This window comes from Dermacentor silvarum, chromosome 8, assembly GCF_013339745.2.
Source record: "Dermacentor silvarum isolate Dsil-2018 chromosome 8, BIME_Dsil_1.4, whole genome shotgun sequence".
Classification (NCBI taxonomy): Eukaryota; Metazoa; Arthropoda; class Arachnida; order Ixodida; family Ixodidae; genus Dermacentor; species Dermacentor silvarum.
The window spans coordinates 51,970,369-52,228,970 of NC_051161.1; the positions used below are offsets into that span (position 1 = coordinate 51,970,369).

General features: G+C 48.0%; 4 protein-coding genes across 19 annotated transcripts in view; all 4 read right to left on the bottom strand.

Moving 5' to 3' along the window:
- Positions 1 to 7,523: 7,523 nt before the first annotated feature.
- Positions 7,524 to 31,577, bottom strand: LOC119461222 (uncharacterized). The gene is made up of 5 exons (XM_037722447.2): positions 31,461 to 31,577; positions 26,392 to 26,820; positions 17,585 to 17,760; positions 8,954 to 8,984; positions 7,524 to 8,158 (listed from the first exon to the last, which is right to left on the bottom strand). Exons 1-5 carry the CDS (start codon positions 31,512 to 31,514, stop codon positions 7,937 to 7,939), a joined length of 912 nt encoding a protein of 303 aa, XP_037578375.1. The 5' UTR covers positions 31,515 to 31,577; the 3' UTR covers positions 7,524 to 7,936.
- A 6,537-nt stretch (positions 31,578 to 38,114) lies between these two features.
- On the bottom strand, positions 38,115 to 207,153 carry LOC119461224 (solute carrier organic anion transporter family member 74D). Of its 7 annotated transcripts, none has more exons than XM_037722450.2 (15): positions 206,524 to 207,153; positions 137,897 to 137,994; positions 88,505 to 88,564; positions 63,048 to 63,356; positions 61,265 to 61,722; positions 59,423 to 59,692; positions 58,767 to 58,856; positions 57,830 to 58,114; positions 57,101 to 57,142; positions 51,024 to 51,188; positions 48,738 to 48,927; positions 48,216 to 48,363; positions 44,998 to 45,158; positions 44,049 to 44,113; positions 38,115 to 43,043 (listed from the first exon to the last, which is right to left on the bottom strand). In XM_037722450.2, the coding sequence occupies exons 4-15, from the start codon at positions 63,287 to 63,289 to the stop codon at positions 42,727 to 42,729; spliced, it is 2,433 nt and encodes an 810-aa protein (XP_037578378.1). In that variant the 5' UTR covers positions 63,290 to 63,356; positions 88,505 to 88,564; positions 137,897 to 137,994; positions 206,524 to 207,153; the 3' UTR covers positions 38,115 to 42,726. The 7 variants fall into 7 exon arrangements, with proteins under 7 accessions (XP_037578378.1, XP_049528029.1, XP_049528032.1 ...); XM_049672072.1 differs by having other exon boundaries at positions 51,024 to 51,206; XM_049672075.1 differs by having other exon boundaries at positions 51,024 to 51,206; positions 88,505 to 88,545; positions 137,875 to 137,994.
- A 9,702-nt stretch (positions 207,154 to 216,855) lies between these two features.
- On the bottom strand, positions 216,856 to 222,721 carry LOC119462666 (DNA-directed RNA polymerase III subunit RPC10-like). The gene is made up of 2 exons (XM_037723974.2): positions 222,524 to 222,721; positions 216,856 to 217,533 (listed from the first exon to the last, which is right to left on the bottom strand). Exon 2 carries the CDS (start codon positions 217,480 to 217,482, stop codon positions 217,156 to 217,158), a length of 327 nt encoding a protein of 108 aa, XP_037579902.1. The 5' UTR covers positions 217,483 to 217,533; positions 222,524 to 222,721; the 3' UTR covers positions 216,856 to 217,155.
- Positions 222,722 to 243,998: 21,277 nt separating this feature from the next.
- Positions 243,999 to 258,602, bottom strand: part of LOC119461226 (solute carrier organic anion transporter family member 3A1) — a 269,245-nt gene continuing 254,641 nt past the window's right edge. For 4 of the 10 annotated variants that reach the window (XM_049672088.1, XM_049672087.1, XM_049672086.1 and 1 more), the window contains 4 exons: positions 255,385 to 255,575; positions 254,143 to 254,207; positions 251,177 to 251,300; positions 243,999 to 249,956 (listed from right to left, as the gene is read on the bottom strand). In XM_049672088.1, the coding sequence (XP_049528045.1) occupies positions 249,605 to 249,956; positions 251,177 to 251,300; positions 254,143 to 254,207; positions 255,385 to 255,575 (732 nt within the window). In that variant the 3' untranslated portion in view covers positions 243,999 to 249,604. Of the gene's footprint in view, positions 249,957 to 251,176; positions 251,301 to 254,142; positions 254,208 to 255,384; positions 255,576 to 257,394; positions 257,558 to 258,602 lie in introns of all 10 variants that reach the window. The other 6 variants (XR_007468275.1, XR_007468274.1, XM_049672083.1 and 3 more) reach the window with 5 other exon arrangements.

Here is a 258,602-nt window from a genome sequence, read left to right on the forward strand (position 1 = left end):
CTCCACATCCACCGTCGTCGTAGGCCAAGAGCATCTGACAAGCATCTGCATCCGCAGTGATCGCGCAGACGACCGCAGACACCATCATAACAGATTCCCAACAAGCGTGCCGCAATTTCTCTTGCGGCATAATTTACCGAACCTTCTGGCAAATACTCCAGAGGGACCGCCCCCCCCCCCCCCCCCTGAAAAAAAAAGTTGACGAGTAAATAATGTGTTGGCGCCAGCGCATCATGGCATCCCAGGTAACGAGATGGCGCATCTCACGGCTCGAAGTTTCACTAACCGAGTCCGTGCCACAACGGAGGAGCCCTGGCGACCACACCCTCTAGTCTCTTATCAGGAAATCACCATGCACTATAGATTGCAACGAAGAATATTTCCAACCCCGCATAAAAAGTTAACCAAAGGTCACGACCACATTCGTAGAGCACTCCAAACAAGCAGCTTCCCCCACCCATCTAGAAACTACCAATGCACCCCCTACATGTCCTCTCCACTTTGCCACTTTTTCCATTGGAGCACAGGGTACCCTCTACCACATGGTAGGGGGCAGTACAGAATCACCGCTTAGCACACCCAATCCATACCACACACCTGAGCTTTGGGAGAGTGCTTTAGCCAGCTCCACCCTCCAAAGCCAGCGCCAGCTGGTAGCGAGGGCCGTGGACGCGGCAAAAGCCTATGGTTTCCTGGAAAGGAGAGACCACCCTGAAGACAATGCTTAAAGAATCTCTGAGTAAAGATGTTTCTTTTCTCTCTCTGTCGTCCACTAGACCTGGGAGTCGTGTCGAGACCTGAATATAGATGATGACGCAAATTGCCAAAATCAAAATGTAACAACACACGTACTTCATGACCTGAACCACAGAATCGACCTATAAATCAAACCAAGCCGGATCGGGCTAATGTGATTTCTACGACCACAAAAATATCCAAGTACGCGAAATATCTAGCAGTTTTATTCAACCCGAGTTCAAAGCACACCGACGACAGAAAGGGCTACGCGAAGCAGCAGCAGTTGCATGCAGGGGACATATGAAAAAAATCACCAGCCCTTCCCCTGTCGAGGAAATGGGGGTAAGCGAAGCTTGTTGTGTATGTATCTGACCTTCGTCAGGGTAACGTTCGGAAGCCGTCGCCTCGGGATTCTCTGATCGTCGCTGACGGCGAGCCTCGGCTACGGAAGCCCTCACGCTAGAATCGGTACGTCGACGACGAGCTCTTTCCCGAATCCCAGCCACGGCTGCCGCATTTCGATGGGGGCGAAATGCGAAAACACCCGTGTACTTAGATTTAGGTGCACGTTAAAGAACCCCAGGTGGTCCAAATTTCCGGAGTCCCCTACTACGGCGTCCCGCATATTCAGATCGTGGTTTTGGCACGTAAAGCCCCATAATTTAATTTTAAGCTCTTTCCCGAGCGAGTTCAGGCCGGCGTTCATCAAACGCAGCTTGCTCCGCTGCAGAGCGCACCACGCGTGGCCTGTTCGCCGAAACTGACCCGAGGCGAGGGAAGCCCGGAGGAGCGCGCGCCAACCCGCTTTCTTTCACGTCCCTCCTCGCGACACACCACACGAACCTGATTGGTCGCGCGCGTGTCACGTGATCCGTGATCAAGCGCGTAGCATATCCAATGCGGGTGTGCGCCGTACGTGATCTCTTTCTTTGTTTCTCTATTATTTCTTTCTTTCTTTCGTTCTTGTCCCTAGTATGTATATGCCATTTAGCTTGGGCCCTTTCTGCACTATGGCCAAGATCGGCCCACTTTTCAGCGAGCGTGACACCAAGCCCACCCCCACCGCCGACACTTGTGAGCCTATAAAGCTTCGCTTAAATTTTACGGTTGATCCCTCTTTCATAGGAATCGGTAGAACACGGAAGTGAAACGTGTCTTCACAGAAGCTGTTGCATGTTTGCTTCGTGAACTCACGGTCCGCTGCAAAGAAAGGGGCACGATTTGCGGGCCGGCGACCATGTTTCAGGTTTGATTAGCGCGCGGCGTTCTGTTAATTGGCGAGCGCCGTTCTGCTGGCGAGTGGCTTCTGCGAAGGTGCGAGCATTCTGGTCCAGTTGCGAGTGGCTATGGCACCCAGTCGAGCTGCGACGCGCGCAGCTGCCGGAATGCCAGTGGCAGAGTTCGCACCGTGCGCCGCGAACGCGCGAAGGCATTCTGCTTCACGCTGGCGTGTCCCTCGCCGGAGGAAAACGAGATTCGCCCGGCGACGTCGTTGCCTTTCTGCGCCTTTTAGCGCAGCACTTGTCTTATATAGGTGGTGCCATCGCAAGCGAAGCAGTAGGCGATGCACTGCTGATGCACGTTGAAGCCGCAATCCGTAGGCGACGAGGCGCCATAGGCTAATCCGACGCGAAAGCCCAACCACACAACACCTATATGGCCAAACCATGTGCGGTAACTGCCTACACGGGGCCACGTACTCTGGCGTTGCAATCGTTCAGCCACCACGGAAATGATGGGAAGTATACATTGATTTGTCTGATCTTCGTGCTTGTGGAATTAGACGTGCTTGCGACTTTGTTTATTGCGCTTCATATGCCTTCATTGTCGTAAATTTCTCAGCAATGTATACTTTTCGAAGTGCAGAAGACGCTGCGAAGACGCACAATCGCTACTTATTACAATGGTTCAGCTTGGCGACGTGGCCCAATTGAAACGCGAAAACCGTCTCACGGATTGCCCGTGATAAATTCATAAGGACGTTTTACGTCGCGTGTCGAAGCGTTCATCCGTGGCGTAATGGTTTCAACATCGGGCTTCTCTTCCAGAGTTCCTGTGCTCGAATCCTGCCGTCGGACAATATTAATAATGTGTTTAATGTATAATTATTGTATGAAACTACGCACGAGGCTATACTTGGCTGTTTATTGTATGGCTTACACCATAGAGTTTCTCACTATATTACCTAGAGGGAAAACTGGCGCTGCTGGGCTGTGATATCCATGGGAATGCCGGTATATTGCGACTTTGGATTGGCATCGTTCCTGGAGAGCCAGAACGCCTTGAAGACGCGCCTGGCTAGCACCGTTCCGTCTGTCACAATGATTCATTTGCTGCTAAAACAGCACGTAAAAAAACTGCTTTAGCTTTATTATTACACAAAAACATGTTTTATTTAATTTGAGGTCTTACTATTGGATGCCCAATTATATGAAACGTAAAAAAGTATCAGCTGGCGGCTAAAGTTGGAGTGCAGACGACAAGATTCTCCCGCGCTTTGGAACAACTTGTCGTCTGTTCTTGCTTTTCTTCGCTTGATTCTGCATTGTAGGTGAGTAAACTTTATTGAGAGATGTAATATGGGTGAATGAAAGCCTTTTATGTAGATTTTACTTTAAGAACGCATTATTTGTGTAGCCATATTCATGTTTTAGACGAAGCCTCGTTCAACACCAGTCAACACAAGCCTCGCAGACACATATCCCGTCATTCCCATGAGGGCACGGCGCATAGACGGTGCAAGAAACTCGCATAGACGGTGGCGCCAGTTTACCCTCTAGGTGTTATAGTGAGAAACTCTATGGGCTACACCGCGTTGGACCCTCCGCTGCGACTACCGAAGCGCTCCCTGTCCGCGCTTGTTAGTGTCAAAATGCAGTGCTTCGCTTCACCGCCTCTAGATGGCGACTATCACATCCGTTGCCGGAAATCAGTCGTGAAACCCGGGATAAAACACTTTCGTGTAAAAAAAGAAAAGAACTAGAAACGCTTGCGTCATAGAGTTTCATATTACTATAACTAGAGGGCAATGTGGCGCTGCGATCGTTCAACTATCGTGGGAATGATGGGAAGTACAGGCTACGGATTGGTATTCTGTTGACTGGCGAACTAGTCTACAGGTATTTTTTTTTTGTCAGTTTTGGTTTCGCTAGTTTTGCTCCAAGCGCAGTTGCTACAATCCGTAGAACACAAACTTACTTGTGGTAGGAAAGGTTGCTGCTTCCTGGCTGTAGTCTGCTGTCGCAAAACGGGTAAGCGCAAAGCCACGACATAAGAGTTGCTGGCGCGCACTTCAGAAGAAGCGGTACGTCAACATAAAATATAGTGAAGCATGCTGGTAAGAGGCCACAAGCGTCCAAGATAGCACTGCAGCAGATGTGTTTAAAAGTACTCGAAGACGTTCATCAATCGTGACAGCCGATGCAGCCTTTCGAAAGAGCGAGAGAGTTCGCAAGTGCGTCTGCGAGAAAAGTTCACTTTCCCCGCGTTCGCAGCGAGCAGGCGTCGTAGCATGCTCGCTGCGACGCCTGCTCTCAGCGTCGCAGCGAGCAGGCGTCTCTCAAAGGCGCAACACTTTTCTCATAATACAAAATTTTATTGCGATAGCAATTATATGGACACTCCAAAGCAGATTTCTGCCGTCGGCGTCGCCGTCGCCGTCGCCGTCGCCGTGAGGTTCCGTATGACGTCAATGGAGATGAAACCGTCGCCGCGCGCCGCCGAACGCTGTATGTGCGAGTGAAAGGGCGCGAGGGACGCGCGCTTTCACGGCGGAGAACAAACGCGCGTTCTGTGCCGTGCTCCCTTAAGGGCTGCAGAAGTAGGCGTCTCTTTCCTCCTTTACAATCACCATATACGTATGTAGAGCAAACGCGCCTTCTTCTGACGCACGAAAGGCCGTGGGAGGGCGGGCGGGGGGGGGGGGGGGGGGGGGGCAGGGAAGGGAGGCGAAGTTTAGCTGCGGCACCAAGTGCCTATTTATATCAGAGGCTCCGGCAACAGTCACCAACGCCGCACGCATTTTGTGCGAACGCGGGCAAAACGCCGACGGTGTCGACAACAGTGCTGTGTGTTAACGGTGCTGCTGCATGTCCAAGTTTGTACAGCGGATAAAACTACTATTCTTACTCCGTATAGCTATCTACTAAGTTGCTATCGCAATTGATGCTTCGCCTTTCGGGTGAAACTGCGACAACTTTTTTATTCCCACAAATATTTGATGAGTATTTTATTGCGATAGCAATTATATGGACACTCAAAAGCAGATTTCTGCCGTCGGCGTATCCGTCGCCGTCGCTGTCGCCGTCGCCGTGAGGTTCCGTATGACGTCAATGGAGATGAAATCGTCGCCGATGATAAGTGGTTCTTGAGGGAAAGGGAAAGGTTGGCGCTATCTTCTGATAGCGCCAACCTTTCCCTTTCCCTCAAGAACCACTTACCGGCAGCCCTTGAGGGAGCACGGCTCAGCGCCACGTCGCCGCGCGCCGAACGCTGTATGTGCGAGTGAAAGGGCGCGAGGGACGCGCGCTTTCACGGGGAGTGAACGCACGGCGGAGAACAAACGCGCGTTCTGCGCCGTGCTCGCTTAAGGGCTGCAGAACTAGGCGTCTCGTTCCTCCTTTACAATCACCATATATGTAGAGCAAACGCGCCTTCTTCCGATGCGCGAGAGGCCGTGGGGGAGGGGGGGGGGAGGTGGAGGGAAGGGAGGCGACGTTTAGCTGCGGCAACAAGTGCCTATTTATATCAGAGGCTCCGGCAACAGTCACCAACGCCGCACGCATTTTGAGCGAACGCGGGCAAAACGCCGACGGCGTCGACAACAGTTCTGCGTGTTGCCGGTGCTGCTGCATGTCCAAGTTTATACAGCTGATAAAGCTGCTATCATTACTCCGTATAGCTCTCTTCAAATTTGCTATCGCAATTGATGCTTCACCTTTCAGGTGAAACTGCGACAACTTTTTTATATAAGCACATGCATGGTTGTTATTGCTGTTGTGAAAGTAAATAAATAGTTATTCAATGGCGCTAAATCAGGCAGAACGATGCATGCCCTGGTGGTAAACCATGCTTCAATCTCAAAGTCATACAAACTTTATTCAATGTATTATGCATTATATAAAACACAACATAAATAAAATTAATTTTTGCACGAAAATGTTTTAATACAGCTTCGTTTACTGCGCCGCATGCAAACGCCACCAGTTTCAAGACAGAAGTCAATCCGAAGCCTGTACTTCCCATCATTCCCATGTAGGTTGAGGCGACGTTCAGGAGAACCCCCGTAGACACTAGCGCCACTTTTCCCTCTAGGTTTTTTTTTTTTAGAAACTCTATGGCTTGCATGGTCATGCACCTGGATAAATCGTGGTCAACATGGTCATGAACCAAATTGAATGGTGTTGTCAACTGTCCCCTGCTGCCACTGTTGCATCCTGTATAACACCAAGACAACGTCGCCTTTTCTTTCAACCGTGTCATTTTTCTTGATGTCTTCTTTCGCTCCAAGACCCTTTGTTTCTCCAGGTTAGAACCACGCCGAGTTTAGGTAGTAGGATTTCGGTGTCGTGGTCACAAAGGATCTTGCTCGATCTAGCCTACACGTAACAAGGTGCGGATTCTTTTCTTGCTATTTCTCCCAATCCATTAAAGTTGTCTGTGGCATAGAAACGGGGCGACCTACTTGGTCTTTTACATTTCATTCCGCCTAGCACTCACGACGCACTTAATGCCACCCCTCCTATCGCAGCAGTTCTCATTACAATGGCCCATAGCAGTCTTTTTCAAAATGAAAACAATGCAGTGACTGAGCCTGTGTTATACAGCGAAGCTGTCTATGGCTAGGGTTGTCTATGGCTAGGGTTGTCTATGGCTAGGGTTGGCGAAGCTGTCTATGGCTAGGGTATCAACTCCGTAAGCAAACACTCATGTGCCGAATTTAATGTAAAATCGCTTCATTCTAAGCAACCTTATACCTCTCATCACTTAGATATGCATTTTGAGTAAATTAGTTATCAATAGGCACCACTTTCAAGATCATTAAACTCTCTGGTAGATATTAAACGTTTCTCAAGAATTTTCGGCTGTGTGGCCCACGTCGGCCATGTCTACGATCAAACCGCCCTCTTTTTTTCGTCGTTCCGAGCTCGTGCGTGCCTAGTTTCCTTCCGCTCTCCCGGGGCGGCGGCACCGTCGTGCGTTGTCGGCATAGAAGGAAGATTCCCGGGATTCCTTCCTCCATGGTTGTCGGCAAGACAAGCTGGCGTTCTCCATATTGAATTTCACTTCTCTCGTTATAATGGGAAGGCCGCGTAGACGTGCGCACTCTCCAGGAGCTGCACGCCTACGAATAGCGACGGCGAGAACAGATATGCGAGAATGCAAACGGCGGCGGCGGGCGGCAAGCACCGATGAAGATCGTTCCCGAGAGGCCAGCCGCAAGCGGCTCGCCATGCAAGACGACGCAAGTCGTGTGCTCTCCGTCGTGTGCCAAACAGCTTCGCTGGTCATCCACCTTCACAGAGTGGAATGGCTCATGCTCACGGATCGGAGCGCGCGCCGGGGAGGAGGAGGAAGGACGCCGGTGGTGCGGGGGGTGGGTTGCGTCGGATCCCCACTGACCGTCTACCACAGCGATCGCAAGGCTGTGCTTGTAAAGGGAAAAAAAAATCACCTGACGTGACACCTGCGAAAACCCGAGCAATGGGAGGAATTAAGCAGTTAGTGAAAGCGTTTTCTGCCGTACCTTGATGTTCATGTCTCACTAATAAAATGCAGCCAGTTCCACGAAGTGAAATCTGCCGAAACAGCGGAGATGTGGTCGTTCCTTCGGTCTAAAACGAAGACTACCACAGCGAGAGAAAAAAAACACATACGCGACAATCGCAGAAACAGAACGAACACAGCTCTGCTGCTTCGACACATTTCAGTTCGTGGAACTGGCTGCATTTTTTAGATTGGTCTATCAAGTTAATCAAGTTAATCTTACGTTCTATCACATTGCTAGTAGCGCTCGTACTTGTAGGTTTATTTTTATTCGCTTTCTTTTTTCGTGAATGCCTTAGTTCACGCTGTAACGTCTTTCCATTTCACATGCTCATGCAGCGCGCGGCTATAGCGATTCCTCGTCTGCAAAAGCTGTCCTGTCCCCTACAGATCCCCGAGTCTCGTTTTTATCGGGTGCTCCGACAGGTCGACGTCAGAGCGTGCCGGTGCCGCCATGCACGAAGTAGGTGGCACCGGACTTGGGGAAGCGCTTGGCGGCCACGGCGTCCTTGAGCGGCTGGTGGTCGTGTCGGACCCAGACGTGGAAGGAGACCAGGAACCAGCCGGTCTCCACGTCGGGCGTCACCATGAGCGCGCTGTTGGGGCACGCGTCTTGGTTGCTGAGAGCGTCCTGCAGGATCTTCACGTACACCATCTGTACAAACCAGAAGAAGCCGTTTCACTGAGCACACACTGCGGAGGACACAAGTTTGTTGCCTGCTATAGAACGGATCACAGACTGCTATTTGAGGTCTGAAAGGGATGGGGTCAAGCTTTTTTCCAGTTCTTTAAGGGATTCGACATTCAACAACGAGTAACATATGACATCCCGAAACCTAGTTAGTTAGTCTGTCATCGATTAGAAGAATAAGATCAGAGGAGCTCAATTTCTTGTTAGTTACAATCATGTTAAAACAAACAACAGACTGTTTTCTTCATATAGTTAGTTAGTTAGTTAGTTAGTTAGTTAGTTAGTTAGTTAGTTAGTTAGTTAGTTAGTTAGTTAGTTAGTTAGTTAGTTAGTTAGTTAGTTAGTTAGTTAGTTAGTTAGTTAGTTAGTTAGTTAGTTAGTTAGTTAGTTAGTTAGTTAGTTAGTTAGTTAGTTAGCCAGGCAGCCGGCCGGCCGGTCGGTCGGTCGGTCGGTCGGTCTGTTATAGTTAGTTAACGATCGAATCTTAATATCCTTTTATCTCTTTCCTGATTACACAAAGCCCACCAAGAAGCCCATATCGCAGTCCTCGGCAATACCGTATGTGTCTATCGTGCATACCTGCACCTCGCCTAAGCTGATTCCAGGTGCGCGAAGACATGCACTGAGGCGCCAGAGTGTCATTTACCCAACAAGGCTTAAGCCACACAAGTACCACCGACGCGCATTCGCCGCATATGCGCACTGAAGCAGCGTTAGTTGTCACGCATTATAGGAAACGCATTAGGAGAAACAACTGACCTTCCGTTCGTGCGCGGTGAAACGCTTCTTCCTGCGAAAGAAAAAGTACATTTGCAGAACACGCTTAAGACATGGAGAAGGCAAAAAGGCTTCAACTTTATGCGTTGTTCACGTGCATTTACAAGATATGACGCGCGGAATGAAAGTGTACACTTTACGAAAAGCTCACTTAGTTAAAAGAAAACGTTTTCCGTATCCCCTTAATTTCCCGTCGAGTCCCTCATCTCGGACAAGTGGGAGAAGTCCCTCAGAAGCTCGCTTCTCGCCGACCAGCAATGGGCCGTCCAGCAGGCCCACGAAGCGGCCGCCAGGTATTCCCTGTCGGTCCCTACGTCGGAGACGCCCGCTACGCCCTAAGCGCGTCCTGCAGGACCCAAATAAAGTTTGTCCAGTCCAGTCCAGTCCCTCATCTCTTGGCAGCAGTTATCTGTATTTTCGTGCTCGTTATTACTCCGCTGCGCGGCCGAATCGGTCCCCTGCCTTTGTAGGTTGCGTTTAATTTACTGAATCTGTGACACATTATTTCCTATCTTGTTTTATTGCGATATCAATTATATGGACACTTCAACCGGATTTCTGCCGTCGGCGTCGTCGTCACCGTCGTCGTCGCCGTCGCCGTGAGGTTCCGTATAAACAAAATCTTCACCGCGCGCCGTACGCCCGAGCGGAAGCGTGCGGGGACGCGCGCTATCACGGAGAGCGAACGCACTCAATCTCCCACGCGCAAGCAACGAAGCGGGAAGCCAGCGCCGGAGGGAGCGGGGGGGGGGGGGGGGGGAGGGGCACTTCTACTGTGCCAACAACCGCGCTCGTCGCTCGACCGCACGGTCTCTTATCTCTCCCACGCGCAAGCAAGGAAGCGGGAAGCCAGCGCCGGAGGGAGCGGGGGGGGGGGGGGGGGGGGGCACTTTTCCTCTGCCAACAAGCGCGCTCGTCGCTCGCCGCACCGTCTCTTATCTCCACACGGCTCTGACCTTTATGCACTGTGCATTCGCCGCTCAGTTTCTGTTGAAGCGATAGACCGCACGTACCTTCGCCCGCTGCAGCGTATGGGCTTGCTGCCAGCGTTTTGACAGTCGTTGTCTGCAGTCATTCAGTGTGATCTATTCATGTTTGTTTGTGCGCGCTCACACCACGCTTGTTCATTCAGTTAGTAATAGTCGGGCCACATTTTCCATCGCACGCTACACATGTAATGCTGCCCGGATCGGCAGTGCAGCACTACAGGTGTGTCCCTTCGCACGCGCGCTGGCCACGGGAAGCGCTTTTCATCAACACCACCGTTTCACACGCGCCTTCTCGTGGCCATCGAGTCTCTCTTCATGTCGGTCTACTTACGCCGCAGCACACCTGCTTACTTAATCAGCTCATGTTTACTACAATTCATATTGCTACCAAAGCCGCTCACCTTACTTCGTATGACATTGCTGTGTTGCTATCGCATTCATTGCTTCACCCTTAGGGCGAAACTGTGACATTTTTTTTCTTATCTTTTTGATCAGGTAGGCCGAACAGACTGTGAGGGAGTATTTCTCACTGCATTCGAATCCAGATACTCTCGTTTTTCCTGGCAACGTCCTTGCTTTGGCGCCATTGTTGTATTATTGCGATAGCAATGATATGGACACTCCGAGCGGATTTCTGCCGTCGGCGTCAGCGTCAGCGTCGTCGTCGCCGTGAGGTTCCGGACAAAGTCCAAGGGCGATAAAATCGTCGCTGCGCGCCGTATGCTGTATGTGCGAGTGCGCGCGCTTTCACGGAGAGCGAACGCACGGCGGAGAGCAAACGCCACGTCTTCCGTCGTGCAAAAGGCCGTGGGGAGATGGGAGGGAAGGAGGGGAGACGACGTTTAGCTGCGGCACCAAATGCGTATCTTGCGACCGGGCGCAAGAAGAACTGGTGACTCAATCTCTCCACGCGAAAGGAGGAAAGCGGGAAGGCAGCGCGGGAGGGAGGGGGTGCGTCTTCTACTCGGCCAGCAACTCCATACTTGTACTTTTGGCGGCTCCGGGCAGTCGCGCGCACCGTATCTTGAAAGCGATCTCCACACGGCTCTTACCTTTGTATGCGCTGTGCTTTCGCCGTTCAGTTTCCGCTGAAGCGATAGACCGCAAGAACCTTCGCTCACTGCTTCGCCCGCGCTTGCTCACGTCAGCGTTTTGACAGTGGTTGTCTGCGGTCATCGAGTGTGATCTATTCCTGCTTGCTTGTGCGCGCTTGCACCATGTTTGTTAATTCAGTTAGTAAGCGAATGTTTCCAAGTTTATGCAGCCGATAAAACTACTATCCTTACTCCGTATAGCTCTCTACTAATTTGCTATCGCAATGGATACTTCGCCTGCGAAATTGCGAAATTTTTATGTCACTCTAACGCAAGACGTAAACGCGGGTCATTTTTGACACTTACAATAAGGTATGAATGAAACGCGAATAACTTCAAAAGAATGCAAATGAGACCTATTTGCATACGTGTGCGCACTGGAGCGATTCCTTATTGGTCACTAAGAGTTGGGCCTATAGAACTTCTGTTTAGCGTCCTGATATACAGCGAAGTGACGCGGCGATTTCAGATTATTACGCAAGAGGCATTCTGATGGAATTTATTAGAGTGTTTTACATAGCGGTTCTTAGTACATTCAATATAGCGGCCTATATATACCAATCTGCGTCTCTTTTACATTGAATTTATATTTTTCTCCCTCTCTTGCATTTGCTGTTGTGCATAAATTATTATCCTTGTGAACACAGGTTCGGTGTTAAATGTCATCTGCAAGCGCACAGAACTTAGTGAAAACAACAATTAAAGGACTGGGACACCATGGTGACAACCTGAGAATTCCAAGTAAGCTCCTCCCACAAAAACGCATTAATTGCACCTGCCTTTCAGACAGACAGACAGAGAACTTTATTCAGCTCTGAAAGAATTAAGGCCGAGCCTGCTGGAGTCCACTCACAGCTTAACGACATTGCACTGCTAATGTAAATGCTAGGCTAATTGGAAAATAAAGAACTAGTTGTTTCAAGCCAAAATGATATATAACTATGGTTGACAGTGATATGAGTATAACCGTAAAATTTGCTCTACAGACGTTCAGGTTTCATCCTGAAACTAGCGACACAAAGACCGATCTGCACGGAGAAAATAGTTTGAAACGCGCGAAGTCGCTCGACGTCAGGCAACCCTTTTCCCGACAACTTCCTGTGACAGCACAGCCAAAGCTACGCGCGCACGCGCTCACACATTCGGAGCTTCTGCTCTCGTGCTACTACGCCAAGTAGTTGGTTGGTTGGTTGAAAAACTACTGCAAGTAGTGCCGACGTTTTAATGCGACAGCGGTGTCGCATAAAATCCGGTGTCGGCGTCGGCGCCGTTGTCCGATAGAGAAAATTTGCGCACATATTTAGGTACATATACGCGTACATGCCACGCCTTGCTATATAACATGCGGTATATGCGAGTTATATTGCCACACCATTATATCACTAAAGTTGCTCATAAATTGTGTTACAATCCTGACAAAGTTATTCCTCGGAATTTTGAGAATGACAATCCACAAACAAATGCCATGAAAGAAAACACCGACATCCAATGCCTTTTATGTTAAATCTTCTCAGACTAAAATATTAAAAATGAGAAACAATCACGGAAACCTGCAAATGATCTAATTTTGTGGGAGGGGGGAGGGCGTGGCTGTGCACTACCTCCGGGATCGGCCCACGCAAGAGGACGCGTTTCTACCCGAAAGCTCGCCTTCGTCCATAGCGTTCGCCGTCGGCGTTCCCCGGTAAATATTACAGTTGCATACGCTCCAGTTGCCGGGAAGCGTGAGAAGCAGTCAGGGACCTTTGAGCGGTATCGTGTTTCACTCTTAAAGGCGAAGCTTAAGTTTCCTTCAATTTTTGCTGGCGGTTTACAAGACGAGGAAAACCAGACATGGGCACCAGAAAGCTACAGCTAAGAACAGCACGTAACAGAAATATTTTGGAGCGCAGCTCTTAGGCGCCCGTTCTTGCGTTGAGCGTCGGCGTTATCTCTCGGTGTAACCGAGCGAACGAGTACAGCGAAGAATGAAAGAGCGAAGGCGGAGAGCAGCGGGCGATGAAAGACGACGATAGCGAAAAGAGTGCAAGGAGGAAATCGGAGGAGGAGGGTGCAGCAGAACCATGAGGCCAAAAACGGAGGAGGAGGGTATGGCGAAAGCGCGACAAGAAAAGCGTATTGCCGCGCAAGACGGGCAACGACCGCTACGAGATGGCGCCAGAGTAGCGAACCGTCGTCTGTTCACCGATGGCATGCGGCGAGCGTGTCTAACGATACCGTATATGAATGCAAAGCGCTGCATTAGCGGAGGTCTGTCTGCGACGGCTGCTGTGAATCGCTCCCACGCGTCACCCACGCGCTGCCTCTCGCGACCTCCCTATTAGCAAACCGGTCGCGCCAACACTTCGCTCCGTTTGCAACGTGCCGCATCATAAGAAGCCAACAAACAAACACCAAGGACAACATAGGGGAAATTATTTGTACGTACTAACTGAATTGATGAAATGATAGTATAGTGGAAATGAAAGTGGATGAAAAAACAACTTGCCGCAGGTAGAGAACGATCCAACGTCTTTGGATTACGCGTGCGATGCGCTTACCAATTGAGTTACCGCGGCGCCGTTTGCCCATCCACTTTCTGGGGTACTTATGTTTTACTGTTCCACATTAGGTCATAACCGGCATGTCGCAACGACAAGTTCTGACGGACTCTCAGATGGCATGCAGAAATTACTCCAGGGCCAAAATTTCCAGGGCTGCACATCGCATTCTGAATGGAGCGCACCAGCTGCCACCATACATACAAATCGTGTGGACTCCGGGGCATGAGTCCTTACGCGGCAATCAGCAGGCACACGCCTACGCCCGAGCGCATGCACACCGGGAGCCGCGAGATGACCGCGCCGAGCAGTTCCAACCAGAGCCCATACCATTAACCTACACTCACATCCTACAACACTATCGCCTTTCACGAAGAACACTACCCCCACCTCATAATTCTCTGACGCGAGAGGAGGCCGTAATATGGGGAAAACTCCAAACAAACACATATCCCAATTTGAGTCTTTACCACGCCATACACCCTGCGCTGTATTCCTATAAATGTCCCCAGTGTGATCAATGTGCAACACTTTACCACATGGTATGGGCTTGCGCAAACACACCACAGCTAACACCCATAACACACCCCACCACACGGCAATGGGAGGCAGCGCTGTCCAGCTCCGACTCGACGGACCAGCTCAACCTGGTCAACCGAGCGAGAAGGGCAGCTAAGCGAGAACCCACTGCAGAGCGGAGTAGCTACCTACGCTCGCGTGCTCTTTTTATAAAGTTTATTCTCTCTCTCTCTCTCTCTCTCTCTCTCTCTCTCTCTCGCAACGACAAGCAGCTATAAGATTTCGAGGCTGCAGGAATACACACGCATCACCGCGTATGTATTTAAGGCTATAGACACCCGCAGCAATCACCAGGTTAGTGGCGGAACTATTCCGTGTGCTATCATGGCAGGCAGCGGGCGTTTGCTATACGTATCTCGCTGCCGATGGGCATTGGTGGCCCCAGTTGGCTCGGTTGTCACGGCACACTGGCCAATCAGGCCCCTCGTTCTGTTTTCAGTTGGACAGCGGGAGTTGTTGAAATGGTCGTTGGCGCCCGACGATGAAGCTGTTGCGGAATTCGGCGGAATTGGCGTAATAACATTTGAAGCGGGCTGTTGGTGCCGACGCCCGACGATGACGCTGTGTAGACTGAAATGGGCGGCGTGTTTACGCGAGTCCGTTGTTATGGGTTCAGTTAAAAGCCCGCGCGGACTAGTAGACTCGTCGTAGTGGTGAACCACAACGCAAGCCCATTTTTAAGGCCAGAGCCTTAGATCTCGATGTTTCAAGGTCGCGTCGTGAGGTAAAGGAAGTCACGTGAACCAAGGAAGGCCGGAAGCGAAGCAAAACATGTCCAGCCGTGTATAGGCGATGGTTAATGATTAACAAAGTTAATTAGTGGTTGGATGAAAGCATGTCCAGCCGTGTATAAGCGATGATTAATGATTAACAAACTTAATTAGTGGTTGGATGAAAGTGTATTAAGGAGGATTAAGGTGGATTCGCGTCTCTTAAACGATAGCTAAGGACACCTGGGAATTTTTGGAATTAGAATTTACTCTGGGCTAGCCTTGACGCCGCGCTTATGGCGAGGTCTAGACGAGCCACCCCAATTTTATTTTTAAAAATTGGGAACTTCGTACAGTGTGCGCATGTGTCCGCGCCAGCCTCTTTCGCGTCAAATGTGTCGAGCATAGGACTGCTGTGCTGAAGTAAACCGTGTTCAAAACCAACCATCGGACCAACTTGGGTCGCTGGGTATGCAACGCTCGGTATGTGGTGTTCTTCAATGAACCCCTTTGACGCCAACTCGGGCCACTTGGTATGTGCCGTTATGCGATGAACCTGTTTCACGCCAACTTGGGTCATGGGTTTGTGCCACTGTGTACGCGCTGCTCTCCAATGAAAATATTTGATGCCTACTTGGGTCGCTGAGTATGTGCCGCCTTTCATAACAGTCAATTATATAAAACATTACCATATACCCCCCCCCCCCCCCCACAAGATAAGTTGCTAATAGCAATAGAGTCGCCATGCAATCATCTCGAAATGATGGAAACACTCACTTTTTTTTCTTTGTTTCTCTGAAGCCTGCCTTTAAGCATAATACGAAGATATGCTCACAAGTGCACCAGCAAATTTGTTCCGTGAAGAAAGCCCAATAGGGAGCGGTATGTGGCGTGTGTATATATATATATATATATATATATATATATATATATATATCACTAAAAGTTTATATATAGTATATATAAGCATATACTAGTATAGTATATAAAAGTATAAAAAAGCAGGAAACGCTTACGCGCTGAAGACGGGAATGGCACTCCTTCTGATATTGGGTTTGAGTTGTGCCGTACTATGGCCTTCCTACATTATTAAATGTGATTCTACGTGACATTCGGTTTCGTCACAACTCTCACAGGCCACAGAAGTTCTGTCTGGGACGTTCACTTTTTCTTTACTTTATTGGCACTTTAAGCAGTGTAGTGAAGCCAACTTTCTCTAGATTTAAACACATTTTTATGGGTGTTCTGAAAATGAATATATTATTCTGAGTGTATTTCGGTGATTTATTTAATGTGCCGATTCAATGAAGTACGTAGAAAAAGTTGGCATTTTGGAAACGTTTTTTTTTTTTTCACAAATAACTCGGGAGTTAAAGGGTTAAAGGTATGTGAACTCAAAGCAAAAAGAAAGAGGTTTAACTCTACTTGTAAACATAGTTATCATGAGCGAAAGGCTTGTTTGGCTTGGTATTGCAAACGCGCGCGCGCGCGCGCGCGTGTGTGTGTGTGTGTGCGTGTGTGTGTGTGTGTGTGTGTGTGTGTGTGTGTGTGTGTGTGGTGTGTGTGTGTGTGTGTGTGTGTGTGTGTGTGTGCGTGTGCGTGTGTGCGTGTGTGTGGGTGTGGGTGTGTGCACAGTGTTTCATTAATGCACGCTTTCGCGCTTGGTAGGCTTCTCTATAGCGTGCTAATTGGCCTCCCTTTGCTCCGGCGTTTCAGCAGCAAACATCGCCTTGACTTGAGATTTCGCAGCCTGCCGTCTAGCTATATCTACTGGATGTTTGGATTCAGCCTGTCGCTTGCGCTGAGGCGCACGCACAGACCGGGCCAGCCGGCGCGCCATCCATGGCTGGACTGAGCACTGAGCGACCAAGCGCCGGCGAAGCAGCCATTAAACCCTCGCCTAGTCACGTGGTACCGCAGCGGCGACGCTCCGAGCGAGCGTGCGCCTCTCCGCAGCGGATCACGTGGCGTGACGTCAGACCTGCCACACTTGCGCTCCGGCGGCTCAAGGTCATTGCGACGCGATGAATGACCTTGCGAGACATGGCGAGCTTTCGCTCTAATAAGTCTAGCTGCAACACAGAACACGAGTCACCTTGCTTAACTGACAACCTGAGGCACTACAACAGTATATTTTATGGTTTCACAAGCGCTTAACTACAAAAGTGGACAAAATTCATGCGTCTTCGGTATAACATAGCACTCATAATGCACAAGTAAGCGAATTAAAATTAAGTGCTAACCCAAAGACACCAAAGTGAACCTTCACTAATCCACGAGCAGGTAGCTTCACACTCAGGTGGCTCATGAAACTATGCTGTGCCAAGAATCTTAGTCGAACAAGGGTGGTGACCGTCATGTGCAATGCCTAGGGGAAATGCATGCAGCAGTACGACAACACCTGCTTTCCTGTTTTTGCTCACGCCACATCTATTCTCGTGTTGCTGCGCTGTCTAGCACTTCAAACGTCACCATCTCGCCAACTATGTATGTATGGTAGGCCAATTGGCAAATAAGCAGATCTGGTGATCTGGTGATCAGAATTCACCCTACAATCCCCGCCCATCTACGCTATAGATAGTATTAGGGAGTCGTTAGCACTATTGCAAATAGTACAAAGAATTTTGTCTTTTTGTTCAGCTGCGGCGATGATCTACGGGCTTAGATTCCGCTGCACGCTTATAACTACTCGCGCGCTCACCTTTGCGCCGGTGGGGGCGCTGCGGGAACTACTTCGGGCATCGTCTTTCGCTCCGACGCCGACTTTTTCGTGGCCGAGCCGAACGAGTTGCCGGAGTCCGGGGATTGCTGGTGGTAGCGCATCATCACTTCGCTGAAGCTCAGCTCTGGGGAGGTGTCCTTCGGCTCAGGCGGCAACTGCGTTGCAGCGCAAGATTGCGACACGCCCGCTTTCATGATTGCACACTAAGTGCGGCATGCATCGACAGTAGTATATCAACATTGATGCGATTTCGACGCAACCAGTCGATGTTCTTAGCACCCCGTTTTTGGCATTACCAAGAAACTTGGTGGCCTAATTCAGACCGACCGATCGACTGCTCTAAGTAGTAGCTAGACCTTTCGGACGAGAAGAACGTCTTTCTTTGTTCAGTTGGAGTAACATACATCTTTACAAAGAGACGGCACATGTTCACCAGGAAGATAAATGAAGCTATGAACACATGTGAAGTGTCCGGGTGCGACCAGATTGGAGTGGTGGTCATCCGACAACAGGCAATAGAGAGGGAGACCTCTGGTGGCCTGCAGCCTTGATGCGAGGCGTCCTCAGGAGGTATATCTTTACAAAGAGACTGCACGTGTTGACCAGGAAGATAAATGAAGCTCTGAACACATGTGGAATGCCTGGGTGCGACCAGATTGGAGTGATGGTCATCCGATAACGATGATGATGATGATGATGATGATGATGATGATTTAATGGCATCCCCTTTGAAACGGGGCGGTGACAAATAGTCACCAAGCCTGCTTGATTTAATCAGGTATACTATACATGTTCTTTATCTAGAATTTTTGTATACCTCTCATTAATCTTTTTTTCTTTTTTTCCCCAAAATCTACCTTGTACCGCTACCGATGATTTTAAGAGATCAGGTCGTATCAATATTTTCCCTGCTTTTTTCCCACCAGTACTCTAATCGTCTCTTGCTTATCTCTACGGCTGGTCGGTTGATGTTTCCTTCCACTTTAAACCGAAGCGCTTCTAGAAGTTGTACGTTACCTACGGTTCTCGCTGGGTGAATCCCTTCGCATTCCATTAGGATGTGCTGAGTGGTATCCTGATCTTTACTGCAGCATACACATGCCTCATCTAGTTCCGAATATTTGCTCCGGTATGTTTTGGTCCTTAGGCAACCGGCTCAAGCCTCAAATAGCAAGGCATTGCCCTTTGTGTTATCGTACAGATTTTCCCTTCTCATTTCTTTCTTCTCATTCTTGTAAATCTCCGTTGTCCTTTTCGTTTCCATTCTTTGCATCCAATTCACGGTCTCTATTTCTCTCACTTTCTTTCTGGTGAGTCCTGGTTGTCTATTTACAGTTTCGATTATCCTGTACTTGGTAGCCAACTTCCTTGACCTCTTCCTCCATTCTGTGTCCACGCATTTCATGTAGAGATACTTGTGCACTTTAGCCGCCCATTTATTTTCATCCATGTTCCTGAGCCTTTCTTCAAAACTAATTTTGCTCTGTGCTTCTCTGACTTCAAAAGAGGTCCAACCCATGTCACCCTGCAGTGCCTCATTTGTGATTTTACCGTGGGCTCCCCAAAGCCAACCAGCCTACTGGTCTTTGGTTAACTTCCAACCTCGACAAGATATCCGATTTTAAGCATAAAATGGCATTTGCGAACGTTAGCGCTGGCACCATTACTCCTTTCCAGATTCCACGCACCACCTGTGAGGAGACGGTGGAACACGTGTTGTGTTTTTGTCATCTTTATGAGACCGAACGTGACCTTCTCCGGAGTGTGTTAGACCGATTAGACAGCAGACCGTTTTCAGAGACAAAGATTCTTGGACCGTGGCCCCACGCGTCGCAGGCTTACAAAGCGACGCGGGCATTGTTACAGTTCATGAAGTCGACTGGCCTCAGTGACCGATTGTGAAGTGTTGGACAACCGCACGTGTTTATACTGCGAGTGCTTTCTTCCCTCTCTCTCCTTTCTTTTCATCCCTTTAAACCCCTTCCCCCGTGTAGGGTAGCAAACCGGACGTACTTCTGGTTAACCTCCCTGCCTTTCCTTCTTTTATTGCGATAGCAATTATATGGACACTCAAAAGCAGATTTCTGCCGTCGGCGTCGCCGTCGCCGTAGCCGTCGCCGTCACCGTCGCCGTCGCCGTCGCCGTGAGGTTCCGTATGACGTCAATGGAGATGAAATCGTCGCCGCGCGCCGCCGAACGCTGTATGTGCGAGTGAAAGGGAGCGAGGGACGCGCGCTTTCACGGGGAGTGAACGCACGGCGGAGAACAAACGCGCGTTCTGTGCCGTGCTCCCTTAAGGGCTGCAGAAGTAGGCGTCTCTTTCCTCCTTTACAATCAGCATATATGTAGAGCAAACGCGGCTTCTTCTGACGCACGAAAGCCCGTGAGGGGGGGGGGGGGGGGGGGCCAGGGAAGGGAGGCGACGTTTAGCTGCGGCACTAAGTGCCTATTTATATCAGAGGCTCCGGCAACAGTCACCAACGCCGCACGCATTTTGTGCGAACGCGGTCTCTCTCCCCTCTCCTCCACGCACCACCTGATACTTATTGTGACCCCACAGTGCTCTGTGTTTCATCATTGCTGCATTCCGCTTGCCCTTTATTTTCAGATTATCGTAGTGGTTGCTTGAGTAAGTCTTTCCTTCGCTTATATGTACCCTGAGGTACTTATATTGCTTGAATATGGGTATGACTTGCCTGTTGAATTGACACCACGTAAGTATTCGTATCTTCATTAAAGGTCATAATTCCTGATTTCTTTGTGCTAAACTTAAGGCCTAGATTTATCGCTGCATTGCCACAGATATTTGCAAATTTCTGTAACTTTTTTATTGTCCGCTAGTAGCACAATGTCGTCTGCGTACATCAGTCCAGGGACCTTCTGTTGCACCATTTGTCCATTACGTATGTAAGATAAATCAAACCCTAATTCGTTCTTTTCCAGTCGTCTTTCTATACCCTTAACGTAAAGCGTGAACAGCAATGGAGACAGAGGGCATCCTTGCTTCAATCCTTGGTGAATTCCCACCATTTCATTACCTTTTCGACCTTCTCATACAACTTGTACTTGGTTGTCTCTATATATCTCCCTCAGCAGCTCCACGAATATGTCATCTATGCCTTCGTGCTTAAAATCTAGAAATGCTATCGATAAAGGTCTTTTCTGAGCTATTGAAATCTCTATGCACCGAGTTAGTACAAGCATATTATCCTCTAAGCGTCTGCCTGGCCTGAACCCCTTCTGCAGTTCCCCTAATACATCGTTTTCCTCCACCCACTTCGACAGTTCTAATTTTATGGCTTGCATTGCCATTCTATATATCACCGTCGTTGCTGTAACGGGCCTGTACGAGCTCGTCTTATCCTTATATCCTTTGCCTTTGTAGATGATGTTCATCTTGCTTTCGCGCCATCCAACGGGAATTTTCTTTGTTCTAATCACTTGGCTCTATGGCATTAGTCAGCAGTGCCTTGCTTTTTGGACCGAGGTTTTTGATTAGCTGTATTGGGATTTCATCGGGTCCTGCTCCCGTGTTATTAGGGACACTTTCTGCTGCCTTTTTTTCAATAAAATCTTTCTATGCTAAATTTTGATCTCTCAGGCCTCTCTGTGGTGCTGGATCTGTTGTCTGAACTACGCTTTTTTTCGTGCCGAAGTTATCCCTAATAACGTCTGTGATGTACCGCAGCGCATCGTCTCCTTCGTAGATGTTACTGTCTTCATCCCTTATAGCCGTTTGCGAGTTTTTAGTTGGAGCTCCGAGTGCTTTTATATGGTTCCAGAATCTTTTTGGGGCGCCTTTGTCTCTTTTGTGAATGTTATGCACCCAACGTTCACTTGCGCATTTATTTTCTCTTGCACGAGCTCACTCGCCACGCTTTGCTTTTCTCGGTACGTGTTCCATCTAAGGAGCACCTCTTCTTCGTGTAATCCAAACTTTTTGGCTTCTCGATGAGCCCTAGATGCCTCGTTACGCTCTTCTATAGCTTGCTTTATTTCCTTGTTCAACAACTTACGTGGTTTCCTCTTTCCAATTCAACAATTGTTTTGCCGCGTCTGCCTTATTTCCTGCTGCATAACGTCTACCAGTTCCTTATATTCCCAGACTGCTGCAGGAAAAGCCTCAATTTTCTTCTCTGTGTTTTTTGCGATCTCTGTTATTTGCTCTTCATTATTTTTAAACATTCTGAGGCTATTGGTTAGTGTTCTGCTGTTCATACTTGTTACGACGCGAGACAAACGGAGTTTATTAAACAGGCCTCAGGGCGAGCCTCGGACGAGCAAAAACGTTCGCTTTCTCGTCTTCTCCGCTCACACTCCTTCCTCTTCTACTAATGCGGCTACATTGACTGTAATATTTCTCCCCTCCTATAGACGAAGCCCGCCGGGCAAGTCAGCTAAGTTCTCGGTGTGAAGGGCTTGAGACGAGCGACATGCACAACCTCAGTCTTGGCGGAGCGCCGTCCAGTTGCGGTTTAGACGCGCCAGTCGATAATTCACTTCACTTAGCTCGTCGACAATAACGTACGGGCCAGTATAGTTGGCGAGAAGTTTCTGACACAGGCCACGTTTGCGCACCGGCCACAATAGCCAGACTAGATACCCTGGAGAATAGGTGACATCCCGATGGTATCTGTCGTACCGTGCTTTTGACCGGTCTTGCGAAGCCAGAGTATACGTATGCGTGCCAAGCGTCGAGCTTCTTCAGCGAGACACAGAGTCTCGGCGATGGTGAGATCGTCGTGGATGGACAAAGAAAATATGGTGCCCAGTGTGTGACGCGGCGGACGAGCGTAGAGCAGGAAAGACGGGCTGTAGCCAGTAGTGTCGTGCTTTGCTGTGTTAAAAGCGTATGTAATGAAGGGCAAAATGTCCTCCCAATTTTTATGGTCCGATGCGACGTACATGGACAACATGTTCACCAGTGTGCGGTTGGTGCGCTCGGTCAGCCCATTTGTTTGCGGGTGATACGGTGTCGAGTGGCGAAAGCTGGAAGCGCATAATCGAAGAAGCTCTTCCACGACATCTGCAGTAAACTGGCGGCAGCGGTCACTGATGATTACTCGAAGAGGGCCGTGACGGAGAATGATCGAATGCAGCAGAAAAAAGGAAACTTGGCTGGCGGTGGCAGATGGCAAAGCAGCCGTCTCGCAGTACCGGGTCAAATGGTCGGCACATGCGACGATCCAACGGTTCTTTTTCGATGAGCGGGGAAAGAGACTTATGAGATCAATTCCAAATTGCTCGAAAGGAGAGCTCGGAGGCGTCAGTGGTTGTAGGAGGCCGGTCATGGCGTCGTAGTTAGGTGTTTGTGGGACTGACACTGAACGCAACTCTCTTTGAAACTTTGAAACTGGCCACATACATTTCAGTCGACCGACGCATTCGGGGCCAGTAAAACCTTTCTTGGGCACGATGAAATGTACGCGCTGCTCCGAGATGTCCGGAGGTAGGATCGTCGTGCATAACCTGCAGAATAGTGGAGCGTAGCTTCTCCGGAACTACACGAAGGAAGCGGGCACCAGTGGTTGCGAAATTCCTCTTGTAGAGGAGGCCATCACGAACACAGTATCCTCGGCTTGTTGTGGAGTCATGCGCAGCGTTGAAAAGCGGCTCTAAGCTGAAGTCTTCTCGCTGCTCCTTCTCGAAGGTGTCTTTATCAGGAAATGCAGGTGTCAAAGAAGCAATAAAATTATCAAAGTTATCGGCATCACAAAGAGTGGTGTTTAGCGGCATTCGCGAAAGGCAGTCAGCATCAGCGTGTCGGCGACCACTCTTATATGAAACTGTGAAGTTGTACTCCTGGAGACGTATAGAGCCCAGCGCGCGAGTCGACCAGAGGGATCACGAAGATTGACAAGCCAGCACAATGAATGATGATCTGTGACAATTGTGAATGGGCGTCCATACACGTACGAGCGAAAACGTTGCACAGCAAAAATGACCGCTAGGCCTTCTTGCTCCGTAACGGTGTAATTGCGTTCAGGCTTACTTAACCTACGACTCGCATAAGCAATGACGTGCTCGTTTCGGCCGCATCGCTGAACGAGGACTCCACCGACCCCCACGCCACTCGCATCGGTGTGGATCTCTGTCGGTGCGGCTGGGTCGAAATGCCGAAGGATGGGACCCGTCGTCAGCAAGAACTTCAGTTGACGAAAAGAAGCGTCGTACTCGTGAGTCCACTCAAAAGTAACTCGTGAGTTCCACTCAAAAACGGCGTCCTTATGCAGAAGACAAGTCAGGCGATAGGCGACATCAGCAAAAGCAGGTATAAATCGATGGAAATAAGAGCAGAGGCCTACGAAACTACGAAGCTCTTTAACAGACCGAGGAGGCTTAAACGCTTCAACAGCTGCTGTCTTTTGTGGATCAGGCCTGATACCACCCTTGTCTACAAGATGGCCAAGCAGCAATGTCTGCCGTTCACCGAAGTGACATTTCTTAAAATTGAGTACTAGGCCGGCGTGTTCGATGCAGTCTAAGACGACTTCCAGGCGCCTGTTGTGCTCTTCAAAAGTGCTTACAAAGATGACAACGTCGTCTAGGCAACACATGCAAATATGCCATTTGAGGCCTCGAAGAATGGTGTCCATAAATCTTTCGAAAGTTGCGGGTGCGTTGCAAAGCCCAAACGGCATGACGTTGAACTCAAAAAGGTCATCCGGGGTTATCGTCGTTGTTAATAATTCTTCGTGATTCTCAAACCCCATCAGGGCAGTGTCAGTGAGAGCGAAGACAACGTTGTTTAGTTGGTGGGTAGTGTCCCAGTCGTTGGACTTGCTTACCCGTTGGTAATGCCTGAGCCATTCTTCTACATCTTCACCTGCTCTCCCGGCTAAAACCCGAGGTTCTCGGTAGTAGCGCCACGTACCAGCAGGCATTGATCCCGGAGCGGCAGGTATCGGTCCCCGAGCGTCTCCTTCGTTGGCCATGTTAACAGGCGAAGGTGGTAGTCCGGCGAGGCGACGACTCCGGCGAAGAATAAATGGCTCCGCGGGTCCATCGTTACTTAAAGTGCCCAGCACCTTCCACCAAAAACTGTTACGACGCGAGATAAACTGAGTTTATTAAACAGGCCTCAGGGCGAGCCTCGGACGAGCAAAAACGTTCTCTTTCTCGTCTTCTCCGCTCACACTCCTTCCTCTTCTATTAATGCGGCTACATTGACTGTAATAATATATCTACCAAACTTTAATGCTAAACGTCTATGATCGCTACCCAGGCTATTTTTCCCATTTTCGTCTATTATCATTTGGTCTAGTTGATCGTAGACCATTTCTGAGACTAAGGCGTAGTCGATACACGACTGCCTGTTCCCGCATTGCCACTTTACCTGTCCACGACACTCATTCTCCCTGTTAACTACTATAAGGTTCTGTTCATCACACTGATCCAGCACTAGAGAACCGTTGTAAACAGTATATCCGTCTAAATCGTCCATGTGCGCATTGATATATCCCACTAATATCACCTGGCCTGATTTCTTGAACTCATAAATATCGCTTCTAATGCAATCAACCAATTCCCTTTTTTTTTTCTCTGCCATCGCTACCTATCCATAGGTAAGCTACTCCCAGCTACGTCTTTTTGCCTTGCCATGTGCCGCTAATAGGTAATAAAGAAAAGACAACAGCCAATATAGAAGGCGACATCTGGCGGCCTACATCATTGATGCAAGGTGTTCTCAGGAGGTTAAATCTTTACAAAGAGACCGCACGTGTGCACCAGGAAGATAAATAAAGCTATGGACAAATGTGGAGTGCCGGGGTGCGGCCAGGTTGGAGTGGTGGTCATCCGACAACAGGCGATAGAGAAGGCGACCTCTGGTGGCTTACATCCTTGATGCAAGGTTTTCTCAGGAGGTAGATCTGACTCCATTATCCTAGAACGTTCCTCCTCTCCACCTCGATTCAAGGAAGTAAGCAGCGGCCCTGCGTCTCTCCACTAAAGTGGTCACTGCGCTTTATTGACAGTCCGCGGCGATTCCTAGGCCAGAATGTTATCATACCTGGCGATCTCGCTGTCTACTGGAGCGCACCGGAGTGAAGGTGTGTTCCTCGTTTAAACACCATTAAGCGTGCAAGTTGCGTTTAACGCGAAGTGTACAACTTAACGCGTGTAATCATTGATCCTGCAATCTTTGAGCGCAACTTCCGATGCTCGTGTCGCCATCTATGTTATGGGATATCGAAGTCCGAGACCGGGTCCAGCGAAGTCGAAGCCGATACTAAGTCTGCCCTCGCAATACCGAAGCAATTAGAGAACAAGAATGTTCAACTTTTAATTACGCCCCCTTAAAAGGTATCCAAATATTCTTAATTATCTTTCCCTCTTTTTTTTTTACTTCCAATGGCACGTACACCAGGTTCTGAGCCGCGAGCGACGCCCACGCGGTTGTATCTTGAAAGCCATCAGCGGCGGGGGCAGAGTCCGCCCTCCCTGTCTTTTCGCGGATAAGATCGCGTTGGTGCGAGCGCCGGCACGAAGCTCAATTCGCTCGCTGCTGCTGCAGCGCTGACTCACTCCAGCGTTTTTACAGCGAGTTTCCGCTGACATCGAGTGAGATGCGTTCATGTTTGCTTGCGCGCTCGTGACACCATCCTTGCTAATTTAGTTAGTGTGCCTATGTTTATACAAGTTTATACGACCGATAAAACTACTATCCTTACTTTGTATAGCTGTCCACCAATTTGCTATCGCAATCGATCATTCGCCTTTCGGGCGAAACTGCGACTTTTTTTTTTTTTATCGGACAGTATGCGCTGCTCGACACGCACACGCACCGAGTACTTCCGCGGCGTTCCCCGGAAGATCCTCTTGAAGAACCCACTGGACACGCTCCTCGTGGGTCCAGCGTCACGCGCGGCGCGCCGCCGCTGACTGCCCTGGCGCGAACCGCCGTCACGGGATGTCCGCTTGCGTGCTGCCGAGCGGCCCATCCGCGCCGAGCTAGGACCTTGCGTCCGGCCGTTGGTCGAACGGAGCCGTAGAGAGTCCGGAGGGCTGTCCAGCGGGTAGCCGCCACTCCAGGCGTCCACACGACTGTCCGGCAGCAGCGGAAACATGATCTCGGTCTCTGGAAACGCGTCTCTGGCGGTGGGTGCCCGACGCTGCAGGAAGTTGCCCAGCGGCCGCTGGCGCAACACCGACCGCGGCGGTGCGCGGCTGCTGCCGCCGGGGTACGAGCAGCTGGGGCTCTGGGAATCCTCCTCCTGCAGAAGAAGCCCGTCGTGAAAACAGAAAGACCAGTCGATGGCACAAGAACTTTGGTGTCCTTCGTAAGTCATTCCCTATAATGTTGAAGTCTAGTGCCGATAGATAGCGCAATGATCGACATAACACAAAAGTGCGTGTGTGGGTGCGTAAGCGACGAGTTTTCACATTGCAAAGGGAAAGGGATGGGGGGGGGGGGGGGGGACCCAACGAGCCTTTCCACAGCCCTCCCCGATATACAGGGTGTTTCAGGGGGCACTTTCAAAAATTCTTAAAGGTTGCCTGTGGCAGATAGCACAATTCTAGTTCATGAGCTGGTCAACTCGAAGACGCGGACATTACTTGCGCAAGGAATTGAAATACATAATCAACTAATCAACAAAAATTCACTAATTATGTTTTTAACTAATTGCCTGATGGCCCATATTGCAATTTACAAATTGTAGCTGTGGAGTTCGGAAGGCGGATTCACTTGGAACGAATTCTCGGGATGACACCAGTTTCGAGATATTAATTCTCGAACTTAGCGGAGAAATGCATTGGGGTTCCAGTTAGTTTCTTAACAAAACGTCGCTTTATGCATTGACGCACAATTAACTGAAACAGAGGTCTTCCAGATAAGAGAGAATTCGGGGTAGGATTTCTAGTCCATAAGGACATAGCGGGCAACATTGATGAATTCTACAGCATTAATGAGAGGGTAGTAGTCGTCGTAATAAAGCTTAATAGGAGGTATAGAATGACGGTAGTGCAAGCCTACGCCCCAACCTCCAGTCACGATGATGAAGAAATAGAACAGTTTTATGAAGATGTTGAATTAGCGATGAGAAAGATGCAAACTCAGTATACTGTAGTCATGGGCGACTTCAATGCAAAAGTGGGGGAAAAGCAGGCTGGTGAGTTGGACAAATGGCAACGACGGCATCGATTCTAGGAATGCAAGAGGAAAGATGTTAATAGAATTCGCGGAAAGGAATAGGCTCCGTGTAATCAATACCTTCTTCAGGAAGCGCAGCAACAGGAATTGGACCTGGAAAAGCCCTAATGGAGAAACAAGGAATTAAATAGATTTCATACTCTCTGCCGATCCCAGCGTAGTGCAGGATGTAGAAGTGTTAGGCACGGTAAAGTGGAGTGACCATAGGTTAGTGAGGCCTAGGACTTCTCTCAATTTGAAGAGAGAAAGAATAAAATTAGTCAAGAAGAAACAGGCCAACCTAGACGCAGTAAGGGTAAAAGCAGACCAATTCAGGCTGGTGCTCGCAAACAAATATGCAGCTTTAGAACAGGAAGATGAAGACAACATAGAGGTAATGAATGAAACCGTAACTAGGCTTATCTCAGAAGCAGCAATTGAAGTGGGAGGTAAGGCACCAAGGCAACCAGTAGGTAAGCTCTCCCAAGTAACAAAAGACCTAATAAAGAAACGACAAAACATGAAAGTGTCAAACTCAAGATACCTGATCGAATTCGCTGAACTCTCAAAACTGATCAACAAGAAGAAAGTAAAGGATATTCGAAATTATAATCTGAAAAAGATTGAGGAAGGAGTAAAATATGGACGCAGCATGAAATCAGCGAGAAAAAAAAACTTGGCATTTGACAAGGCAAGATGCATGCACTGAAAGATAAGCAGGGTAGTAGCATCAGCAATTTCGATGACACAGTAAAAGCAGCGGAATAATTTTATACTGACCTGCACAGTACCGAGAGCAGCCAAGCTAATTTCATTCGAAGTAGTGATGGACAGGATACAGAGGGTACTATAACTAGCGATGAAGTTAGAAGGGCCTTGCAAGACATGACCAGAGGAAACGCTGCAGGAGAAGATGGAATAACGGTCGATTTGATCAAAGATGGAGGAGATATCATGCTTGAAAAGCTTGCGGCCCTTTATACGCAATGCCTCACAACTTCAAGTGTACCAGAGAACTGGAAGAACGCCAACATTATACTAATCCATAAGAAGGGAGACTTCAAGAATTGAAGAATTATGTACTCATTAGCTTGCTTTCAGTGTTATTTAAAATATTCACCAAGATAATTTCCAATAGAATCAGGGCAACACTTGACTTCAGTCAATCTAGAGAACAGGCTGGCTTCAGGAAGCGATATTCTACAGTGGATCACGTCCATGTCATCAGTCACGTAATTGACAAATCTGCGGAGTAATCAACCTCTCTGTATGGCTTTCATAGATTATGAAAAGGCATTTGATTCAGTAGTGATACCAGCAGTCATGGAGGCATTGCGTACAGGAGGCATACGTGAATAGCTTAGGAAATATCTACAAAGACTCCAAAGCTATCTTAATTCTCAATAAAAGTGGTAAGAGACCTATCAAGAATGTGATCGGGCAAGGAGACACAATATCTCCACTGCTATTCGCTGCTCAAGCTCTTAGAGTGGGAAGGCTTAGGAGTGAGGATTAACGGCGAATATCTCAGCAACCTTCGGTTTGCAGATAACATTGTCCTATTCAGCAACAACGGGGATGAATTACAACAAATGATTGAGGACCTTAACCGAGAAAGTGTAAGAGTGGGCTTGAAGATTAATATGCCGCAAATAAAGGTAATGTTCAATGGCCTGGCAAAGGAACAAGAATTCGGGATCGCCAGTCAGCTTCTAGAGTCTGTAAAGGAGTATGTTTATCTAGATCAATTACTCACAGGGGACCCTGATCATGAGAAGGAAATTTACAGAAGAATAATACTGGGTTGGAGTGCATACGGCAGGCATTGCCAAATCCTGACTGGGAGCTTACCACTATCGTTGAAAATAAAAGTGTACAATCATTGCATTCTACCGGTGCTGACATATGGGGCAGAAACTTGGAGGCTAACAAAGAAGCTCGAGAACAAGTTAAGGACCGCACAGAGAGCGATGGAACGAAAAATGTTAGGCCTAACGTTAAGAGACAGGAAGAGAGCGATGTGGATCAGAGAGCAAACGTGGATAGCCGATATTTTAGTTGACATTAAGAAGAAAAAATGGAGCTGGGCAAGCCATGTAATGCGTAGGATGGATAACCGGTGGACCATTAGAGTTACAGAATGGATACCAAAAGAAGGGAACCGCAGTCGAGGACGGCAGAAAACTAGGTGGTGTGATGAAGTTAGGAAATTTGCAGGCACAAGTTGGAATGAGCTAGCGCAAGACAGGGGTAATTGGAGATCGCAGGGAGAGGCCTTCGTCCTGCAGTGGACATAAAATATAGGCTGATGATGATGAAGTTAACGAAACGACCATGAGAGCACCAAGACGTAGGCGGCTGTTGCATGACCTACATGAGACTCATGTCATGACATTAATGACCTATCATTTATGTGCATGACCTATTATTTATGTTCGTCATACACTCTTTTCCTACTATGCCAATTTTAGTAGATACCAAGTTAAAGCAACGACCATGGATGCACCAAGACGTAGGCGGATAGATACGTAGATAGATAGATACTCTCAAAGTGGCATTAAATGTTCGCCAAGAAATGCTTCGCATTTAACATAAAAAATAAAAGCCTAGCTTGATTACATTTCTTGTCTGATAATCCTAGCTGGGAACGCGGTAACGTTTTCACTTGGCGCCGCACTTTCCTTGGAGGCGACCGTGCCAGGCGTTGTTGTGGTAAACAGTGGCACGCCGGTTCATAAAAACAGTACTGCGAGGAAACATACGCACACGTGTCCTCCTTTTCAAAGGGCGATTAGGGAAGTTTTATTCTCTGTGACAGTCTGCTGGTACACTGAAAAATAATTTACACCCTTACATCCTAAAGGGTGTAAGGGTGCGAGTTATAGACCGATTTACACCTTCTTTCACTTCTAAGGGTGTACATTATTGAACACTGTACAGGCGAACCCCAAATAACACCAAGCTTCTTCACCAAGATCGCCATGCTTCTTCAGTCGCATCCGTCTGCGTTCGATCAGTGGAAGATATGCACCGCTTCTCGCAACGTGTGGCATTTACAGCACGTGCTTCGCGCAAGGAGATTTGTGCAAGCTGTGTGCTCTTTGTACCGAGAGAAAGAGAGACAGATAAGCGTTATTAGGCGATATAATGACACGCTTGGCTATGACGGAAAAGGGAGGAATGGGGTCTAATGATAGACGCAAAATATACCATTGCGATGAGATATGTTTACGGGCTATGTCCCACAGTGACTGAGTGCACGAGTATTCTTATTATTGCGTTAGCTCACAGCAAAGGATGTGGTGCATATGACGGAACGACAGAACGGTGCGAGTGCTTGAGTGTAGCCTCTAGACAACACTGGACAATGAGGGCAAGCAAACGTGTTGCATGTTTTGAGTGTTATTTTGATAACATCCGAATCCTTTGCTCGCATGTCATCGCAGTTCCTTGCATGTACTAAAACCCGACGCGGCCGCGGAACGCACTTCCAAATCACGGCTACGACTGAAAAGCATATACGTCGCGAGGTTGGTGTTACATTACACAGCGAGAACGAGATAATACACATTGGAACGAGGCGCATTCGCGCGTATGGTGTAGGGATGTAGAATTAAACGCACGCGAATGAGAGATTACTTTGTTTGAGAGATTGCATGAGAGATTACTTTGTTGCACGTTATATATAGGAAGGCGAGGTCGCGACGCAGCCGCAGCACTCACGTTCATGCCCGATGGCAGCAGCTTGGCCTCAGAGTCGGCGACCGAGCACAACATATATGTCTCTTGGCTCGGCGGCCGCGATTAGAGCACCACGCTTGGCCTTGCAACGTTGCTCGCGTGCTAAGCCAAGAGAAGCCGCTGCGGGGCTGCTGCGCGCGATTGCGCCCCACGCGCAGCACCCCTAACTGTTCTTTTCTTTCTCTTCCAAAAGCTTCCAACAGATAGTAAAAAAAAAGCTCTAATGAGAACAATTGGAACGTCCGTGTGCTTGCGTTGTAGCGCATGTTAAAGAACCCCAGGTGGTCAAAATTAATCCGGAGCCCTCCACTACGGCGTGCCTCATAATCAGAACTGGTTTTGGCACGTAAAACCCCAGAAAGAAGAAAGAAGAAGAAGGAAGGGATAAGGGGGGATGTTGCGAACGCCTTTATCAAAAGGAGAAAAAAAAATTGAGTCACTTAAGTATCCTTACGTGATTTGAATGCGAAAGCATTAATGTTTGTCTAAATTATCACCTTGAATTAAAACTCCACCTTAATCCACCTTGCTCTAATTTGTACCAACCTTAATCCACCTCAACCCACTTTAATCCACCCTAATCCAATTTTGGGAATGGGCCAGTTGCGACGCCGTGGCTGTTCACCGTGGGATTTCGCAGTGCGAAATCCAGCGCCGGGAACGTGACTTCATCACTTGGTCACATAGGTTTTGGTACAATCGGATGATAACAACGGACGCCGGATTTTGCGCTTCAGGGGCGTATAAGGCTTTCGCCTTACAAAAAAAAAAAAAAAAAAAAAAAAAAAAGGTACCGCAGGAAGTAATCAAGCAAGCATGGCCGCTAGATGTGGTGATCTTGTATTCCAATGCGGCCCTTGCACAGGCTCCGTCAGCTTCACGTGATTCAGCAAATATATGTCGCTTACCTTTACAGCGAAAGATAGCCGTTTGACCTTTATAACCACAGCTTTGTAAAGCAGGTGTGACGAAAAAAAGTCGCAGTTTCGCCCGAAAGGTGAAGCATCGATTGCGATAGCAAGTTAGTAGACAGCTCTACGAAGTAAGGATATTAGTTTTATCGGCCGTATAAACTTGCAAACATTCGCTTACTAACTAAATAAATGAGCACGGTGTCACGCTCGCACAGGTAAAAATTAACACATCTCGCTCGATGACCGCGGAAACTCGCTGTCAAAACATTGGAGTAAGGAAGCGCGGAAGCTGCAGCGAGCGAATTGACCTTCGTGCTCTTCCTCGCTTCAACGCGAACTAAACGTGAACTAAGCGCATACGAAGCTACTGGCACTCAGCGTGGCGTACTTTGTTCACATCGCAGATCGCTTTGAAGATGAGGTGCGCGAGCGCGCACTTCGTCCGCGTCGCAGATCGCTGTCAACATACGGCGGCCGCGGAGGGCCGCGCCGTAAGCTGCAGCCGCTAGGGTGCCTCGATGCCAGCGCCGCCGTTCAGGGTGGTGCCATCCTTTGACCGCACCCACGCCGCCGCTACTGTACCGCCGCTTTCTCGCTGCGACGCCATCTTGAATCACAGCGAGCGGTTGCGAGTGCTTGGTGCCGGTGCTTAGTTCGAGACGCAGTGCGCGCGGATGCTTCGCTGACACTTCTACTTGCTGGACAGTGTTCAGCCGCATGAATGACAAGCTTGTCAAGTGCATCGAGTCGACATGACGGGCTGTTGTGTTCCCAAGTGCACCGGATCGACGCGCAAAGGGCTTCGTTGTTTACGCTTCCCCCGGGACCCAGAGCGAAGGTCCGCCGAAGGAAGAGATGGGAAGCCCAAGTAAAGCGGTATCACTGGAAGGCAACGGATAGCTCCTACATTTGCGAATTAAGTGTCAAGAAAGTTTAGACGATCGCATCGTGTTTTTCATTTAAATAAGAAAGTATTCTCTGATCCTCGCTCACGAACTAAGCACTGCACCGATGCTGTCTGAGTAGCCTAGTAGCCTATAGGCTACTCAGACAGCATCGGTGCAGGCTTTTGCAGGCGTCGGTGCAGGCGTCGCATAGGCTTTTGCCGTTTTGATCGGCGCAGTCTATGCGAGTAGTACCCTTATTTTAAGGACTGACGAAAATGCTTCGCCGCGAAATAGCCTTACATTAGCTACAAATCGTCATGTAAACCACCTATTTTACTTTTTCACGAGAAGCACACATCCGTGTGTCTCTTGTTTCTTTTTTTTTTTCCCCTCAGTTTCTTTTTTCGCTACTGGTTATTTGGGACTAAAGAACGCAGTGCTTCTTCTGGGGAGAGCGGCTGTTGTGTACCTGGCAAGCGAAGCATTGTGATTTTCTCTATTCTCAGCAGATATCTTGCGGATCTCAGGTTGTTACGTTATATAGCTGATTTTTTAGACGAATATATTTGTAGCGTGGTGCTCGTAAGCCGATGGTCATTCGTGCTCATTCCCGATCATAGTGGGTACTGTGACGGTCTTTAAATGCCTGTGCACGGTATGCCCAGGTGTAGGGGCATCATGGGACCAAATGTTTCGGCGCTTTCTGGCATGGTGTCTATTGTAGCTTGTGCATTTCTTCGAAACGTGTGAAGCGAGGTAATACAGCATTACTTCTGCGAAAATTTATTTTTAAGCACTGTAATGGGTTCTCTGTATTTACAAGGCAACTTTTCATATCAATAATCACTTTTGTTGTTTTACGTGTACTTAGAAACACTTTGAAGAGGACCAGTACGAGGGAAATCAACAGGATGGGCGCCGTCTGTTAAAGTCAACAGCCCTACATCATCATGGACTATATTTTCGAAGTGAAAAACATTGCTAATCTGTATTTGACTGTCTTAGTTTCATTTACGGTTTTTGTACGCGATATGTATGCAGTGTTGTTTATTTTTTCAATGTAGTTATCAGTGTTCTAATGGTTATTTATAAAATGTTCTGTACTCGCCATCGATGTGATTGGCTGATGCGACGTATTCGATGCTAGCTGATGTATGCTGGCTGGATATCTTGATTAATATTACCCGCGGTTGCGTTTTCTTGTTTGCATTCTTGTTTTCGATTTATATTGTGTGTAATAAGGTTGATGTACTCACTTGAACCCCCCCCCCCCCCCCATGTAATGTATAAATAATAAAAAAAACTCTCCCTATCCCGAATTGTGTGTCGAGCCTACCTTGCGATTTTTTTTATCTCGTCTTTCAACATAACCTTCAGGCGCCACACAGTACATATAATTTTTCATGTACATATCTCTTTCATGATTGATTGTACTAGACATTATAAGTAAATGTATATTGTGCATCGTTTGGTTTCTTGTGTGTACTACGCAAGATTGACACAGACAAGTTACGTTACATGTTTCTCTACAGCACTAACTAAACCTTATTTTCACATCGCAGTTATTTTTACACCAGCTTAATCCTGTCAGCACACAGTTTTGTGGGCAAAGAAAGCAAAATTGCGCGTAGATATCGTCAAATAATTGCAACGAACGCGAAGAGCACGCGCAACGCAAGGGAAACTATAGCCGCCGTGCGCGAGTGGCTGGCTACGGTAAAGGAGGCGTGACGTGTAAACCAAAATACAACAGCGAAAAAGAAAAACTTCCACACACAGGGGGTCGCAAACCTTATATACCAAGCATCGAAGCGCAAAAAAAAAATAGTGCGTATTTCAAACATACACACGGCATATTAAATGTGATTGAATTAGGCAACTTGGGGCATGTTCCCGGCGCCATACATTTACGTCTTGGACCTTCGACGAGTTAACGGCTATTGGTTATAAAGATGTGCAGATGCGATACCGATAAAAAAATCCTCATCAAGGCAAAGCACTTGGAAGTGCGCCGCGAGTAACACTATTTCTGAACGCAAGCGTAGCTGAGTCTCAGCTCGTGTGATTCAATATGGCGGCGCCAGCGGGGTTGTCTCCACCCTGAACGGCGGCGCTGGGCATCGAGGCACCCTAGTTATAGTGAACTAGAATGTAACATTCTAGTACACTGTACCCTAGCAGCCGCCGGAATAGAACCCCCACCCCCTCGCCTCCCCACTGTGCCTCGCGCGCCACAGAAGACTGCACGCTTCCGCCCCGCCTTCCTCCCTCGCGCGCGCGAGATCGTCCGCTGACCGTCACAAGCTTTCACTTGCACATACAGCGCACAGCGCGCGGCAACGATATTATCGTCCTTGGACGTTATAGGGAACATCACGGCGACGCCGACGGCAGAAATGCGCTTCGAGCGTCCATATAATAGCTATCGGAATGAAAGTTACAGCGGGACCTGTTGTAGCTTTTGAAGCGATGGCTATTATAATATGCACTACTCGTCCCTCAGCCCAGCTTTTAATCTAATGGCGCTGTTGTCGGCCTTCGACGAACTCCAAGACCCGTAGTGTGCACCAATCTGCAGGTAGGTATACCGAGAGGTGTGGTGGTGTAGCGAGATTCATGGCGTGTGTATGGACCAAGAAGGTTACCTACATACAGGGTGTCCCAGCTATCACGCAGCACAATTTAAAAATAGAGGAACGGCGTTACGCGAAGCAAACCTAGTGCGTATTGTTTCCAGTACAGTGGAGTAGCCGCCAGTATTTTTTTCTTTGCCGAGATTTAATTCATTGTAATTAATTATCTAACTCGAGAAGTACTGTCCTAATTATCAAAGTGTCAACGAAAAAGTTGTCGAGCAACATGAAAAACTCCCGATACAGCTTTCCGTTGCTCAATACGTGCTACATAAAAGTGTTTTTCCGAGCATGAAAGAAGCCCGCGAATACACGCGAAGTGCCTCGAGCGAACAGTCGTGCGGCAATTCTGCGTGTATTCGAGGGCTTCTTTCACGCTCGGAACCCCCCACCCCCCTTCCATCCTCTGTTATGAGTGTTTGTTGGCTTATTAAGCCTCATTTTACGGCAAGAGTGGTCTTTTCGGTGTTGTAGAAGGGTACTTTACTAATGGAGCTCTATTAATTTTTCTCTCCAGTGTCACTCCCGTGACGATAGAAGTGGACTTGATACTTCTGCAACAGGCTACGAATAATGGACCCGGGAGAAAATGAAGTTCCCGGGAAGAAAGCAGTGTCGCGATTTTTCTATCAATGATTCCGCTAAAGCAGTAATAAAATATGTGTTTTAGTGAACCAGTTGGCTCTGGGACACAATGGAACACTGCACTGCAAACCAATACTGTCTAGACAAACAATAGTTTGTGTCCGTTTCGACAGCTATATTGCTTTGCAGCGCGCTGGTGCATCATCTCAATAACGAATGTTCTCTACAATCTGCTAGAAAAACCAGAAATAAATCATGCATAAGGAAGCATGGAAAAATAAAAATGTGATTCAAATATGTGCAAATGTTTATGCTGCGTCAGTTCATGATGCCAAGAGTGTTTTGTGCGAATATTTATGAAAACCATAATGCTTTGCGAGATATAGGGCATTCATTTTAGACTTTACAGAATTTCTAAACATCGCTTATGGCAGATAGCACAATTCTAATCCATGCACTGGATTACATGAATTGGAGGTGAACACTATTTCCATGAGAAATAAAAATGCATATTCGGCTAATTAAGAAAATTTCACTAATTAAGTTTTATATTAGTTACATTACAGCATGATATTGCAATTTATGAATTGTAGCCGGTGAAGTTTAAAGGCGTATTGACTCGGAATGAATTCCGAAGATGGCACTGGTTCCGAGGCATGCGCCGGCACACTTGCGATAAAAATGCACTGGTGTCTCACTAACTTCTTTAAGAGGACGTTTTATGCATTGAAGCACAAGCCTTATGTGAATGCCTATGCATTTCGTAGCACACTTTGGAAATGAATATCTTGAAACTGATGTTGTCCCGAGAATTCGTTCAAGTGAATACGCTGTGCGAACTCACCAGCTACAATTTATAAATTGCAAATTGTGCCATCAAGTAATTAGTTAAAATTGAAACTTAGTGCAACTCTGCTTAGTAAATTACATATTTTAATTTCTGGTGCAAGTAATGTCTGCCTCTTCGAGTAATCCACCTCAAGGACTAGAATTGCACTACAGGCAATTTTTAAAAATTCTCTATAGCCTAAATAAGAACACCCGGTAGAATGTGCAGCAAGAGTATCAACAGGTATTTAAACTAGGGAACTGATTATCAGTTACATTTCCTTCTTCCAGATTACACTAAAAATGCATTAAATTTCACTAGAATCAGCCAAATTTTTTACTGAGCCTGCCAGAAAGATGCCGAGCAGAATTTCATTCAACATCTATAAGAAGATCTGCTACTCGCTAGCAGAACATTTTTACCAATAAGCAAATACATGATCACATATACCTAATGTAAAATTTTATAAAATGGTAGCATCACCCCTGGGAGAGTAGTACATAGGCTTTCAAACAGCAACACCTCGTCATTCCAAAACAGACAATTATAATGAAGTAATAAGTATGAAAAGGTCATTGTAATTGCCCCCCCCCGATGGGCAAAGTTAGTCATGAGGGTAGGCAAACGTTTATAATGAAATAATGGTTTATAACAGTATTTTTGGCTCCTTCTACAACTGTTTTATTGCGGCTTTACTGAATTATATAAGAAAACACTTGGAACCATCATTTCTTGTACCAACCAGTTCTTTAATTATCAACTGCCAACAAAAGACATATAGGTGGCGATAAGAGTCAGTAAGGTGTGTTTTATTTTGTTTTCACAATTCTGACAACAAACGGTCCATTTCACAATTTCGCACTATGAATTTAGGGTATTTGGTATGTAGGCCAATGCTACGGAGTGAAAAGAAACAACAATAACCAACAGGTTGAAAACGACTTGCTCAGAAAACCTCATCGAAAACTACTAAACACGTCAATGCTCATAGTCATATACACCACATCAGTGTTTCAAAAGAAACAGTATATATAAACAAAGCACCACGACACTCATCACCTGAATAAACAATGTGACTATCCTTTTGCTACGCTTTCACCAACTGTCTTTCCCTAGAATGTCAAACACTGTGAACTTCGGATTCTGTTTCGCACATTCGCCGTTACACAACGTCAAAGCTTGTACCATCAATTTTATCATTGGTTTAGAAAACTACCCAATTTATTTACGAGACGTTAAACAATCAAATATACTATTCCACATTTTCACTTTGCATGTTTTCTTTTTTACAAAAATAAGGTCCTCTTGAGGACAGGTATGCAACTAACTCGGCATCACAATCAAGTTTACTGTGATTGGAGACTTATACTATGTGCATAATGTGCATCTTCGCGATGGAACAGATAAATGAAGGGAAAAACGTTACAAACCAAAATGCGGTGACGCGTGCATTAAGCGGGTACTGAGATTGGGCATTTCGAATATGAAAAGAGCTGGCTTTTGTGGTGTTAAAAACTGCATCTCTGATAACACTGCACAAGCTGCTCATTAATTCCTGCGCTGTAGCCCCAACACTGACAACTCAGCCAAACGCACATACTTTTCAAGTCCCAGCTGTTGTACGCAGAATTTTTGCTAGCCATAACCCGGAATACTTCTCCTACCTAACGTCACGATGAAGGAAGTGCTTATTCATAAAAAGGCAGAAAATGCGTAAAAACTTAATCTACGTCGAATTTCAAGCGCATCAATAGGGCAGATGCAATGATGCAATGTTGTATGGTAAGCGCGTTGGTTAAATACTATGAAAAACATACCTAAAAGAAGCATTCTATCAGCAGAAGCTAAGAACAAAGAAACAATTTCTTTCGCTGTTAACAGCGTGGCATGATTCATATTTTGCAAGCACACGTGTTTCTTTGGTGAAAAATGTTTCAACAGGCTTGCCAAAAAAAAAAAAAGCTTAATTTCTTTCTTGCGTAGATGTCTCTTAAGCCACATGTTATAAAACTCTCTATAACACATCTCCAGCAACAACTAACATTCATGCACACATACACATTTACAGACACACATACATATTTACAAAACATTTTGATTTCTTAACATGATTTCATCAACAGCACCTTTTTTCTTCTGTAGATTTCTTGTAGAGGGGAATGCTTATGACAAAGCACGCCAAGCAGTAGCAAACTGCCACATGCTGCTATTCACACGAGTCCACTTTTATATGTGCGTACAGGAGACAATACATATCAGCTTACATCAAATGTACGTAAGCCTGCATTACGCCAGGAGTACATGTGTACAATTACAGTTATGCAGTGTACAGACATTACTCACAACACAGGAGAGACCCTGATTTGGCATTAAATGCTGCAATTCAGACTGTGTAAGCCCTGCCGGTTTTACAGTCAACTCTACTAAAAACAAAGCCGCATCCGACAGAGAAATACCTTCGTTATATCCAATATTTCTATTAGGCATATATTCATTACATGCTCTCATCAGTGCGAAATAATTTAGATTTACTTTGTTACATCTGATCAAGACAGGGGTAATTTGAGATCGCAGGGAGAGGCCTTCTTCCTGCAGTGGACATAAATATAGGCTGATGATGATGATGAACTGATCATTTGTTGTACCCTTTTTAAATTCTCGGGTTTTGCCAAAACCACGATCTGATTATGAGGCACGCCGTAGTGGGAGACTCCAGATTAATTATGACCATCTGGGGGTCTTCAACGTGTCGCCAATGCACGGGACACGGCGTTTTTGCAATTTGCCCCCATCGAAAAGTGGCTGCTGCGGCCAGGATTTGATCCTGCGACCTCGTGCTTAGCAGCTAAACACTACAGCCGCTAAGCTACCATAGCTATAATGAGATTTGACTATACACTAATTCCTTCCAGTGGGAAAGTGAACTTCTTTAATGTGATGTTGCCGCAGAGGAGACAGAATTCATTCATGTAAAAACAGGCAAGTATTGATGTGGTGGTGGTGCGTTGTAGAATCAGGCGGCTTTAGTCTGGCGATCGAGGACGGCAATCGCTTGCTAAACCCAATACTAAACGCAAAGCAACATTGAATGCCACCTTAGCACAGAATTGGAGCGTGATTAAGCCAAGTCAGGCTATTAGCCAGCAAAGGCTTCCTTACCTGTCACTGTGGGTGACAACATTCTTCAAAAAACAGCGTCGCCAAACAAGCAGAGCATCTGCAAAGACTGCTGCACGTACAGTACGGTACACTCTAAAAGGGAACACCTAGCTGGTAATAAAACCAACATAACCTAAACACTTCTACATCGGGAGCAAAAATATGGCTGTTTGGATGCGTTAAGGCTAACATCCATAAATTAAACATTAGTATTGATGACTTCATGCTATAATTCAGTTTTAATTGGTAGCCAAATAACAAGTGGGTGTGCCCTTTAGAGTAGACTGTACTGTACTTCACAAAAGTATGCATCAGAGCAAACATCGAGAGTGAAAGGAGCATGACTGATAAGGAACTATCGGTACACAAACATAACTGTAACCATTCCACGGACTCCCCCCTCCCTGATCAAATTAACTGGTCAACCATAAATGTTTTCCATGATGCTGATGCGGTGTCCATGTAGGCAGCGGCATAAAAGGCACAGTTGCAATAAAACAGCTGTACCAACTCTCAATGGAATCAGAAACCTTCTCGCATACTATTTAAAACTGTGCAATAAACAAGTAGCCCAAGTGAATTCAATGCCTGTCTTCAGTAGGACAAGTTCTTTTGTCCAGAGAGTATTTCAAAAAGATCAACATACCAGATTTGCCCTAGCAATTGCATGCAGGCACGCTAGGGTAGGTATGAATTTTTAGAATTTTCAAGCAAGCGAACACTGCTCTCATTTACTTTGAGTGAGCAACAGAGCTTAACAATAAAAACTGTTAAATGATTTCCATGTGCACTGTTTCATCATGTGCAAGCAGGATACTTATTTAAAAAATTAATCATTAATCTAAGCTCAGGGCCACCTCTAAAAGTAAAAGATTTTGATATAAAAGTTTTAAAGAGATATTAAAAACAGTTCAGCGCAACATTCACCTCGGTGTTTTGTCATTTAATACAAACTCCCAATGCTGGAGTTGTGATAAATTACTCAGTCTGACGTCAGAAGAAGCTTACGAACAGCACTGCGCAACACAGTTTGGATGACTTTCACCCAATGAAAAGGAACACTACTTTGTCAAACAGGTCTCATATATTACTAAACTCAAAAACGAGGGAAGGGGACAGAATATGCACAAATAGGGGGAAAAAAGAGAACAGGAAACAAGCTCTCCCATAGTTGTGCGTTTTCTTTCTCCAACTGTGTGCAATGACAACTAGCACTCTGTTTAATAAACAACACTCGCATTGTAGCAATGAAACACAGCATTCCACTGAAATTGTTTCATTCAGATTTCCCTCTCTCTCTCTCTCGCTCAAGTAACTAACTCAGCAGCTTAACAAATCTAGATGGAAAAAAAAAAAGGTAACAGCGATCTCCTAAACAGAGTCCACGAGCACATTCGAAAAAGCTGCCTTTCTCACGCTGATCCAGCAACAAGATCCCCCGCGGTTGCGGGACCGATTTCACCACAGCACGACAAGCCACAACACACAGCATGGAGTCATTCTTATACAACACAAACGTGCACACAATCGTCCAGCGATGCAAACAACACGGGTCCTCCTCCTCTTCTCTACTCAAACTGGTGGGACAAGTTCTGTCGAAGTCCATACTGGCAACAGCCTCACATTCGTGGAGCGTGAACTGTGCAGTCTCAAAAAAAGGCGCACGACAATGCAACTGCAAGTGCAGCAAGTGTCCAGAGTCGCACTCTCGGTCTCACGAATTCTGTGCAGCAAATCTGAAAAAAGCCGTAGCTGGTCCTGCACCTGTTGTGGTGCAACCACTCGTACTGTCAGCTTCGCAACAGCAACACATTAGGGCCACGCTAACAGACAACATGTATGTAAAATTTGGAAACCGTTGCTTCCAAACTCGTTTTAAGAATCACGTGGGCCACCCAAGGGCAGGGGTATATCTAGGGCAGAAGGTAAGACTGGCACTTTGGACACATGGTGTTTCTTGTCCCTACGTGAACCGAACGGCCTCAGACTGCCAACACTGCAGCAGTGTCGAAATGGGCTACAGATAGTTTTTTTTTCAACTGATGGCTCCACAAGGACAGCGAACACTGAACAATTGCTGCACCAATGATCTGAAGGGCTCATCATGAGCGCTGCCCAAACAAGTTCCACCCGAACGGGAAGAAAACAAAAGAAGAGAGTCAGAGGCCCGATGTAACCACAGCGTCATTTTTCTTGACGTAAAGCCCTAAACTCTTGTAGAGATGAAGGTGGGTGCATCTCTCACACGCATGACTCGGTTTCGGCGTGCACCGTCGGGACTGTCGGGGACGAGGAAGCCACGTCGTGCGCTGCCGTTGTGACGGTGGCATCCTTGACCTCTTCCTCTTCGTGAATGTGGATGGAGCTGGCCTTGTACCAGACGACGGCATCCACGAGGAAGGCCACAAACATGATGACGGCCGTGACTCCGTGGAACACCATGCGAAACTTGGTGGGGTCGTAGACACGGCATGCCCCGGGCTCGCCACAGTTGTCCTCCCAGAAGAGGCAGGCAGAGTCGACGACCGCGCCGTAGATGATGGGACAAGGCACATTCCCTGCAGACCGGCACGCAAAATCAGTAAAACATAGCCTAGCGAGCCAGAGCGATTGAAACTTTTCAGCTGCAGTTGTGATGTACTCAAGAGACTTTGACGAAACAGCGTCTGGTCAGTTAGAATCATAGCTAGAAAGGAAGTAGGTCCATTACCACACAAGGCCCAGCTGCCTTTGACAAGGCTCAAACACCATCTTGATTTCTAACGACACTTGCCATTAAGTGGTCGCTGTGAGAGGCTAGATCTAGTATAAATTTGATCGCACTCAACACTTTTTAACGATTTTTTATTTGCATTGACAGAAATGAAGCACAGTGTGAATAGTATCTCCCAAAATACCTCAATCCTTTCATACCATTCTCGACAGGCTCACTTGGTTTAAAGTGAGTTTTTGGAAAGCAAACTGGTTGTGGCCACCAAGTTTAAACACATTTTTATAGCTGGAAGAAGTACTCATCCAAAAAACAAACAATGGAGTAAAATAAAAAATCAATACACCATATGAATAATTTGCTAAAGCTGAAATGTGCATTCTGGTAGGTAGTCAGTGAAGTTCCATTGCACTATCAAAAAAAAAATATTCTAAATTTCTGGCACCTGAATATAAAAAACGAAGGCGCCAGGCAGTACTGTCCAAACTGTATCTCTTCTCATTTCCTGTTTTCTGAGAAAACTACATGCCCACCAGTTCTACTACCCTGCTTTAACGTAAAGATTCTTTTCCATTTTGGTCACCTCTACTTCTTAAAGCACTCCCCTCCCCATTCACAACTAAACACCCCCTTGTTTTAACATTCAGACTTCTCTCACCATGCACCACTATGCTTCCCCTAATTCTCCTCTCCGAATTGGGGCAGGGGGAGAGTGAACTATATAATCCCTGCCAAGGAAAGCAGCTGTTTCCCTGAAAATGTCAAGTCCTCATGTTGAACGTTGGCTCCAGAGAATCCTACGTTTGATCCCAGCAAGAAATAAGCCACTCACGTTTTTGAAGATCATACTTACCAAATAATCCAATGGCAAACTGGATAAGTCCCAATGCAAGGGCCTTGTCATGTGATTCTACACACCTAAAGAACAAGTGGAAGATTTGTGCGTTAGGTGCGGGCTCATCGTCAAGTGAAATAAGCAGCAAATTGTTAAGGAATGAATATTCACATGCTCGCAGTTAGCATTAAGTGTTTGAAACATTTATGGATTCCCACAATTATCAGCCTGATAATGCAATGCACTCACAATGATTGTTTCGTGTACAAACCCGAAAACCTTGCATGACTCTGCATGCTTTTAATGAAGCTTTGGAAATACACTAGACTTGCCAGCACATTTATATATTTATTTACTTGCCTATTTGTTTTCTGTAACCCAGCATTCTCAATTTTTGCCAAGACCAAATTTTAAAAATATATATATTCAGCATATTTATTGTGGTAATAACACTGAAGCGCAAAGAAATAGAGCACTACACGCAGTGCAATACACTGTAAATATAAACACTGAAAGAGCCTGTCACTTCGAACATTAACACATGATGCCGTCACAGGGCTATCATAGAAATGAACAAACGAGATGGACTTGCAGGTGTACTTGAATGAGAAGGCATTGCAACAAGCTATTGGAAAAGATGCGGAATGTGTCTGGTATTACAGGGCATCACCTGACAAATCTTTTAACACGAAACATTTCCGAGTGCCCCATGCAATCAAATGCTGCCGCTGCCACACCTTCGCTGCCTTTTTCATCCTTTAAATTTTTTCTGCTGTCCTCTTCAACGTTTTGTCAGTGTGCTAATAGAGTGAAATCCATATCGCTCCACCCATTATCACACTGGCTTTGTCATCAGCATGATTTCTGAGATTGGACCACTGTGCTCCACTGATTTTCCCGAGACCTCAGTATATAGCGCACTACTTTAGCGCTCTACAATACGTATATAGTGCACTACTTTTCTCACCTGAGAGTCAGCAGCATGGACCCAACTTCCGACGTCGAGTGTATGAGTACGAAAACAGAGAAGATGACAATGTACCAGGTAAGGCTGTTGCACTCGAGGGAGCAGAACCCATTGATAATGGTTTCGTTGGTTCCTGTGCAATGGCAGTCGCTAAAATTTGGCTGTAACAGAAGAAAAACGAAACGAAAGCTTTAATGGGCTAAAAAAAATTGGTTGATCTCTCTATCAAAGGAATCGGTCATAACACGAAAGTGAAACGTGTATTCTAAAGAGCAGTGGCCGCTTTCTAGCACATTCCCGAATACAAGTCCATAAATATGCAAAGTCTTTTACTATTAATAAAATTACCGTTTTACTCGAAGGGCAATGTAATGACAGCGATAGCAAGCATGCTAGGCCCCATGTGCAAACTGCACAACCAAACCAGAACCCCGGAGGCTACCAGGCGCCATAAGTATATATCCAATGCAACAGCAAGCACGTATTTGGTGAAACTGCGGTTTTAGAGCTCTGGTTGCATCGCACGCGTGCCCATACATTTGTTTAAAGGTGAGCAGACAAACATGCATTCAGCGAGCGGCCTCTCTGGACTGAAAACGAGCATGCGATGAAAAGCAAGCGACCAGTGGGCACACCGTTTTCCATTGCCTCCCCTTTCCAACAGCTCCTAGCGATTCCACCCTTCCGCAAGCGACCCCTCCTGCCCACCTCCCCGTCGTCCTACAGTTCTCCAAATGTCCTCTTCCAGCTGCCACAGCCTTACAAAACATCAAAGTGGCACCATCTCGTAGGGAGGCCAGGAAATTTGTGTGATGATGACTGCATGACATATGTAGAGTGCACTGACTTTGCGTGGAGCCCAGCATAAAACACTGTTGTGTTAAAAAACACCCACAATATGCCCCGGTGCTGCTGCTTACTTCAGGTACAATTCTAACATGGGCAAATTTGTATTCATCTAGTGCAGTTCTACACAAGAAACTGCTAGTACATAGCATGTTTAAGAACTCCTACAGTATCAAAAGGACATTGTCAAGTCACACTAAGTCGGTTTAGAGTCATGAAGTGAGCTTCTACAAGCCTATTTTAATTATATTACAGAAAACAATGTTGATTGTTATACTACAAAAGGTTAATTCGGAACTTCTGTTTATTTCATTCCACAAGGAACCCTTAGTGTCAGTATTCCACGAATTTCAATGTATTTTCTTGTATTTGAATTACTTTGCTGCAGAAATTTTTAAAACTTGCTTGGTTAAGTCATTGGTTCTTTTACAATGCAATGCAGTCCTTTATTAATAAACAATTAATAAAACTAGACTAGACTAGGCTCCACTTTAAGCTTACCAATCCTTCTTTGAAAAATGTGGCTGTTTTGTTGCCGAAGTGCAACTTACTAATACACAGTAATAATACAGTCTAACATTATAACAATAACACAGTTATAACGAAGTTGCATCAGACACAAAAACACCTTCATTATACAGTCGAACCTCGATATAACGAAGTTGTACTTGTAGCAAAAAACTTCGTTATGTCGCAAATTTTGTTAATTCGAGGTTTCGTTAATTCAATGGAACTAAGATCAGGAAATAAAAATAGTTCGTTACATTGTGACTTGTTAAATCGAGGTTCGTTATATCAAGGTTTCATTGTATCTGCCATTCGTTGAAAGCACACATTTGTTACCAATGTATGATTTGCATACATATTTCCTTGTACTTGGCAAGAAAGTTTTTATGATTACCTCATTATATCTGATAATGTATTTGTCATGATATGTATAAGGCGCACAGAAAACAATAACAATGCTATGTTCGCCGTGTGGGGGCGACGATGCAGTGTTGTGCTCTTGCGGTGTGCGCGTGCTGCGAGCCGGTGTTCTGAGCTGCTCGGCGTTGAAGGTCAGCCGGTTCTCGCTGGACGCCCGGACCATTCTGCCATTCTTGGGCGCCAAGAACCTGTGTTCCTGCTGGGCAACCGGTCCAAGGAGCCAGGCAAGGTGGCCGCTTTCCCGGACCACTGCCACGACCAGCCTGCTACCCCAACTGCGTTGGCTACCGTCGCTGCAGCGGCTGCAGGTTCCATGATGCCACCAGTCGGCTCTTCGGGACCGACGTCGGCCTCTACGCGTCAACGGGCTCCACGCAAGGGGAACACATGGTGAGAGACAATTTAGATTAAACGACAGACATTGTAGTAGCAGCCGCAGGACTGCATGTATTACTTGCAATGCCTTTTAAGTAAATGTGTATCGTGCAGTTTGTATTTTGTCCTGGTAATATAGATTCTGTGTTTGTGTGCACTCAAGCGGTTGATTGCGTTCCTTGGTGAGTGGTCCTGGGCCCAAACCTCACATTCCATCACAATATTATATATCCATATTTGTCACACCAAGGTTTAAATATATTCCTCCATTCGCCCTTTCGGTTAGGTTAGTATAGTGTAGGATAGGTTAGTTCAGTGTAAATGCAGCCAGCCACAGCATTTCATTTGTAGCAGCTCCCATGTCCTGTGGAAGTTGCCTGGATGCTCCTGCTTGGCTTCCCTGCCAACCATCACTTCGACGTGTGTCCAAGTGAAGACAAACGGAAACAGCTTTCACAGGGCATGTTAATAGCTGACACAGTCGAATGCAGTTAGTCTAAGAAAGGCAACAACTAGCCCAGTTTGCAGTCTTAATAGAACCATGAAACAAGTGATGTTTGATAATGTACTTCTCCAATAACTGTTGGTTGAATGCTAATTACATGCTCATCGTTATTCTGAATCACTCTGCAGATCTGAACTCGACACAGCCCTTCAGGCAATGCAACGTGAGAGCAGTGTATGCTGCTCTTGCTTAGAACTGTTATGCTCTGTCCCACCAATTTGGGGCAGTGGAGTGAATGCTAGGGCTCTAGTCAGCCAATCAGTAACGGGAACCAGCTGCATGTTCTTCAGATGGCAGGAGGGCTCAGCCATTCATTGCAAGCTACTAATCCTTTCGGAAACTTCGATTCGGTCGGCGTCGCATGAGTGTGATCAGAGGTGGATAACGGAGAAGCACCTCCCCTGGTTATCTTTTCTGATTGGCTGACGCAGCCCAACGTTTTCAATGCATTGCACAGAGTTACTGGGGTAGAGTATAGCAACACCCAGTCATGACGAATCCAATGCAATACACGGTGTGGTAATGTGTAGATGGCAATGACAAAAAGAGACCCAGAACAACGCACCTGCTGATCGCTGCCGGAGACTTGTGAGCAGCCAGCCAGACAAGGAGACAAGTAGGTCACACTATCATGGCACACTGGAGAAAAGAGCCCAGACTTGCACTCGCACGAGGTGCTGTTGCACGCTGGAGGTAGAAAGTCTAAGTCCCTGCTGCAGAAGATAAAGCAAGAGGAAAGAAAAAAAAAAAAAACACGTAGTGAATTTCTTTGATGCGCAATTGATTTGATTTCATTTGGTTTGTTGGGTTTAATGTCCAAAATTATCACAGAGGTTATGAGTTATGACAGACACAATAGTGGATAGGCTCTGGGTTGACTTTGACCACTTGGGGTCCCTTGATATGCAGCGAAATCTAAATTATGGTGGCATTTTTATGAGAGTGCGACCACTGTAGCTTGGAATCTGCTGCTTTTGTCCGGCCACCCTTTATCGCTTGAAGTCTGTTCCAGTGAACCTCTATCTTGTTTGTTTAGGTTGAGAAGGGTCATTTATGGTTGAAGCCTGTCTCCACATTGCGAACTTACTGTTCTGAATTGAGGCCGACGTAGTCTCCAAGAGGGCAGCCCACCCACATGAGGATGACCATGCCAATGGAGTACGCCAGGGCAGTGAATGCAATCCATTTGGCAACAAAGCGGGCATTTGGCTTGTACTTGCGCATAAACGTCCCGCTGGCGAAAATGCCCACACCCATGACAAGAATGCCAGCGAACCCTGCAGTCACAAGAAGAGAAGAACAGCACTGTTAGATCTTTTTTATCCTCAGTATTTGATACAATGTACAAAAGCCATACACTCTTACAAGTGCAACCTTTATTATTACATCAAACCTCAACACAATGAGCATGGATACTATTATGAATTACAGGACATAATGAAGTAAATATAAAATATGGTTGCCCATGCTTTACTTCAATGACTATTCTGCTGCTGTAACGAAACAGAAAATGCCATATCTAAGACGATGATGGTCACAGCAAAGCAAATATATCTTTACTCGCAGCTTAAAGTATCTATTCTGGGAGAAAAGATGTCAAACACACAGCCAAAGGAACTTGAAATGGCAAATTCTGAATGTGCATGGCTATTTTGTCTAGCAATCGGATTGGCTTGGCTGCATTTCAAGCGGTTGCATATTAACGACAATGGAAAAAGCACTTGTAATTTAGTGTTGTTTATGTGTTCATAGCTACCAATCCCAGACAACTTAAATTACTAGAGTGAAATCTAGTTGATATGATTTTGCATGATACTTTTTGGGGAATAATACGTTTTTTGTTCTTTTCCCGGCCAATGTCTTATAAGAGCAAAGTATTTCGGATGATACGTCTTACTTTCCTGTTCCCGTGAAGATCATATCAACGAGATTCCACTGTACATGAGATGCCAAAAATACTACAACTGTACAAAGAAATGCTAAAATACTGTTTTATTGCTCAGAAACCTTTGGTTAGGTGAATTGCACAATGAACACGTCATAATAGCAACACAACAAACTCATTACACCTTGGATGTTGATGGCTGGGCTAGCTCTACAACCGTTGCAGCTATGGCCTTTCTGAGGAAGTCTTTGTCGGACACCTGTTCATGGCACTTCCCAGAGTAAGGCTAAGCACACCTCACAACTAGCAACTGCTCCACTGTCTTGACAAGGAGGCACAAAACTGCGTGTGCACCTTTTTAATCTTGCTAAAAACTCTTTCACACTTTGTATTGCTATGTGGGAGTGTAAAGACACCCAACATAACCTTCGAAAGTTTGGCGTTTGACAAGTGTTAGGGTAGTCTTTACAGACAAGAAATGATCAATGTTGTTGAATGCGTCTCTCTGAGCCGCTGCAGCACAATGAAAAAATTGAAAGCAAATGCAAGTGTTAAAAATGTGAGGAGTTACAGTGAGGACCACTACATAATTTGCAAACAATGCAAGTGCCCTCATGCAAAATGCCTTAGAAAGGCCATTTGCAAATAAGAATGGTTCAGCATAAATTCATCTAAATAGCCATGCATTACAAGCCAACAGAAGCAGTCACAGCTGATATACAGTGCCGCATATTGGCAACTGTTTTATAGACATGATTCAGACAAGACACCAAATTTTAGTGAGTTAAAAATAGTTTCAGCATAACGACAGCTGTATAACAGTAGCAACATCAATATCCTCAAGTTTCTTCAATTTTTTTTCTAGCCTCATAGTTGTGGCGTCAAGACTACATAAAAGTTGAGAGTGAACAGAGTTGAACACACTCGTAGACAAATGTGTTGTCTTTTCTTCCAACTATCTGCTGATGACAGTAACCTTGAGCAACTGCATGTCGGAAAGACACTAAATCTGCTTGTCTAAAGGGGATCCAAGCCTGCAAGCTTCCCTACAAAGCATCATGTCTGCAAAGAAAGTACGGCCAGATCTGAACTCATGTGCCTGCTTGCTATAGTGCTGCTCCCTACGCGTAGTGCAAGCTGCATTCCCAGCTGCAATTCTACATTGATTTTGCACATAAAGGCAAAAAATACCATTGGGACAGTTTCATAAGTCCACATGCAAGTCTAGGATTGACACTGAGTCTGCCCAATCATGTAGCCGTGCAGCACCCCTACAGTAACCTTACTAGCAATCTTACAGCGTTGCCACAATTGCTTTTGTAACATCTATTACCAATTTTTAACTAAGCTCAAGTGAGACTTAGTTGCAAGTTGTCCTCCAAGTGCAAAGTGATGCTGCAATTACACTAAATGTTGTGGCAAGAAGCAGGTCAAAACGCATGCTGCTATCCACAGCAGTCATTAGAATAGATGGCTCCTATGGCTTACCTGTGATCATGTTGGCCTTGGTCTCAGTAAGCCGAAACTGGCTCTCCAAATACTTTGGGAGAAAAGTGTAGAGACCGGCGATTGGCAAGATGTGGAGGACGCTGCTGGCGGTTCGGTACAGCAGGATCTCGTTCTTCAGCAGACGCCGAATGGCTGTGGGGAAATCTGAAAGGGAAAGAGCACCTATAGAAAGCTATAAGTAGCAGCCAGGCAAAGCAAGGTGTAGAAAAGCAAGCATGCAGCGTAAAGCAGAAGCAGCAAAAGCAAGACACGCACACACTTCTCGTCCAGCATGCACACGCAGCATTAAAAATGTCACCCGACACCGCTGCACACTATAGAACCCCACTCCTATGTTTTTTCAATAAAAATGTATGCCTGAAATGGTGAAATGCAATGCAGAGGAGTGCTAATCTGGGCTGGCTGGTATACATACTCAAAGAGAAGGAAACAGCACAGGGACGGGTAGAAGAAAGTGTGAAGTGTGGAGCTGCTGGAATGTGTGAAGATGCTGGCTTTTGGGATGGCATGCGTCATCCATGTGCTCCTTTTAAAGATCAGCATCTCCTTCATCCTAGGTATTTCTTCAACCCAACCCTGCGCTGTTCCTCACCTTCTTGAAATGGTGTATTTCCAATGCTCAGTACCGCGACAGCATAAACTTGAAAAAGAGGAAAGTGCCAACAATTGTTTTACTTTGTCTAGAACTATTTATTCTACATGCACAATGTCGACACTCTCATTGCCTTACTTTTATTGTGATAGCAATTATAGGGACGCTCCAGTCGAATTTATGCAATCGTGGGCATCGACATGAGGTTTCCTTTAAAGACGAAATGCGATAAGTTCACGGCCTGCTGGGTATGCTGTCAAGTGCGAGGAAAAAGCATGCGAGGGTGAGCCGAGAAGGATGGTGGCTTGATGAATGGCATCTCCTTGAGGGTGCACGGGAGGGAAGCAGGAATGCGAACCCAAGCACACATCCTCGGGGAGATAGCACTCAGGGGAAGCGAAGCAGGGGGATGATTCGAGGGGAGACGAGCGCTAGAAGGAGTGCTAGGAGAAGAGGGGAAGTTAGCGAGCGTCTTCTTTTCTACTCCTGCCTTGTCTTCACATCGCGCAGCTGAGGGCGGCCATGTGCGCCTAATCTTGGAGGTAATTTATAGTGGGTGCAAAGGCTAGGCGACCCGAGTGGCGCATGACTTCGTGTGCGCTAAGTTCTCACGTACATAGTTCACGTGGAGGCGAGAGGCCACACGAAGGTGAATTCGTTCACTTCTGCTGCTTTTCATCGTGCCAGCATTGCGACACAGAGTGTCTGTGATCATCGAGTGAGATCTGTTCATGTTTGCCCGTACGCACATGACACTACGCTTGTTAATTTAATGTTTACGGCAATTTAAACGGCTATAAAACTACGAACTTAGCTTCGTGTAGTTTCGCCTTTCGAGCGAAACTGCGACTTTTTTTATAAGGGAGCGCATTTGTACATTGAAAGTTCACAGCAGCATGTGTCTGGGTATTCTGCTGAATTAATTAAAGCTTACAGTGGCAATTTATAGGATACTGCAAGCACCAGCAGCAGGAAAATTGCAATACCAATGTATCATGCGTGTTCGCTGAGTTTGATAACATAAAATTCTGATTAAGTATTGCGAATTTAATGTGCAGCCTATAATAGCATTTCTGACAAACTGGAGTACATTGTCAGTTTTGGACAGTTCAGCAAACCAATAACTACTCAATTAGTCACTAAATTACCAATCCAGTTTAAGCTGAAATAACCTTTCATTCCTTTTCTTTATGTAGAAATCTACTCTCCGTGGACAGAAATAAAGCTGAACAGGTTGTTTCAATTTTCCTTTGTGTGGAACTCTGTTTGGGCATTTCAGGGTTAAACAGGTGTCAGGTACAGTTAGCTGTGAATTGGCACTTACTCAGAAATGGAATAAATGAGACTATGAGACACCTAAATACGTTATTACATCAGGCTGCTGGTTTTAGTCAAAGTAACTATATTACACCACCAACACAAACAACTTATTAGCCAGCAATATCATTCACTCAAAATAGATGGCAGTCATCACGTTTGATGCACAAGTACAGCCAGCTACAAAATTTTTCAGAGCAGGGAATTTGCAAAAACTATAAATTTCCTCACAACTTCGCCTCCCAGCTTGAAATTTAGGTGATAGAAGTAAGGCTTACAGGGACAAGTATCCACTACACTGCATGTTTTGATTCGAGAGCAGATGATTTCACTGCGACAAAATTTCGATTTTTCTCATATCCAGCACCCTGAAAACTTTCGAATTTGGTGGTACTGCCACCGTCAGACTGAACTTGAACAACAAAGACCCATCAACAGCGGTTTAACTTTAACAAACAGACACTGTAAAGAGCAAACATTAAATGCTATGGCTGGAAGATGCACTCAGCAAGAACATTCAAGGCGCCCCAACCATAAAGGCCAGACCACACGTTCGAATGCTGACGCGTGCAAGCTCGTGTCCCTCATGTCCACGCATGCGCAGATGGTGCGGCACGACTTGTACGTGCCGTAGCGCGCTATGATCCCAGTGATCATTTCCTCTTTGTTATCGCACGCTCAAGCTGCCTGGCATCGTGCAATCAACTCTGAGTGAGGCAGATTTATACCCTGAGAGAGAAAGTGCTTTTTCTTTCCTTTTTGTGCTGATACAACAGCTCCAAAAATATAACAATTACGGTTATAGATATTGAAGCATTGTCAATAACAAAGTATGAAGTGGCGTCTATAAGCACGTGTGCGTTGTGGTGTGTCTGTTGTAGAAGCAAACCAGGTGCCAAACACTCTCAAGTTCCAGCGATAGTCCACAGAAGGTGAAAAATCAACCATGGCGCATTTCAGCATAAAGCGCATAAGTGGAGCGACTGTAATTTGGCCACATACTTTGATTCGTGTGTTTTCTGCTCGGGGCACTCAATGCGGCTAAATATTTGATCTATAAATGTAGCTGTAGTAAGCAACAAACAGATAATATGTCCTTTTTTACAAAACGAGTAAGCAATTATTTTATTGAAGTTTAGTAGTTATTAATGTCTATGCTTTATTACATTAATCAAGCTATTGAGACCCCCTTGACGTGCAATAAGCAGCGACCCATTGGTATCAGTTGCAATCTGGGACCTTTATTGATTCAAACTGTACGGTGTTAATATTTGCGAACCGGGTGGTTGTTTCCTTTGAGCAGCATTAAGCAGGTTCGTTTCAAAGCAGTTTTTTTTAATTATTATTAAAGTATTATCAAAACCAGTTTACGCGTCTGATTTTCGATAGCTACCACCGAGCGAGCGTGTATAAAGACAGTGAATTTTATCGGCTGCGACGTTTCGCTAGCATAATGACTGCACGGCTTCCACAGTTACTGATCTGCCGCATCTTGGCGGGCAATGACGTGTTGCATGAACAAAGGTGCTAGCTAGTGCAAAAATTCAGCGCTAGAACCGAGCACAGTCTGCTTGGAGACTACCCATGAAAGCGGATTATCCTTGCACACTATGGGCATGCACACCGGTGAGTAAAAATGCACTGCTTTGCATTTTCAACTTCGAATTTCTTGGCATGTGAGGCGGATAAAGCAGATTCCTGTAGTCATTTCTTAAAGCTGCAAGACTTGCAGCTATTTAAAAGTCAAGTAAGGACATTTCCTAAAACTTTTTATTTATTTCGTCCTTTGTGGGAAATGTAACATGTTCATTGCTCTTCAAAGGCAATTCAAACTAGGCTCTTGCTATTTTACCAGAGTGCTAAAATTCCTAACATGGAGTACAGCAATAGTTTCAGCTGTTCTTATGTAAATAATCCACAGCGATAAATTAACTGCACATTAGTGGCAAATGTACTTCCAGTGATACATATAGATTAATTGCATTTGAGACATAAAAAAAATAGCTCTGTTTATTACCAGTATCAGAAATAAACAGTTGTCATCTAATCAATGCTCGACTAAGCACAGCACACACAAGGACGCCATTAGAAGAAATGCACACGCAAAACAGTGATGTGTAATGTGCTTTTTTGTCATGCAGCATTGTGTGCACTGTTCTTAGCCAGACATGAATCAGAAACTCACCCACGCTTCCACCATAGTAATCGACACTGTTTTTTGATCTTTCAACCCCAGCCTTCAAGACACTGCTCATACTTGCTCACCCCTTTGGACTCTATTGTCTCTGGATGTACAAGTCAACTGTGAATGTGTCACCACTGGAAGTAACCTTAAAGGCCAGGCTAGAATCCTCACAAGGTATGTTTCTGAACATTTCACCTAGAACCATGATGTGTTCATTTATTGGACTAACTTTTGTTTCGCCATGTTTTGCTTGCATGTTTGTCATGACTTCGTTATTTCTCATTTCAGGAAGATGGACAAAAGAAATTATTGGTCCGCAAGCTGCCCATGCCAAGACATAATAAGTTCAACAATCACCATAATGACAACAGGTCCTCTTAAACTCCGTGCCTCACCATGAACTGTTTGCAAGTTTACCAGATGGAGGGGTGTGAGCCTTACACAGGAAAGCAGCAGTCTACAATTTTTGCATTATACTAAGCAGGAACACTAACATTTTACACAGAAGCATACTTGCTTTTAAGGCCACTTTATGAAAAACGGAGAAGTAGCATGTTGAGTCGCCGTCGTTTGTTTTCTAATCATTACAACCATGATGAACAGAACCAAAACAAGGTACCAAGCTCCCTCCCTACTTGCTAATGCATAAACTGTCATCTGCTATTTGCAAATCAGCTTGGTGGGCAATACCACCAAGTATCACATGCTTCCTCACAACAACAACTCGTTAAATGAAAATGATAATTTTGAGGAAATGTAGTTTTGAGGAAATGGCACCTCATGGCGCCTGAGTCTCTGGCAGTCATTCTTACATAGTTCATGAACATTAAGCATGAATTCAATAACTAGGCTAGCCCTGCACAATAAGAGTTGCTAGAAAAGGCAAGCTCAAATAACCGGCCTACTCCATATTTCACAAACATGACCAATCACTAAAAACAATTTTTCTTTCTCTCCAAACAGCAGATGCCAAATCCTGAGCACAGTGTGTTCTCAAAAAGATTTTGAAATATAGTACTCAGAGAATACTAGTAAGTTCGGCTTAACCTTCAGCCAATCAAGAGTGGTCGAGCAAGGGAAGCCTCAGCATGGGAACTTGTCTTCGTCACAGCCCTCAAAAATATGTTTGCTTGTTGAAACATTGGCTCCTGGCCGAGGCTTCCCTTGTTCACCTCTGTTACTCAATTGAAATGTTCATCTCCTTGCACCCGCTTTGACTTGTTTGAATACACAGAGATCTTTTTTTTTACATAGTATCATAAACTGCATTTTCCAAGGATCTGTGAGCATTAATTGGGCTTGCTTATATGTTTATTTAGTGTTCTTGTTGCAGCCACACAATCTTTGCAGAAGTCCCTGTAAGCTCTGTTGTCTCCATAACGTTTCTTGCTTTCCTACGAGTACTCCACTTGTGTCAAAACTTTTACTGCTGCACCTGAACACTAAATGTGCCTCAGGAATATCAAGAGCTGACAATATGTGCTGGGAAATTCAGTATAACATTCTTTTTGTTTTTGTTTTTCTTACACTATGTGCCTCCCGCCAATGGGTTATGAAGTTATGAAAAGAATGGGACATTGCAGCTTGAGCTTATCTTGCCGAGACCACATCTCTGCCGAGTACTTTTTGTTGCTTTTTTTAATCTAGGTGAAATCCACAAACGCAGACTATATACATATAGTGTGAAACACGGCAAGCAGCACTGTACGCAACTACAGTACGAGGGTAGCCCAGCATAAATATCGTTGTCTGAAGCTTCATTCTCCCTGCTTTAAACGAGATGCCGAACACAATCAGGAAAATTCACTCGATTTCAGTTTTCAATTTCATTAATAGATAGCTATCTGTGTTTCTTTATGTTGCAAGCAGAGTGATTGACAGCATTAAGTCTGCCTGATCTGTACGAAAATAGTGGGCATGTACTGCTTCATTCACCATTGACAATAAACAATATAAGCTTACTTGTTTGTGGTGTTTTTTTGCTAGTTGAGGCCTCTCGGTCACCTGGCGACATAATAAAGATATCTATAGTCATGTTAGAGTACTGTACACATGAAGAATACTGCCCCAATAGCGGTAACAAAATGCCCAAAACCAACGAGCGAGCAGCGCAACCAGCCCCACCGGCTGCTACCACAGTGGCCATATTGCTCACTATGTAATGATGATGACATTAGTATAGATTTTGACAGCGTCATTCCTCGGCTGCATACTTTACTTTATGACGCCACCGCTACTCTTATTTTGGTTACACTGTGAAAGGCACAGTCTCCCTTCTCTTAAGTTTATTATAGGTGTTCTGCGTGCAAACCGCCATTCCTCACGAGGCGCATAGACACGAGCTTGTACGAGCCGGTAAGCGTACATGTGGTTTGGCCTTAAATCTCTAGCACTCTCCACAGGGGAAGCAAGAAGGCGCGTAAGGCATGTTTGGGTTAAGTATAATGGTGACTGTACGTGTGAATCTCTTAGCACACGTTTCTAAACAAACATTCACACTTCATTTCAGTCAAGCCCCAATCATAGGGGAGTATAATGCGAATAATAAGTTCGCATACTATGCCTCTATAGCTGTACAGCACAACAAATGGATAGAAATCGGAGCCGATTAAACAACTGTAGAGCACAGTGTTGGCATAGATGACTAGCATACATCCCCGAAAGCAAGAAACGGCGGGAGACGGTAGGCACCTCTAAGTGTCGGCTTGTCCTTGAGAGCCTTCTTGGCTCCGGACGGTGACGCCGGTGGCGAGCTTATGAGCGGCACCTTCTGCTGGAGCTGGTGCTTGGGGCAAATGGCGCCATTGCGATCTAGGACAGGTCGCGGCACCCGTTGCGAGGACCGCCGCTGGGGCAGGTTGCGCGGAAACGCCATCATGGGCAGAGCCGTAACGATGAGTGCCGCGCCCACGATGAACACGCCGAGCCACCAAGCGCCCACCCAGTGAGGGTTGCCCGGAGAGAGGTTGGACGTCTCTGCGTGGTGACAAATGGCACTTGAGTAACACTGTGTGCAGTTATAATACACGTAAAGCATAAAAGGTTTACACAGAATTGTGTGACTCACGAAGCCTGAAGCCTTGACTACAGCGCATGAGTGCCCATGAGTGCAATCGCTCAAAAGGTATGAAACACACCTGCAAGGTTCCTTCGGCAAAAGCTTCGGTTAGGCAAATACTGCTGCCACTGCTACGAACGCGCAGTTAACGTGGTCTATCTTGCAACTTTTTATAGACAACACATAAGCTCGTTAAGTGCATGGACTTGTGAAAAGTCCATGCCTCACATTTCATAAGTCCATGCCCCACTCTCACATTTTATAGCTCTCATATTGATGGATGCGTTAGGCAACACCTCGAGCAACCTTAGCATCAGGTATGTAAACAGAGATTCTTCTGTAAATTCAGGGTATCTTGTTAGTACAGATTAGTCAAACTGCTGGTAAAAACTGACATAACAATGAATTAAGGGCAACATGCTTATATAGCTTCAGCTGAAACTTAAGATACATGCAGTTCTAAGTGAACACTCTTCAAAGGCTAGGTAACGCTATATAATTGTAGTCCACAACAATTATGAGGTCAAAATTAGTCCCACACATTTTATTGCAGTTGGAACATGAACTCACCAAACGGAAAGTTGACATACACGCTTGTACAGTAAGAGCCGAGAAGGAAGCCAAATACTGGACCGAATATCCTGACGCCTATCGTGATACCTGTAAAACAAAGAATATGACGAAGTTGTTTAAAAATTATCCGATGACAGGCTCAGAACAGTTACCTTCAATTCACTGTGACATTTATTTGTTGAGAAACAACACAATCATCAAAACTTCATTCGTACACAACATCAATTTGTTGCGTGCAGTGTCATCTGTTGTCACACCAACCACATACTATTATTGGTGCAGATTTCTTTGTTTTCTTTGCAACATAAGACAGCGACCTCCATGTTCCCTTAGATGCCCCACAAATGTTATGAAGTTCTGTATATTATCCTGCTCTTTAACATTCTATTCACTGTACTGTCAAGTTGAAAGAGGTTCAGCAAAACTGAGTGAAGGGAGTCAGCAGACAGCAGGGCAAGGGTAAATTAATCGAGAAAAAGTGCTGAAGCACTAATTTTATTACAGCAGTGTGCTTTATATTTGTACCCTTGATTTCTACCTTATATATATAACGCTCTCAAGACTACTTAGCGCATGGTACAATTAACAAACAAACAAACAAACAAACAAACAAACGTCTTCAGCGAGAAAGCGCGCTGTAGATGCACCCTCACCGAAATAGAGCGGCGACTCCCGGTTGGCAACATTGTCGTCGATGTATGGTATGCCGAGCGTGTAGACGGCTGTGGCGCCAATGCCAATGAAGAGCAGACTGATGAAGAACACAGAGAGTACCACATGCGTAATGCGGTTCTGGCTGAGCGGTCGCGTTGAGGCATCGCAGATGGCCGCCTGTCGCAGCGCATCGGCCACCGGGCTCCCAGCTCCCCCGCCGTCAGCGAAGAGGTGCAATGCGTCAGAAGAAGTGGCTGTCGTCGCCAACACTGCAAACAAGGAAGGTGATTACAAACCAAGCGCAGCTGCGCCAAACAAAAAAGTAAAACCAGTGACTCGTTTTCTAAACCCAATTACTGTGAATAACAGTCTGAAACTAATAATAAGTACGCAGGCACAGTTGCCCTACCCATATTTGAACACCCCTCAACATTTCCTCTTTGGGCTACAGCAAATCGGTCTGTGCAACATCTCCCAAGCTCCAAGTAGTTGGGACAGTTGTTAGGACAGTTTTTTTGGACAAACAGACACATACAGTTCATTTTGTGGCTTATACAACTGCAGTTCGCTTGCGGTCAAATTGATTAATTAATTATGGGGTTTTACGTGCCAAAACCACGATCTGATTATGAGGTACGCCGTAGCAGAGGACTCCGGAATAATTTGGACCACCTGGGGTTCTTTAACGTGCACCTAAACCTCGCTTGCAGTTAAAAAAGAAGTTGGCAGGGTAATACCACCTTTGAAGGAACTGACCATGCTATGCAATATTTATTGTGTTCTGGGTGCAGTAATCTATTTGCTGACCCTTTGCAAATATAATTCCGAGCGCAGAAGGGCACAAATTCTTTGTTGTAGATGACATCCTCACCAATACGTTTCACCTCACCCTCATCTTCAAGCCTAGAGTTATATTCAACAAAGTTGAAAATTTGAGGTGGCATGATTGCCACCTGTCCTTCATCCCTTCATGGTTCACCAAGCCATGGCAAGAGTGACCCATTTGCAATTCTGGATTAAGCATACCTTTCATAGATGAGGTCAATAACACACTTAGAAATAAACGTTCTTGCTGCATGTTACTGGCCTCTGTTCTTAACGTCAAAAAGTCAGCACGCTACTCGTGCAAGGGCTACAGAATAAATGACAAAACGAAAAACGGCAGATGTGACATTGTGAGAAGAATGTCACAGAAAGGAATCTAGATAGCAGTATAAAATTGTGAAAAAAAAGAAGGGAGACATCTAGATGACACCCTATAGTTGAGCGTAGGCCTGTAACAGCTGGACAGTCGGCTATCAGAACAGCAGAATGAGTATTAATAGAAGGCAATCAGGGTGGCAGAGGTTCACTCGTGTGGATCGACGAGATTGTGGAATTTGCGTGTATAGGATGGAAAGAATATGCAATTAGGTGTGTTGTTATATCATACTTCCAGTAGGCCAGCCCACAAACAAAAGATAAAAGATGCGGTGCATGCACACATGATGCACACATGCAGGGGGCCAGCTGCCTCTAGACAATCGCCATGGAAAACAGACTACATCAGATATTGACATTAAAGAACCATATATTCTATGTTTATCTTGTACTGCCACCCTGACAAAACTGCCTCTGCGCATGCATGACGACACCTGAGCTTCCTTCTCACATAGTTGAATAGATTACACACTAACTCGTGTTTCATCCTTGTCATACCTCATTCATCTTTATTTTTTGTTAGTGCGCTGGTCTACTAATAGCATAGGAGTTTCCTGACACGAGACAAGGGTAAGTGGTGATCACTGAGACGAGCCTTCCTGCTGCAAAGGACATGACCACGATGGCGCCACTGCACTCACCTCCGTCGGCAGCCAACAGTGCGGTCAGGTTGGCCGGCAGCGGAGAGGCGGAGGCAGCCTGCTCGGGCGCGTGGCACAGCTTGGCCCACTGTGAGGCGACGGTGGCATTCTGGGCACCTCGAACCCTGGCCTGCGACGTGACCAGGAGCGAGTCGTCGATGAAGATGAAGTGTGGCGTGGCACACAGGATGGAGGCGACGGCGAACACGAGCATGCCACATGCGATCCACTTGGGCCGGTGACCCTGGCCCCCATAATAGGTGAGCAGCAGCGCGCCGCCGATCTGGCCAATCTCGGTGGCCGACATGATGATGCCCGTGGTCTTGCTCGGGATCTGGTACAGCTTCTCGATGGTCGTCAGCACGCTCACAAAGTATGTGTAGTACATGCCCTGCAGAACGCTCGTCAGGCAGAACACAGCCAGGAACGCCTTCTTGTTGGCAAACCGCTGGAGCCATCTGGAGGGAACATTGGGCAGTCTGTAAATCACTCGTATTCCTTACAAATAAAGGAACAGCGGAGGCACATGTTTCTATGATTGCAACGTTTGAGCATCGTGCACCTCAACTACTTAACTTAGCGACGTCTCTGGGCCCATAAAAGAACTGAAAATTAGGCCAGTCGGTACAGCATTCACGTGACGAAACTGCTATGGTGGAACAATTGAACTAAATCCCACTAAGGCAATCTAAACATTGGACTTTATAAAAAGCGATCAACATGCACAACAGCGCTATCAATAAGGTATACTCTGACAAATGATTTCAGCACTGACGTCCGATGAACAGTGCATCTCTTCACAGATAGGCACCAGCAATAACAAAATTTAGCTTCACTTGCACACTGGTGGGCGAGCTCTGCGTGAATCACACTATATTTGCTTGAGCAAACATGTCCAGACAGTAGTGGTGCAAAATGTCATGCCAAAAATCTGGTGTCCACGTAATCTGCATCGCACCTCACACTGTGCTTCCTTTTGTTTTGAAGCAAGCATACAGACTTTTCTTGACTACTATAGACAACCCCCACACATACAAAAAAAAGGAGAAAAAAGAAACAAGAAGAAGACCAACAATCTGCACATTAAAGTGCGCACCTGAAAGCCGATATAGCACATATTGATCACTGTAATGGACACTACATCTGTCCTCATTCTGGTGAACTGTAGGTTGGCTTAGAATCATCAGCTAATCCAAGAGCAGGATGTCAACAAGTTGTTACAGGCTAGCTGCCTGAAAGACAACTTTACAAGCTAGAGCTTGCATACTATAGTGATCGTGCATGAAGTAACACAATGCTAACAAGCATACAGAAGGTTACAAAGAATGTATAGGCAGGGCAGATGATATGCACCATATTGATTAGTCAACTGGGCCAAATTCTCAGACATATGCAAACTTTCAGTTAGGCATCCACCAAAAACAGCTTCAGCTGAGAGTGAAGTCCTTGAATGTCCCAGAGAACTTCAAGACGCAATCTGAGGTTCCCTGCAACTTTGCAAATTACAGACTTCACAGATTCAAGAACACTCTTAACACAACTTCACCAGCATCTCATCAGAATTCACCAGGAGCTGAGTAGACACAAGGTCAGCTCCTGCACAGTGTTCTTCCTCATGTGATGTTTCGTATATGCCTGTAACAATCACTCGAAAATCCCCCACATGCCAACAAAGTATGGAGCGGAAAGGCTGCAAGTTTTCGGTAAAAGTGGTCCTAACAGCTGAAAGTGCAAGTTGGCAATTAACTACTCTATGAGTGACTAAAAAGCGGTAGGTGCCAACCTCGGTTTGAAGAACCAGAGGCCGCATATAGAGTCCGGGTCCTCTTCAAGATGCACAGGCTGCAGGACTTTGCAGTTGAGCCCGTCGACGCCACCGTTCAGGCCCTTGTGGTGGTTGTTGCCGTTGGACTGCGGCAGAAGGAGACCGTTGCCGTTCTTGAGCTTGCCGGAGTCGTCGATGCCGCCTCCACCACCGCCGCACCCATTCGTGGTGCGCTGCCGCGCTTGGTCGTCGCCGGCCATTGCCACCGCACCCAAGGCCGTCCTAATTTTGAGGAGCACCGCCTGGACCCGGTTACGTCATCGTCGCCTGCGAACAAGACACATTCCGGAATTACTACTCTGAACAAAAAACTGACAGTTCTACATCTCAAGTGAAGCCGCGGGCAAACGGCAGAGGGTTACCGTAACACCATACGTATAATATACGAGAGGTTTTTCGAAAATTACCTTCATGAACGGACTTCGTTATTTATTTTTCGTGTAGCACAATTTCTGTTGAGTTTGAGGAGTTTTTTGAGTCTTATATGATGACCACGCACTGATTATTTTTCACTGTACTAAAACAGGACACTTTTTTTTTCCCCATTCCGCGTCCTCGAAATATAATTGTCCCTCGTGAATTGGTCATCGAACTGTAGGTGCAGTCGACGCCCTTAAAAATTTATTCCCCCAGTAAGTAGAAAGTCTGTATAGAAAGTCTGCTTTTACTTACAAAGGTTACAGACTGTCAACAAGCAGTTACTTTACGCTAACGTCCGATTATTTTTCGGCCATGCCCTGTTAAACATATATACGTCTCACGAATGTATGATGAGATCACTCATCCCATAATAGACGCAGTCAAGAGGTAACAAGACTCGCAGCGAATTACACCTCTAATGTAGTTACACCACGAGTTGGATTGCGCAACATTTTCACGGGACACACACACAGCTTCTGTGCGTCCCGTCAAAATGTTGCGCAATCCAACTTCTCGTACGCTATACCAACACGCCAAGTCTTCAACCCTTATTTAATGTTGCAGAAATTCGGAAAGGAGCCATCGCAATGGGACAAGGCCTCTTTTCCACGACAAGCAGCACGGACATGTAGGATGCGCACACGGCGCTATAAGGCACCGTTCGTCGATTCCCGTGTCGTCACAGTGGCATGCATGTACACCGCGTCCTCGTTGACGGCGCCTACACTCGATGCGTCGTCTAGTCCTCATCCTCTCCCCCCCCCCCCCCCCTAAACACACACGTACAGACACATACACGCAACCTCGCATGCCGTTATCACCTGGGTCACGTTCCTGCGGCCCATGTGCGTGTCGGTCAGGCCACGCCGCAGCGCGCGCGCGCGCACACGTGCCCGACAAGCAGCAGGCCCATGCACTCCCATTCTCCTCGGATTTCTCTCAGCTCGGCGCGCATAGTTTCGATATAGATGCGTGCAGTTTTATCCAAGCTGTAGACGTGACAACAAGCTAATCAGTAGCAGATTTTAATGCCATAGCGTTGAGGGCCTCGTGTCGCAGAAAAATCCGGCGTAGGCGCCGTAGCCGGCGTTGGCGGGACCCGTGAGGTTCGCTTACCAACGCCCAGAAAACGGAGGGCCAAACTTCCGTTCACTGAAATTGCGTGCCCAAACCGCAGCGCCCATATATATACGTCATGGATGACCTCACGTACTTCAAAAAATGGTTAGCTCGAATATGATGAGGCGTTTCCGCGCAGAAAAAAAAAAATTACCGAAAATTTTCAGGGTTCACGTTTGGTTCCTTCGGAATTCAATGAAATCCTTCTTTCACATATAAACGATAGAAAACGCTGTCAAACATCACGTCAAAGACGTCGCGGGCCGCTGGCGCGGGAACTTCGCAAGCTGGCATGTGAGTGTGCCTGTGGGACACCTGTATGAGTCCGTACGCGCAGTCTATATCAAGGTGTACGTGTGTGCAAAGGCATTCCAGGTGAGATCGACACCGGAAAGTCTCCTGGGGTTTCCGTTCGTAAACAGCAGAAAGCGTCTGGATGTAAAACTCCCAACATGCGAACGCAGTACTCTGCGCATGCGCGGCGCCCGATTGAATGATGCGGCGCGAGACAGCTTTCACGGCGCTACACGCGACTGCATCGAGACAGAGGTCAAGTAATTTGCATGCCGCGTACGCGACAGTGCCTCCTAGACGTGAAAGCGCTATATCGAGACGGCCGGACGCGGAAAAGGCGGGACAGCTTTTGGATGCAGCGGCAAAACCCGCCAGCAATCGGCGCCGACTGGTACCGCGTTCCAGAGTTCCTAACGGTTTTCCTTCCGGGAAATCATCACGCGCGGTTTGTATCTTTGTGTCAGCGTCGGCCTCCCTGAGCCCACGCGCAGTCATTTACAATGCTGGTTTAGGCGCGTCAGGCATCTTAAAGTGTGACGATAATTATTTGAGCGCACCCCTCCCCCCTTGCGCTTTCTCAGCATGAACCTGGCTTCGAAGCTGCATACTAAGGTAGCCCAGGCCCTTTGTCAAAAAGAGTTCAGCCCTGCAGCCAACCCAATGCAATTGTATCGAAATATATATTAAATGCAATGTTAAATGTGACAGCATTCAAATGGAATATCATTTATGTGCCTACCCGCCAACTTTCCTGAATCTGGCTAGCTATCTGGTCGTTAATGGCAAATGAGAAAAATAATTATCGTTGGGTTCGAACGAAGAACCCTACCGGCGGGGAAACTGACTCTTTTAGATGTCGTACTCGGAACGCAAGACGACGTGACAACACCGTCCATAGGCAATATGAAAATTCGTCCACCTTATTCCTCAAGATTTCAGTTCAACTGCATTCATATAGGGTTCAACATCCCAAGGCGACTCGCACGAGAGAAGACTCGAGCAAATTCTGATGTCTGCCGTTGCTATAAAATTTGAACAGTAAAACAATGTCATGTCTTGAACCCCCTAACATATTTAATAATCTGAGCAAAATCGTCGCATAAACGCTTACCGGTGTCACCAATTCTCCCGTCAACCGTATCCTTTCACTTCCTCCAGCCACTATATTTAAGGAGACCAGTGGAGATCAACCCGCACAAAAGGCACACGTTCCTCGATCTGCCCATACAGATGGACTAAACGCGAACCCGCATGCCGCGATTCTATCGGCGCGAATCTGCCCAGCCACGCTACAGGAATCATTACGCGTACAGCAGACTCAAACGCATGCAAAAATATGCAACGTTGCGCAAGCGCTGTGTATAGCCGAGCGCGCGTCAGCTAATCGGAAGAATCAAATCGTGCTCCTCTGGTTGTATTCCTCCGCCTGTCGCTTGCCTCATCCGTCTTGCACTATACGTCGTCTGCTACCGCGAACGGCAAGCAGACGGCTATGCAAAACGACCGCGGAACGACACTTTAATGCTCCACCAATTATATAGGTATAAACACCAACTACACCAACCAACTAGCCCCGCAACGTGTTTTGTGAACTGCTCCAGCTGCCTAGACTCGAGGACGCGGTGCCTGCGGGAGGATTGCTGGAATTTGGCACTATTTTCTTACGCGCGCTAGCGAATGTCTCAGTATACGTATATAACCCCCAGATAACGCGATTTCGCAAAAAAAAATAATAACAAGGTAGAAGTTGGTCCAACGCTCTCACTCCAATGATTGCCCGATCAAACCTGATGCGAAACGTAAGTACGACGCGTTGAGACAGTGTATTCGAGTCTATAGATATACGCGCTCGGCGACAACTTTGAGTGCAGCAGGGGACGATAAAAGCCGTTCGCAACGCAAATGGTACTCAAGTTTTATGGCCTATACCTTTCTTCGCCATCAGTGCAAGGATCGTGACCGGAACTTTCAATGTTGTCCTCCTCATCTGCGTCCCGGCTGCAGCAGCCACGTGGACAAAAATAAAACGAGTTTCTTTCGCGAAATGACACGCGTTTAGTCTAGGAATCGGCGATATTAATTAATAATGTCCCGAAATCGGCACCTCACTGCGGAAAGCGACAGCGTGCAGCCAGTACACGAGTCACTGCGTGCGGGTCGTCAATTTCAAAGCCCGAAATCTCGGGTGGCTTTGTAACGCTTGAAACAATTGTGACTGCTTTACAAACAGCAGGTTTTATTTCTTGATGTTCCAGCTCGAGTAAATTAGCGCATGCCGTACGTAGCAAATATAAACTCTTCAAGAACGTGCACTGGCCGCTCATAAAGAATTTCTGGAAGTCACTCATATTGCATAGATGATATCCTAGAACAAGAAATGCATGCGAATTTTGTCTGGTTAAAATAACACTGTACGTATGTGCAATGGAGGAGACCAGTGGAGATCAACCCTCACAAAAGGCGCACGCTCCGAATGGTACATGTATGTACCATGTGTCCCAGTTAACGTGGGCCAAGCTGCTTTAAAAAAAAAAAAAAAGGCGGGGGGGGGGGGGCACGAGATACGACGATGGGTCCAACGGTATTTTGTTAGCAGTAGTCTTGCGCACACTGTTGATTTATCAAAATTAATTGCCTAAAATTATAATTACTTGCATAATTACGTAAGTTTGAATGTTAAATTGTACGTCAGGTTCGAGACAAACATATTGAGCAGTTAACAGCTCGCTACATTTTCCCCCCAGTTATTTTTTCCGTGTTTTAATGTTGCGGCGCAAAACACGACAAAAGTGAAAAGCGTGCGATAGCAGGCGCTCTAGGATTAAAAAGTATCAACACTGCTCAATGGCTGACTTCGTGATCGCACAATAGTGACAAGGCGACGGCGTAGCCTCGGAGAGAGCGCATCGAAACACCCTAGCATTGTAAAATAGCTTACACCCTCAAAAGTGAATAACGGTGTAAGTACATTTATAATTCACACACTTACACCCTTTTTTGGTGTAAGGGTGTTAGTAATACACCGATTTATAAATCGGTGTATAACTGACACCCTTATTCATTTTCAAGGGGTATAAATTGGGTGTAAGGCTGGGTGTGAGTTATAGACCAATTTACACCCTTATTCACATTAAACGGGTGTAACTTATTTTACAGTGCAGGCCACTTTCGTCCACAACTCCGATAACCCGGCATTCGGGCAAATGAAAATGCGTTTTTACAAACAAGCTAAACCTCCCTGACGAAGTCGCGGCCGCTGGGTTCGAGGATGACTCGCGCAGGGATGACTAAATCCGACCCGCTTATGTCTTTGCCTCCAGGAGCGCTGTGCATCCGCCGTGAGCGCCGCACCAGTAGGCGTCCGTCCTGACGTCACGCGCGAGCCAGCTACAAGCAGTCCATGGACTCTTGCCTTATCTGCAGACTCATGTTCTTGCTCTTTTTATTTTTTAAGTATTGTTATCTGTAGTATGTCTACGAGCTGCGTAAGGAGAAAAATTACAGAAGGTCACTCAGAACGGACTGAGCCTGAAGTGGCACTCAAGAAGGAGATAGCCGGCCCGACGAAGACTGCGAGGACAACAACGGCAAGACGAATACGCTAACGACTCCAGTGAATACGATGAAGGCCCGATGGGCACACAGGCCGCGAACACGGAATCAATTCATGCGTGGACACATCTAGAGTTCTTTTTTTGTATGCGAAAGCATTAAATGGTCCATTGAGCGAAAAAGCCTGCGTCGTCTGTAGCACCGAAACGGCACCTAAATTCCCATTGGCGGCGATGCCACGTCACGAGCGCGCCTAGACGGAGCAAAACGGGCGAATCAGAACACCTGCTGCGCGCTAGCGCTCCAGGTGTTCGGATTACGGCTCTGCGTAATCTACAGTTAAACTCTGAGACCGAATGTGGTGCCACCGAACCAGGCCGCTGACAAAAACGTCTCCGTGAACCGGAATTCCGGGCAGGACTATATGCACCCTTATACAGACAATAAAATATGAATATTAAATTAAGCTCAATTCTTGAATTAAGCTTGTGCAACAGCGAAGCCGCCGTTAGAGCAGACTCTTTTACTGAGCCAGGACAGGGAGGTAAAAACGAAAAGCGGCGATGCCGCCCTGAAGTTTTTCGGAACCAGCTCGGATCGTAACGCCACGGATTTCGAGTGTCTACTCGGGTACGGTTAAATGTCTATGGGTAAAAAGAACTATGTTGCATTCTGCCGAAACCAAAGAATCGACCAAGCAAGTCCTTCCGAGAATTATTTCTGCACCAAATAAGCCACTACCAACACGGAGGCAGAACAAGATATCTTCGGACCGTCGTCTACTGTCTAATCATCCCGGCGGGCCTTCCACGATACTGCACGCTTTTAGGGAGTGAGTACGGGCGTCGCAGGAAGAGCTGGGTGACCGCCGCGTCGAATGGCAGGTGCAAGACATTAAACAGCGTGGTCCGTTTGCGTGCATCCACTTTTTTTTTTTTTTTTAGCTAGAAGGTATAGCGGGAGAAGCGGTGCGGATGTGCCAACGACACCTTGAGCAGTCGACTCACGCGACGCCCTGAACAGTCAGGCGCGCCGCGGCAACTTTCCGGGGGCAAGAGATGCAGCGCGGCACACACCACCATATAGATTTGGCGCATGCGCTGTTCACTCTCTTTGCAGATAGCCATCTCTCAGCGCTGCGGATTAACGGATAAGAGGAGCGCGGCCGGTGCCAAGGGAACACACGCGCGTGGCACGGTGAAGTAAAGAAGTCGACCCTGGCGCCCTCTCCGGAGCGGCGGCCGCAGCGAAACGTCAGTTTCTTTTATGCCTCGCATCTGTCGGTCTCATATTTTATTCAGGCTCGAGATAGCGATCGGCACGCGCAAGGGATTAGGAGAAGAGAGACGCATCTTGTTCTTTCTTTATTTTGCAGTGGCCGTGACACAGGCAAGCAACGCGCGCTTCGAAAGGCTATCTAGAGCTTTCTTGTTCGCAAGAAAGCTCTAGGTTACGCAATTACTAAATGGCGCAGAAGAGGAAGCGCGAGGGACAAGGTACTTCATCCTCAATCGCGAGAAGACCTCCAAGAGGATTAGCTGGTACTCGAAGCAGACCATCGATATACATAGAGTATACCGCAGTGCGAAGTCTCAAAAATGAGGGCGTGTCGCAACGAAGAGAGAAGCAGCGTATTCGCGCGTGCTTGTGAGAGAGAGAGTGTGTTAGAGTGAGCGAGTGAGTGATAGAGTGAGCGAGTGAGTGAGCGAGTGACTGAGTGAGCGAGTGAGTGAGCGAGTGAGTGAGCGTGAGAGTGAGCGTGAGAGTGAGCGAGTGAGTGAGCGTGAGAGTGAGCGAGTGAGTGAGCGTGAGAGTGAGCGTGAGAGTGAGCGAGTGAGTGAGTGAGCGTGAGTGTGAGAGTGAGCGAGTGAGTGAGCGAGTGAGTGAGTGAGCGAGTGAGTGAGCGAGTGAGTGAGCGAGTGAGTGTGAGACTGAGTGTGAGAGTGAGTGAGTGAGCGAGTGAGTGTGAGAGTGAGTGAGTGAGTGAGTGAGTGAGTGAGTGAGTGAGTGAGTGAGTGAGTGAGTGAGTGAGTGAGTGAGTGAGTGAGTGAGTGAGTGAGTGAGTGAGTGAGTGAGTGAGTGAGTGAGTGAGTGAGTGAGTGAGAGAGTGAGCGAGCGAGCGAGCGAGCGAGCGAGCGTTTGCGGAAAATAGTTGCAAATGGTTCAATTCTGTTTGCACAGCAAAGGAGGTTCCGCACCTCCAAGGAGGTTGAGCGCCAGGCAAACACAACTGTAGCGATCCTCACACCAGCAGGAACTAGGACTGTCATCCCCTGCCCTAGTAACCTGTCACTATGTCACACCCATCGCACTCACGACTTAACCACCGATGCCCTCAGAAGCATCAGTATCGGAAGGGTCCAAGTCATATCCCGGTTACGCGGCGTTAAATCTTATGCATACCAATGCTTAGGCCTACTGTTTCCATGGTAACGTTTTCGGGTAAGCGAGCATATACACATATACTTCCAATATAGGTAGTACTAAACACCTGTAGATTACGCATAGCCAATAACACTGGAAGAGGTCGCTTCTCCCCTCGAAGACTCTCGTGGTGGAGAAGCAAGCTTTTCAGGCTATGCTACAAACGTTCAGACACCTTCGAAACTTTTTCGAGGCCCGTATATCCATACTGTCGCATATAATATGCCATATAATGTCAATATAAAAGTAAACTAAGCACACTTCGTTTTTTTTTTTTGAGAACACCTCGAATCTACTAAACTCGTCTACAAACAGAACGCCGCTCAACGCAATAGTTTTACAACATTCAGTAGAAGGTAATGGCATCAGTAATAATTTATAACTTCCAAATCGCTGGACATTTGCTAGCAGTGCAAGTATCCAAAGCAATAACTGCAACGCGAGCCGTTTACCTTCTTCATTATCGTCTAGCGCCGTCTGTACGCACCAACCGATAAAGGCTGCTCATCGGAAGAGCGCAACGCGTGGCCGCCGCAATAGTTTTACCCATTCGTTCAAGAAATAATTTCGCCCCCTGCAAATTTAAGTTCTGAAATAACCACCGCAAAGAATCTCGAAAGCAATGTGTCCCCCTCCCCCCTCTCCCCTAAACCCCTTCGTGCTTTTTTTCTTCAATAATCTCTCTCTCTCGGAACCATCATGAACAATGGCGCGGCCCAGCGTTCGCAGTACGTTCACGTCCCGGCGAAGGACAAAGAACTTTCTTTCGGACCCGCCAACCAATCACAGCGCGCTTCTCCCTGCTTTACGAATGACGCCGGTCGTATATAGCCGGCTCAGCAACGAGCGAGCGGCGGTAAGATTATACGCAATCCGACGAACAATGACCGCCGTAATCAAGTTGTAAGACAGCCAAACCGAGACAGTTCACGGCCGCTGGAACGAAGGGAGACCTTCCTCGGGAGTATAATACACACGTACACCCTCCATTCTAAAAGGAATCACGCGTACATAACACAGCCGCACCGGGCGCCCGGACAGAGAGAGCTGGGCCGCACGCACATATAGCAACAAAGTTGCAAGCTCCAGGGCGCCTTCTTCCCAGGTGGCGTATGCTAAAGAACCGAGCAGCCAAGCGTGCGAATAGAAGTAGGGAGCGCAAGGGTGGACGTGAGCAGCTCGTCGCAATGCTTACACTGTAGAGGGGCGAGCGAGCGAGCGAGCGAGCAGTGAAAGCACCCCTGAAGAAGTAAAATAAATTTCGAGCGAAAGAAACAAAACCTCGAAACCGTTTCCGCTTTCTCCCAGCCGACTAAAAAAAAAATCGGCGCCGGCGTCTCGGCTGTTGACGGCGTCCCGAGCGCGCAGTGAGAGAGAGAGGGACGTGCAAGTTTTACTCGAATAGCTTTGGCTGCGGCACGCACGCGCGCGCAGTCTGTTTTACGGTGTTGAAGGCTTTCCGGCCAGCAGTCCGGTTATATGCCGAAACTAACCACCGCGCGATAACACGTTTAACACGCTCCATCCTGTAACGTGGCGCAAGTATATAAAGTCACCTCTCTTAACGATATTCCAGCGTGTTTCTTATTTTTCAATCAAACAGCACGCCGAGTTCAGCCGATGCATTCCCGTGTGACGGCGAAAGCACAGTACTTTTTTTCCCATTCCGCGTTTGAGAGCCTTTTAAGGCAACAAATGTCCCTTAAGAACAGCTTGCAGCGTTTATACCAGACCATGTGACCAACGACGCCAGCGCCACAGACTCGTCAGCAATGCAAGTTACCGGAATCGCAATGAGGACGTAAATACACAGACGTACAAGGGACTAGGTGTAGCATGTTAGGCTTGCCGCCAGGCACACCTCTGCAGGTGTGCCTGCCGAGGTGTGCTCTTATGACACATCAGAGCTGTGAGAATCTCGAGAGAGACATATGTACCTGAAGTGACGTATGTGTTAATACCAAAGATGGTGGCGCCATCCTGTGACCATGTATCGTCAGCCTATATTTATGTCCCCTGCGGGACGAAGGCCTCTCCCTGCGATCTCCAATTACCCATGTCTTGCGCTAGCTGATTCTAATTTGCACCTGCAAATTTCCTAACTTCATCACTCCAACTAGATTCTGCCGTCCTCGACTGCGCTTCCCTTCTCTTGGTATCCATTCTGTAACCCTAATGGTCCACCTGGTTATCCATCCTACGCATTACATGGCCTGCCCAGTTCCATTTTTTTTCTCTTAATATCAATTAGAATATCGGCTATCCCCATTTGCTCTCTGATCCCCATCGCTCTCTTCCGGTCTCTTAACGTTAGGCCCAACATTTTTCGTTCCATCGCTCTCTGTGCGGTCCTTAACTTGTCCTCGAGCTTCTTTGTTAACCACAAGTTTCTTCCCCATATGTTAACACCGGTAGAATGCAATGATTGTACACTTTTCTTTTCAGCGATAGCGGTAAGCTCCCAGTCAAGATTTGGCAATGCCTGCCGTATGCACTCCAACCCAATTTTATTCTTCGGTAAATTTCCTTCTCATGATCGGGGTCCCCTGTGAGTAATTGACCTGAAGATTCTAGAATCTAGATTGACCTTTACAGACTCTAGAGGCTGTCTGGCGATCCTGAATTCTTGCTCCCTTGCCAGGTTATTTAACATTAGCTTTGTCTTCTGCATATTAATCTTAAACCCCATTCTTACACTTTCTCGGTCAAGGTCCTCAATCACTTGTTCTAATTCGCCTCCATTGTTGCTGAATAGGACAACGTCATCTGCAAACCGAAGGTTGTTGAGACATTGGCCGTTGATCCTCACTCCTAAGCCTTCCCAGTTTAAGAGCTTTAGCAGTGAATAGCAGTGGAGATATTGTGTCTCCTTGCCCGATCACTTTCTTGGTGTGTATTTTTCCACTTTTTTTTTTTGAGAATTAAGGTAGCTTTGGAGTCTTTGTAGATATTTCCTAAGCTATTCACGTATGCCTCCTGTACTCTTTAATTACGCAATGCCTCCATGAGTGCTGGTATCACTACTCAATCAAATGCATTTTTCATAATCTATGAAAGCCATATAGAGAGGTTGATTGCTCCGCAGATTTCTCAATTACGTGACTGATGACATGGACGTGATCCATTGTAGAATATCCCTTCCTGAAGCCAGCCTGTTCTCTTGGTTAATTGAAGTCAAGTGTTTGCCCAGATTATATTGCAAATTATCTTGCTAAATGTTTTTATATATACTGAAAGCAAGCTAATGCGCGTATAATTCTGACGATGCATGTGATCAACCATAAGGAAGTTTAAGGATTATTTTGTTGCACTGATCTTCTGTTCCAAAATGAGAAGAAACAGGAATAGCTTTGTGATGATTGCGTCCCTGCTGACACGTTAACACAAGTGCGCAGATAAGTTGAATGCACAATTTGTCGCCTCAACAAAAGCTCAAACAAACGCTCTGCGCTCATTGATTAACACACTTCGAAAAATGTGCCGCCGCCCGAGCTTATGCTTGTGCCTTCCTCAGCTACGTCAAGTATCAGTACTATATCCAACCTCAAAAGTTCCGTCAGATAAGATGGGTTAGGATTCCAGTTCAGACGCCAAGTCAAGCATTTCTCAATTCAATCAATTATGGGGTTTTACGTGCCAAAACCAGTTCTGATTATGAGGCACGCCGTAGTGGGGGACTCCGGAAATTTGGACCACCTGGGGTTCTTTAACGTGCACCTAAATCTAAGTACACGGGTGTTTTCGCATTTCGCCCCCATCGAAATGCGGCCGCCGTGGCCGGGATTCGATCCCGCGACCTCGTGCTCAGCAGCCCAACACCATAGCCACTGAGCAACCACGGCGGGTGTCAAGCATTTCTGTTCGTGTCGTTGTTCATATCTATATCCCGAGACATCGGTACGTGGTTCGTATCAATCACCTCGTACTCGAGCGGCTGCATTCATTAGGTTCTTTCGTTCGCAAATGTTGACTGCCATTGGCTGACCGACTGCCTTCTCTGCTAACATGGCCCACATCACGCTGGCATCTGCTTTTTCCGAACAGTGCCAGCGTAAGAACTGTTCTTGTGAAAACAGCTGTTCAGGCCGAACGTCCAGCTCAACCCAGCTAGTTTAGGCCAGGTTACGTTATGTAAAAGCAGAGTCCTTTAAAAATATTAAAGGACTCTGGTAAAAGAGTTCAGCTGCGCTGCGTCTTCATGGGGAACAAGCACAATATTTTAAAACTAATGACGTAATTACGTTTAATGATAGGTGTCTCATTGCGACGCCTCAACTCACAAGTGCTGACACCTAGGAGGGCCGGCTTCTCACGCAATTTTTACGACCAGTAAATAAGAATATTTGCGCTCTTAAGTAAGCTCCGCGGCCTGCCTTTCTTCGTGACTGGCTCTCACTTAAGGCTCGAAACTCGTTTATAACGCGAGACGCGTTCGCTTATGCGTCCCACGTCGTTCATCATTCATTATGCGGGCAACGCGGTCGAGAGACCCATTGTTTGGAAAAGAAAAGAAGATATCGAGGCACTATAGAAACGCGGCAGCGTACGTAGCAAGACGAGCGGCGCCGAAACAATGCCATGGGAGCCACCACGCAACACACAAAACGAGCTCCACTGAGAACCAAGGCTCGGCAAAACGAAGAAAGCAAGAATATATGAAGTTCATAAAAGAGAGAGAGAGAGAGAAGAAAGCATAAAACAGCTACCTCCTGCAGCGCACAGCTCACGCAGGCAAAAAAGATAAAGAAAAACGCTGTGGCGCTCCAAGTTGCAAGGAAGAGAGATAGGTCACAGCGACTCGGTAAAAAAAAAGACAGAAATACGAGAGAAAACAAAGAAAGAAAGAAAGAAAGAAAGAAAGAAAGAAAGAAAGAAAGAAAGAAAGAAAGGGCCGCCTCGTTATCTCTCTCGCAATTAGCGTTATCACTCGCCAGCTGCGCCCTGCCGTCGTCGGAAAGGAGGCGTATAGTATAGGCACGGCCGCTGGATAAGTGTGTTTTCATCCAGAGGCCGTGGTATAGGATGGATGTACCCTACAACACGCGCACGCACTCTGCAAGCTGAACAAATACGCCGAGACGCCGGCAAAATGCATGGCCGACTCAATGTTCTGCCGCCCTTGTCTTCTTTCTTTCTTTCTTTCTTTCTTTCTTTCTTTCTTTCTTTCTTTCTTTCTTTTTTCTTTCTTTCTTTCTTTCTTTCTTTCTTTCTTTCTTTCTTTCTTATAGTTGCGAAGTTCGAAGACGACGCTTTTGGTAACAAAGACGGCGAAGAAACGAACTCGGCACGGATGGCAGGCAGGTTTCTCTGCTGAACAGCAACACAGTCCCGAGCTCGATTTTACGAATTTTCCGGTTTAACGAAGTAATCCTGACTCGCATAAACACTGACAGGAGGACTCGAAGACCCGTGTACTTAGATTTAGGTGCACGTTAAAGAACCCCGGGTGGTCCAAATTATTCCGGAGTCCCCCCACTATACGGCGTGCCTCATAATCAGATGGTGGTTTTGGCACGCAAGACCCCATAATGTAATTTAATTTTAAGCTGAAGGGGATCACAAAAAAAAAGCTCGATTCCTGCGAAGTCAAAGCGGGAAAGACGGCGGGTTTGTCTGGTGAAACTGCGATGCCATTCCGAGCTCGATTTCACGAATTATCCGGTTTAACAAACTAATATTGACACGTATAAATATTGTCACGAGGACTGGCGAGGACGACACAGCCTGCGAAGCCAACGCAGGAAAGACGCCAGGCGGGTTTGTACGGTGACACTTCGACGCAGTGCCGAGTTCGATTTTACGAATATCGTGGTTTAACAAACTAATCGTAACTTTAAACGCAAAGTCACGACAATTTTTTTAAAAAGCGGTACACCTCGAGGATGCCGCTCACCTCATAACAGCAGTCATTAAGCGCGGAAAGGGCGGCAAGCCGGTGTAAATTCTTGTAGAAACTTCGTGCAGTTATGAGCTCGATTTCTCAAATCTTCCTGTCTTACGAGCAAATGAAGGCTCGCCGACGCAGTCGCAATTTTTTTTTTTTTTTTTAATGCTTGATGACGTCACATTTCCCAGCAGCTACCATGGAAAAGCACACCCGGAAAGGACGGTTGGTGTATACTTGTCAAGTAAGCTACATGCACTATGGAACCCGGCATTATGAATTTTCTCGTTTAACGAATTAATCATGGCACAGACGCCAAGCCGCCGCACATTTATTTATTTAAAGTTATTAGCATATCCATTCAATGCCACGTAACTTAGTCCAACTTTGAACGCATGACCGTCAGTGGCCGCCAAGCCAAGTACACTATACCACCTTTTAATAGGCGTTTGTGATATCACTGAATGACTAAATAATTTCGTGCCGTACGCTAATTAATTCTTGATTATTACAGCATACATGTTGCGACAGCGATACTGAAGCCGTTCAGCAGTCGAGGAATGTCCGCTTAGCCCGAAATCGTGACACTAGCAGCAGTTCCCAGATATCCGCTTCATATTTCGCGCCTTCTTCAAGCTATCAATCTCGAATGCTATATAGCTACCGGTCCTCTGCGAGTCACGTGACCAATACAGTCGTCGTCGATGTCCCCTCGTCTCTTCGCGCGCAGCGGCAACGTGAAGTTCCATATGACATGCTTACCTTGAGCAACAAAAACCTGTTCCTAAATGTTTCCGTAAGAAGTAATAGGCGATTACAAACAATAAAAATAAAAATTCAGCAGAGCTGAGTATGTGTCTGGTAGGGGGGGGGGGGGGGGGGGGGGCAGTACAGCTGGGCCGACAATCGAGGGGATCACTCGCCAGCTGCGCTCTCCAATCATCACGAAGTGTCGCAAGCGCGTGAAAGTGCTGTCGCTTGCTTCGGCCGATCACGTTTCCGGCCACACCATTAATTCCTGCACCAAATGGAACGCTTCTCCGAAAAAAGGCGCCAATGCTTCCGAGAAAAGACAAATCGCGTATGCAGTTTCCATTGCCTGCAACCCTTTATTTCAGTTTTCTGTTTTTTCCTCTCTCTCTCTCTCTCTCTCTCACGCGCGCAATGCCTATAGTGCGTCGTTGGTGACAGCGCACGCAATTTTTCTTCGTGAACCAGCAACGGTTAATTCGATGCTTGCCTGCGCGTTCCCCGTTCACACGAAGATGCACTGCGCACGACCCGATTTTTCTTACAAAGGAGGCAAAGAAAGACACCTGGGTACAATAAATAAATGAATAAAAATTGCTATTGCTTTCGACAAGCACAAGCGCCCACAAACACTTCTCGGAACAATCAGGATCGTCTGGGAGGCGAATGTGCCGTTAACAAGGTCGCGCTCAGGTGACGACCACCTTGTATGCGCGCCACGCAATGACAAGCGCCTGGGGCGCTAAATCCATGCACACCCACAAATCACAGTAGCTATAGAGACCCAACAGCCGTAGCTTGAAGCTATCGGACTCGATAGTTTCGTACAGTGGTGCGAGAGCTAAAGCCGGCGCGAACGCGGAACCAGGGACGCTTCAAGTTTGCGCCTCTCCTGTTGTGAATTAAATCTCGGGAATCAGCAACCAGATTTTGTAGCGCAGTTAAATGACAGTGAGAACGTTGGGAAAAAAAGTGTTTTACACCTACGACCTAAATTCAAACATCTTCCGGTGATATAGAGGTGCGTTCTGCACGTGTTTTCCCATCTTACTGTATTCGACTTGTTAGTACCGCACTCAATCTGCGGCTATAGTGTGCTATACGTCGAATGCTCTCATTCTGCACATTACAGTACAGTAGGCTTTAAGCAGTAGACTCCCGTCAAGACAGACACGATGGAATTCAGAACATCTGTTCTGTCAAAGAAAAAAAGAAAAAAAGAATCGACATTCTAGATGCGCCCAAGTATTTAAAGCAAAAAAAAAAAAGCACGTGTCGACGAATGGGATTTGTTCGCATTTGCATGACTCGAAGCATTCGTTTATGCAATTTTAATTGGGCCACTCGGCAATATTGTTTGTCGGAGCTTTGCAAATAAATCTGTGAGCTGTCTCTAAATCAATATTTCATTTAACTTGCTCAAAAATGATGTAATGCTCTCACGTTAAAAGTTATCAGTTGCATTGAGTGTGAGCGCAACTTGTTCATGTGACTACTCGTCACTGTCTTCACCATCGTTTGAAAACATGTGAGAGGCACAACGAGAACTTCATCGAGCTTATATAGTGAAGAGTAAAATGTGGCACTGGTAGTATACTAGTAGGAGGTTATTGTAATCATGAGCGAATAAAACGGGAGAGACCACTAGCACCGTGACCTTTCGGTGAACTCGTGTGGACCCATTAAAAAAAAAAACATGTTTTTACATAGAAACTGATCGCTAGAGCAAATGCGAGTCAAGCATAACGCAGGACATTTTATTAGCGTAGGCGACCGGCCAGTGGCCAACAGCTCTACACGAACGAAAAGCTTCGTGAATTCGGCTCCAAGGCCCGAAATGAGGAATCACAGTTTACGACAGATGAGTTCGTAAGAACAAGAACTATCCTGTAATGACATCAAACACATTAGCGCGGAGACGGCCTATAAACAACCAGAAACAGCTCCTAAGGTCGAAAAAGCTTTCTGAATTCGGCTGCGCAAGCACAACCGTAAACAGTCAAACCGGGATATATCTAACCCAGATATAACGAATTATCGTGTATAACGAACAGCTGTAACATCCCCTCGAAAAAAATTCCTATAAAATCTTTACTTTAGATATGGAATTATTGATATATCGAACTATTTCGCAATCCCTTTCGAGTGCAATATATCCGGATTCGACTGTAATCGAAAGTATGCGAACCAGGGCTATAATGCGAAAAAAAAAATCTGAATTTCGTGTAAAAACAGTACTTATTTGCAAGGGTGCACATAATGGATGAGAGGCGAGCGGTGTGTAACTACGGGCGTACGCCAGGTCGGCGCTGCGTGCACAATGAAGAAGCCGCACGATTCAAAAACGTTCGCCCCTCTGCGAATCCAAATTGAGGAGTGGATCAACTTAGCACTGCTAAGTTCGCATTATTGCTGAGGACGTAAGTACGCGTCGACGGTCAACGCGTCCCAACAGGCGCGGGCACGCATGGTAATCCTCTAATGACGACGGGGCGCTTTTTTTTTTTTTTTTTTTCGCTCTCGCATATGTTTCCGCGATCAGTGGGACGCTGGCAACGAAGCACTATAATAACTGTGGCTGCGAATTAACACCGAGTGGAAAATCTGCCGAGCAAGTGAGATATATTTGCAGGCACTTAAAAAAAAAAGAAAAAAAAAAAGAAGAGCCGAGAAGTGGGGAAACAGAATGCGAATCGGAGTTCCGAGGCGAGGTTCAGGACGTGAGAAAACGAGCGGTTGAAAGACGGCCTTTCTTCGAAAAGTGCGCACACGGCCCGCCCACCCGCGAAAAGGACACGGAGAAATTGTAAAAAAGAGGCAAGAATAAACAGAAGTCGCACGCGGGTTTCGGCAAACCAATAAATGCCGTTAAAAGCCTTCAAAAGCAGTGAAAAACAAAACAGCTTACTGTTCACGAGATCCGGTCATAAAGCTCGGGTGAAGGCCTCTGGAAAACTTACGAGTACAAGAAAGCCCATATATATCTATAGGATTGCGGGGCTCAATTTACATGTCAATTCGTTCGTACTCCGAAGGGACCGACTCCGGCGATTGAATGAAGGCAGGAAGCTTTGCAAATGTTTCCGATTTTCTTCTTCTATTTTTAATAACAAGGCCAACTTCCCTTTAAGTCACTGGGTGAAACAAGTCGGCCTTAGCCATGCCGTGCACGACCTCCTCCGCAGATTTAAAGCAGTGCGGCGCGTGCTAGGTAACAATAGGAATGCGCGCTCTTCAGCGGCTTCCTCAATGTTGCGCGCACAGAAATGGGATTTCTACGAAAGGATTTCTGCGAAAGGCGCAAAGTTGAAAAAAAAACTAAGAAAAAAAAAAGACCCCTGGGCACCGCGCACATACTCGAACTATACGGCTTCTGTGGAGATGACGCCATTGGCTGATAATGGAATTCAGGGAAACGAAGCGCCTGCTTTATATGCACAGTCTTCTAGCGAATACGTGTCGTCATTGTGACGAAGAGGCATATAAAGTGGTGGCGGCGGATCAGGTTTTCGGTAATGAAACGCGTGGTACCCCACAAAAAGTACCTAAAATCAAAGATCAGATTTAACTAAAGATCCAGACGATCATGTAAACGTAGGACAGAAGTGACGTCCCTACTATATGAGAATAAGGTATACCAACGGCCGCGGTGTAACGTGTCCGGTTCATAATTGCTTAAAAATTCCCAGTTTCGCCCGAAGGGCGAAGCTTCACAGAGACTGAACGGTGTTAGATTATTACACGAATTAAAGCTCTTAGTTTTAGAGGCAGTATAAACTGCGGTAAAAAAATCGCTTATTAACTAAACACGCATGGTGTCAAGCGCCCAAGGACATACGCGAACAAAATTCGGTAGGTAACAACGGACCCTCGCGGTTACAACGCCGGCGCGATGAAGAGCGCCGACAGCGGTAAGTGCCCGCGTGCTTGTTTCAAAGTGAGCGTTTCGCGCTACCGCTCCCTTCACTATTTCACTGTGCCGCGGCTCCCAAAAGTCAGCAGTGCATGTGACCTGCAACACGATATAGGCGTGCGGGAAGACAGTGCGCATCAACTGCTCGCCTTCGCCCTCACACCCGCTGCAAATCACGTGACCTCTAACACTTGGCGCGCGCGGGGCCGCACAACATGTGCCGTCAGGACCAGGTCAGGCAATAGGCGACGGCTCTGAGCGTTCCTCGAATACCGGTGTACTGCCTATATGGCAATAAAAATTAATTATCGGGTTTAAAGTACCAAAACAGCACACACGGGCCGAGATAGACGCCGCTGTGGAGAAGGGGGTGGGGAGAATCAGAAATAATTTTGACCACCACGGTTTCCTTAATGCACCTAAAAACACGGTAGCAGGAGCTCGTGCTCACGCTAGCTGCAACCAGGTTCTGGAAATCACCGACCCGGAGTCACGGAATCGCGAGTTCAAAGCCGCTGCTCCAAGATGCAACCGAGTCCGATTCACTCCAGGTCATGGGTGAACCACGTGCGATTCAGACTTACATGAGCTTGTCCAGGCTCGCATAAGCTCCGATCCACTTCGACCCAACTCGATTCACTCCGATTCAAAGTTACGCTTGCGTGGACTTATCTCGACTCACTCGAATTCAAACTCGCAGCTAACTCCAACTCATTGGGAGGTTGTGTTCACGTGGGCTGGTTGGTAGATGCTTTTTTTTTTGTTATTTAATATATGTATATAGAACTGGCACTCAAGCTCGTAACAGAATTCTAAATCGCACTCACGCGCGGCCGCCCCGAGTCTGAGTCAATTGATGGCCTACACACGGTACATGCAAACGCCATACGTACGCATTTAAAAACACACGCCCACACATGCGCACAGACACGGTCCTCATGCAAGAAGAATGACGCGAGAACATCCCAGAGTCAAAAAGACGTGACGGGCATTGCAGAATTTCAAGGGCGCTCCGAGCGCACATTTTCCAGCCCCAGCGCATTTTTCGAGGAGCGACAGAGTCCTCTCTCGCTTTCTACTCACGCGCCTCTAGCGTGCGGTAGCCGCATAAGTAGGGCATACAAATCGGGTAATAAAGAGCGAGTCGCTACTAACGCATGGCTCGGAGTGCGGATACAGGTAATACACAGTGGCGCCTCTCCTGCTTTCGAAGCAAACACAGTGGCATTTCCTTTCAACGTTACGACATAGGTATCCTCGTCTAGCGACTTGCGAATATTTTTCGAGGAGCCGCGGGTTTTAAAGCGAAGCTTTCTTCGCCTCCGCCTCCCCCCCCCCCCCCCCCCCATTTCCTGGTGCTGCTGTGGTCTTGCTGGCGCGCGCGGCTAGGTTTCTTGCAACACTACCAGATGGCGCTCGCCTCCGCGCATCCCGGCCGGCGCCGCCGCGGCAACGATTCACAGTTTGTGCGTATGGCACGTGCTGCGCTTGCTTTCCCGTGCGACAAAAATGCAGGTGCTGAGCCGTGGAGGGCGCGTGCTGGGTTGTGATAGTGTAAACATTACAATCGTCCATAGCCTGAAAAGAGCGCTTCGAGCTGGCGTCTCAACAGCGTGCTGGCCACGTATGCAGAAAGGAGCACGTAAACGCGCGCCAGCTCCAAAACGTGCAATCAGCGTCGAGGACACCCAGGCCCGAAAGAAGCGTCGCGCGTAACAGGAGCGTCTTCGCTGCGCCGTGAAACGTGGTGCAGACCGCGAATGATACATATACAATGCATACATACAATTATTATAATTAACTGGATTACGTACAGCCCCATAATTCAATTAGAGTTTTGCGCATCTACCACGATGCGATGTGCCATGTGAGGCAATGATAATGCTCAACCCCTCTGAGAGATTACTAACAATGACGCACAACAACGCCTCAAGAAAACACGTCTCCATGTGTGTTCTGTGGACTACGTAGACAAACAGCAGTGGTGCACGCAAGGTAACGTTTAACATCAACTCGCCACTCTCGCATTGGACTAAACGCTGAAGAAATTACACATTCGCCGACAACATCGTCGCTAATTATCGTCAGTCAAAGCAAACAGCACACAAATTTTCGCTTACGTCGATTCCCACAGCGCGTGGGATCCGCATATATCCTTTCCTATCGCAACGATCTACACGCTGCTCCGGCCGAAAAGAGTTTCAACTCGACTTCATTTCCGTATTAGACGACGCGGCGTGACTACTGCCTCGCGCCTGCTCCCTATTGTCGGACTGAAAATATTTATCCAGATATTCAAACATACGGTAACACGTCACGGCTGAAAGCGATGAACCATGTCGTTATCCTTTTCCCGACCTGTAAGCTTCAAAGGTACTAAAGGAAATACTAAAACGTTAACATAGTAACTGTTAATTAAATGAAACAGAATGTTGTGTAGTGATGCTATGAACAGGTACTTTGCCCAACAAACGTAGCTATAAACGACCTGCTGCCCCCTCAAACGGAAATATTCATTACGCTTACTTCGAAAATATTCAAGTGACGGTGACAGAAATTTCAGTTGCCGTAGCACTTGGACTTGTGGAGTTGGTGGCAGCGATGCTCGAAGGCTACAAATATTAGGTTTTGAAAACCACGTCGGCTATTGAACTTCATAAATAATGAAACACACACACACACACACACACACACACACACACACACACACACACACACACACACACACACACACACACACACACACACACACACACACACACACACACACACAATTCGTTCTTTCGTAGCAGTGAGGTCATTCCAAGCCTACGTTTAGTCTTTCCCACAACAGCCACTGTTCTTACAACTATCTTAAGACGCCAAAAAACACACACACAAGACGCTCTGTCCCGTAGTCTAGTTTTATGTGCTGTGTGGCGCCTTAAGATCGTTATAATGAATAGATACCAACTTTCCCAACATAAAGTTCTTACTGTTCTCACGACGGCGGCACATAACGACTTCAAGTTACGAAATCTCACCGTACAACGAGCCTAGGGAGCAGCGAACAAATAGGCGCCGCGGGAGGCAAATGTAGCGCACCTATATTTCACATCTGAGGCGGCGCCAGCAATCATATATACGGGATGGCAAACAGCTGACGGCACCCGCACGCCCGCATCAAGATACGAAAGCCCCTCAGTTAACCCACACCCTCCCTCCCCACAGCAGTGGAGAACGCCAAACCGGCCGCAGGCGCGCGAACGCGCAAAGGCAATATATACGTAAGCATTGCGCATACACGTATAAGTGCGCGCAATTGGGGTCATCGCAGCGCGCAAATCCCCGCCGCCAGGGAACGGGAGAGGGCGCGCGCGCTGGTGATTGGGAGGCGGCCTAGATTTGGGCGACGTCGTGGCGTCATAGTGCGTGTAAACACAATAAATACGCCCAGCAGCAGCACACCGCCGGACATAGTAGTGTACGCACCGCAGTCGCCGTTTTCGCTGCTATGTATACGCTGCAGCAACGCACGGCGTATCCACAAAACAACCTCCACGCGCGCTTTTCTTCTAATCGGCTATCTCCACACCTCCGCACTCTTTCTTCTATTTGCTTCGGCGCGTACCACCTCTATAACCGGCCCCCTCTGCGTACGCTATATAAGCCACGACCACAGCGCGACCGCGCTCTTTTTATCGTCGTCTTATCTCACTCGTCTTCGTTGACGTCCGTGGCGTGCGCACAGCCTAAAACTTTATCTTTCTTGTCTTTCCATCCTATATTCATTTCTTTACCACTACTTTCTTTCGCGAGGAAAAAAAAGGCAAAAAAAAAAAAAAAAACGAGAGCGCCCGCCGACTGGCAGCTCAAGGAAGAAGCGGCAACTTTCCTTCGCGCCCCCGGGAGAGCGAATCGGCGCCATTTTTCTTTCTCTCTAAGCAAGACGGAGCACGTGAAAGCGTTACGTCTCGGCGACGGCGCGCTGACTGACCTGCGGCAGCTCCCACGGGAAGAAGCTCTGCGCCGCGGGAAAGTAGGTCAGCTTGGACTTATATAGAAGGGTTGGGCTCTACAGCTATAGCCACCACTGCATCCGCGTAGAAGGTTTCGACAGCGCTCCCAGCAGCCGCTTTCGCGCGTACATTATGTGGCGAGACATTGGAGCGTATATATTCGAACGCCTTGGATCCCGTTGGAAACCTGCCCGAAACTTGACGGATAAAAAATCAAAACTAGAAATGTATACGCGGCCGTCGCTACAGCGAAAATTAAAGGATAATTCCAGCAACTACCCCTCACCCTCTTTTTTGTAATTAATAAACAAAAGCCAATCGAACGTTCTTGGCCTTTAATTTACCGCCAGGAGGTACATAAATACTTGCGACGCAAGTCAGAATATTATCCCTGCGTGTGCGCTAACTCATTTCAAAAAACAGCCGTCAAAGGTGGCTTCTCTGCAATAATAGGCTTTATGTGGAGAAGAGCACTTCATTCGTTCCACAAACCTTAGCGAGGCAAGAATAAACGTCGTGCCAGGAAATCATAAACACGCATCGATTGCGATCGAACCTGGCATGTTTTAAGTGTACCGTCAGCGTACTGCGTATCCACACGTACTAGACAGATCGAATTATTTGTGTTCTTATAAGGTTGGCGCGTAGCGTGCCGACAGCTGATGGCGAGTGTAGCGCTTAAATGTATAGCGGTGTAGCCAACGCTACAAAATGTGGCACTGAGGCTGCAGTAAGACGAAAACTCCCATGGCTGCAGCACAGACGAAAACTCCCATGGCTTTAGCTTCCCTAGCATGCACTTCATTTGCAATCTCCATTACGGCGATAAACTGATAATTTTCGCCTGTTATTCTTGCGTTTTCTTTTTTTTAATTTTTGCACACTTTATAACAACACTTAACGCACACCACCCACTTATTGACCAACCCACTCTGCGTCTACAACATGTAGGAACACGTATTATGACATCTTATTTTTCGTAGAATACGTAAGCCGGCCACGAAAGTTTACGGGACACCGCATTTGCGAGAAAGCTGGAATTCTCGCGAAGCTCGGGCACATATAGCCTGCAGTTCAATGTTTTTGCGACCTACAGGCAGCGATAAACTAAATCAGAAGCGTCATGCTTTAATACATTGCCAAATTCCACAATTGTCGGGGCAGAAACCGCGTTCCGTAAACTTTCGTGGCAACCTTCAACGTACATGAGCGCGAGACAATTCGCCATCCTCTTCGTCGATTACGTACTAATATCTCGATTACTGGAGCTCGCGCAACGCTCAACGCCTACATTAGCTAATCACGCAACGTACGTCACTAGCTTCGGGCCTGCACGCTCACACGAAAATAGCCACCAATACGACGAACAATTACTGCAGCGCACGTTTTGCCTCGCGATGCTAAATGTGTAACTCGGACATCAGCAGTTCTTCGTCCGCGGCGCTTCAATGTGTTCCGAGAACCCGTGAGTGGGCCGTGTATAACATGGCAGCGCTAACACGAGCAACGTAACGCGAAGAAGAAGAAAAAAAAGGAAAAAGAGACAATCGGGGGGCGAAATACGCGGGGTAGTACGAGCGCGCCACCGGGAGTTATTTTCAGAACAGCTCAACAGGCGCAAGCGTTGGGAGCGCCAACTAGCGATAGAAGGAGGGTAAAAGCGAGCGATAGAGACCCAAATCCGGCTCGCGTGCGGAGAAGCGATGAACCGTGATGCAATTGCCGCGGGAACGGGGTGCCCGTGCATGCAGTTTGCGACGAAAGTGATTAAGACGGAGCTTTCCTCGGTCTATCCCGAGGCGAACGCCATCTGCCTCTCGCCAATCGTGAGAGCTTAATTCTCTCGACTGTAAGCTCCACTGGCGAAGTGATCACGCGTTCACCGAACTTTTCTGAGACAGCTCCGGCCTGAAATAGGCAGAGTGTTCAGAGTAGGTACTTCCCGAAACAATTGCGAGGCTGTTGGGACTCGCGGTAGCGTTTAGGCCGTTGATCCTTCAGCCAGAGGGATGAGTACGTCCGGGAGTAAGAGCGAGAGAAAAAAGGGTTTATTCTACATATTTACAGTGGCTCCAGATATGGAAGCACGCTCCATGGGAGGAGCACTTTGAAAGTCTCAGCTCACTACATGTCTGAGCACATATGAGAACACGTCAGGACACACCACTGCACCCAAGGTGTCTGCTTATAAAACATCGGTCTTCCCTAGTTGACCCGACTAGGGAATCTGATGACCTTGGTGCGGCCAATCAGAGGGGTCGTATTGTTTACAGAATTCCGCCTCTAATGTTGCACCTTCGAAGCAAGGACGAGGCAATTTGGAGACAGGGGATTCACACTCCTTCTACGAAAGTCGTCTCCTTGGTTTCTGTCTCTCAGTGATGTTCGTCTTGTCAGGGTCGGGAGAGTGACCTTCGCGCTGGTCCCCGCTTCCACGAAAGGTGGTGGTTGTGGTCGCTTCGTGAGCTTCTTTGTCATCGCGTCCCAGCCGATGTCGCGCCATGTCGCCGGGTAGGTGGCCGATGATGAAGGGGGTGGCATCGGAGGAAGCACACGAACGATGCGCACTGCCGATTTGGGGCGCTTGTTTGCCCGTCAACGTCGGTGTCGGGCGCTGTCGCCGTCTGGGCGACGCCGATGAAAGGGCCCGCCTCGATGAGAAACAATTAAAAAATGCGCCCGGCATTGCATCGGGACGCAACAAGGCACACAGTGTCTAGCAAAAAGGTTCGAGTACTGGCTGCCTTGAATTCCACAATTTCACAACATGCCCCCTAAAGTCATGACTAGAAGATATTTGTGAAATGTTGTCAACTAATCACATTGGCGGTTATCGCGCAATATTACTTATGCGCGCCGCTGCTGTATGTAGCTTGTACAGTAAAATCTATCTTTGTATCGAGATTCCCATATCGCTAAAGAGGCAGTATACACGGGAACACGTGCCACATCGCTACAGCAATCAGCGTGAGAAAAAAAAAAAAAAAAAGCAGCGGACATATTTTAACGACAAAACTTCACGCGCACACGAAAATAAATGCAAAATGTGACAACTGCTTACCGTAAAGCGCGGTGCTGCAGGCCCTGCCGCTGCTGCTGCTGCTTTCACTTCAGATCGGTCCTGCAGCCGGATAGAAAGAAAGAACCACCAACACACGAGTGAGGAAAGCTCGCTTGCACTTGATATCCGAACCACAATGCGCGCCGCACAACTCACAAGGATACACCAACAACACCAGCGTCTACGCGTGGACTATACGTAGGAGAAATCAATCGCCCGCACGTGGTGCGATTAAAAGTTGAGCGCATCGGTAAGAGCGCCAGTTTCACTGCAACCGACCGTGGCACGCCTGTTACACAAAATGCGACATGTGCGCGCCGGGCCACTAGAAGCGAGAAAAAGAGGTCGGCTGTGGTTTCAAGAGCAAATCGATAACTCTGATCCGCGCGCAGTTGCGTGCAGCGCTGTCGAGGCACGCGGAGCGAGACGGCGTAACTCGGTGTCTTACGACGCACGAAGTAGTCCCACAGCCCCCGACGACGTCACTGATACAGCGTACGACGCCGGCGCGCATTAAAAAGCCGGGCCGGCCCCGCCAGTATCTCCCGACTACAAAGCACGCAACTGTGCCGAAAGAGGACGCGAAGATAGCGCGCATAAAACGCGCTAAGTAAAAAAAGAAGAAAATAAGCGGCAGGTGATGATAAGGGGCCCCAAACAATACAAAATACAAGTCTCAAAGTTGAAGAGATACAGAAGCGAAGGAAGAGCAGACGTATAAGCGAGCGCTGAAGCATGTCAAAGCCGCAAAAAGACATAGGGGCGACAATGGACACGAATACGACGTTCCGTTTCCTTGAAGCACCACTACTTAGCGAGTGGCCTATCTCGCCCTCTACGGCGGTTACGGAATGCTATCGAGATAAGAATTTTTTATCTTTTGTTTTTTCTCTTTCTTTGTCTGTAATGTCTACCACTTGGCACCCCGAATCTCGAATACATACTTCTCAGAAACGTTCGAGAGAAAACACAAGCAAAAGAAATTCTGGCACGTTTTAGCCTGCCCGTGAACTGCTGTTGTGCCTGGCATCCTTCTCGACAAAGGACGCACACCTGCGAGCGGGAAGCTATGAATTGCCATTCACGCTTCAGCGTCCTTTCGATGCCAAAGAGCTGGCGACAAAACCAGCGTCACGTCAAGATAATTGACAGGCGATTATGTGTCGCGTGATTAACGATTATGTATATATCGCGTGATTAACAAAACCAGACGAGTTCTGGGAGCCCAAATTGTGAAGGGATCATCGGCCAGGTGCAAAGAGCCTACGCTGACGACTTCTTGGACCTAGAGTAGTACTGTATAGGGACCAGCGTCGACCTCGGTTACACAGGAAATTGCCTCTTCATTGTAACGAGGGCGGGTCGAAGGCGGAGTCCGACGGGTGATGCGATTTTGCAGACTGTGCGACAATCCCAATTGGCCAAGAGAAAGACATTGAATACCCTCGTTCGAACGAAGGGGGAAAATCAACTGCACAAAGAAGGGAGCTTGAGAGTTGTGAAGAGTGCACGGACATGCAAATATTTTAGCATGTTGTGCTTCGAGAATCATCCAGCCGTTCTTGTAAACCATCGTGAAAATCGTACTTTTGAGCAGGTCCTGTGTACTTGTGTCTTCTTTGTCCGTGTTTATTGCGCTGCTCGTCAAGGTTTTCACCTATGAACCAACTGGCCCAAACAAAAGTTTTGTTGTACATAAAACTTGTTTTCTCATCGCTCTGGACCTCTCTTTCTAACGGCATCTGGCAGGGCACCAGCCATGAAACCTTCGTGGCCGCTCGGACTCCCGATTTCACAACACCACAAAACTATAAAAATTGAAATGACAGTTTCAGAAAAAAAATTATGGGGTTCTACGTGCCAAGACTACGATTTGATTATGAGACACGCCGTAGTGGCCCTAGTGGGGGAGCTCCGGAATAATTCGGACCACCTGGTTTCTTTAACGTGCACCCTTTAAACCCCTTCCCCCGTGTAGGGTAGCAAACCGGACGTGCTTCTGGTTAACCTCCCTGCCTTTCCTTCTTTTTTTCCTCCTCCTCCAAATCTAAGTACACGGGCGTTTTCGCATTTCGCCCCGATCTAAATGCGGCCGCCGTGGCCGGGATTTGATCCCGCGACCTCGTGTTCAGCGGTGCAATCAGTTTTCCACACCGCCGTTGGCGTAAATGCGTCGAAAGCAACCACTATTGACGCTTGTGACTTTTACTGAGCCAAGCGGTTATGAGCGATATGCATCGAGTTATCTCAGGCTTGTAACGTCACGGCTTATTGTAACGTCAAGCTCAAAGCGTTGGAAACGAAAATAAAGCTTAGGGTGAATTCGCCCGAAAGCAGGGCTACAAACTGGACAATAGTGCATAGCTTCGTTCAAGTGATTATCTTCAGTATTGCTTAGGCGAACATTCATTCGGCTTGTATCACTGATTTTTATAGCTCACCTGAAGCGGCACATTGCAATGGAGCTGTTTACAACAGCTGTTTAGTGCAGTCGTTGACTCGGCCTCAACACGCAACAACAATAAAAATTATTTCCTAACCCGTCGAGGATTAGCGTCACGAGATGATGCGCACGAGTCACATCGAAGCAATTCTGCGGACTGCAGGAACTTGCGAGCTCCTAAGTATGGCGATGCAGCCTATAAATTAGTACGCTGTTTTCGAGGATAACTTTCCCGTCTTAACGTCATAAAAGGCGTGCCTTGCGGCAGCAAACAAGATCCTACGACACGTCCTGCGACATAGATAGAGGCTCTAGGAAGTGCGAATACTGAAAATTTCGAGAGAAATTAACGACTTGTGTAGGAGGCGACATTTCGAGTGTGGTGAATACGCTTGCGACAAGCTTCCACTCGGCAACCCCTAAAGCGTTCGCCAAAGCTGCCTACCCCAAAATAAGAGGCTTCGCGAAGAGAAAGCTCGTTTCAACTCGTGCACGTGTTTGACAGTAAACCAAGCGTGCGCGTTTTACAGCACTCATATACTAGATGAGATCGCACGGCACATTACGATGACCGCATTAAAACAAAACCGCAAATCACATCATTACTTATCATATGATATATGGCGTTATTGGACACCATAATTACTTGACACTTACATATCTCTTTTGCTTCAAGAGAAACGAACGTGCTAGCTCATTGCCTTGACCATAACCATTTAAATTTGCAGGATTTACTGTGTGTTAATCCTAGGGGCATAAGAGAGATTACCTAGCTCCATTCTCCCGTTTAGTTGTTTTCGTTTTAAATTCCTTTTTTTTTTACCAAACGCAAGGAAACGTTCGATATTTGATTAAATTTAACGGTTTCCGGTATTCGCACACCTAGAACGGTAAGCCGTGAGGGCATTACAGACCGTGCAGGCCTCGTCTTATTAATGCGAAAGCATTATACGCCCCATTATGCGAAAGTCCGTCGTCGTCGGCGTGACCGAAAGATGGTGCCAAAAATGGCCGTAAAAACACGTCAAAAAATACTCGGATTGACGTCACATTTCTCAGGGAGGTTCCTGTAAACCAAGGAAATTAACGGTTTTGAAAAGAAAATTTCGTACATTTCAGTCTAGGTGGGAATTGAGCCTGGGCCCCGGGCGTGCGAGACGCGCATGCTTCCCTGACGCCCCGGCGGGGCTCCACGGATCTGGTTTACTAAAGGCGTGCCTTAGTGCGTGAGTGATTGCACACGTCACGTCGCAGTCATCTCGCTGACTAAATGTGTGGCCCAGTGCGTGCGTCATTGAGCACGTGACGGCGCAGACACTGGGCAAGAGGTGGCTGCACGTCATGGGTGTGTAAATGAGCGCGTACATGACGTTCCGAGGTCTACAAACGTTACGTATCACGCTTTCGCATTGCCACACGAAAATCCGGCGTGGGAGTGCCGGCGTCGGTGGCGGAGAAAATCATCCCGTACCACCCCGACCGCGCAGGCCCTCCGCGTGGCGCAAGGCGTTAGTGAACAAAATTTGAATTTCTCAAAGTAAAATCCGCCAGAAAAATCGTAAAGCACGACTTAACCACAACCTACAGACGTGATCGCGCCGGATTGTAATTTGAATGCACGAGAAAACGTAATTCTGCTACGAGGAAACTCAAACACAAACCCCTTTTCCAGCATTTCTACCATACTAACAGCGGCGCGCAGAGGCGAAGGTAGAGAGAGAGAAAAAAAAAAGAAAGCTGCAGTTGCCTGACAAGCATTCAGGGAACTTTGAATGCTATCGCGTTCCACTCTTAAAGGCGAAGCTTAAGCGTCCTCCAATTTTTATTACTATTAATCATGAGAACACATACACAAACATCACAAAGAGAAAAATAAAGCGGGCTCGCAATTGTCTCCTAAAAGGGGGGCACCACGCCCACCCGCTTGCAGAGGAGAGTAGAGAGGAGATTCCAGCAATAGGTTTACCCCCCTCCGCGTCGCCTCGCAATCCACGGATCCCGGCCGCGGGTCGAAGAGAGCGCGCAGAACAGGTGTTCGCAGTCCCGCGCGATCAATTTCTCCCACCATACATAAGCTCTCATGATTCGTCAGCCACCTGCTGCTCTATATCGTCCCGGTAAGTAATAAAAAAGCGAAGCTCTCGCACAGAGCCCCTGCAGCGGTGTTTGCGCGCGGCATTAGCGGGAAATTCCGCGAAATGCGGGTCGTGACGGAAAGGCAGAGAGAAAAGGATTGCACAATGCGTTCCATTAATGGCAGACTCCGCGGCTCCGCGCTGTATTCGACCATGAAACTGTTTCTATGGTGAAAGGATTCCACAGGCGTAGGCGTACTCGGATGAAAGAATGCGCACGCGAAATAACGATGACAAAAAAAAAAAAAATTGTTTCCGAGCGCCCGCTGTCAACGTTGTTTCTTTCGCAAAACATAATTCCATTCTCCGCACGCGCGGCAAACCACTTAAACGAAACGATTCTGTAGTTGCAACAAAGCTGGTTCATCTTTAAACTTTTTTTTTAAACTGAAACTGCAGGCGAGAGGTCGAAAATGGAGGAGAGAACAGACATTCTGTTCTCTCCTACATTTTCCGAATATTTTCGCGCTGTTTCAGTTTTGAAATGTTTGCAAAGAACATATTTCGAACGATTGCATTCGATCAACGCACGCATACTGTGCTGGAGTGCGGCGGCCTTCCTCCGATCGATGATGATGATGACGAGCCGCGGCGTATACAACTAGCAACTCATGGGGGTTGGCCAAGTATCGGGAGACGTTTATAAGTGCATACGAACGGTTAGCTTTATATGATATAATATTAGTGACAACCGAAAGCAAGAAGAGTAATAAAAACATATCGCATGATTGCAGTTAGACGGATCACGTTAATGTTTCAATGAACACACACAAAATGGGAAAAAAAAGAGAAAGAAGCTAATTGGGTTGTTCGTTATCACCTCTTAAAGTCTTCATGTCGTGATTTCCCTCCCCCAACAGTCACACTTCACCATGCCCCAACGCGGAGCCGCATCCCACAGACATGGTCCTCCTCCACCAAATCGATCGGCCTCTCCACTCGGTAAAATCTGTCACCTCTTTCTCGCAACCGCGTTCACATAGAGAGAGGTGCAGTTGTCGCGGACGTGGAACACAATTTGCATTACGTAATGTGTTCCAAGAACGCACGTGCCTCTCCAGGCGCCAAGATAAGCACTTCAAAAAAAAAAAAAAAATCGGGGTAGCTTGCGCAAGCTGCCCCGATAGTGGCGCAAGGCTAAAGACACAGCGGAGCTGATCGGTTCCTAGCTGGTCCTGGCTATACGAAGTGATGGTAAGTTATACGAAGTAATGCCAAGTGATGCTAAGTTATACGAAGTGTATAAGCATTTCCTCGTGGTCCGTGGCATCGGGGAACGTCTCGCGAAGCACTTGCAGTCGGAGCACACGTAGGGAAGTGGGGCGAAAGCTATGCACACAGTGTACGGGCGGCGCGCAGCAGACGACACGCCGGGATGAGATCAAGGAGCATGCGCAGTAGCGCGCAGCAGGTGAGAGGCGCCTGCTGCAGTCACGGACACCGCGAGCGTTCGGCGCTAATGCGGGGAAACGGAGAAGCGCGGATGGCGTCGGCAGCGCCTCTGCGCGTTGCCTCGTTGGTGCTGCTACAATTCGTTTCTCTCTCTTGCTCTCATTTTCTCTTTCTCTCTCCCGAGCATAGCGCGCGACGCTCCGCGAGGTGGTTGCTAGGCAACGCAGTGGCAGGCGGCACACATTACGGCCGGCTTAAACATGCAGCTCCGCTGTTAAAAAAAAAAACATTCCCCCTCCCCCATCTCTGCTCAGAGCTAGATGAGAGAGATGAGAATCGTAAAGCTAGAGAAGCGCGACCAGCTAGAGAAGGCACCCACTTCACGAAATTGTACTGCATTCTTATCAATGACTTGCATGCGTCACGCGGACGCCTCACTACATGGAAAGCCACTTCCACAGTTTCCGTTTGGGGTACCTTGCGTCTCGCCGAGTAAAATGTAGCCAAATCAGTCATCTGGGCTAGATGTTTAATCCCAGTGTATCGAGACAACTACCGGCGTGTGTGTGCTATCCTCCCCTCACCGGCGAAACTCAAATCGCCGAAAACAGCTCCCGGCACGCTTCGGACGAAGGGGAGAGCGCGACATGGTAAACGTTCTCGGGTAAGTTATAGTACGCATGAAGCGCCAAGAAGTGCGACACGCTTCGGTCACATTCGTGTAAGCGTGGTTACAACTTTAGCTGGACTTCACGGAGCTGGCGAGATGGAGATGCCGTGGCTGAAAATCTGAAACACTCGGCGGGCGCGGGCTTGTTTATGGACAGCGGCCAGCGCGGACGCAGAAGCGGTACAGCTCACTGCGGCACCCCGCTGACCAGAGCGGCCACGTAAGGTAATCTCGCCGCAGAAACAGCGCAGCTCGAATGGGGGCAAGAGCGGCGATGGCCCGGCCCCGGTCTCTTCAAATCTCGTCGTTATCGACGCCCGCAGACGCGACCTCTCGGTCGACAGCCAACCCCCCGTCCTTCTTTCTTTCCTGATATACCCGTGTCCTGAATGGGCCACGGCAGCTGATAGCGGCGACCACAAACGATGACAAAGATGACAACACTTTTTCTCGTAACCACACCAGGACTTACGCAACTGCACGGAAGCTGCCCAGCATTACAGCACGCTTGCCGTGCCAACTGCATGCGTTTTCGTTTAGGGGGCGCGATGTGTGCCTAAGTGATTATTAAGAGTGAATAAGTTGGGCGCAGCGCCGTAACCGTCTGTCTAGAGAGGAAACAGCACTGTGTGGGGAGGGTACTAAAACACAGATATGGCAAATCAGTTCTGCGGAATCCCACAAGGTGGAGGGAGTGTCATCAAAGGGAAAAATTGTCGTGCTACGTTCGGGTGGATGACAATTTCTTTTTTTCCTTTCATAAAACACAGTTGTAGCACCGGCGGCCTTGCACACGCGAACACTTAAGTACACCTCTCTCAAGTTAACAATCCTCAACCTCGTTAGCTTCGACGGTTGATTCTATGCGTATACACAGTCTCCCAAACATGTGTGTTCAAATAGTCAACCAGAAATGTATTTCGCTGCTCGAAGGAGCATTTTTAAAGGCTCGGCCGCCACTTTGGAATTTTCCTATATACGAAGCACCCAATGCACCTAACTTAGAAAATTTCTCGAGCGTATCCCTCTCAAATCACGTTTTATTCCTACCAAATTGCATCTCGACATGCTTATAGCAGTTCGCAAACGGCGAACGTTTTATACGGGCAAGTGCTAAGAACAACACCGATCAGCACTTATTTTATAATATCCGACGACGACCCAAGACCAGTTACAAGCTTAAAATACGTTTAGCGTGTTCCTCCTAATCCGTAGCATATTCCTATCGCGTCATATCCGAATAAGCTTGTTTGCCTCGTTGGCTCTAAATGGCGCCCTTCTTGCCCCTTGACATTACGCCTATCGTATTTCGTTCCAACGCTCGTTGCACGACCTTTAAATTCTTCTCACACTTCTTTGTTAACCTCCAAGTTCCCTACCCGTATGTTAGTACCAGTAGATTGCAATAATTATAAACAGTTCTTTTCAAGGATAGCGGTGAGGCTGCCAGTCTTGGAATCTATACACCGCTGTCCTACTCGAAAAGAATTGCGAGACTAGCGACGGCCATTAATCAGGTTCGCTCTTTCTTCATGACGTCACGAGGGAAACGAACGTCTTGAAATACCGGCGTCTCTCCGGTAACTATTTGTTTCGGAGAACGCAGGAACAGAGGAAAGATGCAGTGCGGTTTTGTGGGCGGAGCTTGGAACTGAATTCTTACGTTGCCACCGACTTAAGGCGCAATAGGTAGTTTTACTTTGTTCGTAAACGTAAAATCATTGCGGAATACCGAGTTACAGGTGACGTTTACGTAAGCACCCGCGTCATAGTGGAGCCATCTTGTGGTGCAGACTTTAACCAGAAAAGACACAGAGCTATACTACTACAGTGACTTAGCGTACTCTCTTTAACTACTGCTGTAAAATATCAGTAACAGCATAATCGTTAACATTCAGTTCCTTCTTGAAATTTTATTCGACGAGAACACTCGCGTAACACAACAAAAAAGAAGGGAAAAAAACTGTTCAAACGTACTGTAGTTGGACAAAGCGCCACAATTGTCGCTACCGGTTTTGCTACATTAAAGTCTCCAGAAAAGTTATCTATAGAGACCTTATGCTACTTAAGCCACTTTTATTCAGGAGGCTTATGCTACTGCCATTGACGGCTTCGGTAACCTGGTAATCCGTAAAAGCTAAGACGTTTACGGACAAGCTAAAACTTTCGATTAACAGCTTCGCCGTTAAGAAACACACATACGCACACTGCCGTACTATCTTGGGGTCGCTTCTTTCCTTTTTTAGGAAACTTTGCGCCTACAGACTAACTTAGCTGTACATATAACCACAACTGACTTAAAATATACGCAATAAGCCTAAATGTCATCGTTTCCTCTAGTGCTTGCTATTTTGTGACGTTATCGTGGCGTCTGCAGCTGCAGACGTAGCGGCTCGAAAAGGGACGAGGGTGCACAGCAAGACTATATGCAGACTATAAGCAAGACACATGCAGCCCGACACATACAAGTACCGTTCGCCTCACTAGCATTCGACAGGGCGCGCAGCAAAGCTCGAACACCTCTTTGTAAAGGTTGGAAACGTTTCTCTGCCTCTTTTGAGCTGACTTGTCGGACATCATTGTTCAAGGCGGCGAAGAAAAAGAAGAGGCGGAGTGTGTCAGCGTATTCGATTGTCTGTTCTATAATCCTTGTGATCGCGGCGCGGCGCCACGCCCTCAGCTTACCGCGTTAGCGCATGCGCGCATTTCCTGAGGGTCGATGTCGTATGCGCACGCTCATGGTGCACACGTCACACATTATGTCCACAGGAAATACGTGTGTTTTTCCCGGTCGGCTAAGACGACGCCAGCGGTCGCCTCCCAACGCTGTTCTTGGCACCTACAATTGCCAGCTATACTTTCGTAATTCAAGCAAAGACAAAGGAGCTTTAGAGGAAGATGGCGACTTCGTGTAATCAACATCATAGGTGAACAAAGGAAGCCCGAAGCCAACGTTTCGAAATGTGGATTTCTTTATCAGTGGCTATGACGGATGGGCTGCTGGGCCCGACGTCGCGGTTTCGACCGCCAGCAGTGGTCACATACGATTGGAGGCGGAATGCAAAAGCATTCTTATGCTTAGATTTAGAGCACGCTCGAGAATCACAGGCGGTTGAATCCGGTACCCTACGGTACCTCTCATATCTCGAGTGTTGTATTCGAGACGTTACACCCCTGAATCAATCATATCAAATCCATGCCAGTACAGCGAAATGCATTGAACGCGCTTCCTCGAAAAAGTCGGGAATATTAAACGTTTACTAGAGAGCCGCATTGGGTGCAGTTATATAAAGGCAGTTCTCTTCCGATATGTGTGCTCTTGTGGTCTATTGTCTGTATCATGCTCATTCATCTTTGCGCGCCTTCTGTGAAGCCCGATTTCGACTGCTGTGTCTTCGTGCGTGTATATTACGTCATCTCTACGCGTTTGTTAATCTTGGACCACATCGCGGCCTTGTGCATATGTTAGGAGCTCATTATACGCTCGTGTGTGTGTCGGGGCTCCGTATAGCGTCTGGTGCAATCTGTCCCCGCCTTTTTTTCCGTGTATGTTCCTGTGTTTCTAGGTCTATACATGAACTTTACTTACTGTCTCATCTAACTCCACTCTACTTGTCCGGATCTGTGACGTTAATGGTTATTTTACAATATTTTTTCTTATTATTAATACTATTACGTAAGAAAGAGTATCATCTGACAACGTTATAGGTAACTAAATATTTGATTTTAGTGCGATAGGAATTATACAGGGTGTTTTTTTTTTTTTTTAGGTGCACACAATTTCAAGAAATTGCCTGTGGCACATAGCACAATTCTAATCTTTAATTTTATTTACTCGATGAGGCGGCCATTGCTTCTACGATAAATATTTTTAACTAATTACTTTACGGCACATATTTCAATCTACGAATTATATGTTCGCAAGGTGTATCCACTTGGAACGAATTCTCAGGACTGCACCAGTTTCGAGATATTAATTTACGAACTGTATAACGGCGTTTTATGCACAGAAGCACAAAATTAATTGGAACACCAATGCATTTTCGTCAGGCATGGCGGCTGCGTATGGTACGGCTGCGTATGGCGCGGCTGAGTACGGCCGCGGGTAATATCCTGAAAGCAATGTGCGATGGGCACAGCGTCTAGGTGCACCGAGGGCTGGTAGCTTCGTGTGCGCCGTGTCCTCGCCGCTTAGTATCGCGTTGAAGCGATAGGCGGCAGCACGAAGGTCAATTCGCTCGCTGCTGCTGCCGCTCTTCCTCACGCCAGCGTTTTGACAGCGAGTATGCCCGCGCTCATCGAGTCAGTTGCGCTTATGTTTGATCGTGCACGCGTGACACCATGCTTGTTAATTTAGATAATAACCAAATGTTGGCAAGTCTATACGGCCGATAAAGCTACTATCCTTCCTTCGTATAATTTACTTACTTCGTCTGATAATTTGCCATCGCATTCGATGATTCGCCTTTCGGACGAAACGGCAACTTTCATTTTAATTTTTTTTTAATTCAGAGCCCTTCCACTGCTGCGAAGATGGAAGCCAGCGAAGCTGCGACTGTGGTGGGTCGGCTGTGGTGAAGATTGCTATAGTGAATTTATATATAATGATTATTGACTATATCGAGCGCCTTCGGCATGTTCGTCAAAGAGCAAAGACACCAGCGTCTTGTTTTCGCCGGCGCGATGGCCAAGTACTGCGTTTGCTGGGCCAAGTCCGCCCGCGACGCCGACGAAATCTCTCCCGCTCCTGCTCTCGGCGGCTCGTATACCCTCATATCCAACGCCGGTATGAGCCACCCGTGATTTCTTTCTTACCTTCCTTCTCTCTTTCTTTCCTTACTTTCTCTCTTTTTTCGTTTCCTTCCTTCCTTCCTTCCTTCCTTCTTTCTTGTCCCTGGCTCATACCTACATATCCAATGCGGGTATGCGCCTACACGTGATTTATAGTCGTTAATTGTGACGCAACTGACGAGCATAGTGCTGTTATTGATGTCATGACCTATCAGTCATGTTAGTCATACATTCGTACCCTTCCATGCCAATTTTGGTACACACCAAGTGAACGAGACGCCACAAGATTGTTGCCTACTTCCGGTGTACACGGACGCGATCTCCTGGAACCTAGCCCTTAACAGCTTCGCTGCAACTGTAAAATGGAACGGTAATTTACGTGGCCACTGGCCGCTCCTTCGCAGACACTTTTAAACGTTCTGCATTTGTTTCCCCTGAAATTACGGCAAAGGTGCGCTGATACGATGCGATAAGGGGGTGCACTATAGCTCCGCAAATTTTGCTCCGTTTTTTAAATTTGTTTTTATTATTATTATTATTATTATTATTATTATTATTATTATTATTATTATTATTATTATTATTATTATTATTATTATTATTGTATATCTCAACATCGGTCCTAAAGATCTGGAAGCCCCTAGCGACAGCCGATTCGCTTGATAAGAATTTGAATCTATCACACTATTCGGTATTCGTTCGCGCGACAGAAAGGGCAGAGCTGACGTCAGTGTCTCCCTGCCCCTCCCCCTTTATTATTTTATATTCCGCGGCACAGTCCTCTCAAAATTCAAAAAGAAATAGAAAGAAACAGCACTTCTCTCTCTCTCTCTCTCGCTCAAAGCATGGCTTTTGCTTCTGCATAAATTTGGACATTTCGTGGAAAGTTACGAATTTCGACACAGTTTTCCATCGCCAGAATCTACGAAACTATACACTCAAAGCTCTGCGACAACACCGCATAATTCCTGGAAAGCGCTCGGAAGAAGCGAGAAGACCCGACAAGGGCAGAGCAGAGACGCCCGTGCAAGGACAGAGAAAAAAGAAAATCTTCATAGAAAAAGAAAAATTATATAGTATGCCGCGAGCTCTGGTAACAATGTCGCAAGAAGCCTCGGTGCACGTTCCCAACGCTATATCAGCGAGCTCCTGCAAAGGTTTCACGTCGAGCTATGGGCGGAAAACAACCACACTTAACTAGCGCGTACTTTATGTATGTATGTATGTATGTATGTATGTATGTATGTATGTATGTATGTATGTATGTATGTATGTATGTATGTATGTATGTATGTATGTATGTATGTATGTATGTATGTATGTATGTATGTATGTATGTATGTATGTATGTATGTATGTATGTATGTATGTATGTATGTATGTATGTATGTATGTATGTATGTATGTATGTATGTATGTATGTATGTATGTATGTATGTATGTATGTATGTATGTATGTATGTATGTATGTATGTATGTATGTATGTATGTATGTATACGTATGTATGTATGTATGTATGTATGTATGTATGCATGTATGCATGCATGTATGCATGTATGCATGTATGTATCGATTAACTCATCGAATGGCAGGCTGTTCAGTTATTGCCAATGTTATTACGTTTCATCTGATTGTTAATTCGTCAACGACGTCTATCGTAACGCTCTCACGGCATCGCGCAGTCGTCAAGCCGCCAAGCTGCGTGTTACTATGAGTCGAGCGCGGAGTCTGTTTATTTAGTTGATACCGCCAACGAGAAATCGAAACACATATCCGACCAATTAACGAAAATTCACTAATCACCTTCCTAATCAATTACTTTACAGCAGATGTTGCAATTTACAAATTGTAGCCGGTGAGCTTACAAGACGTATCCACTCGATCTGAATATCTAGGATTACACGAGTGTCGAGATATTTCCCAAAGTGCGGGATGAAATACGTGGGTGTTGCAGTTACTTTTGTGTTTCAATGCATAAAAGAGCGTTCTGTCGAAAAAGTGGAGTTTTTACGGCGAGTTTGACGGCGCATACCTCTAAACAGGTGTCATTCTGAAAATTATTTCCTAGTTGATACGCTTTTCGAACTCACCGGCTACAATTCGTAAATTCAAATATGTGCCGTTAAGCAATTATTTAAGCTAATTAGTGAATTTTAGTTAATTAGTTGGATATGTGCTTCCATATCTCGCGCAAGTAATGTCCGCCTCTCTGAATAATCCAGGTCAAGGACTAGAATTATGTTATCTGCAACAGGGTATTTAAAAATTCCCCGTAGAACTTAAAAATGATCACCCGTATGCAAGTACACAGTAATAGTAGTTCTAGTACGAGGGTACGTATGCGAACAGCGTACAGTGTTGTGCGGTTTTACTGGCTATACGGTCGCAAACTGCTCAGAAAGTCAACGTGTTCTCAAGAGAATCCCCAGTCCGTACACTTTCGACGCCGACTGCATACATTTGACATACGAGGCATCGATGATCATCGGCGCAAAATATTCTCGTCAGTTTGAAAGCTGCACTGTACGTAGACGAAACAGCCGAACAATGGAGTAGCAGAAAGCAAGTCAAGAGAAACAAGTTACACAGTCTAGCGCCCTATAAACACGTTAACTGCGTCAAGGAAGATAGAAGCCAGCAGGTGGTGACGGTTAAACCTATAGGCACATAAATGTTAACCACTTAACATGGATGACGACGCAGCGTGTAAAAATGAAGAAGCAAAGGACAAGTGAGCGACGTCAGTAGAAGACAGAGGTTAAGAAAAAAGAAATCACGATAACACAGAAGCGTTTCTGCGTTGGCAAAAACTTGCATATTGACACGTGTACTTATCTATCGAAATCCGGTGCCGGCGCCGACCGTCGCTTCGGCGAAAAATCATTCTAAACCACAACCACGAAGGTGCCCTCCGTAGGCACTAAATACTTCTTTTACCATTACAGTCGCTCACACTATGTCTGACATTCTTTACAAAAGTTTTTGTGGGCACAAGTTCGCCCAATAAAAAAAAGCTAGTTCCGTCATTCACGGTTTTGCTGCTGTTTTCTTCATCGTCACCACACTGCGTGACGTTCCCCGCTATCCGCCTTTATCGAATTACCGAGCGCCTACACACACACGCACGCATATGTACTCAGCTGCGAGGGGGCTCACGCCTCTCCCAGACGAACACCAGCCTCCATTTGTTTATAATACCGAAGGAGCAGACACGTACAGCATGCAGAATAGCGTTAAGGCAAACACGGCGCTGCTGCGCAGTGTGTACGTATATATTACATGCAGACGTGACGCAACGTAAACTGCGCCAACGGAGGCCACACCGCGGGTCCTGCTGAATATTCTAGCACCTGCTCCAATCCCAAAGCCATCGATGTGTACAGAAGACATGGCCATTTCTCATTTTATCTTTTTTTTTTATATGTCACCATCAAGTACATACGAACGTTATACCCGCTTCCAACAAAAAAAAAAAAAAAAAAAACGGAATGCCAGACATGGAATGTCACGTCCGCTTATTAAATCTGCGCTGTCTCGGATAAAGCAAAGGAACAATACAAAAAAAAAAAGAATGGGGGGGGGAGAGAGAGAGAGAGAGCTTAGGACGCATGCGCGCCCTCGGTAGGGAGCCTTCATACTTGCTTAGAAAGCTTCACTGTATTTGATATATCAGTTGTCAGATCGGCAGCACATCTGTGAAGCGGACTCTTTCAAAACTGCAGCAAAGTAATCTTGTTGCGAGTAGTATGGGGGCCCTTGCGGTATGTCCTCGTCCTCAGCCAGACAGCTGGGGCCTTAAAAGGTGTAGCAGAGCACAGAGCCGCCACACGAATGAAGAATGTACTGCGCTTCGGTAACGCTCTTCGGTGATTCGTGTGAGACGGATGGTAAGAAAACACCAGTCGACAAACAACCTGAATGCTAAGCCTCGGAACGCGGTTTATTACTGTATAGTCGAGAAAAAGCTCCGAGAAAAGTAAAGAAGAACCTCCACAAAGCGAAATCGCTTTGGGAACGGCGTCAGTGGGAAAGAAAGGCTCGTCGTGTACAAATTGTAAAGGTCGCACGCACGTCAACGTGGCCCGCGCAGAGGCATCTGCTCCGCTGCGTTGCGCCGACGTGAGTCGAGCGCGTTGGATAACGCGTCAGTGAGCGCCGCGCCGCGCACTTTGCGCGTTAAATGTTAGCCAATAGGCCACGCCTAGTCACCCAGAAAGGTCACTCGCATGATGAATGCAAATGTGAAGATACGTGCTTGCTTCGAGAAACAATGCACGCAGACAAGCTGTGCACTGCGGAGTAAGAAAAAATTGGAGGGCGCTTAAACTTCGCCTTTAAGAGTACAGAGAGAGAAAGAGAAAGACGATTTATTAAATAATCATAAAAAGTAGAACGCGAAAGCGTTATCGGGACCCGTGCGCATCGCAACGCGCGGCTGTAGGTTTGGTAGAAATGCTGGAAAAGGGGTTTGTGTTTGCGTTTCCTCATAGCAGAATTAGGTTTTCTCGTACATTCAAATTACAATCCGACGCCGATTGGTAAACAGTCCGACGGCGAATCCGACGCCGAATGATGAAGTCGTACTTTACCATTTTCCTGACAGGATTTCACTGTGAGAAATTCAATTTTTGTTCACCAAAACCTTGCACCACGTGGAGGGCCTGCGCGGTCGTGGTGGTTGGGGATTTTCTCCGCCACCCGCATCGCACGCCGGTTGCCGACGCCGGATTTTCTGCGACACGGGGTCCTTAACGCTGTCGCGTTAGAACAGTAGTACAATGCATGCACACTCGCCGTACAAGGTGGTCCGATGAACGATATGCGAAAGTCCGTAAGCAGGCTTTCACGCAGAGAAAACTATCCCTAACCAAGATGGCCGAATTCCTACTAGTAGCCCTGTTGAAGTTGAGAAACGCGTCTTGAAACCTTGGCCCGTACAGGGAATGGAAGGTGGCAATAAAGACGTCACTGACTCCCATGTTGATACTTCAATTAGTAATCTAGCCCGTGGTCCGCCATCTTGGTTGCGTCAAAGAAAGTGTGTGGAGAAGCGCACTTGCAGGTCTTACATATCGGTTTTGCATATTACAGCTTCGAGGAGCAACACATTGGTGGTCTTCCGGCTGCACATCCATACCTCACCTGTTCTGGTTATAGCCCAATCAATATATGACTTTCCTGAAAACTCTCAGCGCCGAAGGGAAAGGGGGAGTCCTCCGACACCCTTTTCTGTCTTCTGCACATATTGTAAGGCATTATGATTCGTTCGTTTCTTTCGTCACAACCGTCACGTGATGGTCGCACAGACGATGTCCACATCGAATTCCTCCAGCGCCGAGTCACTCGGAGTAACGATAACTAACCTCAAGGGCCTTGCTTTCGAGTATACCGCAAACGCCGGAACCGATTGCGGAAGCCAGCAACACGTCACGGCAACCATGTTCTGGGCATCACCTACATTGCGGCATCGTCGCAGTTGCTCCCTGCGAAGGAGCCCGAGTGACAACAGCAGCCACTAACCGACGGCAGCCACTAACCGACTGCCGTCAATACGCAAGAACGGGAAGTAAATAAGTAAACCACGCGACGCGGCTAAAAGGCCGCCAAAGGTTGCCGCGCAGAGCTGCAAGGCAGGGCTGCCTGTCGACTCATCCAAGGAAAAAAAAAAGAAAAGGAGAAAGGAAAAAGGAAGAAAGGAAAAGAAAACGGCACACCACCGGCCGCCAGCGTTCGACGACGACGAACGGAGCATTCCACGGTTCGCCGTTAATTTAGAGCGCTCGGCACGAAACGGTCGAGAGAGCAGGCGCGCGCGGTGCTCTCGATCCCAGAATAGCTGGGAGGCCCACCGCCGGGCACACAACACACACAGTGCACGGCGCGGCTTGTCCATGGCGGGCACGGAGAGAGCTTCGCGCACGTTGGGACGCATGCAGGAGCAGGATAACTATATACTAGTCAAAAGGGTGTCTAACTGAGCTAGTTGGTTCATTCTTCTAGGATTGTAGCAGTAGAAAAATTGTAGAACACAGACACAGAAAGGAACCAACAGCAGCTACGTCCATCGTTCCTTTCTGCCTGTGCACTGCAATTTTTCTGCTGCTATACAATCCTAGCATATATAATTGTCCCGTTTGCTGAAAGCGTTGTAACAAACAATGGCGACATGGTTCACTGCGTTTAGCTAGTGTCCCAAAGCAATAATGTGGGCAATAAGAGACTAGTAAAGGGCTACGCGTTAATTTCTATACCTTCTGCGCGCGGTTCTTCGACGAGCGCATTTACCTATATATCTAAGCGCAGGAAAGCGCCCCCATCTAAATGCGGCCACAGGGGCAGGGAATCGAACCCGTTACCTGGTTTTCAGCAGCAGAACGCTATAACCAGAGCAACCGCGACGGGTATAAACGATGCGACAAGGCCAGTTGGTACGAATGTGTGGTTCCTTCTTACGTAAGGCTATGTATACAGGGTGTTTCAGCGAACACTTTCAAAATGTTTTGAAGGTTGCCTGCGGCAGATAGCACAATTCTGGTTAATGAGCTGGTCTACTCGAAGAGGCGGACATTACTTGCACAAAAAATTGAAATGCATAATCAATAATTAACAAAACGGCAGCCGAATTTCGATGGGGGCGAAATGCGAAAACACCCGTGTACTTAGGTTTAGGTGCACGTTAAGGAACCCCAGGTGGTCCAAATTTCCGGAGTCCCCCACTACGGCGTGCCTCATAATCAGATCGTGGTTTTGGCACGTAAAACCCCATAATTAAAAAAATGATTAAAAATTCACTAATTAAGTTTTTAGCTAATTATCTGAGGGCCTATATTGCAATTTACAAATTGTAGCCATGGAGTTCGCAAGTCGGCTTCAGTTGGAACGAATTCTCGGAATGACACCAGTTTCCAGATATTAATTCCTGAACTTCGCGGAGAAATGCATCGGCGTTCCAGTTACTTTCGTGCTTACATGCATAAAGCGACGTTTGTTAAGGAAGTGATTTCCTTAACAAAACGGCGCTGTGATTTCCTCTCTCGCTCGTAAGAGCTGATTGCCAATGGGGCCTTCGCTGATATGGCACTTCCGACACCGCGATTACCTGAGACCTGATCTATAGAACACGTCTAGTCTAACACTTTTATGCAAATGCGGGCCCTGATGTGCACGCCGGTTGGATTTGGTCTAACTGGTTAGGTTTCGTACTGAAAACGGTGCAAAGAAGGACGACAAAAAAAAAAAAAAAAAAAAAGGTAGCGACGTCTTGTGACTCTTTGTCCAACTGCGATGCATTTGAAACGCTTGTTCGGGTTGCGTACGGCGTTCCTGTCTAACGAAAACCATAAATGTATAGCGCACGTTAACGATCACAACCAACGCTTTACGCCCAAAGCTAAATAGAACATGGTAGTTCAGGATTATAGCTTTGCGTGCTTTCTAGTTAAACTATTGGCCACAGGATGTCGCTTCCATCGTCGAGCCGCTGCCGTATACACCTCTCCGGTAGCACGCAAACGGTAAAACGTTTACGAACAAGCTACCGATGCCGCATTGCTCATGTGGAGGTCAGACTCGAGCGGCGGAAACCGCAAAATAAATAAAGAAAGAAAGAAGAGAGGAAAGAGAGACAAAGAAAGAAAGAAAGAAAGAAAAGAAAAGAAAAGAAAAACGGTTCGGCCATCCTGACCGCACAACTCGTTTTCATCGGGCAGTGGGGGCAGCTGCAGAGCGTTGTAACGCTCATTAAACGCAAGGCATACGGCCAGAGTGGCTTCCCCGCGGAGCGAGGAAGCTTGCGATGGGAGAAGATATTTATCTCCAGTTGGCGGTGTATATACATATATATAACGCTAATTCGATTGCATCTGGCGAGAGGACGTAATTGATGTCGGGGCTAAGAACGGCTGCCATTACGACAACCGCGCCGTCCGTGTTATAGGCTGCGTGACCTCGTTTTTCTGGGAGCGAAAAAAAAAAAAAAAAGACGCAAGAAAAAAACAAGGGAAAGCATGGAGAAAATGCGAGAACCTCATGCGCGAATGGTGTCGAGATCGTCATTTGCATCTGTACGAACGCCCGCTTACAGCATATATAGCGTATATATAGTTAATAGATGCCAGACGCAGATCTTAGCTTATGCAGCCTGGAAGAGAGCCCAATGAAGAAAAAGAAAATGCTGGATATGAAGATTGGAACCGAAGTGAGGCAGATAAGATTAGTTGACCATGTGGGACTACAGCTTTCAGCAAATTCTATTAGCGACTTTTTTTTTTCGTATTTATTGGCGCAGTACGACATCTAAACACTATCATCTCGCACCCGTCTACAGTACTCGTGATAGCTCGCGCAAAATTAAAACATATAAAAGTAGATTTCTTAAGCTGACCGCTATCGAGCGTTTTATTAGTTGTACGAAAGATATAGACAATCGTAGAGTAGCAGGCCAGAACAAGTTACAGCTCAGGCCGACCTCTTTGCCTTTCTGTTAATAATTTCTCTCTCTCTCTCTCTCTCTCTCTCTCTCTCTCTCTCTCTCTCTCTCTCACACACACACACACACACACACACACACACACACAAGCGTGCATTTGCGGTCGCGTTTCACCGAAGATGGCAAGCTCGCACGCGCACACAACCCTATATATATATATATATATATATATATATATATATATATATATATATATATATATATACTTTGCGGAGAAATGCATTGGCGTTCCAGTTAGGTTCTTAACAACACGTCGCTTTTTTGCATTGAAACACAAAATTAACTGGAACGCCAATGCATTTCTCCGCAAAGTTCGGGAATTAATGTCTCGAAACTGGTGTCATCCTGAGAATTAATTCTAAGTGGATCCGCCTTGCGAACTCCACTGCTACAATTTGTAAATTGCAATATGGGCCATTAGGGAATTAGTTAAAACTTAATTAGTAATTTTTGTTAATTAGTCGATTATGCATTTCAATTTCTTGTGCAAGTAATGTCCGCCTCTTCGAGTACACCAGCTCATAAACTAGAATTGTGCTATCTGCCACAGGCAACCTTTAAGAATTTTTGAAAGTGTTCGCTGAAACACCCTATATATATATATATATATATATATATATATATATATATATATATATATATTGTACGTACAATTTCCATAAAAATACGTATTATTATTATTATTATTATTATTATTATTATTATTATTATTATTATTATTATTATTATTATTATTCGTGCGAGGAGACCAAGACAAAATCTGAGGCATACTGGCAAATATGGCTGCGATGATTGTCTCTAGACGATCTCGTACGTTGAGACCTATGAGGCCACTTTGTGTCGTACTACAAATCTCGGCTTTTGCTCTTACCTCGCCAACCATTCTCTCTCTCTCTTTCACGCCTGCGTTCGAAGCCCAATACACTGGCAAGTCTCTTGACCCCACCTGTGGAACTTGCACCACGGTTGCGCCAGCCACAGCACACCACTTGCTATGGACATGTCCTGGCCTATCCTCACTGCGAAGAATCTGTCTTGCTGGGCTGCAGAGCTCAGTCGTCACACTCAATGACTGGATCCTTCCTAGAGGGAGCCCTCAACACCGCAAAGCTATATATGACAGCTTGCTCATTTACCTTATAAGAAGCAAAACCGTTGACCTAATCTAGGCACGTCACCGGAAAAACAACTGGGGTTGCCTACATGTACAATTTTCTATTTTTTATGATTTAATAAACGTCTCTCTCTCTCTCTCTCTCTCTCTCTCTCATTTTTCCCCTCGCTCAAGATTGCGCGAAACCGTGCTGCGGCTGTTCAATGCTGCGTTCGCAAATCAGTCAGCGGACGACAAGTCGCACAACTTGACATTAGACAGTTTTAGTTTAGCGTGGTTACCGGAATAGCGGGCGTACCGGAATAGCGGGATCGAAGTGCGCATGCGCAGAACGCTAACCGACCCATACCGTTTACCGTGCGCGCGCTATTTCTCAGAGTTAACGTTACCGTGTTAACGTGGTGTACGTAGTGCACGTAAAACATGGCGGCGGTCCCGGTCGCCCGCTTGGAACTGAATTTGGCGTTGTTTTTGTAGAATTCACTTCGTTCGTAGCAAATGACTGCGTAAACGGCTTTTGCTTAGTCTCATGCCGCTTCGCCGCGAGAGTGTTATGGCTAATCTTGAGGAATTTTCGAGATCGCTTCTCGTTTCGAACGCGCCTAAGCCTAACGAGAAAATTTTTTTCTGAGATGCGAGCGCCATCTGTCGCTAAAGTCGGGAGATAGGCGCGACGACGGCATATGGCCCCTGAGATGGGAGGATTTCGGAGGCTATGGTAGACAGCTTGTACTGCTTGTCTGTTTCGTTGCAGATCGACGGACATGTGAAGTAAAAATACAACGCGCTCCTGGCTTCCATTGCGCTGCCTATCGCACTTTCCCGACGCACACACACATAGAATTAGGTGCCCTGTGTATGCGAAATTCAAAGCGTAATGGAATAGCGTCCCGCACGTAAACTACGCTATCACGCTATACTAAAACTCTCTTTTTGCGGAACGGTAACGCTATTTCCCGTAACCCCGCTATTACGCTAACGCTAAACTAAAACTGTCTATTGTAAGGACAGATGCCAAGCAGCGCACGTAGTAACAAGAGAAAGGTCATTTTCTTCTAAAGAGAGAACGAAACCAGTGCTGCGTTGTCTAAAAAAGAAATTGCAGGAATTAAAAAAAATAAGAACAAAAGCAAGTCTGATTAGCATGCAAGACCATTCCTATATATATATATATATATATATATATATATATATATACGAACAGCGCTGATCCGCCGCATATTTCTTGTCATGTCATCTGCGCTATTGCCCATGCTGAATGAAGTGTCTAGCCCAGCTTGAAACTCTCGTCACAGTCGATCTAACATCAAAAACTACGATGTGACACAGCTTTCGACAGTAGAACTTTGGAATTACAACCAGCCAGGGAGGCTCGCCCGCGCGAATTTACTGCAGCCATTGCTCGAATTGGCGACAAGGTATTACTTCTCATATTGAGCAATCCTGTATACATTCTATGATTGTTCCTATTATGCCGGTCAGCATGGACAGGACAAGTCATGCTGAAGAAGTCAAATAAATTAGGAAAACAAAAACAACCTTTAGTTAGTGTCCTCAGAGTTAATCATCACCAAGTGGCACAGTTGCCCATTATGGATAAAACAGGTTGTATCTAAATGAAAAAAAAAATGAAATAATGAACAAATATGTGAAACAACAGCCGAATGTCCAAAACAATATAGTGTCAGCACAGTCAACGGATAGAATCTTTTAGCATCGCGGTAACATTATACAGGCTACTGAAATCCGCAACGACGAAGTGGCAATAATACGGCAACCACCGCAAAGAGCGCATTTTCAGCAGGGCGTCCATTTCAGGTGGCGCGATATGCACGCTGCAAACACCGCCAAGACACGTACGTCATTGCGCTCTAATCAGCTGCAATCAGCATAATCGCACAAGCAAATCAGTAACCTCATTCCGGCCCGAATAATATACGGCGCCACGTGAAGTGGTCGCTGCCCGTGCAGAGCGCAGTGCAACGCGTCGCCACATGCCAACGTCGAATGGACGCTGGCATGTGGATGCCAACGTCGAATGGACGCTGGCATGTGGCTGCCGCTTAACAACTCAAGCAGCGCGCTTACCTGTGTTGAAGGTCTCGCAATATGCCAGGGGAGTGACAAGAATGATTTATATACGGCCCAGCCATCGCGAACGACGAGGTGTATAGGAAACAATAGCTTCTTTCTGTGAATTTGCTGTGCGCTCGAAGTTCCCGCTCACGATTTCGCCACAGGTAAGAAAGCGGTTAGGAGGCAGGACCTCCTTAGCACAGCTATACGCTCAGTTGAGCCTAGCAACAGTTTTCTTTGACAAGAAAAAAGGAAAGAAAGAAAAAAAGAAGTGCATGCAAGCCCTGCGCCGTTTGTGTTTCGCATATGCCAACTGAATCGATACGCCTTCGCGCAGCTGTCTCTATACACTGTTAATCTGCGTCATGCACTAAAGATCCAGCTTAAGCGAAATCTTTTTTTTTTTCAAATATTTTCCACTTAAATGGGGCGGCGTTTCACATAAAATCACGAAATTATCAGTTAAGCGCACGGCGCCGACCAAGATAATGAAAATATCTTAGTAAAAAAAAAAAGACGTTAGTAAAAAAGAAAGTAAAAGACGTTTCACGGGAGCCTTGTTCACAATGACAGCAAACGGCACTCACTTATGTACGTGTTATCACACGTTGCAGCCGTCGCGCATTTATACAAACGGCTGTGTATGTGTGTGTGTGTGTGTGTGTGTAGAGGGGGGGGGGGGGGGCGATACTGCTAGTGTCCCTGTTAAGCGTGTCCACAGTATGCTTTTGAATTATCATAAGTTACAAGTGCAAGCGCACGTGTGAACAGTTTGCTTTCGGTGGCGATGATGCCGGCCTCGCCCATCGACCAAGGCGCGCAGTACCGTTCGCAAGTGAGCCGCTTTCTGGCGCAAGTCCTTTTAGTCGTAATGCAAAACCTCAAAAAGACGCAGTTTCGCCCGAAAGGCGAAGCACTGATTGCGATAGCAAATGATCATACAGCTATACGAAGCAAGGATAGTAGTTTTATCGGCCGTGTACAGTTGTAAACATTCGCTTACTATATATATATATATATATATATATATATATATATATATATATATATATATATATGCAACTTGGATGTGTGGGAAAGCCTGTTTACGGAATTTCGCGTATATATAGTATAGGGTACAACTTTAAAAAAGCAGCAGTTGGCAACAAAGGCACACGGACCGCTCGGGGTTATGTTACTCCGCCAGCCAATCACAGAAGCAAACAAGATCATCATCATGCGACCTTTTCAAGATGACGTCGTATTCGACTACAATACTTGTCATACTTGTGCGTTCCACTATAATAGACGAGTGAAAGCGTATAAAACCACGCGCTTATAATTTTATTTTTGTGGTTACCGCCTTATTTAGGTAACAGGGAAAGTTTGAAGTACGAACTATTTGCAGCCTCGCGGAGGAACAGACGCTGGTGGTTGTGAGGGCGTGGGCGGGGCTTCACTGCAGATTTAAGTTTTATCCGACTATAGCTGCTTGCTGTAGTGAAGTAGATCATAGTTTTCCCTTTCATGAAGTTTCCGCCCCTTAGTGGATTGCCAGAGAACTGAAGTCTAGCAGAACTTGTTGCTGGGCGAGTTGGTACGAACAGCCTGGAGGGCGCAGAACCGATCTGCCGCATTTGTTTCTGTCGGATAGGATTATGCACAGGGCCTTCGGTTTTTTTACAGCTAAGCTGTATATAACTAGGATACCGGGATTTCTTTCATCTCCGCAACCAAAAACTTGACCAATCACAGCGGGAGGCGCGCGCCGCGTGCGTTGCTGGGTTCCTTGCAGCGCCACCAGATGGCGCTCGCCTCCGCGGCAGCGCCGGCCGTGCGGGGCAAAGAAAAAAAAAAGAACCAGAAAGCTCGCATTCGCGCACAGCGTTCGCCGCAAGCGTTTCCCGGTAAAGATTGCGGTTGCATAAGCTGCAGTTGCCGGGAGCGGCAACTGTAGCATACGAAGCAGGGAGTGACGTAACTACACTTTCATATGTAAAAGAGCCCGCCTAGCAATTGATTTCATTTGTGTTGTAATGGCGCTATGAAAAGGACACGCATAGTTGGGAGTCCCGAAGAGTAGTGTGAGCACGATGAGTGGCGACGGGAATGCACAACGGCGTCGTGCTCAGGCTAGCCAGGACCCAGTTCAAGGCTACGTCACATTGGTCTATCGTTTCAGGCGACACCACAGCTTCGCTGATCGACCACCTTCATCGCGTTCATTGGAGCACATTTCTTTTTTCTTTACCACATGTGCAACTCAGGTTAAGTTGGAGCTCTTGAAGATGCAGGCGCATGCGCTTCAGGAGAGAGCGCGCGACACTGTTGACGTTGGGCCGTGCAGACGAGAGGGGGAGGGGCGCACCGCGGGCGACCGCGGGGGCGACGACGTTTGACCAAGGTCGGTCGCTCGCACTGCATGTGCTCGCAAAAGGGGGGGTATTCCCCGACGGACGTCTGGGGGGGCACCCGATGTCCCGCCATGCGGGGCGAACCTATATACCACTCCATCTCGGCAATTCCGTGCAGTGCGGCGAAGGCTACGGGTTGCGTCAGCCAACCGAAATAGAAAACCAGAAGGGCAGTCTGTAAGTGTCCATCTAGTGGGCATGTCCATTTCATTTGCTGCTGAAGTACTGATCGGCAGGAGCGCCCGTTTCCCCAGTCCAGCCAATCAGAACTTCAGCAGCAGACGAAATGGACATGTCCACTAGGAGTACGCTCACAGAATACCCCCCCCCCCCCCCCCCTCGGGGCCCGCATTCACAACACACAAAAAAGGAGCAAGAAAAAAAACATGTGCGGAAACCATCGGCGACGATTGTCAATCAATTTAACAGAACGAACGAACAACGTGTTAATTTGCGCTGGTTGGTACATTTTGTAAACAGCACCTTTCAACAGGGCGACACAGGACACGGCAAAAGAACCGACAGGTGGGTTTTTTTTTTTTTTTTTTTTTTTTAATTGCCGAGTCCGACCACCAACCAACCACAAGAACGGGGCAAAAGAGACAAAAAAAGCTATTCGCTATAAAAGCTCTTACGCTATAGAATGTAGTTCGTAAGAGAAAATGCTAGCCAATCCTAATGCTGGACATATACAGGGTGTTTCAGCGAACACTTTCAAAAAATCCTAAAGGTAGGTTTTTTGAGAAAAATAGGAATTACTTTAAGGAGCAAGCTTTCAGGTTCGGCGGACGTCAGAAATTATGAGAAACATGCGAATCACATAGGTAATTAACTAAAATTGCCTAATGAACTTTTTAATTAGCGATGTTTGGCGGTTATTGCCAATGGCGAGTTTGTAGCTACGGAGACGACGATGCCGTACAAGTTTTTAAAGCAAAGAAAAAGTCACTCTGTAAAGCCCTACAGCCCGCGAAAATCAAGTATTTTTTCCCTCGTGAAACCGAAACGCGGCGAACATGGTGCGCCGGAAATCTGGTGCAAACGCAACGTCCGCTGATGACGTGTTGCGGGGACTGCGGCGCCCAATTCGAAATGTCTGTGATGATTCCCCAGGCTAGGGAGCCTCAAACGCTCAGCTTAGACCACGGCTGGCGTTATCTTTTCTTTCGTTGGTAGGCGCAAGCAAGATTCCAGCCATCGCCCACTACACGGTCACCCGCTTTGGGAGCCCTGGTAGGCGTTGCCGGCAGGTTTGCTATTTCTTTTTTTATTGTTTTATAGTCTCGACAACTTCTGACGTCGCTACCTGGCGAGCAAGATGTGAGGCGTCACCTTCCGTTCATTCACTCGTTAGGTTCATCTGCTGTTTTTTTATATATTCGCTGCGTGTTAGGAAGCGCATGAGGCAAAGGAAAGGTTCGTTTGCGGAGCAATTAAGGAGGATGTTCGCGGCAGTGGCTGCATGCTGCTAGTTCTTGTGGCTTGTAGCGCCAGTTTTACAAACGCGTTGACGTTTCCCTTTAATGTGCGTGTTTTCGGGGTTCGCGTGTGACATAGCCATTGCATTACCACTGGACTACCGTTGCATTACCAGTACGTTTCAGGATCAAGGTTTCAATGCCGCAGCGTTCATCATCATCATCATCATCATCATCATCATCATCATCATCAGCCTATATTTTATGTCCACTGCAGGACGAAGGCCTCTCCCTGCGATCTCCAATTACCCCTGTCTTGCGCTAGCGTATTCCAACTTGCGCCTGCAAATTTCCTAACTTCATCATCCCATCTGGTTTTCTGCCGACCTTGGCTGCGCTTCCCTTCTCTTGGTATCCATTCTATAACCCTAATGGTCCACCGGTTATCCATCCTACGCATTACATGGCCTGCCCAGCAACATTTCTTCCGCTTAATGTCAAGTAGAATATCGGCTATCCCCGTTTGTTCTCTGATCCACACCGCTCTCTTCCTGTCTCTTAACGTGACTCCTAAGATTTTTCGTTCCATCGCTCTTTGTGCGGTCCTTAACTTGTTCTCGACCTTCTTTGTTAACCTCAAAGTTTCTGCCGCAGCGTTAATATTGTGCAAATGGCCGCGCCAGCGCAACTCCAGTACTCCGTTGCCGAGAAAGTGGACATTGTGCTGGCTTATGTGAGCGCGCAAAAGGACGCGGAGCTGGCATCGATGCTGTATGCTGCCCAACATCCTGGCTGTCGTGTTCCAGCTCGCCCCACATTCGTATCGATATTTAATCGGTTTAGGACCACTGGATCTGTCCATGCACAGAAAAGGAAGCAACCAGCCAGTGCAACCGATGATTTTGACAGCGATGTACTGGCATACGTCGCTGTCAGGCCGGAAGCAAGCGTCAGGGAAATTGCCAGTACATATGGAGCAAGCCCATCAATCAGTACATATGGAGCAAGTGTACAATCATTGCATTCTACCGGTGCTAACATATGGGGCAGAAACTTGGAGGTTAACAAAGAAGCTCGAGAACAAGTTAAGGACCGCACAAAGAGCGATGGAACGAAAAATCTTAGGACTAACGTTAAGAGACAGGAAGAGAGCGGTGTGGATCAGAGAACAAACGGGGATAGCCGATATTCTAGTTGACATTAAGCGGAAGAAATGGAGCTGGGCAGGCCATGTAATGCGTAGGATGGATAACCGGTGGACCATTAGAGTTACAGAATGGATACCAAGAGAAGGGAAGCGCAGTCGAGGTCGGCAGAAAACCAGATGGGATGATGAAGTTAGGAAATTTGCAGGCGCAAGTTGGAATACGCTAGCGCAAGACAGGGGTAATTGGAGATCGCAGGGGGAGGCCTTCGTCCTGCAGTGGACATAAAATATAGGATGATGATGATGATGATGATGATGATGATGATGATGATGATGATGATGATGATGATGATGATGATGATGATGATGATGATGATGATGATGATGATGGAGCAAGCCCAGCTTCAGTTTGGAGGTCGCTTTCAAGACACAGCTACACCCATATCATGTGTGTCTTCACCAAGAGCCGAGACCAAGCGACTTTCAAAAACGGCTAAATTTTTGCAACTGGTGCCTTATTCAATGCGACTAAGATCCTGAATTTTTAAACAGAGTGCTTTGGACTGACGAGGCCCAAATTTGTAGGGATTCGAATGTCAATTTGCACAACGCACATTCTTGGTGGGATCAGAATCCCCACTAGCTTCGAGAGCACAAGCACCACGTAAGGTGGTCAGTGAACGTATGGTGTGGCATTTATAACGGCCGTATTGTTGGTCCTTACTTCATCGACGGAAACCTTACTGGAAAGAAGTACGTAGAGTGCGTTTTGAAGGGCGTCGTCTCCGAGTTTGCCTCAGAGTTACCACTGGCTGCGTTGAAAAAAATGTGGTTCTAGCACGACGGAGCCCCGCCGCATTTTTCTTCACCGCCCCGTAAATTCATTAACGAGTCCTTTCCGAACCAGTGGATTGGGCGTGGTGGAAGCATACCCTGGCCGCCTAGGTCACCCGATTTGTCACCCTTGGACTTTTTTCTCGGGGGATATGTTAAAAATGAGGTTTTCAAGACGGAATCAGCCAACATCGAGGATATGAAGCAACGTGTGAGAATCTCCCTCGACAACATTTCCAGACAGATGCTTTTATCTACTATGAACTCCATGAAAGAGCGCCTTCATCTGTGCATCGCAATGGACGGAAAACAATTTGAGCACATCATTTAAATATTTTGTGTTGTCCAAAATGATATTACTCTCGTGGAGAGTCTGAATAGGCCTACAACCAAATGAAAGATAGTAATAAAGTATGTTTGTCCATGAATGTTTGTTACATTACTCAAAACTGCTAAACGTAGCATGAAGTCAAGATTTCCTAATCCTCCGCCAGCACTTACAACAAATGGGACGGTAGCTGGTACGAAAAAACGTCGCGCTACGATGCCGAGAAGTTGCCAGCTACGGATCCCTCGTTTATTTTAGCTGTGAAGCCCATACCATGCAAAAATAACTCCCGCCATGATATCGGCACCGCTAAAAGAACTCTGCAGTATCACAAAAGCGTGGCTTTATTCTTTCAACGAAGCTAGCGTAATGTGAATGGAAATTAAAGGACAGCTTCCGGAGGCAACTACACTGGCAGAGCGTCAGGCAAGCGCCCAACAGCATCTTAAGATCGACAACTGCGTAGTGGGCGATGGCTAGAATCTTGCTTGCGCCTACCAACGAAAGGAAAGATAACGCCAGCCGTGGTCTAAGCTGAGCGGTGAGGCTCCCTAGCCTGGGGAATCATCACAGACATATCGAATTGGGCGCCGCAGTCCCCGCAACACGTCATCAGCGGACGTTGCGTTTGCACCAGATTTCCGGCGCACCATGTTCGCCGCGTTTCGGTTTCACGAGGGAAAAAATACTTGATTTTCGCGGGCTGTAGGGCTTTACAGAGCGACTTTTTCTTTGCTTTAAAAATTTGTACGGCATCGTCGTCTCCGTAGCTACAAACTCGCCATTGGCAATAACCGCCAAACGTCGCTAATTAAAAAGTTCGTTAGGCAATTTTAGTTAATTACCTATGTGATTCGCATGTTTCTCATAATTTCTGACGTCCGCCGTACCTGAAAGCTTGCTCCTTAAAGTAATTCCTATTTTTCTCAAAAAACCTACCTTTAGGATTTTTTGAAAGTGTTCGCTGAAACACCCTGTATAGTACTAGGCCACCAGCCAATGGCGAAGTACCGTACGAATGAAAAGGTGTCTGAATTCTACCGCAGCAGAAAGTCTCTTCCATTGCCCGCCTGCAATCAGCCTTCGCGAGACGCAGACTGAATTGGAAGCTTGTCAGAAGGATTACCAGCGAACAATGAGCGGTAAAATAATTTACTCACGGTAAAATAATGTATTCCCATAAACGTGAACAGGGTGTAAATCGGTTTTAAACTCACACCCTTGCACCCTATTTCCCTCTTAAAGCTTAATAAGGGTGTAAATAAATCTTATATAACTCACACCCTTACACCCAACTTAACGTTACACGTTAAAGGCGCAAATCTGTTTTAAATCTCATCCTTACAACCAACTGACTCCCTTAAAAGTAAATAAGGGTGTAAATCGGTTTTAAATCCCACGCTGACGCCCAACTTACTCCCTTAAAATAGAATAAAAGGGTGTAAATCGGTCTATAACTCGCACCCTTGCGAGGGTGCGAGTCATAGACCGATTTACACTTCTATTAACTCTTTCAAGGGTGCAAATTATTTTACAGCGAACTCGCAACGCACAATAGGCTCTCGTTACCGATTGGTCGACACGAACCCCAGTCTCAGCTGCACTGCACGCAATTGCTGTTGTAGGTAAGGGGTATATGGATCCAAGCGGCTGGTCAGGCAGCGCTCGCCACTGGCAACGCTTCGTAAAACGTCGAAGAAAGCGGGAGAGGGGGGCGGAGGGCGAGAATGTGGTGCTTTATCGCCAGCTCGTCAACACCGTCCAGGCGACCATAAATCATCGCCGTTCACTCCAACGTGGCCCGCGGGCCAACAAGCAGAACGATCAGGCAAACGCCGTCGCGTCACCCCCGCCGAGCTATATACACGCTGCAGCTGCGTCTGCGCGCTCTTATTGCCCATAATAAACGCGTAGAGACGACGCCCCTCCCACGTCGGTGGCCGTCGTGTCTCTCACACCGACTGTTCTTTTTTTTTTTATGTGAACACTGATCTTCTAGCAAAAGTTGTGCCCAGCCAGTGTCCGGTTTCACTACCATGCGCAATCAAGTGCAACATATACAGTGGAATCTCGTTGATACGATCCCGCATAATACGTGTTTCGGGATAATACGATTTTCGGATAATACGCTTTATTAGCTGGTTCCCGTGAAGATTGTATCAACTATATATATATATATATATATATATATATATATATATATATATATATATATATATCCCCTTAAAATATTGTTTGCATCCTTTGTGGCTTATCTTGTCCCACAACGATAACCGCCGTATCTATCTAGGGCACATTTCCTTTCTTTAACGCTGCGCGCCCAGTACTTCCAGGTCCGAAATGTGAAAACACCCGTGTACTCAGATTTAGGTGCACGTTAAAGAGCCCCAGGTGGTCCAAATTATTCCGGAGTCCCCCACTGCGGCGTGCCTCACAATCAGATCGTGGTTTTGGCACGTAAAAGACCATAATTTAATTTTTACCTTCCAGGTCCGGCAGGGTATGCGCGTTATCAGCGTGGCATTGCGTTATTGACGGGAAAGTACCGAGCGCCGAGTTTTCAAGAAAGGCAACGAAAGCGCGGTAGATGACGATAATTGTTTGGGGACAAGATAAGCCCCAAGGAGTGCACACGGTTTGGTTTTTTTTTTTTTTTATATATATATATAGTGTAGGCACCGCGGCACCGATTCTTCCTCGTCGCGTGGTAAACAGTATAATAAACCATAGAAAGCAGAGAAATAATACCAAATACTGCCAAAGAGTACGAGCACGTACAAAGTTCCCCACGCAAGTCCAGGAAGCCACAGAAGATAGTACAAGAACTCGAAAATAAAGTATAAACATGAAGAGTTCCATAAATAACAGTACTCGAATTTGTCACACAGAACACGCACAGACCTTCGCACTTTTTTTCAGACGAGTGAACCGTAGGCGAGTAACACGTAATTACAAACTAAGTTCTGCATCCCAAGGCCACACTTAGAGTATGCGATAAACTGTGTATACAGTGGGCGGCTCCGGATTAATCTTCATCAGGGGGTTCTTTCGACGAGTGCCAAACATTCAGAATAAAAAAATAAAAGTAAAGTGTGCTGAACCATTCCGCCCCCATCGCGGCCGCCGCAGAGATAATCGAACCCACGACCCCGGTACACTCAAAGAAGCCACATCCTCTGGCTACCATGCGATAAACATTGTACGGCTCAGCTGTCACGTCTAATTGTACAGCGAGCGCTTGTCCTCGCAGTATGTACCTTTCGAGAACACACAGAGGGTCGCCTGTCCGGCTCGGCGACCAAGCTGAACCTTAACGCTAGACACTACCCCAGCATTACACGAACCGGAAGCGCCAGCTGCATAACAAAGGACTACAGTGCAAGCTTTCTGCGACAGAAGAGCTTGCAACATGGACCAGTTGGAATGCATTCACGTTAAACGTCTACAATGGTGTAATGAGAGCAACGTGTGACGTACTGCGAGACGCCGCAATGTTGCCCCGCAAATCACTGTGCACTCCTTGCTTTTGCGCAGTTTGTTATTCATTCATTCTGTAAGGTCGACTACACGTCAACACATAACTTATCCTGCAGCTCCTTCCCCGTTCCGTTGCTTCCCCGTTCCGTTGCTCTAACGCCATCACTCTCTTCACCGGGGAAATATCTCTCTATATCGTCACATCAAAACACTTTCGACCCGCCGCGATGGCTCAGTTAACGAAGTCGTTGCGCTGCTGAGCACGAGGTCGCGGGATCGAATCCCGGCCGCGGCTGCTGCATTTCGATGGAGGCCAAATGCAAAAACGTCCGTGTGCCTGCGTTGCAGTGCACGTTAAAGAACCCCAGGTGGCCAAAATTAATTCGGAGTCCACCACTACGGCGTGCCTCATAATCAGAACTGGTTTTGGCACGTAAAACTCCAGAAAGAAGAGGAAACACTTTCGAAGACACATCAGTCAGAATCGGCCCAATGTAACATCTCGGGAGCTCCTCAGTGCCCTCGCGAGATCGCCCCATGTTGCAAATCCGGGTACAGCGCCGATCGCCCATGGAGCTTTTATATGTGTAACGCCATCGCGTTAAACGTTCGGGACGTAATACTTGCAATCAAGGTGCGTTCGCGCATACCTGTATACCGCTGTATGTAGGCGCGCATGCTGGGCACCACTGACAGGAGTTACCAGGTAGCCCAGCGTGAATTACTAAGTGAATTATGCAATTCCGTATGGCACCTATGTGGCTATCTACGCAACCACGCAAAATCTCCCGTAATCCCGGATGACAGCGCGGAGACCCGAGATAATCCATCAGCGTCGTTCAGAATAGACACTTTTAGCTGGGCGTACGTACGCAGCACATTCGTACGGCAGTACACGATACGTTGCGTACGCTGCAAAGGTAAGCGCGCCACAACAATTTTAGTTTAACGCGCCGTGATATCAACGAGTTGTTCAACTAGACATGCCATATTACGAGGTGTATAAGCGTTTCTGGATGTTTCTCAGCGCCGCCAAGCGTTAGAAATATACTCAGTTTCGCTAACGGCATGGCCTCTGAGATCGGGGCACCCGACAATCGCGGAGGCCATGGTAACGGCCACAAGCATCCAAGTCAAGCCGCGGCGCGGCGTTGGCTGTATGCATTGTTTGCAGTATAACGCAAGCAGCATCCTGTTACGGGGGTACGCACGCACCTGTGAAATAGATGTGTTCCGTTCCACGCATGCGCACTTCTCTACTGCCGCCTCGCAACGTACGCAGGCTTCTTACGTGCAGGTCCAACTCAAACTGTGGAATAACTGTGCGCGTGATTTAAGAAACACAAAAAACGCCCGCGATCACACAGCGCGCGCGTTACACACAGCGGAGGCTTTTGCGTGTATACACTACACATCCAGCTTTCGAACTACACACAATACGCGAACTTTTTGTCAGCGCTTAAAGTGGGAATACGGTGTAAGTAGACGCAAACGCAGAAACGAAAAGGCGGATACAGAGAAAGAAAGCAAAAAGTGTCAGCCGACGGTCTGAAGAACGGAGGACGCGCACAGCGGTGGGGCATCAGCGGCAAGACGTGCGCGACCTTGGATATTGACAGCACCCCCCCCTCCTTACGTCCGCTGAAGTCTAGACACAGCAGCAGGCAGGCGCTGCAGGGGAGTAGTAGAGGAGCGAGGGAGGGGGGTCTCCTCGTGATACCGGCTGTTGCAGAACAACGCGTATCCGCTCTTGACTCGCGATACGCACATGGCGGCCGCCTTCTGTCGTCGAGCGCGCCGCGGCGTCAGGAAAGCGCGCCCGACCAATCAGCCGCTCTAGGACAAAATGGCGCAACACATCGCCGGAGTCCAAGAAGTTTCAACGTTGAAGTGCAGGAGGGCGACGGAGAAGGGAATAACTAAGACGCCGCTCGGGGTCTCATTCGTGAAGAGGTATACGCTCCTAAGACCTATACCTCTCGTACAATAGATTGCACCGTACGTGTTCTTTCGCGCTTAAACAAAGAACAGATTGCACATTGCCTTCAACGTTCTTTTTTTTTTTGTCCTTTTTTTCTTCAAAATTCACTCGCAAGTGATTACGCAAAATATTCATACTGGATATGAAGTACGGTGCATGTGTAACTGTAAAGTGTGGGTGTGTGTGTGCGTGTGTGCTGCATATTCAGGGTCGTCGTATTCCCTGTATGTACATGCGTACCGCACCTCACCAGCTACGTGCAGTGGGGTGAAGGCTACCCGCCGCACCGGCTCGGCTAGTGGATATACGTATACGGCGTTCAACTCAGCCGCAGAACGCCACACTGAGCAGAACGAGGTCGGGGGATCGATTCCCGCACCGGTGGTCGCATTTTGATGGCGGCCATATGCAAAACGACGCTCGCGACCCTAACATTTAGGCAAACGTTAATGAACCTCAGGTAGTCAACATTGAAACGGAGCCCTCCAATGCGCCTCGTAGCCTCAGTGCTGCTTCAATCAATCAATCAATCAATCAATCAACGAAAGGATATGGGTCGCGTCAGCCGATCGGACAAAATAATCGCGCGAGGCCGCGTGAATGCATCCTTCACGGAAGGGTTAGTAGCGCACAATGGGCGAGTCTTCCTGCCTTCTCTGGAACGCGCAGACTGCTCTCCCGTAAAAAAGTATTTATACGGGCTATAAACTGTCTATAGACTTCTTATAGACTTTATAGACTGTTCTGTTCAATAGATTTGCCCTTTTCTGTAACAAATCTGCCAACAAAATGACTGCATATCGGCCACTATAAAGAATTTATACACATTCTATAGACAAGTGTGGGTCGAAGTGTGAAGTCATAAGACCTTAGACCATAGCTAGACTTTCTACGTCCTTAGAAATAAGTCCTTAAACATCGACTGTCTAGACATTGTATAGACCATAGCCGAAAAAAAAAGCGTAAGACCATAAGTCCTTCGACTGCCCATAGACTAATCTGCATATATGTGCATAGACAATCTATTGACGTTATAGACCGTTATCTACAGACTTTCTATAGACCGTCAACAGAAAATTTTGTAAGTTTAATATCGTCACTGATTGATTGGCTGACACTCAGTAGTAGCGAGCCTTCTTGCAAACACCTCCGTAAAGACTCCCTACTCGGTGGACTCTGAAAATAGTTACGAGCCGAGGCCCGTTCATTTAATACGGGTTAAGAGATCACCAACGGATCCGCAACGCCATTCCCTTCACGTCCTCTTCACCGGGCGCCGTGACATGTTGATCACGTGTTGGGCCGATTCGTTTGGATTCAATCGCGGCGCAAAGTGCTCCCTACCTCCTAGTTACTTCCCGTCTCCACGGTGCACGGCGGCACGCAACCGAGAACGAGGAAGGCACGCTGCACAGCGGACTTGGCAAGCATGCGGCGAAAGAAATGAATACACCGGGAGCGGTGACGTCGGAAGCTGCTAGCTCCGGTCGGGATCGAGGGAGGAAGGGTGTCAGCAATAACACACACACACACACACACACACACACACACACACACACACACACACACACACACACACCACACACACACACACACACACACACACACACACACACACACACGCACACACACACACACACACACACACACACACACACACACACACACAAACGCGCGTGCGCGCGCATTCAAAACGTGTACGCTGGCGCACGTACGAGCTAGAACGATATTAACACGGAAAAGCTGTGAACAAAAAGCAAGAAGGCCTGGTATGCCGCCCATGTGTTTTTTTTTTTTTTTTTTCGTGCCTAGCGAAAACGGTGGTGGGGTGCATTGACCTACACATTCGATAGCACACGGGCGCCTGCGTCTAACGAGGGTCTACAACGTGTATAGGCACAACTAAGACTGGACAAAGCTGCCAGGGGAAAGGTGAAACACTAGCGAGAAAGGACATATACGTTTGACTGAGAAAAAAAAAGGCGAAAAAAAAACCGAAGAAGTAAAAGGGAAATGAAGACGTCGCCCCGAAAAGCAAATGAAAGCGATGAAGAAGGGCCGAAACAACGAAAAAAGAGAGAGAGAGAGAGAGGGGGGGGGGGGGGAACCGGGGAGAAAGTGCCGACGCGTGCAACTTGCACATCCGCTCGGCGCGGACGCGTGGGCGAGAAGTCTGCTCGTGCCGGCACGAGCTGATGCGGGCAGAGAGCCAAGGAAGTGTCGCGCGCACTACTTTCTTTGCTTATCCCTCGACGTCTTCCGCGATGCAAATCACTTCGAAGAAAAGCCCCCCCCCCCCCCCCCCCCCCACCCGCATATGTCTCTTCCGTGGGAGGACGGGGGGAACGCGACGCCCACGTCGTGTCCACTCGTCTCAAAGAGTAAACAGAAAGAAAGCGGAAAGGCGCGCGTTACGTACGGGTTCGCAAGTTTGCGCTGACGGGCGGCATACGCCCATATGGTATACAGGGGGCGTCCCAGCTATCACGCACCAAGTTTAGAAGACAAAAGCGATGCCTTGCATTCGGATGAAACCAACTCTGTGTTGCTAGCGGCAACCTGAGGAAGCGTCTCGCACTGTTTGTGTTCTTCGTTTATCGCTTGGTTTGTAATGATTCGTTAACTAACTTTTTTAATTATTATATTTACGGAAGATATGTCAACACTAGGCGTTACAGCGCCTTCGGAAACATACATTTCGATTGTTTTCGGCGCTGTGCAGGGTGTGCCATGATAGCTGGGACACCCTGTATAATCGAACTAAAACCCTTTTACTAGACTGTCAGACACGCTGTGTAATGAGCCACTCTGTATACAACGAACCAATTTGTAACGGCTTCGTCTTCCAGCGAAGGAAAGAGGTTTCAAGGCACAATTTCCCTTCGTTTTCTTTGTTCTACTGTAAAATCATCTTTCCTTCCCACCACGAGCTAATATATTCACAATGCGTTTCTAAAGCATCGAAAAAAGCTTCGATTTTATATATATTTCCCTAAAGAAATGTAACTTTTCGGAACATCTATAGTTATAATCAATCCCCTCAAAGCTGACCTAAAAAGGAAATCAAGGTGCATTCGACAAGCACGATAGAGCCCCGCATATTCTCGTGTACGGGGGCAGTCTGATGAAAAGCTTAAAAACCTAGTACAGTGCCTTGATGAAGGACGGAAGGAAAGAGAAAAGCAGAAGGCAGGGAGGTTAACACGCCTTGATGAAACGTTTTATCTAAAACTCTGGCGTAAGCGTTGTTTTCAGCCTTCCATTGTTCCGAACACTTCATTATCTTATCTAAGCAATAAATACGTAAATGGACAGATATATACTTCCCGCTCTGCATAAGCATGTTTGAAGAATCCCACTTGGCAGCGAAATTTAAAGATAAATATCCCTCAATGTTGAGAGAGAGAGAGAGAGAGAGTGGAGGAAGGAAAGGCAGGGAGGTTAACCAACCAGACTTTGTCCAGTTTGCTACCCTCCACGTGGGGGGAAGGGGGAGTGAAAGAAAGAGGGAGAGAATACACGAGTCTTGGTCGTGCTTTCACATGCACTAAGCTAGGTGCAGCATGTCTACAGTCTGGCCCTCAAGTCTGTCGCCTTCAGGTACTGAAGAAGAAGAGCTCGAATGGCTTTCCGGGCTGATGAGCTGCGATGCCAGGCTCCCAAGACATTTGCTTCTGTAATGGCCTATCGACCATTCTGTTCAAGGCACACTGGAGAGCCTGGCGCATGTTGAGTTTTTTGATACACGGGGGCATGTACTTGCCACACACGCTGACGTAACAAAAACGTTTGGAGCTCCGGTAATCATCGCCTTTGATTGGAGCAAGCCAAGCCATTCACAATATGATCTTCCAGCCAACATTACTCAATCTTCTTCCAACATTTAGTCTTACCAACTCTGCGATCACTATAATTCTCTTTATTGCTCCTTAAATGCTCGTTAAAGAACAACCAGGTGGTCCAAATTAATCCGGAGTCCCGCACTGCGGCGTGCCTCATAATCAGATGGTGGTTTTCGCAAGTAAAACCCCATAATTCTTCATTATAATGCTCTTTATGAAACAAGGTATGAGACCGGGCTAGTTGGTAATGTATTATGCGCAAAGCGTGACAGCTGACAAAGAATGAAAAGGCACCATGCACGCAGACTTCGTCGCGTCTTTCCGCGCTTTGTCTGCTGCTGCGTTGTGCACATTATCTTTCTAAAAGCCGCCTACGTGAGCCGGAGGGAATGTTCTTTGGAACAGTCCTGGCAGGCAGCCTCCACAAGGGCGACTAGAACAGGCTTGGACCGAAGGACGCTAGAGCGATTCGAAACTAAACAAAACAGGGTCTACGTGAAGGTATACGCATGTAAGAATTGACTTAAATTTTCGTGACTACTCATAAAAGCAGCTATTACTGCCACTGCTGGTAATCCGCGGCACGCACATAAAAAGGAAGAAAACATTTTCGACACCACCAAAAGTTTTCCTGCGTGTACATTGCCAAAAATATAGCTCCATTTCCCCCCGCCCCCACCCCGAAACCATGATTTCCCCCATAATATGAGAAATTTCCCGAGATTTCGCGATGCTGAATGTGAACTACGCAAGCTGGTGCTTGTTTGTTGCACGTGGTGCCATCAGGAGAGCGCGTACGAAATGTAAACGTAACGCGGGTAGCCACTTCGCCACTAGCTTGGCAGAATGCCTTGCGGGAATGCTAGCTCTGCGACCGACCAACCGACCGACCGATTGATTGATTGAGTTAGACACTCGTGAGAGAGAGAGAGAGAGATGACAGAGAGTACGTGCTTGTCCATTACACTGTGTCTCGGAGAAAACATTCGGCCTTAATCTGCACATCGACCACAGCCGGAAGTACAAGCTGGGATACTGGGATCAACGGCCGTCGCAACGACGGATGTAGCAGTGTTACGAGCGCGCCGCGCCGCTAATAGGCGTATAGACAACGATGCAGGGCAACGCGTACTGCGCGAACGCCGCCAGCATTCAGGCAAGCCAAACGCTGCTTGCAACACTGTTATCTACGCGTATACAACGCGTGTGCGTGGCACTCTCCGACTTCCTTTTCCCTATCGAACAGAAAAGAAAGAAAATAGAAGCATCCCCATAGATGACAACTAATAGCAACCATCTTCGTCCCCATCCGGATGCAATCTCCGACTCTCTCCATGTGCGATGGTCGCCAGCTATATATAATGGAGACTCTTACAGGAAAATACGGAAACAAAAAAAAAAAAAAAAAAAACGTACGGCAGTCGACGGAAGTAGCGCGAGTGGAGTATAATGTCATGAACGAAGAATGGCGCAAAAGACAAATGAATAAACAAAACGAGCGTCTGTGCAACCCTCTCGCCGTTCCGGGCTCGCGGATACGAAAGAGAACAATCAGCTGGCACGTCTTGGCTACGTACGGCCAACAACAGAGAGCTGCGTCGAGAGCTAGGGGAGAGAGAAACAAAAGAGCGAGAGAGAGAGAAAGCTTAAACGCTGCAACAAAGAGGCCGGTATATACACAGACGAAAGAAAGAAAAGTCGAAGTCCTGCCTTCTTGATGGTGGCCGGTGAAAGTGCTGAGACGGCAAGGCGGTAGCTATGCTCGCAAGAGGACGTTTAAAAAACTCTCATCGCTCGCCGCCAGTTGCGTCCACCAGGGAAGTCTAGACAGTTCGCTCCATTAGGGAGAAAATGCGGCTATTCGCCCGGATACTTCCTTTCTTTCTCTTCATTTCTTCCGTTCCTCGAGGCGTTCTTTACACTCTCTCTCATTCTCTCTCTCAGCATAAGCTGTTCCCTCCACGAACCCGTCTCTTCGATCACGTCATCGACCGTATCCCTTTCGGCATTTCGAAAGAAAGGCCTGTATTACTGGACATCGATCTTTCAGAGAAGGTGTATCACAGAAGCGCCGCTTGGGGACGCTTCTTACTGACGAAACAACGAGCGATCGCAAAACTAACAAGGAGTATATGCAGTGAGGAGGAGACCAGTTGCACAGAGAGAGAGAGAGAGAGAGATAAAGGATGCATAGAAAGGCAGGGAAGTTAACCAGAGGTAGTTCCAGTTGGCTACCCTGCACGTGGGGAAGGAGTAGGGGGATAAAAAAGTGAGAGAGCGGAGTGGGAGAAGAGAGGGGGAGAAAGTGACGTAGACTGTTAAAGGGACCACACATTAGCAAAGCATACGCGAATTTCCCCCAGTGGCAAATCAGGAAACGTCCTGCTTCATCGTAAATGACATGCGAAGAAATAGCGCTGGCTGCTCTCTGCCTGCCTGCAAAGTTTCATCGAGACAATATACGTTTTCTTACTTGCAAGAAATTTTTGCAAAAGTAGTTTTCTTACTTGCAAGAAAAAGTCAGCAAACAAGATCCCATCATTGGTTCTCCCCAACAATTTGATCTTACCCCTTAAACGTGAGGGTGTTAGCCATGCGACAACCGAACACCCTTTATACGCCTATAACGGTGTAAAAATGTTAAGAATACAGCCAATTCATTTTATGCCGCTTCCATGCGATTCTTCCACCGTACAAAACTTTCTCTTCTACACAACAAAAGCCAAGAAGCGTCTGGGACCAGTCGCAACAACGGCAGCTGAAGAGAAGCGCCGAAGGAGAGAGCACATCGCTCTTTCCCGCCAACGCTGCTAGCGCGAGCCGCCGCCGCCGCCACCACGAGACGGAGAGACCGACAGGGCAAACGAGATTACGCAGAGGACCTTGACCCCTCTAAAGCCGCGCGCGCGTTCTAGGCGCGCTTCTTTCTGAACGATGCGGCAAGTCAACACACACACACACACACGGCGGCGAGCCGCCGTCTGTCTATATACTACAGCCAAAGCCAGAGCCAGCCAGCCAGCCAGCCGCCGCCCCGAAAACGACGCATTCGCGTGCCGCGCCTATTACACTCGATCCGCGCACGCGCGCGCATAATAATAATGGCGCCGAGTTTTACGAACCCAGCCGAGTAAACCAAGCAACAGAAGAAGAGTACCGGCGCGTTAACGACGCGACAAGGGCACGCGGCTCACGTGGCCTTTTTTTTTTTTTTTTCGCCTCCCCTCCCACAACCGCAACCAAACTGCAGAAACGCACGCGGGTTTATTGCAATAATCACCCGACAACAACAACAAAAAAAAAAGGGGGGGGGGGGGGGGACAAAACACTACACGCTAAACTTGCCGCCCTCGACGGTACTACCCCCTTTTACCTCACCGGCGGCGCGCCCAGGCAATTGCGATGCGATTAATCACTTGCGGCGACACTTTCGCCTTCACGTGACGTAACAGGACGAACTTTCGGGGCGCGACGTCAGGGGGACCCAGCGGCGCTGTCGGCGGTTTCGCCGCAGGCAGAACTGGACGGCCGCCGTCTCCAGCGAGCGGTTTGAATTCTCTCGAACGTTGCCTGTCGAAGATTGTTGTTTAGAGCGGTGGATAATGGAAGGAGCGGACTTCCTTCTGAAGTACTGCAGCTAACTGGGTGTTTTTATACCCAACGACGACTCGCCTACAAAGTTCTAAAACATCTGCGATGTCCGCCATGTCAGTATAGCACGCGACACGTAGAGGAACAAGATACAGCCAAGGAAAGGACACGGACGACAACCTTGATTGCAGGAGTGCATCTAGCTTAAGTGAAATTGAAATAAATTGTGGGGTTGAACGTTCCGGAACCTTATCAGCGGGCTATGAATGATGAGGGACTGCCGTAGTGGAAGGCTACGGATTAAGTCTGAGCGCCTAATTAATTTGGGCATTTAATTTTGGGCACGTGAGCGTTTTTGCATTCCGTTCCCATCGGAATGCGGCCGGGAGTCAGACACGCAACCTCGTGTTCCACTGCAATACGCCCCAGCCACTGAGACACTACGGAGCCTCTGGATCTAGTTAGTTACCCTGTATTACATGTTCATTCTACCAGGATTCAATATACCGAGTTTCTTCTGTATCGTACAATGCAACGGGCAAATGACAGGCGGTCTTTACAAACGAAAAGATCCGTGATTTACGCACCTGATTTCTAGGGGTTCTTATTTTCTCAATCTTGCTATAGCTGGTTATCACTCACTTCGTAATTTGTTCATCACGTTCCCACCCGACCCTCTTCACCATCCAAGTTTTCCTAGAGTATAGCACGTAGCATAATTAACCATCTATCAATATCACATACCTTTACACAAGAAAGACAGCGGTTAGCCAGTATAACTACCGGCTGGCTACCCTGTGCTGGGAAGAGGGCTTAAGGGAATAAAAGGTGATAGAACAAACAAAAAAAAAGAACAAATCAAAATGAGAAAAATTCACACAATAACGCGATGCTACGCGCTACAAAGTTCAACGTCGGTCGCGCAATTCACAAGCGCTTAAGCCCTTACACAAGCCTTCCTTGCTAACGAAAAGTGTCAGATGTCAGTAGAATGCACGCAGGCGAGCGTACGCCACGTGATGGGTGACGGTTGCACTGACTTCATTTCTTTGGGAAATACAGCTATGAAACTGAAAGTAAATTCAGCGTGCCCGTAAGCCAGTAACGTTTAACTAGATCAGATAGGGCATTCTATATAGGGCCGGGCGTGTTTCCCTGCCACCCAAACATTAGAGATTGCGTCACCTGTACAGTGGTCTTTACTGTCTAGCACGGGCACCGGGTACACAAGCGCGCAGTTAGTCAGCAGTAAGTTCTGTGCAGAGCCGCAAAAGCTACCGTCACCGTCAGACAATGAAACAATTGGAAATATGCATATATATTCCGTTGTCCACCGCTAATCAGCCGGTTACGGGACCTCGTTTGAATGGAAGGATCCCTGGACGGATTCGCGGGGCTCAAGGTTTCGTCTTTCCCCAGGGACGTGCAGAAAGTGAGTTACATCGTTCCCCGGTTATTGGCTCTGACGGGACGCGCATGCAGTTTTCGCCACACTGCGCGCAAGTGGCGAGACGCAGTCGCCCGCCGCGGACGCGTTTCTCTCAAAGCCCTCCCATTGCGGTCAAATCGCAAAAACTGAAGCGGAGTACGGGTCATCTTCGCGTGCCACCTTCTCCAACCTCCGTGGCCTTTCTTAAAGTGGAGCTGATAAACTGAGATAAGGGAGACAGACGAGGCCTTAGTTGAATCGGCAAGAGCCTCACACACAAGAGAGAGAGAGAGAGATGGGGGAGAGAGATAAAGAGACAGACGATCGGCAGACACTCACGCGCACACACACGTGACACGTATCGGCGCCTCGGCAGACGTGGTTTTTCCCGCCTTTCCGAGACACCACTTCTCCTTTATTCTGCCTCCGTTTTGTCTCTATTTCCTTGGTTAGAAACAACGCGTCCACCAACGAGTGTTGAAGACTCGGAACAGGTTCCTTTTAACAAGTAGGTAGGTTTGCGCACGCTGGTGAAACCTCCATTTCTCTATCGCAAAAGATCTTTCCAGAGAACGGCGCCTATTTGTCTTCACGACTCCACGCACTCCCGACGAGGGAAAAAAAAAGAAGGAAAAAAACGGAAAAAAAGAACACGATCGACGAGCATCCAGCGAGCCGCGCGTGGCCGGACTGGAACGGGAACACCTGTTACGTGCAAAGTCATTACGGCAAACGATACTCGTGAATCATGCGATTCGCAATATCCTGATAAAAAAAACAAGTAAAACAGGAAACAAAGGAAGAAGCGGCACGCGGGCTTCAATTGCAAGAGGACACGGCACGGTGACATCGTGCACCGACATACGTACCTGCGTGAATGAGACAGGAAGAAGTTGAACAAAAGGATGAATCAGGGTGAAGCGGGCAGACACGTGCGGTGCCAGTTTGCTCAATCAAAGAGAAGAGTTATAGGTCTACACCATGACACAGAAACCTGCATAAATCCTATCTTAGACCCGAAGACCGCTAAGGAACGTAATTGCTAATCAGGTCGGTTTCGTACGTATTACGTGCCGATTGGCAAACGTGAAAGAAAATCCTTTTGTTACAATACCCCGCGGTTACATTTTTAAGGCAGCATCTTCGTGTGCGTGGGGAAAGTAACTGCCTCGTCGTGTTCCAAGTCGGGAAAACCGCACTTCCTGGTCTAAACCATAGCCCCCGAGATCGACTGTCCCTGTGCGATATCGGAGGTCACGTCTACAGTCAGAGATGACGGTGTAATATCGCGTGGTGGGTTCCCATATTGATGCTGCACTCTATAGATTTTCACGTCAACTCGCGGGTACTTTCCGTCGTCCGTGTCGCCACAACTGTATATAGGGGTAAGATTGGTGTCAATTTTCCAAAAGCTGACCGAACAAAGATTACGCTTAATTCATTTCCATGCAGTACCGCATGAATCCGACTTTATATGCGGGAGGCAAACTTTGTTTGATCGCTTCCGAGATAATCGTGAAAACTACGGAAAGCAATACGTGCGTATAAAGTACACAGCGTCGAACGAAGACGTAGCGAACAAATTAGAAACTAATGCCGTTAGAACAAATTGCTGAAACGAAATAGTTAGCAAGATGATCAACCAGTACTATTCACTGCAAACTTAGTAAAGACAGTTCTTTATTTCAGTTCCGCTGGTGCGAATGTGCACACGTTCCTTCGAGAGGAGGTCGCGCACTTAGCAATGACCCATTTCATTCGCCACTCTCGCTTTCTTATCATTGGTCGCGCCCTGCGGCTGATACCAACGACAGGAGGCTGCGCGACATTGTGAGCCTGAGCCAATGACGAAGGGCGTAGAGAATATAAAATGAAATTGGACTCCCGTTAAAAAAATATAGATCCAGACTTCAGACCCGCGCAGCGTTGCTTCAAAACACCCCACTAGCGACACACCAGGCCGTGCCAGTTTAGTTATTTGTCAAATATCGGATAGTGCTGAGCAATTGAACACAGTAATATACATGTCGCATTTAAGCCCTTTCACCCTACACTACGCCCCTCCCCCCTGCTGCCCCGCCCACACACACACGTAGAAAGGCTCCACGCACATAAACACGCCCTCCTTCCCCCAGGCTTTTACACACACACACACACACACACACACACACACACACACACACACACACACACACACACACACACACACACACACACACACACACACACACATGCCGACAGCACGACTGACTTGAAGCGGAAACGCGAGAAGCAGTCTCCTCTGCATGCAATCCATTCCATCTTTTCGAGTGCGGCTATTAAATGACAGGCGCTTGGCAGGTTTCCCTCCGGCCGCCGTTATTAATTGCAGGACTTATCGCCGGTGACGGTTCCGCTGGATCACGCAACTTTCCGCCGGCCCAACGCATAATGCACCCGTGGGAGACCGGCTGCTATAGATGATAGATGTGCACATGCAGCATGTGCAGAGAGAAGGGAAGCAGGGAGAACACAAACAACCGAGGCGTACAAAAACAAAGTTGCCTATAGTGGTTCAGAAACTTTGATGCTGGGAAGATAGGTAGGACATTAGGCAACTAAACAGGAACAAGAGCTTGGTGGGGCAACCCACCACTCCGTTTCAGAGGGGACACTCATAGCATCCACTCCATCTATCCATCCCTCAACCATCCATTAAGGTCGCGAGTTCGAGTCCCAGCCGCGGCGGCCGCACTGTGAAGGCCCAAAATTACGTACCGCTAATGCACCAAGCTTCTGGCGGCGATCGACGAGCGGTCAAGCTTCACTATACAGAGCTCCACACTATGGCGTTTCCGTTTGCGCGCGTGTTTTGGCTTTGGGAAATCGTTAACATATCAACTTCATCAATGTAGCCTCCTTCTTGCCTTTCCCAAGTGGCAGTGATACACGTAGCAGTAATGAATTATTATGATAATTTTTTTTCGCGCCCTTGCTTTATCTCTCCGCTACTCCTTCCGTCTTTCATTTCCCCCTTACGGTGCTACCCAGTGCTGGATAGCAAACCAGATAACTTCCATGCCTTTCCCACCTACATTCCTATATATATATATATATATATATATATATATATATATATATATATATATATATATATTTTTTCATTTGTAAGACGTCAAATTAAGAAGTTGAAGACAATTATAAGCGTCTGCTACCGCGCACCGATCGCCGCCATTGCAAAGGCTTTAACCTCTCCAGATATAATTAAACATCTCTCTCTTTCTCTCTCTGTTATCATATTAGTTGCTGGTTCACCCTAGTAGAGCTATGGTATTGACGATATTGCAAGTAAGCGCATACACTTTCTCAAACGTTTTCTCATACTGGATGATTCGTCTCACAGTACAAATGGCTACGGGCATGCTTCTACGTCCTTTATTACCGTTTACATCTGTCGTTACGTCACTACTCTCGTAGTCTCACTACCACTCCAAGCTGTATTGCTCATCCGGGGGACAGCCGACATCGCCAGGCGTCAAGATTATTTACCTTCCAGCAAGAACAGTACCCTTATCGCCGGGGGGTTGTAAACTGAGCTCGTCGGTTCATACATTTACCTGAATACTCGAAAATAGCACGAGAAAGAAGCGACAAGTCTATAGTTTTGTCCCATTTCTTGCACTGTCCTTAATTAAGTACTCGCGCAATTACTGCACTGTTTCAGACCGACACATTACACTTGAGCTGAACCGCGGTATAATTTTTTTTCTTTAACACAAGGTCGACTGTTTCACGCGCACAATACGTTCCCCGCTCTTCAGCAAAGCGATTTTATACCACCGGTGAGGCGTGGCAAATGCACTTCGTCACCGCTAGGTCCTAACCAACACCCCCCTTGCGGAGACGCCATCGACGTTGCTCTAAAGTGCTCGAGTGCTCTAAAGCTTCGAGACGAAATACTGGCGTCTAAGTAATGGGAACGTTTTTACTAGGCGTGTGCGAATATTCGAAACTTTCGAATAACGAATCGAATAGTGTTTGACTGTTCTATTCGCATAACGAATCAAATAGTGTTGTATTCGATTCGCTCTTCGAATCTTCTGCTTCTTTCTGGAGTTTTACGTGCCAAAACCAGTTCTGATTATGAGGCACGCCGTAGTGGAGGGCTCCGGATTAATTTTGACCACCTGGGGTTCTTTAACGTGCACTACAACGCAAGCACACGGGCACGGTCTTCGAATCGAACAGTCACTATTCGTAAATGCGAATGTCTTTCGAATACTTAGCGAATATTTCAAAATCTCCAACTGCGTCTGAATAAACAAGAAATTGGAGCATAAGAGTACGGTATACGTTAACCCCCCAGGCATAGTATAAACATAAAAGATGAAAACTAGCGTGGTGGAGCAGGCTATGTCACTTAGGTAGGCGTACTTTACAAAGCTGGACAGCGATCCTTTGCACTCATTGAAGCGCCCAGGGCATGCGAAGAAACTACTTGTTTGTCAATGCTCCATTCGTGCTTTTAATAAACGACGCTTTATGACGTACTAGGTGATGACAGAAACTTGCCAAGTTTAAGAGATGTGAACATCGTTTTATATGAATTGTAATAACGGCTGTTCATTGCTCGAAAACTATTCGAAAAGTGTTCGATATTCGACTCGATTCGCTTGTGGCACTATTCGATTCGTATTCGCATCGGTCTCAGAAATCACTATAAAAAAGTCACCAACGGCAGGCGCGAATGAGCGCGCGAGCGGACTGGCAGACGGCGGGCGCCCTTCAAATGTCGCCACCTCGTCACTACGGCCGGCGCAGTGTCGAGGATGTATTAAAAAATGTCGCCGCGACATTTTTCGCGCCCGCAGATGCTCGCGGTGTTTATAGCATGCACCCCGCGCTCGCGAAGAGGTCGCACCGCGTCGTCGAGAGGAGTCAACGACCTCTAAACACGCATGCAAAGCAGCCCACAATTTCTGCGAAGTTGTCGTCGCTCACGCTCAGTCTGAAGCCAAGCAAGCCCGGGTGAACAGCGCGCGCCGGATCGGAATAGACAACTCGATGGCGCGATGAGATAATAAAGTTTTTAAATATTTTTTTTCTCGAGGGCCCGGGATACCAAAGGGAAGGGCGCACACCTTAGTCTGATAAAGAACCAATCAAATCTCGTTATAACGAAACGGGATAAAAGGATAAATGGATATAATGAAGAAAGTCTTGAAATCCCTATAAGAGATTCAAAGCGAAGTACATGCAATAACGAATATAACGAAGTAATGGACATAACGAAGTAATGCGTTACATAAAGCCTCCGTATGGTAAGAGTGATTTTTGGCGTTGTAGAACAGTAGAATGCATTGTAGAATGTAGAATCATTGTAGAATGCAGCCTTAATCGTTTTTACATTCAGTTAACCTTTAATTCAAAAACCACTCGCGATGTACGAAGTGACTGCTCTCTCCAAACTTGAGATCCGGTAACGTATACGAGAGCGATTGGGAAATCAATATCTTGAACCAGAAAACGCGAGCAGCCAATCAGATTGCACCATGCATGCCCAGCAAAAGGATCGCCGCAACTACCGCGGGCATATCATTTTACTAATTATTTCATTACCCTAGCAGCTTCAGCCAGCGCAACTATACCATTCCGGTCAAGATTCAAGTGCATCGCGTTTAAATCGTCTATTGCCTCGTGTTGAGGCTCGACGGCACGAAAGGATCCTTGTCGCGTCCCAATCGGCAAACTATAACGTGTAGGAATGAAGGCGACGCTACGGTAGGTGGCCCATACACTTTCGCGTCAAGCTGTACATCTCATTTCGAAATTTGTCCACACTGAGTGCGAAAGACGAACTCACCTACAGACGCCGATCGCCCCAAGGTGGGAGCAGCGAAAGAAATAACCCTGAAGATGAGAAGCTCAAATGACGTGCGGTGTGGCCAGCCAATCCTGCCCCTGCAAAAGGCAAACAAGGAAGACAACGTTATAGATCTCTTTATTACCAATAGGCAATAACTAAAAGTGAGAGTTCGACACTTTAACGCGCTTCACTTCGCAATTTCTCTTTACGGTATAGCAGACGACGACAAATCAAATAAACACGTCCGTACGCTGTAACATTTTCTGCTTATTCTTTTTCCGGCGGTACACTCGCTCAACAATTCTCCTGCGGTTAACTACCAACACCCACAGACAGCAAGTAATCATCGACTATACACAACATAGCTTTGCGAATGCAAACATGAGCAGTGTAGCTATGACACACGTCGCTTGAAGACATCGCCAATCTTGCGTATTAGCGTGCTTCCGCTCGCGTTTTAGCCTTTCTTTCAGTGCAGAGTACCCAGGCTAGAGGAGCACACGAGTAAGTACAAACGTTCTATCGAGGAACATCAGCCGACAAATGCCGGCAAAGCTTTCACCAACCACGCCGAGCACTCGAATGCGAAGTTCACGCACACAGATACGACGCAGTTCGCTTCGTTCACGTGCATCGTACTCGACACTGCAGAAAAAAAAATTAAAAAATGAGTACATAGCGTGCGCCGAGGCAATATCTGGAAAGCCGCCTACTTATTATACACTCCACCTCTATACCCACAAACCTGACCTCTCGCTTCTCGAAAGGCCGGTCGCCGGCCCCCATTCACACGTCAACAACTTATTAGTTCTCCTCACGCGTTCGCGTTTTCCGAGAGAAAAATATTACGACGACCGCGAGAAAGACGACAAACACTGACACCGCACGCACGCTTGACGCTGGACTTTTAAGAACATCCTTGTACTTGTCGTGTTATGGCTGCTCGTGCTTGTGTGTGTGTGTGTGGCGAGAAAGGTTGTTTACAGTACACGTTCCAGACGGACCCGTTCTGGGTGTGCTCCGCCATGTTACGCGTCGCCTTGCAACGGAGACGCGACTCAGTGTATATAAGTCATCCCGTTGACTATTGTGCAGTATACACGTTATTTTCTTTTTCCCTATGCTTCACTACAAGGCTTGGCAAGAGGGTTCCTGTCGAGGTCCCAGCCGCGCTCAAGCCGAGGTTCCCGCCCAGCCTGTCGAGCTTCCAGCCGAGCGACCCGGCGCGCAAGCACGGGGGGGGGGGGGGGGGGGGGGGGGGGTTAGGTGATTGCCGATTTAGCAGCCGTAGACCAATGAATAAGGGGGCGCGTTGTTACTACCAACTTGTTTTATTGCAACATGTCAAGTCGGAGGGCATACGAAAAATCATGTTCATAGCTGGGCGGATGCATACGCAGAGCGGGCCCCCTCCTGGAACGTAATGAACCTCTCCCATATATGGCGGCAACCCTTTCCGCGCCGTCTGCTACCGCGGCAGCAGACGTCGCAGCAGACGACAAGCGAAGTGCATGCCCTATGCGAAGAACAAAAGAAAAAACGCTCCTCGAGTCTGTCCGCTTTCGCCATAGCCAAGACGAGCCCGATTTAGAAGCGTGCGCGTATGCAAGCGGTGAACAAACTCTCGAACCCCAGAAATAGCGCGTTGGCTCGCTCGCTATCGCGCGGGAGCGCGAGAAGCGCGCACAAACGCGCAGACACGCGAGTTGAACTTAAAAGCGCGCGCTTACACGGCTCTCGCCAAAACCCTCTGCCGTGTGTATAACGTCGGACGTTTCCTTTTATCTTCTTCTTCCTGTTTTGCTTTTTGAAGAAAAAGCAACGGTGGTCTTAACGGCGGCAAGAGAGTCAAGTCGGATGGAAAGTTCACGCTGGGAGGAAGCGAAACAAGCGAGCGAATACGCACCGACCCTACCGAAAAAAAGAAGAAGAAATGCTTGTCCCGCAGACTTTCCTGTTACGAGCGGTGACGGGGAAAAGTGGAACGAATTCCTTTCCTCGACTTAACTGTGCGGAGAACGCGCGGAGATTTTGAACGCTCGCAATTTTCGTTTGTCCTGGCCACCCGCTTCTGTGTATATATATAGTGTATATAGTATACTTAGGCGCAAGGGTATAAAAGTGCGCGATCTCGCGTAAGATCTGGAGAGCTGCAACCTATTACATAAAAAAAAGTTACGTAAGGAGCGAAGCGTGAACTGAACCAAGGAAACAGCTTGTGGAATCACAGGGGGCCAGACCACGTTCCTTTATTTTTTATTTTTTTCGTTCTAAATGCAGAAGCATTTCTTTATCTACCCCCACCTATACACTATAACCTAAGTCTATCTAGTCTGTACCAACGTAACCTAGTCTAGGCTGTACGAACGTAACCTATAAGTAGCATAGGTCATTTGTCAAAGTAGTTCACCTCCATAGTCAGCTCTATACAAATGCTTGGAAATATACTTGAAATTCAACGCTGAAGTGCGATTGAGTGCGTCTTGAAAGCACGTGGAGGACTTAGTACGAAATGGTAAGCCAGGCTAACATTTCATGGCCGGAAATGGTATTGTCTGCTTTCCGTAGATAGTACGAGACCTTCGGAGATAGTTTTAAACAGCGAATTTTCAATTATTACGATGAATCACCTGTACGGATTCTATAATGACCAAAACGTTAGAATGGTGACTTAGGTCGGTAAGCCACAATGCCTATAGGTTACGTGCGACGAGCTATCGGTCAATGACAAAAGTTCAAACTAAGTGCGCGCGAGTGATGGTTATTCTCACAGCCTGGCGTCAAGTCCCAGCACACCTGCTATACAACTACAGTATAGTACACTCGTAATACCGTTCGACGTAAGTTTCACTAAAGGCACCCCCCCCCCCCCCAGCCCCTCCCGTGGAACATCATATATTATAACGTTCCACACACGCAGGTTCCACCAACTAAGTCGAATAAATTTGTAAGCACGATCCGCTTACTTAGACCTGCAGGAGGGACGATAAGCGTAGCAGCGACGTCCTACATACGCAAACGCAACGGGTATACATCCCTGCCAACCCCCGCTCCCAGGTCCCCATTCCATCTCATCGAAAGAAAGACCGCGACCGCCACGATTTCTTTTTTTCCTCGCCTAGACGGCGCGCGTCACTGGCTTCGATTCTCGTACAAGGAAAAGGCTAAATATATATATATATATATATATATATATATATATATATATATATATATATATATATATATATATATACCCGTGGCGTCCTCGTCGTCACCTATACCAGTACCGTCACCGACGCAAGTCTCACCGCACCATGCCCCATTCGACTTCCCGAGGCGCAATTCAGCCAAAATGTAAGCCGCAGGGCTTCGAAATTAGCCTCCTTCGGCGGGGAGGAGAGTGCGCGCCAATCGCGGCACGCAGCGCGTCGCGCACGTTTCCGCATCCCAAAACGTAAACTCGCGCAAAGACGACGTCGACGGAGAGAACCTGTTTCTGCACCGGTACACACCATACGCGCAGGCATTACCCACATACACTGGCTCCTATACCTCCGTCCGCTGCCGTAGCTTTGCCGTGGTGGATTATACTTATACTCCTGCGGCTGCTATAATACTATCCCCTGGCGTTTTTCCTTCTTTCTTTTTTCTTACCCCTTTCCCTCTCTCTGCGCAAGAAGAGATCCAGTTGCGTACGCAACGCAACCGCGTGCATATGCGTGTGCGTCGGTATGCGTACAACGCAACTCTATATAGGCGAGCGCCGTGTTTCCACGGGTAAGCCAAGCGTGGCCCGCGCGCTTCGATTGCGCAATCGACAACAGCGACGCTGCTGCGCTTCTTTTCGGAGTCAATGCTAAGCCGCAAGCGTTTGGGAATTCGCCACGCACCTCAATAGCAGGAGAGGAGGCGCCCCCTATACACGTCGCGTGGAATGCCGAGAACGTCGTCGAGTCTCTAAAGCGATATGCGGGACGCTTTTCTGCAAGTACGGCATGCGCTTATCATACGCGACGCAATGCCCGTGCGTGCGTGCGTGTGTCACCACTTCTTGCTTATGCCGCAAACGGCTAAGCCGATGTATGGCATGAAGCGTGGCCGCATTTCTCTGACGTAACTACTTTCGACACGAAAAAAGCAGGCCAAATGCTGCGGGTAATAAACTAAACCGAAAGGTACACGATGCGCTTGGCTCTACACATACAGGTACTTCTATAGGCTCCAGGATCCAAAACTATATATGGCGGGTAATCGCTGACGTCAGTGCTGTCGTCACGACGCTACACCGGCTAAGCACGGTGAAAAACTGCAAGTTCTATCGGTCCCTGTATCCAGGAGCGGCGGATGCTCAGAATAGGACAACAATATAGGACACGCGTGACGTCGCGTTAATACTTCCTGCATAGAGAGGCTATACTGGCATATACAGTAAGTCACCGAAAGCACGTGAGCATATTCGGTGTACGTACAATAGGACATGCGAGCACACGTAGAACACGAGCACAAGCAGGGAATCGCATGCATACTGATTCGACTGAGACGTGCAGAGTCTCGCGTTCTTCTTCTACACGGCGTGTGGTATATTCCAAAGTCGACACTCAGTAGCTGCGCTCGTCTTGAGCTGTGCGTGAAGAAACGGAACGCCAGGAAATCAAAGAACAGGGCCGGATATATCCAGGACAATACGCAGCACTGACAGACAGCAAACAGCGGCGGGCGAGAGGGCAGCATGGAAAAGCAGTTAGCAATTCTACTGCTATAGCTACTCGGCTCATAAGCACTTGAAACGCGGCTACTGCGACATCCCCAACGACCAATCAGAAGACCTATAGTATACGAGTATACTCTATGTGAACGCCCCAATGCTGCAACTATGCTCAAATTATATCGTCCCGCGCTGTCATTCAAAATTTTGAAAATGAGTACACGCTACAGCGCAGGTGCCGAGAATATAACAGGCGCGCTCTTTATTGGTGACGCAATAAGCTCATACCTCCATCCCAAACACCATAATATACCGGGTCTCTATCTAGCTTACGCTAAACAGAATGCGAACTCCGCTCACGCACTTGGAAAAAAAAAAGCGCCTGTATCGAGCAAAAATCATCATTGACCCAAGTTGGCATGAGAGAGGGTCAGCCGGCACATATCCAGTAGCATTACATTCGAACCCGAATATATCGAATCTGAAGGCGACCACAAAAAGTTCGATATAAAGGTAATTCGATATACAAGATAAAAATTTTACACCGAAATTTTCAAGGCTGTTTTACAGCTGTTCCATATGCACAATAATTCGTTATATGTGGGTTCGATATATCCGGGTTTCGACTGTATTACGAAAGGCGACACAAACCCAGAATTACGTAAACCACTGACCCAAGTTGGTACGACGGTTGGTCTTGAACCCGGTTCACCTTACGCAGCAGCCCAGTGGTATACCTATTTGACCATGGAGTATACCTATATGAACCAAGTTGGCCGGAAAGAGGTTAGACGAGGACACGCATGGATACATAGTAACATACCGCAAACTGGGCGAAGTTCCCAAGGAATGCTAAAACGCATCTATAGGCCCCGTGAAACTCTTCAGGAATCAAGATGCGACAGTACCATTAGCGACAACGTAAATAGCTATACGTCAACATGAACCCGCTATAGCGGGTCAGGCCGGGCGCGCGTCGAGGCGAGTCGACTCGCTCAACCCACATGACAAAGATGCATGTGTACGCGCGTTGGGGTACGTCGAGTTGAGTCGGCTCGGCTTCTGACTCGACCTGGCTCGCGTCGAGCTCGTGTCAAACGAAGCCAATGCCGAAGCCGAGGCGAGAGAACGAAAGTGGAAACTATACAGCCACGCGCGCGCGAACTTGTTCCGCCCACACCAAAGCTGCAGCGCGCGCTGCGAGCAAGAAAGAAATCACGCCGTTTCAATCCCTCACGGAGCGCGTAGGCGCGGCGCTTCGTTATAAGCCAAGGGGGCGCTTCGGTAATGCGATCTGCCCAACATAATGACATTCGGCTGGAGAGCAACGATCCACCGTTCATGGAACCCGCTCGCAAGGTGAGGACAACGGCACCGAAAAAGAGGACTCTCGACGCGCGCTATGCAGAGAGGGCGTGCGCGGTCGTGCCGAGACTGGCGGGTAAACGTATATACGTCCAGGACGCGGTATCGTTGTCCTATTCTTTGCGAGTGCCCGTTCACGCTTTCGTGTACTCGCAAGAATCGGCAATAAAGAGCGCGGGATTGTAAAGAAATAGAAGGGGAAAAAATGAAGTCAGGCAGGCAACCTCAATTTTTTAAGTAACGCAGGTCTACCATATACTGTCGTGGGTAAGACGCTAACAAGATAAAGCTAGGCATCACACACACACACACACACACACACACACACACACACACACACACACACACACACACACACACAGTGGTGACTAATAAGCACTTTTATAATGTAACGCGATAGTGGGCCGTCATCCCCACCCCTTGTAAAGATGTTCATTGGTCATCAACGGTTGTGCCGATTGTCAGAGTATGGCAGGGACTTGCAGCAGGAGATGCCTTCCCCGAGCAAAGCGCTGGAGAGATCGACCCACTAGAAAGCGCAATGACCATATGAACAGACAATGAAGCCAAGGAAAACATTGGGGAAATTAGCTGTGGTTGAAAATGAAATGTAAAAACGTTAAAAGCAAAAGGGAAATGAAAGTGGGCGAAAAGATAACTTGTCGCCGGTGGGAGTCGTACCCACAACCTCCGTATTTACGCGTGCGTTGCACTACCAATTGTGACAAGCGACGGCTATCAATCCGTCCACTAACTTTGGTATTTACATATACGTTTACCAAGATCTAGCCACGGGCGCTGGCTAACACTCCCACGGCTAGGTCTATAGTAAGCATAAATACCCAAGTTAGTGGATGTATCGATGGCCGAGCATTTCTTACACTCCATGGCTCATCTAAACGCGACCGCTGCTGCTGGGGCGATATCGATTCGGTGACCTCGTGATCAACACCGTAATTAACGCCATAGCCAGTGAGCAGCCGACATGTGGTTCGATTATACAGAAGCGCGTAAAAATCAAAAGCCGGCAAAAGAAAGTAACCCGGCGAGTTCAGCTTGGAGACTAAATCCAGCCCTGAGAACGGATCTTTCCAATTTTCCCGGCGAAAACGTGGGTGTGTCGCCTCGGCGAGCAGCAACTCCCGCCAGTACTCCACAAAAGCCGCCAACGCCACGATGTTGCACAAGAAGAGAAGTAGACGACTGCGTCAACAGCAGTGGGCCACTGTGATTTTCAAGGACACGCGCTCTATATACCACGCGCGAAGTGTTGCACTCGAAAGCGTCAACCGTTGCCTCGGCAACAGATGAGGTGTCTTCGGGAGTCCTGTCACCGAGCTTGATTTCTTGGAAACAACTTCGCAAGGGTTCATTCGACACCAAACGGGCAAAGCGAGCGTAGTTGAGAGTTGCGACACGTCGGCGAACAGGGGGCGATCCGTTACGCAGCCGCCGTTCTTTTCAATTTAGCTCGCGCACAACGAACGACGCGTGGGAGCGGCAGCCGTGCAGTGAAGGGCATCGCACGGCGGTGTGGCGCTGGACGGAGAACGGCAGATCCTGTTATCCCGATTCGGCCCGTGCGGGCACGCTCACGCTTCTTGGAATTTCGCGGTACAGCGCTTCGACCACGCTTTCGTCAGAGTCGGCCGTGTTTCTTATAAGCGAAGCTGTTTTTAAAACGAAGCTTTCCTTTTTCTTTTTTTTGCCTACACTCCCGGGTTTTGCGAGGCTGCCGCCGACGCTGTCTGCATCTGGCTCGATCGGCAACCACGGCGAGCATATCTGTGGCTGTAAGTACACACAAAGATGCTGTATTGCATGACTGGCTGGTAGGAGACACGTAGTGCAAACTGGCCAAGGACATAGTAGTGCGAAGCAAGGCCGCCAGGGGGCGGCAGGTGATGTTCGTAAGCATGCACTGACGTGAGTGCCAACAGAAGCCCACCGTCGTCAACGGTTCGTCGCTCTCATTATACATTGTGATCGTTATTCCTTCGTTGTCATGCCGTCCTCATGATTCTGCCGTCTTAACTCGGCGTCGTCGTCACTGCGTTGTCCTCACGCCTTCATCATTCCGTCGTCGCCATTCAATCTCCATCATGCCGTCGTCATGTATTTCGTGGCCATTTCGATGCGCACGCGCCCGGTGCACATCGGGAATAATCCCTTCGCGTCGCCAACTCTGCGCGCTATAGCAGGAGCCATACTGGTCACGTCAGCCAACCAGAATAAATACCCAAGAAGAAGGGGCTCCTCCGTTATTTGTCTCTCGTGACATGAACGGAAGTTTCACCGAATGATCAGTGGCTAACAATGGCCGACCCATCCTGTAGAGCCTTCCACAACTGCTCATGAGCAGCTTAACGCAAATGGCTTGAAAATCAGCAACAGGTGATTACCCAGGGGTCGCGACAGTTCATGCAAATTGGTTGTCTGATCTATGGCACGCGACCTTTATTTAGTCGACGCGCGCGATTAATGACTCATGAGGAAAGCTTGCGCTGAAAGTCGATACACGTCGCCATTGATTTGACGTCGATCTCTCCTTCCCAATTGTAACAAAAGAAGAAAAGTTCGCATTCGACGCGATAACTTCCACAACCAGATAATTAGACCTATCAAATGCAAGACCGTAGCGATAGCTCCCGACGGGGCAAGAGTCGCAGGGCTCCGCGTTTGTGGACAAGCGAGTCGACGTGCTGTGTTCCCGGCATGCGAGTGGGAACAGCACTGCAGCAGGAGATGCGGAGTGCGTTCGATGAGTGCTTCCCAAGCAGTGTTCTACTACACCCTCGCCCACAAAATTTGCGAGCGCACGCAACACAAGCACACACGAGACGAGACCGACGACGTAGAGGACGAGAACGAATCATCGATGACGGCGCAGCGGAGAAGGATGCGAGATGGGTGGGAGAGAAGGGCTCCTTATCACGCCGCTGACGCCCCAAAACAGGTTTGGCGGTGGGGAGAGAAGGGGGGGGGGGAGGGAGAGGACGGAGACGTGGAAATGCCAGCGCGGGGCCTTCACCCCAGCCGCTGCGGCGCGGAGCCGGGGTCGCGTACGAAGACCTCCGCGCTCGAGGGACTTTCGCTCGCCCAGCCCGAAACGCCGGAGTCATCGCGGACGGTGTGCGACGCGGGGACCCTCTCTCTCTGATCCGCGCATCATCAACACTCAGCGCCATTTCCACGCTACTGAAACAATGGAGTTCGTATCAGTTTATGCCCTATAGAGAGTAAGCGCACTAGTAAAACTTCTTGCACCGCTTGGGGCCCGTTTGTCACCAAACGATAACCCGTCATCGACCTTGCGGGCGTTCTCTCAAACAGACGGCCGCTTGCTACTTTCCCGTCGGGAACGCTATATGTCACGCTGATACGCTTGTGCAGTTCAGTGAAGACAAAGTGCCATGAGCGCGGCGTTAAAAAGAAATAAAATTATTGTTCAGGGTTAGCTCCAAAGAGTGCTAATGCTTCTTAGGGTGTACTTGATTCCATATTTGACTCGCATTTTTTGGCGCGCTCTAGTATGCCCCTGTCGAGACTACACTTATCGTGCGCGAACACAGTAACTCCCACAAGTGAGTTTACCGTGGGACAAGCAGCTGATTCTGCATAAAGATGTTACCGAACTGAAACTCCAGTGAAACTCAAGCTCCAGTGCGACATTCTTTAAAAAAGGCTACGTGCTACTCTAACTTCGGTTTACGAGGATACATCGCAGAGAGGAACTGGTGTTGGAACGCGAGGGTCTGAGAGAGAAGGCTGGCGCGATCAGGCTCATCATATGGCTCCCCAGAAAATAGAGGGCAGCTTGCACACTAAACAAAGAATGGATCGAACACAACGCAAAAAAAAAAAAAAGACAGAGCACGCAGAAAGGACCCACAGCACTCTATGCTCTCAACGTATTTTAAATCATTAAAACATCCTCGTCACCCTGTGGCTGCTCCTGGATGCGCCACGCCCACCACATCCAAGGGACAATGACACCCGTCACCGAGAAGCCCCGTCACCGACACCCGTCACCGAGAACTCGTCTGCGAAAACGCACATGCGGCGAGGACGGGGGACCAATCACAACGCGCATCGCCAGACACGTGAGTGTGGCCTACCTACACTAAAACATAATTCAGTCCTCCGCTATAGGTGCTATAGGCGAAAATCGCAGCTGCCGCACTCGGTGAATGCGATACGGCAATGCTAAATTCGGATTTGCGGAAATCGTAGCTGCGAGAAACGCAGCGTAATAACGCACCATGGCTTTGCAAAGTTATCGCTAGGCGAAAGACGCGCCTTCCTATATCGGAATTTTCGTGAGTGCTGTCGCCGTCCATTCCGCAGCGAAATAATCTTTATCTAATCAGATTGAGTGCGCGAAGCGAATATCTCAACAAACCAGTCGAACCTCGATATAACGAACCTCGATTTAACGAAATTCGCAATGTTACGAACTATTTTTATTTCCCGGTCTTAGTTCCATTGAATTAACGAAACCTCGAATTAACGAAATTCGCGATATAATGAAGTTTTTCGCTGCAAGTGCAAGTTCGTTATATCGAGTTTCGACTGTAGTGGAATTCTAGATCGTACGCGAGCACCGGCGATTACGCTGGAATGCACGATGGGTCGTGTGTAAATAGCCGACGTGTCTGACCCGCACATCAGAATTCTACGACCGACGACTGTGCTCGCCGATATGGTTGTGCTTGAGTGTTACTTGTTTTTTACGGGCACAAGTTCGCCCCATTGAGAGTGAATATTATAACTCGGACTTGTGCCACTTTCTGGTTCTTCACCGTGACATCTGCTGGAGGTGGCTTCGTTGTGTACCGGGATACGTTCTGGAAGCCGCCAGCGAAACCCAACCCCGCGTGAGGACATCAGCGTCGCCACAGGACTAGCGAGCTAGCCGCAGACTGCGAGGCCTGCTGCCAGAGTACGCACTTCTACCCGAGAAGACGAGACAGATCCGAGGCCAGTACAACGTCAATATCGTCACTACAACGTGGCTATATTGAGCGAATCCCCTCCCTAGAAGCTTGAAATATATAGCCCAGAACAACGCAGAGGCGATTATCCCACAGAGAGAGAAAGAGGGAGAAACGAAGAGGGAAAGGTAGGGAGGTTAACCAAGGTCGTGCCCGGTTGGCTACCCTACACTTGGAGAAGGGGAGAGGGGAAGAATAGATAACGCGAGAAAACAAACATAATAGAGTCAGTCGCGCAGGAATCTCCGCTGTCACAAGCGTTCGTACAATTCAGTATCCTTCACGAAGTGCAGAAGGGATTTTGTGGCCTTTTGCATGCAAGAACGCAAAGGCCATGAACCAAGGATCTTTTCTTCCGAGAGCACTCTGTTATCTAACAGGTTAAGGTTTAGGTTGTCGAATACGTCGAGTGTCAAAGGACGGGCAGTGACACAGGGTTCCACATCAGCCTGGGCGGACCGGACGTGGACAACCCTTGTGCGCCTGCCGTAAAAATAAAAATAAGAGAGCAAAAAAAAAAAAAAAAAACACACCCAGGCACGCACACACACCCAGGCACGCACACACACTCAGGCACACGCACAAACGCACACACAAAAACAAACAAATTCAGGAGGACTCTCTCTCTCGGGAGCCGTGAGGACGCGATGGTGCACACAGCCGAGGCGGCCTAATGGTCGACCGGCCGGCTGACACGGTCGTTGCAGCTGGCTCCTGGGTGAGGATGCTGCTGCTGCGAGAGGATGCTGCGCGCGAGGTGGTCGCTTTCGCTCTCCGCGGCAGCTCGCCACCACCCGCGGCCGAGAGACCGGGGCGAGGGGGCAGCCGGTGTGCGCGCACTCGAACGAAGGGGGAGGGAGGGAGGGAGGGTGGGGTGGGGGGGGCGATGAGGTGTCTCTCGTCAGACGAGTCCTCGTGCCAGAGGAGAGGTGCCGCTGGCGCCTTCACCACACAATCGTGCGCTCTGCTCTGCCTGCCAGCCAGAAAAACAAAAAAAAGGGGACGCCAGATGAGGCAGAAGGTGTGTGTGTTTGTGTGTAAGTACTAGGAAGCCGGGCAGCGCAACAACGCCGCTTTCCGCACGGCGACGACGGAAGAGCCCGGCACTGCGCCACAGAGTTTCCTGCAACAATTACTAGAAATAAATCTGGCGCTGGTGGTCTGCGGGAGATGTAATCATGGCGGTTCGCACAGCATGTGAACCGTGGATAATACGTGAACTTGCATAATTTTGGTTCTTTTGGCTTCGAACTACCTTGCGGTAGTTGCACGTTATAAGTGCAACTACAATACGCAATTACAATACTTGCGCGCAGAGACTCGTTGCCTTGAGGCGTTCAGAAATATACGAATTCCTTGGAAATTTAGAAAACAAAAGCTAGCATATAAGACTCCACAAAAACGTATGAAGCCCCAAGCACGAAGATCAGACAAATCCACGAACCAGCGATCATTGCCGTGATGGGTCAACGATCGCAGCGACAACTCTCAATACGTGTGCCGCCGCAGCATGGATCTTTAGCAAGAATGAACGCACGATTTTTTTGCTATAATCTGCGGGGATGTCCAGGGTCCGCGAGATTTCAGGCTGTCTCAAGCCAGTCAGTGCTGCCGTTGATTTTTTCTGCCTTCTCTCCTGCGATCTCGCTGCCCAAGTGACATCAGTTCCCGCACTGCCTTTTCATCGTCAATGACGTCGCTGGCTTCACAGGCAACACCGCTACGCTACGGTATAGCTCACCAGATGGGTCCCTATACAGTTCCTGGTAGACGCGATCAAATGCATAGTATAGCGGTGCGATCAAATGCATAGTATAGTTCCTGGTACACGCGATCAAATGCATAGTATAGCGAGCCACGCCCACCGATCAAGCAAGCATACATCTTCCAGACGACTGAAGGGTTCTCAAACCCGGCCAGGTCCTCGGACGCGACCCACCCGTCGGCCCCTGGACCGACCACGTGTCAGGGCAGACGCCTCCGGCACAAAGGCAGCACGAGATGCAGCAGCGCCTCAAATTGCGAAGAACGCGCATTTGCACTTCTTGTACAGCGAAGCTCGTCTTGGAAATTCTTTGAGGGCAGGAACGCATATTGCGGAAGGCGCCCCGATTCTTCGCAATGAAGAACAGCTCAGCGATTAGCTCCACGCCATTGAGGTCCATAAAAACATTGACTGCTCATGGTGGCCAAGCGGCACATCGGTGAGAAGGCTCAGCATCGAGCATGCGCTTCTAGGCCTCTTGGTGTATTTATGGTGCTGTCCCTAAGTCGTCACTTGACCCCATTCCAGGTATACCGTGGCGACTGGGTGCGCGAGAAGTGTCCGCCCGCAGCCCAGCCGAGGCCCCACATGAAGGGCGCCAGCGTATGGATGTGGGTTCCCGGACTCAACCGTGGGCTCCAAGAGTAGCATCAAGACTGCGCACACCAAAGCACGCGCCATGAGCCATAGTTACTTCGGGGGCCGCCGAAAGGCACACCGTAAGACATAATGGCCGGGTTGAAGTCCAACATGATGCCCGCCCCGTGTCCGCCTTAAGATCCGCATACTATCGACGGGTTCGCTGCCACATGGACCGATATGAGTCCACATACGCAATCTATATCCAATGTGGTCTCTAGCTCATTAACTGAGACTCGTAGCCGGTGTATTGTAAGAGTCGGAGGTCCATGGACTATTATAAAGTATGGACATCGTAAAGTATGGACATCTGCAGGACACCATTTGGTTGCAGCGCGGCCGGACGAAGACGTAGACGAGATACACAGGACGAGCGCTGACTCCCAACTGAAGATTTTATCGGAAAAGATCAGCGCTCGTCCTTTGTATCTCGTCTTCGTCCTTTCACGCTGCAACAAAATTATGTTACCGTACCAACTCGCCCAACTATCTATCCTACTTCAATACTAAAGGACAGACAGTCCAAGGATCGAAACCCACCTGTATGGTCTATATATGACGTGAACTGGAAGTCCAGCTTTAATAGCTGCAATTCCCTTACGTAGTCAGAAAATGTAACGTATTTCCCCTCTGCTGGTTCGAATAATCAAGACTACCTCAAGCGTACAGTGACCTTGAAACTTTCGAAGACTGTCTTCTTACGCACGTCTGTGCACATGTCCGCAGCGTGCAGGCTGCTATCTGCAGTACTTTGTCGCTGGCAGCTAATAAATCTAAAGCCACACAAAAGATACATCGCAGAATTTCAAGGTTATCATGTCGGTAAAGCGGCAGCGCAATTGATGAGCAAGAACCTTAAATAAAAGAGTTCAATACTGTTATCTCACTCGAACACCTTCCTCGTGGATTATCGCAATCATACGAATCCATATATAACTTTGAAAAAAAAGGGACAATTATGCATAACGTCTTGGCTGTAAACAGCGCTCTACATATTGCTCCAGCGGCCAAGGCATACACTGACGCTATCGCTTCCCATAAAAACGAAATGCGGCGCAATTATCAGTAAGTAAACAGGAAAAGGGGTATTAAACTCTAGCGACGCCGCCACGAAGCCTGCGATACATGGCACTTACGATTCGAAAGAGCCCTTCCTGCTAGCCCAGAGGCGCGCAGTCATTGACCCAAGCAACCTGAAAGTTGATGCGCCGAGAGAAAGAGAGAGAGAGAGAGAGAGTACCTACACCCTTCACTTTCTCTCATTTGATACTTTTCTTCTCCGCAAAGCTGGCGTTACCTCGTGGCACAGGAAGCGACAGCAACTTTCTCCCGCCGCACACTGTTTCCGCGATGATTCATTCCCCCAAGAAGGCGTAATTTAGACCACGCTCGCACCTGAAAGCTAGAAGAAAAAAAAAACCAAAAAACACTACCCGCAGGTATGCGAATAAGGGGGCTTATTACAAGCCGGAAACCGATCTTCGAAAGGCAACGGCTTTCAAGCAGGCTTGTGGTGGCAGCGGCGGCGTCACCCTCTGTGGTTAACGCCATGCGAACGCCTCGAGCGGAATCCATATACATAATGAACGGAGAACGCGCGGGATCGCTCGACGTTACACGCATGGTTTCCAAAAGTGCAACGAACCCTCAGTGCGCGCTGCGGGGATTTCCCCCCTTCCGACAAGTAGGAAGTCGGGGGGGTTCATGCCCCCTTATTACTGAATACCCCCCCCCCTCCCTCCCTCCCTCCGGGAAACGGGAACTACACTGCAACCACAAGCACCACCGTGTTGCCAGGGGCGACTGCAACCAGCGTTGTAGTGTATACGTATATACTTAGGGTGCGCGCGTGGAAACAATGCAAACGTGGTGGTGCCAAAGTGTATAGTGGGTGCGCGCAGGCATGCGCGCTCGCTTCGATCATCTCGTTTGATAGTGGATGAATTGTGACAAGTTTCGCTTTTTTTTTTTTTTTTTTTTGCGCGCGAAAGAAAGTGGAAGTGCCCGTACGGAGAGCGGCGATGCCATGAAGAAGCTCTACGCGTAGAGCTCTCATTTGGGGTGAGGGAAAGCTCCCAGCATCGTCGGAATTCGAGCGGATTTCGAAGAAGCTACAACGCCGTCTTTCACAATCGTTATCGACGGTTGTCGACGAGAGATGGATTAGAACCGTCAGGATCTTGAATAAGTCGAATACGCACTACGCTGTTATATGTTGCACTACCTGTATGACCATCTGTGACTAACTCAGCGATGAACGCTTGACTGTGTGTGCGAAGTGTGAACTTCTCTCTTCATTCTCCTCTTTCAATCTCCTTTTCCCCTTCCCCAGTGCAGATCTAGCCTACCGTGCTCAGCCTGGTTAACCTCCCTGACTTTCCCTTATGACTTATCTCTCTCTCTCCTCTCTCTCTTAGATTGTTTATACGATCTAACAAAAATGTTGGGGCCCTTGAGGTTTATGGTTGTCCTGCGACAATAATCGTTATCTATCTCGCATGCATTTCCTTTATTTACCGCTGCGCTTACCAGTATTTTAGGCTGTCAAGCCGCATGCGCGCATACCAGCGAGACATAACGTTCCTGAAAAGATTGTAGCGAGCGCAGAGTGTTGAAGGAAGAGCAGGCAAAGTATGTATATATATGACGATTGTCGTTTGGAGAGAAGATAAGCCCCAAAGGGGTGCATAATGATTTAGAGCGTGTAATACGTATTAGCCACGACGAAATTACATGCAGATAAGATTAGCGAATTTGCAGACAAGAACGAGTACTAGTTAGGGCCTATGCGGTGCATAAGTAGAGTGCACTAATCTTAATACGTGTCATCAAAAATCCTCAAGTGAGTCAGTGAGTCAACTAATATGTGGAACCTTATTGCTAGGCCATGCGTCTAAATGTATAAGAGGAGTGAGTAATCAGTTTCAAATCACATTAGAAAAAAGTCATATTCAGATGTTTTCGCGCGAATATATACATCATTAAACATCCCCCGTGTCCGACGGCTGAAATCGGCTGAAGGCACACGTACACAGCCTTCGTCGAAAGTATCGAAGACACTCTGCGAATGGCCCTGCGTAACGTATTCGCAACGCTTATATTACGTAAGAGTTGTTATTGACCGGTGTACGGACAGAAGCCAATTAGGAAATCAAACGCCGCGATGGCGAAGGCGATCACATCGGCAATAGGAAATCGCTGAATAGGCGCTTACACAAGGCAATATTTTGAAGGGGTGTTCCAAAAGCGAAACTCCCAATCGAATCGAATACGCGTATTAGAGAAAAGAGGATCTCCGAATTATCCTAAACGAAGAGGTTTAAATTACTAATGCCCGTAATGCCGTTGGCACGCAACTGGATGTCCTCGCCGAACCTGGAGACAACGAGGACCGCCGTTATCCAACCCCCAACTTTTACACGAGTGTCGAACGACTGCGATAACAAGCATCTCCGTCAGATAAAAAAATGTTTACGCGTTGCTCGTCAAGTTGTTTTGACGCGAATGATCACCTCTGTATTTTTCGTGGTCTTTCTTTCTCCCCCTTTCCTTCTCCGTGTTTCTATTTCTGGTTTGTTTAGACGGCATCGTTATTACATTATATTCAGCAACCATGCACATTTGAAGGTGTGCGTTTTTGTTAGTATGCGCAGTTCCCATAGCATACCTCATTGCAAGTTACACACATTGCCTACAACATCAGCCAGCAGCATACTAATTATTATTATTATTATTATTATTATTATTATTATTATTATTATTATTATTATTATTATTATTATTATTATTATTATTATTATTATTATTATTATTAAAGCTTTCTCGCCTACGACCCTAGGGTTTCGGGGGCCGAGTAAAATGTGTAGTAACCCAATGAGTCATGTGGGCTAGATGTTTAATCCCAGTGTGTACGCGCTTTTGTTGACCTTTTTTCGCGAGTATTCAAACGCCTTATCAGAAGTAGCAGCAAGCCATGTATATATATAGCAGGGCTGACATGTTATCCTTTATTTAACTCATCGATCTACCAGATATAGGGTAACAGTACTACACATGGGACCATACAGTTTCCTACAATAATGCACGGGACCGATTGCGGAGACGGTTATCAAAGCTGAGACAATGTCGGAGACGGTGTAAACAAACGTGGCGACTTAATGGGCCGATACTGATATCAGTATCGCAAGGGTTTTAATGTCGTTCGTAAACGTAGGCCGATACTGCAGGCATGTGCAATCAAAGACGTTGGTGGGCCGATATCGATAATGCAATCATCGCATTACAGTCACTCAGGCGTAGCACGTGGACATAGCTTCCTTACCTCTTCCATCTGATTTTGATGGCATCGGTGTGTCGCCGCGTATAGACGAAGCGGGGGTTCTCACAAGCACACGCTGAGGCGCGCAGACAGGAAGCACAATGAATAGCTGTGACGTATACGCGTGGAAGAGCTTAGATATAGGGAGCACTTGCGCGGTGGCGCGAGTTTATACGTCACAGATCGTGTTCGTGACTTCGCATGGTTCAGCTCGACACTGAAGAGCACTGACCAACGTCTCGATACCGCGAAACCACTATAGTGCGACTCGGTATTAAAGTTGCGATGGATTCCAACAGCGATTCCCACCGCTTCCCATGCACGGCGCGTGGAATTCGAGTACTATTATTTGTCGTTGTTTTACTTCAGTCTTTGTGATCTGTCTTCTTGGTCTATTCGGCCTTCCCATCTCCCTATCTTCAATTCGTTTCAATCCTCTCCTTTCTAAAGAGTATATATACAGGTGTTGAGCCCCCTTCCGTCGCGAATTACCAACCAGCTTCCGCCCTTTTTTCTTCCTCTGTCTGTTGTATATGAATTCAGACCCAACACCAGTAATAATTTACTGTTACGGACACAGCGTGCCGCTGCACAAGTACTCACCTCTGTAAACATCGCAATCCGCATTGTATATAGCGTGTGTAGCTATACAAGAAGTTAAACGGACCTGCACGTGCGTGGAACCAACGCCCTCGGCAAACGATGCACTCGGTAAGCCGAGACGCACTCGACGTATACGCGGCGAGTTTACTCCTCACATGCACATCGTTATCTGCTCCGTCGCGCTATTTTCGGCCCGAGAGTGGACAGTCCGCAGCAAGGTCACCGTTGAGGCCTCGTGGATGCATGGAACACTCGAAACACCAGACAAATAGGACAAAAAAAGAAATAATCACGCAGAACCTCCTCTGCGAGTTGTCTAAGTATGCGTAAGCATTGCGCCACTTGCTCATCTCCACGCAGCCCGGTATCATTATCAATGTCACGAAACTTGATTCGGCCAGTATAAACCGTTATCAACTCTCATCGATCGTTATCGACCCTTATCGAACATGATGCGACCCTTATCAACTCTTATCGGCCCTTATCAACCTGGATGTCCAGCGAAGCGGTTGCAAAACTACCACTCTATTTGCTGAGGGGGGTATGCAATGCTTTATTGATTGTTCGGATGCTTGTTTTGAGCGTGTTGTGTGTTGTGTGGGCGATTTCAATGAACGTATGCACTGTTCGCTTCACTCTGCTGAGCGTTTGTAGCCTTTGACGGGGGTATGAGCTATTGCTTACGGGGGTATGAGCCATTGCATTCGTCTACGTGACGGCCAGGATTATCGCTTGGTAAGCATAGAAATGCTTACGCATTTAAAAATAAAATCGTCTGGTAACATTTAGGTGCACGTTAAAGAAACACGGGTGATCGAAAGCACACCGGAGACTATACCGCTGCGGCGTCTCTGTTAGCCCGTGAGTCACCTAACTGAGAGCATCTTGGATACTTCCACTTTTGTGCCACGCCGTTTCGAACGCAGAGCCCCGACAGCTGTAGGAATCTGTCCCCAATAAAGTCACTCTGAAAGTCGTATTCCCGAATGCGAACGATCGAGAATATGCTCCCCCATGGATTGCACCACTGGTGGAGCTAACGGGCCTACTCGACGTGACGTCACACGTGAGACGACGACGTCATGTCAGTGCGGCGCGGAGAATCCTGTTCGGATAACTTTGGCGCGTGCACGACAGCGCCGCTAGTGATATAAAAGGAAACTGTGTCCCAGCGCGGCAGAATATGAACTTTGTACAAACAATAGGCAAGCCCAACGTTCAAGTCAGCGATAACACCGGACTCGATCGGCATCCAATGCAGTGAAAAGTATAGCGGACAAGTATAAAGCGCCTGAACATGTTAAACTGTCCTGTCCAGTTGGACTCCGGCGAGCAGCCGACGGGACGCCGGCCTTGCGACAGAAAAGTCATCCCTAAAGCCCAACGGCACCAAATAGACAATGTCAAATCGAATTCCGTGGTTTTATATACCTGCCAAAACCACGATCTGACTACGACGCACGTCGCAGTGGGGGGACTTCGGATTAATTTCGACCACTTGGGCATATTAAACGTGCGCCTAAGTTAAGTACACGAACCTATACTTGCTTTTTCGCCCCCGTCGAAATGCAGCCTCCACGGCCGGTATCGAACCCGCGAGACCTCGAGCTCATGAAGCAGCGCAACGCCACTATACTAAGCTGCGTGACAGAACGGGACACCATTATGCGCGCTCTTGCAAACTCAGTCGTTTCTCTGCGCTTGCGCTTTAGTCATAACAATGCCAGTACCACGCGAGCCCAATCCTCTGCGCGCCAAACAGCGCGTGTCGGGTATGCGCCGCTGCCGCCGCAAGCTTCACCGACCGCGATGGCCAAGTCTACCCGCGCGAGCGTCTCGTTTGTCCAGGGGAGGTGGAGGGGACAGTCGCGTGAGCGCGCGGCCAGCACAGCCGTCGCGCCGCTGAGCGCGACAGTGTACGGGCGCGACAACCCAGCGCGTCGCGTCGCTCGCTTCTCCGATGCCCGAAACAAGGCTCTCGTGCGCTCACGAAGCTGGACGACGTCATGTGAGGGCTGGGAAGGGTGTCATTCATCAGCGAGCAGCAGGAGTCTCCCCGGGCGCGCGCGCGCGCGCGACCTCGAACACGGTAACCTAGTAAGTGGAGACACACTGAGGCAGCCGCGGCGGCGGAACAGGAATTGAGAGCAGCGGCGAGGCGAGGCCCACGTGCAACGCGACTCGTCTCTCATCGACGCAACCGGTTCGCCCCCCCCCTCCACGTCTCGTAACCACTGCAAGCGGCGGCAGCAGCAGCACGTGCTGCTGATGGGCGCACGAACGCAGCAGATCAAGCGAGGCGCGCGCAGATTCGCTTTGCATGCCAGGCCTAACCACATGCGTGCACGTGTACCTACACGCGTCAGCTAGCCAGATGTCGCGCGCTATACCTTCACTCGACAAACGGCGACGCCCATCCGAAACTACGAGGCCCTTCTCCTCTTTGAAAGCGCGGACGAGATGTGTACTGGCGATATAGTGGAGGGGAACACACGTTCCCTCTTGTATACGCGTACACATGCGTCCACGAGCACTCGGTGCGTTAATGTCGCTTACAATGTACTGACGTCATATTGCGATGCGTGCAGAGACCTGACGCAGTAGTGGTTCTGGCGTTCCGCTGCTGACGTCGCGGGTTTGATTCCTGGCCGCTGATAGCTTCATTCCCGACGGGGGCACGATATAAAAAAAAAAAGAGCTTTTTGTGTATCCCATGCTTTAAACGAAACGTTAAATAACCTCAGAATCTACACGTTGAAACGCCTTAAAAATGAAATTGCATCTTCACATAATCTCGGTCTAAATATCCGTGACGTATAAGTTCACCTAAATCACCCAAGTAAATTCAAGTCCAGGTTGGTCGGAACAGGCGCGTCTTTAACGAGAGAGAGAGAGAGGAAAGGGGAGGGGGGGGGGGTCGTACTTTCTTGTGTTACTTATTGCGCTGCTTGTCTCAAGAATGTAATACCAACTCAACCAGCAAACCAATCTTCGAGCATAACACGACCGACGCCCAATTCCATTTCCTCCTTTGATCCAGAATCTCCATCTCCAGCCGTGTGCTCTCTACAATCCACATGATGTGCGTACATCAGCGTATACGTGTCACCTCCTCGAAAAATGGCCGTGACCTCCGTGACAGCTACCAAGCAACGTAGTCGTAAACCTAAACCTTAAAGCCTCTTTCGTAGGCGGAGGAACGGCAGCAGGCGTGGATTGGTTTCGGACACCGCGAGAACAGCCGAGTCGATACAATCAATACTGGCATGCAAAGACTCTATTATCAGAACACTGTCCGTATCTCTATCGAGCGCGGTCCTAGGCACGGTCAAAAACGTCTGACTTGGATCCTGCGACTGGCTCTGATTGTATGCTTCGTCAATCGCGACTAAAAAGTTCTCGCGCACGGTCAGAGCTGGCGTCAACAACTTCCACTTCAGTAAGCGATGCGCTATCCTACTCAAAGCCTGAAGAACAGCTCAAGCTGCTGATCGACAGAGCTCGCAAGATGGCAAAGGCCACAGGGGCCCTGGACTGAGGGCTCCACCTACGCCGGGAAACCTCCTTTGTGAAAATAAAGTTTTTCATTCATTCATTCAGTAAGCGAGCCGGCGCACGCAAAATAACTAAGTAATCACATAAGACCAACAACAAAAAATGAAGAATGGAACAAGCTAGTGATACGAGAGAATAGGATTTTCGCTCAATACAGTGCACGAATTTGGAACTCCATGCTTCCAGTCGGGACGATAGATTAAAATTAACCCACACTCCGCCAACAACTAGATAAATAAACTGTTAACCTTTACCCGATAAAAATGCATTTACACTGGTTTCACTCGGTCAGAGGCGCATCTGCCAGCTCTTTCTGGATCCACCGGGCATACACGCAGGAACAAACGCACACGATCAGCGGGGATCAACGTCACGATGAGTATCGCGTTTCGCCCTGTAACGGCGTTTCGTTTAGATGCAGATCGGCCCTGACGGCATTCGAAACCGGCCGCATATACGACGACAACGCGCAAAGGACGTCCGGCCACTCACGCAGTAACAGCAGCAGCAGCGACAGTAGCGGCGGCAGCGCACAGCACACACACGGCCCCGGCTCCTCCACCACGGCGGCCCCCGGTTGCCCCCGTAGCTCGATCTCGTCCCGGCCGAGCAACAAAAAGAATCGGGCCGCGCACTTGGACCCCCTTCGCGCCAGCGCTCGTCGTCGATGGTCGGGGGGAAAGGGAAGGGGGTGGGGGGGCAGGTCCTGTGCAGTGCAACAGCAGCGCAACCTGGTCAGCAGCGGCAGGGCCGGCGCAACCCGTTTCCTGGCCGAGAGAAGGGCAAGGGCGCCTCGCAGGAGGCAGCAACAGCAGCAGTAGTAAGTAGTATAGTAGTAGGCAGCTGTGCTCGGGGGGCCCCGCTTGTCAGTCTCGACCCCAATCGAACGGAGGTCGGCACTGCCCTCGAAAAGAAAAACGCTCTCGCCCTCTTCCTCCTCCGACGCTGCCTCCAGCAGTGCTGGCTGCAGCGGTCGGGGGGAGACTCCTCTTGAGGCCGGCGCTGCGCTGCTGCCGCTGTCACCAACCGCCAGCAGCCAAGCCAAGCCGGGCAGAAACGCTGCTGCCGCTGTTACCAGGGCCGCGCGGCAACAGCTCTCTTCCGAACGCCGGCGTGCATTCGCTCCTGGAAGTGGCCCACATTGCTCGATGGCCCCACCTTGCCTGCCGCGGTTTGGGTTGCGCGGCGCCCGCCCCTCCCCTTTCCCGACTGATTCGAGACCGCGCTTACGTCATGCCCCGCGTTACGCGGTGTCCCCCCTTCTCCCCCTCCCACCTCCGCGCAAGCAAGCACGTGCGACAGTATAAGCGCGATGTGGGAGATCGTATAGGCCAAGTGGGTCGCGCTGCTGGACTTAGTTGAAAGATCAACTGGAAGCGTATATACGGAAGCCAGCTGGTCGGGAAGCCAGTGAACACGACACAATTCACAAATGTAGGCCAGAGCATGCTAGCTTAGACTGACCTCTCTGCCTTTCTAATAAATTATCCCTCCGTCTCCACAAACACATTCACGTTCGACAGTTAAACACGCTGTGGAAGCTAGTTGCCGGAATGGGTTGTACAGTTAAAAGATTTGCGCCCTGGAAGCGTAGTCGAGTGTACAGTATACGCAATACACAAATGGAAGAAATATGGCGGCGTGTCAGGACAAGAAGTTCGCTCGACATAGCGCAACTTGCTCACGTTCACCACGTCATCAACTTGTGTAGGAACTCGAGAAAGAGTCGTATCCAGCAATGAGGAAAATTAGAACTCAGGGTAACGTAGAAGATGCTAAATACAAAGAAGCTTGCCAATCGCGCCTGTCAGATCACATTCAATGGCTTTGATTTTCACAACTTCCATGAGCTACGCCCCACCTTGTATATATAACCGATTGCATATATTTACAAAGGTGACTTGGCACATCTACGTGCTAATTCGCACCGAGTTACCGATTCGCCAAGAATCTATTGTCTGTCAACGCGCTCTGGTAGCAGAGATACTATAGTTAAGGTGTACCTTCCCTGCACAATAATGTAATGAGTTTATTGCAGATGTAGCGTGCATGTATTGCACGTGAAGCAGTTGCTTAAGCACAAGTAAGCACAAATCCACAACAGGAACTTATTTATATAGAAACGTTGCGAGGTGAGAAGGGGCAGCGACTTCCGACGCTGTTCGACGAGTGTCCAGTTCTGCTCTCAGGCGAAACCTCCGAGCCGCCGCCAGAAGCACCGGCTGCAGTAACGGACGCCGTGCGCGTTTGGTGCGAACGCGGAGAAACGCGGACGGCGTCGGCAGCAGCTCTGCACGTTGCCTCGTTGGTGCCGCTACAAATTGTTTAGGCCAAGAGGTACACCAACAAAACATATCCCTGCCATGAAGTGCACAAGATGCCCTTTCTATCCTCCTCGATAAGCCCATGTTGACAACAAACAGATATTATGTAACGGTATAGAACGCTTACAGTTGGCATAATTATTGGCTTATCGCAAGATGCAAGTGAACGCGACACGCGTTACGTTGAAGGCTGCGCCAAATAACGGTATCGAAAACCTGCAAAACAGACAGGGAATTACAGTGGCCGACCAGGATCTCTCAAGAGGTTAACTTGAAATTCTTCCAAGTACTAGTATACTACCACTACAGAATTAAAGGACAGTAACGAGAAACATCAAGTTGACCTGGATCACCTATGAATTCTGGAGCTGGATTCCTGGTAGTACACTTCTAAGACACCAAAAAATGTCAGTCCTGGATTGCTCCTGGATTCCGGAGCTGGATTCCTAGTAGTACACTTCTAAGGCACCAAAAAATGTCAGTCCTGAATTGCTCGTGGATTCTGAAGCTGGACTCCTAGTACACTTCTAGGACACCAAAAATGTCAGTCCTGGCTGAAGCTGGATTCCTAGTACACATTTCGGCTGTCGCCTATTGGCTCCAGCTGCACGAGCGAGAAGGAGACTGGCTGGCTGTCTAGTCCTCTCTCGTGCAGCTGGAGCCAGTCGGCGACAGCCGAAATGGACAGTCCACTAGGTGTGGACTCTTACCGAATACCCCCTGAAAAAACCCTGATCTACCTTCGGGATCGACGCAGCACATTTTTGGGCTGCATTATCTACAGGATCAGCCCACGAAAGGGGCTATAGAAACATATCCGATAGAAAAGCGCGGGTAACTCGCCATGAAAGACACAGCGATCGAAGGAACGGAGCCACTCAATGCACACGTACCATGACGTCCCGACGTATATTTACCACACGAGTACCCTAAAGTCCCTAGATTTTCTGCTCTAAAAGCAAAACAATATCTCGGGACTTTAGGGTACCCGAGGCGAAACTTGTTCGTAGAAACGAGTATAGTGAACAGCGCGAACAACTTAGAGAGGAGGAGGAGGAAAAACATTTATTAAGAGAAAAAAAAAAAAAAAAACAAGCAGGCGTCTTCCTTAGAGACACAAGCGCCAGAGTTATTGATTTTCTGTAGGAAGCTCCGAGGCCTATATACTAGCCCGTTACATTTTCTGTAGGAAGCTTTGAGGCCTACATACTAGCCTGTTTTCCCTTTTTTTCTTTTTTTTGACGGTTTTCTTGCTTCACAGTTTTCACGCACTTAAGAAGCGAAGCGAAAGCGACAACGGCCCTATTCTGCGCTCAGGAGAAGTTACCTTTACGGGGCAAAAGAGCGTAACCGGGGATAAGTCACAGGCCCCGCTCTCGTACACCGAGTCGATAACGTCAAGGGGAAAAAAGAAATATAGTAAAAGTGCGCGACGCAGACAAAATGGTACGAGGGAAGTGGCGTTACGAATGCCCTCTCGAGAAGGCTATAAATGAACGACAGCCGCCAAGTCAAACCCACTGCGAGAGGACGGCGCCTGAAGCTCTTAAGAACGCAAGGTTGTCAAAGCCCAGGAGAAGTATGCGCAAGTTCGGCGGGGAAAGGGGCTGTTGAGGCCCTTGCCGGAAACGCTCGGCGCCGCAAAACACAAAACAGTGTACGCGAACCACGAAGGGACAGACAGAAGGGAGGAGAGAAGAAAAGGAAGGCAGCTTAGAGCGGCAACGTATGTTTACATAACCATACATCATCATTCATTTGGCGCTAAAAAAAAACGTTATTATTACTGAAGAGAATTAAGATTTCCATGACTGAAGAGAATCAAGGCAAACTTCCATTTAATATACAAGACTTACTTTTTTGTTTCTTGCAAGCACTATATGTAAAGTATCCGCCTACTCTTCTGCTCAGCATTTTTTTTTTTTTTCCTTATACCAAGCGCGGGGTGGTTCAGTGGCTATGTGCTGCTTTAAGCCCGAGGTCACGGGTTCGACTGCGGCCGCGGCGATCGCAGTACGATGGCGAAGGAATGAAAAAGCGTGCCACGCATTGAGTGCACGTTCATGGAATCCAGGTGGCCAAAACTAATCCGGAGGCCCCCCCACTACGGCGTCCCTCCTAATCCACAGTGCAATTTCGACACGTTAGAGCCAGGAATTTAATTTCTGCTGCGCACAAATCAGAATGCAGAAGAAGAGACACTTGGCTCATCGCGTGGTTCCACGGAATAACATTTTGCATCCTACAGGTACGCGAGAAAAAAAAAGGAAAAAAAAGGAAAGAAAATGAAAAAGGACACTTCGCACGTACGGTCGTTCGCTGTTTATAAACGAATGCCATTTGCTGCGAACACGACGAAAACACGGTAGCGCCGTTTCTACACTGATAAGTGTTCCTATACAGTATTATCGACGGGAAAATAGAAGGGGGAAAAAAAATCTGACGACGGGATGGCGGTCCGACAAACACACACGCCCTGTCCGCACCCGCACAGCATATACCACGCGTGTCGGACTCGCCTATGTCGCAGAAAAAAAAGCGTAGGAAATTGCGTAGCCGTATTTTTTCTCCGACAAACAAGATAAGCCGTGTGATTGGGGCCCCTCGGTGCGACGGCACTCGATCCGATGCACACGCGACAGCAAACAACGAGGGAAAAAAGCTCAATGGCGAACTTCCGCCGGAAAATAAAAGCGCGTGAAAGGTTTCTCTAAAGAGTAGAATAAAAAAGAAAAAGAATAAAAAGAGGGGGGAGGGGGCTTAAGAAAAGAAAGATCTCGTGCATCCTATACTGTAAGCGGAGTCGCATTAAAGGGAAGTTAAGCTGCATTAGGCAAATAGCGCTTCTTCAATAGCTCAACGGCCGCTCTTGACTGCATTAAGCGGGCTTGGTAGGCCAAGGAAAGAAAAAGCCAAAAATCGAAAGATTGGGGACGTATTCTGCGACGATCGCCTCGGCAATACTATCGCCTTCGCGTGACGTAGTGATCAACCAGCCAATCAGCTCATCCGAGTTTGTTCAACCAGCCAATCAGTGCGCGGCTGACGGCGATACTTTCGCCGAAAGTGGTCGTCTCAGAACACGCCCGCTGGTGGCGACGCCACCGTCAGGTGTCTGCACCATCTCGTCGTGGCGTCATGGGTATTGACGGCGTCTGTTCGCGGGCGCTGTTAATTGTTTATTATTGAAGAAGGGCCATTCACGTTGCAATCTATAAAGGAAACGATTGCTCGATCTACCAAACTCCGGACAAGCCGCGATACGGTGTGGCTACGGTGTTGCGCTGCATAGCTCGAGGTGGCGAGCTCGATCCCGGCAGCGGCGGTAACAATTAGACGGGAGCGAAAAAAAAAAAAAAAACCCATAGATTTAGGTGCCCTTTAAAGAACCCCAGGTGGTCAAAATTATTCCGGCCACCCCCACCCCCTCTACTACGGTGTGCCACATAATCAGATCGTGGTTTTGGCACGTAAAACGCCAGAATTTTTTTTTTTACCAAGTTCCGAGAACTTTTGATTCCTGAAAACACTCCAAATGCAAGATAAGTACATTTACATCCGTGACGTCATTCTGACGTACCGTACGGCGCCGAGGTTTCGGCGCTAAATGCAAGTGAAGTTTGCCCTTCGGTTCTTTCTTTCTCTCTTCTTTCTGTGGTAATACTTCCTTTCCCGCCAAATAAATATAAAGTTCTGAAAAAAAAATACATCACGTGTGTAAACTAATTCGGGTGATGCTCTTAATTTAACAGATTCTTCTTTCGGGTTTTTACGTGCCAAAACCAGCTCTGATTATGAGGCACGCCGTAGTGGAGGGCTCCGGATTAATTTTGACCACCTGGGGTTCTTTAACGTGCACTACAACGCAAGCACACGGGCGTTTTTGCATTTCGCCTTCATCGAAATGCGGCCGCCGAAGCCGGGATTCGATCCCGCGATCATCTCGGGATCGGCATAGAACGACTTAGCGACTGCGCCACCGCGGCGGGTCTTAATTTAACAAATTATACGCATTGTCACAGGAGGATAATTTCGCTTGCTTTTGGCAATGCATGCGCGCGTAGTCGGCCCACACCAGAGGCACTATATAGATATAGTAGGGGGGGTTGCGCTATAGTGGCGACACCTTGGGGCGCTTAGTTAAACCACACGGTGTTAGAAACGTTGTACGAGCGTTGTTCGCGACCAAAAAAAAAAAAAAAAAAGAAATGAAGGAAAGATCCGTCATGTCATTGCCGATTGCATTTGCGCCTGCAGTGACGATTGCATTTGACTGCAGTGACATTTACGGGATGTATAGTGACGCAAAAGGGGGGCAGCCGATATATGACCTTTCGAGAAAAAGGGGCGCGTGATCGGAATACCAGAGACGTCGCCGGAACGTTATACGATGTAATACCATCGTTGCAAGACCTCTCGAAGGTACAGTCTGATATTTCGTCGCGTCGCCGTTTCGAGTGCATTCCCGTTATTACGTAACCGTTGAATCACTCATTACCACATCATCTTCATTAGAGTCGCAGGACAGTTAAAACGGACACCGACCACGAAAGTATTAAAAATATGTATAATAAGACATTTCGGCTTGTTCACAATGAAGGTGAAGGTGCAATAGGCCTGGTTATGTAGGCCTTAAGATGTGACGTAAGCAACGTGTGTACACGTAGGGAAAGTTGCCGCCGTTGCGATTAAGTGTGTGTTCGGTGGTCTGAAATGTCAGGGATTCAAGCAAAAGCTGAGAAGTCCAGTTCTTTTCTTTTTCTATTATCTTTGCGTAGTCCCAAAGCCTATATAACCAGACCTTTTCAGCCTTCCCATTCATTGTGAATGAATTCATTGTGAGCCGAAACGTCTTTTATATATTTTTTAAAACTTTCGTGGTCGGTGTCCGTTCTAATTGTTGTCATGCACATTCCCGACCAGATGGGTTTTCATCCATCTCTTGACGGAGTGCGTCAAGTGACGACTTTTCTCTCTACACCTCTCGGAATCATCAGATTATCGCACACGTCGTATACTACACAAATCCTCAGACGGTATCTGACATTGCTATCAATCACATACGAAACCGCTTCCTATTTTAGTATTGGTGCACGGTGCCGTCTTCTTGCACTGTCGCTGTATACTGCGATTCCGTAGATATTTTGCGTGTGACGCACAATTTAACATTCTTGCTCATAATTAAAACATCACTCTCACTATTAATACTCTACAATCTCCCACCACGACTCTTGCATGTGTTTTGGGGCCTGCATATGCCTCAATGTAAAAACAATTTTGATAATACATATTTTGTTTTGCTTGCTGGCGTCATAGTAGAACGCCCAATTACATAGTAATAAAACCAGTGAAACAAGCGCAAGTATTTGGCCTAACTTCTCTTTGTGGACACAACAAACAAACAAAGCCTGTAAACTGCGATACTGAGGGACGCGGACGCACGTGACAAGTGAACGTAAATATGGCACCGATGAAATGAAGCGCGAACTGACAACTGATTATTCTCGCATATTTGCGCTTCCTTAACCATGAAGTATTATCAGCATGCTCCGTTGGTTTAGCTTTGTTTGCTGGGTTGCTTGCTTACTTGCTTGCTATCGAAGGATTTGTTTTCCTTGCAAACGCATTCTCAAAGTGCAGCAAACAGACCTAGCTAAGATTTTCCAACTGCAAGCGAAGACCTAATCCCAGAAGCAACACACACACACACGCCCACACACGCCTCCCTCCCCCCCCCCCCCCTTCCCACCCACACCCACACACACACACACACACACACACACACACACACACACACACACACACACACACACACACACACAAAAGAAGCGGAAACATTGGACGTCAGCAACTGAAGGGGAGTCGAACAGAAGGACTGTTACAATAACCACAGTGTTGACAATAAGAACCCATCGTATTATCACCGGTCCGCATTGTGTACGCCCTCCTGCACTTCCCCCCCGAAGAACGAAGGGGAAGGTTTTGAATTGCGTAATAGGGGTGCGGATTCTGGGACAGCGGCAGACCCCATATTCCGGGGTACGAGGTCAGGAGGGCTTCAGGGTCGTCTCAGAAAATGGGCGAAGTGGGAGGCGGAGGGTGCTCTTCGATGGAGGAAATAGAGAAAAGAAAGGAAACGAACAAAAACGAAAAAAAAAAAGAAAAACATCACAGCGGGCGAACAGAAAATGGAAGTTCAATGCCAAGGTCCCCACCGGGGGAACCCCCCCACCCGCCAAGGCAAGCCGAGCTAAACCAAACCAGAGCCGACGAGCCACAACAGACACAGCAGGTCGCTTCAGAAGTGGAGAAAGCTCCAATTTCAAACCGGCGCTCTCTTTTGTCCCCCCCCCCCCCCCTTTCCGCCTTTCCACCCCCTCCCCCTTCCTCTTACGTCCTAACGTTCTTTTTTTTTTTTTTTTCCCTACCCCCATAACGCTCTTCCTCGCTCATTTTGCTTGCTTACGTTCTTCTTTCGGTTCTGTTCCCCACTTTCTCTTGGCGAGGGGAAGTGAAGAATGAAAAAGCTAGCGCTGCCGCTTCCTGCTTCCTCCCTAGAAGGCTGGGTGCCCGCCGCCCCTGCTGCCGCTAGGCCTAACGCTCCATTATCGTCGGCATCTTTCCCTCCCTTTTCCCCCAACTTCTATTTGCTTTGATTCTATCTATTTATTTTTTTCAACGACTCCTTTAAAAGGGGCGCGCATAGCAGACCGCCTCGTGTGTAGAACCGCTCTCAAAGAGCTTCCGTGCCTACGCTATACGCGGGAGCCGGTGACGCGCGTCAAGGAGTAGCGGTTCAGTGGTTCAACTTGGAGATGAAGCGACAACGCTTCACACAGACGCGGGAAAACCTCGCTCGACTGGATTATGTAAAGAGGCCCGTTACGTCACAGCCGCCATTATGCTCTCGATCTCAATGCTTCCTGCTCGATTCCTTTCAATACATCCCTCTTTCTTTCTCTCTCTCTCTCTGGTACGCAAAACACTTCGAGCTAGCGGTTCTCGCAACATCGCCGGTTTCCGGACTCTGCCTTCGAGCAGATGCGTGGACTGACTGAGTCATAGAGAAGTAATGCATAAAAGCTATTATAGTTGAGCGGGTGATACAGCAATAGTTCGACGCAATACTGACCGGTTAGGTATAATATCACCAAGTTACACTGCGAATAAGTAATGCGTACGGAACATCATCATGTTTTGACTATCGTCGGTGAGCTGCTTCATGCGTCACAATTAGCCGAACTACTACAGCTGAGACCGATGAATCGGTGTTCATGCCTAACAATTAGCCGAACTACTACAGCTGAGACCGGTAAATCGGCGTGTTGTGCGTATAGGTGCATACGCTCGACCTTAGGTCGAAAACGTTTGCCCAGGCTAACACAACCGCCAAAGCGTATCCGTAGACAAGACTAGCACGCTTGCTTTAACTTAACCTAGGTTAGAAGTGCCACGTGTAAGTGATTGTAACTATACACACCATAGTTTGTTGAGGAAGCCACGCAGGAAGAACGGAAATCGTGCCTTAGTTTCTGAAGGTTGGCTATACTATCTATTCAATCAATCTATTAATATAATCAATCAATCGATATACAATAAATATATTGGAAACTCGTTGGACGCGGTTTTCAGTACACCACCAGTCGTACGAAGGATCGCACGCGTACCACGAGCATTCCGATTTAGGTGTCAAACAGACGTGCGCCAAAACTTTTCGATCTGTTGGATGACGAGTAAATATGCTGGAACCCAAGGTGTTGGAATTTGTTGGAAGCTAGCTGGACGCGCTGGTGGTGCGAGTGGTCGTACGACGCTTCGGATGGTTCTGACGAGCATGTGTGTCGCGCTTTGTGCTATAGATTCGGAACCCCTTGGTCTCCGTTTTATCAAGCGATGTGTATCCTACGCAATATCCATACGCTTGTCCCGGATGGAACGCACCGGCCACTCTTTACCAGGCCACATGGACATGCCAATTAACAAAATGATACCTCTTAACACACCCGACCGCACAACAGAGTGAATTAGCTTTGCTGTCACGTAGTCAGGAGAGCGCGTCGGGCGGCTACAGCTCATGGGGTCTTGGAGGGCTCCAACTACGACCGAGACATCCCGGCAGGGTCCGTCCCGGTGTGATTTTGTACCATTAAAGTCTTTCTTTTTCTCACTATGGCCGCCGCGCGTGCGCAACCAAAATGCATAGCCCGTCAACCAAACTTTCAACGTTCTTGAAATGTCTTAAGTACTCCTTCTGAACACAAGCTAATAGTGGGGACTGATTGAATGTCGCAAATCATGCTTCGCAAGTACGCAACTGAGCGAATTATAGCTGGGCGAAAACGAGAGACACCGTACAGTTCAGCGCCCATCAAACGCCAACCGCTCTCTCGCACGGCAAACTACCTTCGTTATGCCGAGAGACGTTCGAGCACGAAATCAGGGCCACCGCTTTGGGTATTCCCGCTTCTATGCCCCGCTATCGACGGAGTTTGGGAACGCGCAGCGGCCGCTCAGCAACAGCAGCGCGGCTAACCCTGACGCACGCACCGCCCATCACCCAAAGGCAGCACCCCCCCCCCCCCTTTTCCTCCTTCTCCCTGCGACCGGCTCACCGAAGAAGAGCCCGATGAGCGTCCCCGATTCGGGCAGGCAAGCAGTCAAGCAACGACGGGGTGGTAGCGGCGACGGCCACTGCCGACGCAAGACGTACGACTGACCCCAACAACGGACCGCAGCGGCCTTCTTCCCGGGAACTTCCCGCTTCGTCGTCACAACGAGACCTGAGTGCGTACACGCGTATGACGTGTTACGACTCACGAAGCCGGCCGGCTTCACGCGGCGGCGGTGACCGAGCCGAGCCGGCAGGCCGGGAGCGCCTCTCGCTCTTTCACCATTCGCTTCAGAGCTGTACTTTCCCCCATCACCGGGGGGAGCCTCTCGGCTCAGTTCGCGTCCACGCTGTGCTCCGCAGACATAGGTCGGCAGTGGATATTCACTAGCATTTTTAACACGAAAGTGTTTTATTCCGGGGTCCACCAAGACTTCACTGACGTATTTCCGTCACGGAAATACGTCATAGAACATAATACAAAGAAAGAAACCAGAAGAAAAAGTTCCACAAACATGCAAAATTTGGGAATCGAACCCACGACCTCTCGGTCCGCGACGATAGATCGCCGAGCGTTTAACCCATTGGGCCACAAACGCATTCGCAGAGAGCTACACAGACGCGCCTTATATATCTAACACTCCTCCGTGTACCCGCGCTCTTGCTCGGGGCGGTGCCGCCGCCTATGAGCAGAAAAGAGAAGTACTGCATTATGACACTAAAGCCCGGGATACATGGAGCGAACTTTCTCGACGAACTTCACGCGTCAAGTAACGACGCGGCGACACGACGCAGGATGTTTGCTGTGTTGCAATACATGCGGCGAACGCCGCCGCGCGTTGGCCGCCGTGTTGGCGGCGGTCCCGGCCGCCCGCTTCGAACTGAATTTGGCGTTGTCCTTGTAGAATTCACTTAGTTGGAAGCAAATGACTGCGTAAACGGCTTTCGCTTAGTCTCAGGCCGCTTCGACGACAGAGTATTATGGATAACCTTGAGTAGTTTTCGAGATCGCTTCTCGTTTCGAACGCGTCTAAGCCTAGCGAAAGAAATATCCGATGCCAACGCCATCTATCGGGGAAGTCGGGAGATAGGCATGACGACAGCATGTGGCCTCTGAGATCAGAAGATTTCTGTTGAAGGTTGTTGTAGAGAGCTTGCACTGCTTGTCTGTTTCCTCGCAGATCAGCGGATATGGGATGTACAAATACAACGCGATTCCTGAGAGATCATACTAGGAACTACTCAATCGGTGCAGAGACATGCAGACACGGCAACACCAACGCGATTGCAGACGACGCGAAAAGGCGCGCGCGCGCGAAACACCAGCATGCATTGCGACCGGAACTAGTGCCTCCTGATTGGCTGTCGTCCACCGCTGCGCGCTAGACGCTTCCGGCGGCGGCGTTCGCCCGACGAAAATGTTTGGACAGGCAGATCGGCTGCGGACGGCAAATTTCTTGACGCCGGCCGTCGGACGTTCGCCGCCCGACGAAGTTCTTCGCTCGGACGCCGGTTATTCGCTCCATGTATTCCGGCCTTAACGCGCACCGACAGTGAACGCTTCGGTGGTCTCAGTACTACGACGCCTCGATGCCAGCATTCGAAGGGACGCTGGCATCAAGAAGCACTACCAACGCCACCTAGGTGGCGTTCACCGTACTCAGCACAGCGGAGCGTGGCCTCCGCAATTAGCTCTGAAAATGTTTCTGAAGTTGATCGCGGAGGCTGCAATTACGACGCGCTGTACGCGCTGATTTGACTCGGTGACGATTCAGTTACGTGCTTTGTCTTGCGCGTTGTATTAGTGTGTCAGTTACGTGCTTCGTCTTTCGCGTTGTGCTAGCGTGTGCAGCGTAGTGCAGCTTCCATATGCACGACGGTTGCTCATGGTCATCGACGTTGGTAGTCGTGATGGAGGAGACGTGCCACCAGGCGTCAGCGTGGGTGCATCAACGCCTAAGGGCGCTTTAGCCACAAAACACCAATAGACATTATATATCAATGTGCAATAAACATTACACTACTTCTGTGAAGACACGTTTCACTTTCGTGTTCTATACCGATTCCTATATAAGAGGGATCAACCACATTTTTTCGAGCTATATGCTCACTCATACTCATGTCTACTAACAATCATTGACACTCGCTCACGTTCCTAACTCGCGCTCACATTCGCGTTCACTCACAATCGCCGACAATCCGTAACATTCGTACTCGCGTCCACCGACACTCGCGGATAGCCACTCTCATTCGCACTCAAACTTACCGTTACTGACTGAAATCAGCGAGGAGTGAATGATTTCTGCGCACTCGTGAGAATGCCGACTTAAGTCCACAGACGAAGCCGGGAGCGAAGGAAAGACAGTTTGGGGGGTGGCAGGCGGGGGGACGCAGAGAAGCGGAGGGAAGGGGGCGGGGGGTTCGATGAGGGAATACCCGGCGGCCGACCGCCGGGTCTGTTCCGCTGACCCACATCGCCGTGGCGTCCTCGCAGTGGGCGAATGAGCTCTTTTCCTTTCGCGTACGCAGTAAAAAAGCGAACGAAACCTTCGTACAAGGCTCGAAGCAACGATAGCGTAAATTGCGTAACTGCGGAGACTCTTCAGCACAGTGGCATGATAGACTTCGGCAAAGTGCGCCCATGTTCATGCGATCAGAATGCAGAGGCATCGGCCGAGGAAGGCAATGCAAGGCAAGCCAGCCCACACATTAACCTTGTCATGACCAATAAATACCCCTTCCAAATTTAATTGTGCTATAGATTCCAATGATCTAGCCGTCAGAAGGAATTAACATCGACTATTGGGGCGAACGTTTCGAGTGGACGTTGCCCAGAGCACCTAGTATAGTCGTAATAACAGTTTAGCTGCAACGTGTGTGTAGCTGATTGTACGATATCATAATCACCTGCCCACCTACCTCTCCCTGTATCTCCCACTTCCCCTTACTCCAGTGAGGAGTAGCAGGCTAGAGACACGCTCTCCAGGCCGACCTCTCCTCCCTTCTCTTCATTAAGATTTACTCCTACTCCTTAGCTGCAAACACTTTCTGCAGCTTAGCACAAAATAATGGGTTTCATTCCTGGCTAAGGCAGCAGCATTACTACGAAAACTGAATGCATGCAGAATAAAAAAAAAAAAAAAGCTCGTATACCGCACTTTGGGACCACGCTAAAAAATCACGGATGGTCGAACGGCATCTGTTGTAGCTCCTGTCTAAACCGTATCAATTAATGAATCAATCAAATCAAAGTTTAGTTGTAAAACCAGCTTCGAACTGTAAATACGTTCTCGAATGCCAAGCAATCTCCCAAAATCGGTTGAGCGGACGCCGAGTAATGCCATTTATTTGTTTTCATATACCCATAAACAAAAATTTGGAGGACGCTTAAGCTTTTCCTTTAAGAGTGGAATGCGATATCATTCGAAGATCCCTGGCTGCTTATTAGGCTTTTTTTTTTCTCGCATAATAAAATTACAATCCGACGCTATCACGTCTGTAGGTTGTGATTAGGTCGTACTTTACGATTTTTCTGACGGATTTTACTTTGCAAAATTCCATTTTTGTTCACTAACGTCTTGCGGCCACGCAAAGGGCCTGCCAGGTAGGGGTGGTTCGGGATGATGTGGTTCGGCATGATTATTTCAGCCAACGACGCCGGCGCTTACGCCGACACCGACGCCGGATTTTCTGCGACACGGGACCTCAACGCTTTCGCGTTAAAAACAGGGGCCCCCGAAACAATAGCTTTTTTTTTTTTTTTCGCGCAGGCAAATCGCCGTGTCACCGCCGACTGCCAAGGCGGGCGGGCGGGCGGTAGCCCGAAATGTGGGCAGAAGGGAGAGGGAGGAGGGTCGATTCCTCGGCCGGGCGGCGTCTAAGGGCGACCTGGAAGGGAGGCTTCCACGCGGTGCCCGCATACGAGACCGCGTGCTCGCCACAGCTGTCACTGACCTCGCGCCTGCCTTGGCAAAGGAGAGTCTCTGTTGTCTGCTGCTACTGCTGCTCCAGGAGCGACGCCCCGCTCAACTTGGCGCGAGCGCACACGACAGCGTAATAAGGAGAAGGCGGCTGCCGCCGGCTAGCACAGGAACCGCGCCAGACGGCGAGTCGTCGCTAAGAGCAACCGCGTGTGTCTCGTTCGCAGCAAGCATAGCATCCGATGATGATGATGATGATGATGATGATGATGATGATGATGATGATGATGATTTATTGACATCCCCTTTGAAACGGGGTGGCGACAAATAGTCACCTAGCCTGCTTGATTTAATCAGGTATACTACACATGTTCTTTATCTCGCATTTTTGTATACCTTTTTCAAAAATTTAGCTTGTACCGCTGCCTATGATTTTAAGAGATCAGGTCGTATCGATCTTTTCCCTGCTTTTTTTCCACCAGTACTCTAATCGTCTCTTGCTGATCTCTACGGCTGATCTGTTTATGTTTCCTTCCGAGATCGGTCGCCGAGCGCCGCCAGATCACGGAGGCCATGCAGCGAGGGTAGTGTTTTCCACAACAAATCTTTCACTTCCCCCATCCCCCTCCTGACGTGTAGGGTAGCAAATTGGACAAAGTCTGGTTAACCTCCCTGCCTTTCCTTCCTCCCTTCTCTCTCTCTCTCTCTACTACAGCGAACCCTGGCCCTAGTGTCTACGGGTCAGTTCACGCCTAGAATATAACAGCGTACTAGCATAGCATGGGTATGATGATGGGTAGTACATGAATTTGTGTAAACTTCAGTCTTGTGGGTTTAAACAAAGGCCGTTGTGACCTTGCAAAATACCGGTATCCCGGTATACTGTAAAGGGTAATGCGTTTACGGACAATCTAATACCTGTGTCACACGGGCATATTTGGAAGGCCTTCCAGTCAACGGCCTTCGAAACGCCACAACTCTATCGACTCAAAGGAGTTGTCGCGCTGCTACACGGCACATTTGAAAGGCCGTTGAGTGGTTCAGGCGTTTCTCGCAAAATTGTGTGGCGCTGCGGATCTTTATTTTCGTTTTCATGTCACCAAAAGTTAAACAACATTAAAACCACTTAAAAGCACTATAATTTGTTTTATGTTTGTTTATACGGCGAAATGGCGGCGATATGACGGCAGCCGGCAGCACATTGAGTAGAGGGAGAGTGTACTAGACAACATGGAGAAACGAATGAACACAAGCACGTCGCTGTTGTCGAGAGTATGTACAGTTTACACATGTCAAGTGGTAAAAATACTTTATTGAATAATCAATAACACTCATATATAGTGTTTTTAGAGCATTTTGGTTCGATTTGTTTTTTCTAACCATGAGTACGAGCACACTGTGAACGAGAGGGCATGTTCGCGCTGTTTCCGCTTCCGTAGCTCAAAGGCCATTGAGATTTCGATAGAGTTGTGGAGTGCTCCGTTGACTCGATAGACTATTGACTCGACGGCCTTCGAAACCGCTCGTGTAGCAGTTCGAACTCGACCTTTGAGTCAACTGACTATCGGTTGGAAGGCCTTCGAAACGCCCGTGTGACACGGGTATAAAGCCGTTTGTTGTCCACAGCCGTCTATGCGTATACATGAGGTGACGGTGAGCTAATACGGCAACTTCCGAGCGACGTCGCCATATGCATTTCGTTCACGTGTCTTATCTAGCTTACCAAGTCTCCTCTGATAGTAAAAGTAGTCATTTTGCTGCTGCAGAAGCATAACCGAACAGTTTAACCTAATGTTTACCTTTACTGTGGTTTTAACAACCATCGGACCGACGTGCTTGCTGTCCAGCTTCAATGAATATCATGAATTGATTCATTCATTCATACAGTCAAACAGTCGGACGTGCATGCAAGTCTGCGCTAGCTCATTGACTCGCTCGTGTGTGTGATGTCAGCGTTCGTTCGTTCGTCAATCACATCTCCAAGCCTCCCCAGGAACCCCCTCGTGCTGACACGTCTTGAAGGAGCAGATATTTCCGGCTCGTCTATTTTCTTTAACAATACGGTTCAAAACGCTATAAGCCATAGAAAAGGTAATGGCAAGCGTCAGAGAGCCCTAAATAATTTACTAGAATACCTATTTCTACAAAACAGTTTGTTTCTGTACCAAGGAGTTCCTTCGTTCCTGCCATCACTGCGGTCGCGCCTCGATTGTGCTCCCTTGGCAACCATCATGCGACTAATAGACTACCTGTTATCTGCCCCTACGCATTACATGACCATGGCTAGATCCATGTTCCCCCCTCTTATTGTCAACTCGAATATCGGCTACCCCTGTTTGCTCGCTGCTTCAGTACAAAAACGTACAGCCTCCCGCATGTTTAACGCTATATGAGCGCCAGACGCTATATGAGCGCCTCACGACGGCGATAATCTGCGACACTGGCATGCAGTAGCAGGCGCACGAAGCACTCTCCAGTGCGAGCGTCGTCACAGACAGTAACGTCGCGAAACTTGTGCTTTAGTGAGGAATGCGTCGTCCTGAAGGAGACAGCGTAGAACGCGACGCTCGCACTGCAGAGCGCTGTGTACGCCTGCGCGTACTGTACTGCTGGCCTCGCAGATTAACGCCGCTGCAAGGCGCTGACTGAGGCAGGTGCGCGGTCGATGCTCGCGCGATATACAGTCGTACCCGGATATACCGAAATCGAAGGGGATCGCGAAATGGCTCGACATATCAATAATGCGATATATAAAACGAAAGTTTCGTACCAAAACCTTTCGAGGGGATTTTACAGCTGGTTGTTATACACGATAATTGGTTATATCCGGGTTCGACCGCGTAGTTACAAAATGCGGGAGGCTGTACACTATATAACATCGTTTACGACTATCGTATACTGCCTAAGTGAAATTTCTATACGCAGTTGGTAAAACCGCGTAACGCCACTCCGGGAGGTCGAATAGCGTGCGCGTGCCATTTTCTCTGCGCCCCGGGCCGCGCTCTCGGGTTTCGGAAAGGGGGGCGCGCGCGACGTCAGCAGACGCGGGGCCGAGGCCAGCGGCGCGTGGGGCAAGGACCGCGGAGCGCTGCAGAGAAGAAGAAGAAGAAAAAATCAATGGCCGTTCACCCAGCAGTGTGCATGGGCTCTCGACCTCGGGGACGCGGGCGCGCTCGCGACCCGGGTCAGCACCACACCCCGTCCTTCTCTCTCTCTCTCGCTCTTGCACCCGCATCGGGAAACGAGGTCGCCGCCGGCCAAGGCAGAGAATAGAGGAGAGAAAAAAAAAATAAGGACGACGTGGAAGGTTTCGCTGCTCCTCGCTTGTGGAGTGCGCGCGCCCGCGAGCACGCGAAACTAGGAAACACAAACAGCGCATCCGCAAACTCTGCTGGGTCACGCACGAGCTGTTGCTATACTCCCTTTCGGTTTAGATGTGGTTCACCTTCTTCGTTTAGGTGGAAAACACGGAAGAGAGGGAGAGTCAGATTGCGCGAAAAGTCGTGCGTATCGAAGCATTATACTATAGGCAGGGCTTAGAGAGATATTAATAATTATTTGAGCCGTATTAGGTAGATTGATTACCCTTATACAATACCAATACATCAACTCTTGCCAAAACAGCGCACGTGGTAATCCAGAAAATACGCAAGAACGAAATACTGGTAGCGACGCCGCATTGCAATTACCGCACCAGCTCGCTGTGACGTCATAGATTTTTACGGCGTCTGCTAAAGCTTAGCTGACTTTTTTTTTTTTATCGGCAAAGATGGACGACAGTGTACTCTAAATGATCCAAAGAGTGAACTTAGCAAACCTTAAGTACGGTTTTCGAAGCCACAACTGTCGAAATACGAGGTTCGTTCGTCACCGACGAGAGCTTATTGTTCCGTCAACTTTCATTTTCGCCTTTTCTTTATTATTTCCTACATTTCAACCACACTTAGTTACCTCTATGCTTTCCTTGGCTTCATAGCCTGTTCGTGGATGATTGACAAAATGCTTTGAAATACGTGACGTCACGTTGATGTGCCGGCGCGGGGGTCTCGACGCGAAATTAGCATAAGCATAGTTTTGAAGGACTATTTATTCAGTCTAAGATGCTTTACTGTTTCTCTTAAGCGTGCCATTAAAGTGACACTAAATAGTAAACAATAAATCCCATTATCGCTGCTTCTCCCACGCCCTCTATGCGCGCGAAATCAACGCGCCGTGCAGACAACTAACGCCCCCTGAGCCCAACAACGCGAAACCGCCCCCCGCAACTGTCAAGGACAGTAATATTAACTGCCACGGGCCAGCAAGGAAGTCAGTGCAATTCGTGTTATATAATCAACTGATGCCACGATCCTACTTTGAACATCGCCTACAATGGCGGCGCCATTAAAACATCTTTTGTGTCCTCAACTTAAAACAATGAAGCCATGGCGTTACTTAGGAATTATACCATACAGCTACGCAGCTACGGAGATTTAGCTAACGCAGAAAAGGCGCATGACACATTGCGTCGTACGGTGGACCTATATATAGGCTTGCAAATAGCAACTTCTCGGCCCGAGCATCACTCGTCAAGTGCACTAGAGTCTGCACCTCATATCTCGCCATACATGCACTCCAGTTCAAGTGACAATTTCTTCCCGCGAGGACGTTGGATGTTTAGGAGTGAGAACTGTTCCGGCTCCCCTCCTTAAGTTCCTCCAGTCTCAGTGGATAGTTGACACGCGGGACGAGCAGGTCACGAAGGCTCAACGGAAGATGCAGACGCATTATTGCTTTTGAGGTTTGCGTAAAACGCGCGACGGTCTCGTGCATGAGCAAAACTCGAAAGCGGGGCAAACAAAAAAAAAATGACATACGTATCAATAGCCACTGGTTACACGCTGCCGAAAATAAACCAATTATGCTGTTCATTTTCCACGCCAACAGAAAAAGAAATTGCGGGACTCCTTCCAACAGCGATTACCAAACGCGCGCCTCGGTTCGGTATCCTTCGCTTCCGTGGCAACGGAAAGTTAGTTGTCCTATATATATATATTCGTTTAAACTTGTGGCCCAGGTTTAAGCCGTTATCTCGGCAAGAGAAAGACGCCCCCTGCACATGTACTCCGAAGGCGTTTTTCCGGTTCACAGACGCAACACCTGTCCAATACACGAGAGAGCCTGCGGTTGGGAGAAGAAAAAAAATATATATATAAGAAGGAAAGCGTCACCGAGCGACCGCACGCGCGTCCGTCGTCAATCACGTCACAGCCTAGCTGCCGTTACGGGCTTCGTCCGGCAAGCAAGGGGGGGTCGTGGGAAAAGAGCGCAATCCGGCGACGTTTGTCGCCCGCCGTTCGTCACCGTGAGGCCGCCAATACGCGTATACAGCGCTGCCAGATGGCCCGGGGCAGCAGCAGCCGGAAAAGGTCGGGTCACGCCACTTGCTACGAGAACCACCGGCGGTTCCTTTCCTCACGCCCGTCCTTGCGTACAGGGGCCGCTAGAGCTCACGGGAGGACGAGACGTGCATCGGGGCCGACTTTACGGCGCAGCTGAAAGAAAGAAAGGTTGTATATAGTGTCTACGTCAACGCGCAACGCCGTTTGCGTTATATACGGCTTCGAAGTGCGGAGGAGACCATCGGGAGACTCATGTCAAAAGAAAAACATCGACGACACTATATACTAGATAGAACCTGTCGGACGCCGCCAAACAATCGACCCATCATTCACGGCCACCGCAGAGCGCGCAATTCCAAATGTACGCTAGCAACGCGTCTCGTTCACGTGTTCTCCATTGTTTCGTTTTTACACACTTTGTCGTGGTCCAGCTTAGTACCGTAATGAATACTACGCACACTTGCGGACACCGCATGATTTCAAAGGAAAAATTTATTCGCGCAAAAAGCAAATGACAGGCGCCTGGTGCGTACGTGTGGTTGCGTTCGTGCGTGCGTACGTACGCTCTCGAGTTTTCGGAAATCTGTCTGCTGCTTTTGAATCAGAGATCCGCACTAACGTCTCTTTTCACCGTCATGGCAACACATATCCTTTCAAACCGCTCAAAAGCTTCAAGTCCCGCAAGCGCCTTGAGATGGTCCTATTAGAAACATGTCTTAATGCGATTAGCATTCTTGGGGTACTTCGCCCAGTTTGCGGTATGTTCCGTACCTAACCTCTTTCGCACACCCGGTGACCCAAGTTGTCTACCATCTTGTGCCGCTAGGTATGCGGTAAAATTTTCCTTACCAATATCGCTTTACAACGAATATTTCCGTATAATTAACGAGTATGGGATAGACGTAAGGTATTTTCATATACAGACAAACCCGGATATTTCGAGCCCGCATATAACGAATTATTGTGTATATGGAACAGCTGTAAAACCCCATTGAAAATTTTTGTATAATTTTTTTAAATATCGAACTACCTATATATCGAACATTTCTGTAATCCCCTTCAGATTCGATATATCCGGGTTCGACTGTATACGACTTCGTTATAGCGAGATTCGACTCTGCATTACATCTCTTTGTGCCCCGTCGCGTTCACATGCACATCGATGGTCCCAGAGGACGGACGCAGGCGTAGCGCGCACGCACAATAAAATAACGCATAGGGACATGGCGGGTGGGAGTGAAGGAGGACGGCACTCGAAACAACAAGCGCGGCAGGCACCCCCCAACCACGGCCGGCACGTGGGAGGCTGTCCGTCCGACCGACCGACCGACCGACCGCCGAAGCGCGCCGCACGGGCGAAAGCGTCTCCTCCGCGCGGCCGAGCCCAAACGGGGTCAGGCCCCGCAAAGATGACACCGAGCGCGCACCAAGCGTTTTGGAGCAGCGTGGGTGCCCGAAATGTGAGCGTCGCGAGCTCACAAGACTCCCCCACGTACTCCACCTCCCGCTCAACATGCGTCTGACGCCGCCACTGCTCCCTCTCTCTCTTCATGCTGCTGACTGCTTCCTCCCGCTGATATTGCGCACCCCCCCCCCCCTTCTGCCCCTCCCCCCGCTCCATTCGTTCTAGCGATAGCGTGGCTTTTCTGCTTGCTGCTTGGCGTCCGTCTTCGCCATCGTCCTTGACCTCAGCGGTCGCTAGGAGAGAGTTCCCAGCGAAGACCGTATATTTGTCTTGTACTTTCTTCAGTCGTTCTTTCTCGGCCCACGTGTTCATACTCTAATTACTTTTGCTTCCCTTCAAGAGGAAAACAACAATTCGCCTAACGAAACCGAGTTTCGGGGAAGGTTATATAGGTTTTCTTTTCAGGGGCAGGAAGCGGTTAAATAAAATAGCAAAAGAACAATCACTCAAATAGAAGAGCTTTATATTAGGGGCCACAAATGTGCTTGCCACAAGGGGTTCCTAAAATTAACTGATTTGCACATCGAAAAAGAAATAAATCGACAGGGTGCGACAGTTATTTATTTAATAAAAGCGGAGAAATTTCAGGCGTACATGCTACACGGCAATGGACGAAGAGACGGAGGCCCAAGATCAAACGTAATGTTGGAACCTAAACTGAAGCAGAGACAGCAGACGACCAGGAGGGAAGCTTGGGCTAAATGTTTCGGCATTAGAAATGGCCTAATGAGGTCGGGGCGCCTTCGAGTTGGGGACAAACACCTCTTTCCAAGCGTTGTTCGAGGTCCCATAATGGCCGAGCATCAGGGCGGGAGCGCGCTTGTACCTATTTTACCGGTATGTACCCGGCGGCAGCACCTGTCTCCCACAGCCGCGGCGGATACTCTTCAACAAGGCCGTCGGTGGTTGGACAAGACGCCCCCAGAGACAATCGCGAAATCTCTATTGGGCCCTCTTTCGATATGTGAACGCCCACAAGAGCCGAGCACCAGGCCACGGAACATCTCTATCCATTAGAAAAAAACCGGTGGGTATCTGGCGGCACCGGGATTTGAACTCGGTACCTACCGCACACAATTCCGCACACGAGGCGGATGCTCTACCGCTGTAGACCACCGCTGTGGTTGCCTATAGGTGTTGCCGCCGGCTTCCCGAAATTGCTGGAAGTAAGTATAAAATCGTTACGTCACCCTGGTTCTGGTGTGGCATTTGACTACTTTACAATTCTGCCTTATGCCTGCAAGTTTCCCAATTTCGTAACACCACCTAAATCTCTGATATCCTCGACTGCACTTCCCTTCTCTTGGCACCCATTCTGTAAATCAAATAAACCACCGACAAGATAAATGTAATTGGAGAACGCCGGGACAACCCTTCGTTATGAAATGAACATAAATATAGGCTGATGACGACAACATGGTCTCATTGTAGAGGCTTTATGAGCAGTATGTTCGGGCACCAACAACATACTGCTCATAAAGCCTCTACAATGAGACCATGTTGTCGTACACACACACACACACACACACACACACACACACACACACACACACACACACACACACACACACACACACACACACACACACTGGTGCGCGCTCGGTGTGTGTGCGTGTGTGTGTGCGTGTGTGTGTGCGTGTGTGTGTGCGTGTGTGTGTGTGTGCGTTGTGTGCGTGTGTGCGTGTGCGTGCGTGTGCGTGTGTGTGCGTGTGCGTGTGTGTGCGTGTGCGTGTGTGTGCGTTGTGTGCGTGTGCGCTTGTGTGTATCGCAAGCCGTCAGCCAGGCAAGTAAATCCAGCAATCATTAAAAATTTCATCTCTCTCCCTCTCACAGCAGAGTGGGAGAGCGAGGGGGGGCGGGGGAATTGGAGGGCGCACAGTGCGAAGTTTCGTACACTTCATACCAAAAGTCACAAAATCCCATTTCTTCGTCCAACAACCTTCCCTGCTTTCTTTTGCCTTTTTCTTCTGCTTCTCTTGTCGTTTTCTGTGCTATAGTCAGACTATAGCACAAAAGGACTATAAGCAAAATACAGGCACCGAACGCGAGGTAAAGGCCCTCTCGGAGGAGCTGGACGTCCTTAACGATCTCCTTCGGCTGTACACGCCGCGTGCACACACGGGACAATTAGCGCCGCGCCGCGCACGATGCGTGGAAGAAAAAAGTACTAAACAGGAAGAAAGAAAAAGAGACGCAAGAGAGCGAGCATTCATCTCCTGTCCGCACTTTCCCCAGACTTGACGGAGAAGAATGCGTTTTTGTGGCGCGCTTAAAAAAAGCTGATGGACGCCGCTAGGCGGCGGTGGCGGCGCACGAAACAAAGCGCCCGGCGGGTCGGGCGGCGTTTGCACACACACACACACACACACGTTTTCGTCATTACGCAGTCAGCGAACCGAAACCTTGAACGCTACGAACTTTCCCTGCGAATGCTATATATGTATGCGTACGCGGAGCTAGGCGAACAAAGATGACACGAACAACCGCGAAAAAGAAAAGTGAGTGCATGAGAGTAAAAGACTACAACGCGAGAAAGACAGAGTTTACCTTCAGAAAAAGTTCGGTCATTCAAACGAGAGAGAGGAACAACCTTTGCAGATGTATGCAAATCCGCGCTTAAGTCATACATCAAACACAGCCGAAGCTTTATGAGAGTTCGCACACCCTTGGGGAGTTCACTATACTGCATCTCGCAAGTAGTTTGCAGCACATGCGAGAGCTGCAGGACTCCTTATAGCTAATAAGAAGGCCGAATTCCCTTCCGGACGTGTTCATCCGCGCCGTGTCGTCTGCTCACCGCCACTGTGTTTCACGGTATATACGACGTGCATGCGCAAAGGTCCTATAACATGTCACGTATCGCTGTAACGTATCACGTGCCAAAAAAAAAAACCTCACTATATAATCCCGCCAATAATCGGACAGTTACGCCCGGAACTATATTCCGCTGCGCAAGGATACTGCCTGTGTGCGCTCCGTACCTTCGGCAGTGCTAACAACTTGCGAGATGGAGTATACAGGGGTCTGCTTTGCCATTGGCCTAAATCCATCCCAAGAATTCGCAAAGGTTTGTGGCTCAGCGACTATCGCGTATAGCGTTGCTGAGCGCCATGGTCGCAGGTTCGATTCCCAGCTAAGGCGGCCGAATTTCTAGGGCAGTTGAATTCGAAAACGCTCGTGTTCAGTTCGTTTGGTTTCAACGTCAAATGAATCTCAAGTGATCGAAATTAATCCGGATCCTTCAACTACGACGTATCTCATATCCTAAGTGCAGCTGCGGGAAGTTAAACGCCTTTTAATTCAATAACTATATATACCCGAGTGGTTCGAAACGCTTCCTTTTAAATATCCGACCTATAGACTTCCGAACTCGCCGCTATATTGTCACGCGTTTTCCTTTCGGTAGGTGACCGTCTTTTTTCACCCGTTTCACTGCTATCCAGTTATCGCTCGGCGCGAGACGCGCCTATATATATATATATATATATATATATATATATATATATATATATATATATATATATAGAGAGAGAGAGAGAGAGAGAGAGAGTATCCAAAATTCCTCGCATGTCGCAGCCGAAGCCAAAGTGCCGCTCGAGAAACTCCTGCCGAAAGCGGGCGCAGGCCACGGCGAACGCGCTCCCGCCATTACCACGTTGACGCTGCTCTGCCCGCAACGCCGCCTCCTCGGCACGCCGTTGTCGCATGCGTTCGATATCTCGAGTTAGCTCGGCGTCGTGGTTAGCAGCGTCCGCCCGCCATTGGCGCTTGCGTTCCACTCGAAACACAAACATGCAGCCAGTAACTGAGAAACTCTTCAATACAGCGTCGGGATTAACACACTGCTAAACACCGGGGCCGCACGTTTCAGCTTCGCTGGTTAACCATCTGTACGGAGTGCTTGGGCGGTGTCTTTATTTACGTTCAGCCCCCATTGGAATGCGGCGGCCCCGCCACCGGGGGGAGTCAAGCCCGCGACCTCGTGCTCATGTTAGAAACATGCATATAAGCCCTGAGTTAGAGTGTGTCTACATTTATATTCCTGCGTTACCAAGTGCCGTATCAACGTCTTCAATCAATGCGGCGGTGAATACTTAAAGCGGGGTCAATAAACAAGCCAATGTTACACATTGGACTATGTAGTCCAATGTAATACCAACATCGGCCTATGCTGGGCTGGGGGGGGGGGGGGGTTGCTTCCTGTGCTGCTGCTGGGCAAACGTCTCTCGAACCAGACCGACTGCGTAGACCATTGGCGGGAGATGCCACCGCTGAACTGCGCTGCAGAGGCAAAGCTGCAATTTATGCATCGTTTGGCGCTAAACGTCTGCATACGCACATACACCAAGAGGCTAAACACAAATAATAGCTACCGTCGCTGAGAATCCGCCTCGGAATGGAACTGCGCTGGTTGGACGCCCCTCGGAGAGGAGTGGGCCAGCACTTCGCGCAAGGAATGAACGCGACGAGGGCCGTTTTCTGCCGAGATCAAAGTGGCGCGGCGGGAAAGCCGGCAAAAGTTAATAATCCCATTAGGCTGCGATGCTGGACGCCACCACGATGCAACCTCCTCTCTGTCTCGCTTTCACAGAAACAAACACAAGCACGCCCTGTTGCATATACGTTCTACGCTGCGCCTCTGTATAATAGCGTGCAGCACTGCCCGAACAATATGTATGACGTCTGCATTTATACATAAATATATTTCGTACATGTGACGCACTATTTCTTTATCGTGAATGCGATCAGTGAGAAGAGTCCCTCTAGCCTTCGCAGCGTTGCTTGCTATGTATGAAACAGAGTATAAAGCTTAAGCAGCTCTCACGGAAGAAAATTGGAACAGTTAAGACGTAAGCGCCGACGGCCACACGTAAGAACTTTGTACGCTTCAAGTCACTCGCGTGTGGCTGCAGGCAATCCGCTGATGCTCAAGAACACTCTCGCGACTGTGAAGCATCCTTGACGACCAGAAGCGCGTTCGGCAAACATTTCCACTCCACCAGCGAAGCATGATGGCGGCGAGCTCCCTCCGCTGGGAACGCAAGTTCTACGATGCTGCACGCTTTGCTTAATAAGGAGACGGGTTGTAGCCATCCCTTTCCCTGGCACGCACAAAAAAAAGAGGCTCTTTGCGTACACGACCGTACACGCATACGGAGATGGGAGCGCAGGGACAAGAAAACAAAAACAAAAACGACTCCGGAGCGCGCCAAGCGTGAAGCGGCGCGGCAAGGCGGACGCCGGTCGTCTACTGAAAACGAGCCCCCAGCGGCGGGGCCTCGCGATGAGCTCATTAGCGGAGCGGCAGCGGCTGCCGATTGCTGCCTCCCTCCCCGTTCGGGAGTGCGATGCCACCCGGGCAACGAGCAACGCTAGCCGCGAGCACAGAGCAGCGGCGACGGCGCCAGCGGGCGAGGAGGAGGCAGGGGAGGTCGCGGCGTGTCGCATGAAAGAAGGCTGCAGCTCGGCGGCGTCGCGCGCTGTCGGGCTTGCAGAGGAAAAAGGGGGGAGCTGTGCGCGTTACCAAATAGACCGGCGATTTCGTGAGCGAGTTTTCCCGCTCCTCCCTACCAGCCACTGTTCCTCCTCCGACCCCCCATCGACTAAATCCAGCATGTACAGGCCGTGAGGAGGGAACACCGATTTGGTTGTTAAACAAAGATTATGCTCGGCACACGAACCGTACTTGAACCAGAACCGGAGACGTTAGTTCCTTGAAAGCGAATTGGGCGTTCCCTTTCATATTGATTGCGGGGTCACAATACCGCTGGTACGACTGGCACCGTACCGTACGCCAACCACCTAGATAGCACAAGGAATGTTCACTCCGATCTATGACGTCATGCTACCTGGCCCGACTGCCAGAGAATCTAATAGGGACGCTCCGGAGTAAGCAGCGTTGATGTTGACGTCACCGCTTTCGTCACGCCAGGCTCGGCAATGGAAATTTCGGGCTAGGTATATCATAAGGTAAGGCCTAGTCAGGAGATTTAAGCCCTCCTTTTGCCTTACCTCGCGGGCAAACCTTGTACCTGTTTTGCCCGAATAAAAAAAAAATGACGTAATAGATCGGAGTGAACAGGCCTTGTGCTATCTAGGTGGTGTTGACCGTATTATAGAGCAAACAGCGTGGTGACATGATCAACAGGGGGGGGGGGGGGGGGGGGGGCATGCATTGTCCCAACGTACGCCACGACGTTGGGAGGCTGGGGAAGGGGGAGAGAGGCAAGAGCTTGCTTGAATATGGTGGGTGTAATAAAGCGGCCACTGCGTCCCGTTTCGTAGATGTCACGCCTGAGAGCTATGTGTGCACGTCGGTCGATAATATACACGTAACAAGAGAATCTTTGATCGCGCAAACCGTGAGGCTGTTCTATAGGTGTAATGGCGAATCACAAGAGCATGTGATGCAAGTGTGAACGCAGTTCGTCTGCATCTATGCAACATATATATATATATATATATACCTGAACTCTGTCCCTATCTGCTCTTCCTTACGTTTCTCTAGCTCCCCCTTACCATTCTCCTCAGCGCAGAGAAGTCAACCGGGATCAAAGTCCTGATTTGCCTGCCTGCTTTTCCTTCAATGCTCTCTCTCTCTTTCGCACTCTCTATTATCAAGGCTAAAACTGCCACTGTTGTCAAATCGTGCACTGTCCTAGCCACTCACAAGCGCTTTTTCGTTCCTTTCCAATAGGGCTAAAACAGAAGAAAGAAAGACGCTGCGCGCATAGCTGACTTCGTCTATTTCCAGGACTATTAACTGTCCAGTTCTCCAGGGCTCGCTATATATATGCTACGCCCGCGGCTCGACTTTGCAGCGTGTTGCGGCGTGTCCCGAATTAGTGCATGCATGCATGCATGATCGCACATCTCTCCGAGTGCTCGCTTTAGCCGCGAGCACTCTTGTTCAAAACAAGTGAATCTGAATTTACACACAGTTTCGAGGAAAGAAGGAAGGAAGTGCGCCAGCTGGCCAAGGAACTGGACAAACTTCCACGGGAGAGATGACAACATTGAGCCTGTACAAATGCTCGACCTGATTTTTTTTTATATTCTACGCGAAATTGGCGGAAATGACCCCCCCCCCCCCCCCCCCGCCCCACCCCCACACACACACATATATATTAACACCTTCGTACTTTCTTTGGCTGCAGGCGTTCGCATACTGAAGTTCTTCTCTCCCTCCTTCGCGCCACCCTTCCCTCAACAGCGGCACCGGTATCGCGCGCAAGAACTGCCAAGGACCGTGGCCAGACGGGAGAAAGCGTTGCTCGTCGACCCGTATACACTGCAACCTAGATATCCTCGCCGACTGCGGGGATAGGAAAACGAGTGCAGGATCCCGGCAGCGCACGCAAATGCCGACACTGCATGCAATCGAACCTCGCCACGGAGGCGTGCTTTGCGGTGGCAGCGTGATTGCCGGCCATTTATGGACGCAGATATAACGAAGGCCAACGCCAATTCGACAGGCGAACATCTCTCTCGCACGCACGCCTCGATCACGCAAATGCGCACAAACCCGATATATACTTACCCATCACAGTGCACGCCGTGCGCAATCCGTGCAATTTGCTTTGCTGTTATTAACGCCAGAGGTTAATTGCCGCAGTGCGCGGCTATTACAGCCACATTTCTTCGTATGCGTGTAACTAGACCACAGCGTAAATGCGAGTTTAGCAGCAGCAGAATGCGCACGGTAATTATACCTGCTTCGTATGGCTCGCGGCGTCGATCACGAGTAGATAGTTATATGGAGCGCGTAAGTTAATGCTATACGCATATGCCAGCGCGATTACCATGTCGCGTATACAACTTGCATAATCACGAAACGAATATCGGGTCAGCCGTAATTATTTGCGAATCATACACGAAACCGACGCGCCAGAACCGGGTTCGCGCTCGCGCCCTTACTTCGTGATACAACTTCGCTCGTAATGTCTATAAGAGGTTAAAAAAAAAAAAAAAACGCGAACTTCGCTTGATCGACTATTTATGCACTTAAGACTGCACGGCAAGAAAACTGGTTACAGCGAAATCAGTTGTAACGGGGCAATACACGCGCAAAGAACGCGCCGATATCTCTCCTCGAAAGCACCTATAAAGTTATAAATCTCATACACAAAAAAGCAGCGTTAATTGGGTCTCATGGAATTAAACGAAAGTCCCAGCGACGTTCGATACAATGAACCTGTAGTTTGAACGGCTGCAGCTTCACAGAAATATATATGCTCGCAGAATGTCCTCATTCGCGGCGCGATTCCTCTTCAAGCAAGAAATTCGCCGAAATCGCTAGGAAGGTGAGCGCACGTGACACAGGGCATCCCGGATACTGCAAGTACCTTCCTTCGATATACGAACGATAAGCAAGGTCACGGAATCGCCGTAACGCCCGAGAACTATAAATATATAGGCGTGTACAACAACGGCACGCTTTTCACTTTTTGGATATACAAGCAAATAATATCGTATACAGCGCCGTTCCTGTTGCAAAATAATGGTGGGCTTGGTATCGCAGTAAAAAAAAGGAAAAAAAACGAAAAAAAAAAACGCGGGTAGATAAACGTAAGATTGGACCACGTATTTTTGCACACGCGGTCCTCTGCTAAGAAGAACAAAAATAAATAAATCAGGTAGGTGCTATATATATATATATACAAGACGCGGTACCGTCAACACAGAGGCTCGTGTAACGCCTCACAATTGACAGCAACGCGATCATGACGTCGATATCCCTTTGGTCGTGAGGGTATGAATGGCCTCATACAAGGTAAGTTTCACGAGCACAGTGAAATTTGCATTCCTAAGTGTGGTGCTCACGCGATTTCGCACTTCCGCAGAATGCTGCAGTATAGTGCACCTTCAGCTCGAATCGAATTGTGTCCTACAGTCACTATTCGTAAATGCTAATATTTTTCGAACACCTTTCAAATATTTCAAAACGTCAACTGCGCCCCAATAAACATAAAATAGGAGCAAGAGTACCGTAAGTTCGCACCCCCGAGGGCATAGCGTAGGCATGAAACATGAGAACTTGCGCAGTGGAGCAGGCTATACGTTACTTAATTAGCCAGACTTTGCAGGCTGTACAGCGATCATTCGAGCTTTCTGAAGAGCCCCGTGCATGCGAAGAAACTACTTGCTTGATCCTACTGCTCCACATGTGCTTTTAATAAACGACGCTTCATAATGTACTATATGTAATGAAAGAAACTAGCTAACTTGAAGACTATATACTGGGGTGTGAACATCGTTCTATATTAATTGTAATAACGGCTATTCATTAATTGAAAACTATTGGCTTCAGGCACTATTCGATGAGTATTGGATTCGGTCACGAAAAATTACTCGCACACCTCTGCTTCTGCATGACCAGCGTTATCGGAGATCGCTCAGAAAACGGTCCGCACAAGTGTCTACACAGTTCGCATCCAGCGCAGTTCTGCATGCAGTATGTAGCGAAAATACGAAACTACAGGGCAGGACATCTAAGGACGGAACCTTTCACTACTGCAGACCACAACTAACGGTTCCCACGGAAAAAGAAAATTGGAAACGGGAACCGAAGTAACACATCCATACACAGCCTGGGTGTCAGTGAGCTGCGTGTTTAACTGTCAAGGTTCTTCCAGCGCTGCAAAGACTGGACTTGATGTCTACGAGGACAAAGACCGGACAGATGTTTTCGTCTGTCTGCGTCCATCCGCGTCTTCATAGTCCTCAAGCATCATCCTTGCAGGGCTAGCATAAGAGCCTCGGAAAATACACGCTCCAACTACAGCCCGCATTCAATACGCGTGTTCAACTATCAAGTCTGATAAACTCAACGCTCTCGCCTTGCCTCCGAAAGCCGACAGCTTCGGGCTCGGTCGACGACGTTCGTTGACGAAGCCAGCCGTCTTCAAGCCGAGGAACGTCGATTCGGTTCGGGAGAGATCCGAACACCGATGCCTACTCGTATATCGTCGACGCCGGTTTAAGCAAAAAAAGGAGCCCCCGGATGCGTTTCCTTACTGTATGCTCCCTTCGCTCAGTGCGAAGACTACGAGGCGGCACAGTTCCAGAGGTGGCTGGCTACAGGGCTAGGCCCGCGATCACCGCAACTGGCGACGATCACGACGACTGGCTTCCTCTCGGCTACCCGGTATTATAACCGCATCGACGTCGGGGTGCGGCGGTGACGTCGAAAGAGGGGAGGAGAGAGAGACAAACGGTGTTTCGATGCGGGGTCCGGAAGACAAAAAAACACAGGGAAAAAGAATAAGGAGCATCGTGCACAAGTCGAGGCCTCCCGACGCCGAGCTCGCTTCCCCCTCGCTCCGCCGGTCTCGAAACGACGAGGACAGCTCCGACGGAACAGAGCCAGAAAAGCAGCTGGAGGCGAGGCGAGGGCGGAGGAGAAGGGGTTACAAAACAGCGAGGCACATGCTTCTCGGAATTGTGTCGCGACTCACGTTCGCCGACTTGGGGGCCCAGCGCGCGTTCCAAAGTCGCGGTCACTTGAACCGATCGCCGTCGCAGACAGCAGTGTATAGGAGGACCTCGCAAGCGACGACAGCGGACTCCTCCGCGCGAGCCTCCTCGCGTTATAAAACGCGACGGGGCTGTCCGCGCGTGATGCGGTGGCCGCCTCCGAAGGCAACGCGAGCGATCCGAAGGCGACAATGCGAGGCCAGGGACAGAGAAACAAAAAATACCGACAAAAAATAGTAATACTGGTAATAGGTAGAAGAAGAAGCCGAGTACGGCCGGGCAGTCAGTGAGACAGTCGGCATCCCGCAGAGAAGGAGAGAGAAAGTCGACGACGTCTGGCGAATAAAGCCCCGTGAAAGCAGTGCAAAGAAATAATACACTGAGATACATTGAAAGGAAGGAAGGGAGGAGAGAGAGTTGGGCTTCGAACGGGTGATGGCGATACGCGAGCTGTTCTTTTTGGAACGCCACGACGGCGGACTGCGGAGGGGCGCCGCCGGGATCGAGCGAATACCCCCTTCTTCAAATGGCGGCGAATTGCGAGTGATGAACGGGGATTGCCGCGCAAGGCCGTTTCGAAAGGGGGGTGGGGGTCCACTGGTGGCGCGGCGAGGCAATTCCTCGACTCAGGGTATCACTTTGTTGCGGCCCGGTAACACGTACACCACACTCGGGCCGCTATGCGGTGTGACGCGGCGCCGCCAGCGAGACGGCCGATGACGTAACGCGGTCGCAACCCGAACACGACGGCGACGACGTCGGCGGCCGGCGGGAACCGAAGACTGCTCGCACACGTCTTGCCATTGACAGCTTCGGCTGTACATCGCATGGGCCTCTTATATTAGCAATGAACACGGACGCGCGGTATTATGGGTCGTCTGTACACTCTTGATGGGTCCTTCTTTTTCGCCTCGTTGCATCGATCCTGGAGGACGTACCGCTTCGGCTGAAATTGAATTATCGCTGCATTTCGAGACAAATTGCATAACATATATACACATAGGCAGCGACATGCGTTGACGCAACGATGCTGTCAAAGAGCTCGCCAAGCCCGATAGGCGCCCGAACGACCAAAGGGGTCCGGGGGCAAGCTTCCAAGCGTGCGTCCAAGTCCACCCACGAGTAAAGAACACGAGTGAGAGCCTTTGCGCAAGCCTTCGCTTTCGACGAACCGTACAACGATTTATAATCGGGTGAAGCTACGTCGGACGCCGCCACACTTATCTGAAGGACCGTACCGAAACGTACAGTATATATAGGGTTCCTTTGAAGCATTCAATTCTTGACTAACTTTCGGGAAATATCACACCGAGGTAGGATCGCAAAGAGTTGTCGGAGATGCAATATATCTGAAAATCGGACAAATCGATGGCAGACGATGATGATGCTTTCGTGGTATCGCCTTTGAAATGCGGTGGTGACAAATAGTCATCTACCCTGCTTCAGTTACTCAGGTATGCTATACATGTTTTTCATTCTAGCATTTTTGTATACATCTGCATAATCTTTTTTTTTTCTTCCTCAAAACTTCTATCTACTTTGTACCGCTACCTATGCCTGTAACGGATCCGGTCGTATCGATCTCTTCGCTGATATTATTCCACCAATACTCTAAACGCCTCTTGCTTATCTCGACTGCTGACCGGTTGAAATGCTTCTGTCCACTTTAAATCCAAGCGTTTCTGGAAGGTGTACGTTACCCACGGGTCTCACTGGGTGAATCCCTTCGCATTCCTTTATATAGATGCGCTGAGTGGTCTCCGGATATTTGCTGCAGCATACACTTGCCTCGTCTTGTTGCGAATATTTGCTTCGCTATGTTTTTGTCCTCAGGCAATAACCAGCTCGAGCCTCAAGTAGCAAGTTATCATGCTTGCTACTTGAGGCTTCATGTTATCGTACAGATGTGCCCTTCTAATTTCTTTCTTCTCATTCGTGTAAATTTCCACTGTCTTTTTTCTTTTCTATTCTTTGTATCCAATCGTCTGTCTATGTTGCTTTCACTTTCTTTCTGAGTGTGTAACTCCTGGGTGTATATTTACACTTTCAATTGCCCTGCACTTCGTTGCCAACTTTCTTGACCTCTTCGTCCATTCTGTGTCGCAGAATGGCAGCAGCAACGCTAGCAACGCCATCTTGTGACGCTTTTTTCAAATGCAACGCCTAATATTTTTGTGTTGAGTCATCGTTCACGCAGGTGAAAAAAAAAAACAACTCCACTGTAAGCTAATTATTATTCCAGCCAGCGTCCTTGCACCAGCTGATCGGTAGAACATATGGTCAGTGCAGTTATAGTTTTGTGTGCTCCAGTTGACGTCCGCGTCACGAGGCGGCGCCACCAGTGCCACTGAGCAACACGAACACTATACATGATGATCAATTCTGTGTCTCCGCCAGCGTGGCTCTTAAGTGTTCCGATGTTACGTAAGCTGTAATACGTTTACGGATACACTGAAGCCTTCCATTACCTCAATTAACCGCGGAAACTCGCTAACCGATGGCAACGCGAAACGAACTAATTCGGCAAGTCTCCACACGTGGCAGGCGTGAGGCGTCGAATAAACCGATCGAACGAGTAATGCGGAAATGCGCAAGTCGTCACCCCCTTGCTTCACCTTTCACGTTTGCCGCCGAACCCATTATTATTGATGGTTGACCTGCAGAGCAAACGCGCGAATTTGGCAGATATCGAACTCGAACAGTATTCGGCTATATTAAGAAACTGATCTCAGAGACATTGTCAACGCACTCAAAGCAGCAGTATCTATTGCGTTTCTTAAACGTAGTAGAACACCTAGGAAGAGCGGCATGTGAAACTTTGCAAGGACAAGCGAGTTTCATAACGAAAAATGTTTAGGTTTTGCATTTTTCCGCTAAGAGTATAGACTAATTTCGATTAGAGAAATGAAAAAGAAAATGTGGCGAGAAAGAAGATTAAGCAATAAAACGCTCCATTACCTTTCTTTTTACTGAAATGAAAATAAAAGAAATATCTAGTCATCCTATAACAGTGACGGCTACTTTTGTTCCTATAGTAGTACTAACAACAAAACATACTATAAGCTAAGAGGAAACGTCACAGGTTCGGAAATTATACAACGGAGTTGGCTAAACAGAGTAAACGAGGCTCGCATATAGCTTTAGGTACACTGGATCATCCCTTACGAAAATCACACAAGACATTCAATTGCATCTCAACAGAACGTCTACACCTCTGTGACAGAAATTCAATAGAATCGCTACAGAACTCCTATATGACGATTATGTAGGGGCACACAGAAACAAAAGACGAGCACAAGTCTTACTGAGTCCCCAACAGATACACGAGGGCGCGATGCATTCCGAGATGAACAGGCGCAGATTTGCTTGCTTGTTTGTTGCGCGTTAAAAGTGAAGTTAGCCTTTGGGCACGCGACAAACAAACAAACAACCGCGCGCCCCTTCAACTCAGACCAAGAAAAAAAAATCGCAGATGACATTTTCATAGAAAGCTCGATGGCCATGACCACGTTGGCCGCTAAAATGCGAGAACACCCGCTGGGAAAACTAAGTAATGTCGGGGCCACACGCGTTTCCATTGTCCGAAACCGGCCTTTCATTTTTCGTCTTCGTTTCGGCATCGTGTAGATGTACTTGCGAGGACGTCTCGCAGAAGTGATCCTACAAAGCCACGAACACCGCCTGACGCGTCAAAAGTCAGTACTGCGTATTGCAGCGAAGACGGTACGAACTCGTGTGAGCCAATCGAGAGCCGGCTGCATGCTCTAAAGTAGGGTGCCGTTATCGCCTAATTGTGGATTGATAATCCTTCCGCGAAGCTTCCCTTCAGTAGAGCGGAGGCTGGACAATGCAGAATCCCTTCTTCTGGTTCCCCTTTATGGCTGGCTGACGTGACAAATTTCACCACGGAGTTGAAGCAAAAAAAGGACGGCCAGGAATTTGACAGTGAACTGAGCACACTTCGCTCACTCGCTACACGCTTACTATCATAGCATCTAGAAAGTAAAGTCCACCTTCTAGTGACACAGTGGCCGTGGTTTCTCTATTGCAATGACTGCTTTCTTTCCCCTCTTTCCGTCCCAGCAAAGAAAAAAAATGGAAATAAAAAAAAAAGGCAACAAGACCGCGACGAGACAGGTTGTATGTCAAGAGAGCTACAGAAGGGAAAATGACGAGAATACGACAAGCATCGACTTTTAAACCTGCTAACGAGCTCTGAGGAATTCACCTGTCGACAGTGAGGGTTCATTGTTGTGGAAGTATGCACCACTGCTAGCTGTCACAAATCAACACCCTCCCCAGAAAAAAAGAGCAACCAAACTCGCCAAGAGTATTCCCCACGCCACCAACCCCATCCCCTGCAACCCCTACACCCCGAACGCGATACACGCTTCGACAAGCGGCAAAAGACCGCGGACCCGGGGGGGCAAGACCCACCACCCCCCACCCACCCCCCTTTTTCTTTGTTGCGTTCTTGTCGTCGCCACAGCCTCGTCCCTCCGGACCCCAAGTCTACCGCGATTGTTGTGATGTGGCCCGTTTATATTCTTTCGCACCGAACACCGCACGGGTTCTTCTTCGTCCCCACTCCGCTCGGGGAGGGAGAAGACGCACATCGATCACACCAACAACAACGACAACGCATACACAAACCTTTTTCACCCACCTGCGACGACCGCAGACGCGGCTGCAACAACAGCAACGATGAGAGCCGCACCGCAAAAACGTGCGAACATGCGGGCGGGGATGGAGTCGTTGCACGCTTGTTTACAAACAACGTGCGCGTGCCGCCGGCGGGCCGGCGCCCTCTAAAAGCCAGGCCGGGAAGCACGACAGGCGCGCGCGCACTCCGCACCGACTGCTGCTGCGCCTGGCATGCAGGTGCGCGAAGGCTGCCTGTCGCGCCGGGCCGCCGCCGCGGTCGCGAACGACACGAGAGAAAGCGCAAAACTATTTACTTCGAGGAACGATTACTCGTGGTGCGGGTATTCGAATCTGACGGGTTACGAACCAATTTAATATGATACAAGCATGATTTTGTAAAGAAAGCGCAGTCGAGGACGGCAGGGAACTATACTCCATCTCGCAAGTCGTTTGTCGCACTGCGGAAGGTACGACGCGTCCTCAGGTAACATCCTTGCGCAGCGTAATATAGTTCCGGGCGTAACTGTCTCATTAATGGCGGGATTGGAGAGCTTTAATTTTGCTTGGTACATGATACGTTACGGCGATGTACGTGACGTGTTAGGACCTTTTCGCGTGCATGTGGTGTACAACGAATTCAGCTGAGCAGACCACGCGGCGCGGATGAACACATTTCGAGGGGCATTCGGCCTTTCCTATTGGCTAAGGAGCTCTGCAGCTTACACAGTGCCGCAAGTTACTTGCGAGATGGAGTATAGGCGGTCCGATGAAATTAGGAGGCATAAGACTGGTCCAACTGGCACAAGACAGTTGTAATTGGAGATCGCTGGGAGACGCCTCCGTCCTGCAGTGGAGATAAACGAGATTATCATAATGAATTTGCCAAATAAGTTAAATAAAGACAACTTTGACATTACACTTGCCACCATAGCGCCCCTCTACCAAAATCTACTGCCAACACGAATTGCTCCGCATTTAACTACTTACGCATTACAAGCGTCTATTTCATCGTACTGTGCTTCTCGCGTTAACATATATGGCGCTAATAGAAATGGCCAGTACGTTCAGACAAAATGATTTCGTTTTGCATAATGTGCATGTTTATGTGCATGTTTGCATTACGTGCGCACCCATTTTATGCAACAATTTCCATCGTATATTAATTTCCTCCGCTGCTCCTTACACTGTAAAGAGTGTAAGTGCAAGCCATTGTTCTCAGGTGCAAAAATTTTGTCCAGCCACACAGACAAGACTGCCCAAATGGTCGCCGAAGCTTTCTTTATTCATAACTTTGGTAATATGTGTGCTGCGAGGCCGTGTGTGAGCGCGCCGAGTTAGAAATTGATTACTTGGCTGCTGATCGTACGTGTGCTACGTGTTATGCATATTCGTGTAATCTGCAAATAGATATATGTTGTTAGTTCTGCGTTCGTGTTGTGCTTCTTTCTTGTCCGTTGCGTCATTCTTCGTCAGAGCGGGCCTCTCAACGCCATCCTAGTTTCTGATGTTAATCTGCCAAAGGGGCCCAACGATATTCTCGCAACAATATGTAACGAGTGTAGCTTATTTCCCGTTCATTTAGTCTCGCTGAACACTGTGTGGGACATGCGTTTAACCATTACCACGGAAGCCATGTAGTCATGGCTTCAGCACTAAAGGGGAAAAAAAAAAGCGAAAACAAAAACGAAAGCACAAGTGAGAAGGAACGAAGAATGTCGAAAGGAGAAAAAAAAAATACAGTCGAAACGTCTTTATAACGCGCAGCAACAGATTGGAACAATCTGCCCCACCTGATTGCCGCCATAACCTGCGCCCCTAGATTCGTGCAAAAAAAAATACCATCTTTCAGAATATAAAAGCACGAGATATGCTTTTCCATTCGTTATTTGTGCCATCTATGTAGGTACTTGATGGAATTAGGTACCCATTACGTTCACGTGTGCTGTATTTAAGAATTCACTTGTGCTCAGTGATCCTTAACTAATGTATGATGAATATATGATATGTACACCCAACCCTTCATGTAATGCCCCTATGGGGTATTTAAGGTAAGGAAATGAAATGAAGCAACGCGAAGTGCTCGGGGCCCCCGAAATGATTCGTTATGCAGGTCACTTCGTTATGAAGTTCGTGCAACGCATAGCTCACAATAGAACCGGGACAGAATTATGTATTCGTTATACAGGTCATTTTGTTGTATAGAGGCGCTCAACTGTGCTAATTTCTTTAACAACAAGAGCCTTCAGTAACCTCGCTATATAGTACATAGAGTGCGTAACAGCTTTTTTTTTTTTTTAATGGTTACAGCGTGAATGAGGTATATACTCTGGGTGTATCCAATAGCAAGGATTTGCTTCAATAAACCGCAGATCCAATATCCCCGACTTTCCTATTCATTTTTACGCGCGAGTACCATAGGAATAAAAAAAATATATCCATAGGGATTGCGCCCACTTTTTTTGTTTATTTATTGACGCGAGAACTTAACTATAACCGGAGTTACTACATGCCGAGGTTTCACTGGGCCCTTGCAAAAGACAGTGCAAATTCTGTTCCATTTTTTTCTTTCCTCCTTTTTTTAGATTTCTTCTTTTTATTTTAGCCTTCAATACCCTTCAATCGAGTTTCAGTTGAGATGATATAATCATGATTTTTCTTTTATTTTTTTTTATAGAGACGTGCCCAGTTCTCTCAAACTTCTGTACATGAAGCCACTGAGAATGGAAGGAAACGGGTGGTGTTCCATTAATTGTCTTTTATCGTTCCTTTTGAGTTTTTGGTGACCTCATCATTTTCTGTCGAGCTGCATATAATTTATTTTCTTTTCCAAGTGTACGCTGAGTTTTGTCATATGCACGAATGTCTCTGCATAAGAAGCATGCAGGGAGAATGGCAGAAAAGGTCGAAGTATTATTGTGGTTTATTAGAGTTTCTGATTCCTCCAACAGCGGTTCTGTCCAGGTGCTGATTTTCTGAATCTGATTTTTTTGCAAGTGTGTGCCAAGTTTTCTGACAGACAAACTGTATGCACAGTTTCTCATAGACAGAAACATCTCTCTGCAAGAAGCCAGGGAGAATGGCAGAAAAAACGGTGCAGGGAGAAGAGACGGAGATGTATTTTTCTCGCGAAGGTATATGCCGTCTGGAAATTTTATTGCGGAGCGAGTCTTTATACATTGTATCTCTTATTGCATAAGTAGACTCCACGATACAGCACCCCCCCCCCCCCCCCTTTTTTTTTCTCTCTCTCTTTTTTCGGTTTCATCAGGGCTGCGTGCACTGCCACCGGTTCTCAAGTTCTCCTATACCGTCGCAGCCCCCACCATCGAGATGACACCTGCCGACACACCGCGTAGCAGGGGGCCGCCCCTTAAATGTCATCGCAATATTCGTTGGCGAAACACAAAACCGCATGCACGCACGCGCGTGCGCATTTCTCCGCGCGGAAAAACACCCGACGACAGCGACGACGCATATTATATATATATATATATATATATATATATATATATATATAGAGAGAGAGAGAGAGAGAGAGAGAGAGAGAGAGTCCATGCCTGCATGCAGCTGCATGGAGACGAGATGAAGCCTGCTTGTCGTATAGCGTCTCACAAAGCAGACGCGTACAGGGTGTTTTCAGAAGAAACGTTTGCTTGACAGAGAAGAGGAAAGCCTGCTGACCATCTAGGTGGTGGCGGCTGACCTCCCCGTAACTGTCTAGCGCGCGGCTGTCAGCTGAACACCGGTCAGCAGTTCTCCGGAAAGGAGGATAAAGGACAGGAAAAATGACACGGATCTTCCAAGGCCCAGCAAACGTTTACATTTCTCTCACCCTCACTTGTTTCTCTCTCTCTCTCTCTCTCTGTTAATCCCTTCCCATTTCCCTTCCTTTTCCCTAGAGGCCTGATGCATTGGCAAAAACAACAACAGCAACAAAAAAAGCCCCAGTTTCCTTTCTGTCGAACAAACGTTTGAAACAACAACGTAACCAAGGTTACGTTGAAGAAAGGAAGACAAATACAGTTAAAGTTAACTGACAGCCGCAGAGGAGGTGACGCTGGATGCTCGCCACCATTTATCAACTGAGGGCCGTCGGTCTGTCTCCATCATTCACGGCTGGCGACCGGCGCCCCCATCCCTCCGCCATCACTCGCATTGCGCCTCTCCGCCTTTTGTCTTCTTGCCCTCCTCGGAGGAGAGCGGCGCGCGCACAGGTTGCGTCAACACGGACAGCGCGTCCGATAAGGTCTGTTCCCTTTCCCAGGCAACCCTCCCCTAGGTACCTACGCACCGCCGAGCCAGACAGCTCCTCCTCTCAGACGAAAAACCACAGCTCATTCCAATAAAGTCACCCAACAAGCACATAGTACTAAATGTTCACTGACATAACGTAAAAGGAAACGAATTATTACAAAGCGCGAATTGATTGACTGATTGGTTTATTGATTGATTGCGGCAACAAAGAGGGAAAGTGAGATATACGGTGCAGACTGGCAACCTTATATTCAGCTTATGGGTCGTTTGCTAGCCTAGTACCTGGCCAATTCCTCTCGTAAAACCTCCGAGGTCGTCGAGACCCTGCATGACTAGTAAAGAATGAATGCCGTAACCCCCAAAGATCTGAATAAATACACTCTATACTCCTTCAACTGCGCAAAATAGGGCACGAAACACGAATTTAGAGGTCTCGGCCCCGAGTATCTACAGACGCTGTAAGACGTTAAAGTGTTTTTCTCCACTGCCCAGCCCCGTTTTGCGGAACGACACCCCACATAACCGTCGGCAACGAGCCGTGCACAGCAGTGGTCTCTCGAACGCGGTAATCAGTGCGACAATCATGACCGCAGCTGGCCGCAGCAGCAACCGTTTGCCTCCACCTCCACCCGAGAATGCTGCCGCTGCATCTACCTCCTGTCTAGGAGACGTCGGTCGCGTTTCAGCGCCGTGCCTCTGCTAGACCACCACGCCAAGCACGTGACACGATAAAACGGCGCGGATGTTGTTTAAGCTGACCCTGGCAGGGATAAGGCAACGATCCTGTTTTAACCCCATTTCTTAGCGCGCTTTGCCAGTACTCCGAGCGGCGTCCGGCTTATAGTGTCAACACCATGCAGGACTGGCCTGTCGTGAACAGAGAAAGCTTTGAAGAAGCAGAGAGGGCGGCCTGACCTTCTGCACCCGATATATATATATATATATATATATATATATATATATATATATATATATATATAGAGAGAGAGAGAGAGAGAGGAGAAGGGAGGAGTGGCCGGGAGGTTAATTGGCTAGACTGACCAGTTTGCTACCCTATGCGTAGAGAAGGGGAGCGGGCGTGAAACAGAGGGAGAACACATGATTCTGAGTGAGTGAGTGAAATAATTTTACTGGAGGAGACTCGCTTCTGCGTAGCCCCGCTCTAGACAAGCACATGATTCGAGAGTCATTCATACGCGCCAAGAATAGCCAACCACTCGTGTCACAGAATTCTTCACCGTCTCGAGTGCTGTCTCTTTCAAGTCTCGTGCAAATAATTTGTACCAGGCCGGGCTGTTATTGCAGCACATCTCAGCTGGGGCCGAGGTCGCAAAATCAAGTGACCAATAAGTAAATCAATCGAATGGAAGAGCAGGCAGTGATTGGCCTACGCTATCGATCAGTTGATCTTGCGATGTCCAACCGTGAACCTTGCCCTCACAAACTGCCTTAAATCACCACGAAGGGCAGCCACCTGCCAATCATATGAATTCACTGAGCTACCGGCCTGGTGACAACGGCGTCTTACCGTTATCTTAGAAATGGAAAATACAGCCACAGCAGTCTACCAGTGCGCCAACCTATAGGGCCGGATCTTGGAGGATAACAAAGGCATTCTCGAATTAACTAAGGAACGCGCAACGAGCGAATGGACAGAAAATGGTAAGCGTAACGCTCAGGAAGGAAGAAAGTAGTGTGGATTCAAGAGGTATAGCTCAGGAAGTGTAGATTGAGGTCATGAAATGCGAAGGTAAGATCACTGCTGCTCTATTAGAGTCAGAATGGAGACTGCCAAGGAAAGGAAAAGGGAGTCGATAGCGGTAGATGATTAAGCGATAAGATAGGAATATTGAGGGCAAAGGGAGGGAGTCAGTAGACGCGAGACAAGAGTATACTGAAGATCGTTAGGAGAGGTCTTCGTACTACAGTGGAAATTAAAGATGATCTTATCGTGGATATACCCGCACGAGGAAAAAACAATGCACAAGAGAAAAAACGGCATGCTGCCCCACTGTTGTGTTGCATTCATTTTCTTGTGCGGTGTTTTACTAGCGCTTCTTTACACGATGCAACCATATATACCAGCTTGCCCAACTTACCACTCTTGCATTGCGCGCTACTCGCGGAAGAGAGGGTGTCACTGCATGCAATTAATAAGGAGGTTGTTGGCTTATTGCATGATGACGCACAATATGTATAGGTTAGTTAACCCCCGGATCGAGGTACTTTTCTCTCCAGCAAGATCTCGGAAAGCTCCCTGGTTGAAAGTTCGCCCATTTCCCTATAGAAAGCAATCCGGCGCCGCACAGTCATCTATCAAAGCTTCAGCGGACGTTCCACAGGTCTCGTAAGCTCACATGATGCTTGGCGAACCCGAAGGTGGCACCACCAACTGCATTACGGAGTTCACGACATTTTTCTAAGCGTTTGCCGCCATGTAAAGCGACCTATCTGCTGTTTCAGAAATTTCACCTATATTGTTTGACTGATATAGCCTAGTCATACGGGCACTTCCCATTCACATGTGAAGCCTACCGCAACCGAACTTTTCAAGCTCTATCGAAGCCCGAAACGTAGTTGAATGCAGAGAGATCGAAGTCGAGCGTGTTCAGGGGATTAAAAACATAACAGAACTCCCCCCCTCCCCCCCTTTTTTTTTTTTTCTGTGCCCGTCATTACAAGATTTCTGACTTTTAGGTTTCACCGCTGGCTGGCGTTATAGTGCGAGTCGCTCATGATAGCGATCAGCGTAACGAGACCAAATAGGCCGCTATTACCAGTCGGCGGACGGTACTCATGTTCGCTAAGTTTTGTGAGCCCGCACCTCCGAAGACGATGCAGACTGAGCGCTACAACATGCTCATCTTTAAGCACGCTTCAACGATCAATGCTTGCCGATGTTGCTGCTAATCAACTGCAAACAATTAGAAAATAGGCTATCTAAGAGCAGTCGGTTATACTAACACAGTTAACAAACGCCACCATCCGCAGCTACCATGTATAGAAAGCAGAAGCATACTCAAAACGTCGTTTGCATCTCTCAACGACATTCCGGCGAGCTCCGCGGGGAAACACGTCAGATCTCGCTTTCGTACGAGTATCGAAAGTTACCGTACGACGGCTGCGTTACAGCGCTTAACGCAGCCATTCGTTGCAACGCCCAAGCCAGTGCACGGCACTAGAGAGACCGTGGGTTAGTACAGCCGCTCCGGAGAGGCGTTGCGCAACACGTCAACCCCCCCCCCCCCCCCCCCCCTCTACCTCCCTCAACACCCACTGCAGCAGCCGGCCAACAGACGGGGCAGTAAGCGGGGAGGGGGTAAAAGGAGGGTGGAAGCAGCCAGCGGCCATCCGCCGCCTGTCCGCAAGTCCCTGACCTTCATCCATCCCCGCCAATCGCCTAGCCCCCTCAACTCCGCCACGCCATGCTCTACTTCCAAGGCGCGCCGCGCTGTTGCAACCGCGCCACATTGAACAAAAAAGAAAAAGCAAAAAAAAAAGAAAAAAAAAAAACGGGATTAGCGACCAAGGTTAGCCGCCGCGACGCCGCAAAGAAGCGCACGTAGGCTTCACGCCGCTTTCTTTTATATCTGCTTCAACAACCGTTAAAAGGATTGTCCGCAGCCGAGCCGCCATATAGTTGCGCCTTAGTAGTCGAGCGAGAAATCAGGTTCACGCAAAGTAAAGACAACGCAAAGGAATTCCATTGTTGAAAGTGTAAAGAGTAGGTCGCGTCCCTAAATAATGAAGGAATGGGGGGGGGGGGGGGGGGGGGGGCTGTAGTCAGGCTTATTCCAGTCATAGCAGCATACGTGTATACACGTAGCAAACAGCATACATGCATGGCAACTTATTCATCCGAGTTGCGCGGAAACAAACGCTACAAAGCTTATGGATTCGCCAGCGGATTAGAGCAAGTACAACGAAAATCGTCACGACCAGCCCTTGTTTACAAAAGCTACGCCCCATAGTCCATACACGCTGTAAGATACAGGCCGCTCAGCAATTCTTCAGCCGAACAAGCTGGGGGGTCCGACAAGCCGAGCACTTCCGACCGGAAAGCGCGCGAAGAGAAGAAATAAAGAGAAAACCAAACCTCGCTTATCCTCCGCCACGGCACACAAACAAGTCGGCGCAAAACACGCAGCATACCATTAACGACCCACGCAAAAAGCGCTCCACAAAATTCGTACCTACGGCCCTACGGTCCACCGCGATCAGTCTCATACGGGTCCCGCCAGGAAAGAATGCCCGGCGAGTTTTACAGGCAATAAATCACGGCCAAAATGAGCCTTCACGGGTCTGGCCGCTTTTCCTCCTCCATCCGGCGGTTACGTAACGCCAAGACGAAAAGATAAAAATGTAATAACTTGGGCCTTTTACTTTACCCAACACACCCACTGGAGGGTACAGAAAGCAAAAAAAAAAAAAAAAGAGAGAGAGACTAAGAAAAATCACGTCTCAACGGAGAGAAGCGAAATGTAAATGCAAGCAGCTACTAAGGAGGGGAGCCGGCCGACGGAAGTCTATCTAATCCAACTTCCGCCCCCCTCTCCACCGATTTTCTTTTTCTTTTTCCACGTCGTAACTTTCCCGGCACCCGCATTACGTGAACGTCGGTTAATGACACGTGTGTATCGTGCCTATTAAATGGCCAAGGGGTTGCCCCGAGACTGACGGAACGCAAAAGCCAGACACGCAAAAAACCAGACTCGCGAAGCTCATAATATAAAGAAACGCGGACACCCCAAGAGTGAAAGACGGAGGGACGGAAACAGTGAATAAAAGCACAATTCAGAAACGACGAAACTTTTCATTTTTGGCGCGCAGTGCTAGCGTCCAAAGCTGCCGAGGTTGCGTCCAACCGTCCACTAGTGGCTGGTCACCCCCGATGTTGTTTTGGGGCAACCGCGCGCGTGCCACATAAGCGTGGAAGGATGTAGGCTCCTCCGTTTACAGACAAGCCGCTCATTCACCTGAGCCGGCGGCGACCTTGAAAACGACGACGAGACACCAAAGAAAACACAAGAGGTGGGGCGCGGTGCACGCGATGCCCCCCCTTCGTATACGAGACAGCACCGTCTACTACTTTGGCTGCTGCCTTTCGCCGAATAAATAAAACGTGATGGAAAACGCCGCCCCGAGGAGCCGACTGGGGCGACTTTCTCTCTTCTTTTTTTTAAAGGGAACCGGCGAGCCAGCCGCAGGCCTTGACGACACGCTCATTTTTCAAGGTCGGCTGCAAACACTGCTCGCAAGAGCAGCCGCTAGCGCCAGTCCACACGCAGGCGTGTCGGCGTGACTCGAAAGGGAACACAGAAGTAGTGAAAATGGAGCAGGGCGGACGAAGGTAATAAATAAAGCATCGCACGCTTGGATCCCCGCGCTGGCGACAGGCTAAGTTTGTAGTACCAGTGGGCCCCAACGTTACACCACTTGATAAGCTCGAAAGAACGATGCATCTCGTGGCGACCGCAGGCAACAACGCTTTTATTTTTTTTATTTTATTTTTTTTTTCAGCGCGAAAGTGCTCACCGAACCAGGCGAACGGCTAAACAGACCCGATTGCCGGAACACGCCCGATTTGCGATGGAAAAAAAGGAAGCCAGACAAATTGCAGACTTACCGTTACCGGCGAAAAAAAAGCTGTCGTCTGTCGCACGCAGATCTCGTTCGGAACTCTGGGCCGCACGCACGCACAGTTCGCGTATCCAGTTGAGCGTACACGATGCGTGGCAAGTTGGTGTGGAGGCACAGTAAATCCAGAGAGAGAGAGAGAGAGCGCGCGCGTCGGGGGCCGCGCGGAATAATGACGAAATTGCGACACAAGCGTGACTTCTGCCGCGCAGATAAACAACAAAAAAATTCACAAAAAAGAAGGAGAACAGCCACCGCGTGTCACGGAGGAGCGACGCGTCGAGAAAGCACCAGCGCGCGGAACGGGGACCCGTAATATTGTATAATCCGCACACACGCACGCACACAGACCCGCGCGAAACGAAGTCGTCGTCGTCGTCGGCGCTTCTCTCGTCGCCCCTAGAGGCGCTGCTCCGTTGGTCGCCGCAACGCCGGCTTGGTGTTCGCGAGGAGCCAGCCGTTCATCGCGGGAGGTCTTGCAGGGTCCTGAGGGAGCGTGGCGTGCGGTGGCAGCAGCTCTCGGGGTACGACGCTGCCGGGAGATCGGCGAGAGTTGCTGCCGGAGGAACTGAAGTGCGGCCGCCCGGCGCCGATGTCATCATGGCGCACGCGGCAGACAGCCAGGTAGAGGTGCGGCGGCGCTACTGTCGCAACGCGAGAGCGCGAGCATCGCGGGGCCCGGGCGCATGCGCGACCGAAACGGGGGGGGCCGACGCTCCCTCCTGCTGCCGTCGCCGGCCGCCGCCGCAGACCGTCGCGGCTGTCGCTTCGGCGTCTGCGGTGTACGCAACGCGCAGGCGCCCGAGCGAAGCAGTGGGTGGTGCGGGGGCCAATGGTGCTGCTGTATGCGCATTAGCACATGTGGCGGCCGTTACGAAAAAAAAAAAAATTATTCTGGGGTTTGGCTTGCCGTAATCACGGTCTAATTCTGAGGCACGAGCTGTGGGAGGAGAGATAAGAACTTTATTGCTGGGCTGGGCTCCCACCTAGGAGCCAGCGGAGAGGCCGTGTCTCCCGGCAGCTTTCTCGGGCCTGCTGGATCGCCCAGAGTTGCTGGTCCAGGCCTGAACTGAGCAGCGCAGTCCGCCAACGCGCCCGAAGGCCCTCATTGGAGGCCGCGTCCGTGACCCCAGTATTGCTGATCAATGCTGGACATGCCCATAGCATGTGATCCAGTGTGGCTCTGGTGTTACAATACTGGCATAGATTGGTTGTATACAGTATAATTCGGGGTATATATGGTTCATGATGACGGGTTCGTGTATGTTCGTGTTTGTAGCTGCGTCATTGAACGGACTGGGTCCGATAGAGCTTGGGTGAGGCGGTGGATACTCCCGCCTTTGCATTCGATAATGTTGAGTAATGTCACAGAATTTAATGAGCCGATCGTCCCATTCCCACACCGCCGCGGAGGTGTCCGTTCGGGTGCGCTGCTTCTTCGAACGCGGCTCGGAACGTGAGACCTCGAGCCACGTTGTGCGCCACCTCGTTTGGACTGAACTCCGGTTGATCTAGAGGTGTGTGGGCTGGGATCCAGAGGATTTGTTTCGCACGGCCGTTTGCGAGTCGCTGATGATATATGAGGCATTGGTGTGAGCTATGGCCAGCGCCGATAGCCACTTCCTCCACCGTTTCTACGTGTCTTGTGGCGATTGATGCGCTTGTTTTGCATTGGTGTGTGTCGCCTACGACCACAGCATACGAAGCGGTGACGGTCCGATAGCGTGCTGCATCGACAAAGACCGCTTCCTCGTTGTGACCAAAAATCTTAAGTCATGGCTTTGGCTCTACTGACGCGTCTGCCCTTGTTGTGTTCGGGGTGCATGTTCCTGGACATCGGTGGAAACTGTAAGTTTAGCTCGGATATTGCGTGGTATGTCGTGTTTATCGCCGTGTTGGGTGTGGTAGGAGATGCCGAGATTCTCGAGTATCTGGCGGCCTGACTTAGTCTTGGCCAATCACTCGTATATTGTGATATTTGTTGCGCCTCGATAAGCTCCTCAAGGGTATTGTTTGATCCCCGTTTAAGGAGGAGGTCTGTGCTGGCGTGTTGCGGCAATCCTAGTGCTTGTTTGTGTATTCGCCTAATGAGGCTGTTGAGTTTTGCCTTTTCTGCGACGAACCTTTGGTGATAGGCTGCCGCATACATGATCTGGCTAAGTGCGAATGATTGGATGAGGCGGAGGGTGCTAGCCTCTTTCATGCCTTTGTGTTTATTGGTGATGCGTTTAATAAGGCACATCGTGTTCGATACTTTTGCGTCAATGTTGCGAACTATCTCGCCGTTTGTGCCCTTACTCTCGATGATCAGTCCTAACACTTTAATTTTATCCACGGTTGGTATCATGCGACCGTCGCTTGTCGTGAGTGTTATATCGGCGTGTGTCTGTGTATAGCATAGCATAGTGTCTGTGATGAGGCTATGGTCTGTGCTTGGTGATGTTGTTTGGGTGGTCGGCCCTTGAGTGTAGGGCGATATAGCAGTAGCTCGCATTTCTCCGCCGAACAGGATAGTCCCATCCCTTGCAGATAGCGTTCTACTCCAAATTAATTTCAACCACTCGGGATTCTTTAACGTGCACTTAAATTTAAGTATACGAGCATTTCTTAAAGCAAGCTTTCTTTGACCTCGCTTCGGCTTTTCCAGTGCTGCTGATGCTGCTGCTGTCTTGCACGCCGCGTCGGGAGGTACTTCAGAGCGTGCACATACATGGTAGGAGCGTGGCAGAGAGTAAAGGCGACGCGAGAAGCTCGCTTGGACATTTGCACCACGTCGCATGTGCACAATGCCCTCTGGAACTCCCTGGGCGTCGCCACAATACCCTCTTGGCGGCTGTAATTACCCGAGTGAATAACATGCCTTGGCACTCTTCGCTCGCAACTCTCATAAATAGGAGGGAAGGCGCAGTGAGAAGGTGAGGAAACGCTACTACTGGACACGAAAGCGGTTGCGGACAAACTGGATAAATGTAGTATACAAGGTATACGGTACGTTTCTGATTTTTATGAAAAATAAACAAAATGGAAATTTGTCAAGCGGATAACTGACGCACGGCGTGCAGATTAAAAGCCGCATAAAAGCATCGCAGCGTCTAGGCGACATCGTATATAGCACCGTAGCATCTAGGCGTCGCACGTCATTTCAACACTTCTGTGCCCACCGTGGAAGCTTTGCGGCTATGGCATTGCTCGAGGCCCGCGGAGTTCGATCCCGACCGCGGCAGCCGCATTTCCACGGGGGCGAAATACATAAACGCTCGTGTACTTGCAAATATAGGGTGCTCGTTAAACAAAACCTCAGGGAGTCAAAATGAATCCGTAGTCTGCCACTACGGCGTGCCTCGTAATCCGATTAGGGTTTTGGCACGTACAGCGCCATAATTCGATTAAAGTGTGACACTTCTGCCACGATGCGTTGTGTCGTGTGAGGGAATGACAATACTAACCTTCTCGGAGGTTATGAAACAATGGCGCACAGCAGCGCCTAACAATGTGTTATCTGTACTACGCAGGCAAACAGCAGCGGTGCACGCAAGTGAACATTTACCATCAGCTCAACACTCTCGTATTGCACTAGACGATGAAGAAATCAAACATTCGCCGTCAACATGACCGCTAATTATGGCCAAGAAAAGCAAACAGCACAGAAAGATTCACTTACGTCGATTCCCACAGTGCGTGGGATGCGCGTAATTTTTTTTTTTTTTTTAAAGCTCGATACGTGTTTTTTTCATTTCGCGATACATTGGCTGGCGCGTACAATCTGTCTCGCGCGGCACGCTGCAAACGGAGCGAAGTTAACGTCCCCATTGACCCTTTTCGCGGCGATCCCGTGGGCGCTGCCATGTTTGATCACGTGGTGACGCGGCCATTGCTTGCGTCAACTGCCTCCGTTGTCTCCGTGTTTACAATGGATGTGCATGACGCCGGAGCGGCTTAGCAAACCGTTTCGGGAGATATCGTAGACGGTGGCTGGGTGGACGACACGAAGCTTTGGCCGCAGCTTCAGAGAACATGCAAAAGCGCTTTCGGGGCTGATTAAGCTATGTCCAAACGGCGCGAGCAGCGTATACGGTGCTTGCTCTAAAAGCGGGGCTAAATATGTATTCGAAGCTATCCAAACTTTCCGCTCATGAATTGAATCAGGATTATGGTGTTTTGGTTTTCGTTGTTTATTTGACAAATATTTTGAAGCAGCGGCTTGTCACGTTTCTGACTCGGATCCTCGGTGCGGTTACTATCTGATCATTTTCTGCCTAATCGCTCGTGGGTGTGCTCAGTTCCGTTAGATTTGTTCTTGCTGCGCACAAGGCTTGAAACGTAGCTGTTCTGCACATTGTAATACCTTGTAGCAAATGCGTATTATCGCTAGTAACTCGCTTACTCTTGTGGACCATCACGAAACATTCAGCTTCGACCATTCGTGGGCTATCGGTGTAGTACCGTCACTTATTGTGCGTATATAGTGCGCATATATTCAAGTGTGCGCCCATTTACTTATTCTTGGCACGTTGGCGATAGAGTGGGTGCAAGTTTCCGAGCTGGTTGGCGTAGATGTGTGTAGATACTGTGCGCAAAACCTACTATAACAGCAAGCGACGCTACTCCCATTATCATTGTTTAACGAGCGCTACTCACTCTTGCCGACGTACCTGGGCTGAAGCCCTTTCGTTGAAGGATAGCAATATAACGCTGGCGGATGAGCAAATTTGTGTATCCTCGAGGAAAGCCGTACATCTCGAAGTGTCGGAAACACGTATGGACAGTTGCAGCAGCGGTCCGCGCGAACTTGGCACACATATTCATTCCATTCCTTAATATGCCTAGTCACTATTTTTGCAGCCAACTACTGCACACGTCTTCAATCCACAGTATTCAAACCAGCATGAATGGAACACAGTGTGTTAGCGAAAAGTCAGTTGCATTTCCGACAGCTGATCAGCACAGAAGCAAGGTAGAACGGGTAATGGTCTCGTATTCGTGCGCGATCGCTGAGGAGACGTATGGCGCGTAAAGCCCTGCCGCCGTAAGCGCCATCTCGTTTCTCTAGAACAAACTGCTCCGCGAAAAGGGTCAATATAGAATAAGTACTGCCATCTACTCTTTCCTCAGCCATCTCCTCTCCTAAAGCGCTTGTTTATTTTTATTTATTTATTTATTTATTTATTTTTACTTTTTGGTAACGGTGGCGCCCCTAGAAATTCCACGTTGAAGCTTTCAAGCCGGGCGCGTGCCGCCGCCGCCGCCGGCAACTGCGGCTGCGCAGAGTGACTTTCAACATGGCCCAACAAGCGGGAATGGATGGATGGATGGAAAACTTTAATGAACGTCCTGAGGTACGCGACTCAGCGCGCAGCGGGCCGCTCCCACGTTGGGACAGTCAGGCCATGCCCGACCGCCGCATCGTGGGCCCTCTGGACAGCCCATAGTTGCGCACCGGCATCGGGGCTCTTGATAGCAACAAGCGGGAAAAAATAAAAATATAAAGAAGTGAAAGCGCGCTATCATCGTCCAATTGGAGATACAGGAGAGAGAGAGAAGCGGCGTTGATCAAAGAATGGCGGTACTTTTCTTATATAGGGATTATTAGCGAAGTGTGGCGCGACTGCCTTGCTAATCGGGAGATCGCGAGAGGCAGCGCGTGGATGACGCTTGGGCGGGGTTCACAGCAGCCGTCCCGAAGACGGACCTCCGCTCATGCAGTTGTGGACGCGCTCACTGCTCGCCTTATATCGTTGGCGTCATCGGTAAACAGATAACGCGCTCTACTCTGGCGCCATCTCGTAGCCATCGTCGCCGCAGCGCCCGTCTTGCGCGGCCCTACGCTTTTCTTCTCAAGCTTTCGCCATACCCTCCCCCCCTCCGTTTTCCTCCTCGCGCTCTCTTCCCAATCACCGTACTTCATCCCCGCTGCGCTCCGCGTTCGCTCTTTCATCCTTCGCTGTGCTCGTTCGCTCGGTTGCGCAGGAACAGGAGCTGCGCTCCAACGCGCTGCTAAAACTGATCCTCAGCGAACAGAGAGATGTATATACGGGCCTAAAGGGTTCGACAACGTTATAACCACCACGTAAAAAAAACTTTATTGTACGCAAATAAATCCGTTCTCCCCGGCAGCCCGAAGTAGCCAGTGCCACAGCGATCGGTAAGCAGACGTCTTCTATCCCTTTCGGAACTGGGCAGTCTCCGGCTATTCCGGAAAAAGTTGAGTTTTGTTCGGCATATCAATGCACCTTTCGTGCGTATACACGTCACTTGGACATGGTGAGTTTTCGCGGTTTTGCGACGTCGCATGACAGGCAGACGAAGTGGGCGCAGCCCGAAAACATAACGACCAATCGCGAAAGGCTAATGGCGAGGTAGGCCTAGAATCGAAAATAAATGTTCTTTCTTTTTTTTTCGGTCTAATAGTGTGCGTACACGTCATATCATATGGGGAGCTTTCGCGGTTTTCGTGAGGTCGCGTGACCGACAGGCGAAGTGGTGGCCCGGAAAAATTTTGACCAATCGTGGAGGGCTGATTGCAGAAATGGAATAGAAACAGTTCGGAATAGCTTTGCGTCATAGCGGCCCAATGAGAACGTATGACAAGCACTGGGAAGATACACTTGAGTATTGCACAAGTGAGGCGACAATTATTAATAATTCAACTGGAAAGAGATAAACATTCTTTAAGGGCTGCTGGAGCTGTTTGCCTGGTCATGCGCGCCTGTCATGCTAGTCGGGGTGACGTGTTAAATGACGCATCCATATAAAGTACACATGCACACAAGCACACGCAGTAACAACTGACTATAGAATGTCTGGCCCAGGACACTGTCTTTGAGCAAAGATAAAAGCGTCTTTGTTGCGTGTATAGAAATTCTAGCGCTCCTTCACGGTGGAAAGAAACATGCTACGAATAAAGAAGACATGACTGAGGTAGCATGAGAAAGGTATTAATGCCAAGAGTCAACCAGTTCGTAAGAGGGAGGGCACAAAGTCGAAGTACCCCAGGAGAAACAGCTGGCCCTGCGGAAATGGAAACGGTATCCATATGTAGCTGACAGAAGGAGTCAAGTTTTAATTAGATCAAGAGGTATATTCGAAAGGTCTATCGCTGAGAAACACTGGAACGAAGCGTACCTGAAAAAATTAACCTCCGTGTTTGTTTATTTCTTTTGATTGCCAATGTTTATTTAATAAAGGCAATAGGACGATTATTATCCATAACGTGATGGAGCAAGGTGCAGGTAAGAGTGGTATTGGGAAGTGGACGGCACCGGAGCAGTTCAACCCAAAATGAAATTGCAATCAAAGCAATTAATTCACAACAGCACACAGAAACACACACACACACACACAAAAAAACAAGAGACTATATAACTATATATCGTACAAGCAGGCATACAAGCGCAGATGAGACAATGAAATACAAAAGCGCGTCATGGGAACCCTATTATCAGACGTATAAAACGTAATCTGCGCGATTGTCTCAGGAATTTGGCGTGTATACGAAATGATATCAATGTGAATGTCACATGTTCATTAAAGAGCGTCAGAAACACATCAGCAACTTTTTATTTTGCATGAAATTGTTATCACACGGATTATTTTTACTGCGTTTTTCGGCGCTGTGATAAGCGTATGTATTTTGCATCTCCGTTTCACGTGCGCTGATCGTCGAAGTTAGAATTAGGGGGCTTTAGAATTAATGTCCCCGAGCGGCTTTGCATTCCCAAAGCCTAACGCCGCACCTGCGTCCAAATTAATACCCCCCCCCCCCCCCCCCCCCGCCGGCTCTCTCTGGGCCACACAAACTTATCTCGAAGGCCACGCGTTTGCAGGTTGCATCCGCCGGAAGCAATTGTGTAGCCGGCAACAGGTCATAAACATCAAATTTTGCACGCCACCTATCGTATACCTAATTTGCGTTCTTTAGTAAACTTTGGGACCCTTAACTCTAGAACTCCCTAATTTTTCGCATTTCAAAGTTCGCCGCGAGACGACATTCTTCTAAACATAAATTATTCGTTGATGCAGTAGCCACATTTAGTTTGCATTGTTTAAAACAGAATACGGGAGTTTATAAATATTTTTTTTCGCGGTCTTCGGCATTTATTGATTTCTTAGCGATGTGCGAAAACACCCTGCTTTTAAATGCTGGCTATAGGCGCCTCTCCGCCATTTCATTAATTCATTATTAAAGACGAACGGACTCTCCCTCTCTCCCATTTCTCACGTGTGTGAGTGAGTGCTGATTAGTGCGACCAAACATGAACGTGGCGTCGGTGCGTGTGTGCGGTAGTGCATGGGAATGTATGTACACGAGTGCAAAGAGCCGCTGAGTGTGAGGATGCGTATGATATCCATTCTAAGGTTTAGTGGCTGAGGCAAAGCGCGACCAGCTGCAACAGCGCTCGAGTCAATGCGTTCTGTATAGCGAGTCGGTTAACTATGAAGTATATATAAGTTAAGCCTCGATTTAACAAAGTCAATCGGATCCTTAAATTATTTCGTTAAACTGGAAACACTAAAACACTAACGCGAAAACCAGAAAGCTTGTGTTAGTTGGCCCCAAGATGATTCTGCGAATCTCACGAATGGAGAGAGACGCCAGTGACAGCTTCGAGGCATCACGACGGCGTGACATTTTGTCGTTTGTTTGTTTGGATAGAGCACACGGTCTAGTGAGTATTAGATGCAGTGAAAGTGCATCTCTGAAACACCGTCTACGAATTATAGCTATATAGAACCAGAATCAGAGACAGGACTGAATGCTCCATCTGTCCAGTATATATGATATCGGTTCTAGATCTATGGCTTAATTCACTGCAACTGAGCGAGAAATGGGGAGAACGTCGCCTAGAATTCGAATCTCGGGTTGCAATTCTTGGTGGAAGCGCTTCGGCGACTTCCTGAAGGTATACTGGAACTCTTTACATACATGTATATATATGAAACCATGACACCTTTGTTGCGTTTGCGCGATGTTTGCTTGTCTGCGGAAGCATCGATGAAAGCTTTACGCCAATTGGCTGTGCAACATCACTAAATCTCATTCAAATATTTGGTGCCTAAATACGTGCCAAAATCACAATCTCATTATGATGCAAGCCGTAGCGGGGGATTCCGGAATTACTTTGATCATCCGGAGTTCATTACCGTGCATCTCAATGCACGGTACTCGAGCGTCTTTGCATTCGGAAGCGAACCCGCGACCTCGAGCTAAGCTACCATGGCGGATACGCGGTAAAATAAAGGCCTGGAGAACGGCGTATGCAACCCACAGCATCGTTGTCGACTGAAGTCATACAGGTATGTTAACAGCACCAACGTACTGAACAGAACTGCATGCGACGAGACTGCAGCATTTTATTTCTCTTTCTGATGAGATTCAGTTATAGTGCAATTTGGTTGATGCACTGGCATGTGAAAGAAGAAGAAGAAAAAAAAAAAAAGGTAAGCGCGCTCAGATTGTTGGGCTGTTTGAATTCGGCAAAAAAACAGAGGTTTGAGAGCTGAAGTGGAAGAAGAGGCTCGTCAGAGATACTTGAAATGTGCGCGAGGAAGGGACAAGGATTTGAGCAGTAATTGCATGCTAGGACAAGTTCAAAAATCCCGCCCCGCACCAACAACCGTGGTACGGCCGCTCCAATCACTGCTGCTCGAACGGAATGCCGCGGCGCTCGAATTTCAAAGATGACGCTTCTCCGCGCACCAACGCGATCTGGCGGCAGCGCCCGTCGTGGCCAACGTTGGTCGTGGCTTCGCTGCCTCATGGGGAGCGTAGTGCAGCCGCGCGACTTCTTTTGAAACAGTTTAGACCGAATGAATGGAACTTCTCCGTTCTTTTCTCAAATTTTGCGTCCAGGGGCTACGCCGTTTCAAGCAGATACGCATTGCGAACACACCGGCTACAATTGGTAAATTGCAATATGTGCCGTAAAATAATTAATGGGGAAGTTAGCGCATTTATGTTATTCATTCAATTAAGCATTTTGATTTCTCGTAGAAGTAGTGGTCGGACAATTGATCGAGTGATTTAGTAAAAGGGTTAGAAATGTGCTGCCTGCCACGGGCAATTTTTAAAAATTTGGTGCAGCTACAAGAAAAACACCCTGTATATGAAAAGCACAACGAGCGCATAACTACGGCTTCCTGAGCGCAAGCGACCTTACCGTTGCTTTTTCAAGCACTCTGCTTAAGCTGTCAACGCGAATCTGTCTTTTCTGTAGACTTCGTCAGATATGGAACGACTCTTAAGGATGGGCCGCCGTCCGCTTAGCTTTCTTATTGAAACACATCCACAGCACCTGTCCAGAGAGCTGAAATACATATTTGCCGCGAAGAGGACACACACACAGAAAGGAAGTAACATTGAAGACGCACTGGCGGATTTTATTGATTTTATCATTTTTCTTACGCAAATTTATTTCTCATTTCTTTCAATTAAGGCACATGTGCTCTTGCACTGTCCGCGTTTCCATGCTACCCAAGAATTAAAAAAAAATGGTGCGAGGGAATAGAGTGCTTTAGATTAAGGGACGCAAACGGCTTGCATACGCAAGAACTACAGGGGCCATGGTATCCTGCGCATGCGCAGACCCCTGCAGTGGCTGACGTAGATGCGTGATGGGCCAGTTCACTCCTTCCACTGGTGGCCGCACTGCGGACTGCAGCACTTGTAGAACGTGGTCATGGGTTCGTCCGCTGAACGCGTCTGGATCTGCATGAAGTAGGCGCGCTCGTGTCCGCACTTGGGGCACTGCTCCTCGGTCGAGTCGACGTTCTGCCAGGCGGAGGCGCCTCCCAGCACCTCGTCGACGTCCTTGAGGCGAGGGTAGACGCGGGTGCGCACGCAACTCTTGATGTAGTACACGAACGGGCAGGTGTGGCAGGCGAAGTGGAAACCATCCTCGCCTTTGTCCACGTAAAGCATGTTGGCGCAGGTTGGGCAGAATCGAATCATTTTCGGAGGGTTTCTCCTTTTTGTTTGTTTTCCTCTCAGCCGGAACAGCTCCTGCCCATGAAAATAGAGATATAGTTGTAGACTGTCCGTATACGTATTGACATTTACAGAACCATACAGTGCTTCTTTTCTCGTCGCAGTGCTTTTTTTCCGCATTTATAATATATATATATATATATATATATATATATATATATATATATATATATATATATATCCTGCTCGTGTCACCCAAGTCGACAGGAACAAGACCTGGCAGGCCTAGCAGCATCGGTCTCACATCATTATGCAAGCATTTAACAGCACTCCCTGAACCCCAAGCGCAGAGATTCCCCACCTACACCGACAAGCATCATGACCGCATCACCGCACGCCTTGGACATACCCAAATACACCGGATCAGTGGATGATGGGCCCGTGGAAGACTGGTTCCACCTCATCGAGCTCCACGCATCCGCTGTATCATGGTCGAAATGGGATATTGTCACTAACTTCAATGATTACGTCACCGGTGAGGCATTTCGTTTCTACTTCACTCACATCTTTGGAAACAACGAATTGTGGGGGAAAATAAAAAGTCGCAGTTTCACCCGAAAGGCGAAGCATCGATTGCGATAGCAAATTAGTAGAGAGCTTTACGAAGCAAGGATAGTAGTTTAATGGGCTGTATAAAGTTGTAATCATTCGCTTACTAACTAAATAGTGTCACGCACAGTGTCACGCGCGCACAGGTAAACATGAACACATCTCGCTCGATGACCGAAAATGCCGGAGTGAGAAAGCGCGCCAGCAGCAGCGGACAAATTCATCTTCATGCTGTCTCTCGTCTCGCTTCAACGCAAACTAAACATCGAAAGCACAGAGAACATGGGGCTATTGGCAGTCGGCGGATGCACTTCGCCCACATCGCAGATCGGTTTCAAGATACGGCGCCCGCGCGGCCACACTGTCAGCAGCATCCTATGGAGCAGAGCGCATTCCCCTTCTCCGTCGCCTCGTCGCCGTGCTTCGCGCGTGTAAGAAGACCGCGCCCTTCCGGCCTACCTTCCTCCCTAGCGTTCACTACATTGAGCCGCGATTGCCGGTTCACCCTCGTACGCTTTCAATCGCACACACAGCTTACGGCACGCGGTGATGATTTTGTCGCTGTTGGACTTTATACCGAACCTCACGGCAACGGTAGAAATGCACTTGGAGTGTCCACATACTAGCTATCGCAATAAAAATTGGAGGACGTTTAAGCTTCGTCTCTAAGAGTGGAACACGATAGCATTCAAAGATCCCTACCCGCCGCGGTGGCTTAGCGACTATGGTGTTGCGTTGCTAAGCACGAGGTCACGGGATGAAATCCCGACTGTGGCAGCGGCATTTCGATGGGGGCGAAATGCAAAAACGCCCATGTCCCGTGCATTGGGGACACGTTAAGGATCCCCTGGTGGTCAAAATTAATCCGGAGTCCCCCACTACGGCATGCCTCACATCATGGTTTTGGCGTGTGATACCCCAGTAAAAATGTGGTTGATCCCTCTTATATAGGAATCGGTATAGAACACGAAAGTGAAACGTGTCTTCACAGAAGTAGTGTAATGTTTATTGCACATTGATATATAATGTCTATTGGTGTTTTGTGGCTAAAGCGCCCTTAGGCGTTGATGCACCCACGCTGACGCCTGGTGGCAAGTCTCCTCCATCACGACTACCAACGTCGATGACCATGAGCAACCGTCGTGCATATGGAAGCTGCACTACGCTGCACACGCTAGCACAACGCGAAAGACGAAGCACGTAACTGACACACTAATACAACGCGCAAGACAAAGCACGTAACTGAATCGTCACCGAGTCAAATCAGCGCGTACAGCGCGTCGTAATTGCAGCCTCCGCGATCAACTTCAGAAACATTTTCAGAGCTAATTGTGGAGGCCACGCTCCGCTGTGCTGAGTACGGTGAACGCCACCTGGCGTTGGTAGTGCTTCTTGATGCCAGCGTCCCTTCGAATGCTGGCATCGAGGCGTCGTAGTGCTGAGACCACCGAAGCGTTCACTGTCGGTGCGCGTTAGTGTCATAATGCAGTACTTCTCTTTTCTGCTCGTAGGCGGCGGCACCGCCCCGAGCAAGAGCGCGGGTACACGGAGGAGTGTTAGATATATAAGGCGCGTCTGTGTAGCTCTCTGCAAATGCGTTTGTGGCGCAATGGGTTAAACGCTCGGCGATCTATCGTCGCGGACCGAGAGGTCGTGGGTTCGATTTCCAGATTTTGCATGTTTGTGGAACTTTTCTTCTGGTTTCTTTCTTTGTATTATGTTCGTGTACATTGTAAGCTGACGTATTTCCGTGACGGAAATACGTCAGTGAAGTCTTGGTGGACCCCGGCATAAAACACTTTCGTGTTAAAACAAGAGATGATCAGTCGATTTTACGTATACGTTTCAGATCCCTCCAATACCCAACAGCTAGAGAGATTGCAACCGTGTCGCTGCAGTCACCTGCAGCCTCCACTTAGTAAGCATCATCAGTGCCAAACAGGGGCTAATATGAGAAGACCGTCTGCGAGTTTTCCATGTCATGATCCTCGCGAGAGGACGACGCACAAAGGCACACCTAGCATGATGATGACTACCACAGATCCACCTTCACCATCTACGCTCTCGACACGAATCATGTCCCTGAACCATCTGACGCGTTCACACCGTTGTCTTGTACGCATGGCCCACCACCAGGTTTCGCGTCACGTGACACTTTCACGGCTGCAAAACAACGGCGCATCTCAAGTGATACTATTGATAATTGTGATGAATCGAAGCCGACTTGCTATCCGACAATAGGTGAGAAGGAAACCACCATCAACATGTGCTCTTTTCACATGGAAGCAGCGGATGAACAACTCACACTAAGAGTTCAAACAGCTTTGAATATTTCAAACTCTTTTGCGTATACAAGACCTTCTGGCGACACACTGTGCATATTTCGATGCGCAGAGAGACAGACGCATCGAGGGGGGGGGGGGGGGGAGACGCACTCTGAGCGTCTCCGACCGCACTGCTTTTCCGCACCGCTTCTCCGCACCGCGTCACCACCGCAGCGTCTCCCGAGGTATACGTCACCGACGGCTGCTATAAAAAAAGTTGTCGCAGTTTCGCTTGAAAGGCGAAGCATCAATTGCGATAGCAAATTTGTAGAGAGCTATACGGAGTAATGATAGTAGCTTTATCAGCTGTATAAACTTGGACATGCAGCAGCACCGGCAACACGCAGAACTGTTGTCGACGCCGTCGGCGTTTTGCCCGCGTTCGCACAAAATGCGTGCGGCGTTGGTGACTGTTGACGGAGCGTCTGATATAAATAGGCACTTGGTGCCGCAGCTAAACGTCCGCTCCCTTCCCCCCCCCCTCCCCCCCCCCCCCCCGCCACGGCCTTTCGTGCATCAGAAGAAGGCGCGATTGATCTACATATATGGTGATTGTAAAGGAGGAAAGAGACGCCTACTTCTGCAGCCCTTAATGGAGCACGGCACAGAACGCGCGTTTGTTCTCCGCCGTGCGTTCACTCCCCGTGAAAGCGCGCGTCCCTCGCGCCCTTTCACTCGCACATACAGCGTTCGGCGGCGCGCGGCGACGATTTCATCTCCATTGACGTCATACGGAACCTCACGGCGACGGCGACGGCGACGGCAACGGCGACGGCGACGCCGACGGCAGAAATCTGCTTTGGAGTGTCCATATAATTGCTATCGCAATAAAACAGGCTGGCCTGCTTCGAAGGGGCTCATTTTTATACCGCCTCCGAGGCGAGCGTAGCGTTGGTATGCTCGTCCGCTGCCGTTGCTAATCGAATAAACAGTGGTACGTTTTTATGCTGGGATTCGTCCTTCAGCAGACGCGACATCCCACAACCTCAACAAACCATGCACTGACATTGCAGAAGCATCGGGGGCACCAGATGTCACGCATTGCCAACAAACATAAATGTCCACTCAGCACGACGCCACATGGGTGGCAGCTTTAGAAGTGGCTTCTCAGGAAACTCAGACGTGGACTTCACCATCAGACAGCCCACAGCAGAAAGCGTTGTCCCAGCAACTCCAAGAACAAGTTATATATATATATATATATATATATATATATATATATATATATATATATATATATATATATAGAGAGAGAGAGAGAGAGAGAGAGAGAGAGGCACTGTAGTGATATTATGTGCCGTACTATAATTATATACCCGCCCACATTTTTACTGCACTGCACTGCACGAATTTTCGTTAATTAATCTTATAAGCTCACGTACGTTGTTAGAGGCAAATTATACCCGTCTCGCGTAGGAACTCCTCTACAAAAAATGTCGCGTTCGTTACGCTCATAGCCTTTTTATAAAACATCTGTACAATCTAAAAAAAAAAAGCACCCTGTATTTGTTGCTGCACCGACCATTAGAAGGCATTGTGAATAACGCGTAGCGTCTCCTACAAGCTATGATATTTCGCCGCTTGCTAGGCTATGTGATGTGGCGCTGCTGCCGGTGTATAGAATGCTTATAGTGAACAAGAATGAGTTTGAGCACTCGGTGCGCATAAGATACTCTAGACGCCGCCACCCAGTGTACGTTAGCGAGAACAAATGCCGAACCGTGGAAATTGTAGTAAACTTTGGAAAAGCGTGTAGGAAATGCAAGTTGATGGAAGGACGCGTTAACAACAAATGGTACTTTTTTTTTTTTTTTGCAGCTTGAAACCAGTCAGAGCACATAAATTGTCAAAATATAGTGTTTCGCCACGAGTCGTGCGATCATCCAGGAAGTGAAAGTGAATTGCCCCGCACTGAGGCCTTCACAGCGAAACAGAATCGCAATGGGCCGATGGAACTGTGTAGCGAGACCATAGCAATACCCGCGGTCGCTCGCGTTCAAGACGCATCGAGCTGTCGTACAATAACACGCCGTTCTGTGCGCAGCAAAAACGCGTGAGCGACACTGGCTACAAAAACGACAGCAAACGCAGATACAAGACATAAATTGATGTGGCGAGACAAACATCCATACCTCTGCTGTCGTTGTCGTTCTTGTTGTTGACTCAGAATATGACACGTAACCACTAGGAGGACTGGCCCCAATGGAGGTAATAACTAGTGCACTGAACAAAAGACAAGGAGGGTGTAGAGGTCGCTACTATTGTGTTGGGGAGTGGCGCCCCCTCTTAGCTGTGAAGCGTTTGTGCTAAGCAGAATAAAGACAGTTGTTATTTGGGTTTAATGTCGACCGGCTGTCTCATTACGGGCTCCTCAAGCGCTCAGGCTATGACTTGGATACCGTCCCCGGCGAACTGATAACACTACATGGTGTCAGAAGTGGGATCGAGTACCGACGTCGCGCTTAGCCATTGTCCCTACCATGTCTACCGAGCAATCCAGCCCGAAATGGATGGGCGTCAACCTTCAAACGCCGGAACCGTTCGACTTCGGCAACGCTGGGACCTGGCCGACGTGGAAAAGCCGCTTTGAGGACTACGCCGCAATATCGGGACTCAAGAATGCACCAGAAGCAACACAGGTGCGCTCGCTCTTATATTGCATGGGCCCCGAAGCGCGTCCGCTCCTCGATACATTCTCGCTTGATGCTGCGTCCCTCACTTCCTACAAGACTGGTGTCGACAGTTTTACCGAGCACTTCGTGCATCCTAGTAATGAGCTCTACGAGTCATCGCGTTTTCACAGACGCGTACAGCAGCCAGGCGAGAGCGTCGATGTGTACTATGCCGAATTATACAGGTTGGTGAAACGCTGCGCCTATCCTTCAGCGCAAGTTGAAGAAAGGCTAGTACGCGACAGATTCGTCGTCGGCTTTCGCGACTCGCGTCTTTCAGACCTGCTCTGCCGAAACGCTAAACTCACTTTGAGGGAGGCTTGGACGCAAGCACGCCAGGCGGAAAACGCGGAAAAAGAAAAGCAGCAGTTGCAAGCTGGCACTAGTTATAATAGCCCCAGCCAATGCCTCCTGCGCTTTGCAAATGGACGCTACGAAGATGCAGAAGTCTGTTCGCCATCACCGGAACGCGAAGCCTTCTTTCGACCGTCACAATGCAGAGTCGCCCAGATAGGGTGGCTAGCCCAGATGCGGATTCTGTGGCCGCGCGTCTCATCCTCGCACGCAATGCCTGGCACGCAGCTCTCTCTGGAACTTTTGTAAAAAGAAGGGGCACTTCGCGGAAGTTTGTCGCTCGCGGAAATCGGAGCAAAAAGTCGGCTCCATTCACCTTAGTACCGTCGGGGCGAGGGCCAAGTGGACGTCCCCGTGGACGACTACACGACGCAATTTAAAGTTGACTGCGGAGCCGAGGTCTCAGCTACACCCGATGACTTCCCCAAGCTTCCAGTCAAGCTGGATAAGTTGACACTGTACTTATCGGACCCGGAGGTCAACCGTTGCGGTTTCTTGGTTCATATACTGCAGCCCAACTCCATTGGCGCGGAAAGACGTCCTCGCAGCGACTCTTAGTCATTGAATCACTCTGTCCCTCTTTTGGGACTGCCGGCTATACAAGCCCTCGATGTCGTGAAATTCCTTGGCGGGGTACAGGCACCTGAGGCATCACTTCATGCCAAACTGTTCCGCGGACGTGGCACCCTCAAGGAGGAATATCAAATTCACTTGAAGCCTGACGCTACACCATTCGCCCTCAGCGTGCCTCGTCGCATTCCCATCCCATTACACGAAACCGTAAGGCGTGAGCTCAACAAGCTCGAGAATGACGGAGTGATACGCCGCGTCGACAGTCCAACGCCATGGTGTTCTGGACTGATGGTGGTCCCTAAAGTGTCAGGAGATTACCGTCTTTGTGTTAAAATCAAAATCAAGCTAAATCAAGTCGTACTTCGAGAAGGCCACATCCTCCCTACGGTTGAACAAGTCCTCGGGCTTATTGGTGACGCAACGGTGTTCTACAAGTTGGACGCAACAGCAAGTTTCCACCAAGTGAAACTGACTGCGGATTCGCAGGAGCTCACGACCTTTATAACCCCATTCGGCCGATACTGCTTCTGCCGCCTTCCATTTGGCATTACCTCAGCGACTGAGTATTTTCAAAAGCAGATGGCCAGAATTCTTGAAGGACAGGAAGGGGTAGCAAATATGATTGACGATATACTGGTCTTCGGACGCACTCGAGAGGAACATGATGTCCGACTGAACCAGGTTCTGTCCCGTCTTGCCGAGGCTGGGGTCACACTGAACAAGAACAAATGCTTATTCGGTATGTCGGAAGTACCATTCCTTGGAATAATTGTGTCCGCACAAGGCATCAGCCCGGACCCAGGCAAGCTTGCAGCCATCAAGACCATGGAAGCTCCAAAAGACGTTGCAAGTGTCAGGCGTCTTCTTGGGATAGTCAATCATCTGGCTAGGTTCTTGCCACACATCTCTGACATAACCGCTCCAATCAGAGCCTTCCTCAACAAGTCTTCAAGTTGGATGGCAGCATGAACAAGAGGTCGCATTTCTCAAGGTGAGGGAGAGGAGATACTGACATCCGATAGGTGTATGGCCAAGTACAACCCGTCGTATGCCACCACTTGTCTCAGCTGATGCTAGCTCGTTTGGACTTGGGGCAGTCCTGCTGCAGACGCAGCCATCTGGCGACCGCCGTCCTGTCGCTTTTGCTTCGAGAGTAATGACGAAGACGGAGCAGAGATATAGCCAAACTGAAAAGGAAGCTTTGGCTATAACCTGGGCTCTCTGGAGGTTTGACGAATTCGTACGTGGCATCCCACTCGACATTGAGACAAATCACCTGCCCTTCGTCTCTCTTTTTGGTAAGATGGAGCTCGACATGTTGCCTCTAAGAATACAAAGGCTGTGGATCAAAATAATGCCTTACCAATTCAAGGTACTTCATGTGCCAGGTAAGCTCTTGGCTACAGCTGATACTCTCTCACGCATCAACAACCCGAATGAATCTCTCGTGGATACTGTGCAGCTCCTTACCACTGAAACTGTGGCCTGCACACCCCTTGATGTAATGGAGCTCTATGTTGCAGAAACAGTGGCTGGCACATTTGAAGTTTTGCCACTAAGTGTGCAGGAGGTGCGTCGAGCACAAAGTTCGGATGGCGAATGCACTGCATTAATCTCCTTCTGTCAGCGGAGGTGGCCTCGGAAAAACGAGCTGCCGTTGCACATCTCCAAGTATTCCTCGGTGATTGATGAACTTTCTGTTTGCGACGGCTTGTGATGATTCCATCGTCACTTCGGTCTACAGTCTTGGCACTACTACACGAGGGACATCAAGGCGTTAACTGAAGCAAAGCCCTTGCGCGAGATTCAGTATGGTGGCCTGGCACCCCTAATGACATTACATCTCTGGTCGCCAACTGTGAGAAATGCGCTGTCACTCGAGTTAACTTCGCTGAACCACTTATACCGACACCTCTCCCGGATCGTCCATGGCAACTTCTCGGCATGGACCTATTTCACTTCAGTGGACAAACTTTCCTCCTGGTGGTTGATTACTACTCGAGGTGCCAGAAGTAATAACCTTGAGGAGCACAACCGCGCAAGCTGTCGTCGATGTGCTAAAGAGCATATTCGCCCGCCACGGGATACCCGAGGAGATTCGGTCTGACAACGGCCCGCCATTCTCGTGACGAGATTTTGCAGCCTTCGCTTCCTCGTATGGCTTCGTCCATACGACAAGCAGTCCCCACTACGCCCAGTCTAATGGGGAAGTGGAGAGAATGGTCAGTGCGGTCAAAAACCTCTTCACCAAGGCAGAAGACCCCCACATGGCTCTCTTATGCTACAGGGATACCCCAGGCGTCAATGGTTTTAGCCCGGCTCAGCTCTTGATGGGTCGTCGGTTAAGGACCAAAGTCCCCAGGAAGGAAGAGTTGCTACACCCAAATGTACCACCGAAAGACACAGTAGCATTGATAAACGCATCCTACCAAAGAAAGCAGGAAAGGAGCTACAATCAGCGTCATCTGGCCAGGCTTCAAATGCAACTTCCAGTAGGACAGCAAGTCTGGGTGCGGCCAGAAAAAGTGAAAGGAACTGTGTTAAGCCCAGCACAGAGACCCAGGAGCTACATAGTAGAAACAGGGCAAGGCGGTATTTTGCAGCGCAACAGGTGTCACCTTGTCCCCTTTGTTCAAGTGACATCACCGCCACGCCAAGCTTCATCAGAAGAAACCGAGCCACAGCCGCAAGTAGCCCACCCAACTCAAGGTCCTCCAAGTATGTGATGTGTAGTGCGCGACACGGTGCGGTGGCAGGAGACTGATATGTGTAGTGTGCGACAATGTGCGGTACATTCAAACAAGAAGCAGACGACAAGGAGAGCATGTGCCGCTCTACCGCGCCGCTCCGAAAACGACGACGCCGAAGACCGTCCGGCGCGTGAACACGCGGCACAAGAAAAACACCAAAAGAAAGCGAACCCAATCACAAAAGAACACGGAGCCTCGAGCAGCCAATGAGAAGTCGACGAATCGACCAGGGCAGCAGAAAAAGGAGCCGCGCTGGCAGTAGGGGTGAGGAGTTCGAGAAGCGGCACCAGGACAAGGACGGCCACCGGATCGGGAGTTGAAGACGGCCGTCGGGTTCCGGACCGGAGCCACCAGGACTTCACCCGGCCGGGACCTCCTGCCAACCCGTTCCTGGGCGCCGCCACTCCGTCCATTCGAGAACTGCTGCCCGAGGCCGGCGAGCGTCTGCGCCCGTGGGCAGAACGAGAGCAGTCGGGCTACGGGCCCGAGCTCCACGACCAGCTGCCCGGCCAGGACGCCGCCGCCGTCAACCCCTGCTGCCAAGCCGCCTGCCTTCCCGGGCATCGCCACCCTGCCCGATAATCAACTGCTGCTGCCCGAGGCCGGTGAGCGTCTGCGTCCGTGGGCAGAACCTGAGCTGTCGGGCTACGAGCCCGAGTGCCACGATCAGCTGCCCGACCAGAACGCCACCAGCGTCGGCTCGTGCTGCCGAGCCGCCTGTCTTCTCCCTCCGAGCCAGAGCTGCCACGCTCTGGCAGCCTGTACGACGTTCCGACACAACGTCTTTTGGTGAGATCAACAACGCTTCTCTCGTCGTCTCGTCTCCGCTTCGCCGCGTCAAGACTGTAGTGCATACGCACACCCGCAGCCTGCCTGAACTTGCCTCATATCATGAGCGTTCTAGCTATACATGTTTTCATGTTATCTTTGTGTGTTTGTTTTTATGGGTTAATTTTCGTTTCTAGTTTCATTAAAAGTTTGTGTGTATTTTTCACAACAAACGGCTTTGTCCTCGATTAGGTTCTGGGAGGCTCCGCCTCAGAGAACCGCCAGAAAACATTAACACAAAAAAGAACCTGCTCATCACAAAGTACCACTGTAACGACGAGTGACTCGGGACAGGCTGGTGATTGTGTTGGTGTTGATGGCGATGGCGATGGCGATGGTGGTGTTTGTGGTCGCGATGGTGTTGTGCGCAAGCGTATTGACCGACGCGTTGTTCCGCCGGACCGTTTGAACTTATGACTGCCGAATTTTCGAAAAGGGGGGAGATGTAGAGGTCGCTACTATTGTGTTGCGGAGTGGCGCCCCCTCCTATCTGTGAAGCGTTTGTGCTAAGCAGAATAAAGACAGTTGTTTGGGTTCAGTGTCGATCGGCTGTCTCATTACGGGCTCCTCAAGCGCTCAGGCTATGGCTTGGGTACCGTCTCCGGTGAACTGATAACACTACAGAGGGCTAATAAGCAAAAATAGTTGTTTCTTGTCGAGCCTGGTGCGCTGAGCAATTTTTAATCTTTCTTTTTATATTTTTTTGTTGTTTAAGTGTCTAACGTACGCGACGCTGGTCTTTCTTTCGTTACATTTGTGTGATTGTTGCTATTGTTTTAAACATAAAGAAAAAAAAGTCTCGCTTTTTGCTCACTTTTTATCATATTACCACGCGATCCGTGGCCTAGTTATCCCCCACAATGGGTTTGTGCCATTAAATATGACATCTTCATCATCATCATCATGCTGAGCAGAGGTGGGCAAATGCCCTCATTTCTTGTTTTCCTCCCTCATGCCGCAAGTACCGTCTTTACCTAACCTTCAACCTCAAGGTGAAAATTTTGTCCGCCTTTCCTCACCCTCGTCTTCACCTACAAAACAGTATCCACCTTCCATCACCCTCACGCTTGAAAGACTACTACCCTTCTCTTACCTTCCGTTTTCTACAATTTCAAATAAACCATTTGCTCCACTCACGAGCTTAGTTTACAACACTGATTGTCTAGTGCAATTTCTAGGTCAAAGCATGCCACTCTGATTTTATTTTAGGCGCTTGACCATAGGTCGGCAAAAATAAACAGAGCTCATTCAGACTCACTCACTAATTATGTTTTATTGCGATAGCAGTTATATCGACACTCCAAAGCGTATTTCTGCCGTCGGCGTCGCCGTGAGGTTCCGTATGACGTGAACGGCGATGAAATTGTCGCCGCGCGCCGTATGCTGTATGTGCGAGTGAAAGGGCGCGAGGGACGCGCGCTTTCACGGGGAGCGAACGCACGGCGGAGAGCAAACGCGCGTTCTGCGCCGTGCTCCCTGAAGGGCTTCAGAATTAAGCGTCTCTTTTCTCCTTTACAGTCACAATTATAGTGTACTAGATTGGGGGAGTGGGTCCAACGAGGGCTCTGCGCTGAGGCATTTTTTATTGAAAATCCAGGTGGCGCCACCGTCACTTTCTTCCGAATGAGCGGCCCCGCTCTCCGGCCAGACGCTTGTCGCGTCGGAGACCCTACCGCAGCTGCATTGAGCATTGACAGGCGGATACTCGGTGGCGGTAACACTGAGATTATTCCCCACCGATCTATTGTAAATAAAATGGAAAAAGAGCGGCGGAAAGAACGCAAACGACGCAACAACGACGGTGCGTCGAGCAGACGACAGCTACTCAGCCCGCGAGCTCGCCTCAGCCAATGAGCGCTGCCGAAACAGCCGGAGCCAACGTTTATTGGCCGGAGATTCAGAAGAAGGCGACGGCAGCGCCGCCACATTTTCCGTGTTTTTTGCTTCACCCTCGCCGCTTGCTAAGGCGTCCGCTGGACCCACTCCCCATTCTAGTACACTCTAGTCACAATATATATAGAGCAAACGCGACTTCTTCCGTCTCGCGAAATGTCGTGGGTGGACGGCAGGGAGGGAGGGAGGGATGGAGGGGAGGCGACGTTTAGCTGCGGAACCAAACGCCTATTTATATAAAAACGTTGCGAGGCGAGAAGGCGGTAAAGACCTCTGACGCTGCTCGACGAGTGTCCCGTTCTGATCTCGTCGAAAACCTCCGAGCCGCCCCCAGACTCTTGCCCGGGCTGTAGAAGCTCCCCCACGGCGTTCCATGTCACCGTGGAGTGCACCGCAAAATTATTCCCTCCCCTGCCAGTCATCTTGCACCCCTTCCGCATCAAAGAGCTGTGGGAGGATGCCCTCCGCGACGGGCCTCCCGAGGTCCGCCGGGCCCTAGTTCAACGGGCCCGTGCTGTCGCTGAGATCGTTCTAGGGACCCCGGACTAGGGGTCCCTCCGACACTCTTACTACCTTTTATTTTTGCAATAAAATGTTTACTCTCTCTCCGCCCCCAGAGGCACCAGCAACAGTCACGAACGCCGAGCGCGTTCGGTGCGAACGAGGGCAAAACGCGGACGGCATCGACAACAGTTCTGCGCGTTGCTGGTGCTGCTGCATGTCCAAGTTTATACAGCTGCTAAAACTACTATCCTTACTCCGTATAGCTCTCTACTAATTGCTATCGCAATTGATGCTTCGCCTTTCGGGTGAAACGCGACATTTTTGCTTAGAGCTCACTCGGATTCAGGCTCACCGAAATTCTACTCAGCCGGGATCACTCGGACTCATACGAACTAGCCAGGCTCAGCCATACTCAGCCAGGCTCATTTGGATTCAAACTCACCAGACCTAAAATCAGCTGGTCTCACTCGCACTCGGACTCACGAAAATCCTACTCAGCCGGGCTCACTCGTACTGGGGCTCCCCAGAATTATACTCAGCCGCGATGACTTGGATTCACTCATCAGATCTAGAAAGGTCTTCTTGGTCCACAGATCTCACGAACTCGAACTTTCTCTGGAATTGAACATATCAAAAATACATTTATACATTTATATACAAAAAAGGCGAAAGTTTGCACTAGCTCGCGCAAAGCTCAAGACACAGCGAAGCTGGCCGATTGAGTACGCTGTACTTGCGGCACCCGCGGCACGCGCGCTCCGTTGTGATTGGTTGTCCTATTCGGCAAGGGAACAGCCAGGCCGGAGCCACGGTCACGAAGCCCGGCGAGGCTAGCAAAGAAAAGCTTCGCTTTTAAATCTGCACTTAAAAATACATTTAAAGCGAACAAAATTTATATATTATACAGCCCTATTAAATATATGTGGCATGCCAGGAACGCGGTCGTTCGTAGGCGCCGACACGTCCAGCGCTAGTCACGCGAAATGTCGCTAACGCGTTCGGCGTCGGCAACGACAGCGTTCTTGGCCATAGCCTCCTCTATAACTTTTGTGCCTGCGCGGTCGGTCCCTCACCGCCGTCCCCTGAACGCCTCGGCGTTCCCCTAGGGGCGCTCGCGTCCCATAATAGCTCACTCGGCGTTCGCTGCAACAGCAGGTGCACACCGCTACGCTGCGGTTTTCCCGCCGCGTGCAAAATTAGTTTACCGTGCTTGTTCTAAAACTCTGCTTGCCAGTTGATGTTCTTTCTAGTGTGGTGCGTGTCCCCAAAGTGCTTTGCTAACTGCAGCACTCACTGAGACAGCCGTGCCTGTGTGCGCTTTCTTCCAACTTTTGGTCGACTCGGGTAAGTTCTCTGTTAAATGTGTTACATCGTATAGAAAATTCGCTTGTTTCAAGGCAACATGCCTAAAAGTGGTATTTTTGTTGTGTGCAGCACTACCGATAAAGAGAAAAGGCGGCTGTCCAAGCTCAGAAGTTTGGTTGCGCCCCGAATGCTGCACAATGCCGTACTGCTGCGTACCGCACTGCAAATCATGGAGCGGCCGGAAAGAAACCGGAGTATCATTCCACGAAATTCCCAGTGACCAAAACTTCGCGAAAAGTGGCTTAAGGTAATCTCGAGAGACAACTGGACCCCAAATAGCACATCTTGTTATTCCACTGTTTGTAGCCGACACTTAATTCGTCCCGTCCGACTTTAAAGAAGGGTGCACGACGCGAAGACTGAAGAAAGGCGTTGTGCCCAGCGTCTTCCAAGGGTATCCATCATATTTGCAGCCTCGAAAGCAAACCGAAAGAAGCGATGCAGCCCTCAGGAAGCGTACCACGACCCTCGAGGAGCATCTCAACAGGGGGAAGACGTTGCTCCCTACACCATATGTTGCTGCACTAGCAATGGTTGGTGGATATATCGCACGAAAAATCCACGAAACCATTTCCTGTGATGAATGCTTCACTCTAGTAACGAAACCAAACACTTCTACGCCATCGGATGCCTTAATTAGGCACCAGGACAGAGGTGGACTCCTCTATCCATCTGCTGAGCTTGTAATGGTTCTGCATTCGCTAAAGAAGTACCTGGAAGTTTTCCTCGCAAAAGCGAGAAAGATGAAGCAGCCACTAAAGGCTGCCGTTGACAACGCCGCGAAAGTACTTCAGAAACGTGAACAACTCAAGTGGTCAGCCCCAGGCCATCATGAAAAACTCTTGGACGTTGTGTTTATGAAGTTTCTCCGTCCACTTTTTGCGAACTTCGCGACGAGCGTGACTGACAAACACGACTTTGCGAAAGATTTCCACGCCAAACCGTTGTCTCGAAAAGTGCTCAAGCTTTGAGCGCGAAATCAAATATAAAAGTTCGCATTGCATTCCGCATACAGTTTTTGTGTTAAAAATTTTATGTGTGCACCCTATTTAGCGTATACGCATAGTCTAATGCCATGAAGACGTTTCTAGACGATCACCAATGCAAGCGTGCACATAGGCCACGTCGTCTGCTGTTATTGTGGGATCGGGGCGGCTTCTAGCGGCACGCACCGGAACTATGAGGGACGGACGGCGCCTGTGTATTCCGCGCCAACGCGCGGGCACGAAAAGTATAGAGGAGGCTATGTCTTGGCATGCCACAAACACAGGCAGGCTAACCAAGGTTGGCAGAGTGCCAAGAACGCTGCTGTTTGCCGACGCCGAACGCGTTGGTGGCTATAGCCGCTCGATATCAATCGGCCAGCTTCGCTGTGTCTTGAGCTTTGCGTGGCCTAGTGCAAGCTTCCGCCTTTTTTAAGGCATGCGTCCATATACGAATGGCTAAAACATCGGACGTCTGTGCTGGGTACTGGGTTCGAAATCAATCGTTGGAAACGTAATGACGGCTCACCCTCATCGTCACATTAATGGTCAGACAGAAATATACGAACCGAAACTGGGTGGGAGAGCCGAAGAAAGCTATTATTTTCAGTGTATTGCTAGTGGTAGGGGATGGGAAGCTTTCTTGTCTAGTAGCTTGAGGTCACGTAAGGTTTAGGTGACAGCTTTATTTTAACGTGTAACGCGTATTTTAACGAACTATAGCCGACCTCGCCATCTTGTGACAGCTTTATCTCAGCGTTCATAGCACATTGTACCCTGATGTGTGTAACTTAGCACCTTAGACACAGGCGTCTAAAGGGAACTGTACTGGGTTTCACATGCCACTCCCTTTGCTCTCTGATCCACACCGCTCTTTTCCTGTCTCTTAACGTTAGGCCTAACATCCTTGTATACGTGTCCTTAATCTTTTCCCCCCTTCAAAATCTATCTTGTACCGCTACCTATGACTGTAAGAGATCCGGTCGTATCAATCGCTTCCCTGCTTTTCTTTTTTCTCACCAATACTTAAACGTCTCTTGCTCATCTCGACTGCTGACCGGTTGATGTTTCCGTCCACTTTAAACCCAAGCGCTTCTGGAAAGTGTACGTTCTCACTGGGTGAATCCCTTCGCATTCCATTAGGATGAGCTGAGTAGTCTCCGGATTTTTGCTGCAGCCATACACATGCCTCATCTAGTTCCGAATATTAGCTCCGCGGATGCATAGGCGAGCGCCATCTGGTGGCGCTGCGAGGAAACCGGCGGCGCCCGCGGCACGCGCGCTCCGTTGTGATTGGTTGGCCTATTCGGCAAGGGAACAGCCAGGCCGGAGCCACGGTCACGAAACCCGGCGAGGACCAGCAAAGAAAAGCTTCGCTTTTAAATCTGCACTTAAAAATACATTTAAAGCGGACAAAATTCATATATTATACAGCCCTATGAAATATTATTAATTTGTGAATAGGTCTTTAGCAAAACTTTTGTAAACGTTGTAACGAATCCACGTAAGCTGTAAATTATTCTATCAAAATTGTCCGCTTCAGATACTCTAACGGATACACGTTACAGAACTGCGATATCTGTTTTAGAGCGCCAGGCACCCGTTCCTGGATTTAGCGTCGGCGTCCCTCGGCGTAACCGCGCGAACGCGCTCGTACCACGTGCTGCTCGCGCGTGTTCGTCTTCTTCCACAGCTGGCTCCGATGCCGCTCATCATGCCGGCCTTACCATACTGACCCTCCTGCGAAGGCGCTGACGGCACTGGCCCACTGCCAGTCCGTGCGGTGATTTCGGTCTCAAGTTCATCGCCTCAATGTATCGCGAAATGAAAACATGTATACAGCTGCGCATTTCGAATTGGGGAGCATTGCAATCGTCGGACAATTTTTTTTTTGGTTTAGAGCTAACTTCATGGTGCATGTTGGTGCAGAGCTAACTTCGTAAACCTCGTGCTTCCATTTTTTTTCAAGCTTACCAATTTCGTGAAATATTTATAAAAATTTGGGGCCATAAATAAAAAAAATTCACTTCCTACAGCCACTCTAATTTAACTCTCTCTCTCAAATGCAACAAATTTCATTAAATGCGGTCCAGAGGTTATCTCAGAAAAGCATTTCTGCGTTTTACGTTTATTTGAATTTGCGGCCTCGGAGTTGGGCCCGAGCTGAAGCTTCCTCTTAAGTCTAAATACCAAAGCTGTTGTAGCTAAAGCAATGTACGGGTTATGCATTTTATGTCGCGCGAATTGCTGGCATGCCTCGAAAATTTCGCTGTTAAGTTGGCCTCTTCAAAGGAAAATTCTCATGGGATGGGAAAGCAACCCTTTTTTCTAGACCTGTTGTCTGCTTGGCTCATGAGCCCATCAGCGCATAGAAACGCGGCCGCCGTGGCCTGGATTTGATCCCGCGACCTCGTGCTTAGCAGCCCAACTAAAGCAACCACGGCGGGTCGCGTTCGCTCTTTCATCCTTCACTGCGCTCGCATGTATTATGTTCATAGGCACGGTCCTACAAGCCAACTGAGGATTAGACCGGTCTGTTCACGTTGTTCTGCATATTAAAGCGAAGCTTTCTATGTCTCACTGATTCATCCGTGAGCGCGCCGAAAACGCACTGCAGGAAAGCCAACTTACACAATGAAACTATCTGCGCATCTGTGCACACAATCGTAGAACACTACAGTTTACATTCGCAGTTGTACCGATAAGAACAATGGGAACTGCAACGCCACGCTACCGAGACGAACTGTATATATCTGCATTGCATTACGCGCGTCACGCAATGCATTACCGGCCGTCACCATGGGTAGGCCGCGGGTGCAGCGCACGGCAGAAGAAGAGGCAGCCGCACGCGAACGTAAGCGCGAGCGCGATTGTGCCCGTAAGGCCGATCCCGTGTATCGGCAACGGCAGAGCCTCTGACCGTCTACTACAGCGATCACAAGGCAATACTGTGCCAGTGTAGAGTCGTCCGTGAAAATGTGAGCGTGTGCGTGTAATCAACGACTACATGATCTAAAATAAAGGGTATGCAACTTAACGAAATGCATCTCCATTAACCTCAACGTTCAAAAAATACAATCCTAAACAAGCAACCAAGTCACATATACATCGCATCGGGCCGCTCAGCATTTCTTGGGTTCGTTGCGTGGTCGTTGGCTTTGGACTTTGACGTTGATTTAGTTTGCATGGGAGAAAGCTTCGCGTTCAAACCATATTTCTTTAAGAAAGGGCTTTGATTTTTTGGATGGCAATAAACATTATTACTATTGTTATTATTGTTATAATTATTATTTAACACAGATCAGAGGTGCTTTAAGCTTACACCAGCACTACATTGTCGGTCAGTATACAGGAAATATACAAGCCCGGCCGCTCACTGGCCACTTGCACTCAGACTCTTAAAATAAACATAATTTCTTGACAAAATTTTACCCCTTAATTAGCAGAGGCGGCTGGGCAATAACAGCAAGCGTTTTGCGAGTTTGGCCCCTTGTCCCTCACCGACAGCGTTACTCGTAAATTTACGCGTAATTTCATTAAAGCCCTAACGGGACTCAGCAGTTGTATAAGAAGTAAAACACCAAGTCAAATGAAGTGGCAAATCGGCACTCCAAGATGGCCAAAGTGTCAAACTGAGAAAATTAAGCCATGTTCGTTCATGCGTGATACGACATTTGAGAGCACCGTGATCAGAGAGCTCAAAAACGCGTAGGCACGCAGCTATTTTCGTGTTTGGAGAGCTATGTATGACGCGGGAAAAAAAGTAATTGCATCATAGGCACGGATTTAATCGCAGCTGAATCGGACGTTTCCTGGAACGCTCTACAATTCCATCGTCGGAAATTTGTCTCCGAATATAAGACTTGAGGAATTCACTAATTAATCCTGACTAATTATGCAACTCCCAAGAATAAATGAAGGTTTTGTGATCTGCTTCGCAAAAAACGTCTGACGAGATGCTTTTGGTCGCGTCCTCCTATATAGCGCACCTTGCGCTATATAGGAGGACATATGCAAGGTGTCCCTTAGCTGGGACACCTTGCATATGTAAAGGCGCTTGGTCCACCTAAGTCATGAGGCAGTTGCAGGTTAACACTTCCTTGGTTCAAACTAGCCGACTGAGTTCCACATCAGCGCGGGTAGTCCGGACTGTTACAATAAGAAAAAAAAAAATAATCGAAATTCTCCGCGTCGCTCGAGCTGGTATTCGTCCCCGATTGCAGATCGATACGTGTATCACCAGTCTAAACCCGACCGCTTCTTTTGTTTGACTCACTAGAAATCCTGAAACCTTGTTGAAAGCCGTCTGTGCGGCCAGGAAATACAGAACAATCGGCATTTGTACACACTTATATACTCTCTACTTCCCTCTGACGTGCCTGCGTGTGTGCAGAAGACTACTTCGCTCGCCTGCAGGAAATACCTGAACATTACCGTAGCAGCTGAGACAACTTCTATTCCTTGTCTCCAAAAAGCTTTCATTATCGTAAATTTGACATACTGCCATTGTTGTTTGTATTGATAATTCTTGTAATCATGCCCAGGCGGTCCCATTTCAGTTTCTAACTACGGGACCTCCTTCATGTATATATACATATCATGAATTATCCCCGTTTTTTTACATGAATAAACTAATTCTAATTCTGATTTAAGAAGCTTTACAATGTGAGTCCGCAGCGATCCCCAAAATGAATAATAAATAATAATAAATAATAATAATAATAATAATAATAATAATAATAATAATAATAATAATAATAATAATAATAATAATAATACTAATGAAACCGGCACGAACGAAGCCATATGCGTCCGAAATTCGAACCATGAGTTCTAAATTTCTGCCTGGTACTAACGAACGGATGTACACTGCCATGACAAATTTATATGGACGTGCAAATTTTTCGCCCTGGCAAGTGCATATATAGACAGCCGGCTTTGCAGAAGGTGACTGGTCTGTGGTTTGACCCACTGACACCTTTCTACACATTTGTGCAGTACCGCGACATAGGTTCATTCGACATTTGCAGCTAGAGCGCCAGCAAAGTGACAGCTGCACAACTGTTTCTACGATACACCCAGCTGCATCAGTGAAGAGATCCAGTTCTTGAATATATACCGGGTGTTTTAACTTAACGTTAACAGATTTTTTAAAGATAGCCTGTCGCATTTAGCACAAATATACTTATTGAAAATAGCCTGTCGCATTTAGCACAAATACACTTTTTGAGCTGGAAAACTCAACGAGGTATACATGAGGTATACACTGGAAATGAATACGCATATTTTACTAATTAGCAAACGTTCACTAATTAACTCTAAACTAATTACTTTGCACATATTGCAATACACTAATTGAAGCCGGTTATTTCACAACACACATCAACTTAGGACGAATTTTGAAACTAGCACCAGTTTTTGAGATAAGTGCAGTCAAACTTGCCGTAAAAATGAATTGTTCTTCCACTTACTTTTTTTTAAACAAAATACCGCTCAAGTGTCTCGGTAACGTGGCGTATTCTCGACGCTTCGGTATTGCAGCAGCGTCTATGGGTTCCAACTTCATGGGCCGAGGCGTCCTAGATATCATTATTGCATGTCTCACACCCTCTACTCATTGCCGCAATGTCAACCATAGGTCGGCGCACTCACTCATGAGTTCACTCACTCACACTCATTTCAAAGGCGTGAGTGCGAGTGCGAGTGAGTGCCAATGAGTGTGAGTGCAGGTGAGTGCGAGTGCGAGTGAGTGTCAATGAGCGCGAGTGCAGGTGAGTGCGAGTGAGTGCCTGTGAGTGTGAGTGGAGGTGAGTGCGAGTGAGTGCCAGTGAGTGTGAGTGCAGGTGAGTGCGGGTGCGAGTGAGTGCCTGTGACTGTGAGTGGAAGTGAGTGCGAGTGCGCGTGAGTGCCAGTGAGTGTGAGTGCGAGCCTGTGAGTGTGAGTGGAGGTGAGTGCGAGTGAGAGTGAGTGCCAGTGAGTGTGAGTGAGTGCCGGTGAGTGTGAGTGGAGGTGAGTGTTAGTGAGTGCCAGTGAGTGTGAGTGGAGGTGAGAGCCAATGAGTGTGAGTGGAAGTGAGTGTGAACGTGGTGAGTGCCTGTGAGTGTGAGTGGAGATGAGTGTGAACGTGACTGAGTGCTGTGTGAGTGGAGCTGAGTGTGAACGTGATTGTGCTTTGAGTGTGAACGGGATGAGTGCTTCTGGGTGTGTAGAGGTGAGTGTGAACGTGAGTGTGAGTGCAGGTGAGTGTGAACATGAGTGAATGGTTGTGAGTGGAAGTGAGTGTGAACGTGGTGAGTGCTTGAACGATAAGCAGAGGTGATATCGGTTCACCTTGCTTGCGGACAAATGGAGGCACGTTGTGTGAACAAGCGCACTCGCGGTGATGACTTATCGCACTAGCAGATTGTGCACGCCACGATAGAAACCACTCACTAAGGTCGTAATGATCCAATGATCAGGCATGAGTGAGACAATGTATAATGAGATGAGCGGATATATTATATTGCGATAGCAATTATATGGACACTCCAAGCGAGCTTCTGCCGTGGTCGTGCACGTCGTTGTGAGGTTCCGTTTAAGTCCAAACACGGGAAAATCGTCGCAGCGTGCCGGCGGTACGCTGCTTGTGCGAGTGCAAGCTTGCGAGGGTCAGCCGACACTTGCTGCCCAATCTCGCGCGCGCGAGGTAAAAGGCGGGGCGGAAGCGCGCTGCTTCTGTCGCGCATCAGGCATTGGGGGGGGGGGGGGGGGGGGGGTCGTCTTGCTCCGGCGGCGGCCGCGTGGGTGTCGTATCTAGAAAGCGATCTGCGACGTGGAAAAAGGGCGCGCGCGCGCGCGCGCGCCTCCTCTTCAAAGCGATTTGCGACGTGAACTGTGTTCAAATAGAGCCGGTAACTTCGTATGCGCCGTGTTTTCGACGTTTAGTTCGCTTTGAAGCGAGAGGCGGCACGAAGGTCAATTCGCTCGCGGCTATAGCTGCGCCTCCTTACTCCAGCGTTCTGACAGCGAGTTTCCGCGATCATCGAGCGAGATGCGTTCATGTTTACCTGCTCACGCGTGACACCGTGCTTGTCTAGTTAGTAGGCGAATGTTTACAAGTCTATACGGCCCATTAAACTACTATCCTTGCTTCGTATAGCTCTCTACTAATTTGCTATCGCAATCCGAGCTTCGCCTTTCGGGCGAAACTGCGACATTTTCTTTAATACGCCAGGGAATAAGTATGGGCTGGAGCACTGATGGCAGACATATCCAAATCATGACCGGCAAATTTTGCCATGACTTCCACTGAGTGAAGACACTTAATAGCGTGTGATTTGGTATACCTTCGCTGGTCATCCGCCTTCAGAGGGTGGAATGGCTCCTCATTTTCTTCCTGCTTCCCTTTTAAACGTACACGTACAGGCTCGTTATATAAACAGGCAGAGCGTAAGAGGGACTAGCCAAGTTAGCACAGAGTAACAGACACGCACGCTCGCATACGTGGAGAAAAAGCGAAGATGCAATGATAGATACCGCTTTGTTCTCCCTTTTGTGTTTGTTTCGGAGTTAAGTGGTTGACTAAGTATACGGACAGTCAATCTCTCCCTCTATTTCCCGCTCTCTTGGCTCAATCCGACCGAAGGGAGCTTAGCGAGCATGGGCGGCAAGCATGCACACGTCTAATGTCAATGACAGAGAGATGGACAGAGAGAGTTTGGGGCTGACGTCAATGTTTATGTCACCATGAATAAATTGAAACGAAAGCTTTAGTCGTGCTAGTTTTGCTCAACTTTGCAGTGTTAATAAACCAGCTCTCTTTAATAATTTAGTCAATGAATCCGTTAATTTGTATTTTTTAAAACATAACCTTATTGCCTTCTTCTGCACCTCTTCCATTCTTGCAATGAGTTATTTTGTGTACGGAAACCAAACAATATTGGCGTGCTCCAGCAATGTTCAAACAAGCATATTGTAGGCCAGCAAATTTTATCTGGGGGCACAAGACGAAGGTGTCTTCTCAGGAAGAAGAGTCGGTTTAGTGCTCAGCATGTACATTGATTTCCACTTGAAATTATTTTGTTAACATGGCTTTCCCATCAGAGAGCGTATGTTAAAGTGACACCTAAATATTTACGCTGAAATGCACAAGTGAGAGGTGCGTCATTAATAATGTAAGTAAACCCAGATACATATTTCTTTCTTACTGTTAGCGTTACAGACACCAAGGCAGAATTTTGTATATGGTGATTATCACTGTACGGTACGAAATACAATAGTCAGCGAATAGACTGATGTTACTATGTAATGGGGAAGGCAAATCTTGTATGCATATTAAAAATAAACCTGGGTCCAAAACACTGCCTTGGCGCACTCCCGATGCAACAGGTGCTAAATTGGAAGCTTCGTTATGAATATACACGAATTGTGAGCGGCATAGATAGGCACAGTGACTCATGAGTGCACTCACTCACACTCATTTCAAAGGGGTGGTGCGAGTGAGTGTGAGTGAGTGTGAGTGCAGGTGAGTGCCAGTGAATGTGAGTGTAAGTGAGTGCGAGTAAGAGCGAGTGCCAGTGAGTGAGTGCAGGTGAGTGCGAGTGAGTGCCAGTGAATGTGAGTGTAAGTGAATGCGAGTGCGAGCGAGTACCAGTGAGTGTGAGTGCAGGTGAGTGCCAGTGAGTGTGAGTGCAGGTGAGTGTGAGTGCCAGTGAGTGCAGGTGAGTGTGAGTGAGTGCCAGTGAGTGCGTGAGTGCCAGCGAGTGTGAGTGCAGGTGAGTGCGAGTGAGTACCAGTGAGTGTGAGTGCGAGTGAGTGCCTGTGAGTGTGAGTGGAGAATGAGTGCAAGTGCGAGTGAGCGCCAGTGAGTGCGAGTGGAAGTGAGCGCTGTGAGTGTGAGTGGAGGTGAGTGTGAACGTGAGTGAGTGCGGGGCCTGGAAAAAATTATGGTGAGTGAGTGTTCTCCCACACTGCCGACCTATGGTCAAGACCATACACCCTGACCTCATCCCACCTGACTAACAACTCTAGGTGGCGTTGATCTGACTTAAAAGTCCCTAGATATTTTTGAAAATCTAGGGACCTTATTCAGACCCACGCAAACACAGGCGAGCGCGATCCATCGAAACCAATTAAGAGCCGGCGCGTGCGATCACGTGTTCCAGAGCAAACCGTATCGAACGGCGCACAGGGCTGGCGGCAAAGTGATCACGTGATCCGGCGCCAACCTCCTCATAACAATGGCGCCGTCGCATGCATCTCACCTTTCAGGATTTCCTTCTCACAACCTCCGCCTCCTATTCACTCTCCTGCGGGTGGAAGAGGGGCTTTGGGAACAAACATCGCTGAGGTCCGGCTCCCTTCCACTTTACTACTTCTGCATTAACAATGTGCAAAGTGTACTCTTCATTGAAACCAGCTAGATCTAAAGACTACTGAGTACATTACTTGGGCAGAATATTCCAGATATTTTCTGGGCGTAATCAGTGCGAGCCGTGCCACTTATTTGGATTCTTTACTGTCTTGTTAGGCGAGTGATATACATCACATAGAACACAATCCCACTGATCTTTTTCTTTACATGTCTTACAAGCTAACTGGAGATTACCACTATGCTCCTTAGTGTAGAAATCCTCAGTTCCTTGAACAGATATTGAAAAAAAAGCAAAAATAAGACAGAAATTATGCAACAACCATTGACAATGATTGCAATGTAAGAGAATAGCCGAATGCTTCTATATAGCTATACATTTTATTAACGGAATGATGCACTTAAAGACATTTACAATAGAATTCGCTTGAACAGAACTGGAATGGACAGAAAACTGTTCCTGTTTATCGGGGTTTCGTTAAGGTGAAGGGCACAAAAATTACTGAAGACTGTTTGAAAAGCACAGAGTGCTTCAAGTTTACTGTGATGAAAAAAGAAAGACGTTATTGTGCTTGGCTTTGAATATCGCTTTGCATCTTTCCCGAAAATTTTGCACAGGCCTCACAATCAAATTCGCACGGCAGACTTTCAACTACATGTTTTCTGGCTCATCTAAAACTGTAATGACTACGTCATGACTCTCACTAGAACCACGGTCTTCGCCACAAACGTCTGCGATTTTATCTGCAACACTCTCTTCAGAGCAGGTAACAGAACATCAGCCAAAGTCTCATGTTCCAGTACAGTTCACGAAGCAGTAGTGGCAACCTCACTGTAATGTTCTTCTGTCTTGATAGTGTTGTCTTCCTCCTGAGCGATCACTTGCCTAACCAAGCCCTCATGGTGGAAAAGGGAATACTGTTGAAACTTCGACTCCTTAATTTGCCTTTAGTGAAAAGGGCCATTAACCAGCACATCTGTAATGGATAGGTGGCTATACATATAAGCCGATTTGTCACATTTGAGTCATCTTAAATCGTGCGAATGCTAGCGGGGAAGGCAGCTGCCACCTCTAATCCTTCAGCACACCCCACAGCTCTCATGTGACAGCATGTGCATCTCAAAGAGCTATAACGGTTGGCTGTTCGGTGATGAATGGATCTCGCAAATCGGTAGCAGGAGTGCATGCGTGCTTTGTGTCGGCGCCTTTGTATCGATGGTGAAGTCCAACAACCACCAATCACCACAAAAAAGGAAACGAAAAAAAAAAAGACAAAGAGAAAACGAAAGAGTCAAAGAAAGCTATTCACTTTAAAAGAAGACAATGCATCATTTTCAAACAATACAGCTTTTAATGTGCCATGACGTTTCTTGTAAAAAAAAAAATGTATGAAAACGGCAACAATTCACGAAGCCACAGGGTAATTTTGCAGCGCAGCTATTTGTATACTGGCAATACAATTTAATAGGACTGCGGCAATGGCAACAAAGGGGCAGTCCTCTTCGAGAAAACAGCATATGCACAGCATGCATGCTAGTACACTAGTTCAGACAACATGCCAACATGTTCAAAAGTATCAGTATCAGTTAAGCAAAAAGAACTGATTAGTTAAACACTACAGAAAATCATCTCTTATACAAAAAGAAATTGCACAGTTATGCTTCGCAGAGATTCGTTTATAATGACAAAGACACAATGCTTGGTAACAATTTACCCCCCAAAAGAATGTGGTATCTCCATGCATTCTTTCCCTACTACGAGGACAACAACATGCTGCTCATGTACTGGAGAACCCTAAATACCATTGCAAGAACATCACTGTCCTAGATAGATACACACCCATATGTATAAACAGGCTGAAATAAATAAAGGTTAAAACCACTTGAAGTTTCAACGTCAGAACAAAGTATGCCATGTGCAGTAATCTCTACAGTGCACTCCTTCGCTTTACAAAATAACAAGGTGTACAACGCATGTGAAATGGGAGCAAGCATGCACAAAAATATGCGTGATAGACATGTCTTGTTTGCCTGCATAACTTGACCTAAACAACAAATTTAGCTTCTCTACATAGCCCGTGTACAAGCCTTTGTAACAATACACGTGAAGACCAAAGTTGGAAGCCTTACACAATATATAAGGTGTCCCAACGCACCTTGGGAAAAGCCCTTAAAATTTAAACTACACTGTACAAAACGAAGAGTGCACAATGCAGACGGCAGTTTCATGCACAATTACAAGACTCCTATGTTGGCATGTTAACCAGTCGAATTAGTACCACCTGACCCACTGTTCACACACCACTGGTTAAATATCCCTCATTCAGAACCATCAATTTCTTTTTTTTTTGTTTATCAAAATGGTATCATGCAAAACATGCTTGTTGCAGTCTGTTAGAACTGTTGAAAAATAGTTGGTGCATAGCACTAAAAGCTCTCTGTTGTCGCTGGTGTCCATTGTTGATTTTATCCTGCCAAGCTCTTCTGCCCCAAAAGTTCATTGAACATGGAAAAAGACATAAAAAAGGCAAGCTACTGAAGGTATCATGTATAACCACACCACTTGGTGTCAAACGTTTCCTGTACAGGACGGTGCATGATACAGTGATAATCTTGCTGCCGTACAACTGGCAAAACCAGAAAAATATTTACCACTAAAGTAATTTCACCTATTGTTAGAAGTCTGTTAACTGCATGCTTTAAGAAGCCCTGAATCATAAGGCAGGAAGACAGTGCTTCACAGTTTTAGGCAAGAGTAATGAGATTAAACAAAGTAGTTGCTCTTCCAACGTGAACGTTTTGATGCATGGCGTTATATTGGCCAACTTCGTCTACGGTATCTTCAGAAAAGACGCGCTTGTTAATTGAACACTTTCTCAGCAACTGCGTGGACTTAACAACACATTCCTTTACTTCCACTTTCTGCATTGAAGGCTGTAGTTATACGCAGCTTCATTACGCGCCCAATATAGAGTAGAAGTGGGACCAGACCGCGGATCACACCTTTTGTAAATTTAGTTCAACTTATCAAAAGGGTACGCTAAGAAAGTGGATTATATCAGAATGCAGATGTGTGGTTACTTGCAAATCTTGATCTGACACTGTTTCTCCTAAAGATAATCATGAGTGCAAAAAAGTTTACCAATGCAAGGGTATTCTGTATAGTTCTCTACCCAATACAAAGGACCACAAGACAAGAAACAACTAACTTTAATGATATGATGGAGGCACAGCAGAGACTATTTCTCAAATATATGTCGTAATCATCTCTTCTCATTACCCTATTCACAAAAACCAAAAGCTAACTGTAAGAGGGTGTCTCTGGCTTGTGCTTCTCTTTATTCTTAGTTAGTGCACACAGAAATGATTCCTATGACTACTAACATGAAAGCTCCCTCCTTATCTCTGACTTGCATAACTTTAACTTTTATTATACGTAACTTACCTCTAGAATGTTTTCAATGTATGCGTACACTGATTGTGGACTTTTTTTTTTTACGTTTCTTTTCCTTCCCTTTACAAACAATGCCTTGCACAGAAAATACTAAACGCAGTGCACCCTGAAGAGTGTGATTTCATTTTTTTTTGTTGATGTTCCTAGCAGCATAGAAGGGGGCCAATAGCAGCTGATGTCATCCCATCACTGGGCCAGCATGGCTTGAAGAGGAGTTAGCATTGTCCAATGTAGGACCAACATTGGCCAATACAGGCCCCCTTTCCTGTGCAATGACAGCTGCTTGATTTGAATTGAAAGCCATATGTGTGCAGTGCTCAAATCTATTGCTGGGCCAAGCACCATTCAAGACTAAAGAGGTGAAGGATGCTTTAAGTGCACCCAGTAGGGCCCACAAGCTAGGTTCATGTGCTCAGCACATGGATATTGCCATTGTTTGCAAGAACGCGTGGTTCATTTACCCTCTCATCAAGGGCTTAGTGCACAAACTTGTCACACTCTAGAAGAAAGTCCTAAATCTTAGCTCTGTCAAAATATCTCATCTATAACATACATCTATATACATTACGAAAGGCAAGAGCCACCTGTGACAATATTTTACACTGTATCACATATGCACTTGAACACGACTTCAGGATTGTTCACTCTGACCACTGAGATTCCATCAAGTCGTTAGTGTTTCAGGCCATAGAGTGATCATATGGTTTAAGTTTTCTTGTAAAAAAAAAAGAAGAAAACTCTTACCAGTGAAGCAACTCCTCATCATGAGTTTGCATTACGATGCATGATACTGGCATTGACTATTGACAACATCAAGCCATACACCCATATCACATAACACCTTCAACGACCACTGTAACAAATAACCTTTCAAACCATCGAGCGCTGTGGGGTCAGCTACATGATCCAACGGAACACATCCAATGGAATTTCGCGGATTTCAATGGTCACAGGTTCCAATGGTCGTTAAATGTGCGCTATGTATAAGGAGTCATTAATAGAACTGTGTTCAAAAATAGAAGTGGAATTGTGAATAAACTCATCAATGCAATTTGTGATAACACTGAGTGCAAATGTTACCTGCTCAGTACAAGTGAAGTTTGTTTTGTATACAGTGTACGAAACAGGACACGTGCAAATTGATAACGGTCAAGAAAAGAAATTGCCTTATCTATGACATGTCGTACACACGATGCGGAAAAAATGGGGTGAGCTGAGTTAACCTAAAGGTTCTAAAGGCTGTCTTCTTTTTTCTAAGCCTCCATGGAATATATATTTTTCAGTTATAAGCTTTATGTAGATGCAGTTCTGGGCATAGCTTTCATTACTGCTAATAATGTAAGAGGAGAAAACAGCAGTTATATGGGAGTATGTTCCTCTCAGAACAAAAAGTTTAAATTGACGTCATTGATGTTACAACGTCAACATTCTTAAATTAAGAAACAAACACCTGGTAGCCTTTGTTGTTGCAATCAGTTCTAATTACAGGTGCTTGAAACACGATAAATAAAACATGCAGTGAATGCAAGTATTTTTCTGCTACAGATATCAGATCAGATACAATGAATGCAAGCACAGGCATTCCAGAGGTTGCACGCTGTGGAGGTGACAAACAATATTCTGAGTGAAGTATTTGTCAATGCAATGATTATGCTGTCATTTATAAAGAGTAAAATGTTCACCTTACAGCATCCCACAGATTATGCCAAGAAGAAATGCTATTGCCACAGGTGCAAGAAAAAATAAATATATAACAGACTTCTATAAAGTTCAAGTCAATATGTGACCCTTTGACAAAAGAACACTAAATAGTAGCTTTACAACTCTTATCAAAACGTGAAAGAAAGATAAGGGTAAATGACGGGATATGCTGCACACACGCACACATGGGCAGTTCATCTGGTCCACTGAACCGTTTAGAACAAGACATGACCTTAGGAAGATTAGCTGTAAAAGCCATAGATATTTCAACCAGGGAAGAATACTAATTCATAAAATGGAAGCCACATAAAACCTGCGCTGGTTCTCAGCTGTAATGAAAAACGTGCCAGGAAGCACAGAACGATTCAGAAACATAGCAAGAGCAGCAATTCATTAACCCTCTTGCGTTATAAGAAAAAAAAAAGAAAAAAAATCAAGTGGTGCAACTTAACAAGTCTAACACAGGTAAAGTGCCACTTCATCGAAATTGTGACAGTATATAAGGCAACAATATCAGGCTAGCTGGTGCGGCTGTTGCGTCTTTGCATGGAGAACTTTGAACTTGGGCTGTATTTTGTTAACGATCCATTTCACTTTCCATTCTTTTTGCCTTTTGTAATTGACATGAATATAGCATGGTTGCTGCTGCTGTGTTGCTGTTATCACTTAGACCCTTTTCATAATTGTAAAGCTAGCTTTCCTGCAAGGCAGTTTGCCCTACTAATGACTGCTTAAGTCAGTTTTGCATACAGCGTGTGTACAGCTTGCTTATATTATGACATGGAAAACGTAGACGTGGCTCTCATGACGAAACCATGAGCGAGAGGCAAGCCCCAGCATGTGCAGGTAGAACTTAGTCTTCGTTTGAACGATGACTGGTGCTGCCATTAGTTTAGCACATGTTTAGTGCAGACAAGCTGCACTTACAAATTAGAAAAGGGTGTATAGAAAAATGAAATAGAATGTTACAAATTACCCCTAATGCTGGTGGTAGTGATGTGTCGAGTGTGCAGTGAAAAAAACTAGCGTCTCACTTTCTGAAAAGCCAAGAATGTATGCAACTTGTTTTTTCAGCAAAGGAAGTCGCAAAGCAAATTTCATTTTGAAATAAACAATTTTTATAACATCAATTCGGTATTGTTACTGTCGTCTAGTGTTTGGGAAGGCGACTCGAAATAACTTGGCCAGAATAAACGTGCCAATAATAACGACAAAAATGGAGACCTTAAACGGACATTAAAGAGAATATTGATTTCAGCTAGATTGGAGGATTACACTGCTTGTATTGTGAATGTGTCGGTCCTGCTATGAGCAAAGGCTTGCTGTGGAAAAAAATTAATAATGCGAAGGTACAACTTTGAAATTATCGAATGGGCTACATGTAACGTCATAGATTGTGGTAGTATCTGGTTAGGCCTAGGTAACTGCTTGTTGGCAGAAATGAGTCAATTGCATTAGAAAATACCAAGAACCAACATGGCAAATTCTGCGAACTCTTCCTGCTTAAAGGCACAAATATAAAAAAATGCTGCGATATCAGTGGTTTCATGAAGCCATCAGTGCCATTATTTGGGTACTGAATTCAAGAAAACGAGATTGTCCTCTGTTTTCACAATAGTATTTTTCTTCTACCAAGGAATAGCACATTAGAATTTTGAAGCGATAATCTGCCAGCTTAAATTGGGTCATTATGTTAATGTCCCTTTAGTGCACAAAGAAAAGACGGCCATAGCAGTTTACAAGTGAGAAACAAAAACTTTACAAGAAAATGCAATGGTGTGGAAAGAGTCATTTTGTAAATGCAAGATGTCTGAACAAGGATAGGAGAAAAAAAAAAAGCCTGTCATTACCAATGGAAGTGCGTTACTACCAACATGCAGGTATTCTCCCCACCTGATAATATATGTACAATGTGATGCAGATGACAAGTTATGCACCAAAAACAGCACTGTCACCATGCGCAAGGAAAACAATCTCAATAGGCTAACGTTGGCAAACGATCACTTCAACGCAGAAAAAAGAAAAGAAAATGAAGAGGTGATAGCAGGTATGATCTGCTGCTGTGAATGCATGGTTGTTTAGCAGCTTTCGATGCGACGCTGACTTGAAACTTGTCATTTCGGAAACGCCATCAAATCTCGAAGGTAGCACTGTAGGCACTCTAAGGTCTGCATATTACCTGCACATGTTGTGAACAGTGGTTCCTACATCCTGAGGCTGCAATGAGCCACTCTGGATGCAGTGGTTATCGTCGTTTTCATTTTCAGGAGGGCAAGAAACAAGGCCCGCAATGTTAGTAGGCGCATGTTCTGTTACCAGCGGTGTCGTCGACGGTCTGATGGCTCCTACACGTGCTTGCACAAAATTCACACCACATGCCAAGTCTGTAGTTTGTAGCTAGCAGAACCAAGAGATGGTCGGTTTCATCCGGAACCTGGGGCGAGTTGCCGATACACGACAGGCCGAGTGCTGAGCCAACAACCTTATCGTATGCTCTCCGTGCGCCAAAGGAGAGAGGGGGCGGGGGGGTTTCTGGAAAATTGTAATACGGCCTAGCTGAAGAGAGCTGCAGCCATTTTTTTTTCCATCACCGAAAGGCAGTTGATAAGCATGCAAGTCCAGCTCAGCTTCCGTTATGGTTTCAGTCGAAGCACCCGTGGCGGCGGCAGGGCATAGGTCGAGGCTCTAACCTTATTTGTCGGCCTGTCATGCATGTTCATATGAGGCTGAGGATAACTCAGCACTCGCTGCATGACTCGTACACAGTTACACACCATACTAGTCAAGCTAGCAGACCAGTTCTGATGGGCCGGGCTGAGCTGTGCTGCTCCTGAGCAGCGGCTGACAATGCCGCTCTTTCTCTTCGTGCTCGGTGCCCGAGTGGACCGCATTCTCGTTGCCGCCGTCTACGATTTCCTCTGCACAGTTCCCCAGTGGGAGGACGTCTTCCTTCTGCTCGCCCTCGCCCCAGCCAAGTGCGGAAAGACGGTCCAGCGAGATGATGGAGGAGACGATTTCTCCAACCGTCATGGGTGGAGCCTCCTTGAGTTCGCGCTTGTGCCGCCACGTGATCAGGAGCCAGTCGAGGAAGAACAGTAGCCCAGCGGCCACTTTGAGGCCAGAGCAGACGGCAATGTACCTGCACACACAGCGAAATGAGTGAAAGGAAAAATTATCTCCGACATTATTCTGGGTCGGTCAAACTTTTTTACATCTGCCCTTTGCCCCCTCTTCTGATTATCTGTTGCTTTTTTGCAACGCAAAGATTTTTACAACCCATGAGCATAAGCAAAAAAGAAAAAAAAAAGTACTGACTTTGCAGGCTTTAGTCATTGACTGTATACTGCGGTGTTTAAAATTCAATCATGCAATTATCGTTGTGTAGCCCGCATTAAAAGAAATTACCGGCGATTACAATACTCCATAATGTGAAATATGAGCACAGCTCTATACGTGTTTTCATTTCGAGGTATATTGGTTGATGCGGACAATCTGTCTCGTGCGGCATATTGCAAACGGAGCGAAGTGTGGCGCGATTGCCTCGCTAACTGGGAGATCGCGAGAGCCAGCGCGTGGGTGATGCGTGGGCGCGATGCACAGCAGCTGCCGCCGACAGACCTCCCAGATGACGCGCGCTACTCTGGCGCCATCTCGTTGCCATCGTGGCCACAGAGCAGATATGCTAGAGGTCGCTGGCAGAGCCTGGCTTGCGCGGCACTACGCTTTTCTTCTCACGCTTTTGCCATGCCCTCCTCCTCCGCTTTCTGCCTCATGGTTCTGCTGCACCCTCCTCCTCCCGCATTTACTTTAATCCTTCGCTGCGATCGTTCGCTCGGTTACGAGGGACAACGCCGACGCTGGCCGCAGGAACGGGCGCTTAAGAGCTGCGCTAAAAAGACAACTTCGCCCGAGCACATGCCATTTATGGAATACATACACACTTCATTAATGATGATTTAGCTTTAGACGTAACACACAAGCAGCCACAAACTTGGAATAAAAGAAATGGACCAAGAGGTATCACAATCACGAGCACGTACCTAGAGGCACAAGATGACAACTTGGGTCACTGGGTCAGTGTAAGAGACTAGATGCATACATAGACTCACAGTGTCTAATGTAAGCAAAGAATGTTTGGCATTAAAAAAAAAGGTAAATTCATTTTACAGAGTGAGGTGTGATGCCCCGAGAAATTGAAAGACTGTCATGCATAATAGTTTAAGCTTTGTGCAGTGGGGAAAGATTGATGCGGCAGCGACGGCCAAGTTTGGTAGCAGACTTGTGCGGCTGGATATATTTCTAGCCGTTAACCCAAAATTACAGCGACCGATGCACCGGCAATATTTGAATTAAACTCACCTCAGTCGAAACTGCTCAATGTCGTAGACTAAGCAGAAGCCCCCCGGCTTGCCGCAGTGAGCCTTTCGAAGGATACAGGACGAATCTATCACATTACCAAACATTATTGGTGCTGGGATGTAACCTGCAAGCAGACACAAAGAATGTCAACGGCTACAATCACAAACATTCTCGAGATTGCACTGCGTCACAACATAAAATTTAGAAAGGATTAAATACTAAAAAAGACCAGATGTTATGGCTATGTTAGGCTTAGTCATATCTCTGATTACTGTAACTGCTTTACATAAGCTGGAAACACTCTATGTTTCGAGACATGCACAGCTTCATAGCACACCCGATTTTCAATTCGAACTTGTTACAACTCTGTTTATTTAAACGATTTAAATTTTTTGTTTTGCTTGTAATAACATCAAGTGTTTAGAGTTATAGCTTCCCATGGTACTGGCATAGTCCCTCAATACTTTTCTGGTCACGAAACTCCGCCGTCACTCTATGGGAGAGCTTGATATGTCGCATGAAGGCGCCTGCGCTGCGGCGCCACCGTAGCTGAAAGGCCACCTTTCTCCGTGGTAAACCCGGAGAGACTGCAGACGCGGCTGGCGTGGGCTGAAAGTTTGGACGCGTACTCTATATTTGTGATTGATTTTTAGGCAAGATCCGAATTCTGTCATTCTGTGGCACGTTCGCCTGACGATGCCGTTCAGGTGTTGTGTGCCGGGGGGCCGTTGCGGCTTCAAAGGCACTCCTGAAACGGTATCGCTACGTTGAATGCCGAGTGTTGGTGAGCACTTCGAGAATTGGAAGCGAGCCATACCACGGCAAGAAACGGACGATTTCAGCTTCGAGTCCAAGCATGAGATTGTGTGCGCGAATCACTTTGATCCATCATCCATCTCCGTACGGATGATTTCACGATAAACATTGACGCCGTATCGTTGCCGAGGGACAAACCGCGCCTCAGGCCAACTGTCATTCCTCGTGTTTTCGACGGCCTGTGTGTGTGCGTTCGTGCGTGTGTGTGTGATTCTCAGCCTGTTCTGTCTACAATATTTGTTTCATTTATATATTGCAAATAAAATCGGTGCCTATTAGTATCTCCATGAGAATATAAGCACACATAAAAACTTTGTTCTGGTTTAAACAATAAAATATTTATGACCTCCAACCATGATTGCACTGTGTGTGTGTTGATATTTATAGACGGCAAATTATTCGCATAACCACTTAGTTTGAGTTCATGCCTATGGATTTCGCATGCTGATAGCAACAGCTATTGACAATTGTAACATTTGCTTAAGGTTGCTACCTCAGCGCTGCGCGGCTCACAAAAGGGCCATGCCACAGAAGTAATTTTGTTTCCTGAAGCAAAGTAGGCTTCCAGCCATGATAAATGGGACATTAGGAACTTAGTGCAACAGGAAAAAACAAGCTGTCAGTTTTCTGTGTCAATACAACTTTCAGATCGTTTTTCACTCTACACTACAGCAGTGCTGAGTGAAAGCGAAAATTAAATGTTATTTCTCATGAGAATTTTCGCGAGTTAAAACGGCTACATTTGCTTCAAAGAAAGTTCGCGATTCAAATACTATCATGCGTCGCTGTTCGCCAAGGAGGTATGGTACTGAGTGCAACGGTCCGTCAATCCTCGTCACTCTGCTTGTGCGAGTTAGAGAATAATAAGTGCAGGGCTGAGTCAGTCGGGTATAATAATCCGTTTGGGTTTTCATAGGGTACATTGACAACGAAAATCGTGTTTGAAAACTTTGTCGCACATTTGGAATAATATACGCACGAAAACTAGCAAAGCTTGCGATACATGAAAAATGACAACACTACCCTTCAAGCAAGCATTTCATTCACGGCTACGATCTGCCGATGTACCTGTTCCAAACTAATTCTGACGTCATAGAACATTTTATCTTACGTGCGATTAGAATCTGTCACCGTCGCCTGAACGGTTCGAGTGCAATCGGAATTCACTAACATCACACGACCTTGAGCTCAGGTTGTCGTTTACTGGCAACGCCACGCCGCTAATGTCTTATTCTTTGTACGGCGCATAAAGGCCGCTTAAAACTTTTTAATCGAAGCCGGTTGGGCCAACTAACGACAGATTTATCAGTAAGAACAATTCTATGCGCGTCGTCTGCTGACACACGGAGCCGCCAGCCGACTTTGAGATTGTTTACTTTTTGTACGTGCCTTGATTTCAATTGGAAAACACTCTCAGATGTTCAAGTTTGGATACTATAACTGGCTACGACAAAATATAATGTAAATAAAATCTAAAAGAAGCTGGGCTTTCGGCCGCAACGCGACCAGAGCAGAAAAAATACCGCCGCCGCCTGCGGCGGCCGCTCGGCTAGGTGGCCTTTCTTTTACTACGGCGCCCCTAGCGGCAGGCGCTGGCTCTATATTAAACTGAGGCGGGAGTTTCGTGACCAGAAAAAGCTATTAAGGGACTATGGTACTGGCTTGCTTCCATTGCAGCTAAAACTCATTTAAGCATGCTGTACTCTTGTATTGTTAGGTAATAAGTAAATTGTTAGGTTAAGTAAATGAGAGGTTTCGTTCAAAATTCATACTTATGCTATTGGAGAACGCAGGAGAACTGGGACAAAAGAACAAATGCTTAAATATGTATTATCAGTGTAAACCTTAGGTAACAGTTAACTGTTTCACTGTGAACAATACGTAGCCTAATGCAAAGATGACTTTCGTGCACCACACAACTTTGAGCTGTTTGTCTAAAAATGCTGTGTCCAGCTTATGTGTGCTATCCTTTACCTATGTGAACACCTGCCCATGCTATCTCATACACAGCTATCGATTTCACACTAGCGATATGTTAGCATAGCATAATATAGACAATGTGCATGCATGAAAACTGGGACATTATAAAAAAATTGGGGTTTCGTTTCTTACTGTAAATGTACACATAATGCTGTGGATCGCACACTTACCAAATAGCCTAAATATTACAAATTGCATTCCCAATGCAAAGGACCTCTCTTCTTCTCCAACAGATCTGAAAGGGTGAACAGAAAGCAGTTTAAGCATGATTTCGGTGCTTGCATGGATGAAGGCACGAAGGGATACAATGGTAGATATTAGAGTGCTGTGTGCTGCCTGTATATACTAGCCACAGCTTCATGTTTACATGCTACCTGTCGTTTGCTACGCCAATTTGCTGCTCACCACACAATTACAGGTTCTATTTATGTGTCTACAGTGCTCAGATGTGGTAACTCTGTCCCTCCATTTCCATTTTTGTGTTGAACTATTAAGCATGTCTTAGGAACAAGACTGAACTTCATCACTTGCATTCATGGGAAAAAGAAACCTAGGCAGCATGGCAAAGCAGGTATCCCACAATGAAAACGTCCCATTTTTCTGATACGACATGGTGGCGTAAAATTCCAAGCTGTACAAAGGAGGCTTCAGTCTGGTGATTCAAGCACTCTGTGGCCACTCCTCCACTGTTGATAGTGCCTTAGTGATCCCTTGGTGTCAAGAATAGACACTGCCAAGTCAGTCGAGTAACACCCACTTTTCTCAGCCTTTCATCATCCATGTGAATGAAGACACTAAAAGCTAAGGAGGTTGTCACACTCTGACTACACGAGCCTTTCTAGTGTGAATTTACCACTTTAAGTGTTCAGTGGTGGCACACCAATAAGGGCGGGGAGCAAAAGTAGCCACATACTGGCATACCACACGAATGGTCAAAGTTAAGCTATAAGTAACCCCTATGGATCCACCTCGAGGAGTGGTGGCGGCTAGGATCAAATCTCGGCACCCACATAAATTTTGCTTTAACCGCGAAGTTTTGTTTTCAAGCAAGCCATGTATGTCAGCTACATCATAGTTGTATGGTGTATGCTACGGAAGCCACATCAGGCCGAATGGAATTTAGCCTTACTCAATAGTCTGTACATATATGCAAAAAAAAAAAAAGCTCATTCATACTTTCAGGTAGACACCAACTTCCCCTTTCAAAAATTAAATCGCAAGTTATAGGACATCGTAATGTCTCAAACCAACTCGTAGGCTTCAAGAGACACCTAATTGCTGGCCCTGGATGAAACTTCAACCACATGGGGCTGTTTATAATGTGCCCCCAAAGTTTGCATTCCGCCCTCATTGGAATGCAGCCACTATCACCAACAATAAGGGAAATATTTTCGGCAGTCAGCCAAGCTCACCGTAGTATTATCATGAGCAGTGGCATCTGCGTGATGGAGACCACCAGAGTCATGGCAAACAGAAGCACCATGAACGGGATGAATGCCAAACACGGCTGTGGACACGGCCCGCTGGTCGCCAGTGGCACGGCTGTCACTTCAGGGTTCATGGTCACATTAGGCACGATGCAGGCACATGACGTGTAGTTGAGCTGCACAAGGAAACAGACGAGCCTAAATGTTATAACATGACCATGGAAGAGGACAAAAACAGGAAAAGGTGTGTTAAAACATGCATACTGCGTCTTAATGAAACACAAATGGGGACGCTGTTTATGAGGCACTTTTGTGACCATCCAAGAAAAGGGACAGTAAAAAAAAGAAAACGTTCAGTTGTCATGTTGGCTAGTATTAGTCTATTACACTTCCGGAATAGCAAACAGGCCCGTTTTATTGTGATCTGGGATAGCAAGCCCGAAAGGAACAAAAACAAAAGATAGGCAGCAACAACACTTTAAATAAAATGCAGCACCAACTGCCCTTGAAGTCATGAACATTTACCATGGCTGCTTGAATCTGCCCGACTGTTTACAAGCTAAGAAAGATTACACTGTATTCAAAGTCAGTAAAGCTCACGGTGGCAACATTAGGATTTTCTGCCCTAACATGGCCCCAAGTCACGGATATACTGTGAAATCTGTGACATCAGACTGTTGCCATTGGCATTACATTTTTGGCAACATATTCAAAAAGGAACGCCTGGTCACCCTTTTAGTCGTCGTACCTGTCAACAAAATGCAGAATACCCACAGAATTCTCAAAGCATGTTATGCTATGCAGTCTGAACTGATTTCATGTTACATTCTAATGTTTCTTGATATCATGTGGGTTGCCACAGAGCAAAGTAGATGAGAGAAATTAAAATATAAAAGGGTGCAGGGCTACTTTATGCAGGCACAGCTGGGTGGAGTTTTAAACACTTATCATTTATATGCCATCATGTTCAGTAGTCATGTTGGCCAGTGTGCAACCTGGCAGCTGAATCTTTATACATGAAGTGTTAGCTACAGGGCACAACCAAAGTAGGAGATGACTATTTTCTGCAGATGTGGGAAGAGATCAATTCGAACACGTCACATAGTCTTTGGGTCTTGAACCCAAAGTGTAAGTGACAGAAGGTGATGGGGCCATTCCTGCCTCATGCCTTCTCAAAGAAGAGGACGGAAAATTGGGCAAGTTGGTATTGGTTCATCACTAATAACAACAGCACACTGAAAATGAAGACGAAGGAAGGCGTAGACAGAGTGCTTGTATTGTGTCTATGCCTTTCTTCGTCTCTGTTTTCAGTGCACTATTGTTATTAGCCTCCTCAGAGAGACCTGCTCTTGTAAATCTTGTGATGCTCGAATGAAATTGTCTGAATCTTTGCCACCACAACACGCCTTGTTCCTTCCTGACAACTCCATGTTATATATCCTGCATCATTCCAAATTAATAAAATCGTCAGCTGATAGTCGGCGCACGTGTTCCATCTTTGATGGCCTGTTGTCTGCACTTTTTTGCGTGCTATTAGAGAGATTTACCTTGTCCTTAAACACATTACTCTTTGCGAATAACCTGGTTATCGAAGATGTTTACGAAAGCGACCCCATTGGTGGTGCCATCTTGTGGCACAAAGTTAAACCACTGAGAACACAGAGCTATTATTGCAGCATCCAATCACAGTTTTCTTAGCTTCTGGTGTAAAGTGTAAGCAGCGACATATCGCCAACATGCATCTCTCTTCTTTGACAAAAACGTCAAGGTAACACAAAGACGTGTCGAACACGTTGTGATTAGACAAAGCACTACGAGATGTCGCTACCAGCATTGCTACTGCTGACCCCATCTCCGGTAACCCGATATGCCGTAAAAAATAATACATTTACGTACAAGCTAAAACTCTCTATTCACTATCCAACTAACCCAATTTAGTACTTTCGTACAAGTGTCCTTTCATGACTGAGTTAGGTCCCATTTCTGAGCACTCACGTGTGATCCATGGCCAGCTCCTGGTCGACAGCCTGCATGGCAGGGCGAGAAATATGTGATGCCGTTGCGGCCGCACACAGGCTCTATGTCGTTGGGCGAGCAGCGACAGCCCATGTTGCAGTCGGCTGTTAGGTTCACCTGGAACGTATCCAGCTCACTGCTACTGCAGGTTTCACAGAAACACGGAAGGAGGGGGAGAGAAAGAAACATACACTTCAGTGGGAGCAGGAGATGTCAATGCGGCTCGGAGCTTCACTGCCTACCATCGCACATGGAAGGACTGAATAAAAGATAAACGTTTTAGCTAAAAAGCAGTAACCTGATGCTTTCCTTCTTTAATAAATAAAAAAATTATCATGCTTTGTAAGATATTTGAAAGATTAAATAAATGTTTGCTTCAAAAGGTCACTAGAACTTATCGTTCATGTTAAATGCAATAAGTTTCATAAATAACAAAAAATTGCAAAATAAAGACGCCCAAAGTTGATTTTTAGGCCGCTGTTGCAAGAACCAACAGCAGAATGCTGCAGAATAGGGATGGTAATATCGATGACGCTTAATCGATTAATCGACGAAAAGTACGCCGCAAAACGATTAATCGTCATCGATTCTACCTTTAATTAATCGGTTTAATCGATGAAGCAGTTCGATTAATCGTTTTCCAGACAGTGACTAAAGTGCGTGAAAATTTGAAATCGTACTATAGAATGCGGAGCACACGCAACGACAGCGCGGCTGCGAAGACCGAGAGCGACTGTCAAGTGTTTTTCCCCGAGTCCTGCCGAGATTGCAAGCGTTTCCCCCTTTAAGCACACGTCACACAGGCTCCTGGGGCCGGAGAGAGGCCGCCCCCCTGGAGGAAGAAATGAACTAGGAGAGATCATTACGTGAGGCAGCAAGTCTTGGAAAGCGAACTCATCGACAAGCCATTTCCTTCGCTGTTTACCTCGCAGTATAGGGTCAGCACGTGACCCTGAGAGACAACTTATTGGCCGATAATGTTTGGTTCGCAGTGTTCAATCAGTGCGCACCCGTTCAGCTGCTCTGCTGCCCTGCACCCGGCAGCATTAAACCTACCGCGCGCTCTGATGTGGCGATCACGTGTTGGGCCGTTACTTCTTGATGTCAGTCGTGCTGCAATGCTCTCTTCTAATTTCTCCTTCCTCCACGCCCACCCCCTCAGTAAGTGCCATTTTTAACATACAGGG

Coding starts and splice junctions, on each gene's coding strand:
- LOC119461224 (XM_049672072.1), bottom strand. CDS start 63,289: ATGGCCGGCGACGACCAAGCGCGGCAGCGCACCACGAATGGGTGCGGC. Junction 59,693..61,264: donor ACTGTTGGCTGCCGACGGAG/GTGAGTGCAGTG, acceptor CCTTGTTTGCAG/TGTTGGCGACGACAGCCACT. Junction 48,928..51,023: donor CAAGGCCAACATGATCACAG/GTAAGCCATAGG, acceptor TTGTGACTGCAG/GGTTCGCTGGCATTCTTGTC.
- LOC119462666 (XM_037723974.2), bottom strand. CDS start 217,482: ATGATTCGATTCTGCCCAACCTGCGCCAACATGCTTTACGTGGACAAA.
- LOC119461222 (XM_037722447.2), bottom strand. CDS start 31,514: ATGTTGTGCTCGGTCGCCGACTCTGAGGCCAAGCTGCTGCCATCGGGC. Junction 26,821..31,460: donor TGCTGCCATCGGGCATGAAC/GTGAGTGCTGCG, acceptor CTTCTTCTGCAG/GAGGAGGATTCCCAGAGCCC. Junction 8,159..8,953: donor TCACCGCGCACGAACGGAAG/GTCAGTTGTTTC, acceptor TGGTTTGTACAG/ATGGTGTACGTGAAGATCCT.